This window comes from Pyrus communis, chromosome 12 (assembly GCF_041283825.1).
Source record: "Pyrus communis isolate YQ-2024b chromosome 12, ASM4128382v1, whole genome shotgun sequence".
Lineage (NCBI taxonomy): Eukaryota > Viridiplantae > Streptophyta > Magnoliopsida > Rosales > Rosaceae > Pyrus > Pyrus communis.
In genome coordinates this window covers 2,274,613-2,555,182 of record NC_142576.1, presented here as the reverse complement: position 1 = coordinate 2,555,182, position 280,570 = coordinate 2,274,613, and the positions used below count along the sequence as shown (strand labels likewise).

The 280,570-nt window shown below is 37.5% G+C and overlaps 28 protein-coding genes, 8 long non-coding RNA genes, 2 other non-coding genes and 6 pseudogenes across 64 annotated transcripts in view; 22 read left to right on the top strand and 22 right to left on the bottom strand.

The window, feature by feature from the left end:
* Positions 1–6,967, bottom strand: part of LOC137746215 (cation/calcium exchanger 5-like) — a 7,217-nt gene extending 250 nt beyond the window's left edge. Inside the window, exons 1-3 of the mRNA XM_088681001.1 lie at positions 6,277–6,967; positions 4,149–4,188; positions 1–683 (exon numbers count right to left, since the gene is read on the bottom strand). The exon at positions 1–683 is cut by the window's left edge and continues 250 nt beyond it. Coding sequence (XP_088537127.1) covers positions 1–683; positions 4,149–4,188; positions 6,277–6,835 — 1,282 coding nt within the window. The 5' untranslated portion in view covers positions 6,836–6,967. The remainder of the gene's footprint in view (positions 684–4,148; positions 4,189–6,276) is intronic.
* Positions 6,968–8,102: 1,135 nt separating this feature from the next.
* Positions 8,103–9,080, bottom strand: LOC148692156 (uncharacterized). Its single transcript, XM_088681615.1, has 2 exons — positions 8,495–9,080; positions 8,103–8,419 (listed from the first exon to the last, which is right to left on the bottom strand). Exons 1-2 carry the CDS (start codon positions 9,078–9,080, stop codon positions 8,103–8,105), a joined length of 903 nt encoding a protein of 300 aa, XP_088537741.1.
* Positions 9,081–14,199: 5,119 nt separating this feature from the next.
* Positions 14,200–16,349, top strand: LOC148692155 (uncharacterized). Its single transcript, XR_015954069.1, has 5 exons — positions 14,200–14,440; positions 14,542–14,610; positions 15,164–15,226; positions 15,916–15,983; positions 16,129–16,349. It is a non-coding gene; the product is annotated as an uncharacterized LOC148692155 (long non-coding RNA).
* Positions 16,350–17,401: 1,052 nt separating this feature from the next.
* On the bottom strand, positions 17,402–18,927 carry LOC148692154 (uncharacterized). The gene has a single exon (XM_088682057.1). It carries the CDS (start codon positions 18,585–18,587, stop codon positions 17,979–17,981), a length of 609 nt encoding a protein of 202 aa, XP_088538183.1. The 5' UTR covers positions 18,588–18,927; the 3' UTR covers positions 17,402–17,978.
* A 3,810-nt stretch (positions 18,928–22,737) lies between these two features.
* Positions 22,738–25,552, bottom strand: LOC137745246 (signal peptidase complex subunit 3B). The gene is made up of 6 exons (XM_068485163.2): positions 25,252–25,552; positions 25,089–25,136; positions 23,917–23,979; positions 23,512–23,565; positions 23,172–23,258; positions 22,738–23,052 (listed from the first exon to the last, which is right to left on the bottom strand). Exons 1-6 carry the CDS (start codon positions 25,540–25,542, stop codon positions 22,927–22,929), a joined length of 669 nt encoding a protein of 222 aa, XP_068341264.2. The 5' UTR covers positions 25,543–25,552; the 3' UTR covers positions 22,738–22,926.
* Positions 25,553–27,092: 1,540 nt separating this feature from the next.
* LOC137744688 (gamma conglutin 1-like) lies at positions 27,093–28,857 on the bottom strand. The gene has a single exon (XM_068484458.2). The coding sequence runs from the start codon at positions 28,597–28,599 to the stop codon at positions 27,250–27,252; it is 1,350 nt and encodes a 449-aa protein (XP_068340559.2). The 5' UTR covers positions 28,600–28,857; the 3' UTR covers positions 27,093–27,249.
* A 2,796-nt stretch (positions 28,858–31,653) lies between these two features.
* LOC137745480 (heavy metal-associated isoprenylated plant protein 34-like) lies at positions 31,654–34,788 on the bottom strand. The gene is made up of 3 exons (XM_068485436.2): positions 34,342–34,788; positions 34,076–34,151; positions 31,654–33,424 (listed from the first exon to the last, which is right to left on the bottom strand). Exons 1-3 carry the CDS (start codon positions 34,369–34,371, stop codon positions 31,854–31,856), a joined length of 1,677 nt encoding a protein of 558 aa, XP_068341537.2. The 5' UTR covers positions 34,372–34,788; the 3' UTR covers positions 31,654–31,853.
* Positions 34,789–51,861: 17,073 nt separating this feature from the next.
* Positions 51,862–60,994, top strand: LOC137746143 (putative serine/threonine-protein kinase PBL7). Its single transcript, XM_068486224.2, has 6 exons — positions 51,862–52,465; positions 52,853–53,118; positions 59,418–59,800; positions 60,230–60,362; positions 60,457–60,546; positions 60,655–60,994. The coding sequence occupies exons 1-6, from the start codon at positions 52,144–52,146 to the stop codon at positions 60,814–60,816; spliced, it is 1,356 nt and encodes a 451-aa protein (XP_068342325.2). The 5' UTR covers positions 51,862–52,143; the 3' UTR covers positions 60,817–60,994.
* An 11,151-nt stretch (positions 60,995–72,145) lies between these two features.
* LOC137745792 (E3 ubiquitin-protein ligase ATL6-like) lies at positions 72,146–73,764 on the bottom strand. Its single transcript, XM_068485805.2, has one exon. The coding sequence runs from the start codon at positions 73,486–73,488 to the stop codon at positions 72,349–72,351; it is 1,140 nt and encodes a 379-aa protein (XP_068341906.2). The 5' UTR covers positions 73,489–73,764; the 3' UTR covers positions 72,146–72,348.
* A 9,922-nt stretch (positions 73,765–83,686) lies between these two features.
* On the top strand, positions 83,687–88,258 carry LOC137745998 (uncharacterized). Its single transcript, XR_011069757.2, has 4 exons — positions 83,687–83,910; positions 83,990–84,111; positions 84,582–84,642; positions 87,648–88,258. It is a non-coding gene; the product is annotated as an uncharacterized LOC137745998 (long non-coding RNA).
* A 15,093-nt stretch (positions 88,259–103,351) lies between these two features.
* LOC137746262 (transcription factor bHLH94) lies at positions 103,352–105,134 on the top strand. Its single transcript, XM_068486337.2, has 3 exons — positions 103,352–104,027; positions 104,271–104,666; positions 104,773–105,134. The coding sequence occupies exons 1-3, from the start codon at positions 103,554–103,556 to the stop codon at positions 104,872–104,874; spliced, it is 972 nt and encodes a 323-aa protein (XP_068342438.1). The 5' UTR covers positions 103,352–103,553; the 3' UTR covers positions 104,875–105,134.
* A 2,747-nt stretch (positions 105,135–107,881) lies between these two features.
* Positions 107,882–111,433, bottom strand: TRM11 (tRNA modification 11 protein). Its single transcript, XM_068485847.2, has 6 exons — positions 111,072–111,433; positions 110,420–110,631; positions 109,919–110,236; positions 109,730–109,804; positions 109,404–109,478; positions 107,882–108,658 (listed from the first exon to the last, which is right to left on the bottom strand). The coding sequence occupies exons 1-6, from the start codon at positions 111,280–111,282 to the stop codon at positions 108,104–108,106; spliced, it is 1,446 nt and encodes a 481-aa protein (XP_068341948.2). The 5' UTR covers positions 111,283–111,433; the 3' UTR covers positions 107,882–108,103.
* Positions 111,434–112,165: 732 nt separating this feature from the next.
* LOC137744910 (glycine-rich RNA-binding protein RZ1A) lies at positions 112,166–114,200 on the top strand. Of its 2 annotated transcripts, none has more exons than XM_068484725.2 (4): positions 112,166–112,311; positions 112,884–113,002; positions 113,277–113,836; positions 113,927–114,200. In XM_068484725.2, exons 2-3 carry the CDS (start codon positions 112,892–112,894, stop codon positions 113,814–113,816), a joined length of 651 nt encoding a protein of 216 aa, XP_068340826.1. In that variant the 5' UTR covers positions 112,166–112,311; positions 112,884–112,891; the 3' UTR covers positions 113,817–113,836; positions 113,927–114,200. The 2 variants fall into 2 exon arrangements, with proteins under 2 accessions (XP_068340826.1, XP_088537848.1); XM_088681722.1 differs by having other exon boundaries at positions 113,922–114,200.
* A 5,922-nt stretch (positions 114,201–120,122) lies between these two features.
* LOC137746078 (vacuolar iron transporter homolog 4 pseudogene) lies at positions 120,123–121,067 on the bottom strand (annotated as a pseudogene).
* A 4,126-nt stretch (positions 121,068–125,193) lies between these two features.
* Positions 125,194–129,139, top strand: LOC137746076 (ATP binding microtubule motor family protein). 4 transcript variants are annotated; one of them, XM_088682150.1, is made up of 15 exons: positions 125,194–125,287; positions 125,684–125,828; positions 125,935–126,037; positions 126,302–126,345; positions 126,472–126,501; positions 126,597–126,719; positions 126,817–126,842; positions 126,986–127,067; positions 127,361–127,402; positions 127,481–127,514; positions 127,632–127,707; positions 127,782–128,001; positions 128,078–128,169; positions 128,262–128,376; positions 128,455–129,139. In XM_088682150.1, the coding sequence occupies exons 2-15, from the start codon at positions 125,715–125,717 to the stop codon at positions 128,896–128,898; spliced, it is 1,545 nt and encodes a 514-aa protein (XP_088538276.1). In that variant the 5' UTR covers positions 125,194–125,287; positions 125,684–125,714; the 3' UTR covers positions 128,899–129,139. The 4 variants fall into 4 exon arrangements, with proteins under 4 accessions (XP_088538276.1, XP_088538277.1, XP_068342238.2 ...); XM_088682151.1 differs by lacking the exon at positions 125,194–125,287 and adding an exon at positions 125,315–125,582; XM_068486137.2 differs by lacking the exon at positions 125,194–125,287 and having other exon boundaries at positions 125,315–125,828; positions 128,455–128,634; positions 128,728–129,139.
* A 1,235-nt stretch (positions 129,140–130,374) lies between these two features.
* LOC137744999 (GDSL esterase/lipase At1g54790) lies at positions 130,375–133,801 on the top strand. 2 transcript variants are annotated; one of them, XM_088682152.1, is made up of 4 exons: positions 130,375–130,682; positions 132,569–132,936; positions 133,026–133,296; positions 133,415–133,801. In XM_088682152.1, the coding sequence occupies exons 1-4, from the start codon at positions 130,439–130,441 to the stop codon at positions 133,681–133,683; spliced, it is 1,152 nt and encodes a 383-aa protein (XP_088538278.1). In that variant the 5' UTR covers positions 130,375–130,438; the 3' UTR covers positions 133,684–133,801. The 2 variants fall into 2 exon arrangements, with proteins under 2 accessions (XP_088538278.1, XP_088538279.1); XM_088682153.1 differs by having other exon boundaries at positions 130,383–132,389.
* An 85-nt stretch (positions 133,802–133,886) lies between these two features.
* LOC137744998 (UPF0603 protein At1g54780, chloroplastic) lies at positions 133,887–135,799 on the bottom strand. The gene is made up of 3 exons (XM_068484841.2): positions 135,208–135,799; positions 134,781–134,973; positions 133,887–134,351 (listed from the first exon to the last, which is right to left on the bottom strand). The coding sequence occupies exons 1-3, from the start codon at positions 135,640–135,642 to the stop codon at positions 134,104–134,106; spliced, it is 876 nt and encodes a 291-aa protein (XP_068340942.2). The 5' UTR covers positions 135,643–135,799; the 3' UTR covers positions 133,887–134,103.
* A 614-nt stretch (positions 135,800–136,413) lies between these two features.
* On the top strand, positions 136,414–139,716 carry LOC137745235 (uncharacterized). The gene is made up of 7 exons (XM_068485149.2): positions 136,414–136,810; positions 137,389–137,468; positions 137,665–137,725; positions 138,474–138,531; positions 138,774–138,831; positions 139,081–139,153; positions 139,287–139,716. The coding sequence occupies exons 1-7, from the start codon at positions 136,469–136,471 to the stop codon at positions 139,377–139,379; spliced, it is 765 nt and encodes a 254-aa protein (XP_068341250.2). The 5' UTR covers positions 136,414–136,468; the 3' UTR covers positions 139,380–139,716.
* Positions 139,717–142,820: 3,104 nt separating this feature from the next.
* On the top strand, positions 142,821–146,906 carry LOC137745234 (sodium/hydrogen exchanger 1). Its single transcript, XM_068485148.2, has 13 exons — positions 142,821–143,244; positions 143,381–143,499; positions 143,704–143,801; positions 143,969–144,028; positions 144,134–144,180; positions 144,258–144,452; positions 144,554–144,600; positions 144,730–144,796; positions 145,167–145,267; positions 145,370–145,471; positions 145,631–145,832; positions 145,916–146,002; positions 146,353–146,906. The coding sequence occupies exons 1-13, from the start codon at positions 143,068–143,070 to the stop codon at positions 146,707–146,709; spliced, it is 1,659 nt and encodes a 552-aa protein (XP_068341249.2). The 5' UTR covers positions 142,821–143,067; the 3' UTR covers positions 146,710–146,906.
* LOC137745465 (glucan endo-1,3-beta-glucosidase pseudogene) lies at positions 146,757–148,288 on the top strand (annotated as a pseudogene).
* Positions 148,289–149,749: 1,461 nt separating this feature from the next.
* On the top strand, positions 149,750–151,639 carry LOC148692153 (uncharacterized). Its single transcript, XR_015954509.1, has 5 exons — positions 149,750–149,879; positions 149,974–150,117; positions 150,218–150,379; positions 150,481–150,554; positions 151,520–151,639. It is a non-coding gene; the product is annotated as an uncharacterized LOC148692153 (long non-coding RNA).
* Positions 151,640–156,311: 4,672 nt separating this feature from the next.
* LOC137748931 (uncharacterized) lies at positions 156,312–157,185 on the top strand. Its single transcript, XR_015954008.1, has 3 exons — positions 156,312–156,460; positions 156,555–156,960; positions 157,062–157,185. It is a non-coding gene; the product is annotated as an uncharacterized LOC137748931 (long non-coding RNA).
* Positions 157,186–159,215: 2,030 nt separating this feature from the next.
* LOC137745785 (uncharacterized) lies at positions 159,216–163,002 on the top strand. Its single transcript, XM_068485797.2, has 12 exons — positions 159,216–159,394; positions 159,543–159,583; positions 159,689–159,792; positions 160,112–160,192; positions 160,452–160,534; positions 160,832–160,883; positions 161,145–161,234; positions 161,388–161,456; positions 161,576–161,677; positions 162,265–162,333; positions 162,467–162,523; positions 162,678–163,002. The coding sequence occupies exons 1-12, from the start codon at positions 159,324–159,326 to the stop codon at positions 162,762–162,764; spliced, it is 906 nt and encodes a 301-aa protein (XP_068341898.2). The 5' UTR covers positions 159,216–159,323; the 3' UTR covers positions 162,765–163,002.
* Positions 163,003–164,732: 1,730 nt separating this feature from the next.
* Positions 164,733–169,084, top strand: LOC137745448 (glutathione synthetase, chloroplastic). Its single transcript, XM_068485411.2, has 12 exons — positions 164,733–165,127; positions 165,622–165,791; positions 166,040–166,115; positions 166,463–166,593; positions 166,801–166,923; positions 167,019–167,100; positions 167,234–167,313; positions 167,392–167,461; positions 167,947–168,068; positions 168,192–168,331; positions 168,406–168,598; positions 168,759–169,084. Exons 1-12 carry the CDS (start codon positions 164,777–164,779, stop codon positions 168,880–168,882), a joined length of 1,662 nt encoding a protein of 553 aa, XP_068341512.2. The 5' UTR covers positions 164,733–164,776; the 3' UTR covers positions 168,883–169,084.
* Positions 169,085–170,512: 1,428 nt separating this feature from the next.
* On the bottom strand, positions 170,513–172,701 carry LOC137744053 (phosphoglycerate mutase-like protein AT74). Its single transcript, XM_068483914.2, has 2 exons — positions 172,123–172,701; positions 170,513–171,111 (listed from the first exon to the last, which is right to left on the bottom strand). Exons 1-2 carry the CDS (start codon positions 172,592–172,594, stop codon positions 170,672–170,674), a joined length of 912 nt encoding a protein of 303 aa, XP_068340015.1. The 5' UTR covers positions 172,595–172,701; the 3' UTR covers positions 170,513–170,671.
* Positions 172,702–173,198: 497 nt separating this feature from the next.
* On the bottom strand, positions 173,199–173,271 carry TRNAA-CGC (transfer RNA alanine (anticodon CGC)). Its single transcript has one exon. It is a non-coding gene; the product is annotated as a tRNA-Ala (tRNA).
* Positions 173,272–174,019: 748 nt separating this feature from the next.
* Positions 174,020–174,101, top strand: TRNAS-UGA (transfer RNA serine (anticodon UGA)). Its single transcript has one exon. It is a non-coding gene; the product is annotated as a tRNA-Ser (tRNA).
* A 2,027-nt stretch (positions 174,102–176,128) lies between these two features.
* LOC137746282 (uncharacterized) lies at positions 176,129–177,771 on the bottom strand. Its single transcript, XM_068486358.2, has one exon. It carries the CDS (start codon positions 177,557–177,559, stop codon positions 176,396–176,398), a length of 1,164 nt encoding a protein of 387 aa, XP_068342459.2. The 5' UTR covers positions 177,560–177,771; the 3' UTR covers positions 176,129–176,395.
* A 1,181-nt stretch (positions 177,772–178,952) lies between these two features.
* LOC137746223 (uncharacterized) lies at positions 178,953–183,639 on the bottom strand. Of its 3 annotated transcripts, XM_088681679.1 has the most exons (8): positions 183,355–183,639; positions 183,080–183,139; positions 182,649–182,720; positions 180,825–181,553; positions 180,654–180,723; positions 179,962–180,023; positions 179,193–179,260; positions 178,953–179,047 (listed from the first exon to the last, which is right to left on the bottom strand). In XM_088681679.1, the coding sequence occupies exons 4-8, from the start codon at positions 180,933–180,935 to the stop codon at positions 179,032–179,034; spliced, it is 327 nt and encodes a 108-aa protein (XP_088537805.1). In that variant the 5' UTR covers positions 180,936–181,553; positions 182,649–182,720; positions 183,080–183,139; positions 183,355–183,639; the 3' UTR covers positions 178,953–179,031. The 3 variants fall into 3 exon arrangements, 1 of the variants encoding a protein (XP_088537805.1); XR_015954263.1 differs by lacking the exon at positions 178,953–179,047 and having other exon boundaries at positions 179,057–179,260; positions 180,654–180,696; XR_015954262.1 differs by lacking the exon at positions 178,953–179,047 and having other exon boundaries at positions 179,057–179,260; positions 182,656–182,720.
* Positions 183,640–184,389: 750 nt separating this feature from the next.
* LOC137746283 (allene oxide cyclase, chloroplastic pseudogene) lies at positions 184,390–185,170 on the top strand (annotated as a pseudogene).
* Positions 185,171–186,257: 1,087 nt separating this feature from the next.
* Positions 186,258–188,985, bottom strand: LOC148692152 (protein DMP4-like; annotated as a pseudogene).
* A 619-nt stretch (positions 188,986–189,604) lies between these two features.
* Positions 189,605–193,507, bottom strand: LOC137745758 (sugar transporter ERD6-like 5). Of its 12 annotated transcripts, none has more exons than XR_015954277.1 (18): positions 193,169–193,507; positions 192,743–192,805; positions 192,562–192,651; positions 192,383–192,442; positions 192,214–192,297; positions 192,053–192,118; positions 191,906–191,981; positions 191,710–191,774; positions 191,498–191,590; positions 191,285–191,365; positions 191,123–191,207; positions 190,981–191,024; positions 190,841–190,903; positions 190,691–190,750; positions 190,549–190,619; positions 190,383–190,442; positions 190,148–190,262; positions 189,605–190,060 (listed from the first exon to the last, which is right to left on the bottom strand). XR_015954277.1 is itself a non-coding variant. In XM_088681783.1 (18 exons), exons 1-18 carry the CDS (start codon positions 193,421–193,423, stop codon positions 189,930–189,932), a joined length of 1,545 nt encoding a protein of 514 aa, XP_088537909.1. In that variant the 5' UTR covers positions 193,424–193,507; the 3' UTR covers positions 189,605–189,929. The 12 variants fall into 12 exon arrangements, 9 of the variants coding, with proteins under 9 accessions (XP_088537909.1, XP_088537911.1, XP_088537910.1 ...); XR_015954278.1 differs by having other exon boundaries at positions 190,549–190,616; XR_011069726.2 differs by having other exon boundaries at positions 192,214–192,279.
* A 3,851-nt stretch (positions 193,508–197,358) lies between these two features.
* On the bottom strand, positions 197,359–203,038 carry LOC137745759 (sugar transporter ERD6-like 17). Of its 2 annotated transcripts, none has more exons than XM_068485765.2 (18): positions 202,856–203,038; positions 202,646–202,708; positions 200,629–200,718; positions 200,468–200,527; positions 200,208–200,273; positions 200,024–200,089; positions 199,829–199,904; positions 199,667–199,731; positions 199,394–199,486; positions 199,185–199,262; positions 198,997–199,081; positions 198,873–198,916; positions 198,733–198,795; positions 198,589–198,648; positions 198,431–198,484; positions 198,179–198,238; positions 197,956–198,070; positions 197,359–197,865 (listed from the first exon to the last, which is right to left on the bottom strand). In XM_068485765.2, exons 1-18 carry the CDS (start codon positions 203,036–203,038, stop codon positions 197,744–197,746), a joined length of 1,443 nt encoding a protein of 480 aa, XP_068341866.2. In that variant the 3' UTR covers positions 197,359–197,743. The 2 variants fall into 2 exon arrangements, with proteins under 2 accessions (XP_068341866.2, XP_088537917.1); XM_088681791.1 differs by having other exon boundaries at positions 197,359–197,844.
* Positions 202,114–203,012, top strand: LOC148692151 (uncharacterized). Its single transcript, XR_015954280.1, has 2 exons — positions 202,114–202,170; positions 202,801–203,012. It is a non-coding gene; the product is annotated as an uncharacterized LOC148692151 (long non-coding RNA).
* Positions 203,039–205,240: 2,202 nt separating the features above from the next.
* LOC148692150 (uncharacterized) lies at positions 205,241–207,327 on the top strand. The gene is made up of 4 exons (XR_015954279.1): positions 205,241–205,508; positions 205,610–205,679; positions 206,380–206,442; positions 207,127–207,327. It is a non-coding gene; the product is annotated as an uncharacterized LOC148692150 (long non-coding RNA).
* A 1,371-nt stretch (positions 207,328–208,698) lies between these two features.
* Positions 208,699–213,094, bottom strand: LOC137745464 (sugar transporter ERD6-like 5; annotated as a pseudogene).
* Positions 213,093–216,779, top strand: LOC137745757 (protein transport protein SEC23 G). Of its 3 annotated transcripts, none has more exons than XM_068485761.2 (3): positions 213,093–213,785; positions 214,537–216,243; positions 216,450–216,779. In XM_068485761.2, the coding sequence occupies exons 1-2, from the start codon at positions 213,093–213,095 to the stop codon at positions 216,193–216,195; spliced, it is 2,352 nt and encodes a 783-aa protein (XP_068341862.2). In that variant the 3' UTR covers positions 216,196–216,243; positions 216,450–216,779. The 3 variants fall into 3 exon arrangements, with proteins under 3 accessions (XP_068341862.2, XP_068341861.2, XP_068341860.2); XM_068485760.2 differs by having other exon boundaries at positions 216,408–216,779; XM_068485759.2 differs by lacking the exon at positions 216,450–216,779 and having other exon boundaries at positions 214,537–216,331.
* Positions 214,636–225,742, bottom strand: LOC137745760 (sugar transporter ERD6-like 5). 3 transcript variants are annotated; one of them, XM_088681781.1, is made up of 17 exons: positions 225,483–225,742; positions 225,220–225,282; positions 224,489–224,578; positions 224,336–224,395; positions 224,058–224,123; positions 223,913–223,978; positions 223,746–223,821; positions 223,587–223,651; positions 223,426–223,518; positions 223,256–223,333; positions 217,467–217,551; positions 217,274–217,380; positions 217,138–217,197; positions 216,983–217,036; positions 216,810–216,896; positions 216,615–216,729; positions 214,636–216,532 (listed from the first exon to the last, which is right to left on the bottom strand). In XM_088681781.1, exons 1-17 carry the CDS (start codon positions 225,636–225,638, stop codon positions 216,411–216,413), a joined length of 1,443 nt encoding a protein of 480 aa, XP_088537907.1. In that variant the 5' UTR covers positions 225,639–225,742; the 3' UTR covers positions 214,636–216,410. The 3 variants fall into 3 exon arrangements, with proteins under 3 accessions (XP_088537907.1, XP_088537908.1, XP_088537906.1); XM_088681782.1 differs by having other exon boundaries at positions 216,837–216,896; XM_088681780.1 differs by having other exon boundaries at positions 214,636–216,729; positions 216,837–216,896.
* LOC148692149 (uncharacterized) lies at positions 220,660–223,243 on the bottom strand. The gene is made up of 2 exons (XM_088681792.1): positions 221,125–223,243; positions 220,660–220,798 (listed from the first exon to the last, which is right to left on the bottom strand). Exons 1-2 carry the CDS (start codon positions 222,233–222,235, stop codon positions 220,770–220,772), a joined length of 1,140 nt encoding a protein of 379 aa, XP_088537918.1. The 5' UTR covers positions 222,236–223,243; the 3' UTR covers positions 220,660–220,769.
* Positions 225,743–232,912: 7,170 nt separating the features above from the next.
* LOC148692148 (uncharacterized) lies at positions 232,913–245,833 on the top strand. The gene is made up of 2 exons (XR_015953860.1): positions 232,913–233,198; positions 245,446–245,833. It is a non-coding gene; the product is annotated as an uncharacterized LOC148692148 (long non-coding RNA).
* Positions 245,834–253,947: 8,114 nt separating this feature from the next.
* Positions 253,948–255,967, bottom strand: LOC137745463 (putative LRR receptor-like serine/threonine-protein kinase RKF3 pseudogene; annotated as a pseudogene).
* Positions 255,968–258,789: 2,822 nt separating this feature from the next.
* LOC148692147 (uncharacterized) lies at positions 258,790–260,691 on the bottom strand. 2 transcript variants are annotated; one of them, XR_015954433.1, is made up of 3 exons: positions 260,251–260,691; positions 259,671–259,732; positions 258,790–258,987 (listed from the first exon to the last, which is right to left on the bottom strand). It is a non-coding gene; the product is annotated as an uncharacterized LOC148692147 (long non-coding RNA). The 2 variants fall into 2 exon arrangements; XR_015954432.1 differs by having other exon boundaries at positions 258,790–259,732.
* A 4,205-nt stretch (positions 260,692–264,896) lies between these two features.
* LOC137746144 (receptor-like cytosolic serine/threonine-protein kinase RBK2) lies at positions 264,897–269,351 on the top strand. 2 transcript variants are annotated; one of them, XM_088682145.1, is made up of 10 exons: positions 264,897–265,421; positions 266,082–266,188; positions 266,273–266,656; positions 266,808–267,059; positions 267,150–267,307; positions 268,087–268,166; positions 268,248–268,383; positions 268,478–268,627; positions 268,799–268,951; positions 269,036–269,351. In XM_088682145.1, the coding sequence occupies exons 1-10, from the start codon at positions 265,384–265,386 to the stop codon at positions 269,072–269,074; spliced, it is 1,497 nt and encodes a 498-aa protein (XP_088538271.1). In that variant the 5' UTR covers positions 264,897–265,383; the 3' UTR covers positions 269,075–269,351. The 2 variants fall into 2 exon arrangements, with proteins under 2 accessions (XP_088538271.1, XP_068342326.2); XM_068486225.2 differs by having other exon boundaries at positions 265,118–265,421; positions 268,799–269,201.
* Positions 269,352–271,362: 2,011 nt separating this feature from the next.
* LOC137745571 (autophagy-related protein 18h) lies at positions 271,363–277,972 on the top strand. 2 transcript variants are annotated; one of them, XM_068485544.2, is made up of 9 exons: positions 271,363–271,862; positions 273,002–273,454; positions 273,765–274,205; positions 274,484–274,729; positions 274,823–275,608; positions 275,691–275,866; positions 276,173–276,303; positions 276,399–276,911; positions 277,571–277,972. In XM_068485544.2, exons 1-9 carry the CDS (start codon positions 271,668–271,670, stop codon positions 277,573–277,575), a joined length of 2,946 nt encoding a protein of 981 aa, XP_068341645.2. In that variant the 5' UTR covers positions 271,363–271,667; the 3' UTR covers positions 277,576–277,972. The 2 variants fall into 2 exon arrangements, with proteins under 2 accessions (XP_068341645.2, XP_088537433.1); XM_088681307.1 differs by having other exon boundaries at positions 277,502–277,972.
* Positions 277,973–280,570: the final 2,598 nt, after the last annotated feature.

The following is a 280,570-nucleotide window of genomic DNA, read 5'->3' as shown; positions in this document are numbered from 1 at the left end:
TCAGAAGCAAGAAAACAAATGCAATCACTATACCCACATGGAACTGAAGCTCGTACGCCTCGGGATAAACATCGTATGTCTGTATAACCAAAGCTGTCCCAAGTCCAACAAGCATGTTAAACATTGGCCCAGCAAAACACCCAGCCATGGCCATTGCAGGGTGGTCTGCCTTGGCAACGGCGACATCAGCAACAAGATCCCCCACCGAATTCCCCCATGCAAGAACTGTAAGCCCCAGAAGTGCAGGTGGCAACTCCAGAAGTGTTTCGAGAGCAGCAAGGCAATTCAGCAATTCTCCGGCAGTGGTGGATATCCAAAAGACACTCATAACAAATGCTATAAGCAATACAGGTAGTTGCTCAGTTTTGGGGGGCTCTTTTTCCACTGCATAATGAAGAAGTGCAAGAGAGGAGGTTGCCAAGAGGATTACAAACCATAGAGGTAAATGGGTGTTGGAAAGGAGAAAAACAACAGGATGATGGAATGGTATGAACGAATTGCAAGCATATAGAAGTGCTAGAGGGCAAAGAGCAATATTGGCTGATGAGTAGAATCTCCTCCATTCAGAAGGTGCAGCTTGAGGAATTGTGAGCTTCAGAAGAAATGAGACTGGAAGCTCCCATGCTTTTGAGATCTGCATACAAAATGAAGAGAGTTTAACTAGTGCAAATGTCTGAAATGAGCTAGAAGAAAGCTACTTAATAAAATTGTATAGGTGAAAAATGAGCTCAATCAGTATATGAAGTTCCACGCTTTCTCCCGGCTCATGCTTCTAAAATTTATATCACACAACAATCAGGTATCTCCAGTTAAAGTTATCCTTGCTCATGGATTTAAGTTTCCTAATTCTGTGCATTGTAATTGATATATAAGCGAATTCCAACTCTCGAAGATCTCCACTTCTCGCTAATGTCATCCATTTCATATGCCCAAAGTTTTCATCTCAAGGATTTTAGGCACGAAACTTTCACCTACATTCAGCTACCGAAATTATTTGGTCCAATGTGCGAAATACTTAGGAACAAAACCATCAGAACATATAAACCAAAGTGCTGAGCTACTTAGCAAGCTGTATAGATTGATACTACAACCAACATTCCTCTATTAGGTAGTTCTTCTCAGAGCAGTACAACCAACCAACAACGGAAATTCTGATCGAATTCTCGAAAACATGTAACAAACCATTGACACTAATTCTAAACTTTGAGACAGATACAATCATACAATTGCATACAATGCACAATCCACCTAAATTTTTGCAGAACAAGCACAAAAAAAGAACACAAGTTCATCTGAAACATACCATTACAAGAGCCCTCTGAAACCTGAAACTCCGGCTTCCCATCCTCTGTGTTGAAGATTGAGATAATCAGGAATGAGACTTCGGCTCTATAGGAAAGTATCTTTGTATTAAATTAGTTTCTTGTTTCATAAGTCAACTTGTAATTACCTAGTTTAGCATTTAGCTTGTATATATAGGTGGAGTTGTATACCTTTTCTTAATAAGAAAGTACGAAAACTATTATTCAAACCCTATTGGTTTTCTACATGGTACCAGAGAGATAATCTTGGGACCGAAGAAATTATTAAACCCTAGCCGCCCACCATGGCCGAGCACAACGATAAACTGAACCCATCTGGTTCAACGGAGGCAACCATTTATGATGACAACCATGCCTATTACCTGCATCATTCTGATCAGCCGGGAATGATGCTCGTTTCTCAGCCGCTCACTCCAGACAACTACAACACCTGGAGCAGGGCGATGATTGGAGCATTGAAAGCCAAAAACAAGTTGAGTTTCGTTGATGGAACTTTCAAGAAACCAGAAAAGAAGGTCGTTGCAGCAAACTTGCATCAATGGGATCGATGCAACAGTTTAGTTAAAACATGGTTAGTCAACTCCATATCACCGGAAATTCAATCAAGTATTATTTACTGTGATCTTGCGTATCAAGTTTGGGAGGACTTGAAAGACCGTTTCTCTCAAACGAACAATATGCAACTATATCACATTGAGAGCGCGATTCATGATTGCACCCAAGGAACAATAACTGTGAGTTCTTATTTCACCAAACTCAAAGCATTATGGGACGAAAGAGATGTTGCAATCAGTCTACCAGATTGCGACTATAACACCTTGCAACATGTGTTGGCCTTTCAACAAAATCAAAAGGCCATTAAGTTTCTTATGGGACTTAATGAAACCTTCAGTGCAGTAAAGGATCAAATCCTCTTAATGGATCCACTTCCACCAGTCAATAAGGTATACTCTCTTGTGCTACGACATGAGAAGCAGCATGACGCTACTGCAGAAAAATCATCAGTACATGAGGCTGCTGTGTTTGCGGCCCAAGGATCCGACTCCAACAAGAAATATGCTGATGTGAAGTGTACTCGCTGCAACAAAAACAATCACACCACTGAAGCTTGCCGTGCCCATTTGAAATGTGAATATTGTGGCTGGAAAGGCCATACGATAGATTATTGTCGAAAACTGAAAAGGGCGGATCCGGAGCAACAAAGAAGCCATCCTAAGCAGGAGAAATCCAGGGGTAACAATGTTTCAAGTAATCTTGACAGACAGGAATTGTCAACTTCCTTCCCATTCACACCAGATCAGTGCAAGCAAATAATGACCATGCTCAATAACAACAAAGCCATGGCGCACAATGTTGGTAAAAATCCCTCTCTAAATGATCTCTCAGGTAAAGTTTTTTCCTTCACTTCTCATGGTCAGAAATCATCATGGATCTTGGATAGCGGTGCCACAGATCACATAATTACATCACATACTTTGTTAACCTCTTCTGTGCCTGTTAGGAATAAGACCGTGAAACAGCCCGATGGTACCTATGCTGCAGTAACACACATAGGGACCATGCAATTTTCCACAGATTTTGTCTTACACGATGTTCTTTGTGTCCCCACTTTCCAGCTCAATCTAATCTCCATTAGTCAGCTTGCCTATCAGTCCTTGTGTATCACGATTTTTCTAAGCCATTTTTGTGTGATTCAGGACCTTCGTTCAGGGAAGATGATTGGGACAGGGAGTGAACGAGAAGGCTTGTATTTTTTGGACGGCACCAACAGAAGACCTACCATATCCACCACTCATGCTGTTCAAAAAATATCACCACACATTTGGCATCAACGCCTAGGCCACCTCTCTGATCAAGCCCTTCGACATACTTCACTTTCTCATCTTGCCCTTGGTTCTTGTATTTCCAATAATTGTCTTGTGTGTCCTCTCGCCAAACAAACGAGATCTCCATTTCCAATAAGTGAAATTTCAACTAGCATGCCTTTTGAACTATTACATATTGATATTTGGGGGGGGGTTTCGCATTGCTTCACTCACTGGAGCCCAATATTTTCTCACAATTGTTGATGATCACACTCGTTGTACTTGGATTTACTTAATGCAACACAAATCTGACACACGCCACCATTTACTTAATTTCATCCACCTTGTTGAAAATCAGTTTTCTCACCGAGTGAAGACAATTAGGAGTGACAATGAGCCAGAATTTAAACTTGTTGATTTCTACTCCACCAAAGGCATCTTCCATGAAACAACATGTGTGGCTACCCCCCAACAAAATGGGGTGGCCGAACGCAAACACCGTCACCTCCTCAACATTGCTAGGGCACTCCTCATTCAAGCTCACCTGCCTACCAATTTTTGGGGAGAAGCCATCCTCACCGCCGCCTACCTCATCAATCGTACACCCATTCAAGTCTTGCATGGTAAAACGCCTTACGATCTTTTGTTTCACAAACCACCTAAATATTCACATTTGAAGGTTTTTGGCTGCCTTTGCTTTGCATCCACACATGCACATCATCCATCCAAATTTGATGCTCGGTCCACCCCATGCATATTTATTGGTTACCCATATGGCAAGAAAGGGTACAAGGTTTATGACCTCCACACACGGAAAATATTCATCTCCCGTGATGTGCTCTTTCGTGAACATACCTTCCCTTTTAACACACCTTCCGCATCACACTCTGACATGACTCATCCACCACTATACCCATCTCTACCTAACATATCTGATTTCTCTTCCGATCCATCACCTGTTTCACTCACACCTACCAACCTTGACTCATCACCTACCCATCATACACCTTCCATTCTTCACGGCGCCAATGTCCCCGAAGCTGTGCCTCCATCTGCCTCACCTCCCATCGACACCTCCACCACCCTAACTCTTCCCACCCCTGACGACACATCGTCTCAGCCTGCTCCCACCTCTAGTCGCTCTTCCACTCGAGCCACTCGACCACCTCCCTACCTACAACAATTCCATGTTGGTGTCAAGTTACCTTCTCGCTCCAACCAATCATCGACCTCTCACGTTGAATCACACAAAGGTAGTACTTCTCACTCTCTCTCTCACTTTCTATCTTATGATCATTTGTCCCACACTCACCATGCCTTTACTACCTCACTTTCCCTTGTCAAAGAACCTCAAACTTATTTGCAGGCTATTAAAGATCCTAAATGGTGCCAGGCCATAAAAGATGAGATTTCTGTTCTTGAGGCCAACCACACTTGGACTCTCCAATCTCTTCCTCATGGGAAAAAACCCATTGGTTGCAAATGGGTTTACAAAATCAAGCTTAATCCAGATGGTTCTGTGGAACGCTACAAGGCCCGCCTGGTTGCCAAGGGATATACACAAATCGAAGGTCTTGACTACAAGGAGACTTTTGCTCCTGTCGCTAAGATGGTCACCGTTCGTTTACTCCTTGGTGTTGCCGCTGCTCAAGGTTGGCATTTGTACCAACTCGATGTCAATAATGCCTTCCTCCATGGAGACTTACTTGAAGATGTTTACATGCGACTTCCACCTGGCTACGGACGAAAGGGGGAGACACTTGTATGCAAGCTTCAGAAGTCCCTTTATGGACTTAAACAGGCTTTAAGGCAGTGGTTTCTGAAGCTTTCTTCTGCACTCAAGGCTGCAGGTTATCAACAATCCAACGCGGACTACTCTTTGTTCGTCCGATCCAAAGGCGCAAGTCTTACTGCTATTCTTGTGTATGTGGATGATGTGATATTGGCTGGTAATGATCTCTCATTCATTGAGAAGACAAAAGAGTTTTTGGCCAGCAAGTTCAAACTCAAAGATCTAGGAAAGTTAAAATACTTTCTGGGCATTGAAGTTGCGAGGTTATCTCAAGGTATATCTTTGTCACAACGAAAATATGACTTGGAAATATTGGAGGATACTGGTTTTCTTGGAGCTAAACCGGCTCGATTTCCTATGGATCAGAACCTGGGACTCATGCAGACAGATGATGAGCTGTTGAAAGATCCATCCACATATCGTAGACTCGTTGGTCGTCTAATTTATTTGACAATCACTCGGCCGGACCTGGTCTACTCTGTCCACATTTTAAGTCAATTTATAGACAAGCCTAGGCTGCCACATTTAGATGCAGCACATCAAGTTTTGAGGTACATAAAGGGGACGCCAGGACAAGGGATCATACTCTACTCCACCAGATCCCTTTAACTAAAAGCATATTGCGACGCTGATTGGGCAAAATGCAAAGATACAAGAAGGTCAGTTTCGGGCTATTGTATCATGCTTGGAGACTCACTTATATCTTGGGAAACAAAGAAGCAAACCACAATGGCAAGATCTACAGCGGAGGCAGAATATAGGGCCATGGCATCCACATGTTGTGAGATAACTTGGCTAAGATATGTGCTTAATGATCTACATGTTCATCATCCGAAACCTGTTACTTTTTTCTGTGATAATCAAGCTGCCCTCCACATTGCATCCAACCCTGTATTCCATGAGCGAACGAAACATATCGAACTTGATTGTCATTTGGTTCGAGAAAAGATACAAAAAGGTCTTATCAAAACTGCCCATGTCCGAACTCTACAACAACTGGCAGATTTGTTTACCAAAGCACTAAGTACCTCTCAGTTTGAAAATCTTCTTAACAAGTTGAGTATAATTAACATATACTCCAACTTGAGGGGGAGTGTTGAAGATTGAGATAATCAGGAATGAGACTTCGGCTCTATAGGAAAGTATCTTTGTATTAAATTAGTTTCTTGTTTCATAAGTCAACTTGTAATTACCTAGTTTAGCATTTAGCTTGTATATATAGGTGGAGCTGTATACCTTTTCTTAATAAGAAAGTACGAAAACTATTATTCAAACCCCATTGGTTTTCTACACTCTGAACTCTCGGAAACATGCCCGATTCCGGCATCCGGGACAACCAAACCCCTCTGCATTTCACAATCTCCGACCAATCCCACCTCAACCCTGCTCTTCTTTCCTCCTCCACCCAACCCCAAATCCATCCAAAACACCAACCCAACAAAAAACAAGTAAAACCCAACCGCCTGCCACAGATAAATCTCGGCGCTGAGATCCACATAGAACAAGAACAGCGCCGCCGTCAGATAAAACAGCACGTCCCTCACAAACGGCGCGGGATTGAGCGAAAAAGGGGCGGCGTAAATCGCCACAAACCCCACAACGAACGCCGACACGAACGTGCCGGCGGACAGAATTGCGCCGAACCCAGTTCGGTACTGGCCCGTCCGGACCGCCGCGACCGACGCGAAGACGTCGGGGGCGCCATTGCCGAGCGCGAGGAGGGTGACGGCGGCCATGCTGGGTGTCAAATCGAGGGAAAAGACGAGCTTTGTGGTGACGAGAGAGAAGTGATCCTGGGCTGTTTTAATGAGGATGTAGAAGAGGAGGGAGGAGGTTGAGAGACAGGGAGGAGAGAGACAGTAATGGGTTTTGGCGGAAGAGGCAGAAGTGGAGGTAGAGGTAGTTGAAGAGGCCATTGGAGTGGCCGGTGGATGAGCAAGGTGGAGTTTTTGCTGCGGTGGTGATGAGGGACCTGTGGGGGGTTATGGAAGCTGGGAAGGGGTAGTTTGGGGCATCGGGAGTTGGGGTAGTGAGGAGGAAGAAGAGGACGGAGGAGTGGAGTGAGAGAGAAAAGGAGGAGAGAGAGATGGCCATGCCATTTAGCAAGCTGAAAGCTCTAATCTTTCCGTCAAGTTTTTAGTGAGAGAGAGGGAGAGAGTCAGAATTTTGGAATTTTGGACCCGATTGAGTGGTTACCTGTCGCTACAATGTGTATTTGAACTCTGTTCAATCCAATTAAATATTAAAAAAAAAAAAAAAGGAAAGCTAACGTCAAAAAAAAAATTTAATGGAAAAAAAATAAATAAAGGTGTAGTGAATAGTGTTAAAAAAAATTAAAATATAATTTTTAGCTAAAAATGAATACTTTAAAAAAAAAAATAACTCTTTCGTTACAGGCAACACTTGAATTGTTTTTTCAGGATGGATTTGAATTTTTACTAAGAATTAGTTTCAAAAATAATTTTGCCCAAAATACTTTCAATCATTTTAAAAACACTTCCAAAGGAGCATAATGCTAAAAAATATATTCATTTTCAGGGGACATTATTCATAAAATAATCACAATTAATTGAACATATACAATAGAATTCATCAAATTTTCTCTATTATTAAAATTCAAAAAAAACCAGTTACAAGCATGATCATCTTGGTAGCATAACCAGCTACATATATAATGTACAAACTTATCCAAAAATCCATGGCTAAGAACACCAAATGCATCTCACCGAATCATAATAAAATTCATCAGAATTCATAAAATTTAATCAATTACAAGAGTTTATGATCGTCGTGGCAGATGAGAAATATTTTAATGTGCCTTTAACACGGCCCTGTACACTAAGTATCGTAGTACAAGTAGTTAAAAAAATATTTAAATAACCAACCACTTGTATTGTAACACTTAGTATACCAAATCTTATACCCGACACGTTGAAAAATCCCTCGTGACAGACCCAGCTATGAGAAATTTTTAGTTATGACGGAAATACGGGTGGTACACCACATGTTTTTATGTAAGTGGTGGAAAATTTTATTTTTTAAGTTATTAACTTTTTAACACATATATCTCACCATTTATATAGCGACACGTGGTGTACCATTTCGTGTGACGGGCACACCGAAAAATCTCTCCCCTATCCGTTAAAAGTGGAATAAAAATAAGAATCAAAGTAATTAATAAGATTATTTCACTACCTTCACCTCCGGCGGTATGTCCTCACAGTCTTCGGGAATTCCATCAAAGAACCTATACAAAAGCCCATGTTTCTCTTGCTCCAGTAAATCCAGGTCGGGAATCTCCCCAGGAATGTCCCACAAAACCTCAACCACCTCCTTCGTCGTCTTCTTCTTCGTCTCCGTCTCCTTTTTACCCGCTGTTGATGAAGTCAACGATGATTTTTTCACCTTTTCACCACAAGAAGAAGATGAGCCAATTTCTTTCTTGATAACAATCTTCTCACCAACAAGTTGTTCCTCAGTTTTCTGACCTTTTTTTATCTTCCTAGTTGTTTTTGTAATCGTTTCTTGCGTCTTACGCCTCTTTGAAATAGGGTTTTTCCTCAGTATCTTTATCTCGTGAACGATCTCAACTTCTTTTTGTTTACAACCATTAGTAACTGGTGGAGTATGATCATCATCACTCGAAGACTCCGTGGCATCCGGGTCCAAAAAGCGAACGCGAACCACCTCCAACCTCGGCTTCTCTTTTTCAGGTCCTTGTAGTGCCGCCGCCGCTGTTCCCTCTTCTTGTTTTTTCTTCTGTCCGCAGCCGGTGGGGTTTGAGGGTGGTGGACTGCGTCGAACGCTGTAGTCACTTTGCGTGCCATCGTTGGTGGCGACGGTGATGATGTTGAGCGGCGGTGGAGGGGCATTGGGAAGGGAGAGAGCAAGTGCTAGTTCTTCCTCCTTCTTTCTCTTGCCTGCCCTTTTGGTAGTGGTAGCGGTGGTGGTGGTCTGGAGCGGCGCTGGAGGGGCGTTGGGAGCAGAGTGAGCAGGCACTGCTTCTTTCGGCTTCTCTCTCCTACCTGACATTTTGGTTGTAGTGGTGCGGAGATGCGGCCGACGAAGGGCACTGGGAGCGGCGAGAGCAAGCACGACTTGTCTCAGCGGCATCTCTCCTGTTTTTCGCTTTCTAGAACCGGAGTTGCTTGAATCCTCCATGAGTCCTGAGTGTTTCGTTTCACAAACCATATGAAAAAAATATCAATGTTAGAGAGAGAGAGAGAGAGAGAGAGAGAGAGAGAGAGAGTACGTACGTAGCAAGAGTAGTGAAGAAAAGTGGAATAGGGCTAGAAAGAACGAGTGTATATGTACTTATAGGGGGGGTCGTTTTAAACGGTGCAAAGTCCCCAAATCCGTGCTTTAATTTAATTCAAAAGGATTAAGGAGAGAGTAAATTGGGGATTAGGGGTTTCCAAATCCGTGTAGGTAAGGGGTTTAATTCCTTGAGAGAAAGTAATTTGTCACATATACACACTTTAAAAATTTGTCCTGAAATTGTAATTCCAAACTTTTACGGATTCAATTGGGTGTATATGTCACAAGTTGCATATCTTTTGTATACAAAATTTGTGTCAAATTTTTACAGTTTGTAATTCCAGAATCTGGAATATATGTGAACGTGTGTACATGTGACAAATTTTTACAGTGTGTATACAGAATCTAGAATATAGCTGTCATAATTTGTCACAAATTTTTCATATAAAATAAATCATTTACTCCTTTTTCATACATTGAGAGAAAGTTACAACTTGAAAATTAAAAACGAAAAATTTGTCATAATTTGTCATAATTTTCTTTTTCACCCATCTAAGTTTTGTCCGATAGGGAACATGATTTGCGTTAATTTTACATATATAAAATAAATGAGTAAACAGTTACCCGTTTATAACCGTGGTTAATGCCCATAAGCACCCATTTAAATTTAGCGGATAAACGGTTATACCCATAACCGTTTATTTATCTAAACGGTTATCCATAACTGTAACCGTGAAATTTAAATGGACAAATAACTGCGGTTACCCATAACCTATGGGTATTTGCCTATCCCTATATCCGTCTATCCCTTCACCCCCTTCCCTCTCTCCCTATCCAATAAACATATCAAAAAAATCCATGGATTGGTTTAATTTTCACAAATTTGTTTAAGTGTCGTTTGATAACGATGGTGTTGATCTCAGTGGCGGTGGTGGCAACTAGTCCTCAAATATATTTTGGTGTACGTGTTTTAGGGTTAGTGCTGATTTGGGGCTTGTTGTAACTTTTGTTAGATTATTTGATTTGTATTGTATTGTTAATTAAAATGAATTTTTATTATCAATTATTATATATGTAAAACTAAAATATATAATATAATTATTAAAATAAAATAGTATAATAAAATAATAGTTTAATTTGACATATCGGATGAAGAATAAAACTTTAAAAGATGTCAAAGTGCCACATAAGTCGTCAAATTCAAATTTTATGTTTAAAATTTGACATCACCTTTGAAGATGGTTTAAGGAAGCTCTTTTAAAAGTGGAATACTTCACTCCACCGCCTCATATTCATGGTTTAATTTTTATGTCAATATTATAAAACATTATTTAAAAAAAATAAAATGCTTAAAATCTATAAAAAAATCATACTTTAAGAAAAACCTTCTTATCATTTCTCGATATAAGTTTACTTGTTGGTGGGTTGTTGGAACTTGGATCGGTATCGTAAGTTTCAATCAAAAAGTGGAATTGGTCTCCGCCTGAGCAGTCAATCAACTTGGATCGCTATCGTAAATTTCTATCAAAAAGTGGAATTGGTCTTCGCCTGAGCAGTCAATCAACTTGGATCGCTATCGTAAATTTCTATCAAAAAGTGGAATTGGTCTCCGCCTAGTTCGATCGTCAACCCACAACCTTTTCCAGATGCGTCATGTATTTGAAGAATATTCATTATTTAATGTACAGATATTGTACATACATTTTCCAAGCAATTAACCATAAATATTTAAAATAATAACGCAGCTAATTAAGCTAAATGTAGTATTACAACGGAAGAGGATCATCTTCGGATGCATTTGGTGGGAACCTTAAGAATCTTCACATCTTAACTGTTTATCGTATATCGTGCAATCAGTTTTTATCCGATACTATTTGTATTCAATTTTAAATTAAAAAAAGTCAAATAATTTCTAACCGCGTGATGCACGATGAATGACTAAGATACAAGGATCCCTAGGATTCCCACAATTTGGATTCGGATGGAATCCAAATCCTATCTATACATGAAGGGATATTTTGTGTGATCTATATTTCACATTGTATTTAAACGATCTAAATGTGCACACACATGCAGAGGCGGATGTATATTGGGACCACGTGATCTCAGTACCATTCGAAGTCTAAGAAATATACATGTGAACGTCTTCCAACGACCCTCCGTTTATTTGGTACATGTCTTTTTGTGCCCATCAAGTGTTTGATGTAATGTCTGCCACGCATATCTCGACAAGTTGCGCTGACATTACTTGACAAATTTTCTCGATATCACTCATCAGATTATTTCGACATATGTCGATATGTGTTGACATCTACCCAATATAGTTTAGCTGACGAAAACAAACCCATTAATGTTCCATGAAGTACCTCAGTAAATAAACTAAATTTTTTTGCATGTTTCTCGCTTTGTTTCTGTTTAAAAACTTGAATTTTTAATATTGAAACTCCCCAAAGTCCAAATCTTGAATCCGTGACTGCACGTATGGATGTGTGATTGAGATTTTAATAATGTTACAATGAGATGGTCAGCAGCAAGCATATAAATTGTTGATAAATTTATCTAAAGTTGATACCTGATCGTGATATACTATTTTATTTCATGCATAATTTCGTGATCATATTGACGTCATTCTGGTGACGCCAACTAAACCGCGGTAAGAAGTCTTATCTAAATAATTTGATATAGACTAAGCTTTGTCCAAAAACATATTGAAGTCAAAATCTATGGAGAAAAAAAAAAAAAAAAACCGTTTTGGAGTCGAGTCATTAAGTAAGTCAACATCTGTGAAAAAAAAAAAAAAACATATTGGTGTCGAGTCATTAAGTTTATCCACAAGTATTTTGTTTACCCACAAGTATTTTGTTTGCCCACAAGTATTTTGTTTCCCAATATTTTATATTTTATTGTTGACACAGGCCATACAATTTGAAAAATTTCAAGTAAACTTTGAAGAAGAAAATGGAAGATTGGCTACTCTTACCACCAGCGTTAGAGAATATCTACAATTTTAAGCCGAAAAGACTTATGCATAACATCTAACTTTTAGCTGCTACCTATATAGATTTACGTAGGAATTTACAAATATCGCGCCAACGAGAACTATTGGATGGAAGAATCGAACTTGGATTGGAGTTAACCACATGCATGCCCTTACCAACTAGACCAACCCTTGTAAGCAATTTCAACAATTCAGTTTGATTTGGTTCGATTACATTCAGTCCTCAAACTAGTAAACCAATCTATTTGATGATTGTTTTTATTTGGTTATTTCTCTTCATAAACAAATTGAGCAAATATTGTGTGTCATATCATTCTCACTAATTTGGTTTAGAAAATTAGTAATTTATGAAACATTTTCTTAAAATTTAGGAAATTATTTTAATTTTATTTCTTCATTATTGTGGTCTTCTTTATTTTATTTTTTTGGTGCGGAGGATTGTTGTTGAAGTTGGAGTTAGGTATATAGACCGTTCATCTGCTTTTGATTATCCTTTGTGCTTGTTCTCATCTACGACCATCTCCAAAGGAGATATTAAATTTTAAACCTAAAATTTAAATTTGAAGGCTTACATGGCACTTTGACATCTTTTAAATTTTTGCTCTCCAACTGATATGTCAAATTTTAAACATAAAATAATAATTCATGTACTTTATTTGCATTGGGAATGAAAAGAAACAAAAGGATAAAGCTTTAAACTAATAAAAATTTAATAAAAAGCATTTAATAATTAACTAAAAAAATCTAAAGGTGCTGCCAAATTTGGCAGCAAGGGGGAGAGATGTCAATCCATGTCATGCCACATCAGATTTGACTTCTCGGTTGGAAAACATTAATGATGTCTTTTGATCCCCACAATTTGGATTCAGATGGGATCCAAATCCTATCTATACATGAAGGGATATATTGTGTGATCTATATTTCACATTGTATTTAAACAATCTAAATGTGCACACACATGCATATGCGGATGTATATTGGGACCACGTGATCTCAATACCATTCGAAGTCTAAGAAATATACATGTGAACGTCTTCCGACGACCCTCCGTTTATTTGGTACATGTCTTTTTGTGTCTATCAAGTGTTTGATGTAATGTCTGCCATGCATATATCGACAAGTTGCGCTGACATTACTTGACAAATTCTCTCGATATCACTCATCAGATTGTTTCGACATAGGTCGATATGTGTTGACATCTACCCAATATAGTTTAGTTGACGAAAACAAACCCATTAGTGTTCCATGCAGTACCTCAGTAAATAAACTAATTTTTTTTACGTGTTTCTCGCTTTATTTCTGTTTAAAAACTTGAATTTTTAACAGTAAAATTCCCCAAATTCCAAATCTTGAATCCGTTACTGCACGTATGTATGTGTGATTGAGATTTTAATAATGTTGCAATGAGATGGTCAGCAGCAAGCATATAAATTGTTGATAAATTTATCTAAAGTTGATACTTGATCGTGATAGACTATTTGATTTCATGCATAATTTCGTGATAATATTGACGTCATTCTAGTGATGCCAACTAAACCGCAGTAAGAAGTCTTATCTAAATAATTTGCTATAGACTAAGCCTTGTCCAAAAACATATTGAAGTCAAAATCTATGGGGAAAAAAAAAAAAAAAAAACATATTGGAGTCGAGTCATTAAGGCCATCTCCAACCGAGGGCTGGCCAGATGGCTTGTTTTATCCTTCTGGTCCTCCAAGATTCTTCAAGATATTAATATTTTAATGAACAATACATGACCATATTTGCCTCCGTCTCCAACCGAGGGCTAGAGGGCTCGTTTTAGCCTTGTCACAAAAAATCATCTCCAACCGAGGTGTAATAACCCGTCCCGGGATTTACGTAGGAAAATAGGTATTTTTGTATTTTCACTAAGTTTGGGGGATACCTTCCTTTTTAAAATTGTTTTTGAACCTTAATTGGTGAGCCCAAGGGGCCCACCCCCTGTTTTTGTTCCCCGGTTCCCTTTCCCTTTCCCTTCTTTTCTTTTCTTTTTCTGAAAAGTCTTCTCTTCTCTCTTCTCTCTTTCTTCCCGTGCTCTCTCTCTTTTCTCCCCCTCTCGGTGCTTCTTCCTCCGACAAGAACACACACCCATGCCCACACCTATAACTCTTTTCTAACCCCCGTGGTTGTGTTTTGGACGTCAAACCACGAAGAAACCACCCCGGAGACATTTCCCAATTTTCCGGCGAGCACCGCCCCTTTCGAGGCAATTTCCGGCCAAACCACGGCGAGTTGGCCGGTGTGCGAGGTATCAATCTCTTCGTCTCGCTGAGTACTACAACTTTCCTTTTTGTTTCACCTAATTTCATTGAGTATTGAAGAAGTTATGCTCATTTGAATCTTACCCAGTTCCGGCGGACACCCGTGACTTCCAGGCTGTTTTCCGGCCAACTCCGACCACGATGACGGGAACCAAGGGTATATTTCGATTCCTTACCTTCGGGGCTTCAATTTGGTATATTGAATGACATGTTTTGGTTGAGTTTTGAGCTCCATCGGAGCTTGGGAATTCTCCGGCCGCAAAACCGGCCTTCTCCCTCCTTGGAATCCGGCGACCACCAAACCCAAGGCCTTTGGGCCTTTCCTGCCAAGCCCAAACCCATTTCCCTTTTAATTAGGCCTTTGGGCCGTGAGGTTCAAGCCCAAACCCAACCCACCTAAAACCTAAACCCATTTACCCTAACCCAAACCCTAAAGCCCAAACCCAACCCACTTAAAACCCAAAGCCCAAAACCCGTGACCCGTTGACCCTGACGCGTGACCGTTGACCCTGACCCGTTGACTGAGTCAACGGTCAGCGTTGACTTTGACCGGTCACGGTCAAAGTTGACTTTGATCGTTGACTTTTTGAGTTTTCGTGCGGGACCCCTCCTAGGCTAATTTCGACGTCCTGAACCCGTTTCCGATGTCCGTTTTCCCAAATTCAATCGTTTGAGTAGAGTTTGACTAAGTGTACCCTTTATGTGCTTAGGGGCGTTTAATTGTGGCGTTTCATTCTTCGCTAGATGGCGTGGCTTTTCGACGGCGAAGTACTGTGAGTGGACCCCTTCTGAAAATGCATGTTTTAATGGTAGAATTGCATACACAGAAAAGCATGACTTTATGATTATGTTTTATGAACGTTTTACGAGATAACATGCTTACTGAGGCTAGTTTGAATTATTACTATTTTTCTTATAACCCATGTTCTTATAGCATATCTGATGGATGACGATATGATATTTAGAACATGTTTAGAACACCTCTTTATAGTATAGATGATGGATGACTTTATACTATGAAGTTGATTTTCAATATATGTATGTTCATTGGTTTTGTACTTACCTAGTGGTCATTTCCGCTACGGGACGTAGGGATAGATCCGGTCCGTCCCGGGCGACGGTTTGGTGTTGGCATAGGGCCTGGAGTGTGTTTTCCTCTGACTGTCTGCTCAGAGACGGGGAGCCGGCAAGGGGCCTGAAGTGCATTTTCCTCTGACTGTGTGCTCAGAGATGGGGAGCCGGCATGGGGCCTGAAGTGTTATATTGGGCATTCACTAGTGATTATTATTTTTATGCGAATGATGATTTGAGATATTGCACGACATGCTAGGTTTCGGAAAACCTATGTTTATCATTATAATTGTGTTTTCATAAAACCTGGGGGTTAGTACGTTGATAACTGTTTTACTACTACTGTATATATCAACTTGGTCCACTCATGTTTGTTTTGCGCCCCCTTCAGGACTTAGAATCGAGGCATACAATCCCGACGTCCAGGCACTTCCGCATCGGCATCTTCGAGTCCTCTCGGTGTAGGATCCACTCCTTTGTTTCATTCAATTTTATTATTATTTTCTTTAGTGTTCTAGATTAGAGGTGTGCTCTGAACACGGTCCTTATTTGCATATTAATTATTCTTTTATATTTATAAGCCTTATTTATCCCTTGTTTTCAGCATTTGCACTCAATAAATGGCTTTCGTCACCTTCGGGTGTCGGCCAGCACGTGCCTATCCTGGTATTTGGGGAATATCGGGGTCGGGGCGTGTCACGAGGGCTAAACATAATTTATTATTTAAAAACTACAACTTAAATGTTGTTTAAGTTTCATGTTGTTAAATGTTTTTTTTTATGTTGTATAATTTTTATGTTGGTTAATGTTATTAATATTGTTTAATGTTGTTTCATGTTACTTAATTTAATTTAATGTTGTATAATGGCTTAGGAGGTTATAGAAAAAAAATAGAATTAAAAAAAATATGAAACAAATTTTGTGAAATAGAAGTTATAGGAAAAATAAAATAGAATTTAAAATAAAATGAAACAAATTTTGTGAAATCGAAGTTATAGGAAAAAATGAAATTTAAAAAAAAATATGAAACAAATTTGTAAAATAAAAGTTATAGGAAAAAAATAGAATTTAAAAAAAATATATGAAAAATAGAAGTTATAGGAAAATTTTTGTAAATAAAAAATAATAATAAAACGGTTAAAAAAAATATTTAAAGAATTCCTGTCGGTTATAACTGACAGGAATACATTTGTATCAATATTAATGTCGGTTATAACCGACAGTAATACATTTATATTAGTAATACAATGTATTCCTGTCGGTTGTAACCGACAGGAAATCCAACATAAGCAAAAAAAAAAATGGCCGGCCCTCTAGCCCTCTTCGATTCCGTGGGGTCCTCTCAGATTCTAGAACCCTCTGGCCTAGCCCTCGGTTGGAGACGGTTTTCGGGCTATTTTCGGCCCTTTGACCCTCTGAACTCTTCGGTTGGAGATGGCCTAAGTAAGTCAAAATCTATGAAAAAAATGAAAAAAAAAAAAAAACACAAAACATATTGGAGTCGAGTCATTAAGTAAGTCAAAATCTAGTCAAATAGGAAGACGTCATTCCATCATTCATCATACGAGCATATTCAAAATCCCTTCTAATACCTTGTAGTTTCACAGCTCGTACCTGAGAATCACCCCTACATTATTGCTTCAAGGTTTCCCAAGCCTCTTTAGTTGTTTCATGATTTGCACTTCTCTGGAAAAATCTCATCCGATACCGCATTTTGAATCAATCCAAAGGCTCTAGCATCTCGAGCAATTAGATCTTGAGCTGCGCGAGATTTGCTTCTTCTCAGCTTGCTCACCTTCAATTTCTGCAGGCTCATCATACCATTCTTCAACAATCTTCCATAGATTATGAGATTTAAAGGTCATCTTCATCTTGATACATCAGAAGTCATAGTTGACACCGGTGAATGCTGGAGCTCGAAGCTCAGCTCTAGATCCAGACATTTCAGTCCGATTCAACTGACTCTTCGTTGGAACTCAACTGAATTCAAGAATCATAGTGAACGTCCCTCGATTCAAATTGAACCAAGCTCTGAGGTCATATTGATTTATGAATTTCTGTGTATTTTGTATGGTTTTGTTACTGGAGAAATTGTCAAAGAAAGAACAACAATCGAGCTCTGCAGAAAATGGAGAGTACGTTGCTCTCTCTATTGGGTTGGATTCGACCACACAAGCATACACACGCACATTCACACAAAACATCAGTAAATAGGAAAAAATATTACAGTAGGACTTTCACGCGATGTGCTTGTGGAAGCAAGCTCACGTACAATACACGGGACAAACTTAAAACACCATCTTGACCGTTCATTTACATTCGAATTGAAACAGAAGGCAACTTGAAACTCTTGCTGCCGCAATCTTTCAATGCTGCAATCCTGTGGCATTCCTGGTACAATCTTGCAGGTTGATGATCAGCAACAATCCTTACTCCGCAACAGGCGCTATTTCCTCAGTCTTCGGGAATTCCAACAAAGAACCTATCGAAAGGCCCATCATTCTCTTCCTTCAGTAAACCCAGGTCGGGAATCTCCCCAGGAATCTCCCACAAAACATCAACCATCTCCGTCGTCTTCTTCTTCGTCTCCTTTTTACCTGCTGTTGAAGAAGTCGACGATGATTTTTTTACCTTTTCACCACAAGAAAACGACGAGCCAATTTCTTTCTTAATAACAACATTATCACCAACAGGTTTCTCCTGATTTTTCTGATCTTTTATATACAAGTGGGCGATCTCAACTTCTTTTTGTTTACGACCATTAGTAAATGGTGGAGTATAATCATCATCGCTCGAAAACTCCGTGGGATCCGGCGCTGCTGCTCCCTCTACTTGTTTTCTCTTCTGTCGAAGGCTGTAGTCACTTTTCGTGCCGTCGTTGGTGGCAGCGGTTGTGATGTTGAGCGGCGGTGGAGGGGCGTTGGGAAGGGAGAGAGTAAGTGCTACTTCTTCCTCCTTCTCTCCCGTGCCTGCCATTTTGGTGGTGGTCTGGAGCGGCAGTGGAGGGGCGTTGGGAAGGGAGAGAGTAAGTGCTACTTCTTCCTCCTCTCTTGTGCCTGCCATTTTGGTGGTGGTCTGGAGCGGCGGTGGAGGGGCGTTGGGAATGGGAGCGCACAGATTAAGCACTACTACTTTCGGCTTCTCTCTCGTGCCTGCCCTTTTGGTGGTGCGGTGGACCGGCGGTGGAGGGGCGTTGGGAGAAGAGTGAGCAAGCACTACGTCTTTCGGCTTGTCTCTTTGAAATTCGAAAACCCTAGAAAAAATTTGTGAGTATGAGCTAAATCAATCTGTTAATGGTATGATTCTTTGCGATGCGCATATATATAGACAGTGAGATCGTTTCTTGCATATACATATAAGAGGAATGCAAAGTTGGTGCTTTATACGTTTTCCTGCCTTATCCGGAAATTTTCTCGAACGCGGAAGGGTAGATGGTGATTTCCTCGAAGCCTCACTTTACCGAATATACCACAAGTATTTCCAAATGGGGTGTGTTATCCCCACACTCTATTTTATTCTCATGCACCCTTAATAATTTATATTCATTAATCTTCTTCAATTCAGCCGATCCGACAACATGTGTGAGAAGTAAAATAGGATGTGTGGATATCACACTCCTTTCCAAATAATGAAAAAAAAAAACAATAAAAATCTCAGACAAATATAATAAAATTAACTTAGCTTCTCAATGTGAGTAGAAATTTTGAATTTCCTATGTGATCGATTTACGAGACTTTGTATTTATAATCAGAATCGTTTATATTGTAAATAATTATGCAAAAATCATATATACAAAAAACTAATAAATTATGAGATCATTTAGTTATTGAATTGTATAAAAACTTCACTTTATTGAGCAAAACTCTTCTAGAAATATTATTTGTCATAAATTAGTTTTATAATAATAATAATGAATAAATTAATATTTTGTGCTTTTAAAAGAAGGTGAATTCAATCTTCATATTTTTTATATTGTTGCAGCTTTAAGTCAAATTGGCAATATGGTGTTTCCCTCTGCCTTAAATCCTCAAGTAATTTAATTTACAATAATTCTAGGAAGACTAAATTTGTAGATTAAATTTTGAAAACTAAAGAACATGAAAGTTGATGATTGGTTTATTACTTAGGTATTGATAAACGTGTTCATTCATATTGGTGACATATCATTTAATTTGCAATTTAGTCTCCAAATTTAGTCTCCCTAACATTACCCTTTAGTCTAATTTGTATAAATGATTTTATTTTTTGCCAAAAGAAAAGTTGTCTTTTTCATAAAAAAAAAAAGATATCTAAAACTACATTAATGCAACATTCTTTGTCAACTAAAAGAATGTGAAAAGACATCTTTGTCTTCTATCACAATAAAAAAGTTAACAACAGTAACGTAATTTTACAAGAAAAAATTTTGTTGTTTTTTTAGGGAATTATTATTAGCACTTCAAAAATCTCATTCTGTACTCCAAACTTTTTATATTAGGAAAGAAAAATACACTTGTGAGGAGTGTAAAATGAGATTTTTTGAGTGCCAATAACACTTTCCTTTTTTTAAACCTCACATATATGTAATTTTATCATCTTTAATTAAAAAAAAATTAAAAACAACCTCTCTCTCTCTCTCTCTCTCTCTCAATTTTAACAACAAAAGTAAAAAATTTCACACACTTTGTATTGGTTAACAAAAGGAGTTTCACTAGCTAACATTTTTGTATTCGTTAACAAAAATGATAATTTTACTATCTATTTGTACCATTGTTTATACTATTCCTCTAATAGATATGAGATTCATATGAATTAGTGAGCCTTACTTCCATTAGAGAAATGATACAAATAAATCATAAGTTTAGCACTATTCTTTTTCTTTTTGGTTTATTATAAGAAAGGAAGCAATAAAACATTTCAAATACCAATAGATCCTAATTTTGAAGACCTGTGAATACCTTTTTTTTTTATATAAACCTCTAGATTAATTGAATCATTGAGTCTTGGTTAAATTGGAGGATAAGCGTCGAAATTTTTTAAGGAGACACGAAGGAAACACATTTTTCGGGACAGAGGATCTGTGGCCCTATTGTACCTAATCGTGGATGATTAGTTTAGTCTACTTGTCAACCAAATCCACTCCTCTCCACTTCCCCTCCCTCTAGTTTCTCTCTCTAGCTCTTGTTTGCTCTTCGTGCTAAGACTGCTAGTATACTAATTTTTTAAGATATTGTCCTTTTTGCCGCAAGAAATTAACCCCCTTTGTTTTATAAAAGAAAGAAATTTTATTATATTTGAATGGAAATGTTTACATTCGAAGACAAAATATTAAACAATCATTCTAGCTCAAAACCATCTCAATTATGAAAGTCTCATTCTCATACAACAAACCAAGCCACTAGATAGCTATCTTGTTGATAAATTTTACTAACCTCAATTGTTATTTCAAATACTGAATATCAAAGAGGATGTCTTCAATTATAACATTAGGATGAGTATTTCCGTTAAGCATTTCCACTAGACATGTGGAGTCTGATTCAATCTGAACCACCTCAAAGCCCTTATCGCTACAAGCCAACATTGCCACTCGTATTGCTTCCACCTCCGCCATTAAACTAGATTCATATATGGCAAGCCTTGACCATTGCTTGCCCCTTGAATGATACCCACATAACCTCTTGCTACCTATCCATATCCACCACAACCCAACGCCCTGAATCAAGCTCCATCAATATTCACTTTGATCGTACGAAATGATGGGCTTACCCAACTTTTAGGAAGAGGATCACTAACCTGGCCAATCTCTTGCCGTTGCACCCCATCTACACATGGTACCCTCCCTTGTTTCAATTCCTCAAACTCACACCATTGTTTCGTCAGTAGCATTATGGACTCCATTGGCTCCACATTTTTCTTTTCAAATGCTAAGCAATTTCGAGACTTCCAAATTCTCCACAAGCCAAATACCACCCATTTTAGATCTCTCCGGATCTTCCTTTTTTTCATAATGGTCTATGAGCCTTCCCAACATTCGGAAAAATCACCTACCTATACTAAGGTAGAATCTAATTGAATAGGTGTCCCAACCCAAAAGACCCGTGCAAACGGGCATTGAAAGAACATTTGACATTGGGTTTCATCCACAACACCACAAGTCAGGCAAGTAGTAGCAAGACGAATACCTCGATGCTGAAGGTTCATTTTAAACACCAAAATATCTTTACAACCCATCCAAATGAAATGTCGTCGTTTATTTGGGACATCCAACTTCCATATATTTGACCATATCTTACTCCGGCCTTGTCCCACACTTGACTCCCCCTGACCTTTTCGTCCTTGCAAACCCTTTTCCCACTTGGATTTGTAAACCCTTAATCCCTAATTTACTCTCTCTTTAATCCTTTTGGATTAAATTAAAACACAGATCTGGGTGGGCCTGACAATTTCTAACACGACCTATTAATCTGACACGAAAAGACATGAAATTAATAGGTTTTCTGGTTGACACAATAAGGAATTGGGTCGTTATCGGGTAACCCGATAAGCACCTACTAAGATAACACGTCAATCCAAGTATACATGTGAGTAACCTGTCACACGATAAGACAATATTAATTTACTAACTCTATACATCTAAAAATAAAACTATAACTAACAGCAGTAGGATAACAAATGAAAGTTAAAATATAAATACATCTATATATATTAAATTTAGAAAATTGATGACCATTGGATCGATAGAGATTTAATCTCGAACGTCTAATGTTTTTCTCAACCCTAAATCAAACACTCTCTCTCTCGAACTGCACTCTCGAATCTCAATCTCGAACCTCAACTCCGACTAGCCACAAGTCTACGACCACCCTCTCCGATCTCCCTCCACCACACCACTGTCTTCACATACAACCTAGTAACCCACCACCAGTCGATCTGCTACTTTTATCTCTCATTCTCCCTCCTTGGATCGAGCGAATCTTGTTAAGATATTTTATGGCAATGTTAAGATATTTTGAAGCAATATTTATGTGAAAATGTGGCTGTGCAAATTTTTAAAACAAATTTTCAAACTAAATGATGTGTCACCAATAAAAAATTAACACGTTAATTAACATTTAAGTAATAATCCAATCATCAACTAGCACTTCCTTTGGTTTAAAAAAATTAGTTTAAAAATTTGATCTCCCTAGCATTATCCAAATCTAAAACAACTTTCGTTCACAAGCCTGCAAGTATCTTCCAGTTCAAGGCAATAAATTAGCAACCGAAGTTAAGAGAATCCAAAAATATGATCAAACCTCGTATATTTCTTTTTCTCATAACAAGTAAAAAACCTTCCCTGTTTCTATGTCTCTAATTTGTATCCCCTTCGGAATAGAGGCCAAAGCTACAGAGAAAAAGATACACAAGACAAAGCACCTCCCCATCATCTATACTCCTGTGGCAAGCGATATCCCGGCATGACGATCTTGTCAGCGAACATTTTGCCCGTCTTGGGCATGACGTGCCAGTGCAATGTCAAGTTGAATTCTTTACCCCGGAGATTGGTTCCCTACACAAAGATGAATTACAAAGAGAGTCAGTTATCGATGGAGCCAAGAAACTACAATAGATCTTAGTCTCCGATGAAGCCAAGAAACAGATGCAAAAAATGAAAGCGACTGCTCGTACCTGATCAATGAAGCGGTACTTGTTTGAAGTATGAATCCAAAACTTGGCATGTTCCTTGGTTGGTAAGATACCATCCCAAAGAGAGATCTGTAAAATAGTGTTAAAACTTTATGCAAAGACTTTTTTAAGCAATAACTAAAGCACTGTGCAGTCTACAAGCCCTAGAAGATACTATAGAGTGGATATGCAGATCCGAGGGACACATACAAGCAAAACAAATGGAAAAACAGTTATTCAGTGAAAGAGAAGAGTTGTTAATCTCAATTTTTACCTCAAGAAAAGCAAAATCGAAACATATAACTAACCAGAAATATAACTTGAAACATATATGTGCAGATACCTGATTCAGTGAGTTCTTTGGGGTTCCATACTCAGCGGCTAGAAAAACAAAAACCTGTCATGCATTGCAGATAAAGTAAAAGGGATCAGGGTACTGGCTGGAAAATAAAGAGACCGAATTTTCTAATTGTGGTATGCACAACTTAAATTTCACCAGACCGTATAAAATAATGCAGCCAACCATGCCAACAAAAACCGTTTCTCAACACAAATGGTAGGTTTTGAATTTTGGTTGGTGCTTCTAGTCCTATGCATGATAGTTGCCATCACTCTCCAAAAAGTCATTATCATAGAGTTCCGCGCAGTGTACCCAAAGACTACTTAAAGCATGCACAGAATATACTAAAAAAATTTAAGTGATCATGAATGCTAACACATACACACACAAATTTGTGAAATTGCAAACCTGCTTTGTATTCCATGTAAACAATGACTGCAAGTCTGCTGATATATTCATAGTCATGCTGACCTGCATAAAACGAAAATCATGTTAGTTCATACCAAACTGTGATTCATTCATAAACATAATCTTCCTTTTTCAATCACCCAACTATCATGGTCACTATAAATCAAAGAAGCAAATCCGAAGTTCATGATTCAAAGTGTAACCAACGGGAAATAGGACGACAGTTCAAGAACCTAGGGAGCAGTTGAATTGCTGCCAGTCAGGTTTACTATAACTTTCAGCTCTAGCAAATGCCCTCGTATTTTATTTTACCTGTTTTCCTATTGGTAGAGGAATCACTTAAATAAATATTGTGAGCTCAGCTCATGCCCTGTAGACATGCAACTATCTGTCAGTACTCTAAGGTTGCACCCAATCTCTAGACCCACCCCAGCCAGATAAATAAACCTTAATATTAACCACGCAAATAGAATGTTATACCTTATCTACTTAAAAGTTCAAGCCAAAATTTGGAAAGAGAAATGTTAGGCGTCAACACGGAAACTACCACCTATAATCCCGTCCCAAATGGAATGATCCCACTCTGTTCTCTTACATCCCGTCCCAAACCTCAACACGGAAACTACCACCTATAATTTGACTATAGGCCTCCATTTTGAGTGAGGAGCATAACAAAATACCACATGTTTTACAAGTTTTTAAGACAGTGATACAACTACTTAATTAGAAATTTAGTTATAAACCGATAAGCCAATGGGCTCGCACCAACATGTCAGAAAGGGGTGATTAAGCTCTCTACGATCCTAACACTACCGTTGTATAAACCCAACCTTCAATTCACAAAATGCATACCTAGATCAAATTCACATATTATGTACTGAAACTAAAACACAAAACCAGGAAATTTAGCACCGAAACCTGCATACCCATACACAACCTACACACACAGAGTGCATGCCCATGAAAATTTGATACATAAAATAAACACAAAAGCCCAAAGTACCAATCTTTAAACTGGATTAATCAAATACTATCCAGAGACTCAGTATAATCGAAATTCAGTCAACACCCATTTCAGCCAATACAAAATTGAATTCAAATTCAAAGAAATTTCACATATAACCCAAAAGCTACAAATTAAATTATTAAAAAAAAAATTGAAAGAAATGCACCTCGTCGTTCCCGTTCGGTTGCTTCTGAAACCAATTAATATTCAGCACCTAAAGAAAAACCCAACAAGCATATCAGAAACAAAATCCAACTGGGTATTTAAATTCGAACCCAAAAATCAAAATTTTTGAAATCGCAGATCTGCCCCACAGAGAGAAAGAGAACCTGGACTTGCGTAGTGGGAGTGGGGTGGTTGAGATTATCGGAAATGGAGGCCATGGCGCACATCAGGGCCAAAATTGTAACTGCGAAGGTCAGCAGAGCATTGGCTCTGTACCCGAACGAATGCATTTTCCAACTTTCTTTCTTTATTTCTGGGATTGTTTTTTCTTGGATTTCTGCTTCGTCTGGTTTTGGTCCGTGAAAGAAAAATGCGTGCGCTTTTTGTGGGTTTGAAGAGACGAAGACTTCAGAGGGTTTTTTTTTCCTCTTGTACTTAAGAATAATAAAACACATAGAGATTAGAGTGTGAACTTTGGATGGGATCGCTGGATCCTTTTTCTGCGATGCTAGGATTCATGATCGTAATTGTTTATTGTATATCGTATAGTCAATTTTTATTAGGTATTATTTATATTTAATTTTAAATTTTAAAAAAACTTCTAACCTCACGATGTAGGATTGATAGTTTCGATCACGAGATCCCTAAGATCTTTAGAAAAATAATCGACGAGGATCCTTTTCCCTTTGGATATACTGCTCAGTCATTGGACAAGACACGTCGGTGGGGCCCATTTGTCTTTTACTCTTCTCGTCTCTTAATTTTGTCCAATAATAAATTAACACATATTTTATTGTTTTGAAAAATAAGAAATATGTCATTAATTTTGTCCAATAATAAATTAAAACATGTTTTATTGTTTTGAAAAATAAGGAATATGTGATATTTTTTTATTAGATCAAATTGGAAAGTGAGTATATAAAATATTCACAAATCAGTACTTAAGTATTATCTAATATCTCGTTCTTATACCAGCTATATTGAGAAACGGTAAAATTGAACTCCAACCTCAAACTTAAAAGTAGTGTTTTTACTTAACTGAGCTAAAAAGACTACACAAATAATGCGAGAATGAAAAATAAATACTAAATTCTAAAATTTGAATTTTGTTCATAAAAACATTTGAATTACTTGAAAAAATATTATATTATACTCGCCCTCCTCATAAAATTACAAGGTAGAAATTGTATTTTCAAAGAATACATGTTGTTACTAATAACTCAGTTTTCTTTGAGTTATGAAGGAGCGCATGATGATGGTTTTATTTATATTGAAGTAAGTAAATCGAACCTTAAAGCTTATCTTGTAATTTGAAAAGAAAAAAAATTGTACATTTAAGTTTATTTTTATCTCTTAATATTTTTAAATTTATTTGATTTAAAGATAAAGAGGAAAATGATAGTGGGGAAAAGAAGAAGAAGGAAAAAAAAAAACAAACAAGGCCCTTTGGGCTCTTCTAGTGAAGGCTGACCTTCACTGGCTGAGAAAAATGATGTAGCCCAACAACAAAATTAGCCAGAGACTAGCCTAGGCCTGGCAAACACCATACAATTGGTTTTGTTCTAGGTGAACAACGTTATGGACCCAGAGACAGGAGTGTAGAGTTAAACACTACGTGGTACTATAACCGTCGTCACAACAAAAAGACGTATATAGTGTTAAACAATGTGACACTGTAATCATTGTCATACTAAAAAATTATCGTCGTCACATCAAAAAGGGCCTAAGGTATATTGTTAAACAATGTGACATTGTAATCGTAGTCACACCAGAAAAGTGTTGTCATCATACAAGAAAATTGTTGTTTGTTTTTATATTGGAATGAAATGTTTAATCTAATTTATACTAGAGAAAGATAGATTCAAACTTGGGTATATAAAAGGGAGCACACTACTATTTGCAACTTGACGCCAACAATCTTTCACTCCGGACAATTGTTAGAAAAATGAAATTGGAGTTTGAATCCATCTAAGAATACAAAACATGAATGACTTTGAGTTGGTCATGAACAAATAATTAACAAAGTTTTATTTATCCAGTCCCTTGATATAGAAGAGACTACGTACACCAAAGCACAAAGCTTCACATTTTACATAGACTTTATTTGATCAACATACACAAACACCCTCACGTAGATCACGTCTCACAAGGAAGATCACAATTTATGGCTCATCGGTGGATTCAGTAGATTCTTCAGCACCAGTGGAGGATTTGCCAAAGTTGAAGTTGGAACAACTAGTCCTGCGGGACAACAACGAAGAGCTAAATCCCAACCTTGAGTTCGTCAAATCAAACTGCAGCAGATTATCCTCCAACTGGAGTGCTCCGATCACGATCGAAGCCTGAGGCCTCAACCCACCGTCCACAAACCCTAGACACGCCACGTTGGGACTTGGCTGGACGATAACGTTATGACCATACAGCCTCCAGATGTTCCGGTTGTTGTCTAGAACAAGGTCTATGCTAGAAACCGTAAGCGCTGCCTTGTTGCTGGCGAATCTCTTCGCATCAAAACACACCCCGAATGGCGCCACGGGTTTCACTTGGGGCACCCCTTGGAGCTGATTGATGAGAAGCTGAGTGAGTGCCCTAAAGATTGAGGTTTGGAGGATTGTGTAGGGAGTTGTGGTGCTGATCATTGCCCCACCAACCCCTCGTTTTGGTGAGTAGGGCAAGAGAGATGTGTTGAGTGGAACCACCTTGTTGTTGATTTTGATGGATTGAACGTTTATGTAGTACTCTCCTTGCCTGCCTATGGTCAGTGGGGTGTAGGTTAACTTGCGCGACACGTCGATGCCCCGGTTCATGAGATAGGGTCCTTCCCCGAAGAAAATGACGCCATTCTGGCCAGGCGCAGAAGGGAGGCACACGGCAAATTTTGCTGGAAAGCCGAAGTGGGAGGCTAGTTGGTAGGGTAGGGAAATTGGGGAGTGGCCTAGGCCAGCAAAACCTTGAACATTTTTGGGTAGGCCTTTTTGCATAATATTTGAAGGTGCACATGCAAAGAGGAATTGAGGGACTTGGACCATTGGGCCAGGGCTTGAGCCTTGGGTTGATGGGATTGAGAGGACATCTTGAGCAAGCTCACCCATAGCGCTTTGGCGAGTCACAGGGTTTGTGGTCATGAGCCCACACGCGTTGGAGTGGCACCCTAGTGGGGTTCTAGATGAGCTGCATGTGCGGCATGTCATCTGGCTATTAGGATTGGCTCTAGCACACTGTGTTGAGTGGCAAACCGGAGCATTGTAGCCCGATGACAAGTACTGGTTCTCACAATTGACTGATAAGAACCTTCCATTTAAGTCAACCACAAAGGGGAATTGGACTGGAGGGTTTCTTTTGTAAATTTGGGCCACATGAAGATTGGTTGCCCCATCTTTCTGCACCTTGAGGACAAGCTTATTCGGCTTGATGGGGATTTGGGGTCGGGTTTTTACTGTCGCCACAGACGTGAAAATGAGAAGGGAAAAGCAAGAGAAGAGTAGGAGCAAATTGGGAAGGAAAGAAGCCATGGATGGAATTGGAAACAAATTCTGAGTTGGAACGAAGAAGTTTTTGTATACCTAGAGGCTAGAGAGGAAACGTGGGAATTGGCAAAGAACGAGAGAGAGGAGTTCACAATTTATAGTGCGAGGGTTACTAATTTAGGGCAGGCTCTAGAGTGTTATGGACATGCATGTGGACATTTTAGGGTTTCGGCATTGAGTTCTTCTTTGATAGATTTTGGAAAAGTTTTCCAGTTTATGTGACGTTACGAATGTTGGGGGTGGGGGGGTTCACATGTAAAGGGAAAGAGATGAGCATAAATCTTGACACGAAAACAAAGTGTTGGTGAGTGTGTAGGGGTACTTGGCACTTGGCAGTGAAGAGGCATGTACCCAGCCATGCAATAGCTTGTGCTTTAAGTAACAAACAAAAGAGTGTCACTGGGTTCTGGCTTCTACTTGACACCGCTCTTAGTTTGGCAGGTTGAAACAAAAGCAACCCTAATCATCTCACTTAATTTATGTAGCATTGTTAATTGTTTATAAAGCAAGATTACATATGCATGGCCAAACAGTAGTCGGTCCTAATTAACCGTAGTTGGTGCAGGGAGAAAGAGAGAAAGGGGAGAATTGTTAGTTGTTTAGGAGCATTGTTAAGTGTTTAGGAGCATAGGTTCGTTTCCGTACCTATTTTTATTGCTTTTTAGACTTAATTTTTGTGTCGTATTTTACGTTTTTCTTTGCTTTTCACTAATTTTGTTCAAATTTGTGTTCCCAAGCAATAACATTGAAATTAAAGCTAAAATAGAGTATTTTGGGATTGAAAGATGTTTTCCACCCTGGAAGTAGAGGTTTGATGTGTAGATCAGTCAAGTTGGAAGATTAAATTGCACTTCCTCGGGACAAATCAAATATTGAACCTCATATGTGGAAAGCTCTAAATGTCTAGTTTGGAGAATATTACAGTTTATGATTCCCGTTTTTCTAGTAGACTTTATTGGTATTTTACCACAAACAACTCATAATGATGATTTCATGCAGATTTGCGAATATTGTCAAGATTTTAGAGATTTAGTAGCGTTCAAGGCACAAGTGAGGACACTACTTTAAAAGAGTATTTAGGTCTTCTAATCTAATCATTAAAGGTAAAAGATACACAAAATTAAATCAACGGCTAAGATAAATGATGATTTTCTAGAAAACCAGCCGCGAGACAAGAATTGCTCTGGTGCTCTCTGGTTCTTCCGTCTCTTCTCAGTTGTCTCAAGCTTTTGATGAATTTTTAGTTTGCTATTTTATTATTGCACATGAGTAATTAAACTCTTTGTAGTTAGGGGTTAGTCTGAAGCCCTAGACATGACTCTTTCTTCACTATAATATGTTTCCTGTTTGTGGATGGATGCTTACTTCACTATTATAATGAATGCATGTGACTTGTTTCTTTGATTGAAAACCTTAGTAATCATGTCTTCACAATCACTTCCGCTGCAAACCCTAGTCTTCTTTTAGGCCATATGCTATCCACGTGAGCAATAACAGTAGTGAACTTTCTATAACTCACAGACTTTTTCTTCATCGTCTTTCTAGTTATATCGCAAATTTTTTAGGTAAACCTTTTAAAGAATTAGAGGCCTAGTATATTGCGATGTATGATTTGATCAAAAATTTGTTTTTACAAATTCCGAATGAGAAATTGTCATCCTAAACAAAGTCATTACTTTGAATCTTCATCAATCTTAATTTAATTCTATAAACCTTTGCAATTTAAAATATTGTATAATCATTATCATTATACATTATAAACATCTTGAATTCTTAGCAATATACGCTATGTTAGGTTCTTGTGACAATATTCATATTCTCTTTACACTTTATGGATTTCTATTCATTAAGGTTGCTTGACAGAATACAAGAAATGAGGCAAACGACATGCACTTTACACGTTCTATAGAGAATCGATATAACATAACCTGCATGTCATAGCTATGTTATGGATATCTTCGTTCCATTTGTTGACAATTGTACCACATATAAATGGCTTGGACACATAGTCCTGGCATCTTCACTGCTCATGGCCTTTGTTACATCATTCAATGGGCTGCTACTCATCAAATTTCCCAGGTAACGAGTCAACTATTTTTTATTCAGTTGACTGATGTAGGTTTTTATTCAATAAGAAAATTACAGGTGCAGGTTGTATAATTTCTCCCTTTTTTTTTTTTGTTAGATTGCATGCCGGTTCGATGGTTCGATTTGAACTAGGAATGAACTTATTAAATTGGATAACAATCCAACATAATGTGTTTTACAAATTCTTCCTAGAGAAGGATTTAGGTGGAAATAATTCACTGCTATCATTACGTTCAAAATCACTAATATAAGTTCATGTGAAAAGAGTCTTAAGTTCATGTGAAAAAGTCTTACACCTAACCTAATGACTCAAAATATCACTATGACAGTAAACTCGTTACGCGAAAGTCTATCTTCTTCTACAAAGGCAAGACTTTATACTAGTGGCTTAAACTCAATCCAGCCACCAAGCATAGTATAATCTATTAATGGTCTATTTAGATGATAAAACGCTCATAAAACCCATCTCCTTGGTTTTTTTATTTTTTTTATTTTTTATGGAACCCATGTCCTTAGGTAGAGATTAGAGAACGACCTATACATATCTAATACCCCACCAAGCAAGAAAAATATTGATATGGCACAATTTTCTTTTAATATTGGTGTGCACTGATAGCTCTGTATATAAAATGCCAATAAAGTTGCGTTTTCCAAGCAAAATACTTGATGAAGGTGGGTGGATGCCGGTGAGGTGAGGGAATGGAAGTCAAGAGATGGTCCTAATAATTTGAGCAGATAGAGATTGATCCTCTAAATATTTCCAAGTTGAATCCTACACGCGATGCATTTTGAATTCGAGAACCACTTCGCAAAACCGAATTCAATAATGCCTAAACAAATCATCAATGACTATTCTAATTTGAAACACATGCTTGAAATTACAATACAAATAAATTACAATTGTCGTGATCTATCGAGTTCATACGTGTTTGTACCCTAGAAAACTTCGAATCAGAAGTTAATAATTCACTCATTGAATAGGTTAAGCAATACCATTTACCAAGCTACAAAACTTACTCATTACCATTTACCAAGTAGCATAAGCAATGGTACTTCCTTCCATACTTTCAAACTACTTTCGGCTTAGCACCACAACACAATAATCCTACAAAAATAAGTAAAAACATAGCCTGAAACCCTAGAAATTACTTCTACATGATACTACAACCATTAGGGTTCTCATCACTGAAGTAGTTGGCATAAGGATCAGATGGAGGTCCTGATGGCATTGGCTGTTGGGGCATGTAGTTCATCGGTGGCGGCTGCGGGCGGGTGTACATCATCGGATGGTACATATCATTCCCACCGTTGGCTGCTGCTCTCTGTTGATTCATCATCATGCCCAAGTATTGTTGCTGCTGCTGATTATACGGGTTTCCGGGACCCATACCGCCTTGATAGTATCCTCCTCCGCCGTTCATCATTGCCTGTGCAGGCAGTCCTTGTACTGCAGGAAAATTACCCATCTGCCCCATTGGATGGCTACCCATTTGACCCATCTGAACCATTTGAGGTCTCTGCCCCATCTGACCCATATTTCCCATATGACCCATTTGACCCATTTGACCCATTTGGCCTATTTGTCCCTTTTGGCCCATGTAACCCATTTGCCGGATATCCTCACCATCATCACCACCTTTGGCGCCTTTCCCTCCCTTGCCCTCTTTGGCTCCTTTTCCATTTTTGCCCTCCTTGCTTTCCTTTCCACCTTTGCCTCCTTTCCCTCCTTTGGTATCTTTCCCTTTGAAATCAATCTCATGAAAATCATTTTTTCCATCTTTGCCCCCGCCCTTTTTGCTTCCATTGCCCTTGCCTTTGCCTTTCTCGTCTTTGGAACCGCCGCGTCCGATACTTGTACTCCGGCTGAGCCACCCTAGCAACCCACCTCCTTTTTTGCCATCTTTGCCCTCTTTCTTATTTTTACCCCCTTGTTTCTTATCCCCACCCTTGCTATTTCCACCGCCTTTCTTTCCGCCATTTCCATCCTTGCCATTCTTCTTTTCATTATTTCCACCCATACCTTTCATTTGCACAGGGAAATCAATTACCCCGCCTTTCTTGGCAGACCCTCCCCCACCGCCTAACTTTTTGTCGTTCATCACATGCATATTCATCATCCCAGCAGGCCCATGTGGGCCATGTCCATGATTAGCACCCACCATTGGCATCATTTTCCCATATGGCCCTCCTCCTTGTGGCCCATTTACAATATTACCCATCACCTTGTTCTTAGCCATCTGATGATGTCCATGATCAAGCTCTTCCTCATCATCATAATCTTCATCATCAAACTCATCATCATCGAACTCATCATCAAATTCATCATCAAACTCATCGAAATCGCTACCGTCAAAGTCCTCCGCCTCCGGCAGATTGAACTTCACAGACTTCTGGGCCTTCTGAGGCACCTTCATAACATTACCATTACCTCCTTTCATTTGTTGGTGCTGTTGCTGGTTGCCTCCTCTGCCCTTTTGCGGTTGTTGCTGGTGGCCTCCTCCGCCCTTTGGTGGTTGTTGCTGGTGTCCCCCGCCTTTCGCATTCTGTACCGGCATTGTCACGTTCTTCATCTGGGCTTGATTGAAATTTGAACCCTTTGAGCCCCCCCAGAGTTCCGCATGTTTCCCCTTCTTTTCAAGTTTCTTGATGATTGTGTGTGGATCAACATTCCCCGTAACAGTCACCTTGCTATGTTCTGCATCTATACTTGTTGTGTACACACCTAAAAAGTGACCAAAATCAAAAAATTCAAACCATTTCGAGCCTAAACGCAGTCAACAAAATTGTGTTTTACCCTAAGTAAATAAACCGATGAAAATTCACACCGGAGCTACAAATTTCTTTTAGTAGGGCATCTCAAAAATCAATTAAATTTTTTTTATTATAATATGGTTTATACTTAATATATTAATAGGGATGCTTTCAAATAATGATGTAGCACAATTTTATGTTACAAAAATTTCAATATAGTAATGGAAAAGTGGTGAAAAATATTAATATATGATAGGCGGCAGAGAAGTTTTCCAGTTTGAATGACAAAGTAAGAGTACTTTTGTTCATATAATATTTGATATGAATAGTATGAATGTATATTGAATATTAGATACATATATTTTTTCAAAGATAACTCTAGTCTACCACTTAACAAACGAATTACTTAAGTGGGGCATTTATCCTCATTAAGCCTTCATTGGCTCCGTCCATGCACACCACTACACTAAAACAATGACAATATTTATGGTAAATTGAAACATATTTCGTCTGGCGAAGTTCAATCTCTACTAAGATCAAATCGGAGTTGTTACTAAACAAAGAGAAGAACAATATTTGGGTTAGAAAATTGAGAATATGGTAACAGAAGAGAAGAAAGTACCATCAATTTTTTGCAGCAATTTCTTTATCTTGTGCTTGCAACCATCACAGTCAATGTTAACTTTGAAAACACAGGTCTGCAAGTATAATTAATCACGAACCAACCAAATTAGACTGAGTTAATAACTTACTGTATGGATTATAGTAATGAGAAACATAATTAAGAGAAAACAGAAGATAATGAGAAGGATTCTAAACTAAACTAAGCAGCTTTGATTCTCAGACCAGTTTTGAAAGAAAATAGTGAAAACTGAAAAGGGTGTGTACCTGAAGCTTCATCACTTCCTGTTTACTCATTGTTTTAGAGAGTGAGTGAGAAGAGCAAACAGGTTTTCTGCTTGTGAGCTGAGAAGATAAAGAGGGGAGAGAGAGAGGGTGAAGTGAGAAGAGAGAGAGAGAGAGAGAGAGTTCAAAGGCGGTTGGTGAGAATTGAACACTTTATCTTATAGCCTTCTCTTCATCTGTTCGAGGGTTTTGTGTCTCTTTTCAAGCATTTTTTAGTTCTATAGAGAGAGTGTGTGTGTGTGTGAAGTCTGTATTCTGTAGCTGAAAGACCGCAGCCCGATTTGTTAATCGAATATTTACTGAATACAGTTTCAGAAGTGGTTTAAATAGTTACACAGAGATTAATGGCAGTTGAAAAATGGAAATCCAATAAAATAAAAGAGGGAAGGGAGCAAGACTAGCTTTTTAAATTTGTGCCTGGAAAACAGTGAAGAAACATGAATCCCTTTGGTCAGTATAAACACTGGAAAACACAAAGGAAATACTATTATATTTGAGTCAAGGAAATCTCATTAAATCAAATGAAAACTAATAAAAATAATTTGAAAATTTTGAATTTTAACAATAAAGATAAAATAAAGGGTAAAATGAATAATACCATGATTGACTTTTTAGTGTAAAAATGTGATTTTTCGTAAAGTAAACAGTACCATAAACTTTTCGTTAAAATTCCCTTCAATCAACTCATACATGAGTTTAGTTCGCAAGAACTGTGTATTTCATGTCTTACCCTCAAGCTTGAAAACATAAAAGACGATGAGAAATATTAGCAACATTTTCATAATATACGGACAATGTCGTTCTACCTTTTCAACTCTATTGTTTATTTTGCAATGTTACACAAGTTCGAGCCGTTATTTCTTAGGTCACCCTTTAAACATTTTTTATACAAAAAATTGACTATATTTGAAATCTTTTACTTATTCAACGGTTGCCCAATAAATATACAAAATATGTTTTCCACTTAAGCACTGAAACTTTGATAATGTTACCTAAATAATTAAATGATTTGTGGTTTACTTAATTTTTTACAGAGTTGATCTTTAAAGTGACTAAAACTAAATAGCTGAACGATTTGTGATTTGACTAATATTTTATAGAGCTGATCTTAAAATGTGGCTAGAAGAGATGATGTAATTTGAGATGAGAATGAGAACCAAACAGGTAAGATTCGAGTGAGAATGTTGCTTTAGAGAAACCACTGCCCAAACCTCTAACTAACAAAGAAAACACAAAAGGATTGTTAAATATAAGTAGAATATTTAAAGGGAATTGTTATTAGTACTCCAAAAATTTAATTCTACACTTCTCACAAATGTATTTTTCTTTCTAATTATAGGAAATTTAGAGTGTCAAATGAGAATTTTGAAATGTTAATAACAATTCCCTATTTAAATATAGATCAAATAGTCATACAATAGTGCTCACAACACCTTTAAAGCAGGTGTAAAAAAAAAACCAAAGGCATTCGATGGGAAGTGATCTCTTTTCCCCCACTTTCGATCGTTACTACAACCTTAAACACGATTACGCCATGCATAAACATGATTCGAAGCACATTCTGTACACTATTAACAAAATAGCTGGAGATAGGTTGGATGGACACAACTCTGTATATATTAAGCTCTTGGACTACATGGCTCAATAATTGGGAAAGGGATTATCTTCGGATTGCTTTTACCAAATCTACCGAATTAAGAGATTTTGATCCTTAAAATTTGATCCAACAACTAAAGTTATTATAACTTTTAAAGGAAATCTCTGTTTGTAGTCGTTTGATCAAATTCTAAGGATCTGAATCCCTTAATTTGATGAATTTAATGAAAATGATATGGAGAAAATCCATTTGCCTATAATTGTAGGATTAGGATTCTCTCCCCTCCTCTTTTCATCCTATTCCCTTCCCTTCTCTCACATTCTCTATTTTGTCTTTTTCTTTCTATATAAAATTAATATAAAATCTTAACGTGGCTTAACAGTAACCGTTCAAATAAGATGAAAAAAATAAAAAATAAAAATAAAAAAAAGAGAATCCTAATCCATAATTACATGGCACTCGTAAAGCGAATTAACAACTAGAATTGGTAGGGGGAAGACATGATTAGACTAAAGATCTCTAGCCATGGGTCCTACCCATTTGTCTGGGATCATGAGCCCCAACTGTGGTAGGGTCGCAGCACTACACTCCAAGGTCTTGCCCCTTAGGATCGGTAAATTATCTTTTGGATTTCTATGTTTGAAATTTAAAGATCAAGAGATCTAAATCATTAAAAAGAGAGAAAAAGAGATCTTAATTCTTAATTTGTGCAAAATAAATTTATAAAATAGATTAATAATGACCATAAAATTTAAAATAAATGATCCGAATTTTTAACTCCAAACATAAATTCAGACAAAATCTTGATTCCATAAGACCAACTCCAGTGGTAGGCTAAAAGTTAAATTATCTCCCAAAATTTCCCCTCAAACGCACTCCAACCCAAGGGAAAATTTTGAGCTAAATGCTTATTGCTAAAGCAATGTCAAATTCCCCCCGAAATTTAGCCCAGAAATCGGGGTGGATTTTACCCAATATTTATCGGAATTTAATTTTTTTAGATTAAAATGTTGATAAAATTAATTTACGATAGTCTACATATTTATTTATTTTTTAAATTTAATTTAACAAAAAAAATAGCCTAAATTCATTCTTTAATAATTCCGGGCTAAAATTTTAGGGTAGAATGGTTGGAGTAAAAAATCTGTTTTTGGGCTAAAAATTTTGACTTTTAACCCAACCATTCGAGATGATCTAAGGGCTCATTAGTCAAAATATCCTTACAATTATTTGACAATTTGCAAGTGTCGAATAATGTAACAATTTGCATGTGCTTTGACCGCAAAATCATAATTGTGTAGGTTTTCTTCTGATTCGAGTTTAAAAGTACCAACGAAATATGTTTGGACCAAGAATATTCAAGTACTAGGGAATTTAAGTTAATAATGCATTATACAAGTTTGTAAGTGATTACTTTTTATTTATTTATTTTTAAATGGGACAATTATAGCGAATTACGGTTATTCACTCATTTTGTGTTTAGAAGAGGCTAATTGAGAACTGCATTCTATTCGTGACCATGATTAAGCATATTACTTGAAAGCAGTTAAACGATTAATCTTTTGTTTGTGTTTTCTAAAAATTATGTAGTGCATTTTCAAGTCTATTCCTTGAATGTTTTTAGGTCCATATCTAACTAATTTATCTATAATCTCCGTACTTCTAAATCAGCATTGAAACATAGGGTAAATGGTGCAAAACTTATTTATAGCTAACTATTTGGGTATGTTATTTCTTTGTTGCTGTCTTGGTTGACTAACAGTAAATATGTGATTGGTTTGTATGAGATTGGATTGTTCAAGTGGGAGAGAAATTAACATAGGACAAAAAACTATAGTCATTTTTTTATATCTTATATTTACACTAAAAGATAAGAGAATAAATTGGTTTCGAACTTATCATTTATAAAATTCAAACTTAAGAACTTTCTCTTTTAAGTGAAGAGAATATGTTATAATTGAGTTTTAGTCAATAATAATTTACAAATGATTAAACTAGTTTGCTGGATACAATTAAATGGTCTATGGGCTCATTTGTAAGTGATTTTAGAATAACTAAAATTGTTTTTAGAGAAAATGTGTTTTTAGGTTTCAAAAGTACTTGAAGTGCTAGTGTTTTTGTAGGATTCATTTACGTTTTTACTAAAAATTGGTTGTAAAAATATTTTTACAAGAAATGCTTTGAGTTATTTTAAAAACACATTCAAACGAGTATACTACTTTAAAATTGGAAAGGAAAAAAATCCAACCAAACATCATGAGTATAGGTATATATGTTGTGGTACCATATAATCATAAGAAATGACAGTCGGTACATTTACTTTACCAGTAGTCCTGTCACATATGGTAAAAAACATATGAATAAAGAAAAGAAAGAGGTTCTCTTTTGAGTAATATCAAGTACAGCAAGTTTCGAATCTTTGAGGCTTAAACATGATGGTGGCAATAGAGCTCATGCAATTGACAAGTGAGAAATGCTAAGAGATTTTCTTAAAAGTGACTTTTTATGAATTTTTTGTCATTTTATATTTTTTGTATGATATTTTAACGTTAATACGAGATTTGACGTTAAACTGTAAGGTGATAAATAATTATGAAGAGTTCTAATGTAGGAAAATCTACTCAGCATTTCTCTTGCCAGATAGTGCTGCCATCTTATTATATTTGTGTAACAGGTCGGACTCGGTTGCACTCACTCTTGCATGGTTGTCAGATCGACCAGAATGATTATACAAGGGTGAAATTGTTGAGGAATCGATAAGAGTGAAATTGTGGAATCACACAAGACCAAACAAACCAAAGCATTTTAAAGTTAAACCATTTGGCGACGAATTTACAGCTCAAGCGATTAAAAGGCATAAAAATGTAGATTCACACAAAGGCAAGCAAACAAAGCAATTTAAAACCAAACCATTTTGCAAAAAAACTTGCATCTCAAGCGGTTTCCCCGGTTGGCTTCTATCAACAAAGAGAAAGCTAAACCAACTCAGATGTGAAAGGGGAAAAAAAAAAAAAAAGAAAAAAAAAAAAGAAAGATGTTTCTGAGTATGAACCCTTCTTTTGCAACCACATGATCGCTTGTCCTCCTTAAAAGCCTAACCCGTGAAGAAAATCTTGTCCTCATTTCTTCTTTAGTTTCCCTTTTGTATAAATAAAATAAAACATGAAAAACAGAAAAGAAATACCAATGTTCTTGCTCTGTAAAAGATATTTTGAATGGTGACAACAAGCAGCCACCCAAGACACACACCACAAAGTTACAAACCTAAAAACAAACAAAAAATTAACCTTACTAAAATGCTTTATGCTGCATAGGGTAGCTCACAAAATGGCTTTATTTGACTACAAATCTTCTCCAATAATTGGAGATCAAAAGATCGAGAGAAACAGTATATTTTATGGTATGAGAATCGGTGGGTTTGTAATTGTTGAATTTTAGTATTTTTGGCATGTGTGGTCTTCAAATTGTTTTAAAGATCATATTTGACGTCTTTTTTAGGGTGATGCTATCTATAAATTTATTTTTATCTCTCACATACTTTTTAATTATTTTTATTCTTTGTTATTTTTCAATTCATTTGATTCGACGTTCGAAAATTGAAAATTGCATGTAAAAGATAAATATGAATGTATGAATAATATCACCTTATTTTTAATGAAATTTCACTTGATGAGCGATTTGGCTTGACAAATTTTGGTTAAAAATATATACTACAACTTGAGTCTATCGTAGCACAATATAATAAAAAAAGAAATATAACAAGAATCAACAAGTCCGGCCTCAACTTACTTTTGAAAGTGTCGAAATAACGTATACATTTCTTTCCTCTACTTGTATGGTTCAAATCAATGTAGGCTGCATGCTGACCAATACCTAGCTATGGTGTCGAACCCTGTGCAAGTGTTTAGCATTCGAATCCTTAAAAGCAATGGGGCACGATGATCTGCTTTCGCTTTTGGATCATAGTTTTTGGAACTTAAGCTACTATTTAATACTTTAACCCTAATCTTTCTCGAATGAACTTTAGCTTCTTCTCTATAGATGGACCTGGATTGTCTGCCCTCCTCTTCCCATACTCTTCCCATCTCATTCTATTTCTATAGTTATGGTTACGTCCTGTCAATATTTTATATTCCTATTGCTTTTTATCTTATTATTTATATAAAAAAATTAATATAAAATATTAACGTAACTTAACTGTGATCATAAAAATAGAAAAAAAAGAGATGGGGAGAGCATGGAATGGAAAGGCAGACAACCCATCTTCTCTGGAGATTGCGCATGCCTAAACTGTCCAGCTCCTACGACAAGAATCTTGCACTATATAACCATTTTTTTTTTCAAACCAGTAGATCTGAAAAGATTGCAAAATCTTGTGTGAAATAAAGTCAAGCCATAGTTTGTACTTGGGACTGGATTAGACTGAATTGGATTACTTGAACCATGCATTTTACTCGTTTGGGTATGAAATTTGAGGAGAGCGTAGTTCTCGTAAAAGAAAAATGGAATAGGACTTTTACTGAGAAGAGGCCAAATAGGTACCTGTTGAGTACCTTGAGTTCACAGCTGGTTGGGGACGGTGGAAAGGGATGCTCTCCGAATTTTTTTTATTTAATTTTTCTCATTAAACAATCTAAATTTTTAAAAATTGATTAAATGATTAAAGATACGATAATTTTTAAAGTGAATTCCTGTTTCTAATCAATGAATCAAATTTTAAAAACTCAAATTATTTGACTAAAAGAATTAGGTGGAAGAAATCGGAAGATGATCCATTTCCGAAAACGTTGAGGCGAGTAATTTATGTCGTCACTCAGCTGGGAGTTGGGAACCCAAGAAAGAGTGATGGGGCAGGCTCATTAGGAGACAATTAAGTCAGGGACCAGAGAGAGTCCATATTCATGGACTGGTCATTGGTTTGTTGGTGGGTTGGGATAAAATTATGTCAGGTACAACCCTTCTTGGTGAGCAGTCACATCTTTGATACAGTTACAGGGCTCTCTCTCTCTCAACGTTGGATTTGATAGGGGTAAATTGAATTATTTGTTTTCCAACTTTTCTTTTTTGGTCAAGGATTTGTTTACCAACTATTCACGCATTTTCTGATCGAATTTAGCCCATCTCTTTTGCATCATAACCATAGGTGTGTTTGTTTGCAAGTTGTAGCAACTAGGACGGATGAAAAAGTAAAGAGATGAAAGTATACACAAATTTTACTTAGGTTTGGTATTTAATAAACTTTGGTAAGAATGCTTTATTAGAGTAGAGGTGCTCTCTCAACGAGTAGTATCAGTGTCTAATCAAGTTTATTGCTTTTAAAGGTGTCATTTCTTCGAAGCGTCATTGGACATAACTTTATAATAATTGTGTTTATTTTTTGCATTATAATCACATGTTAATCTCATGATTGGTCATGTGATGAAATTAATTTTTTATAACTAGTAATACGTACATTTTCTTCCTCATTTCTTTCCATACAATCATTTAATTTGAAGAGAAATTTTCATCCATTTCTATCCTAATAACTAATATCTTTGAGTCCACGAACATAGCTAAAAAGTGGTTAAATACATGAAAGTAATCACACTGATGCTATGTTAAGATTTTACGTTAGACCAGCAATTCAAAACTAATTACATCGATATTGTCTCAATATAATCACATACGTAGCTTCGGGTTATATCACACCTCACACATGTGGAGTTGGCAAGCATGTAAACTGCACAAGTAGTAAATTTATATGTTTGGGAATGCACAAAACACAGGAAAAAGAAAGTACGGAAAAGGAAGAAGAAATCCAAGAAAAGATTCAAATCCCCAACAATTAGTATGGTCACAGTCATAGACACTCAGATTGCTTTTGCACTTTAGACTTCAAATCACGACTGAAGACCCTCACTTTTGTCCCCCTCATTTGTTCTCGTAACCCAAACCTTTGAACATCTCCAAGTACCCTTTTTCCTTCCTATGCTAACTTCAACTTGTGTCTCAAATATTCCCTCCCTTTGTCCATTTAACTTTGAAGTCACACACGCCTTCAAAAACTTTGAAGTATATATAACCAAATACGATAAACACTAGAAAGTTCACTAGGCGGAAATAAAATCTTGTCAACACGAAACGGATGTATTATATTCATAGTCATATGTTGCTTGTATTATATAAAAATGCGAGAGATTTGTTTTATGCACCATGGATACATAAGAAAGCTCCTATGATGCTCCCAACCGGCGATGCATTGCTTTTTTTTTTTTTTTTTTTTTTTTTGGGTAAAGATGCCTTGTAGTTTTAGTAATACAGTAACTTACTACTACGAAAGCGCTACAACTAATGGTCTAGTGATGAATAAGGTTTGGGGCAGCTGATGACCCAAAAGGCAATACAGAGACAAGAATGCCCACAACCCCAGAAAAAGAAGAAGAAATAAAGCCCATATTACACCCATATCAAAATTTTCATGTACCTATTTCATGAGTTAGATAAGTTGATAAGTTTGCTTATTGTCTTGCACAAGAGTTCGAATCCTCATTATGTGGATGGAAAGTAGCTTAAAAATTAAAATATTGCTTTGCCACAAAAAAAAATGTTCAACATTCATTTGTTGTACTCAATGGAATCAGGAAGTTGAATAATAGAGGATTTGATCTGGAATTTGTTACATCTCTCATTTAGGATGTCAATCTCTATTTTATAGAACGTTTTGCCTGCAAATTCATCACTTGTTTTCCCCACAAGGGGACCTGTTGAAATTGACAATGGGCACCCGTAAAATACCGTTCAGTTTTCCAAACACTTCTACGTAGCTCTTAACCCTAACCCACTTCTTGTTTGACCGATCAAATTGAACAACATACAACCAAGATACACATACTAACCAATAATGTTTCCCGTGGGATTCTTCAACCAAGTAAGAGCTACAAGATGAGTCCCAATCTTGTCTTTGCACTGACAGCGTCTATCTTTTAGGCTAGCCCAAAACCTAAAAAATTAGGCTGGCACCCAAAAAATCCACTCCATCCCTAAAAATAGGCCAGCCCAAAGTCCAAGCCAGTTTGTAGGTTGGTCCAAAATGGTTAAGGTAGGAACTGGCCTATTTGGTGTCATGCTAATGTCAACATGACGACAGAGAACAACAAATATTTCTTTTTTGCGAAAGATGCATGGGTGCCCGTGTAGGCACACTAAAGGGGCACGGGATATGGACCACGTGGCTTGGCTACGGCCGTTGGATTTCCAACGGCTAGTTTTCTGAACCGTTGGATTTCCAATAGTAAAAAAAATTTGAATTTTAAACCCAATTGCTAGTGATGTGGCAAAATCTGGGTTGTCCAATTCTTAGATCAACAATCCAGATTTTTCGGCAAAAAAACTTAAAAAAAAAGAAGAAGAAAAATGTCAGAATTATTACCATTTGCCACATGTCCAATTTTGGGCTATTGGATTTCAATCTTTTTGAAATTCAACGGTCTAGATTAACTCAATAAAAATTGTTTAAAAATACATAAAAGATAAAACAAAAATTATTAAAGATTGGTGAAAAATCATATCTGAAATTAAAAATAAAATTATTTTTATTAATTTATAAAAAAATTAATAATATTTTAATACGAATTTACTAGACTTTGGGCCAGCTTATTTTTTAGGGATGAAGATGCATTTGGCCAATTATTGTTTATTAGAGTTAATTACTATTTATTTGGGTGGATTAAATGAATTTTGGGCCATCTCATTTTTAAGAAGTGAACTTGCTCTTAGGAAGGAGAACAAGGCCGTCCTCTCCCAAGACTTGAAGTTTGGCACTGAGCGCACCCAAATAATTTGATCGAAAACTAGAAAATAAGATTCCATCAAAATATATCAGATCATACATTTGTCTGTGACGAAGATGATTGGGTGTGCAGATGGTACTCCATGTTCGATTCCTGAGGTTACATGATCTTATGCTGTCATCACGTCCGAATACGACATAAACATAACAACCATCAGCAGAAGTTGGAGCCTTCGTGAATGTGGTAGATGCTCATAAATCCTAGTGACAGTTCGATAATCTTATTACAAAAAGGACTACAGAAAAACAAGATACATGAAGTCCCTGTAGTTGTTAATAAAGCAACCAACTGTATTTCGACGCACTAACTTCCTCCTCAAGAATCAATTCTTTCATATCTTCTCTTATGATTTGTCTGGCGGAGTAAGTTTGTATTGTAATATGCTTATGATTTTTCCGTTACGCTTGAACCAACCGTAGTTTACATACTATGGAAAATCGTTTACAGGTCGACCTAGGACCGTATCAAGAACAGCTTGCCTCCAACTCTTACATGCCACACCGAAGAGAACCCCGTCGAAAAGGAGAGACTTTGAGCCACTAGGCATAAGAGTCAATGCAAAGATCAGACCATGAACGCTTTGTCTTGATATATCTATGTCTTTCCATAATGTGTTCATTCGAAGGTTAAGTTTGTAACTTGCATTCTTCAAAATTTGAGGGATAAGATTAATTCAAAGTTGAACTCTTACCTTCCAGCAAGTCTAGAATACGTGTTCCACTTGGATCATCACATTGGCAGCTCTTGCCTTATGATTTCACATTCTTACACCTCTAATATTGGTTTTTGTATCTATCATTTCCATTCTTTTGAGTAGAATGATAGTGTGTAGTGAGTTAAATAGTTAGTTGTTAGGAAAGAGGGGAATCGGTGGGGATCGAACCAGCACCAAAGTGCATAAGCATGATTGTTTTCTGCAACTGCAATAACTACCATCTGCATGATTACATCTATCGTTTCCCTTCAGATTTTTGTCAATCACGGTTGAGCAAATATATAAAAATAACTCATTGACAGCACAAATTTAAAAATTGATGCGCACACACCGCAAAGTTTGATTAACATGTTAAATAGAAATGACTACTTGCCACAAAAGAATCAAAGCATCTTCAGAATAGTAGTGCTAGGGAGTCACATTTTTGTACCACATCTTTTCTCTTCTTTTATCCCCGCATTTAATCATCCAAAACCAGAGATGAAAGTTCAGGGTATGTTTGGGTGAGGGACTTCCTAATTTCAAGGTATTTTCATAAAAAGTTAGATGTGAGAGACTAGAAACTGCACTATATGAGCATTACAAAGGCATGTAAGATAGATGCGTAAACAACTCCTGCCAAGTAATCGTGTTTCAAATCTCTCTCATTTGCCTTTTACAAAGCTCATGTGGTGCATTCCTAATCTCTTGCATGTAATGTTTTGCAATCTATTTCTCCATAACTACGCCCAACTTCCTTGAAATTTGAAGTTTCATAATCCATATCTTTGAACCCAAGCACACCGCTAAAACTTAAAAGGGGTTGACTTTAGACATGAAAACTAAAATGATATCATTAAGTGATTAACTTATAACATGCTGTTCTTTCCATCCCTCCCTCTCTGTTCTACCATACATACTATGCAAGAAACAAATGGTTCAAACTCATTGTATTGAACTTGAAAGTGATGATGGTAGGCTCGGAAGGATTACGGTTTACATGACAAACAACTTCACTAAGCTATGCTTGTGTCTAAACTGTGACAGATATCTGTACTCAATAATGCACAGCTCACACATGAGGATTTAGCACGCTTGTGAAGTGCACAACAAAACCAATAAGCATGTGAAGATGACGAACCCTAAACCTTAAAATCACAAAATAGAAAACTGTTCTGAAGTGGATGAAACTGCCAAATATAATGGTTGGCAACCGTCGAGCTGCAGAATGGTTTCTGTGGTTCCACGGGCATGACGAGGTTGGTTGCTTTGACCTAATGGACTCGTGGCTCATTTGAGTTTAATTTAACTAATTTTCTGACTTTTCTAAATTACGGTTTGGCAAATCTGTAAAAGTAACTCTAAAAGCTCAAAAATAAAAATTTATATCCACATACGTTGCCAACTACGATTTGAATGAAGATCTGATGGACAACCACCAAGGTGAGTTGGCCGAATAACTAGCAGACAGGAAACATTTGTACTATGCTCGCCCACAGACACTTCATCACGTTATACTGGATATGAGTTTGGATTCCCTCGTTCCATACATCCAGGTGATGCGACACTAGTTGACAAGCTTCTCAACAGATCTCTTGGTTTTGCAGATGATTGATGGAATTGTAAAATTTTGTTACTTTTACTGAATGTATCCATCATATAGTCTTTCGCATATTATCGATCGAGATGCATGTTTGAAACGGCATGATGTGCAATTTAGATAAAGATTTGTAACGTGATAGATATTGATTGATCAGCTATACACGGGTGAACAACGTGAAGACTAATATGATTAGATTGGCTAGAATTTCAAATACTTTCGGGTATCAGATTGGGAAGACAATTTCATTTGTGTAGTTGAGACTCTTTAACATGTTATGCACCAGCTAACTTGTACCAAATGCAAGGACCACATGTTACTCACACAGAAAAGAGCAGTTCTAGTTCTTTCTTGGTATGAAACTGATCATTCTTTATTATCTTCGAAGGGCTTACCTGTGATATAACTCTCATGTCTCTATGACACCCTCACAATGTATGTACGTTGACGAACAAACAAACAAATTAACTATAAACTAATATTATTTTATTAACAGAAAAGAAAGATTGCCCTGAAGGCTACATAACCCGTAAAGACTACATCTTGATTAACTTATTCTCTCAAACTAAATACAAGCTATATTTATATATAAACCTAAGAAACCGTAATGCATAAATTCCAAAAATACCCTAATACAAAATCAAATCAAATCTCTAATTAATTCCTAAATAACCCTAATAAATTCCAACACTTACCTGTGATATAACTCTCATGTCTCTATGACAACCTCACAATGTCTCTATCTCTCTTCTCATGTGACTTATTTGTAACTTATTTGTGACTTATCGCATGAGACAGAGAAGCGAGATATATCGAATGAGATAGACATGGGATATATTTGGATGACATGTAAGTCCTTCGAAGATGATAAATAAATAATGATCAGCTTCATACCCAATCATCTACATACCTAGCAAACTTACTTTTTATCCTTACAAAAGAAGCTGTAGTAGGTATTTGGGCATTCTATTGCTATTTATTCTCCTTGTCTTCTGGGTTTTCTTTTATAGAAAACCTCGATAATACAAGGGAAATTTTATTGACAAAAAAAGAAGTTATACCTAGTTAGGGGACCTCATAATTCAAAAAACAAGGGGAAAAAGAACATGAAAAAGAAAAGGGGAACGTAAACCTTACCCCTCTAAAAACAAAAACTAAAAGATACAAGTAAGAAAAGGGGGGACATGAAACCTAACCCCTATAAAGCCAAACCTAAAAGGTCTAAACCTACAAAACAACTCGAACAACACCACAAGGTTAGGAGAAAAAAAAAAACAAGAAAGTGAAACAAACTTGTGTGCCGAGATACACATTAATTTGAGAAACGAAAGCCAAGCAAGCCAGCATAGTCCAAAAAGTAGCACGAACCGCCAATATATGGAGAAGAATCATGCTATACCAAAGTTGAAGATATATGTGAGAAATGTAGAAAGTCATCTTCTGAATGCGGTTTAAACAAATAGACCATTGTGTACGAAGAGGGCAAGGAGGATCAAAATCAGTCGATTGGAGAGTATAAATAGCACTAGAAAATTCCTTTTCCAACTAGAGACAATGTCAACTTCACTAATATGCAAACTCTGCGACAATAGCAATTGCTAATAATACTGCAAAAAATGAGTTACGGTGACCAATCCATTGATAGAAAACACGAAGAAAATGACCATAGCAATCCCTGAAAACTCCTCCACATGCAGCAAGACCGAGATTTTCTTTAGACAAACCATCTGTGTTAAGCTTAATCCAAGGAAACCAAGGAAGAGACCAAAGTGCAGGAAGAATAATAGGCGCATTGCAAGTGATAGGTTGAATCCCAAGAGAAGAAATGATACTAGTGTCAAAACCCTGAGAGTAACCAGAAATAAACTTCTCACCATGAAAAATTCCAAAAATTATAGACATGCAAAGTTGATGAAAGTGGATTGGTCGACCCTAAAAAACAAACTTATTTCGAGCTTTTCAAATAGCCGGAATAATAGAAAGACCTGCAAAAATCCAGAGATTATGCAACTATTAGGGAAAGGGCTTACGCACATAGACATTAAAAAATACAGTTGAAGAATCTAAAAGAGGCAAAGAAGTACCAAATTGACATGTTAACCACTTCTAAAGCTGCCTAGATATCTGACAGTCGAAAGATGAGCAATAGATTCCTCAAGATTATGACATAAACAACACATAGATGCCAAAGATATACCACATCGTTTTAGAACACACTTGGTTGAAAGTTTATCATGTAAAAGGGGCCAAACCAAAATAGATACTCGAGGTAAAATAAAATGCCGCCAAATAAACCTTAGCCCAAGCACCATCACTATGTTTGCTTCAAATATGATGATAACTAGAGCAAAAGAAAAAGATTCCAGTAGGCGAAGGCTCCCGAATCAACTTGTCCTCGTCTACATTTAAAGGCAAAGGAAGACTTAAAAGATGTTGCACCACAAAAGGGAATAAATCTACAAAATAATCTGGCAAAGACCAACTTTGAACTTTAATAGCATCTGAAATTCAAGGAAGAACCATAGTTGAAATGTCCAGAGATATCCAAGGATCAATAATTGGGTCATCCAACCTTTTGTTGAACTAATAGGAAACTGACCGCCTACACCATAACCCAACAACTATTATTATTTAGAATAAAAAAGGAAAGCTTTAAACCATGCCACACAGGAGACCGTAAATAGATATCTTGTTTTTTGTGGTATAAGAGGAAAACGCTGTTGAGCGAAAGAGCCTCACAAAGAAGAGGATTGTAAAGGATCCCAACCAAAACTAAGCAAAGCCGTTAAATTCAAAGAAGCTAAATCTCGAAGACCAAACCCATCTTCCTGCTTAGGTTACACACCATACTCCAATCAAAAGTTACCAATTTCTGGGAAGTCAAGTCCTTTGACCTAATAAAATTCCTTTCACAAGTAGAAATATGCTTTTACAGGCAAGTTGGCAACTGATAAATTAAGAAACTATGGAGAAACAAGCTTTGATAAATAGACTACACTAATTGCAGTCGTCCAACCATGAAGATAAGTTTAACTTTCCAACCTAATAGGCACTTCAACCTTGTCTACCAAAACTTGAAACTGAATTCTCTTTGGCTAACCACGAAAAATGGGTACCCCAAGATAAGTGAAAGGAACAACACCCAAATAAAAGCCAAGATGTCTCGAAACATGTGCTCTATGGTGGGTAGAGGTGGACCCGAGATAAAAATTACTCTTAGTTGCATTAATATGTTGTCTCGATGCACAACTATGCTTATCCAAGAAATTTCGAAGAGCACAAAGAGATCAAACATTTCTACGACAAAAATAAAATGATCATCAACATAGACACATGAGTAGGAGGGCAACAACAACACAGAGCTGAAATAGCAGTAATTCGTCCAGTAAAAAAACAAGATAAACCCTTGCTTAAAGCTTCATTTGCTCGACAGAAAAGGAGTGGAGAAATAAGGTCTTATTGATGTAGGCCCTGGGAGCAAGAGAAACCCATGCCGTGTGCCATTTACAAAAGTACGAGAAAAATCAAAGCTAGAAAGCACATGGAGAAGAAAATTGTAGTTCAAAGTATTAAAGTTTTAGCAGTATCAACTTTTATGCCCACATTACCACCAAAAGCCTTTTTGTCCATAAATTGAACCCTTCTGAAACTAGCCCAATGCAATTAGAAATAGATCTGCATTTCAAAAATATCGTTTGTTGATGAGAAATGATGCGAGTGGGCAATAAGGCCGAGCTGATCAGCAAGAACCTTAGGAATAATTTTGAACAAAAAGTTAGCAAGAGCAGTGGGCCAATACTGAGCAATAGCGGCATCCCCTTCTACTTAAGGGATAAGTACCACAAAGTTGCAATTAGCATTCAGATAAAGTCATCCACGCTATTATGAAAGCAATAACATCCAAACTAACAGTATCCCAACATGATTGATAGAAAGAACCAGGATATCCATCAAGTCATGAAGCACTCAAAGAATCCATAGAGAAAAACAACATTTTTAATTTCATCAACTGAATGTAAATAAAAAAGAGCAAGATTTTTTTTTTTTGGTTTTTTTGTTTTTTTTTGGCTGAAGAAAAGAGCAAGATTTTTCCCTTCAGTATCCATAGGTAAAATTACACCACATATTCCAAGTCCATCTCAACGGGTGAAAAAAGTCATTATCCACATGTCTCCAAGTCATAAATACAGGGAGATACTACGGAAATATCGTTATTGTGGCAACTATATATGGTTGTGGCAAATTATAGATGCCAATCACCGTTTTTATCGTTACTGTGGCAATTGTACATGGTTGGCACATCTGCCTAGTCCATTTCAAACTGGTGAAAAAAGTCATTATCCAATTGTCTGCAAGTCATTTATGCATGCAGATAATACGGAAATTTCGGAAGTTGTGGATTGTTGTATAATTTGGAAATAATGATTGTGGTCCTTCCAGTATGTTTGGGGATATTTTATACATTAGGGTTTTTTCCGTCATTAGATTCTTATTTAAATATAATAGCAAAATCTTTTTGGTGTTTAATAAGTTTTTTTTATAATGTTGCTTCAGTGTTTTAAGTGTTTTAGTTGTTAGATTTTTTTTGCACAACTATTAAATTTTAGGAAAATTAATGAAAATGACTTGAAAACAAAGGGGGCGTTTGTTGCACCGGACTATCTCGGATTGGATTAGCTTCAAGGACTAAGCTGGACTGGCTTAGACTAGACTAAACTGGACAAACTTAGTGAAGCGTTTGGTGCAGTATTAGACTAAGAAGCTGGATAATAACAAATTCTAATATTATATTATTTAATATTAAATTATTAATATTTTATTATGATCTTATCTTTTTCTCCATCTTTTCCTACCATTTCCGTCCCACTCTTTTCCTCTTCTCTCATCGTCCCTCCCTCTCCCTCTTTTTTTCCTCTCAGACCTCTCAATTCATGTCTCTTTCTCATTCCTGGTCAAACTCCTTATTGATTCCAGTCTCTATTTCTCTGTCCTCCTTCCCTCTCTAGCTATGCGTTGTTCGAACGGAACCTCACGGCTCCAATTTTCCCGACGAGTTGCAGGTTTCCCGATGTGTTTTCCAGCTAACCCTCGTTAAATTGGATGAAGTTAGCACCGCCAAAAAATTCATCACCATCCCTGGACCGAGATCTTAGCTTTGCATGCTCGAATCTGTCATGGATTTGAAGAAGCCCAAACAGGCCGAGACTTTCAGGCCATTTTCCGGCCACATTCGACCACATTTTGGCCTCGATTTAGGTAAAATCGTAATCTTGTCACTCCCAGCTTCAATTTGGTATATTTTATATGAAAGTTGGTTGTGAAATGGATCTAAAAGAGAGTCGGAAAGTTAATGATTGATGTAGGTGACCGGAGATAACGAGGAGTCTGTCGGGAGTGGTCGTTGAGCATGACGAGGACGAGAAAGAGAGGATAGTCTTAGCTAGTCCCATGGTTATTGAGGGGTCTCGCTAAGACGTCTTAGTGAAGGGTTTTGTCCATGCTAGTCCCCTTTAGTCTCATTAATGTTAGTCCCAGCATGGAACAAACACGGTATTGGACTAATAGCTAGTCCAGTCCAGTCCAGTCCGACTTAGTGAGGGCAAACAAACGCCCCCTTTAAGTTTTAATGATAAAGACAAAATAAAGGGTAAAGTGAATAGTACCAAGATTGACTTTTTAGTGTAAAAATATGATTTTTCGTTAAAGTGAACAGTACCATGAGCTTTTCGTTAAAACTCCCTTAAATTTTTTATTTCAATTTCCGTTATTTATTTTTCATACCATCGAAGAGACGAAGGCTTTTCTGATACAAACACAGATACAATACGCATAGACAATAGAAAAGAAGAGACGAAGCAAGTACACAACCACTTGATATTCACGAGGTAGAGATAGAGAGAGATAAAGAGGAAACATGTGAAATGACCAAACTTAGAGAGAGGGAGGGAGAGATGGAGTCCTTAGAAAGGAAACAAACTCAACCCCCAATATAAAAACTTACACCTCACCCCACCACCCCCCCCCTCCCCCCCTCCCTTCTCTCTCTCTCCATTGCTTTGTGCTCATGGAAGTTAACACCACAACAGTTGCATCCTCAGGGCCATTTGACCTTGCCGGAAAAAACCATACTAACAAACACCACCTTTCAAATTCTCAGCCCTACCACCACCACCACCATGGATTCTTTCTTTCAAAATCTGCTCTCATTGTCATCATACCTACCATCTCAGTTATGGTCATTCTTTCTATAATCTTCGTCTTATTAATGCTTCGACGGCTCGCCAAGTCCACGAAAACAAGTGGTAACATTTACAAAGAGACGAGCTTGATTAATACAAGAAGCAGGTTCATTGCTCAAACCACAATGGACTTAAATTCTAGCCCAGGTAATTAAACATACCCATTTTTATTTCCTTTTCATATGTATCTATCAAAAAGAAACTTACCCACATACATCAAGATGCCACCATCACCATGTCTCAATTCAATCACGCAATGCCCTGTGCAAAAATTAATATGCACGATAATGCATGATTGGTTTTGGGTAACACCAAAGTGGCATTGCAGTTGTAAGTTCTTCTCACTCTATCGGTATCCCAAGCTAGTCACACTTGGTATGAGAAAATGCTAAAACGCATGACATCGCGTGTGAATGACTTGGAATGCCCCTTGTATATCCCATTGTAATTAAACAGATGATTTTGAGTGGTAACTAAACAGATGATTTTGAGCAAGTCCAAGTTCTAATGTTGGTGTGTGTGAAATTGGGGCAGATGTGAAGGGTGGGTGTCTCCAAGGAGGGAATTCTGGGAGGTCATTTAGGTCACCTGCACTGACAACACCAAGTAGATACAAAGGAGTCCAAGTGTTCTCATGCAAAGAACTCGAGGAAGCCACTGATAAATTCAGCGAGGCAAATGTGATAGGGCATGGTGGGTTTGGAGTGGTGTATAAGGGGGTCCTAAGAGATGGGACAGTGGCAACAATTAAGATGCTGCGGAGGGAAGGCAGGCAAGGGGAGCGTGCCTTTAGGGTTGAGGTGAGTGACTTAATTTATTTAGCGTTTTCCTCCTATTTGATCCTTCTATTTCTTTAGCTAAATTTTGTTTTTTTTTTACTACTCTTCTTTTCTGAATACATTTGACTTGATAATAAATGTCATTTTGGCATTAGTAGATGTGCTAATTTGTATGTCAACACAAACTCGTATGTATTAGAAGATACCTAGGTCATGAGATTTATCTACACCTTTCACCACCTATCCAACATTAAATCTGGAAATAACACAACGTATATAACGGTGTTGCATAATTGGTATTAAATACCGATATCTTGTCATCTCTTTTTCATTTAAGTTATTTTTTATTTGGAAGAAAACTTGCTTGAATTAGAGGATATATACATTTGTGTCTTATAGGTAATGAGACAGAGACACATAAAAACAAGAGGATTATATCCGCATGACAAGCAAGTCCTCCTCCACTAAAAAATCTTTGGCACAACTGTTGATTATTGGCTCAAACAAGTAGTCTAAAACCAACAAATAATGTTGGCTACTTTTGTGGTCAAAATTGAAGGTTGGCATGCTACATGTGGGAAATAAAATGGATGCTCTTATGCCTAATTTGTGGTCAAAGAATGGATGCTCTTATGCCTAATTCTTTTGACTTGATGAGAGGCCTTTGGCCTATATAAGGAGGTGTAGGCATAACTCAATAAAGCACCAAGGAAGAAAGGAAGAAGAAAAATAGCAAGAAGTCATTTGGCATAGAGAAGAATTTTCTCAAATTGTCTTGCTTTGTATTTTTGGTTTTCTCTTCCTATTGTAAGTGTGAGAGTTTGGGTTATTCGGGTCTTTGGGAAATTGAGTGATAAACACTATTGTATGTTCTCATTGATTATAGTGGAATACTCCGTCGTCTCCAAACTGGATGTAGGCATTGCCGAACCAGTATAAATCTTGGTGTTCTTGTTGGTATTGTTCCATTTATCTTTTGTCAGTTATTGTGGCTTATTTTTCACTCACACTTGGTTGACGCTTCCGCACAACAAGTGGTATCAGAGCCTAGTGTTTCGACTAGGCGTTCTCGTGGGAGTGAAAAATTTGCTGGCGCTACAGTCCCGTGAATAGTGCCGAGTAGATGGCTGGAGATAAAGATGAATCTGTGAAGGGGAAGGAGTCGGCATCGTCTTCGTCGGCATCTACATCCAATAGACATCAAATTGCTACTACAAGGTTAGAGGTTGATAAATTCAATGGCTCTAATAATTTTGGTATGTGGCAATGTGAAGTTATGGATGTGTTGTATCAACAAGAGTTGGATATGGTTCTGGAAGATAAACCAGAAGATATTGATGACAAGCAGTGGACACGAATTAATCTTCATGCTTGTGCTGTTATTCGATCGTTCCTTGATAAGGAGTTGAAATACCCGTATATGAAGGAAACTTCTGCCAAGGAGTTATGGACAAAATTGGAGGAGAAATATATGACCAAGAGCGCAGAAAATCGGCTCTTCTTGAAGAAGCGACTCTTCCGATTTCAGTATCGTCCAGGTATTTCTATGCATGAACACCTCAATGATTATAATAAAATACTTGCTGATTTAGCAAACCTTGATGTGAAAATTCCTGACGAGGACAAGGCACTATGTTTGTTAAATTCATTGCCTGATGATTATGATCATTTGACAACTACTTTGTTGTATGGAAAAACCGAGGTGAAACTTGATGAGGTGTCTGCGGCATTGGTGAATCATGAGTGTCGTAAGAAGGAACTGAAGACTCACAATTCACAAACCGAGGCATTTTTTGCAAGGGGTCGAACAGAGGAAAGAAAATCTGGGAAGCGGGGAAAATCTCGTTCAAAGTCACGAGGGAAGTTTCCTGCTAAAGATGAATGTGCCTTTTGTCGCCAAAAGGGTCATTGGAAGAAAGACTGCCCCAAATTGAAGAACAAAGAGAAGGAGAAAGCGGGTTCTGAAGCAAATATTGCAAAATCTGGAGATGATGATTTCGAGTTTGCTTTGGCTAGTTCATCTGCTGATGGTCACTCCAAGGAGTGGATTTTGGATTCAGGTTGCACCTATCATATATGTCCCATTCGAGAATGGTTTTCTAGCTTCGAGGAGCTGGATGGTGGAGTTGTTTTGATGGGTAATGATAATGCCTGCAAAACACAAGGGATAGGCAAAATCTGTTTGAAGATGCATGATGGAACAGTCAGAGAATTAAGTGATGTTCGGTATGTACCGGATATGAAGAAAAATCTTATCTCACTGGGTGCATTGGAATCCAAGGGTCTCAAGATCACCATGAAGGGTGGAGTTCTTAAAGCTGTTTACGGGGCACTGGTGGTGATGAAAGGTACAAGACGAAATAACTTGTATTTCTTGAAGGGGAGTACAGTTATTGGTGAAGCAGCTGTCACCGAAGCTGCTGACGCAGATAGCACAGACACCACGAGGTTATGGCATATGCGTCTTGGGCATGCTGGTGAAAAAGCGTTGCAAGGATTGGTGAAGCAAGGCTTATTGAAAGGTGCAAAGGCATGCAAATTGGAATTCTGTGAGCATTGTGTGTTTGGTAAGCAAACTAGAGTAAAATTTGGCACTGCTATTCACCACACCAAAAACATTCTTGATTATGTTCACACTGATGTTTGGGGACCTTCCAAGAATGCATCTTGGGGAGGTAGCCATTATTTTGTCTCCTTTGTTGATGACTTCTCTAGAAGAATATGGGTGTACACCATGAAGCGTAAAGATGAAGTCTTGAAGATATTCCTGAAGTGGAAAAAGATGATTGAAACGCAAAGCGGTCGAAAGATCAAGACTCTCATATCAGACAATGGAGGTGAATATAAGTCTGATCATTTCTTGAAAGTTTGTCAAGATGAGGGTATTGTGAGGCACTTCACGGTTAGGGAGACACCGCAACAGAATGGGGTGGCGGAGCGCATGAACCGTACTTTGCTTGAGAAAGTTCGGTGTATGTTGTCTAATGCTGGATTAGGCAAGGCGTTTTGGGCTGAGGCAATTACTTATGCAAGCCATCTCATTAATCGATTGCCAGCTGTTGCGAATGAGGGCAAAACGCCCATGGAGGTATGGTCTGGTAAACCTTGTACTGATTACAAGTTTTTACACATATTTGGTTGTCCTGCTTACTATCATGTCAGAGAAAGCAAGTTGGATCCAAGAGCAAAGAAAGCTCTATTTATGGGCTTTAGCACTGGCGTGAAGGGATACCGACTCTGGTGTCCAGATGAGAAGAAATTTGTTGTAAGCAGAGATGTGACCTTTGATGAGGCTGCTATGGTTAATCAGAACAAGCATGAAGGTGAAACTGAAACGACCGAGACCATGAGTAGCTCAAAGCAGGTGGAGTTACTGAAGACTCCAGTTGTTCCAGTAAGGTCTGATGTTACAGACACTAGTCCTACAGTTAATCATGATGATGAGGACGAGGATGATGAAGAGGAGGCACCTACCCAAGAGCCTCCACAGCAACAAGACTATATTGCAACCAGAAGATCGAGAAGGGAAATTCGAAAGCCTGCTCGATTTACTGATATTGTGGCATATGCACTTCCCGTTATTGAAGATGATATTCCATCCACCTACAAAGAAGCTGTCATGAGCTCAGAGTACGAGTTGTGGAAGAAATCTATGGATGAGGAGATGAAATCTCTTCATAAAAATAAGACTTGGAAGCTGGTTCAGTTACCAAAGGGGAAGAAAGAAATTGGTTGTAAATGGGTGTATGCCAAAAAGATGGAATCTTTGGGAAAAGACAATGTAAGATTCAAAGCCAGATTGGTAGCTAAAGGCTATGCTCAGAAAGAAGGCATTGACTACAATGAGGTATTTTCTCCTGTAGTAAAACATTCTTCTATTCGTATTCTGTTGGCTTTGGTTGTGCAGTTTGATCTTGAGTTGGCCCAACTTGATGTCAAGACTGCGTTCTTACATGGTGATTTGGAGGAAGAGATTTATATGTCTCAGCCAGAAGGTTTTAAGGTTGCTGGAAAGGAAAATTGGGTTTGCAAATTGGAAAAATCATTGTATGGCTTGAAGCAGTCTCCAAGACAATGGTACAAGCGATTTGATCGATTTATGATCGGGCAAAAGTACACAAGAAGTCACTATGATCATTGTGTATACTTTCGCAAACTACAAGATGGAACCTTCATTTATCTGCTTTTATATGTTGATGATATGCTTATAGCATGTAAGAGCAAAGTGGAGATTGAAAGGTTGAAGACTCAACTGAGTAATGAATTTGAGATGAAGGACTTGGGAGAAGCTCGGAAGATACTAGGTATGGAAATTGAAAGAGATAGACCGAAGGGCAAGATTAGTTTGTGTCAGAAGCAGTATTTGAAGAAGGTACTACAACGTTTCAGGGTGAATGAAAATTCAAAACCGGTTAGTACACCTCTTGCCCCTCATTTCAAACTTAGTGCTTCTATGTCTCCTAAAACTGTTGAAGAGAGTCAGTACATGGCTCAAATTCCTTATGCAAATGTTGTTGGTAGTTTGATGTATGCTATGGTGTGTACTAGGCCTGATATTTCACAAGCTGTTAGTATTGTTAGTAGATATATGCATAATCCAGGAAAAGGGCATTGGGAAGCTGTGAAATGGATTCTACGGTATATTCTGGGTACTGTGGATGTTGGTTTATTGTTCCAGCAGGATAAAATTACTGGTCAATGTGTTGTTGGATATGTGGATTCTGATTACGCAGGTGATTTGGACAAGCGTAGATCCACTACAGGTTTTGTATTCACTATTGCTGGAGGTCCAGTAAGTTGGAGGTCGACTCTGCAATCTACAATTGCTCTGTCAACTACTGAGGCAGAATACATGGCTGTAACAGAAGCTATAAAGGAAGCCATCTGGCTTTAAGGGTTGCTTGATGACTTAGGGGTTCAACAAGACCATGTGGATGTTCATTGCGACAGTCAGAGTGCTATTCATTTAGCAAAGAATCAAGTTCATCATGCACGTACGAAACACATTGACGTGAGGTTCCATTTTGTTCGTGAGATTATTGACGAGGGAGATATTCTTCTTCAGAAGATTGGGACCGCTGACAATCCTGCGGATATGTTAACAAAGCCAGTTTCGTTGCTCAAGTTTAAGCACTGCTTAGACTTGATTGGCATTTGTAAAATTTGTTGATTGCCCCATGGGGGAGTGGGAGACGACTATTGGGAGATCTACTGAGAGGGTTTGCGCCAAGGTGGAGATTGTTGATTATTGGCTCAAACAAGTAGTCTAAAACCAACAAATAATGTTGGCTACTTTTGTGGTCAAAATTGAAGGTTGGCATGCTACATGTGGGAAATAAAATGGATGCTCTTATGCCTAATTTGTGGTCAAAGAATGGATGCTCTTATGCCTAATTCTTTTGACTTGATGAGAGGCCTTTGGCCTATATAAGGAGGTGTAGGCATAACTCAATAAAGCACCAAGGAAGAAAGGAAGAAGAAAAATAGCAAGAAGTCATTTGGCATAGAGAAGAATTTTCTCAAATTGTCTTGCTTTGTATTTTTGGTTTTCTCTTCCTATTGTAAGTGTGAGAGTTTGGGTTATTCGGGTCTTTGGGAAATTGAGTGATAAACACTATTGTATGTTCTCATTGATTATAGTGGAATACTCCGTCGTCTCCAAACTGGATGTAGGCATTGCCGAACCAGTATAAATCTTGGTGTTCTTGTTGGTATTGTTCCATTTATCTTTTGTCAGTTATTGTGGCTTATTTTTCACTCACACTTGGTTGACGCTTCCGCACAACAACAACATGTTATGAGAGAAATATATCCTCGTGGCAAGCAAATCCTCCTCCACTAAAAGATTTTTGGCTCTCTCCCTCTCTCATATGCACACACCAAGACACATCTTTCAAAACATGCTATGACCTAGTTCTTGTGTTTTATCTAACCTCACTTAGGAAAGCAAAACTTAGGGGTTGACTTAAGTACCCTCCCTCACACACATTATGCTTCCTTCAAATGTTTTGATAAATGAGTTTTGTTTTTAATGTGTTTGTCTTATTAAACAAAGTTAGAGCCTGAATTTCAGGATTCAATACCATTCTTAAACTGTTTTATTCAGTTTCTGCACATGGGGTGTGGGAGCAAATTGAAAAATTCCAAATACCAAATGCCTAATATATTGTCTAATTCAAAGCATATAGGATCCTTTGCCTTTGTATATGAGGAGAAATGTTTCACGTCCTACATCATTCTATTCTATAGAGCTAACATCGCATAATCATCTAGTTTATTATTAAAAAATGCCTTATTTTTCTATTTTCTCCCTATCGTAGGTTGATCTGCTAAGCCGGTTGCACTCTCCATACTTGGTGAAGCTACTTGGCTATTGTGCTGACCAGCACCATAGGCTCCTCATATTTGAATGCATGCCCCATGGCACTCTGCAACGCCATCTGCATCCTACAAACAATCATCAGCCGTTGGATTGGGGGACCCGATTGAGGATAGCCCTTGATTGTGCCAAGGCCCTTGAGTTCCTCCATGAACATGCCACCCCATCTGTTATACACCGAGACTTCAAGTGCACCAATGTTCTACTAGATCAAAACTTTCGTGCCAAGGTGTCGGATTTCGGATTGGCCAAGATGGGTTCTGACAAGATCAACGGTCAGATTTCGACGCGGGTGCGGGGGACCACGGGATATCTGGCACCAGAGTGAGTGCTACATATCATCTGTAATGGAACCCCCTCTCACTATCATTCAGTACCAAGAAATATAGGCACAGCAATAGAAGCATGCATGCACATGGGTGTACATACTATGTCACTATTACACTAGCTGTCAATTTTTGTCATCTTTAGTGTTACTTGGGTAGAGAAAAATATACTATAATACAAGAGAAGTAATTTTCATGCGTTCTTTTTTTCTTTTCAATGCTTTTGTTTTTTTGCTAATTTTTGGATTGATTGAATGAAAAAAAAAAATTGAAGGGAAAACAAACAGAGGTCTGCTGATTTCATTTTTTTTAAAAGGAAATTACAAATATCCCGAGTACAAGAAGGCATTGTGTAAATACTAGTTTCTTAACTTAATAACTGTGATCGTTTATTCTTCAAGAAGTTTTTGGATCTTTGCTGATATAGGTATGCCTCAACTGGAAAGCTCACTACAAGATCAGATGTATTCAGCTACGGCGTGGTTCTTTTAGAACTCTTAACAGGGCGCGTGCCAATAGACACAAAACGGCCTCCTGGAGAGCATGTCCTTGTCTTGTGGGTATGTCAACTGCAAATTTCTGTTAATAGTGAGTCTGCATGTATGCAAAGTGGAAACTAAAGGTAGATAAATTTTTTGTAATGTGATTAATCAGGCTCTTCCAAGGTTAACTAGCAGAGAGAAAGTATTGGAAATGGTTGATCCAGTTCTTCAGGGGCAATTCTCACAGCGGGATCTAATTCAGGTCAGCTTAGCTAGGTTCCTATTAATTATATAATCATCACCAGAAACTTATTGATTCTAAAAGGTTTAACTAACTCAAATTTTCTTGTCATAATTGTTGTTTTTATAGATAGCAGCTATTGCAGCAATGTGTGTGCAGCCAGAAGCTGAATATCGGCCTCTAATGACGGATGTCGTACCATCTCTAATTCCACTGGTTAGAAACTCCTGTTATGGTGCTTCTTCTGGTTCGTCTAGGTTTCTGAATCAAACACCAAGTCCAAGGTATTAGGGTTTCCTCCAGATAAAAAGAAAAAAAAATGGATTAGGGTTCAAGTGAAAACTGCAAATTGAAGCAAAAATGTGGATCGATCTTTCATTGAGTTTAAGTACGGTTGACTCCTGAAGGTAAAAATGCTTCATTTGGATCACATTTCAAATAATATGGGAAAGCACCAACCTTACAAACATAGGAGCAACAAGTGCAAAATTTCAATGAGGGTGCACATGCATTCTTGATCGGCTAGTATAGTTTAATTAACTTAGAAAACAGGTTAATTAGTGTGATTACCTCCTGTTTACAAGCATTCTAACACATTTTTTTGGGTTCTAAATTAATTATTGATCGACATCAGGTTCAAGAATTGGTCTTTAAAAGAGAAAGAAGCAAAAGTAGCAACCAAAATACATTTTCTAAACCATTAAAATAAGCTAAGTAGATAGATAGATCTATAACAAAAAAGGATTGAGCAACTAAACTTGTTGATCACTTCCATCTTACTTGAACACCCTTCTTCAGCTTCTTGACAGCATTTGTGTCTCCTCTTTTTCGCCGATTGCGACCAATATCTTTTAAGCTCTTATGCTAGACTTAAATAAACATTACTAAAAAGCACATTCTCTGCCAATATGAATTCTGAATGCAAAACTGGGCTTCTATGAAAGCACTTGTTTCTCATCTTTTTTGCCACTCGTTAAGCATTTCAAACTTTTATGCTAGACTTCATCCTTCAATGTCAGATTCTCTCAACAAAATATGCTGAAAACCCCCCAACTTGTTTGTTCCCATCCCCCTTCAATTTTCTCCCTAAGTATTCCAACTTTACCGTGACAAGATAAACTAATAAATATAAAATAGAATACAAAAAATACAACCAGCAGCCGCAACAACCTCCAAACCGACTGACACCACCCATCTCCGCCAGCCGTCCCTCTTTGCATCGTGTTCCTCCGCGCTTTCATTCTTTGCTTTTTCGCTCTTTTATTATCCTTCTCTCTCCTCCTCTCCTCCACCACTGGAACCGCATTTGTTGGTGTTTGAGGAGAATGAGGCGGGGAAGAAGGAACAAGATCTTGTTCCTTCACCACTAGAAGAATATGATTATCAGTTAATTCACTCTCCACCTCACTCTCGCTCACTTTCTCACTCTCACTCTCACTCAACATCTTATCCCACGTCACCTCCCTCCCCATCTTCCTCTCTCTTCTCATCTCTCTCTTTTTTCTTCTCCTCTCTCTTTTGTTCTCCCTCTGAATATCCACCTGCACCTCCTGCTTCTCCCTCCTTTTTCTAGCCGTTCTTTTATTCTCTCTCTCCATCTCTCTCTCTCTCTCTAAATCCTTCTCTCTTTTCCTCTCTATTTTTTTTCTTCTCCTCTCTCTTTTGTGTTCCCTCTCCCTCCCCCTCTCCTTCCCCCTCTCTGTTTCCACCTGCCTCTCCCTCTCCCTCTCCCTCTCCCTCTCACTCTCCCGCTCCCGTTCAATCCTCTCCATATCCCTTTCCAACTCTATCTCTCTCTGCATCTCCATCCACCTTTTCCACTTCCTGTCCCTACGATCTTGCATGTCATAGTCATAACGAATGTCGACATTCCTATCTTTCTTCCGCTTCATTTTCAACTCCATCTTGCTCTCCATCTCCCTCTCTATCTCTTTTCTTGTCATGCGCCCCGGGGGGGGGGGGGGGGGGGGAGAATCTAAATATCATCATCATGGGCATGCTTATGAATAATGCTGACCTCCGGAACAAGTTGAATCAAACTTTGTGTAAGATAATCACCACGCCAAGCAAATTCTTTGAATATGTCACATGCTGGTTTACAATTTGTTTTGAAACCACAAATTAGCCAATTTATGGAATATTTACCAGCGACCACTCCTTTAATTTCATCCGAAAACTCCTCAATTGCAACTGATGATGACCTTTTGATAAATAGTGCTTGATTTTCGAATGTTTTTATGAAGCTCTCAACCTCAAACCATTTATTATCTGATCCATCATATTCGAAAGCATGCCATTCATGATAGTAATCTTGCTGAGCAACCAAATAGACCTTACTAAAAGGAACTTCAACCAAGTAGTAAACGTATAGGGACGTACCGTAACAGTTTTTGCATCCACCGCACCTGATTTTGTTTGCAAAAACGGAGCAATCAATCATGTCCCAAGCTTCAAGTGCAACATTAAAGGCACCCAATAAAGTGGTATGTGATGGCTTTGAATGAAAAGTACAAAATAAAATTCCGTCCATGTAGACCAACTCCTTTGCCTTCACATCAAGAACATATTCAGCTGGAAGAATACGATCTGTTATATATATAGTTCTCCATGCTCTATCCGCGAGTTTATATGTACTTAGGACATAAACATGATTATATATTTTAGAAACAACAAAAACAGCACAATCGCCATGAGAAGTAGTTGGAGAAGCCGTGAATGTGGCTTTATGTCGAGCGATTTTGTTGATCAAAATCAAGGGAGAAGATAGTTCAATAACCTTATTCTTGAAAGGATTATAGAAAAAGAACTTAGTTGAACTACCATCTTCTACTTTTACCTTTTTTGTGAGAAGCAGCCAACCATATCTTGATGCACAAGGTTTCGCGTCCACAAATAATTCTCTAACTTCTTGTGTTATGATATCTCCGATGCAGTAAGTTTGTTTGGTCGAAGGATCAGAGAGCTCCAGTATGCTGAAGATTTCTCCGTCATGATTGAAGCAGCCATGGTTCATTACCCATGTACTAGGGTTTTTGCATCGAGCTTGAACCCCATCATGAAAAGCTTGCTGCCAAGTCGTGCATACCGCAGCAGAACGAACAAAATCATAGTACGGAAGACGTTCAGTGATTAGGTTTAAGATCGGAATCGGAAGATCGGACCATAAATTATTTGCCATGGTTTATGGGTAGAGATTCACGATATTGAGAAGAAACATGATCTATATATAGTGAGGCACCTAACCCTAACCCTAATCCTGATCCTTTTTTACTTTTTATAATCCCTTTATGGGTAGAGATTCACGTGAGATTTGCACATCGTGCTTTAATTTGAATGGTAGTGTGGGTTTCTTAGGACTGCAATGAGGTCCACTCGAGGTCTCTATGTCTAGAGTTCGCGGATTGAGAGCATTCAGGCCGTTCAAGAGAGAGACAAAAATCTGGGCTGTTCAAGTTTTTGGGTTTTTTGTGAAGTGGGCCAGTGGAATAGGTTAATGAGGTCGTAGCATTGAAATTAAGTGGTCAGAATCTCTCAATCTTCAAGCTCCATACACAAATCCGAAGAGGATTTTAATCTCCTATGACACACCTCGACCTGAAACGTCCACCTGGACACCGAATTGAGTTGTGCTGGCCTAACACCAAGAGGGTGATGAAGCCATAACATGTAGTGATGTGGAAATGTGAGTAAATTTAAACCTAAAAGTGCCTAAATGTAAGAGTGCACTTGTGAGCGGGAATGAACCTAGTTCACACGTGATATCAGAGCACAAGTAAAGTACAGTAAAGTAGGATGAGAATTATACCATCAAAGGTAACCAACTATACCAAGATTTGCCAATAATCCTTGTCGATACGAAAGCTTAGCTACTATAACCTGGAGGGGCGAAAAACAAGGGTGAATGGGCCTAAAAATAAAGTTTTATAAAAACTTTTTCGAAAACATAATAACCCCTTACTGTAAGACAAGTATAGTTTCCAAAATATACATACTACATATAGTATGAAAATACTTACCAGAGCTAGCAGTATCTCAAAAATGCAACACGTCACAAACTTTCGTAAATAAACACATGACGTTCGTAAACACATATTTTCTCATAAATAAACATACAGTATCAAGTGCTCATCCACACATGCAGACACACAAGTTCATGTATTCTGACATGGACATGACTGGGTGTAATAATGATTTACGCTATAGTACTACAATCACATGAAGACTAGCGCTATGCGCAGCACATACGAGTCCTAATCACCTATAGCACTCTAGGACAGGACTAACACCTACAATGGATCCAAAGTGAGCGGACGGTGCGATGTGCACATACACCTGAAAGACTACCCCTAGCCTGGGCGAGTACCAACACCGGTGCAACAAACGATGAGCTAATAACATAAATATAGTCATGCCACAATGATTTGATAATTCTAGTCAACATAATATTATTCATAGTCATAAATATAATTATGGTAGCAATAATAATACGCATACTTGTGCATCCCGTAGGACGTAGCATAACTACCAGTAATTTCTATCAATGTGCTAAATCTTATAAACATCATGTTAATCTAGGCGTATTGTAGAAAACTCTTTATGAAATGTATAAATGGAAACTAACAATTATATATATACTATAAAAGAAAAGACACACTCACAGATACTTGTGAGGTCGCAGCCGTTTGAACTAGGAAAACCGAAGTCTCCCATAGTAATCACTAAGCATAATATTGGGACCCGTTAAAACTTGATTAAAATGTTTGAATTTGGGAAAACTGAGTGCAGATTTGAAATCAGGACGTCGAAATATGTTAAGAAGGGCCCTAGGCAAATTTTATAAAAAGTCAACGGTCAACCCTAAAAAGTCAACCAAACGCCCTAGTGGTTAACTATGTTAAAACTTCGAAATTTCACTAAATGAATGTCAAAAATGGACATCGAAATTAGTCTAAAAGGGTTATCGAGAAAATTTAGAAAAAGTCAACACAAAGAATATTTAAAGAACATTACAAGGAATATTCCAAAGAATATTCCAAGCCCAATTCAGAGATGGCCTGGGCCGGATCCCGGGTTCGGATCTGGATCTGGGTTGCGGATCTGGGCTTCCTCTTTTTTTTTTCTTCTTCTTCTCTGACTAGTTGACATTGCAATCGTCGCGATAGATCCCAGTTCCAACCACACCAAATCTTCACTAAACCTATATTTCCAATATATCAAATCGAAGCTCAGGGGACACAGAATCGGAATATACCTTTGGTTTCCTCGACCATGGCCTGAATTGACTGGAAAACGGCTCGAAAGTGGCCAGATCTCCGCCGAAAAACTGGGTTTGTTACTCTCAGGGTATTTCTATGTCCAAACAACACTAAAACATCTCAAAAACATCATAATCGTACTCCTAAACACAATCTACGAAGATCTTGGGGGGTTTTCGAGGCTTACCTTCGCCGGGGACGACGAGAACTTGCCGGAGTTCTCCATTTCCGATTATTCTCCAATGCGAGATTCGAGAGTTGTTCGAGTTTGGGTTATAGGCTCAGGAATAAAGAGATGGGATGAGCTGGGGTGATGGTGATGTGGCTCGCCGATGAGGTACGAGTGATGGTGGTTCAAGGCAGTCGCACCCTTCGGTGCTTTCCGAGGAATAAGGAAGAGAGAGGTGAGAGAGATGTGGGAGAGATAGAGTGAAGAGAGAGAGTGTCTTCCTAAGATAAGGGAAAGAGGCCAAGTAGCGAGAGTGGAAATGAGAGTTAAGTGAGGCGTGGGCCCCACGGGCCAAAATAAATTATTAAAATATTTAAAATATCCAATTAGAAATATTAAAATATTAAAATAATAATATATTAAATAAAATATAAAATAGTAATTTTTCACAAAAGTATTTCTCGAATTCGTAGTTCCGTAAAATCTTCATCGTAGCTCCAATTTCAATTCCGTTTAGGCCTACGCGTTCATACGGTCGAGTACTTCAGGAATACAGTAGAATAGTAGCTCGTACACGTCATGAAAAGACAGTCAACAAAAGTCAATAATCTCACCACAAGGGCATTTTGGTTAAATCACCCTTTTAAAATTTATAAAATTGTAAAATTATGGACGGGTTGTCACACCCTAGGACTCACCAAAAGCTCTAAAGAGCACATCATGTTCAAAGGACATAATAAAATTTGCCTCAACCAAAATCTAAGTAAAATTGGTGAATTATTTCGGTCAGCCATAATAATTTAGTATTAGATTCACCGTCCACTAATGTCAATACCAAATTATTATAGTTGGCCAATTATATTTGAAATTAAATATCTAATAGTTTCATGTGACAAATAGAGCTATTTGTCCCTTACTTCTACTTTAATTTGTTTTATTATAAAGACAATAAACCAATATACGTGAAGAAAAAAACGATGTGGTGAAATCATTTTCCAGCCATTAGACAGAGATGTATATGTTCAACCTCTCTTTTAGTGGATGAGATTTGGGGTGTTCAATCTCAGTATTGGATTGTTTTCGAATTGCGACTGACCGATGACTAAGATTGTTTTCTTGATACAAATATAAATAGTTAGGAGTTGTTTGGCTTTCCATTTAAAAATACTTTATAATTTAAAAAAATGATGAATGTTACTAAATTCTTACTTTAGATGGCAAAAACAAAAAAATTTGATCCAAGAAGGATACTAAACAAGCTATCAATCGTTTAAGAAGGTAACAAACAAACCCTTGACTTCAAAGACAAATGTACAAGAAGAACGTTTCTTGTGTTGATTTGTAATTGTTTCCTAAACATGGTCTTTGAATGGCTCTAAAACAGAACCATAACCCTAATACGTTTCCAGAACGTTAAATCCGCCTAAGATGGTTTTATAGCAGATAGATTTAGGGCAATGCAACTTTGTCGATGAACTACCAGCTGCGAAGCTGCTCATTTATTTTCAGTTTCAGCTTCCATGGCAGTACAGTACTTGTTTCTCCTTTTTTCTCTCCTTGTGACTTGCTGCTTTTTGTATTAACTTTATCAGCATATCTGGAAAAGGCGGCGGACAAGGCTGACTTAAACACTCAATTTTGGTTCGTTCTTCCCATGTTTGCTCTCATCTTATGTTTCCACTGCTGCTTCATCTTCATCCACTGAACGAGGTTCAGCATTGGAGAGGTTTCCGGAGCTGCAGGGTGGCTGGCAACCACACGCTTAAATGGTTCATGAAATGTATCGTACAAACGTTTCACCTGATAAGCAAGGCAAAAAATGAACAGTAAGATTGCTATGTTTCCTGTCGAATATTGGTTTTTTAAAAAAAGTTAAGACTGTTTTGAACACACGTGATAGCTTACGCTCTCCAATTCCAGGGCAACGAGCTTGATCTTCCATCTAAACATCCATGGTATGAGAAAGAGACTGCAAGACATGAGCATGATATTTCAACATTGCTAAAAAGCAAAAACCGCATTCTCTGCCAATGAATTCTCAGTGCAATACTGGAGGCATACCCCGAATGTAGTACCAAGAGTGACAACATCAGTCTTGTTAACATGTAGAACTGTCGTTAACGCATGATTCAGCTATACAGAAAAACAAGGTTCAGTGCAATGAACTCATAGCGTCATAAATCATAGAATCCATACCAGATATTTCGCAAATTAAGCAATAATTTAGCAAGACTCTAAACGGAAAGTTTGGCCTTAATTTTCAAAACTTCACCTCAAGACGAAGGTGAAAATAAAAAGATTGAACGGTGATTTACATATGATTTGAATCATTTTTATACATTTTTGTTAATTTTTCTTTTATTTCACTTACTGCTACAACAAACTATTGTCTTCATGTTCTTCAAAATATATTTTTTCATTTGTGGAGCCCGACTCATCTTCTTATCACCCGGAAGTTCACCTCACCTTGTGTGCCTGGGTTCGCCTCATTCTGCATATGAGGTGTCCGCATTGTTTTGCTTCCATAAGCCAGCCAATTTTTGCGTCCACGGAGCCTGCGTCGTTTTGATGTGCACGGAATTAGCTTCGATTTTCATGCGCACTTCGCTTTGTGCACTGAATCCCGCCTCATTTTTGTGCAACTTGTCTCGACTCATTTTATGTGTCAGAAGCCCGTCCCGTTTTCTGTGAGCCGAGCTTGCCTTGTTTTACGTGCCATGGTTCGTCTCGTTCTTCATGAGCTGAGTTCGTCTCGTTTTGCATGCGTCGAGCTCGTCTAGCACCCATGTTTTTGACAAAAAATGCAATTTTCGTAAAATATTTTTCCTGAGCGTGAAGTTAAACTTTTTAAGGAATTTGTAAGCAGTTTTATGGTTTATTGAGCAACAAATGTATATTTAGTGGAATATTTAAGCCGAAAACTAAAAAATAAGTGAAAAATATAGTAGTGAGGCTTAGAACACTGTCAAATGGGGATTTATTCTCAAGAATATCAACAGAAAGTCTTGCCTTAATTTTCAAAACTTCACAGTGAGGCGAAGGTGAAAATAAAAATTTTGAAAGGTGATTTATGTACGAATTTGTAAAACCAACTGAAAATCATTGTTAATCCACAATTTTTTTTTTTTGTAAAAATTGCAAATTTTTTATTTTCTTGAAATATTTTCCATGAGCATTAAGGAAATCTTTATAATGTATTTGGAAGCGGATTTACAATTTATTGAGAATTTAGTAGAATATTTTAGCCCAAAAGTAATAAAAAAATAAGTGAAAAATATAGAGATGTTAAAATGTGTGTGTGTGTGTGTGTGTGTGTATATATATATATTTTTAAATGAGAGAAGTTAAAATCACTTGTAGGTAGAGGCGGATGCATTTAGGGGTAGGGGGGTCAGCTAACCCCCTAAACTTCAGTGAATGTCCAAGGATAATTTGAGTGATGACCCTCCGAACTTCATTGAATGTTCATGGATAACTTGGGTGGCACCCCTTTAAAGACTGGAGTTGACTTCATACATGCCTCCAATTGTAAGAGTGGCTCTTCTTAATTTTTTTTTTATAATAAATATTACTTTGTCAAAACGACATAGTTTCGGATCCTTAGCATGGTGGTTTATATTGAGAGGAATGTTTTTTCTTCCATTGACAATGAAGCTATAATGTAACGTTTTCAAAGTATAAAAATGCGTCGAGGACTATTGTAACTTATATTGTTATCTGTTCTATGAGTTATGAATGATGGAATTATAGTTTAATTTTTAAGGTTATTTTATGTCTAAAAAATGTTTGTAAACTTTTACATGTGACCCCCCGAAATATTTTTCCTGGATCCTCCATTGCTTGTAGGTGAGGCTTAAACAAAAAAATAGCAAAATTTTGTTTTGTTAAATAGTCTTTCACCCTCTTTTGGTTGACAAAGAATGTTTTATTAATATGTTGTTCAAATTTAGATAAAAGAAAAATTAACAAAAGGAAAAAAGGTTCAAATATTTTTAAATTAGGTTTTAAATTGTTGATTACAAGTGTTTAAATACGAATTATAATAGATTTTGCACAGAAAAATATATTATGAAGAAAATGAATACAATAGTTTGTTGTAGTGGTGACTGTTCACTTTAAATGAGATGTCTTAGATTCGATTATTGCCAAAGGCGAATTTGAACTACATTATTGCTAGCTCATTGCAAGGCTAAGTCTACCCCCTCCCATTTAGTTTAGCTAATAACGTTTGCTAAAAAAAAAAAATCCCGAACTTTTTACTTTCTCCATTCCTGTCAAGTAAACATACATAAGTTTTACCTCGGTAGTCTATGAAATTACTAAAAAACCAAACCCCACAAAAGCAACTATGGAAACAAAGTCATGAAAAACAATAGCTAGGGAATTGTGAAAATTTCCTATAATATAACGGCAGGAATATGATCCCACCAATGAGAGCCAACATGATCAACCACATAATTAGCTAAGGAATCAAAAACTTGATTGGCCTCTCGAAAAATATGAGAAATTTTTTTTTGCACAAACTGAATTATTATCTCAACGAGCCCAACCAATAAGCCTCAATCCGAAACCATAAATTTTTCGTGCAAATTCGTATTGTATTAACGCATTGTGTAAAATATTGGCGCATATATTTTATATTATACAAGGATAAACCAGAGTTTTGTGTATGTGGGTGAGTCATACACTTTTTGAGCATGCACAACTTGTGAGAAGTGGTTGGCAAAACTTGGAGTTGAAGCATGCCCAAAGAGTGAAGAGTCATGATCCTCGGAACCTTGAGATTAATACCAAGATCGTGAATATTGTGAGGCACACACCAACTGCTTTATCAAGTTTGGCCGTTGTACCAGCTATTAATTTGCTAATTACATAACTAATCTTAATTAATTAGATGTGAACGCTTCTGAAGGGCCAATGATTCCAAATTCGAATGCTATTTTGATGGCAATTGAGAGTCAAAGAAAAAAAAGGCAAAGAATTTGAATATGTGCTCCAAAAGAAGGGGGTTGGTAATTTCCAAACCATATAATTAATTAAGCAGTTGGGTTTCAATTTTCACATGCTTTCACACCCAAAAAAAAAATTAATTAATTTAGAAAACTGTTTTATATTCGAAGAAGGGAAAGTGGTAGGTGTTGGTGCCTTAAGTCACAAGATAAGGGAATTAGATTCCGCAAGTTGTCAAACATTTCGCACCAAATGGATGATGAATGCCAAGCAAAATGGTCAAGAATTCCACACTATTATTATAAAGGGAACACTCCAAACACCAAATAATGAAATGTTACTTTTTGAAAGGCATCATGCAATAATTAGCATGCTGTTCGAAAGCACAAACAACGAAATTTTATCATGCGTATCAGATTCGTCGTTTTTGTAAATTAAAATTAAAATTTATCATTTATAAATAAAAATAAATATTATTAAATTGTAACGTTAAAGATAATCGAGCGAAAAACATGTAGCTCTTTCAATTTTTTTGTCAAACCCATGACCAAGTCATTAGATGAACAAATAATTTCTTTCTTTTTTGGTCCAATGAACAATTCTTTTTGTATTTTTCCCTCCCATTCATTTTTGGTCATCATATTCAATTCAAATATATGAATAGAAGATTTAACTAACTTTGGTCCTTTATTTATTTATTTTTTCCTCCCAAAATCCTCTTCAATTTAATATTTTCTTCAAATTCTTTTATATTTTTTAACAAAAAAAAAAAAAGTAAAAGGGTTTTTTTTAGCTAAAATTGTTTTTGAAATTGACATAATTCTTTACTTTAGTCTCTGAGATTTAACATCGATAGAACTGGTACCTGAATTTGTTCACCATCAATTATTTTAGTCGTTCCGTGAAAATCTTCGCTAAATTGAAGAAAAAATGGCAAAAATACCCCAATTTTTATCAAATCATTTTGGTCAATTGTTTAATAAAGATTTTTCAAGGAATGACCAATTCTATCAATTTCAAATCTCAGGAACGAATTATATCGATTTCAAATATCAAGAACAAATTCTATCGATTTCAAATCTCGAAGACCAAAGTGAAAAATTATGACAATCACAATGACCATTTGGCTAAAAATACCCAAACACAAGATCTAAGTACAGAATGTGGTAAAATTTTACCAAGTAAGTTATAAACCCGTTAGTTTAATGGAGTATACATAAAGTCACTAGATAAAACACAAGACATGTTAATCAGAAAAACCACATCTCATTCCATTGATTATATAAAATGAGTGTCAACATTGTCATCTACGTACATGACACCCAGTCTTTTTAAATTTAAAATTTCAGAAAATTGAAAGATAATGTACAAAAAAATTTATACACGTTGAACAAATTGACCTAAGTCGTGGAGGTAAAAATGTAAAAAAAGTTATATAACCAAAACTAATTAAACCGGAGGCCGAGCGGAGCTACTCCTCGACATCCCTGGCTCGGTCGGTTTCTCGCCGTCACTTACCGCCACCTTTGGCGACAAGAGACTCGACATCCTCGTGAGAAACGACGGCGTTTTGGAGAACACCCACCGGTCCGATTTGAATTGCCGGTCCAATGGCTCGAGCCTTCTGTAGCTCCTCACTCTATTAGTACTGCCACTCTCGCCGGTTCGAGGACCACGCCTCGAACTCCCTTCTCGGGGCAAGACCAACAAGCTAGTGGACCGGTTCAGCTTCCGATTCATGATCTGTTTTCTCACTTCAACCGGTAGTCTCAAGGTGAACCGCTCAGTGTCTTCTCCCGGTTGGACAAGAGAGTGTCCGGTCGAGTGCGACCGCGGGAACAATCTACGCAACCTGCTCGATCTCGATCCGCGTGTACGGTTCCGATTTAGCGTCTGGTTTAAGTTCAACAGCTCAGGTTCTTGTTGTGGTTGTTCTAGCATTACCTGGTCATCTCTCTCCGCCGCCGTGTCAACGGCAGCGTGTTGAGCTTCGACGTCGTCAGCCTGCTGCTGATCCGATCCCAACTCAGTGAATTGTGGTGCCGAGTCGCCGGGCTGAGGAACGAGGTTGGCCCGGCAAACGGGACAAGTGGTGTGCGACGCCAGCCACTCGTCGATGCACTCTGGGTGAAACACGTGGTCGCATTTAGGGATCAAACGCAGCGTTTCGTCGTCCTCGAATTCGTTTAAGCAGACGGCGCACTCGAGCGCCTCTTTCCCGATTTTAAGCCCTTTGATTTCGGCGTAGTCGAGGGTGGGGAAGGTGTCAAGGACGGCGGCGTCGAGGCCGCGGGAGGCTGCGCCGCGTCGGGATCGGCCGGTGTGGGTCCCTCCGGGGCGGACGCTGCCGGGTTGGTTGGCTTCGGAGCAGTGGCGGATGTAGATTGAGAAGAAGGCCATGAGGAAGAGGGCGGCGATTAGTACAACGATGATGATGGCCATCGACGGGCTGAACCTCTGGTAGCGGTAAGGGTCGGCTCGGTCCGGGCTGGGCTGAGCTCTGACGAGCGAGATTTGCGGAGAAAGGAGGAGGAAGAAGAAGAGAGCGAGGGCCATGTGCCTGGCGGCGCAGGAGAAGAGCGGAGGCATGGTGGTGTGCTAACGTGCGCCGGGGAAAGAGCTTGGAGAAGGAGGAGGGAGAGGGAGCGTGACAGAGGAGGGGAGGAGACAGGAGACAGGAGAGTTTATAAACGAATCTTAGAGAGAGAAAGCTACAGAGAGAGAGTGGACAGGTAGAGTCCGGGAAGGTGTCGTGTGGAACAAAGAAGTGTTGAAGACAGAGAACCGAAGATGGGAAACGAGGACTTTCAAGCCATGGGGGGATGAGAGTGGGACCCACGGCCCTGGACATTAACAAGATACGGAAGCACCACTTGGCACTGATGGCAGCTGATATTTATTACTAGTACTACCAACAGAAATATGAGACGTGGCAGAGCAAAAGATAACGTTTTGTTAAACAGAAGTTAACCGATTAAAAATTCGTCAAGTTTGACGCTGTTAATTTATCCTTTTTTTTTTTTCTTTTTTTTTATTTTTAAATAGCATGGTTGTCGATTGCTCTGAAATTAGTATAAAATTGTCAATTTGTTTTATGAGATTTAATTGATTACACTTGGCAAAAAAAAAAAAAAAAAATTAATCGATTACTCTCATGAACTTTTATAAATAGCATATTTTCTCCCTGACGTTAGGTTTTATAATTTTTCATCCATCTTAATCACGTAGACATCGCATAGGAAATGCATGAGGGAAAAAAAAGGTAATTTTGTTTTGGTAAACTGTATGCAAAGCCAATACTTTGTAGCTGCTAATTGGCTATCATGGCTAATTCAAAAGTAAGTGTACGAAATCAAATAGTTGAAGAGAATAAGAAGAATAAAAAAGCAATTTGTTTTGTTTACATTAAGGATAAAATTATTTTATTTATTGCCCTTAAACATTTCTCATAAGGCCCAAATGGTTAGAAAATTCAATGGAAAATTTCAAAATCTAAGTTGGGGGAAAATTTGGCTAATTATAAATATTTAAAAGATAATCAGTTAAAATTAAATTCAGATAAAAATTAGCAACTCTTTACAAGTTTAGAAGAAAATTGACAAATTCATTTGGTTTGTAACAAGTCTTTGTTCTTACTAATTCATTTTGTTTGATAAAATGGAATTTTGGCTAATATGATACAAATATTCCCCACAAAATACAGCAAATTCAGAACCAACACACATTTAAACATATCTTCCACCTGCACACAGAATTTTTTTTTTTTTTTTTTTTTGACAAACGATAGCGTTAGTGGGTTAATCGACCCGCACCAAGGTGCATTGGGCATCTCATGCTTCAAACATGACCATTTTTACCCTATTTACAATATTTTAGCAATCACGTTGTATAAAACCTACATTTTGAGAACCACCCCCCCCTCGGGGGCGGCTCTTATGCTAAATAAGAATATGTATTTGTAGTCCTTATCCTTGCATCTGTCATGATTTTAATCACAGCCAAATGAGCTTCAAAAACTTTTCTATTTGATCTAAAAATTTGCCTCCCCCCCCCCCGGGGTTATGCTAAATAATAATATGTATTTGTAGTCCTTATCTGTAACAGCCCGTCCCGAAACGTACATTTGAAATTACAATTTTACCCCTAGTTCGTTATTTTACGTATAGTTTTGTGTAGTGTGGTGTTGTAGGACCACACACACTCACACATCACCCTCACTCTCCCAGGATTCCCTCCCTCTTTCCCTCACTTTCTGTCACTCTGTCTCTCTCTCTCTCTCTCTCTCTCTCTCTCCCCGAGTTCATCTTCTTCCTTCTGCAAACACACAGACACACATACAAACATACTCAAACATTCACCAATCAAGAAACCAAGACCACCCTCGTGTTCGTGGAGCTGAGAGGAGTCCAGTGGTGCCATTTTCAGGTAAGGAAATCGTTGTTTTCACGTCGTTTCGACGAGGTCCGATTTGAGCACTGTTCATGCAAACCTATTCTAGCTTGTTTTAGGAGATTCTAAGCTTGTAGTTGTGTTTGTGAGGTTCCCAGGAGCTTGGGAGTGTTTCGTTGGACGAGTTTGGACGTCGGGATCGTCCTGTTCAAAGTTGGCCGAGTTTTGAAGTTGTGGACAGGTGAGATTCCTTGATTTTTAGGCCTTGAAACTAGCCTATCGTGATTCTACTAGTCCTAAGCTTCGTTTTGGTATAAAGATCGTGAAAAATGGTTGAAAAACGAAGGAGAAAACTAAGTTTGAAATTTTCCCAGTTTTCCGGCGACGGCGACGGAGACTGGCCGGAGAAGAAAGGGGAATATTCCGTTAAGTTTAACGGAATATTCCTAACGGCAGTGACGGCGTCAGTTAACGGTGACAGTTAAGTTTAACGGAATATTCCGTCAGGTTAACGGAATATTCCTGACGGCGTCAGTTGACACCGTCAATGTGCAGTGCACGTGGCTGCGCGTGGGGGCGCGTGGGTCCGTGCCTGTTCAGGCGCGTGGGGGCGCGTGCGTGGTCCAAAAATTATTTTAAAAATATGGGTGTGATCCTGAGGTTGTGTAGATCACGTTGGTATATTCATTTGTCCAATTTGAGCAATGTATGAGAAGTTATTACGAGAAGTTGCTTAGGTGCTTTTAAATTAATGTTTTCGTAACTTTGTCGCGTATAGGTGATTTGTTTTCCGAAGACGAGCGTACACACTCGAGGCATGGGGGCTACGACCCTTCTAATTACCAGTGAGTGGGCTTTTGTTTTCCGTATATACCTATATACATATTAATTCCCAGAAATTAAATAGAAAAGGTTAATTGTTTTATGCCATGCATCATATGAATATTGTTTACTCATCATCGCATGTATTAGTAACGGCATACATTTATATATGTGTATTTGATGCTGTGGACGCACAGGTAAGTGCCAGGTAAGTGGTATTTATGTTTGTATGCAATGGTAGTTTGAGAGGTTTAGAGAGCTCATAATCTGCACCCCCGGTGTTAGTGCTCCCGCCCGAGGCCAGGGCCCAGCCTTCACGTGTATGTTCACTAGCACCGCATGCTCGCCTTGGATCCAAGATAGGTGCAAGCCTGTCGTACAGACCACATTAGGTGGTTCCGACTTGTAGGTGACCCGCGATTTATCGCCCAGCTTCACGTGATCGTAGCACTAGAGCATACATATATACATTACACCCAGCCTGTCGTACAGACCACAATAGGTGGTTCCGACTCGTGTGCAGATTCAGTTATTGAGTTGAGAGTGGAGCTCTAGATGCAGCCGTACAGGTCACGTTAGGTGACTCCCGGCTGCTAGATTATATGTTATTGATGTGAATTACGTTTGAGCATTTATATTTGATTATGAGATTTTGAATGGCATATTATGGAGCATGAATGGCATATCATGGAGCATGATTGACATATCTATACATACGTATATATGTTCATTTTCTGGGAAGTATACAGGTTTTACGGCGAGGGGTTAGAATGTATTTTGCTAAAGAGTTTTCAAAGAACTTTGTTTTGCCCACTCACGCTTTTGTTTTTGCGCCCCTCCAGGTTCTAGTGGTCTAGCAAGTTCGGTGGTTTATCCCAGAGGGCGTCCCGGCATTTCTGACAGACATTCACCATTGTAGGGTCACCTTCGGGTGTAAATACGTCGTATCTTTCCTTTTTGACTGCTGTAGACTTGCTCTGAAATTGTGTCTCACATACACTAGTACTTTGTATGCTTTTAGGTTTTTAATTATTCGTACTTTTATATTACTATACCTTTAGCTTCCGCACGCGCACATGGCTACGTCACCTTCGCGGGACGGCCAGCATGCCCTGATCTCGGTCGGGATGTGTCATTATCCTTGCATCTGTCATGATTTTAATCACAGCCAAATGAGCTTCAAAAACTTTTCTATTTGATCTAAAAAGTTGCGTCTCTCCTGGTTTAGCAAGCTCATGATTAGCCTATGGAAAAAATGAAGAAACCTTCAACGTACCATCCGTATGTACTACAAAACAACTTCCAGCTTTGCAACCTGTTCTTGTCTCTAGTTTATCAGAAACTTCAAGGTAGCTACTTTTACAAAAGATGGACGCCAAATCACAAGTAAGTGGCAGCCAAATGACAAATTAAAAAGGAAAAGAGAAGATGGAAAAAACACAAACCAAATAGGCTGATAAATTTACTATTTTTTGTTAAAAATAAATAGTACCAGGAATATTTTGTTAAACCTCCCTTATCTATATTCTTCCACTTAGAGAAACTTTGCTATTTTGCGAATGGTGCATGGCCTACTTTTATCAACTGAAGAGGGAGACAAAGGGAATTTTGTTATTTTAGTCGAAAGGAGAGGGAGGGAAGGGAATACAAGCTAGTGGGTCAAAAAATAAGGATAAGAATCTCTAACGGCGTAGAAAGGGATGTTAGATTTTAGTAGCTAGACTATCTGTTAACTTTTTTCTCTAGGAAAACTAACGGAAGAAGTTTGAAAATTTTAAGTTTTAATGATAAAGATAAAATAAATAGTAAAATGAATAATACCAGAATTGATTTTTTAGTGTAAAAATATGATTTTTCGTTAAAATGAACATTACTGTAGGCTTTTCGTTAAAACTTCATTCTTCTTTAGCTTATGTTTCAGTTGATGGGTATTACTAGCTGCCAGTGCCACATAGTAAAAAGATTTTTCAGTATATTTGAAACACGAAATGAAACATCCCATATCATTATAAATTAGATGAAATTATTATTTTTTAAATATTTCTCCAATTGTATTGTGGTTGTTCCGCTCGTCTTCAAAGCGCAATGAAAAATCTCCGCGTGGTGATACCATAATCTATACCATCTACTAATTTCTCGGGACTTCTTTGGCTTTTTCCGCGAGGGATTGGTGGGGTGGGTGACGTCAGCAGCTGGTCATGGGTGGCATTCCACATCGACGCACGCGCTACTTTTAATAATTCTCCCGGTAATATGCTTGCCTCCAATCCAGTGTATGTAGTAATTAGAAACTGTTTTTTAAAGTGAATTTTAACGAAAGATTTTCGGTATTATTTATTTTAACGAAAAATCATATTTTTACTTTAAAAAATCAATCATGATACTATTCATTTTATCATATTTTTAAATGGTTTAACTAATTCAGGAATTAAATCAGAATCCAAAAGGCAGATTGTTTCCTATTTCAGATTATTTAATGGATTTGATGACTCCTCCAACACGGATAGAGTTTTTTAATGGAAAATGATTTTTGCTTCTTTTTTCTTGCATTATTTCATTCATTATGTTTTTGGACACAATCAAATTTAAAAGAAAAAAGAAAAAAGAAAAAAAATTAGAATAAGAGAGGAGTGCACATGGATAAAAAGCAAAGATTCACTACTTTTTCTTATCTTTTTCCTTATCCTTTTATCATTTAATAAAATGGAGTTTTAACAAAAGACTCACGATACTATTCACTTTAACGAAAAATCACATTTTTACACTAAAAAATGAATCCTGGTACTATTCACTTTACCCTTTATTTTTTCTTTATCATTAAAACTCAAAAAATTTCAAGTCATTTTTATTAGTTTTCTTTTAATAAAATGAAGGTTTTGAATTTGATCATCTTTGAAACCCGAAAGAGAAGTATCTAGATTTAGAGCTAGTTGATATATCTTATCTAGAACAAGAATACACGAGATTGCACCTCCAAATTTGTTCTATATACTTATCCCTAATTTGACCAGAATTAAAAATAAAAATAAAAATCTGTATCGTTATAAACTAGGATTTTCATTTTTCTATAATATCTACAAAATTCTTTTATTGCCAAAGTTTTTAATTCAACTAATTTGACCTAGCCAATATGAAATGAAAAGTTATTCTCAATTAATAATGTGTTTTAGAAAAAGCTCAAAATGTATTTAGTTTTTTTTAATTATTAAAAATAATATTCTAACGCCAGATAAAAGAGTTTGAATGCAAGACGTAGTCAATAAAGAAAGACTTTATCAAACAGAACAACTCATCACTTATACAAGGCTTTATTACATAACCAAGCAGCCCATCTTCTCCCAAAGTTACAATAAACAAATGGAAAAAGAAGGCTCACCGTGTAATGTTTAGAGTATCTTCAAGAGAAAATCTAAATTTTGTTAAACTAGCTCTTGAATGGTATAAAAAATTATTTAGCTACTCAGTTTAACTTTTAATCTTAACAACACCCTCCATTTTAACAAACTTTGAATATTTTATTACTAAGAATTCAAAATCAACCCGCTCATTTCTAAATCAGTCTTCTCCTGTTTCGTTTTCTCCTTGCTCAAGGGTTCACCTTTGAGTTTTATTTTATTTTTTAATATATAGCTGATTAGTTGCTCTGTAAATTTAAAGAGTTCATTTTGCTAAAATGGAGACTAAGACTAACTAAATTGGGTAAAGGTATGTATTCAAAAATAATAATAATTGGGTCAAGGTTTGACCAAAGTGGGTCAAACAAATCACAAGAAGTTGAGCAACTTTGTACTCAGCTGCCGAAAGCATGCTCGCGAGAAATATGGGTCAACATCATACTACGGTCAAGGAAATCGAATCGAACGGCCGTCAGAAAGTACTGCAAAGAAGAGTTGGAATGTAAGAACTAGGAAGTACCATACAAGCTTCCAGAAGAATCTAAATTCTACATCTTTAATTAGCATGCAAGATGTCACTCAGTATTACGGTACAATGATATTTCTCTTCATTTAAAAGTGAGAGGTCTTAAGTTCGAATCTCTTGGATGACGAATTCGATGCTAAATTAGACTGCTCATTATGTAATCTAGTCGAACTTTGTCTCTCCTTAGTATACAAATATCGATGTACTAGGAAGAAAAAAAAAATTTAGCATGCAAGATGGTCAACCCAAATCAAATTGGTTGGGCAACCACTGAAAAGTAGCGTGGTCCGAAGGGAACTAGGAAAGGGAAGGGAAGGTGTGGACTTTGAACTTAACGTTCATGTAAGGTACCATTTTTGTTTTTGTTATAATTCAAAGGGGTATTGGCTTTGCATCATTTTTATTTTGGTCGAAGTAACATTACATTTGGAAAGGGATTATTTTCGGATCTCTTCCTCCTAATCCACCAAATCAGTGAATTCGTACCATTAAAATTTGATCTAATGACTACAAATAGGGGGTCACTTTAAAAATTATAATAAATTCAGCCGTTAGAGAATAACTTAGAACCTCCAATTTATGTGTAAATATTCTTAACCATTTGCAAACTATCATTGCGCTCTAGTATTATTCCTTTCCACTTATGATAATGATGTCTCAAGTTTGATTCTCATCAGTGACGTAATTAATACATGATAATGCTCAATATTTGCAGGTTAATAAACTAGAGTATTAAACCCTTTGTGGCCTTTGGACGTGAATTGTAATAAAATGGATACAAAATTTAAGTGGTTCACTCATCAAAACTAAGCTACATCCACTGTATTGCATGAATTCTATTAATTGCAAGACTAAAGATAGTACTTGGTTAATACATGAATTTTTCTCTCGTTGTTTGTCCGACCCCCTTATTGGAGGTTTCACCCCTTTATATAGGCCCACAGTGAACGCTTCAACCTTAGGCCTTTCCCACATAGCATTCAATGTGCTACATACATTGACTAGCCTACTGACACCCTTTCACTTACAAACCAAACATTTGGTGGTGAAGTGATGGGTATCCTGTCGAGATAGCATGCACGCCCAGTGTAAAGCGGACTGAGTGGCTTGATTGGGTCCCTGCTGTCGACTTGGAGTTACTAAGTGGCTTGATTGACGTTTGAGTAAACCTTTCCTTGAACACTTGTGTCACAAAGCTGTCAATCTGCCCACGTACTTTTGGCGATCGGCAAACCCCTCGTATACCCTGGTCGGTCGATACTTACCAAACGGACGTGTCCTTTTCTAGGCCCCTTGGGCCTCTTTTGTCGTGACCTTGTCTTGGGCTCATCATACCTCCTTTTCGGGCCGACACCTTCATCCGAGCCTAAAAGTGCCTAGTATTAACAATGTCTAATATAGTTGACCAATTGAACGATTTAGCCTAATCTCATGCATGCATGCATATCTTTGACAATACTTCCGCGTTCTCAATGTTAGAAACGGACACAAGTTCACATTCTTCCTTAAGAAATTAGAAGACAATAATGGGCAAATTTATAATTTCTAACATGAAAAAAAATATTTAGAAAAATACATATTCAAATCCAAATAAAAACTAAGAACACGTACCATGTTTGAATACATTTCTATAAGATATCAGATAAAGAGAATAGAAATTAAACAAATAATTTAAAGTAAAGATTGAAGTTTAAAGGGTCACTTCGATCTAGGTCCAAAAAATCCAGCTGTTTTTGAATTGGGTCCAATTTTATTTGATTTTCTATCACACTTGTTTTGCCCCTTGAAAATATATATATTTTTTAATTCTTTAAATTTGAATTTTTAAAATTTGAATATTCAAATACCTTTATCTACCTGTTTTCTAATTAAAAATACATTATTACAAATCTTATAAGTTTATCAAAAATTAAAGAAACATTGCCCAATGTAGATAAAATAAAAAATAAAAAATTTGTGATGTATGTAGAATCTATGATAGTAATAGACTATGAACAAAAACCTATTGTATAGATAGATAATACAAAATAATCTGTGATACAGATAGATTATGAACAAAACATATTGTATAGGTAGACAACACAACTAATTTGTGATATATAGGTAGATAAATACAATTAATCTTAGATAGATTATTAACAAAATATGTAATATATATATATATAAGTAGATAAATACAATTATTCATGATACAGGTTGAGTATAATATAAAAAGATAAAAAATAAAATAAAATAAAGGACAAGTGATATGGATAGATTTTGACAATCCGTCCCTAACTTTATGATTTTATAAATTTTAAATGAGTGAAATGACGAAAATACCACTAGAAACGAGGTTTTTGACGTTCGTTGACCGTCATATCGTAACACTTATGAACCATCCTCTTAGCATATCGTCGTACTTTTCGTCGCTACAAATGTATAAGCACAAACGGAATTAAAATCTGAGCTACGAAAAAGATTTCATGAAACTACGCAGTACAAGGGTATTTTAATAAATACATTATTTCAGATTCACCGTTATTATTTTATTATTATTTTTTCTGATGGGATATCTGTCCGTGGGACCCACTCACGTGGGTCTCCTCACCTCTGTGTCCCCGTGTCCCCGTGTCCCCTCCTTCCCAGTCTCACGGATGTCTCTCTCTCTCTCTCTCACATTATTATTATTTGGGTATATTATCAATTTCTCCCCTGAACTTGTGACCATTGGCCAATTTCCCCCCTGAACTTTAATTTTGGCCAATTTCCCCCCTCAACTCTCATAATTAGTCAATTCCCCCCCTGAACTTTAATTTGGCCAATTTCCCCCCTCAACTCTCAAAATTAGTCAATTTGCACCCTACTGTTAATTTTTTTTTTTTTTTTAATTTTCCATCTATTCTTTTCTTAATTTTCAATCTTTCTAATAGCTTCCAACAAAGTACTAAAATTAACATAAACTCACCTGCATAATATAGGGTAAAATGTACAAAAACATAATACAGTTAGTATGTGACATGGGTTGATTATAAGAAAAAGTTATGAATCGGGTTTAAAGCATGTAGAAGAAGAAATAATAACAAAAAGAAATAATAATCCTAAACTCATGGATCAAACCTATTTCAATAAAATGGGTTATTCTTAATAAGGAGTCGAAAATTATGAATAGACTAGCCATTTTTTTACTAAAGCTCGATTCTCCACAATTTACTTGAACTTAGCTTTCACTTTTATAAAGAAAATTGTCTTCACATACAAAAATTTACACAGCAATCCTTTTTGTTATCAATTTTGTATAGTCAAAAATCAAATAAAATTACTCCATACTGATTTATTATGACTAATAATACTATCTATGATAAATTGTAAAATTCTAAATTTTAATCTATTTGTAATAGGATAAAGATATAGGAACATGATTAACATACATCTTATTTAGTTTCTTACACACACTTGTTTAATTATGATCAAATTAAAAATTTAACAGTAGGGTGCAAATTGACTAATTATAAGAGTTGAGGGGGGAAATTGGCTAAATTAAAGTTGAGGGGGGAAATTGACTAATCATGAGAGTTCAGGGGGGAAATTGGCCAAAATTAAAGTTGAGGGGGGAAATTGGCTAATGGTCACAAGTTCAGGGGGGAATTTGATAATATACCCTTATTATTTTTCTGTCTTATATTCAAACTCGAGCTCTCTCCTCTCTCTCGTAACTCTCCATCTCAAACTCTCTTCTCTCTGTGAACCACAGAGAAGATAGGACGAAACCCAAACCATCGCACCACACGAGTGGACCACCATCTCCTCCCTCCTGCTGTTTTGCTTAGGGCACCCTAACTTGTGGTCTACTTCCCATTCAGTGAGAACCATCATTGTTCACCCATTTAACCTACCATGGTGAGCCTCGAACTCTCAAATCCTTGTTATTTTTAAGTTTTATATTGTTGTTCAACTTTGAAATGAGATTTGGGGGAAGGTTGGTGCAGATGAACCTTGGGGGAGATTCCCCAGAAATTTTGGAAGCTTGGACCCGTGACCATTTAGCCCATTTCAGAGGATTTTTCCAGCCATCTCGGTGACGTTTGGCCCTCGAAACTGGTATAGCCCTGTTCACTGCATTTCTAGCTTCATTTAGCCTTCAAAGTTGGGATAAAATATCTTAGATTCTGAAAAACTTAGACCGTGGTCATTTAGTCACTTTCAGGCCATTTTTCCTGCCAGCACCGACCTTAACTCGGCCCTACTTTAGTATGATTTTGTTCCCGACATTTTTAACTTCAAAATGGCTTTTGAATCATTGAGTTTGGTTGGAGATCGAGCTCCAAATGAGCTTTGGAAGTCAGCCCTGAAATCTGGAAATTCTGCAGATTTCTTGAGGAAGGTGCGTGGGCGCGCGTGGAGGAACCTGAAGTTCCTCCTTAGGCTTCTCAACGAGCCGAATCCGAATCCGTTCTTCATTTTCTGAAATTTGACCATTTTAAAATAGTTCATTTATTAGCCATAATTTGTACGAAACCGCATGAGTACGTTAGTACGTTACATATTTATGTTAATGGTTTTATTTCTAGGTGAAACGCATTGCAAAGATTCTCGATTGTACGAGACGGGTTCGACTTGACAACATGATCTGTGAGTGGGTATTTTTGTTTTCATATATATATATATATATTGTATGGTTTCCACAAATGTTTTTAATTTGGTTTACGGATATTATGCCACGATTTACTTAATTTTAAAAATGCTGTTATGTGGCTGAGATTTATATTGTCATGGCACATTCATGTGCATTTTACCAGCTGAGTAAGTTCAGGTGAGTTTATTGTGTTGTTTGGAATGACTGAGTTATGGCATGCTCATATTCATATAGTGGCTCATCATTGCCACACCCAGGTGTTAGTGCTCAGCCTAGGCCAGGCTAGTCTTTCACGTGTCATTCACATCAGCACTGCACACTTGCCTTGGATCCAAGTAGGTGTTAGCCCTGTCGTACAAATTGCAATAGACAATTTTGACTCGTATGTGACAGTAATTAGCGCTAGCCATCATGTGATTGTAGCACTAGAGCATATATTATTACACCTAACCCTGTCGTACAGGTCGCATTAGGTGACTTTGACTCATGTGCTAGCATAGACTGATGAGCAATAGGTGCAGTCGTACAGATCACATTAGGTGACTTCGACTTATGTGCTAGTAATGACTGTTGAGCACATGATTATATTTACATTGATGTTGAATTACTATGATGTGGCATACTTCTGATTCAATTGTTGGCATGCATTTGATTTCATACTTATACATAGTATGATTTTTTGGAAACTCTACGTGTTTTACGGTGAGGGGTTAGTATGTTCATAAAGCAAATGGTTTTTATAAACTTTTATTTTTGTGCCCACTCACCCTTCTGTTTTTCGCCCCTCCATGTTTTAGTAGCTGACCTTTCGTATCGACAAGAACTCATGACAAATCTTAGTATAAGTGTTTTATCTCCGAGGGTATAATTCTAAATTCACTCTACTGTACTTTACTTATGCTCTGATGTCACGTGTAAAATGAGTTCATTCTCGCTCACCGACGCATTCTTGTATTTAGGCATTTTTAGGTTTTAAATTTATTCACATTTTCACATCAATACACTTTATGGTTTCTTCACCCTCCAGGTGTCAGCTAGCATAGCTCGATTCGGAGTCCAGATAGACGTTCCAGGTCGGGGTGTGTCATAAAAACAAAAAAAATCGTGAAGAAAAATGATATTGAGGGAGGAAACACTAGAGAAAATGCTAATTCGATGGAGCTTCAAAGTTAAAAAATATAAAAAGGAGAATGAAGCATAAAAAATAAAAAAATAAAAAAAAAGAACATGAGACGAAGAACCCAAAATACAAAATTGACTAATACAAATTTTTTATTTTTTTATTTTTTTATTTTTAAATAACCAATCAAATGTATATTGATCATCCTTATGGAAGGAGGAGGAGAAGAAGAATATTATGGAAGAATATTACTGGGCAAAATAATGCAGGAAGAGAAAAATATTGTGAGAGAGAAACAAGAAAAGAGAAATGAATGGTTTGGGGAAGGAGAAGAAAAAAATGAGATTTAAATCCCTAATCCTATAATTAAAGATAAGATTAACATTAATCACAAACTTAAAAAATAGTAATTACTTAATTGGTCAATTTATGGGTAAATTTGGTGAATACAAATGAGCTTATTTGGACAATGAATCACTGGACCTAACCAAAAAATTTAACAAATTTGGACTATAACTAATAATGGCTCATAAAATTGGACTCATATTAAGTTTTCCCAACTAATTTGGATATCAATGAGAAGCAAACATTTAGTAAAATTGAGAGTGTCAGTATCATGTGTGATTTAAGGTTCGTTTGGAAGTGTTTTTAAAATGACCGAAAACGCTTTTGATGAAATGTTTTTGAAACCAATCCTTAGTAAAAACACAAATGAATCTTAAAAAAGCATTTGAAATGCTGCTTGAAATAAGCACATAACCGGTGCTTCTTCCATAAAGCACTTCAAGTGCCTTTGGAACCCAATTTCTTTAAAAGCACTTTCAGTCATTTTAAAAACACTTCCAAACAGTCCTTATACATTGCGTTTGTAAAATTCATTTGATAATTTGTTACCCTTCTAGAAAAAACTTGATTACCAAACCATACTGATTAAATTTGACTCTATGCTCATGATGTCGGAGTTGAAGCTTTAGTTTTTAGCTACGACGTGGACTAGTAGGACTGTAACTGATTATCAAACCCTAATTATGTGATTAATTTATGTAATTAATTTGACTCCACCATTCATTATATGTGCTATGTGGCTGCAGATAAACCCAAACTTGCAAGATTTAATCATCACATAATCTAGAAATTCGTTGACGTAAAATCGTTTATTTTCCTACAAGAGAGATATAGGAATATTAAAAAGTTATAAATTTGTGAACATGAAATTGACTTTTAATTAAATTAATCCCCAAAGGCCATATGGTAGAGCCACACTTTGATTAATTCAAGGTTATCGATCACCAAGATTTGTATATGAAGTCCAATATCTCCCCAAAAAGTAAAACCCTATCTTCCATTATTTCAATTAAATTCTTCATTTCCTTGTCACATGAATGGGACATTCCGCATTCTACAAGTAAATTCGTATCTAAGATCTGTTATTCACAAGTGAAAAAAAAATACCAGTATATCGTAGTATCAAACGGTTTTAATTGGTTCTGCATGCATACTTGCGATTCAATTTCGCATTTGATTGCATATATATGTAAGCAGAAAACATGTGTATTTGATTTGAAGAAAACTTGATAAGCCAATTTGAGATGTAAACATTCTATTCGAGTTTAATATACATATACATATACATATATACATATATACATATACATATACATATATACATATATACATATACATATATACATATATACATATACATATACATATATACATATATATATATATATATATATATATCATCCGTTTCTAATCATCTAAGTTATGTTTAAACTGTTTCTGGGGCTCAAAAGCTTTGATAAAGAGTTGTTGGGTGTTTATCCTGTCTCTTTGGGCCTGATTACTTCGCTGCCCCTTTCCTTTGGGCTTTCATTGCAGAGTTTTAAGACAAGAAAAATAAAATGATAAGACAAAAATCTCTGATGCCCGCATCATGCTTCGGCAGGCCAGACGAGTTTATGTGGATTCCAAGGAAGGTCATCTTTGACACTCTAAGCCTGTAATCTGGTTGTACGTACGCACAATAAAACTAAAGAGATATTTGGAGGATTTTGCTGGCATCAGTTGGGGGACCTTGCTAGCTAGTGCTTAGACGACTGATCGTAACACACCTCCTACTCGGTTCTTCGTACGTGAGAGTGAAAATCGAAGTATCAGAACCCCTTGAGTTCGTGTTCGATGTATACGATCGGAAAGGCGTATTTTTAACAATGCAATCTTTGGTTTAGGCCTTATGCGTACAAAATGGTTGCATTACCTTCTTAAAAATGTTAGCTATGTTGAGCCAGTGGTGCCAATGATCCATGAAGAGAAGGACATTGATATTTTTGTAAAAAGTGCAGTCATGTCATCAAAGCTATGGGAGTACTTGGCCAATCATAAACAAACAGATGGTCTTTCCAGCTAGTATGGATGGGTCACAGTGTGTCTTTCAAACCCTAAAATCTTATGAGGTCCCCAGAGCAACAATATTATTGGCATATTGCAAATAGGATGGTGTTATCCATATGTTCATTTTTTATTTCTCACACACTTCTCAATTTTCGATCGTCAAATCAAATAAAGTGAAAAAGATCAATGAAAAAATTTAACAAGAATATGTGGGAAATAAAAAAAAATGGTGTGAATAGCACCACCCTTGATAATACCCATTATACTGAGACAAGAAGGGATTAATTTGTTCATACATACTCTAATGGAGATTAAAAAGGTAGATTGTTTCTTTGAAATGAAAAAGTATCTAACTGGTCAAAAAAGTTGCCATCATGATCATTTGGCAGGCTCAAAAAAAAAGGAAAAGAAAAAAGGAACCCCATATGGGAAACAGGGTCTATTCAATTTTTGCAATCAAATTTCGATTTTGCTTTGAAAATTTTACGAGTGGTCATTCAAATTTTCAAAGAAACCAAAAAGAAATAATGGCAATGTCAACTTCGGGTTGCGGCCAACAAGTTAGCAGTGCAGGATGAGGATGAGGAATAATGGGCATGGATGTCACCAAATGTTCTCTCTAGGCTCTCTGTGTCTAGGCCTAATATTATGTTGTCTGGATTTTGTTTCGGTTATTCAAAGTAGCTATTATAACAAATCGACCCTAACCATGATGAATGGTTGGAAATTATACTAAACCCTATCAGCAATCCTCATTAACTTTTCGACCGGTGCTACTGCAGAGAGTAATATTAAGTTTGGTAATTCACCGGATTATGTGTTAGTGTTGTTTTTGGATTTCATTTAGGTTTAATTACTAAGGTTCTAACATGTACGCAAACACATTATTTTTGAATAAATCTAGTAAAGAAAGCATTTGTGAGCCATAATATCATATACTGTTACTTTTAAGCCAAAAAATCATATCCCATAAGACATTGTTTTGTGTTTAAGACTGAACTAGATCACTCACAAGATCGAATATAGTTGAAGGACAAAATGGATATCGACTTTAACAAATCGTCCACATCGGGTAATTAAAGCTTTGTCTAGTAGTTTAAATAATCATTAGCGTGCCAATAAACATAGCAATTTTGGTCATTGTTGTAATTATAAGTTCGTCACATTCATTTTAGTGATCCATGCACATAGTAGGTAACTATATGAGAACATTTAGTAACCCCTGAAAATGTGCGAAAAATGCAAACGCAAGCAAGATATATATTATAAACCATTTGCCCAAGGAACTCTGAGAAACCTTATGACATCCATATGTAGAGCAAGCTGATTGAAAATGACCTCAATCACAACTAGAATCTCAGCAACAATTCCAGTTCCAATACAAGTGGCTTCGCTTGTGTTACTTTCAAATTAACACAAAGTAATTCTTAGAAAAGAACAGAAGCAGTCAACACTGGAGAAATTTAATTTAAGGGAACAAAATTTAGATAATCTGGTTGTTGCCTTGGTGGTATCCGGAATTTCTTGTTTGATATTTCAAACTCTTTTTCGATGGGGTCACAAACTTGAAAGGGAAAAGCTTAAATAAGTCAACATCTGTATATACTTTGCTTTTCTGTAAATTCTGCTCCAGTACCGGAAGTGTTATTCATATGTCAACGTCCATCATCTTCACATGTATGGAGACCTAGCTGAACCAGTTTTATTCCCTTCAATCATGTTAATATATACTCAGTGTGTACTATTAATTTAGACAAAGATTTGAAAAGAGTAATGGAAACTAACAGCTTGCAGTCTATGGTATAATATGAATTATTAGTTTTGTTCGTATGCATTTTCTGCATCTAAATATGGCCATGTTTGGTTTTGTGTAGAAATTGAATCCGAGCTGAAACCGCTGTTTCTACAGAAAGTGGTATTTGTTGCAGCCGCTGTTTCCTGACTCCTTAGCGGCGGCCCTTGTGTAGGGAACTTATGAATGCGAAAGTTCTTGAGGTATCATAATCATCTGCCACGTGTAGGGTTAAACTGGGCCATGGAGATGGAGCCTTGCATGGAGGTGCTCTTCCAAATGCATGAGGACAAATTTCTTTATGTCATTTCGGACAGTATGGCAAACGTTAATCAGGTAAAAGTTACGGTCCACAAATAATGACAGTTCAATAGCAATTTTGCATGCATGTAATGCATGCATGCATGTTACATGTAACTAGGGTTTTAGGAGAAAATTTTCAGTGTGACCGGTACACGATGTTGATAGTTATCCCACATCGGTGAGAGACGAGGTTTATTATGTGCTTATATGGTCTTGGGCTACTTCTCATATTGCCAATTGGTTTTATGGTGGAACCCTAACTTTCATCATGGTATCAGAGCAAGGTTGTCCACGTATGAAGCCCAACAGCCACACGTGCTCCACGTCACCAGTTGTTGTTCACGTGTAGGCTTGAAAATCAACTACATGTGCGGGGGAGTGTTGAGAGTTGTCCTCACCAGTTGTTGTTCACGTGTAGGCTTGAAAATCAGCTACATGTGCGGGGGAGTGTTGAGAGTTGTCCCACATCAGTGAGGGACAAATTTTGCTATGTGCTTATATAGTCTTGGGCTACTCCTCATATTGCCAATTGATTTTATGGTGGAACCTCAATTTCATCAAAAGTGATACATCATGTGTCACTATACAAATGGTGAGATATGTGTGTTAAAAAGTTAATAACTTAAAAAATAACATTTCGCACTACTTATATAAAAAGTTAATAACTTAAAAGATAATATTTCCTACTACTTATATAAAAAGACGTGGTGTACCCCGTGTTCCGATCAGAATGAAAAATGTCTCAAATTTTAGAATGTAAAGTCATCCCTACGAAAATTCTTATTTTCCCACCAAGGATTGTTCTAAATGGCCCTATGTGGTATAACAGAATACTTGCCCATTTTCTAGCAATCATGAATCTATATAATTGTTTGATGGAGTCCTTCTGCATATAACACTGCAGATGTACCAGAGTGGACGACTAGACTGGAATTAATGTTTAATTAAAGTATGCAAATTCGACCGTTAACTGCACCAATGCATCTACTACAACTGTAGGTGCATTGTAAAATTTTCGTTGTTGATGTTCACAGCTGCCTTTACTTGAGCTTACTACTGACTTTATTTCTTATTGTGGTTTTGATTTCATGTCTAACTGAGTAATGTAACTTATCGATCATGAGTTCCACACCACGTAATTGCGATTATCACTCATCTAAACGTCCATATGGAGTCGATATGGATTGATGCCCCTATTTCTCCCATTTCTTTTTATGAATGAAACATGGAAATAGTATTGTTAATTGCAAGATTGAAGAGCAGCACTTGGCCACAATTAGACATAAATATATAGTACTCATGTAAATTAAACCAAGAGAACAAAGAGAAGTTCAAAATTTGGTACACCAAACCAAGCAAATTAAACAGCATTAATTTAGACATATATATATATATATATATATATAGTAACCATGTAAAATAAACAATACATATTAACAAAATCCAAAATCCCCATACAGATAATCTATTATATATACACTTTAGAAAAGTGAAAGGGCTTTTTAGCCACTTAGATGAGATGAAATCAAAGCCTTGAGAAGAAAGGATTTGATTGGAGGCAGGCGAATACACTTTTTTCTTGTTAGAATTGGAAATAATAACAATGATGAAGCAAAGGTATTCAGTGTAGGACAGGTTGGTGAAAGACGTACGGGGGCGGTCGACAGATTGATTAAAGCTTTTAGACGACAACAATTTTTGCTGTTTGTTACGATGGATCTGGATAAAGCGTCTGCCTTTAATTATGTATTTTGTTGCTGAATTTGGTACTAAAATAGCTAACAGGATTTTCTCCGAATCCTTCTTGTAAGGATTTTGAAGATCCGTGAATTGTGTCCGTTTATCGTATATCGTGCAGTCAGCTTTTATCAAGTACTGCTTGTGTTTAATTTTAAATAAAAATATTTAAAATAATTTATGACTCATGATGTACGATGAATAAATATGATTGACAGATCTCCAGAATTCTCACAAAGAAGATCTGGCGAGGATCTGGATTCCTAAAATAGACCAACGACAGTGGTAATTCAATGGCCTTTACACACACACACACACACATATAATAATATTTTTTGCATGCACAACAAAACACAAACTATATGCACAAATGTAGTTATCATTAATCTAGATAAATCTTGAAGAAAGTTAAGGTTTTATCATAAAATTAATTGGTAAAATAGAAAGTAGTCCAACACTTATAAGCCTATGCAAGGTTTATTCTTTCACCGATATGAGAGTCTCTGTTACTTTCACATGCTCACATATCATAGCTTAAGAAGAAAAAGAAAACAAAACCTATCCTGTATTTGTTGGGAGCAATATCATAAATTGCTTGGAAATTGAAAAAGAAGTAAACATATCTTGTGCTTATAGATGGTTTAGTGGGAAAATGTTTAAAGGACTAAACTGATTGTGTTAAGGAAAATATAGATGCATAAGGATTTTTAATGGACTTGTGCTGATCAGTGTAAACCCATTAGGGTTATTTAGCTTATACAATATCCTAAAATTCATACTAAACACGTCACAAAATAATTCTCCTCGTTTAATATTATAACCTATTGAGTAAAACCCAATTGAAAAGCCTTACTAGCCCGTCGGGAGAGATTCAAAAGGATGTCTATTACCTCATAAATCCAGATTAGTGCGTTTGTTTGATTTAATTCGTATGACCACTTTTTTAGAACATATATTACAGTATTTTGAAACTAAAAAGTACAAAACACGAATTTATACATGACGATTTGTGTAACAATATTATACCCATATATCATCCAATCACAAAAGCTTTCTCAATTCTCCCGAGTTTGGAGTCAGATCGAGGGAATATATAAATTAAGCACTTATCATAATCATGCACGAGAGAGAGTGCTCACAAGAAGGAGGGTGTGGTGGGGTATTGAGAATTCACATCGTAGAATATAAGGAATACAAAGCAAATAGTGTTTTCATTTTTTCCTCTGTAGATTGTCCGGACGTCTTATAGGTATCTTTCAAAGTCCTTTGGTGTTTCCGCATGAAGTAAAGATAAAGCAAAGCAACCATTGTTTGATTAGTTGGACCATAAAAAAAGAAAAGAAAAGAAACCATTGTTTCTTTCTGGGAACAGCAAGAGCAAATGGAATGCATGGTCTAATTAATCATGGCCGTGGATCTGAGAATTATGTATAGTCTGCAGCTGTACCACATGTACTGTTGACTGTTCTGTCTAGGAACAAAACTAAACAATTATATACCCCGGTGAAATGAAGAAAGGTGTTATCATTAGTTAAGGTCGTAATTATATGGAAATTAGCTTGAATCGCATCGCATGCAGATCTTATGCAAATTGCTGCGCCCGACCAAGGGCCATTTGGACAGTCTTTTGTATTCAGCAACAAAACTTATCGTTTTAGTTTTGTTCCTAGTATTAGGGTTTTCCAGAAGGAATAGGAATTACAATAAATTTCTTATTTGCTATTAGGGTTTAAGAATTAAGATTGCTCTCTGTTTGTTATATCTTTATAAATATACCTCTTCTAACTCTATACAAATTTACATTTTGGAAAGGTGTAGTATTCTTGGAAATCTTGTAAAAAAAAATTCACTTATATCTACGAAAAAGTTAAAGTTTTGCAATCAGTTTCCCTTAATGCATTTGTAGGTATACATAGAACCGTCAGAACAGTAGGACTGTCCCTTAAACTAGCTAGCTAAGGTAGATAAATTTGGTTGGTTGTTTATGTCAGAAATTCAGAGAGACGGGTCATTGGCGCATTCCTAGCTACACTGATATTGTCTCAACTTGACTACCTATTTTTAGGTGTTGGATTTTCTTTTTCACAAAAGATCTCAGTGTTATTAGTGGAACCATACGCTTATATATTTTATTTTATTTTTCAATCATCCAATGTGAGACTTATATGCAACACATCCCCTCACGTGAGATCAACGCATAGTTGGCCACACGTGCAACCAATCCTAGATCGGAGGTTAAGCGCAAAACTATGGTGGTACATTAAACCCGGTAACTCGAGCACGACACGAACCCACATGACCCACGATCAAACCCGTTATGATACCATGTCAGATATTCAAATAGGCGGGCCATTAGCCCATCCCTAAACACACCGATATTGTCCCACATTAACCATCTATTGCTAAATGTTAGATTTTATCACAAAATATTTCGATATTATTAAGAGTGAAAATATACATATTTATATATTTTATTATTTTATCAATTCTCCAATGTGCGACTTATATACAACAGTTTATACCTAAGTATAATAAACCCAAGTCTACATATGAAGGGAGACAGATTTACAGTTGCACGAGGCAGCCCATCTACAGAAACATGCTAGCTCAATCAATCCATCTCTAAATGACATAAAGTTCAATATTACCTCCATCACTGCTAGTAGTGCCATAGAACCATATAGTAAATAGTTTGTTAATATTAATGTTAACTATAGACCCTACGATCCACTACTCTACTTATTCTGAATTATATGGCTTTTACTCAAATACTTGAGTCCACGTGAAAGTGATAAATAGGGAATTTACTATAGACCCTATGATCAGTCATGCTTAATAATGTTGGTTATGATAATTTTTAGTTAGGTAAAGAATCGTATAAACATAAGGGTCGGTGGTACTATCTACACACTTATTTTTAGAGAATTTTAATGAAAAGCTCCCGGTACTATTCACTTAACGAAAAATCACATTTTTACACTAAAAAGTCAATCATGGTACTATTCACTTTACCCTGTATTTTGTCCTTATCTTTAAAACTCAAAGTTTTTAAGCCATTTTCATTAGTTTTCCTTTATTTTTATCTCTCAATTCTCACACAACTTTATTAATTTTTAGCCGTCGGATCAAATAAATTGAAGAATATTAATAGACAAAAATTAATAAGGAAAACTAATGAAAATAGTTTGAAATTTTTGAGTTTTAACGATAATGACAAAATAAAGGGTAAAGTGAATAGTACCATGATTGACTTTTTAGTGTAAAAATGTGGTTTTTTGTTAAAGTGAACATACCGGAAACTTTTCGTTAAAGTTCCCAAATTAATAAAGTTATGTGAAAGATAAAAGGGAGTATGTGCATAGCACTACCCTAAGCATAATTAGGGTACTGAGCTGTGAAACACAATTAGGGTTTTCATTGCACCAAATAGATTAATAAATATAGGACAAAGACTAAATAGTCCGGAGGGGTGTGTGTTTCCACATCCTACGGCAAAAACAAAATCCAAATACTTGACAATGTACTATACTATCACAACTCTACATGATACAGTCAAAGTTTTGGGCATATATTACTATCACAATGTACTATACTAAATGTTAAATAACTTGCATTCATTAAAAATATGGGCACGTGAATTATTCAACTTCTTAAAACTTTCATGTGTTTACTAACACTGATTTAATTTCTTCCCTTCATTTAAATATATTCCTAATTTAACATCTAAATCTAACAAATTTATCATTTAACAAAAAAAAAAAATATATATATATATATATATATATATATATATAATTTTCTTCCCTTACTTCTCCTATCCCTAAGTTGTCAGATTTCAATTCATCTCTCATTCTTGTTAATAAAACATGTCTGCTTCAATTCTTCAAAACTACGCTAAAATATGGCTAGGCCAATCCTTTAATTATCCACCGACTCCCTGAGCAACGCAGCATTGCGAATTCATGCATGCATTTGAACTATCAACTTCACCAAAACTTGAAATCAAAGAGAAAATCTGCGCTCAAGCTCGATATTGGAAGACTTTGAATGCTATGAAAAAGACAACCGATTAATTTGTTCGAGGAAAATGAGAAGTTTAGTTGATTAATTAATTTATTTAAACATTGATCTTTGACTTGATCAAAGTGTTAATTGATGTGAGAGACTGGATCAAACTTAACACATAATGTAAAAATTAATTAGCTGGTGCCATCTTATAGAGACCTAATTCATGGGACCAATTAACCGGCCGGTCTGCAGGCGTAATGCCTAATAGTCGACTGGACTATCTAGCTCTAACTGCAGAACAGCTTTGACTGTATTCGCAGGATCGATGATCTACCTTCTAAAAAATCATGCATCCTTTGAATTTCTTATCAATTTTGTCCACGTTACCTCTAGACCTAAGGTCCAAAATTACATTAAAGTGTGAACGTGTGTTTGTAGATAACAAATTTCTTATCATTTTTCTAAGAAAATGGGAACACCCTCTTGACCGTTAGATTTGACTTTAATGAAATTGTGTGGCCTATGATTTAATCTCAACTACACAATTTCATTAAAGTCAATCCAACGGTCAAGAAGTTGTCCCCATTTAAAAAAAAAAAAAAATAGAGATCCATCTTGTTAAAGGGCCTATATATATCGATCAGTACAATTTATAATACTTTTTGCATCAAATGAGACAATACAGTGGGAAATAGCATAAATTTGGTTTGTCTTCAAATGGGTAAGCGATACTATAGTATATATCTATACAAGTGTTCCACATATTTTTATTTTATTAAAAGGATAATAACAGACTAGGTGAGTCGAGTTACACATAAATCTTGGTCATTGATTTACCATATAGCAGTCTTACTCTCTACACCTATACAAAATGGTTAGAAAGAATCAAGACCCTGACTTTTAGCCATGAAGTACAAAGTAAGACTACTTCCTTCCGGTTCAGAGCAATTAGAAAGGGTTTACTTGCTGATGCAACAAGCCCCCTCCTCGTCCTCTATTCTAAAAAATGATTGAATATAAAAGCATACAAGCGGGAGAAGCCAAAACCCACAAAGAAAAACAATACATCATTCACTTGGAACCAAAGTCTCAAACCGAGCCAAGCGAATTGCTAATAAACCACATGGATGATCAACTCCAAAATTAGCTAATCAATCTGCCACCGAAAAGGTGTAGAACGCATTAATTTGAGAAGCGGAAGGCTGGCAAGCCAACAAAGTCTAAAAACAAAGCAGAACAAACCACCAAAGAATGCATTAATAATTGCATAAAGTTCTGCAAAGAAAGAATTGCGATGGCCAATACCCTTACAGAAACCACCAAGAAACCGACCATGACAATCCCTGAAAACTCCACCGTATGTAGCAGGACCGGGATTTTCCTTAGACAAACTATCTGTATTAAGTTTAATCCAAGAGTCATGAAGAAGACCATAACACGAGAAGAATAGTAGGGGCTTTGTGAGGAATATGATGAATCCTTAGAGAAAAAATAATACGAGTATCTAAACTTTGAGAGTATCCAGGATTAAACTTCCCACCATAAACCAGCCCAAAAATAATAGACATGTAAAGACAATGGAAAGAGATTGATCTGCCCTTATAAATAAACTTGTTCCGAATTTTCCAAACAGCCAAAATCATAAAAATAAAAAAAATAAAAAACCCCGCAAAATTTAGAAATTGTGCAACTGATGAGAAAAGCATATTAAAAAAAAACAGCCAAAGAATCTAAAAAAAAAAAAAGCGAAGACAAGGAGATTGTGCAACTCAAGAAGCAATTGCCATGTATGTGTCACATGCTTTTAGCATGGTTTTGATACGATCGAACACTCTACTTAACTAAAATTCTACTATGATAGGACCACATAGCACTTTTTTGTATTCTTTTCCCATAATAGATTAACTCAACCACGGACAATGTAATGGTTAATAATATTTTCAAGAAGATGCTTGCAGTCTAGATCATAAATAAAAAGGTCAAGGACAAATCGTTTAGCTATTAAACGAGTGGTTAATCCAAAATTGTTTTGTATTAGATGCATCCAAGCGAGGGCCAGTTGGGTCTACAAGTATTCTCTTCTATTCTATCAAATCCCAAGAAATCAAGCTAAGCAAATGGTGAGTTAATTCTGCACATTTCTTGGAGCTCTAGGAGAAACTTTTGTATATATAATGAACACTCTTATATAGTGATATTATTTTACGTGTTTTAAAATGAGTGGACGATATAATTGATATGTGTCACTTCTATAATATATTAATAAAAAAATAATGTGTTATAATTTGAATAAAATAATAAAAAAAATTACGCGATTGTTCCGAATACACTTAAAATTACTCGTTTTTAGAGCATAAGTTTCTTACCCTTAATTTTTATTAAGACTAATGTTATGTGGTTTTTGAGAATCTAAAGCATTGTGTACCTCATATAGTAGACTCAATTCATAAAAAGATTTGTGTTTATAAGTGCCAGCAAAAACTCATTTCGTTAACCGAAAAAACATCCATATAAAATTAACCAAGTTCAGGAACTACTTATAGTCTAATACTATATTGTTTTTAAGGGCCTGATTTGGTGTTTTATGGGTGGCAGTTAGCATGAACTCATGCATAAGATAAGAGAATTCCAATCCTATATTTTGATAAAACAAATACTTTTAGGATACCATCTTACTAAACTCAAAATGTTTACTTTGTTCTAAAAATTTTATGCATTCCACCAACTTTCATTGGTCTTGGTACGTACCACAAATACTCGATTATGATATGTGTTGAGAATGAATCCGATATTGATGAGAGAATGAGCCTTATATAAACTTACAAGTAAGTTGAGATTCCCTATATTGTCAACATGTTTTATAGTGGAAAGTGGAAAGTGGAAACCCAACTTTCTTCGTGGGATCAGAGCAAGTTGTCACACGTGTGAAGCCCAACAGCCACACATGCTCCACGTCTTCTCATTTGTGTTGTCCATGTGTTAGGTTTGAAAATTTTTTATACGTGAGGGGACATATTGATAATGAATCCCACATTGATAGGATGAAGGGTCTTACATGGACTTATAAATAAGTTAAGTTATTCTTCATATTAGCAATTGAATTTATGGTAGAATCTTAACTTTCTTCTAACATGTTACTGTAACATGTCTTTGCCGTTGCTGATTACATTTTTAGTTAAAAAGAAAACAATTTTAAAGGAGATCGAAATGGTGATATAAAATATGCCGTTGCTGATTACATTTTTAGTTAAAAAGAAAACAATTTTAAAGGAGATCGAAATGGTGATATAAAATATTTCCTTATTCAAGTTTCAATAAAGATGAACCTAACTAGTACAAATGAAATATGAAACACAGTAGCCTAACATTTAGTGGACTCCTGTGTATGATCTACTTACAGACATCTTAATGAAGGCTATGAAGTGAAACTCCTCTCTTTGAAAGACCTACAAGTAGTACTACACTAGTCTTACAAGTAGTACTACACTAGTCTTTGGGGAGATGATGGAGGTTATAAGAGCAAGCCCAGCGTTGGGTTTGCCTCCGGGGACAGTGGAGAAAACAAGGGCCCGAGGGTCGGTGGGAGGGCTCCAGCGTGGGCTAGCCCGACCGAAGATGGAGGCCCGAGCTTCGGGCCCGTGGCGAATTGCCAACCCGAGAGCCTGAGGGCTATGTGACGTCAGGGAATATTAAATTTTTTTTGTGTCAGGTGCGTGCACCCCACTCGTGCGTGGGGGCGCGTCGCCGACACAAAAATCAGAAAAAAAAAAGTTTGTCAGTTACCGTTGGGAAGCCACGTTGCTTCCCACGGTCCGTTAGATCTCAACGGTTACTTAATGTGGACCGTTCGATCTCAACGGTAAAAAAAAAAAAAAAAAAAAAGTCATATTTAATATCCACCGTTCGATCTGAGATCAACGGTGGATATTAATATTCTTTATAAATAAAAAAATAAATGAAAAAATAGTTTTAAAATTAAGAAAAGTTACCGTTGTGACACATGGCACAATCTGGAGTGTTGGAATTCAAATTTTTTTTATATCCAACGGCAGAGATTAATTAATTGAATAAAAATTCAAAAAAAAATGTAAAAAATTAAAAAAAAAATCTGAAAAATCTGAAAAAAATTGTAAAAAAAATTGTTTTTACTTTTCTATAAATACCTTCTCATTATCATCTACCTTACACAACAATTTCATATTTTCTCAACTACTTTCAATCACATTCCTTTCTTTGTCTCAAAGTTTGAATCCATTTTTTTCAACAAAATGACCACTGGTGCAGGTACGAATTGGTCGCTTATTGAAGATGTTGCGTTGTGTACTAGCTGGGTTGAAGTTACTCATAGTTTGCTTACGGGTAATGAGATGCAGTTGCGAGAGATGTGGAGTCTTATTCATACCAATTTTCTTGAGAAAATTGGTGGGAAAAGAACCAAAGAATCGATGTCCAGTCGTTGGAAATTACTTAGCCAATCGTTTAGTACGTGGAGAGACGCATTGACACAAGCTAGTAGTAATATTCGAAGTGGGGAAAATTACTCGGATCAGGTAACAATATATTATTTATTTGATACCCAAATTTACATTATAATTATTTGTTTGTATTATTTATTTGTTACGTACAAAATTTATTATTTATTGTTTGTATTATTTATTTGTTACCGTCATAATTTATTATTTATTGTTTGTATTATTTATTTGTTATTTATTATTTATTATTTGTATTATTTATTTGTTACCTACATAATTTATTATTTATTGTTTGTATTATTTATTTGTTACCTACATAATTTATTATTTATGGTTTGTATTATTTATTTGTTACCGACTTACATTATAATTATGTTGTTTGTATTATTTATTTGTTACCTACATAATTTATTATTTATGGTTTGTATTATTTATTTGTTACCGACTTACATTATAATTATGTTGTTTGTATTATTTATTTGTTACTTATTTTCATTGTAATTATTTATTTGTATTATTTATTTTATGACAAGTGGCGTAACGACAACGATTAAAAATCTTATCCGAAATTACAAATAAAATTATTTTGTATTATTTAATAATACTTCGGATAATGACACGTGGCGCAACGAGAACGATTAAAAATCTTATCCGATATTACAATTAAAATTATTTTGTATTATTTTATAAATAAAAAAAATACTAATATTTTATTGCCTATTGCCAGGGCTATTGAAGTGTAACGGTGGAGATGCAAATTCTATTGCCAGGGTTATTTACTGTTCATTAAGGGCAGTTACTATTCATTAACGTGAATTGAATAGTGCATTGCCAGGGGGAGGGCTCCAACGCTGGAGTTGCTCTAATAGACCTATGGCAAAACACGTACACACATACACGCATATACATATACATTATACATGTACCAATCAATATTAGTTCATACAAGGAAAATGTTAGGAAACTTCTCATTTGAAATTTCTTGTTCTACTTTTTCGGCTCTCCTTCTCATTTATATTTCATGATGCATGATCTTAATCGTCTATTTTTTTAGGCCACTCTTTAAAGATCATGTGTAAAAAAATTCGAAAGCATTTAGTTACCAAATAATTATCCAATAAATAGATGAATTATGTTTTTCAACTAGAGAAGTGATTTTCACATACCATTTTCCTTCACACTCACGTTTAGTTTTGTTAATTAATTTGGATTGAAGAATTCAAAAGCGAATGAATAGACATAATTAACATGATGTGCAGAAAGTCAAAAATCGTGTATAAATCATTTTCTTTCAATTACACGTTTTTTTTTTTTTTTTTTTCCAGAGTTTATTTTTAACTGGTGAACTAAAAACTAGACAATTTGAATCATTTTGTAACATTACAAATTGAGAAGAATTAAGAAAGTAGAACGAAAATGTGTGAGTGAGAAGATTCCTAGCACCCATACTTCATATAATTCACACAAAAATGAGAGATGTACAGTGATTGTGTCACATTGTAGAGTGGTGATGTAGCAATTGGTTGTTTGTATTGGATATATAGCATTGATTCCTTCGTACGAGCCTATGCATGCATGACAGCTGCTGCCATACCGTACGTGCAGGGTTCTCTCAAAGTTCTCAGGTTTTTGTGGAGAAATTTTCCATTGTGACGGGAACATGGATGATATATCTCGTGTTTTTATATAAGTAGTGAGAAATTGTATTTTTCAAGTTATTAACTTTTAGCACACATATTCCATCATTAATATAATGACACATGGTTTACTATTCCGTGCTCCAATCACACTAAAAAATTTCTCGCTTTTGTGGTCTCAACTTTGTAAGAATCTCCGCATCGATCATCACCCTTTGGTTCGGTCTTCTCTCCCATCAGATTGTACTATATCGATCCGACCATATTATCACCAAATGACAATGCCTTTCGGCCTCTCAGAGTCACAGGCTCACAGGTTCCTCAAGCTTCCATACAATGACAGCTAGCTGGCAGAGTAGTCGTGCATACCACACTTTATTACCTAATGCAAAACATCATAATTAGTTCACTAATTTGTTTCTTCCACGGGTAATGAAGGAGAATGTTTATTTACCCTATCACTGGCTTTATACAATTCTATGTTCATTGCTGTCATCGTAAAATTAGTCAAAAAATAAAAAGTTACTTATTCAAATCTTCATAAAAATAATAAAGCTTACTTACATGGATACAATTTTCATGAATTACAAATACTTATCCTATCTTCAACATGTCAAAACTCAACTAAATCTTTGAAAAGCAACAGAAGAACTAGTAATAGACGATTATGAAATTAAGAAGTGATGGTTTGTTCTGGATTAATTTAAATTATAAGAAGAAATATTTGAACTTACGTGCATAAAGATAAGCACACTACTCTAACCAACTTTACTAACTATAACCAAATTAATGATGTGTAATATCATTTTTCTAATTTCATAATTAATAATCCATAATGTTTATCATCATTTTCACTAGTGTATATCATTATTGTTGATTTTAATGGTAATATTATTATTTTCAAATCAGAAAGATTTGACATTAAATGTCATTTTCAATCCATTCATGACGTGACATGTGTATATATGTCTGAATTGTATGTATCTTTGTTAAATGCATATACATATGGATAAAATAATCTTCCAACCGAGATCACTTGATGTAAAGCTAGCATGCAAAGTTAAATTCCCTCTCTTGCAATAATTAGTTCAACTTTATATCACGTGTGGGCTGCTGTGGATTTGGAGAGATTTTTGGTGTACTGACAAACATAGTTTGATGATGTTATTATTTTACTTAAATTATAATGCGTGCGTATGTATTTTTTATCAATATATTTTAGAAGTAAGATAGATCAATTCTATTATCCATCACTATTATATAACACGTGAAATAATAACACAATACAACTACATTTCCCCCACACACACAGAAATTTCTTGTGGATTTGGTTCATCATGAAACCCTTTAAAAGCTCAGTTTCCGCAACCTTAAATAACTCATGAATTGCATTTAAAAGCCGAAGTACCAACTACCAAGAAACACGAGAGAGCTGGCACAGAAAATGGCTCTGGAAGCCGTCGTTTTCCCTCAAGACCCATTTAGTTACACTACTAACAAAGACCTCTACAACTTGTTAGGAGGAAATTTGAGCTATGTTGATGATCAACAGCAAGCCTCTCTTGATTTTCTCGACTACCAAACAGACCAGAATTACCCTAACTATGGTTCTACGTATTCCTCACCGCCTTCAATGGTACCTCACTTCAACGAATTGCACCTCTCCAATCCAAACCCAGTTGCCAGCACTACAAACCCTACTGGTGATCAACCCGAATTTCAACTACCACTGGAGGACACAATCAACATGTCTAGAAGTTCTCGTGTGAAACGACGTCGTGCCAAGAGTAAAAAGAACGAGGAGGAGATTGAGAACCAGAGAATGACTCACATCGCAGTTGAGCGCAACAGGAGAAAACAGATGAATGAGTATCTCTCTGTGCTTCGATCGATAATGCCCGACTCGTACGTCCAAAGGGTACATAATTACATATACCTTCGCACTACTACTTTGTTAATGTCATTCTTATTTGTATGGTAAAGTTAGAAGTAGTTTGATAACAATTTCGTTTTTATTTTTCAATTTTTTATCATTGTATCTGAAAATTGAAAATTTATTTGATGATTATTTTCAATTAAAAACTGAAACTCAAAATGTTATTACACATGCACTTAATTATTGGACCAACCAAAAAATGTTACATTTGGGTTGTATTATTAGGGAGACCAAGCATCAATCATTGGGGGTGCGATTAATTATGTGAAGGAGCTAGAGCAAGAAGTGCAATTCCTGGGCGTCCAAAAGACAAATGATCGTGCGCCTTTTTCCGAATTCTTCACCTTCCCCCAGTACTCATCGAGGTCATCTACTAGTGATCATGAGTCTGCGGTGGCAGCCATGGCGGAGCTGCCGTTGCTCGAGTGCAGGTCGAGCAAAATTGCAGCTGACATAGAAGTGACAATGGTGGAGAGCCATGCAAGCCTCAAAGTAAGATCCAAAAAGGTCCCAAAGCAACTCTTGAAAATTGTTTCAGGGTTGCATGATATGCACCTTACCATTCTCCATCTCAATGTTGTCACTGTTGATGATATTGTCCTCTATTCTCTCAGTCTCAAGGTAATTGGAAAATCAATTCAAAAATTAATTTTGTGAAGAAAATTTAGAAGATTAAGATTAAGGAATTTGTATATATTTTTGTGATGAATTTTCAAAAATTAAGCAGGTAGAAGATGAGTGCATGCTGACTTCAGTGGATGAGATTGCAACAGCTGTCCATGAGATGCTAGCTAGGATTCAGGAAGAGGCAATGCTGAATTTGAACTGATCGTCAAATCTTTTTTTTTTTTTTTTTTTTTTTTTTTTTTTTTTACCTTCTTCTGAATTTCAGTTTAAGAAACTCTTTTCTTTAGATAAAATAGACTGAGAGTGAGTCTTCTCTCTCATTTCATATTTTTCTCTTTTGTTTCTTTTAAATAATGGATAATTTGCACCACCTGACCTATTTAGGGTGCATGCAAATACCATCCAAATTAAAAATCTTGGTGATTTACCATCTAGACTTGAATTTTATAGTGTGTTTTACCACTACTGTCAATCATCATTAGAAAATTCGCAAAAATTCATCATCTGTTGTGCACATGAGCACTTCTTCATGTGCATTTTCACCACTTGAATAACTATAGATGACTTTGGGTAAAAACTTCGTTGAGGATATAATTTGTTATCGGGGAAGTGGAAGATATGTCCCACGAGTTTTAGTCAACTAAATTTTTTAATCTTAGCCATTTAGGGGATTTTAAGTTGTGAAATAACCTTGCAATGATGATGTTACATACCATCAAGCATCGAAATGTGATGGCTTTGGAAGAATACAAAAAGAGCTCTTATAAAAATATTAAAAGCACATGCAACACACTCTCTAATATTTCATAGAGAGGACCTAGACGTTGGTACCACCTATAGAATAAGTAGTGAAAGAGCAAGGGAAGGCAGCCTCACCAAAGAAAAGGAAAAAATATGGCTTTCTCGACGAAACTTTTTTGTCGATAAAGCTCAAACTTCGCCGGAAGCGCTGCCATCAGTGCCATGCATGAACAAGTTTAGAAGAGCTCAGCATTTTTGTTCCTATACAACTCTGCATATATATCAAACTACAACTACTGCAATGAATATAGAGTTTTCCGCAATACATTATTTCATTGTAATTAAACAATCTACACGTTACATCCAATAGTTAAAAGAAATGATGCTTGACATACATTTTCATAGAATTTTGTATCTTTAAGTGATATCTTACATAATTTTATACATCTTCGAAAGTCAAAATTCTATTGTGTTTCAAAATACAACTTACTTTAAGCGTCTTATGTTTTTAACTCAAGATTTAACAATTAAAAAACCTTAAAAAAAATTCCCCGAATGCTTTGAGAGGATAATAATCATTGGCGCTTTGAAGCTAATTTGGTGCCAGAAGCCGTACCTTGTTCATTGTCGAATCCCTAGGTGATTTTTAAAGTTTGATATGCTGGTGGGGTTTATATTACCTTTAAGCAAACATCATGTTGGAAAGAGAAATAAAGAAAAAGAAAATAGTTAACAGAAAGGATAATCATAAAACTAAAAGGTTACAAATTGCTATGCTCAAAGTAATTTTTACACATCTTTTCATCATTGTTAACCATTAAAGCAAATATATCAAACGATATCAATGATCAGAATTAGACAAAAGTAAGCTAAAAAAATGCATTTTTATTACTCTCAACGAATAAATCAAACAAAACCAATAATCAAAATTAGATTAAAGTCTGTAAAAAGCTAAAAAAACATGTGTGTTAAAGACTGTTGACTTAAAATAGTGTGTAGAGAACTTGGAAAAATGGTCATTCCTTGTCGAGCATGCGTACCCAACCCATTGCTCTGCAAATCAGTGAAATTGTTTGATCTGAGCTATTTTATTTGTGGAACCGTCCTTTAAGTGGGTTGTTGTTGTATTTGCATGTACTACATCTCCCTTTGTAATTCAATAACATTTCATAGTTTTCCCTAAGAAAATTAACGTACCCATTGTCTTTGGTTTTGGTCAATTTGCTTACATATTGTTTGTTTGGGTAGAGAGAAATGAAGTAAACCTCTAAAAGGATACATGGTCTCTTGTTGCTAATTACAAATGAATCATTTTTATAAGTGTCTAATGAACTGATGACACCACTAAAACTATGTCTTAATTGCAAGAGATAATCTTTCGCTAAAAGTTGATGCCCCTAAAAAAAGAGTGCTACAAAAGTTTTTGTTAACCAAGCTCAGGAAGCAAAAATGAAGAAAAGGAGCCATTTTTTAGTTTTTACAATTAAGCACGAGGTGGAAGTTTTAGCGTTGTTTAGTGTTATTAGTTTTCATGCGAAAGAAAAGAGTGGGCAAGAGGGTGATGGAGAAAGAAAAATAATAAGTGTTCGATGTTTGCTGTTTGAGCTTGGTAAATGACTCGTCTTGCAAATTTACAATATTGTTGGGTTTCTGTTACTAAGGTGCGCGGTTCATGTAATGTCTTTCAAAAGTTATTATTTTGTGGTTTGGGTTGATAATTTTACTGACATTCTACACCATGTCTCTCGCATGAGTGGGAATAAGATTGATTCCAAAGCATTTTCCTCCATGAAACATCCATGCTCATTTCCATTTTTGTTCAATTGCAAAACCACCTTTGCTCAGTCTTGTTAACTACTACAGAAGTGCGGTGGTATCCCATGTCAATCACTCGCTGCCATATGTTTGATATTAGGAAAACTAATGAAAATTGCTTGAAAACTTTTGAGTTTTAACGATAAGGACAAAATAAAGGGTAAAGTGAATAGTACCAGGATTGATTTTTTAGTGTAAAAATATGATTTTTCGTTAAAATAAATAGTACTAAAAGTTTTTCGTTAAAGTTCCCTCGCATGACATCCTATGGATATAAGCTATAATCTTCGGTTGGGCTCGCATATTTTGGATAGGCAGCCTTCGCTATGTTCTTCTCTTTGTTTTTGTTGGGCTTTTGCCCCACAACTCTTACACAAAATGAACAAAGAACTGTTTGCAAATTATGTGAAGTATAGCATCCCTAATCCGAAGGTTTATCCCATTACTCACATTAGTCCGATGAAAAAGCTCATACCTACCCTTCCCCATCTACTCAGGTCTTGATACCGAGAGTAACGCTGGGAGACCATATTTTCGTACCACCTTTACAAACCACTTAATGTCGCAGTGATTCATACAAATAACATAAAATTTAGAAGATAAAATGACGGATTGAACTGATCAAGAACTTCGTCAACTTAATAAGGTTGAAGAGTTGATAATATCATGATTTATAACATAGAAAGATAGGAAAAGGTACATCACATTAGTCTTTCATTAGAATTACAACAACGAAATTCGCTTTTAACCTCTCTATAACTCACTCAACTCATATGAGGAATACAGGGATGGATAACCAACCAAAAAATCATTCTACTTCTACCGTTACGAATCTATCATAGTCAATGCCAAGCTAAAGAGCCTATATGTAAAACCTACACATACTTGCCTCTGTATTTTGGCTTTGGTTCTTTACTGGTTTTTGCATCAGCAGCACCATTCAATGGAAGATCAGAAGGACTGAAAACTGCAGAATGAAGGTTTCCATCTTCCAACCACTTCAGATGGTTCTCCTTGAAGTCCTTGTGTTTTAATCTGGCTTCTTCTGCAATTTCTTCGGTGTATTGACTTGTCTTAACCATGGTCAGTAGCACTCTACTGTAACGCGAGCTAAGTATCTGCTCCGAAGTAGCAATCAGTTGGAAACACGGGTGCTCTGGGAAAGAGTTATTGACATTATCATCTTCTCTCACTACAGGGTAGAAGAACACAAGCCTCCCACCCATCACAAGCATCCTGCCAGCTAGATCAAGCAAGTCGTGCACACACTCGACCAAGCTGTAAGACGCAGTTGATGGTATGTGGTCTGTCCTCTTGTCATCAGGAACGGTGTAAGGGCCGACAACCCCTTTCATCAACTTCCTGCCACCAGATTTGCGTCCCCCAGCACGAACACCATATGGAGGGTCACAAATTATGGCATCAAAGATCTACACAAGCGAAAATGACCAGACACAAAATTATCAATGCAAAATAGGCAATTTACATTTTTCAACAGAGAAAACAAAATGACCTAAAATGCAAAAACAAATTACGATACACTGTTTATGTAACAAGTGGTTGAAAGATAGGCAATCTTTCGTTGAATATCAACGATATCAAGATAACTAGGCCTTCTAGCTGGTGGATCTTATGCCCATTCATAAAGGGAGAGGTATGGGACTTGATTCTTATTAGAGTAAGCAGTGAAACTCCAAGACTACGAAAAGTGATGAGATTAAGAAGCAGATAAGATATAAACAACAAGGACAGCCACAACATTGTCATGCTTTATGACTCTGAGTGTTCAACTACTACATGTTCTTTTCAATCCTTTAATTTCAAAAACTACAATCGGAAAACTAATAGGCTACTCAAGTGCTCCGGAAGCAAAACGTGGAATAGTTTGCTTTCATCGGGTGGTTTAAGGCATGATGGTCTATATCACCCAACACTATGCCACAGTAAAAAAATACAAAGAGAATCAGGTAGATTAGTAACTACCACTTGGGAAGAAAAAGAAAGTATATGCTACTTACAGAAGACTTTTAAGGTTGTAAGTAGAAAATAAAATTAAAAAAACTAGTATTTACGTTGCAACGAGAACCAAAATATTATAAATACATACATGTGTGTGTATAGAAAGAGACCAAGATACATATAAATATAATATGTAAAGAGAGAGAGGGAGAGTACCTCTTTCAATCCAGTACGCCAAGGAGGTAGGTTGTTATCTGCCCTTAACAAAGCAATTGGCATGGGTAAACCGTACTGCAAAAAGGTATGAACTTAATGATTACAATCACTAGCACTCTTTTTCAAGAAAAAGAAATTTCAAAGTTTGTGGCACAGAACACGAATGATCTAATATAGTAAGTAGAAATCACTAATAGGTTTCCATATCACAAACTTTGCACAAAGAGAAGTCTTGGCATATTCATCATCATAAGCAAATCATGTGCTTGGTGATACCATAAACAACAGCTTTCGAACCAAAACTCAATCTCAAAGAGCATATTTACCTGCTTGAAATTACTCCAGACATTACAATCAGGGCCACGGCCATCTCGTACCACCCTGATATCAATATCTGCACCCTGAAAAAATTAATCTAGTCCATTTAGAGAGATAGTTAACTGCATGCCAGACATAAATTTAAGTACCAATTGTGACAAAACTAAAACACAGACAAAAGAGAAAGAAGTGTAAACCATTGTCATGGCTCCAAAATGAGCAGCAGCTATAAGAATGCTCCCGGTGCCAACAAAAGGGTCGTATACAAGCTTCCCTGGCATGACCAATGCTTGGTTGGCCATCAAGAAAGCAATTTCTGCATCCATGGCTGTTGGGCCAAGATAAGTACGGCTTTTCAACTGGTATGTTGGTAGAAGCTTTCTATCAGCACCACCAATTTCGCGACCGAAAAAGATTCTTCTTTGGACAATTGGCGGAAGACCATTGTTAACTCCATAATCATCAGTTTCCATAAGCCAGAACTTGTGCTCTGGACTTTTCAAATTAACTCGACCCTGCAACATATTGATCAGTAGCAAACATCACCATTACTTACAACGAAGGATAATTCGAAATCACGGGAGCTAAAATGCGGATACTTTAAGTGCATATCTTGCAAAACTTCCATCTTAATCGAGTAATGCAAAATCAATCCTAAATCGAAAACCCAAATGCATAAGTTACAGTAACAAATTCACCTTGAAAGGGATGTAGCTAAGTCCATGAATCCGTTGCGTTTGCTCCTGGAGGCTGATGACCTTACCAAATGTGTCAACATTAATCTTGAAAGTACTATCAGGCTCTAGGTACGGCAACTTCCGCTCATCCGGATAACTTCTAATAGCCTCTTCCAGCTCCTCATAGCTACCCCCTTCTCCCCAAAGCTCATACATTCCCTTCACAAGTATACCTACCACATAACAAATGAAAAAACACAACTTAACCACAATGATCTTTCTTGAAAACCAACAACTCCAATACTAATAGTAATTTCTAGTCAACAAGATCAATAAAGCTTTAAAGTTTCTTCAGCATTGCTTTCTATTTGAGGAGATTACATCAAATCGAAAAACATAAGTTTAATACCACGGTTTTCTCAAAACTGAGTAATCCAAGGCTAATTTTTACCACAAGATCAATAAAGTTTCAAAATTTCTTCAGCATTGCTTTCGATTCGAGCAGATTAACAAGACAAGTTTACAGCAACGATCATTCTCGAAAACTGACAAATCTAATCCTAATTTCCACTTAATCAAATTAATAAAGTTTCAACATTTCTTCAAAATCGCTTTCGATTCGAGCAAATTATGCAGAAAAGAGAACTGGGAAGTGAAGGAAAGCAATGCTTACTTCGATTGGCCACGTTCCTGGCGACGTCTTCGGAAGGGAGGTCGACGAAATGGAAAGGGGAATCCGGATGGTGGTGGAGCGGCAGCCGCCATTTCAAACGCTGCGTTTTGTACTGATCTTCTTCGTCGTTGGCGAAGAGTTGGGCTAAAGATTCCACCTCGGCTTTCCGGTAGTCTAACAGTCGGTGGTAGAACATGCACAGATACCACATCTTCTTCTTCTTCTCTGCGTTTCGATTTTTGATGGCGACTCGCAGAAGCAAAAGAGGGGAAAAACCCTAAACCCTTTTGCGGGATCTAGACCTTGTACTTTAGCGTACAAGTCACTCGCATGTGGCCGGCGTATCATGGGATTTTTTACTCAAAAGTGAACATTATAATTTTCTTATTTATAAATTAAGAAGTTTAAGTTTGAATTTCGTGAATAATGATTTTGAATTAATATAAAATAAAAATAATATTGATCAAATAAATTATTTTATTGCTCGAATGATCAGTTTTTATTATGTTTTCAATAATTTAATTATTAATGTTGTCCATATACGGTTTCTATGTCCTTGATTTTTAATTCTAATCATTTTAACAATTAAGATTTTATTTTCTTGAAGGATCACTAATTACATTTCAAAATTTAATTAAAGAGCAAGAAGTTTGTAATTCAATTGGATAAAAATTTTCATCCATGTACATGAGATGCCGCGTTGGAATCCTATAGTTTATATGAGTTTAGTATAGATTACTTTATTATTTTTTTTTAACAAACGATATTGTCTACACTAAGAAGAATGAGTGGGCTTAGTCTCACAATGTGCTAGTAATAATGTGGTTCAAACTCATATTTGGCGAGAATCGAACTTAAGATCTCTCACTTTCAAGTAAAGAAAAATATCAGTAAATCCTAATAACTAAGTAGCTATTTTACCATTCGTTAAAACAGAAAAAAAAAATTAAAGAAAAAGCAAGTTTTATCATGTTTATGAATAAGAGAAAATAATGTGCTTTGTAAGGGAATAAATATCTCATGGTAGTGGCCACGTGGCCCAACCAGAGTCCGGAACCCAAAAGAAAACCCTACAAGCAACAACCCGTTGACTCGACCCGGTTCCCATCCATACACACACAAGCTCTCTCTCAGTTTCTTTAGGTTTTGTGTTCAAAGCCGAAAGCCGAAACCCTCTCTCTCTCTCTCTCTCTCTGCGCGTTTGAGATCTAAAGACTAAAACCCTAGCCTCTCTTCGCTGGTATGTAAATTCAACTTCTTCCACGCTTATTGTTAGTTCCTATTTTGGTATTCTTGCGTTCAATTACAGATTTGGGGCAGATTCGTTGAATTTCTATGAGTTTAATTTTCCCAATTTTTTGCTGTTTTGTGTGGTTAATTTGTTTATTAGGTCTCGATTATTTAATAAATTATGGGATTTGGATAATTTGAAGTTACATGCTTGTGTTTGTGTGCTCGCAAGGAGTTGTAGGATACATATGACCAAAACCCTAATTGGGTTTTTTTAATTAATTCAGACTCTGTCTATCTATATGAATAAGAACATCTTGAATCTGATAGGTTTATGGGATATGAAAGGTTTTTCTCACTGAGCAGATTTTATATCGGTTGTGGCAAATTCAGGCTTGAAAGCTTGTACTTTGTTGTATCGTGTGTTGGAGTCGGGGATTTTATTCTGCTTCGATGGGGATTTTGTTAATATTCTCTGGATTATGCAATATTGGGGGAAAATCATGTTAGTTTGTTGAATGGGTTATCTTGATTCCATTTGTTTTGCTCCCATGATTGATGCCTTTTGTTGCAAAATTTCAGTTTAGAAGATGTCAGAAGAGCTGGAGTATCGATGTTTCATCGGTGGCCTTGCATGGTCAACATCTGATAGAAGTCTAAGAGAAGCATTTGAAAAGTTTGGAAAGCTCGTTGAAGCTAAGGTAATCCTTTGTTATTGTTTCCCTTTAATGTTTGGGGATACAGTTTAGATAGGATATATTTGATTTCAATCAAGCATTTTTTTGTAACTATCTTCTTTCTGTTGATTAATGCATCTGGTTTTGATGTCCTATAAATAGGGAAAATATGATTTTGATTTGGTTTGATTGAAAAATTAGGTGCTAATTGTTCATGCTTTATCCAATATGATATTGCTTGACATTCACAATACTCTTCTATGGAACTTTTGCGGTGGTAATTATTTTCCTAAAATAGGTGGTGGTTGATAAGTTTTCTGGACGCTCGCGTGGATTTGGGTTTGTCACTTTTGATGATAAAAAAGCAATGGAAGAGGCCATTGAGGAAATGAATGGATTGGATTTGGATGGACGAACTATCACTGTTGATAAAGCTCAGCCTCACCAAGGTGGTGGAGGTAGAGATTTTGACAGTGACCGTGGTCGTGACCGCGGTCGTGATCGTGATCGTGGTCGCGACTTTGGTGGTGGAGGTGGACGTGGAGGTGGAGGAGACTGCTTTAAGTGTGGCAAGCCAGGACATTTTGCCAGGGAGTGTCCAAGTGAAGGTTCAAGAGGAGGGGGTGGCAGGTATGGTGGTAGGGATGATAGGTATGGTAGCAGTGGCGGTGGTGGTGGTGGTAGTGGTCGTTATGGACCTGAGCGAAATGGAGACCGACCATCTAGTGGGCGCAGCAGGGATTCTGGTAGTCGTGGAGGTTCTGGAAGTGATCGATACAGTCGTGACCGCTCTGGGCCGTATGAACGTCGGAGTACGGGAGGCTTCCGTTCTGGATAAAATAATTGCTTCTGAGAGTGGTACGTAAAACTCACTTTTGTTTAATGATTTTTATGCTTTTGACAGTTAGTATTGTACTGAAGGTAATTTTGTTGATGTGCTAAGTGCAGCTTAGGAACCTGAGGAGCTGCTCGGCTGACTGTCACTGTCTGCAATGCTTTGAAGTTTCCCTTGCTGGATGTGTTCTCCGATGATTTTCTGGGTGGATTATTTTAGTTGGACCAGTATTTTGAAGTGCAGATCTTTGAAGTTTTTCACCTGTTTTTTGTTGCTAAATGCTCGACCGAATGTTTGATCCGGTGGAATTTTATGCTTGCTTGCAAATGATATTTCAATTTGGCCTTATACTCTATGAATTCCATTACGACTGGTGGTTGTCTGTGACTTTCATGCATCGGTGACTGCAAATGCTATGATTGCTCTGTTCCTGTTGACTGTTTTGCTTGGGCACTTGAATTATTGGAAGGTCGTTTGGTTCCTGTTGACTGTTTTGCATTGGCAATTGCGATATTGGAAGGTCATTTGATGTTTGGTATGTCCGGGGATAGTTTGTGAGGGGTCCTCTATTGGGAGTTTGCTTCTTGTTACTTGGAAGTAGAAGTGGTCCTATAAGTAGAATGTCCTTTTGGCTGCCCTGTTTTCGGTATCTTTACTAGTAAATGGGAGTGAACCGGGTAAATTTTCTCTTGTAAGTTACTTTGACGCATGATATCTCTTACTTTGCCATTCCTGCTATATTAATGTTTTTAACCTTTTGGCAGGATCTGGTCTTTTCGATCCATGATATGGGTTTCTGTGTTACTAATTGGACATGATAGTTTTTACCTAAATTTTTTGAAAGTCTTTTCGGCCAGAACAAGCCATCTGCAATTTAACTCAACGTAAAAGTCCCACATCTTATACAGAGCACACTGGTGTGAGAGTTCCTTGTGGCAGGATCTGCTCTTTTTCGATACATGATTGGGAGAGTTCCATTCTTGATGAGTTGAATATCTGCTCGGTTGTTTTGTTCTCCGGGTCTCCGTATCACATTGCACTTGGTTGGAATTGCCTTGTTTTTCTGTTCCTGCCCATGGTTTGTTTGCCGCGACGAGGTTCATATGCTTCTTTCTTTAGTTCAGTTGTAGCTTTGAAGTAGGTTTTATTTTTGGGGAATCTAGTTTTTGGTTATATGATTTCCTGTTCAAAGCTGCTCTGTTTCTTTTCTGGTTAACTTTGAACCCATTATTGTTCTATTTCTGCCATGGAATTCTGTCTGCATAATTATGATTATAACTTTTAATGAAGCTTATGGCTGTTATACGTCCATGAAGTACAAGTAGCACAAACCTCGTCTTTAACAGGCTTCCATCCCCATACAAAGAACAAAAAGGTAAGATTCTGAAAGTAGAGCTTTAGAAACCCTAAATTTTTCGGCGGACTTTATATCAATTTTCTTTACTTTCGTGTTCGAGTCTTGTATGTATGCAGTCCATAATTGATTGAGAATGAGATGGTGCTTCAGGATTTTGTTAGTGTCGTGTTTAGAAATAGGGGAATATGACTACTCGTGCTCTAGCAGGAGAAAGACTTGCATGTTTCGAGGTCTTGTTGGCGAGGTGTATGCCCCATTGTTCCTTTAGCACGCATCACGGACGTAAGAACAAGTTTATGCAAGTTTTTCTCTTGTAGTAGAATGACTCTATTCACAAACCATAGATGGTCATGTAGGTGAATGATAAGAGCATATCTAACGGCCGCCGAAGGCCGGCAAATTAATAATCTTGCTTCAAAATTTAAAAAAATTATGGTCCGACAAAATCTGCCTAGTCAAATTGATGCATAGGCACCTTGCGAGGTCAAATTAGCCCTATTTCAAGGCTTGGACAGCCCTTCACCACCAAAACCTAAAAAGTATTTTCCCCTGATTCCATTTCTTCGGAACCTCCCAACAGAATCTGATTCCGTGCGTCAATAGGCCCTGGCAAGCACCAATACAGAGTTATTCTGCACTCTCTCCGGAACCCCATCAGCAAATGGAAACTTATTTATGTAAGGCACCTCATCAAGGACAATCAGGTCACATCCAATTTAGTCACATCCATTGCCTCCACCCTAAACCCCACAAACTTCTCATCAGTAACTCTAGCTGCCTCGTCTCAGCATCCATTCCCTATTGTCTCATTTGGTAGGCTGAATGAGATTGAGTTTTAGGGATATATTGAATTGATAGGGACATGTAAGACATGACTTGTAACTTATGCATAAGAATAGATTAGATAACCCGTTTCATTGTGAATTCATAACACATCATGTCAGTCATGTCCAACTTACATTTTTACATAACAAACAAAAAACTGGACTCAAATTAATTTTAATTGATCACAATTTATCTCAACCAGCCCACCAAACAAAGGTGGTTCTTCCTCTCACTCCTTGTAGGGTTTGGTCTTAGAACATGCCCCAATCTTGTCCCACACCCAACCACGTTATAGAATCCAGTCTCAGTGGGTTAGGAAACTTTCACTCTCTTTTGCATCTTATCTGCCACATGCAACATTGATTTGAACCATTGGATTAGTATATAATTGGTAAGCAACATGTAACGCCAACTGGTTTCGGTTGAATGCTTATATGTAGATAGGTTTCAACTTTCTTTCCATGAAAGCATGCGGAGTCCTATTAGCTACTATAATATACATATTTGCAGGATTTTGCCGCTGAGCTGCTGGCCGCGTTTTCGTAATACTTATGCATCAACTGATCAATAGGAGTACTATCGTGATTTTGTCAAAACTAAATTTAGTGGGCTGGAGGCATAAATAGAAAGTTGTTTGCACCAAGCAGCATGCGTAATGCTTATCCATCAATCGGTCAATAGGAGTATTATCATGAGTTTGTCAAAATAGGATTCGGTGGACTGGAGACATAGAAAGTTTTTTGCACATTGCAGTATGCATAATGCTTATCCACTAACCGATCAATATGAGCATTATCATGATTTTGTCAAAACAAAAGTCAGTGGATTAAAGACATGAACATAAGTCAATGGATTGGACACACCTCGTCTTTAACAGGCTTCCATCCCCATACAAAGAACAAAAAGATGATTCTGAAAGTAAAACCTTAAAAACCCTAAATTTTTTCGGCGAAATTTATATCGATTTTCTTTACTCTCGTGTTCGAGTCTTGTATGTAGGCAGTCCATAATTGATTGAGAATGAGATGGTGCTTTAGGATTTTGTTAAGAGTCCTGTTTCGAAAATAGTATATGACTACTCGTTCTCTAGCATGAGAAAGATTTGCATGTCTCGAGGTCTCGTTGGTGAGGTGTATGCCTCATTGTTCCTTTAGCACACATCGCGGTGTTGGCGTGCTGTACGAACAAGTGTATTACAATCTGGTGTATGCAAGTTTCTTCTAGTAGAATGACCCTAATCACAACCCGTAGTTTGTGATGTAGGTGAATGATAAGAGCATATCTAACGGGGCCCTAAGGCTTAGGCAAATTAATAATCTTGCTCCAAAATTGAAACAAAATTCTAGTCCGACAAAATTTGCCTAGACAAATTGTTGCATAGGCACCTTGCGAAGCCAAAGTAGCCCCAGTACAAGGCTTGGGCAGCGTGGAATAACATTTAAAATCCTAGTCTCTAGCCCTTCACCACTAAAACCGTAAAAAGTATTTCCCCCTGATTCCATTTCTTCATAACCTCCAACAGAATCTGATTCCAACCGTCCCCTCATCAAGGACAATCAAGTCACATCCAATTTAGTCACATCCATGGCCTCCACCCTAAACCCCACAAACTTCTCACCAGTAACTCTAGCTGCCTCATCTAAGCATCCGTTCCCTAATGGCCCGTTTGGTAGGTTGAATGAGATTGTGGCTTAGGAATATGATTGGATTGATAGGTACATGTAAGATATGATTTGTAATTCATGTATAAGAATAGATTAGATAACCCGTTCTATTGTGGATTCATAACCTATCATGTCAGTCATGTCCATTTCACATTTTTACACAGCAAATAAAAAACTGGACTTAATTCAAATTTAATTGGTCATAATCTACATATTTGCAGGATTTTGCCGCTCAGCTGCTGGCCAGGCATGCGTAATACTTATATATCAACCAATTAATAGCAGTACTATCATGGTTTTGTCAAAACAAAATTCTGTGGGCTGGAGGCATAAATAGAAGTTGTTTGTGCCAAGCAGCATGTGTAATGCTTATCCATCAATCGGTCAATAGGAGTACTATCTTGAGTTTGTCAAAACAGGATTCGGTGGACGGGAGACATAGTTAGAAATTTTTTTGCGCATTGCTGTATGCTTAATGCTTATCCACCAACCGATCAATATGAGTACTATCATGATTTTGTCACAACAAAATTCAGTGGACTTGAGACATAAATAAAAAGTTGTTTACACCAAGCAGCATATGTAGTGCTTATCCATCAACCGATCAATATGAGTATTATCATGAGTTTGTCAACACAGGATTCAGTGGACTAGAGACATAAATAGAAAGTTGTTTGCGCCAAGCAGCATAAGTAGTGCTTATCCATTTCAAATGGGAATAGTAACTGAATTCAATTCCTTAATTATTCTTGAACGTATTGGTTGTGTTATTTCCATTACAAATGTTTGGTTAAATCAAGGAACTATGATAAGGAAATCCTCCAATCATTCTGCACCCTCTCTGGAACCCAACAGCAAATGGAAACTTATTCACAACCAATGCCTCCACCCTAAACCCTACAAACTTCTCACCGATAACCCAGCAGCCTCCACTTCTTCTACCTCAGCTGCCCCATCTCAGCATCCATTCCTCAAGTTGCTTCTCCCTCTCCCTCCTTGTGGGGTTTGGTCTTAGAACATGTCCCAATCTTGTCCCACAACTCCCCCTCGGAATGGGCAGGCGAAAACGATGTCAGGACCACATCATAGAATCAATCTCAGTGGGTTAACAAACTTGACATCTTCTTTTGCATCTTATCATCTTATATGCCACATGCAACATAAATTTGAGCCATTGGATTATTATATAATTGACATGCCACATGTAACATCAATTGATTTAGGTTGAATGCTTATACGAGGATACGTTTCAACTTTAATTCCATGAAAGCATGACGAGTTATATTAGCGACTGGAAAATACATATTTCCGGGATTTTGCCGCTTAGCTGTTGGCCGCGCATGCATAATGCTTATTATCTATCAATCTTTTTTCTTTTTTTCTTTTTTTTTTTTTAAACAAAAAAGTAAAAATCTATCAATCAATTATACTATCACGAGTTTGCCAAAACATGATTCAGTGGACTGAAAACATAAATAGAAAGTTGTTTAAGGCCAACAACATTTGTAATATTTATCCGTCAACCGATCAATATGAGCACATCATGAGTTTGTCAAAACAGAATCTAGTGGACTAGAGACATAAAGAAAGTTGTTTGCGCCTAGCAGGATGCATAATGCTTGTCTATAAACTAATCAATAAGAGTACTGTCATGAATTTATCAAAACAAAATTCAGTGGACTGGATAAAAAGTTATTTGTTACTACCAGCATGCGTAATGCTTATCCACCAACCGATCAATATACACATTATATTGAGAAGTGTTAGGTTTCACTGCTTTTGCATTCCAACACTCTTCTGTAATACTAATAGCATCTGAAAAGTGCATGAGGGGTTTCGAAAGTGCAAATATTGCACGTACGTACGCCACGTCTGTATGTCCAGCAAACGGAACTTTTGAAAAACTTTTAAAATCTTCGGTGTTCATTGCGTCCAGGATCATGAGATGGATAGGGTTTCTGCAACTGAACATTCATGAGTCAACAACTAACTGTTTGCTAGCAAGGAAAAAACTTACATAGCCCCAAATGTATACTCTCTTGTTACTGTACAAAATCACGTGATCTGGTCATGTGATGTATGTGTGATGTGGAGAAGAGGGGTTGGTGATCACTTGATGAGAATCATAAACAACAAGTATATGCAAGTTTCTCTCTTACAAAAGTGGCGCTAAAGTAGTAAGAGCATGCAAGTCTCTCTCTCATATAGGGCTTGATGGGTACTATATGACTGGAGGGTTAGTGCAAGTTTGTTGCTCATAAGCGCTTTTCCTAGATTCCTTTTTTTTTTTTCTTTTTTTAAATCATGTTGAAGATTTTATAACCTTCGAAGTGGTATGTAGTTTTCCAAAAAACTTTTCGTCTATTACCTCGAAGAACTTTTAACATTTCTCGTCAAAGTAATCAGAAGCACTTATCGTTGCCGAAAACTGTTTACTATTCTAGAAACAATCACAAATATGTCTTTAACCACAACCAATAAATAGTTGCATAGCAACGTTATTTGATAAACACAACTTAATTACACTATGATTTTACATGTCCGCGCCTCTTTGCAAATGGTGTTGGAAACACCTGCAAAACCACCACTAGCAATAGCAGCAACGTACAAGAACAGAAATTAAACACAATGACAACAACAAACATGTAATTTATCACATCTGCATACCACTAGACCCAATTAACTTAGTGAGTGCAAAAGTTATAGTCATAGCCATCCATCCTCCAACAAGTACTCTTGCACAAGACTTCACTACCGATGACCCCCCAAGCCTCGCTCCTACCCCTCCAAACACAACCAGCGCAACGCTCACCAAAGCCGCCACTACGGCCAGCCTCACCTTATGCTCACTTATAAATGCAGCTCCCAACAGAGGCACCACCGCGCCTATCGAAAACGCAATGGCTGACGCCAAGGCGGCTTGCGCAGGATTCGGCAGCATCTTCTTCTTTGCCTCCTCTACATTCTCTGTCCTACCATTTGCTTTCATCTCTCTCTTCATTTGAGATATCTCTATGTCGTACTGAGTGTACACAGAGACAAACTCTCCTATTGCCATACTACACGCCCCGGCCACGAGCCCCGCAAAACCGGCTATTAGCATGGTCTTCACATCTTGTTTCACAGCACCCACGCCCATCATGAGCGATGCAACGGAAACCAGCCCGTCATTGGCTCCCAACACGGCGGCGCGAAGCCACTGTGTCCTCTGGGAGTAATCAAAGGTGCCATCTTCGTCGCCTTCTGGGATTGGAGATTGTCTTGGTTGATCAGTCACATTTCCATAAACTGGAATTTCTATGTGGTTAGTTGAAGTTTGGTCACGTTGGGAAGCCATGTATGAAGTTTCGAAGTGTAGGATTTGGTATGAAAAGTAAAGAAGAGAGATTAGGATATTGATTGCTTGTGGAGGACACACGCCCTCATTAGGGTATTTATAGAGAGGTAGGGTTTTATGATTTTTATCTATTGTGGTTAGTGCACATGTTGATGGACCATTGGAGCTTAGTGGTGATAAGGAGGGAGACACTACATGTGGAAGGCACTCTCCGTAAGAGTTACTTAATCAAGATGAATAGTTCATCAAAATAGGCTTTGTATATTGGAGTCATTACCCACTGCAAATGACAGTCTTCAGAGACATAAAATGTCATTACCCACCGCAAATGACAGTCTTCAGAGACATAAAATGTCATTACCCACCGCAAATGACAGTCTTCAGGGACATAAAATGAATAGTTTTTGTAAAAGTATACTAATGCACCACTAATCAATATCGATACATTACTCAACTTAATTAATTAAATTACGATATGATTAATGTGGAGTTTTACCATAAAAAAATCTCAACACAATTAGTAATAGAACCATTTAGTATAAAAGAGTGATTAAACTTCATGAGGTTTTCGATGTGAGACCTGCTTCAACACATATGTCAAGTTTTGATTTGTCTAAGAGAATGAATAATCTTTATGTGTAAATAGCCTAAGTATTTTTTTTTGATTAAATATGTCGTTTTTATAGGTTTTGGGCTCATTACTTCTATCTTGAGTGCATGCATGCATTTCTATTTAGGCAGTCTAAGACCTTCTTAACTAGAGATTTTCAGTATGTCGGAAACATAGTCTGGTATACTCAGTGTAATAATACAATTGGTTAGAAATTTAAAAAAAAAACAATTTAACCGATTATATTATTACATTTGTTGTACTGAGCTGTTTCCAGCACACTAAATTTTTTTTCCTTGTTAACCGTGGTGGCGTTTGTGTGTGTGCAACTTCTTATTCAAATCGACATGGTGTATATAGTGGGGAAGTGCTACAATTGTTCAAATACCTAATAAGTGTTAATTATTCGAAGTGCGCATTCCACACAAATGCCACCAGCAAATTACCAATTAAACAATACAGATTGACCGAAAGCAAAATCCATCTTTTGGAGATTTTGGTAGGAAATATCATTAAACAGTTGAGTGGAGGGTGCATTCCACACGAAAGCTTGTGGGTGTTGATTATTCTGGATTTCACTGTTCGGAGTTCAATGATCAGGTAATTCGGAACATTCAATTCAAATTTGATAGTTCTCATTAACTTATTCTGCTGAATTTTCTCTTTCATACAAACCAAAGTCCAATTCTCTGATGTTTAGGCTTAAGACACTAAGATCTGTAGAGAATCCAAATTCCAAAAAAAGAGGGTACATTCTTGTAAAATTTGTTCAACTTGCAAAACTAGCTTTACTGCTTTAAACCTTTCCACTAAAAAGCAATTACACCAGTAATGTTTAATGTTGTTTAGTTATCAATTAACCCACTAATTAAGGATATGACTCGGCCGGCTGCTGCAGCAATTAAGCAATGATAATTTTATAAGCGATATCAGCGAGAAGAATTTAGGGTCTGTTTGGTATTCTACTTGAATCCAATTTTTTAAACTCAAAAGCAATTTTCAAGTTTTAGGCCTTAAAAACTTGTTTGGTAGGATTATTTTCAAAAACTAAACTCAAGACTAACTCAAAAATATAGTATGTTCTCTAAAAACATAAAAAATGAGTTTTTAAAGTTTTTAAACTTAAATTTACTCATTTCTTTTCTCTCCCTCCTCCTCCTCCCCTCTCACTCCATCTATCTCCCTCTCTTTTATTCTCTCTCTCTTTTTTTTTTTTTTTTTTTTTTTTACCTTTTTCGTTTCTCATCCAATTTGCTTTCTTCATTATCTCGATTCTTTCTTTCACTAATTTTCTCTCTATCTTGTCTAATCGTGTCTCTTCTTTCGCTTTCCTTCAATCATCTCTTACTTTCTTTCCTCCTTTCTTTGCTTTCTCCCTCTCATGCGACTCCCTTTTTTTAGGTCTCCTTGTCTAGCTTACGTCGTAAGATTTAAAAATTTTAAATCGCTTTTTAACAATTAAAAACGCTTTTGATTTTGTTAAACTGAAAAGGTGAAAAATAATTTTGACCATAAAAGTATTTTTCGGAAGTTTTGATGATATATCAATAACAAATTAAAGTTTTGACATGTCAAATATTACGTGGCGCGCATCGTAAGTGTCACAAATTGTACACATGGCATATGACTCATAAAACGAGTCATAACACACGTCAATATTTGGTGGAAAATAATTTAAAAAAAATTCTTTAATTTATAACCTTGATTTAAGCCAAACAAATCACGGGAGATAATCAACAAATAAAGTGGATGTCAAATAGAGAGATTGACCAAATAAGAATGGCTAGATTAAGGATAAGTTGATTGATTGATTTGATTAAATCAAGATTATTTGATGAAATCAAATTGGACACGAATTAAGTTCAAATCACGTCTTGATTTTTTCGTTAATTAAATTTATTTGGTCAAATTGCTAAATAAATTGGTATGGATTAAATTAATTGATTTGGTTCAAACCTCAATCAAGAAATGGAAAAGCCTATAAGTACGAGGCTCAAAAACAATGAAGAGCTCTTAAAAAAAATCCTCACATTCTTCAAATGCTTAAACTCTCAAACACTATACACACTCAGAAAACCCTCTGCATTCTTTGCCGCTCTCGTGAAGAACCACCAAGCACCACCTACACATGTTGTTCCATCACCCCTCAAGCCAACATTCCACTTTAGTACTACGATCGTATCTTCACTTGTAAGTGAGAGGTCTTAGGTTCGAATCTTATGGATGGCAAATTCGATACCAAATTAGGCTGCCCATTGTGTGGCTCAGCCGAACTCCCCCTCTCCTTAGTGTAAAAATATCGATGTACTAAAAAAAAAAAAAAAAAAAAAAAATAATGTCCGTTGGTAGGGGTGCAACTCAAGCGGGTTGGAAGATTAGCCCAATCCTACCCTAACTTTTACAAATCGGCTCGGGCTTAGGTTTGGGTTGGATTTCGTTTGGGTTCATTTGGGCTCGGGTTTAAATGGGTTATAGTTCACCTGAGTTGGGTTCGGATTGCCCAACTTTTTTAAGTTTAATCTTGTAACAATTTAGTTTCCAAGAATTCCTAACAAAATTAAGCCAAGTAGCATCAAAGCTAGCTAACTTTAATTTCATAAATCAATATACTATAAAGCTTTAGGATTTAGTGAGTACGAATATGGGCTGATTGATCAAAGTCTCTTATTCCCTAAACGCTTAAGTAATTATAAAGGGTAATTTATTAAAAAAAAATTAGAAAGGGCGTTGGTTTTTGAATTTGGCTCACTTGGGTGTAGTATGAGCATTAATTGATATGGCTTACAATCTGGTTAGATTGAGTTTGGTTAGTCAGGTTGGGATGGGTTGGGGATGGACATGCAAATGATCAACCCAGCTTAACTCAATCAATGAACGAGTTGAAATTGGGTTGGGTTCGAACAAGTTATAGCTAAAAAAAACTCAATTGTTTGGGTTTAAGTCAGGTTGAATATGAACAGATTCAGATTGATCCAACCTAAGTTGTACCCCTATCCGTTGGGCCGCAGAAACTACTACCAGCCATATGAGCAGAGGTTTTACTTTACAAGCAAAAAAGAGAGCGACGACATCGTTTTGATGATAATATAATGCGTTTGGTCCCACTAAAGGTAGTAGCCTAGGTCTGGTTCAATCTTGTTTGGTTCGGTCTAATCGGTTGTACTCGGTTTGGTCCCACTAAAATTGGTACGTCGACAAGTGTTTAGCCAAATGCATGAGGATTTGTGAAACAGGGTGAAGCCAAGAACCGAACCGGTCAAACCAAAATTGTTTTTTTAAATTTTTTTCTGGTTCTGATCAGCACAGTTCAATGCTTTATCCGTTCAATGCCTGCCCCTAATCCCACAAAATTACAGAACGACACGTCGTAGTGTCACTTATACGGCGGACCCGGATTCCCTCTTGATCCAAAAAATTTGAGTCTAAAGATCAAATGATACGAGTTGTTAAAATTTGATCTCACGGTTACAAATATGAGTCATTCTAAAAATTATAGTAATTGTAACCGTTTAATCAAATTTTAATGATTCGGATCATGTTATTTTAGGCTCAAATTTTTTTAGATCCGGAGAGGATCCGGGTTCATGGTAGATGTGCGCGCTTATAAAAAGCTGGTACAGCTCCATTGCGTAGTCCGTAGTGTCGCTCTCGAACTTTACATTTTCGCGCCTAAAATCCAAAGTACTTTCTCCGTCTCTCGATCTCTGTTGTTTGTTTGGTTGCCTGGAAAATGTAGGAAAGTTCCTTCGATTCACAATTTCTCTATCGTTTCTCAGTAGCCAAACTGATTTTAAAGCTCGCGATTCTGGAACGATTGAGATTTGTTCACTCTTTTAGCTGTTTGGCTGCTGAGAAAATGAACCTACATCATTTGAATTTAGATCAAATTTTTACTTTTCTAATCTGACTCGACCGCGATCGTTCACTTCAAATTCTAAGATTTCTCTCGATTTTGAGCAACAATAGCAATAATCTCGTATAAGAAATCCGATTTTCTTTTATTTTCCCGGCAACCAAACAGATCGTACGAGTTTTCCTTCCTAACTGACGCTCTTTCTGTGTTTTTATTTTTTGTAGCTTCGAATTAGCTTCTGATCGCGGCCAGATAATGGCGAGTATGACAATATGTGCACGATTCCGGCCTTTGAGCTCCAAAGAGAGAAGAGATCACGGCGATGCAGTCTGCATTCAACACGTAGACTCCGAAACTTTCAGTTTCAAGGTTTTTTCTCATGAATCCATGGATTCCTGTAACTCTGCTACTATCTTTTCGTGCAAAACTGTTTGAGAAACAAAGTTTGAAAAGATTTGAATTATTGTACGGCTAGGATGAGAAGGATGAAGAATTCACATTTAGCTTTGATAAGGTGTTCTACGAGAAATCTGAGCAGGCTCAAGTGTATGAATTTCTAGCTTCGCCTATTGTGCGAGGTATATCTTCGAAACGATATTAATCGATGAATTACGCTTCTCTTGCTTAATTACTTGAAAGAAAAGGGTTAAACTCTAAAAATCTTTTATCCATGTACCTTGCATAGAAGTTAATTGATTTGGTATTATAGTGTTCCCTTACATTTTTGTAGCACCCGAGCTTATGGAAGGTCTTACTAATTGGGAATAGTCTTAGTCTGAATTACTGATTTTGTGTATTTCTAACTCAATTTCTGCTATTTATCTGCGCTGACCGTGATACAGATGCTGTTGATGCAATCAATGGGACGATCGTTACTTATGGACAGGTGACGTAGTTGTCTAACTTTTCTCCTTATGGCGATCGCCTGTATGTGTTAAATTTCTATCTAGTAATTGCATGTCTTAGTTGTTTTGTTGGTTCTAATTTACAAAACCTTTTGCAATGAATGCAGACTGGAGCGGGGAAGACATATAGCATGGAGGTGAGGCTGCGGTTTCACAATATTGTAGTGATGACTGCTAATCGATATTCAATTAATTAAGCTCACACACGGTGATGTTTACGTATTTGGTGCAGGGGCCTAGCATACTGGTACGTGACGAGCAGAAGAGAGGATTACTTCCAAGAGTAGTTGAGGGTCTGTTTGATTGCATTAAATCTTCTGGAAGAACAATGAAGCACTCAATCAAATTGTCAATGGTATTGAGATTTGCGTATCTTTCGGTGACATAATTGGTTTCAAGTTGTAACATCTCTACCAATGTAATTCTCTGTATCTGTTTGTTTCTCTTTTCAGGTAGAGATCTACATGGAAAGAGTAAGGTAGGTATAACCGTAATGACTCAGTTTGGCTCGAATGCACTATCTGTTTGGAACATGAAATAAGCCGAATAGGACGGAACTCCAGGAAGGTTATAATAACTATACTATACTTGCGATTAGTGCTAACAGTACTTTTTATTCAGGGACCTTTTTGATTTAGCAAAAGACAACATACAGATTAAGGAAAGTAAATCGCAGGGGATATTGTTAAATGGAGTAACAGAGGTATGCTTATCCTTTGAAGCAATAAGTTGTATACCCATGATATCAATGGGAGTACTTATTGAATTTTTGAATCATCCCAGTCATGTTTTGATTTTTGAATCTGTTGCTTGCTTGAATCCTTTATCGTCACACAAATTATTATTTTGAGCCCAAGAAAACTGACGATTACAAACTGACTCCAAGTTACATATGATTTAGACATTGAGTATTCTGCAATATATGCTGTATGATGCCTTCGGGTTGAGTAACAGCTTGTGATTTCCAACGCCCGCGCCCCCCTCCTTTTTTTGTAGATCTCTGTGTCGAGTCCTGCAGAAGCATTGCAAAGCCTATCTGTAAGATATGTTTTCTTCAGAAATCTCTTATAGTTTGTATATATGGTTTACATTCTAACGGAGATGTTGATAATGCAGAATGGCATAGCTAACAGAGCTGTGGGAGAGACTCGTATCCTTTGCTTTCTTTGTCCGTTCTAGTTATTTCTTAATTTCCTAGTATAAATAGCATCATTCTTTTTTGGCTGAGAATGTTATCCATTTTCTGTAAAACTTAATATCGATATAGAAATGAATGTGTCCAGCAGCAGAAGCCACTGCATATACATATTCACAGTTCAGCAAGACGTAAAGAAAGATGAGAGGTAAAATTTCTCTAATTTATATTGGTGTCAAGTTTTCAATTGTATGATCTTGAACATTCTGAATCCATGTACAGGTCGAAAGCTGGAAAGTTAATTCTTGTAGACTTGGCTGGATCTGAGAAAGTAGAGAAAACCGGAGCTGAGGGAAAAGTTCTTGAAGAAGCTAAGACAATCAACAAGTCTCTCTCAGCCCTTGGAAATGTCATAAATGCTCTGACATGTGGGTCATCGGGCAAAGCAAACCACATTCCCTTCCGCGATTCCAAGCTCACTCGGATTTTACAAGATTCACTGGTCAGTTTCCCTCCCTTTAGTCCTCGCCATAGCATTGTCGATTTGTATTGAACATCTACTGGTTCTCATCTTGCAGGGAGGTAACTCGCGTACTGCATTGTTGTGTTGTTGCTCACCAAGCCCTTCAAATGCGTTGGAGAGTCTGTCCACTCTTCGCTTTGGGATGAGGTATGCTTTTCAACATCCCATATCGCTTAATTACGAATTAGGACTCAAAATTGAATCTCAGGATTCTTAAGGTTAGATTCTTACCCTGCCAGGGCAAAGCATATAAAGATGTCACCGCGTCTCAAAGGTAACGAAGATAAATCTGCTAAAAAGAACGGACCTCCCTCCCCAACTAAAGATGAGTCATGCGAGATAATTCTTGAGATGGTTAGAATACTCTTGTGAAAATGTTTTCTGTGACGTTTTTTTTTTTTTTTTATAGCTTCTAATACCTCCATACTATAGTTGAGGGAGAGATTTGATGCCGAAGATGTGAAGTTACTTGAGGAGTTGTTCACATTGAGTGGAATTCTCTTTGATCCTTCTTCACCTGAAGAGGTAGACTCAGCATTGGCAGATGTTACTTCACAGACCATTACCTTATTGCAGCAAGCAGTGGAAGATCTTGCATCCACCGTTGAGGAGGTACGTGTTACTTGGTACCGAGAATGGCGTGTAAACAGCCTTGTCTACATTCTTCAATATGAATTTTGTTGTGCCGGTTTTATGCCGTTGCAGCTTAAGAGAGAGAATAAGGCACTGAAGAACGAATTAGCAGCTGCTAAAAGATCGGATGCACAAAGCGAAGCGGCTGGAGATACTTCAATTGTTCTGCATAAACCTTCAGGAATTATCAGTTCCGTTGTGTCACGGGTCAGGTCACTCTCTTCTATCAAGTTGTTGAAATGATAAGAGTATAATCCTGCCTGACATGTGAGAGTAATCGAACATCGCTCATATTCTAAAGAACTGCAACAGTAGGGTAGAGGCACCGACCGTGTCATACATAGAGTATTTCTCACAAAAGCATGAGACCTCTGTATTTTGGTCTCACTTAATCCTATGTAGTGCTAACTGGTCTAGCTGCCCTAGTAAGGCAGCCTTACTGAATTCTTTCAAAGCTAAGTAGAAATATAGAATATTTCGCTCACCGCTACTACGGAAATCACTTTTGCTTTCATTTCCTCTGGCTACTAAGATGTTTCAGTTCCCTTGCTAGAGGAGTGTGCGCCTATTAAACTGGTTTGGGAAGAGATCTTGGGTTTCAGTCCAAATAAAAAGAGATATCTTGCGTTGGGCTTTTGAGGAGTAAAAGTGTTTTGTTTAAAAGCCCAATTATCTTTATAACAAGGCATTATTGTCATTGTAGTGTTGAGTTTTCGGAAAAGCACGTCTTTGGATGTTGGGTCCAACGGGACTTATAACTCAAACATGATATTGCCTGATTGATCGAACAAAATTGCATCTCACAAAATCTTAGATGAATCACAGAACAAAAAGAAAAGTTTTGTTAGACGTTTTCAAAATACAAGTTTTGAGCCCTTGCTTGCTTTACTGTCCTTCATGTAGTTCTTGCTTAAAGTAGTAAAAAATCCCACCTGGTTTTCTAAAATTCCAAATGCACCCCTTAGAAGCTGTTTTATTATTTGACCTAGCAAACGGTCGTGTTTGTCGTGTTTATGTTATTTTCGCATCATACATATTATCTTAAAAGGTTATATTGTGTCAAACCAGTTATTTTAATGGGTTCTTAACAGGTGATTCAATAACGACTCAACTTGTTAATGGAGTATGTCGTTTTGTGTCGGGTTAATGGGTCATGCAAAATATTATCACATCTAATGTTTGGATTTGGCAAACGATATCTTATCAGGTTTTTAACAGGATACCCGATAACGACCCGACTTGTTAAAAGGTGACCTGATAACGACCCATTTGTTAAGGGATTGACCTAAAACCTATTATTTTCGTGTCAGGGTTAAATGATATTATTATGGGTGACTAATTAACCAAAGAATAATGTCAGAGAGATCAAATTTTTAAACCAAATTTGCAAATTAAATAATGTGTCACCGACTTTTAATTAATAATCTTATCATTAACAACTACATCATTTAGTTTACACACTTCAGTTTAAAATTTTGGTTTCCCTTACATTATTCTTAGCGAAATATAGCTGTGTTCGTTGGGTGTTTTGGTACATTCAGTTGTAGATAATACGTGAAGGGCAAGACCGTAGTTTTATACTTTGCTTTTTTAGCAACATTGAAGGTCTTTCCGAAACTCGAAGGAAACCTTGGCTTTCCAACGAAAAATAGGAAAAGAAAACTTTGGCTCCGTTACCCAAAACAACCCTATAAATATTACTTCTTGTCTCACATGCTTAACGCTTCAATCACATTGCAGCTGCTCTCTCTTTGAACATTAAGCTTTTCAAATTCCAACATCCATGGCTGCCAAGAACTCCATTATTCTCCAAGTTTTTGCCTTCCTGATGATTGTCTTACCGGTTGCGAATTCGATAAAGTTCAGCTATCCGGCGGTTTTTAACTTTGGGGATTCGAATTCCGACACCGGCGAGCTCGGTGCTGGGCTCGGTTTCAATCTTCCACTGCCTTATGGACAGACCTACTTCAAACCTCCGTCGTCATCGGGGAGGCCTTGCGATGGCCGTCTGATCGTAGATTTTCTAAGTAAGTTTCTGACCTTATTACTCACATAGTCACATGCGCTACTTCCGCATGTTGATAAACGACTGTGTATCTCGTGCATGCAATAGTGAGTATATCCTATATATATCACATCCATTTTACCTCTCACATACTCTTGTTAATTTGTTGTTATTGATATTCTTTAATTCATTTAATCTAACGACAAAAATTGAGAAAGGTGTGTGAGAAGTAAAAATAAGTGTGTGAATAGTATTACCCTATATATCAGCTATGTAGAACAATGTCTTTAATTTGGACATTCATATGTAAGAAAATAAAAAATTGTGAAAATCACTTTCATATTAAGTGTATATATGTTTTTTTTTTTTTTTAATGTCTTAAATCAACTATATATATTGAGTACAGAAAAATGGAAAATATTCAATTTAAAATTTAAGTAATTAAATGAGGAGCGTGAAAGTCACTATTTTTAATATTTAGAAGAAGAGAACTATTAAAACTTTATTAAAAGTATGACTCTCTGTATATGCTCTAACACTTCATGTTTTAGGTACAATATTTTATAATGTTAGCACATGAATTAACGTTAAAACCGTGAAGTGATAGAAAGTCTATTGCATTTCTCTTAGGAGAATGATGCTACATTGCTTACATAAAATGTAACTTTGTTCATTGGGGTTTGTAGTTTGTAGTGTTGTACACTTGGCCTTTTGCCTTCATTCATCCTCTCCATAAGTCAAAGCAAGCTTTTCAAGCTTTCACCATGCTCATAAACTTGGCTCCATACGTCACATTGACATGATGCATGATTTTATATTTTGGTGGTTGGTACATAACACATCCGTGAACATTAAGCCTCTTCATCCATGGCTACCAAAATTTTCACCCTCCAAATTTTCACCTTACTTTCCATTTTTCCACCTTCAAACTCAACCGAGTTTCACTACCCGGCCGCTTTCAACTTCGGCGATTCAAACTCTGGCACCGGCGTGCTTGCTGCCGGCTTTGATTTCAAGCTTCCACCACCTTATGGACTGTCTTTCTTCAAAACTCCCTCCGGGAGGTTTTGTGATGGCCGTCTCCTCATAGATTTTCTCAGTAAATTTCTCACAACGCACCTTTGGCAATGTTTTTACTTTACCCTGCAATTTTTCGGTTTAATCCACTTTCACATTTTTATGCATTACACATGTAAATGTATATGGATATTGTTCGAGACATAAGATTAGACTGATTAGTCAAGACAATATGTCCGCTCTGTACCTCTCAATTTGAACCCTCCCTTCCCATGGATTAAATATCGCTTTTGTCTTGGGCCTTTGGCTTTCCACATGTGAAAGCAAACCAACAACTAACACTTGAGCCCCACTGCTCACCAAACAAAAACTTATTATCAAAGGCTTCATAAAGTATATATATTTTTCTGTTGGTTTGTTTGCATTTAGGTGAAAGCAACAGCCTAATAAGTGAGAGAACTTCCTGTTGCATTTTCCATGGCTACCAAAATCTGCATTATCCAAATTCTCACATTGATTTCCATCTTCTTGCCTCTTTCCAAATCCATCCACTTCAACCACCCTACCGTTTTCAACTTTGGCGATTCGAATTCCGACACTGGCAACCTTGTTTCCGCAGGCATTGAGACCATTATTTCTCCTTATGGACAATCTTATTTCAAAACCCCATATGGGAGATACTCCGATGGCCGCCTGATCGTCGATTTTCTTAGTAATTTTCCATTTTTTTTTTTTCCCTCTAAGCTTTGTTCTGCTGTTTTTAATTCATGTTATGAGTTCGACATTGATCTAAAGTTTATGTTAGTTCTAATTTCTTTCAAAAATTGTTTACTGACTGCTCTTTGTTCGCGCCTTCTCGTGACTGCTCTTTGTTGTGTAATGTTTTTGTAGTGGATGCAATGGAGCTTCCGTTTCTCAATGCCTACTTGGATTCAGTTGGCCTGCCGAGTTTCAAAAATGGTTGCAACTTTGCCGCGGCAGGGTCAACTATACTTCCTGCAACTGCAACATCGATTAGCCCTTTTTCTTTCGGGGTCCAGGTCTCCCAGTTTTTTAGATTCAAAGCCAAGGTTCTTGAATTGCTAGCTGAAGGTAAGAGCTTTCCCAAGTATCTGCCTACGGAAGATTTTTTCGTGAAGGGGCTCTACATGTTCGATATAGGCCAGAATGATCTCGCTGGTGCATTTTATTCGAAATCATTGGATGAGATTCTCGCGTCTATTCCAACGATTTTGACAGAATTCGAAACTGGAGTAAAGGTCAGTACAGTAAACACAACAAGGATGGTCAATAGTTTTGAATTTAAGTAAGAAGAACATCCACCTGACATTCTTTGTTTTCGTTTCAGAGATTATATGACCAAGGAGGTAGGAACTTTTGGATACACAACACAGGTCCTCTCGGATGCTTGACGCAGAATGTTGCCAAGTTTGGAACTGATCCCTCGAAGCTTGACGAACAAGGATGCGTGAGCGACCACAACCAAGCTGCTAAACTCTTTAACCTGCAGCTTCATGCTCTCACCAAAAAGTTGCAAGGCCAGTACTCAAATGCAAGTGTCATATATGTTGATATCTTTTCGATCAAATCTGAGCTCATTTCAAATTATTCGAAAAATGGTTAGTACATCTGAGTGCCTTGTGATTCTTCATTGCGAATTATATCGTGTATTACACATGCACGTAGTCCTTTCTGTTTTAATCATCTCATATCTGATTTTATGGATTGTATCTGCAGGATTTGAGCAACCTATTATGGCTTGCTGCGGGTACGGAGGTCCCCCGTTGAACTACGACAGTCACATTACCTGTGGACAAACAAAGACGTTGAACGGAACAAATGTCACGGCCAAAGGATGCACAGATAGTTCTGATTACATTAGTTGGGATGGAATTCATTACACCGAAGCTGCGAATCAGTATGTCTCGTCCAAGATACTCACCGGGAAGTACTCTGATCCGCCCTTCTCGGATAAAATGCCTTTCCTTCTGAAGCTCAAGTTCTGAAGCCTCAACATGTTTTATTTACATATTTTAACAGTTGTCCGGTATTTGTAAGGCCAACTCTTAAATGTAACAGTAAACCTTAAGTTCTCACAAATTTATACAGAAATACCATTTCAAAGTGTGGCACTGGATGCATATTTCTCACATAAAAATTCATCTGTATAAGCGGGTATACACCGTTGCATCATACGCAAGCAGACAGGTTGTGGCCGAAAATGAAAGCATTCGGGTATAATCAACTCAATTCGATTTTATATTTTTACAAATGTCAACAAGAACCATGTTCCTCTCTGATTTCAAGTCTCTCATCAACCATTTGAATTCGATCGATTTGTACAACTGCATGTTATGCATGTTTTCGAAATTTATGAGAAATAATGAAAGACGAATCTAACTGATGAACAAGTTCCACTCTTACTTCTACTTCCTTGAGACATAAGCATAGTACTGTGCCATAGGAACAACAAAGGCAATCACCAGCAATCCTCCAACTACAAGAGAGAACTGCCCGCGTTTCTCGTCTGTCTCCTCCTTGGTTTTGAAGTTGGATTCGCGTTTGTTTTCATTAACTTTGGGTCCGCCAGGATCTGGAAGTCCGTTAATTGCAGCAACTAGCCGTTTGGCACTGCTGAAAATGGCTTCATTGTACTTTTCTTCTGTTGCCAAGACTGCAATCAACACATCCAATAATCTCATCAACTTAGCTGCAAAATCCTTACAAACTAAAACTATGGCGTATCATGTATGGAACTATCGAACATGTAGTCCTTCACCAAACATTTTGCAAGGGCTCGCCGTGCACTTGGTGCCCTTTAATTTGCAGGAATTATTCACTTCAACAGTCCTCTATGATTATACGGGTTTCCAACCTACAAAGATTTCTAACTAGATCCCACTTCCCCTGTGTTGTACTCAGTACTCATATTACATTTCTCTACTTTCCGCCACCCGACATTTCAATCGAACAAAACTAGTTCAACTCCCAGTTACATATTATATATGATCTGAATCATGCTCAGGAACTACGACTTGACACGAAATATTAGCATTGTAAAAAATCGTTGCTTGAAGTAAGAAAAGTGAAGGTATACAGTTACCGGGAAGGTTTTCGGATACAGTTGCATCAAGGATACTTTCTCCAACAGCTTGAACAAATGCAGGACCACCTGTGACCGCACCTTCTTTTTGGCTGGTGACAAGCACAACAATGCCCTTATTGTTGCCCTCTTCAACAGAAGGGTACCATTTTTCCAAAACTTGGTCAGCATACTCAAAAGCATCAGCTTTGCTCTGCAACCAAACCATAAAAAATTCTAGAGTCCGTTAATGTATGACATATATTTTTTAATTTAACGGTTGGATATGCGCTAAAAAACAATAGGGATTTGACAAGTGAATCTGAGCCACTTGAAAGACAACGTATACGGAGTTAAAAACTCAAAAGGATCCCAGAAAAGGTCAATATCTACAAAACTTAAAACAAACATACATTAGCGAACACTTCGAAAACAGAAAGAAACTTACAGTGAGCTTTCTAACAGTGATGAAATTGATCCGGAAGTTCTTCTTGTACTCCAATTCCTGCATCAAATTCTTTATATCCGCTTTCGTCACGCGGCTAAGTACGCCGGCATCATCAACAACGTAGGACTCTTTGGGGGGTCCTTCATTGAGCACATCAAACTCAGATGCTAGTGCATTACCATCAGGCAATATTGGGCAGAAGTTTAGTGCCAATGAAAGTGCAAGAGCAGCTAGTCCTTGCTGAGCAAAAGAAACCCAATTTGTGGGTGTTGGTGGAGATGTTTTTGGTGATTGGATTGAGTGATTTTTGAGGCTTGAAGTGATGAGGAGAGGTTTGGAATTGGGTTGGAGGGATGGGGGCAAAAGGGTCTTCAAAGAAGAAGGTTTTGGGTTGAAGAGAGGAGAGAGTGAGGGAGAAGAAAGAATGGTTTCCATTGGGGGGAGAGAGAGAGAGAGAGAGAGAGAGAGAGAGAGAGAGAACAAGAGTTTTAGGAATGGGGAACCATAAGAGGAGGGAGAGGAGGGTTTGATTTTCTAAATGTTTTTGTGTGTTGGGATTGGTTGGCTGAACTTGAATATGGATAACATATAGGCTTTCTGTTGGTTTTCAAAAGTGGCTTCTTGAGGTGAACACATCACTTGTTTGGTTACGTGCTTGAGTCTTGACAACAATGGCAAAAATGGAATTTACACAAAATGAACCCAAATTGTAGCTTTATGGGACTCAAATCTCCTCTACTCGGATTTTCTTTGTTAGAAATAGAATCTACTTGACTTAGAATTCTAAATGGTGGATTCCAGATCGAATATACAGATTAATTTATTGGGTAAATCAATTATATCGCATCATTATATTAAATGTTGTATAAAGATATGTCAATACACTGGATAAAATGCATAACTTAAGAACGTGCAATATCACTGAATATCTAAATGTGAAATTCTAAATCGTGAATTCCAAACTGAGTGGGCAAATAATTGTTACTTTACTTTTTAACTTTTTAGATTAAACTTTAGTTATGACAATTTTTTTGTTAAGAGTCAAAATATCCAATTATTTCAAGTGACCAATTTAGTTGCAAAAATCTCCATCTTTTTGCACAATTTAGTCCAAATGACCAAACTACCCTTTCCATTTAACCAAAATTTCAAATCCCTAAAACCAACTTTCCCAATCCTGACATACAAAACCCCCAAATCCTGTCCCACATTATCTCCCTCCAAATTTTTCAACAGCCATGAATGCCATCCTCATTCTCTCATGGCCATTCTTCTTCTCTCCCTCTCTCCCCACCCACCAAATCCTCCCAAAAACCCTAATCCCACCACCCCAAAACCCACAATCTCTCTCCCCACCACTACTACCACCACCACGACTCCTACCTCCTCCAAAAGAAACTTGATCCTCAAGACAACCTCCCTCTTCCTCATTTCTCTGACCCCTCAGCAACACCCAGTTGCCCATTCTTCACCGGAATCTCCTCCGCCGCTTCCAAGGCCGGCTCTTTCCGGCATCGCCAACACGAAAAATTGGTTCCAGTTCTTCGGAGATGGGTTCGCCATTAGGGTCCCTCCTCAGTTTCAGGACGTTCAGGAGCCGGAGGTGAGATTGCATTCAACAACTTTGAAGTATTTTCTAAATTCTTATGTCCCCCATAAATTTTAGATAAATTCAATATGTTTTTCGGTACTCTGTGAGTGGTTCCAATTTGCAGCATATGTTTTTGCATCCATTTTTTAGGCTTAATTTTGGAGGAGAGATAATGGTAGTCTTTAGGGGAAGTTCGTTCTCTGGATATACATAGAGTTTATAACTGGTAAAGCTACTGCCTTTTTTGGGTAATTCGCTTTCGAGTTGATTGGATTACTTGGTATTTTTGCTTCTGATATCGGAAACTTCAGAATTCATTTTTTGTTTCTTCAAGTTGTGAATTTTGTACCAGAACATACTACAATTTGGTAAAGTTACTGCCTTTTCGGGCAATGCAAATCCACTGCCTTTTGGGTTGATTGTGTTACTCGGTATTTTTGCTTCTTCAGAAACTTCAGATATGAGATACTTTGGAGTTATTTTTTTTTGTTTCTTCAAGTTAAATTTTATACCGGTAATATTAGGATTCAGAATACGAAATCTCGAAATTTTCATTGCTAACTGACTGCGTTATTATGTTTAAAATCTAGGATTACAATTCTGGGTTGTCCCTTTATGGAGACAAGGTAAAGCCCAAGACCTTTGCGGCGCGTTTTGCATCTGCTGATGGGTATGCCATTTTTACAAGTTCGCTGCACCTCAAAGTTTTTGTTATGTTAACTTATTGGTCTCGGTGTGGTCTAAATTACATCTTTAAAGATAATTTTCTTTCTACATGAAGCAAAGCTAACAATGTAGAACGTTATGTTTTTCAGTGATTCGTATTCATTTTCATTTGTTTTTCTCCTTGTTATTTGTTGATGCAGATATGAGGTTGTGAGTGTTGTTATTCGCCCATCGAATTCACTCAAGATCACCTTTTTAGAGGTTTGCAATGACAGTCATTGATTTTTCTGTATAGAATTTGTCCTGGACTGATTTACTTCGTTTCATTGCTAACGCATATTTACAACAGTACTGCTTTAGGTTGTGGATATTGTGGCCTTTTCTTATTCTCTCTCGCTCTCTCTAGTTAATTTTTTGGTTTCTGGCCACTACGTTGGTTGAGGTGGTGGCTGGCCGAATGGAAAGTTTGGTAGACATAGGGGTCATTTTTTCTTTTTGCATAGGCTTATTGTTATATTTTCTGGTGTTCTTTGTGCGCGGGGAGAATGATGGAAAGTTTGGCAGGCTGGAACTTCTGCAGTTATATTAGATGTGCTATAGCAAGTTTTTTCCTCTTAGATTTATGTTTGACTGGATTTCTGCCATCTAAATGGATTTGTTGATAGTTTTTAGCCTTCTCGCTGACTTCCTTTTCATCCCATGTATCATGGGTGGCATGAATTCAACGTTTTGCAAACTACGCCTACTTATGAGAAATGTTCTTTCGTAATGCTCACCTTTTGTTACTAGTCTGACCCTTCAGACATATTGGCTTCTTAAGATATAAACCTTGCAATATATTTACATATCTTAGAGTAATTTCACCGTCTTATTCATGGCCGATCAGGTTTTAGGAGCATAACATCTTCCATTACATCGTCATGAATCCACATTAGGTGATTTATTTACGTACTCTTTCTCAATTGCTTGATAAAATGCTATTTACAATAATATATGCTAACTTGGACAGGCCAAAGACATAACGGATTTAGGTTCCTTGAAGGAGGCTGCAAAAATCTTCATTCCAGGTATATGTACTGTAGCACGATCTGTGCCTTCTCGGCCTCTTATTTGGTAAACCAAAAAATTAGATTTAAAACTTTAGTTTTACATAAGAGTTTGATCGAGATTTTACATAAGGGCTGATCGAGATTTACATTCTCCTTGTTCTAAATTCTAATATTGGAATGTGTGCAGACCTCTTGTCAGCTTCCCCTCCTTCAGCTTTGTCTTGTATTGATCCTTAATCCTAATCATTCTGCAATTGCAGTTGGATCTACTGTATACTCTGCCCGAGCTATAAAGATAAAGGAAGAAGAAGGTTTTAGGTAAGTTTGATTTCTCTCAAGAAAGAAGTCGCGCCTATTATGCTATTGCCATTCTTTCATTCCGTACATTTAACTCAATATCATGAATTCTTGTCTGTAAATACACTACTCGGAAGGCTTCAAAACTCATCTCTATTTGTAAAATATAGCTGGTGGAAGAACATATGAGAACATAGGTTATTTTTCGGATGTTTTTGCAAATATTATTTGCAATATGTATCTTGATATATGTTATTCCACACGTTTCAGGACTTATTATTTCTACGAGTTTGGTATACAACAACAGCATGCAGCACTTGTAGCTGCTGTTAACGGTGGAAAGGTTTGTCAACACATAGTTTCGAAACATTCAAAACCCTACCTTTGAACTTGAACACTATAATCTCAACAAACCGTTCCTGCAAAGGTTTCTATATCTTCATCAAGTTAACACTTCTCCCCATTTTCCGTTATAGACATATATCGCTGGAGCTACTGCCCCAGAGTCTAAGTGGAATGATGATGGTGTGAAGCTTCGCTCTGCTGCTATATCGATGACTGTTTTGTAGTATGTTTTGGATGTCGGATTTGAAGGCGCGTTGCAGATTTGCAGCTCAACATTTTTGAAATGTAGACGAATTCTAGAGTCATCTGAAGACGGTGTGAAAGCAGAATAGCTTGTATTAAGGTTCCAGTCGAGGCTCCTCGCATCATTGTTGAGATATTACAAGGCTTTGAGTGGTGTACAATTCTTTCGGCTTCAACTCGTTAGTTGATCATTACTGGTGCTTAACTACGTATTAATCCGAGTTTTGTTAAACGAACGTCATTAAAACCATCAGTACCCCCAGTTTTTTTATGAGATTTCACAATCAAATGACTGAAAACATATCGGATTCGGCTGTATTTTTGGATGCTTTGGAAAGAAAACGAGTCGGAGATATAGAGAGTAAGCAATTTTTTGTGAAAATTTTGAATTTGGAGGATATCAAAGGACCTTTACACGTATATTTCTCAAACTTTGAATGGTCCTGGAGCCATCTAGGTCTCAATATGCATCCGACATTAAATACGTTGACATCAGCAGCTTGCAAATCCGGCAGCGCCCATTGAATATAATCTCGTCTCAACATCTCCACAAATTATTGATATAAGAAAACAAAACAAATATATAATTGGATTTTGACTTAGTTAATATGATTTGGCTAGAGATAATAAGATTATTGAACTGGCATATTTGATATTCCTTGGTTGATATATAGTCATTAGTCTCGTGATGGTCAATCAGCGGCAGGAGATCAGTTCAAGTAATTACGCATGCAAGTTGAAAGTTTAAGTCTTAATCAACTATCATTAAATTGGAAATGAGGGGAGTAGGTGAAGAATGATGGGAAAATTATAAGAAAAACTAATGAAAAAGATTTAAAATTTTTTATTTTTAACGAGAATTGGATTTTGACTTAATTAATATGATTTGGCTTTTGAGATAATAAGATGAATACTATCAGGATTAAATTTTTAGTGTAAAAATGTTGTTTTTTGTTAAAATGAACAGTATCAGGAGTTTTTCGTTAAAATTCTCAGAATTATATGCATAAGAAAATAAAATCGATAAACGAAAACTAAAAATTGTTTTTAAATTGTTTTTTAAAGATATTGTGTTTACTTATTCTTCTATATTGTCTTTTCGTCTCTCCTACCATTCTCCATCAAATTTAAAGTACAAAAAATAAAAACTAAAAAAAAACTAAAATCGAATGACTATCGTTTCCTCAATTATTCACACTATATTTCTGTCTAACACCACCCAGACCTTGTCTAAGTGCTAGATGGCTAGCTTTAGCTCCAATTAATTCCTAAGTGTTGGGGAATTAAGAAATGACGCATAGACTTGCTTAGGCACCCGTCTAGGTCGCGACTTTCACTTTGACAAAAAATAGATAACTTTTATTTTGCATTTCACTTTTTTAATAAATTGTAGGAGACTTGTTGATTTTTTTTTTTTTTTTTTTTTTTTTTGGGTCAAAAAGACTTGTTGAATACTTAGATAAACACACATTATACATTTGTTTCTCATGTTTTCATTATATTCTAATATTTTATAATCTATATGTTATTCTATTTTCCAGTTTATGTATCTCAACGAAGTTATGTAATTTTTAAGTATAAGCAGATGCTTATTTTTATAAGAAATAATAAAATTACTTAAGTCCGCATAGCCGCTTAGGCACTAAACTTCAGGACTTATTCCAATTAGCGTCTAATATCTTTTAGAACCTTAATTATTTATTTGGGAAATTTTTTATTGTTTTAATGTGTATAATAAGGAGATACAATCATACATGCAGGCAACCGAGACTAACAATCTATAAACCAAAACCGATTAGTTAGGTGAAGAAGCTCAAGAACTTCTAGCTAAGTTCAATCAACTGATGTGATGGCAAGTGATATGAGACTTTGTCGATTTAACTATACATTTTCTAATAGTGATCGTCTAGCTCGATCGATATTATAACTAAATTGATATTTGAGAATTTGACCCCATATGCTTGCTTGTAAGTTTGCAACTAATAACAATTGGCCTACAAAATACTACTATTCTAAGATACTGATTATTTTTGGATATTTTACAACTTTCATATAGTATTAAGTGGAGAAAGATTATACGACATGAGCTCTTCAACAGTAGTTGCGTACGAGAATTCTCGACAATAGTTGCTTACGAGAAATCTACATTCTTATGTAGAGGTGAAGACAACTATACTAAAATAAAAAACCTTTGCCTCTTCCTCCTTCATTATTTTTCAATAATAAAAAAAGTATAAGAAAAAGATTTGAGGAGATGAAGTCAAAACCCGTAAAAACAATATTTAAAAACAATACAAAATATCATGTGCATGTGCAAAAGTTACAAAAGTTGGAACTGTAAATTACCCATGATGTTCTTAAATAAGAGAACTTTATAGTTTGTTGAAAATACGGTCAGATACATTAAATATAATAATATAATTAGTTAAAATATTTCTTTTTAAATTTTTAACCAATTATTTATTACACGTATGTACTCGCCCGTATGCTAACACACAAAAAATTCCCCCCCCCCCCCAAATAGAGCCAAAGAAAGACCTTGACAAAAAAAAATTTCCCCCAAATAGAGCCAAAAAAAGACCTTGACTATCTTGGATAATTAAAACTTGATTTTAAAAGGTGTTATTTGATTGATTAATTACTTGGAGTTTGAGAGATTTTTTAGTGTGACCGTCATACGAGGTGGTATATCACATGTTCTTATATAAATGGTGGGTTATGCGTGTTAAAAAGTTATTAACCTAAAAATTAAATTTTTTTACCACTTACATATTTAACACATAATGTATTATTTGTGTTCCTGTTACAATTAAAAGTTTGTCGTGATCAGTCACCTGATCATGCAGGATGCATCATCGTCGTTGGTCACTCTCCCTCGAGAGGAGTATCCGAGGAGGGAAGTGAGATTAAGATCTGATCAAAGTGGGACCCCTCAGATCGTCACCTGCAAATCGACACATGTTTTGATTGGAAACTTTTGCCACGTCTGCCTGTGGAAAAGCTGGAAGGACACTAGATCATCACACATATGATACGGCACGTTCGTCTCGTACGTGTGAAAATGTGAGAACAAAGTCCCACACACATACCATACGGCAGTGAAAAGTGTGTGGCCGGACAATGCTATCACTGTCATTGTTATGTTTGAAGCCCTACTGTAAGATTCACTACATCTTGCGTTAGCGTTACTTGTATATGTGCAATCAGCAGTAATTTCCGCATGTAGTTTTTTATTCAGCACATGATTTTTGATTCAATCGAATCTAAAAGTTGGAAAAAGAAAAAAAAACATGTGTTTAAAACTTATTAGAATAAAATTAAACGTGCGTAAATTACTTCTTAACCTACTAAAATTAAACGTGCAAAGTAAATAAAATTAAATATGTGAAAATTACGGAATTGGATCCCATATGAATTCATTTTAATGAGGATGGCCATCAACTACCATTCTTCCCTCCATTTTTATGGTCCAAACCAAACCCGTCCTATTCAAAGACAACCATACACAAAACCAACACAGAAGCCTCATCACTTCAAGAAACTTCAGTTCTTTTTCGTGGTCCAGAAACTCCAGTTTGTCTCCGCTCTGTCCTCTCGTCTCCGATTCGGATCGAACTCGAATCCGACCAGGTGAATGCCAAATTCATATACACAAAAACCCAAAAAAAAATGGCAGTTCTTGAAACCATACAGTCTCAGTTGCCACTTCAAGAATCTTCATTTCTCAACACCAGCACTGTCGTTGCACTCACTGTGTTCTTCACGCTCCTTTGCGTTTGTATAATTATCGGTCATTTGCTCGAAGAGAACCGCTGGGCCAATGAATCGATCACTGCCCTTCTCTTGGTGTGTAAAATGTTGTACACTTTTGTTTGTGTCATATAGTTTTTGTGTCGAAATTTTCTGGCCAAGAACACGAAAATTATGCAAAATTTCAGTGTTTTGTGTTGTTTAACTTTGTTTTTGTGTTGTTGGGTTTCAGGGTTTGGTTGCTGGAGTGGTGGTGTTGCTGGTGACAGGGTTCGAAAGCTCGAGGATTTTGATCTTTAGCGAGGACTTGTTCTTTCTGTATCTACTTCCTCCAATCATTTTCAATGCCGGGTATGAATCAACTTTCAATTCTATGAAATTTCAGCTTCGATTTTAATGCTTGGTTTGAAATTTCTTTCATGATGTTCGAATTTGGATCTCGAAATATCACCTATGTGCTTGAATTTAGGATGCAAATCTTAAATTTTGTCACATGGGATCTTCAAGTTATGATGAAGAATTGTTTCTGATCTCTGAAGTTTTGATATTGTTCAGTTTCCAGGTCAAGAAAAAGCAGTTTTTCAAGAATTTCACCACAATTTTGTTGTTTGGAATCGTCGGTACAGTAATTTCTTTCTGCCTCATATCACTAGGTAAGACCTGAAATCTTTTGAAATTTAATGGAAGGGTAATGATTTCCGCACACAACTTTTCTCCTTCTCAGAGGCCAGACATAAACAGGAGTGCGGAAATTGCTTCTGTGATGGAATTATAATTAATTTATCTTCTAACTGCTGCTCTTTTTGGAAACATTTTGTAGGTGCCGATTTACTTTTCAATAGATTTGGTTTCTCAACTCTGACCATTAAGGACTTCCTAGGTAAGTACAAATCCATTTACGAATCATGGTTTCGATACAAATGATATGTTTTCATGGTTATATTATATAGTTATCATTTGTGCTTACCGGATCCTCTATGTGCAGCGATTGGTGCCATATTCTCAGCAACTGATTCAGTTTGTACATTGCAGGTAATCTATAATCTCAATCTGAATACAACGTTCTTCAACTCATGCCTAATCTTGTAATCTTATTCTCATGTGCAAAGGTTCTAAATCAAGATGAGACACCGTTTCTTTACAGTGTCGTGTTTGGGGAAGGAGTAGTGAATGATGCCACCTCCATTGTGCTTTTCAATGCAGTACAATCGCTAGATGTCAGCAACGTCAGCGCGCTTACAGCGTTGACCTTGTTGGGGAATTTTCTTTACCTCTTCTTCACCAGTACTCTTCTTGGTGTAGCAGTAAGTTGTAGATTCTTGCTTAAATAGTGAGGAATCACTTTGTTTGGACTGTATCAGAGAGCTTGATCTATGTTCTAACATGATTTATCAAAATGTTTCAGGCCGGTCTGATTAGCGCTTATATCATAAAAACGCTTTACTTTGGAAGGTATGAGCAGACACTTCAAATTTTAGCCTTTGGTGCTGCATTTCCTCATCTGTGTAACCCTATGCTTGTTCTAGTATGTTCCATACTAATGAGTTGCGTTCCCTGACATTATGATTTTCTTTCGAACAGGCATTCTACAGATCGTGAAGTTGCGCTGATGATTCTTATGGCTTATTTGTCATACATGTTGGCTGAGGTACCTTAAACAAAAATCCCATAATTAGTACTGGTTTTTACACTACCTAGGTGTGAACCTCAGAGAACTAAGAACTGATTTTGACTTTTAATACCAAAGTACTTCTCTAGTTCTTCTCGATATCTTGTAATCAGTCTATCTTGTTAATGCATTTATGGTAATCGATCATCTATATATTTAGCGGCAATCCCACCAAAAACATCTAGCAAATGCAAAACTTGCTAATCAGAATCTGGTTTTGACTAATTTTATGAACTTTGCTTAGTATCTGCCACAAAATCATTTATCACAATGGATCAAATGAACTGATTTCAGAGTGGAATTTAACGAGATAAGAGTAAACTATATCTAAATTTACTTTCTTTTGCAGCTTCTGAATCTAAGTGGAATTTTGACAGTGTTTTTCTGCGGCATAGTTATGTCACATTATACTTGGCACAATGTTACAGAAAGCTCGAGGGTAACAACCAAGTAAGAACAGATTATCCGCTGGTTGAGTTACTATTCGTACGAGCCTGAAAGGAAATGCGAGATATGAATCTTTAATCCGTATTGTTTGATGGTTTCTTTCAGGCATGCATTTGCAACATTGTCATTCATTGCAGAAACCTTTATATTCCTTTATGTTGGCATGGATGCCTTGGACATTGACAAATGGAAAGCCAGCAAGGCAAGGTAATCATCTCACTAATCTAAGTCATCTTAATATTATCTTCATTAAATACTTCATAATAACACGAAAAACAAGTTCGAAGAAATTGTATATTTTCCCGACTCTGATGTTATAATGTTGAAACATGTTCTGCCTGACTTGTAACGTACTCTTTCGTTCAGTCCGGGGACTTCAGTTGGTGTCAGTTCAATCCTGTTTGGTCTAGTATTAGTCGGAAGGGCAGCATTTGTCTTCCCGATTGCGAACATCAAAAACTGCTTTAAGAAAAGAGATGGTACGAAAATCGAGTTCAAAGACCAGTTTACAATGTGGTGGGCAGGCCTAATGAGGGGTGCAGTCACTATTGCGTTGTCATACAACCAAGTAAGTTGTGCTGTTTCGAAACCTAACAGATCAAAATTTTTCGGTTCTGCAGAAGTACTAAGTAGCACAATCTGATAATGCAGTTTGCAGACAATACCGAAACGACATCAACGCAAGATAGTTCTTTGATGATCACCAGTACCATAATTGTTGTTCTCTTCAGCACTGTGGTATGCTTGCGTCTCTATAACTTATATTGCACAATATGAAAATTCTAGAATACTTCAATGAATATCGTGCATTGCTGAATTTCACGAGTGAATCTGGGCCACTGAAAAGGCAATGCATATTATCCATTGATGTATAGTTGTAGGACTCATTGCAGTAAGGAGCACTAAGTGCGAACTCACTTTTCATATCATCTCGTGTTGGTAGCTTGAGTCCCCGGACTAGTACATTACTACTGTTTTCATTTGGTGCTATGAAGCACGAAAGAAAATCGCCATTTTTGTTCTTGGTCATTGAATTTGTCACATATGAAAATCGGTCTTTAGAATCCTTTTTCCTCTTATCCAAACAGGTATTTGGCTCCATCACAAAGCCATTAATCTCAGCTCTGATGCATCCACATGCAAAAGCAAACATTTCAGATGCAACTGATATGCCTAGCCTAGAAGACTTGAGGCTACATTTCCTGGAAACCGGCGAGGCAAGTGAGGGAGGCAACAGTGAGCCAGCCAGAAAACCAAGCAGCTTTAGGTTGTTAATAACATATCCAACTTCAACTGTTCACTACTTTTGGAGAAAGTTTGATGACAAGTTCATGAGACCGGTTTTCGGGGGACGGGGTTTTGTTCCATTTGTTCCTGGTTCACCTAGTGGTGCAGCAGAAGATCAAGCTGCAGAACATACTGAACATATTGAACATACTTCTTGAGATCAAGGGTTAAATATAAATGTAAAATTAAAAAATAATTATTTTTGATGGATAGTCAAATGTATTAGGAAGCTAGTTCTAGTTTTGTAAAGTGAGAGTGTGAAGTTTTTGTTGTAGTTAGAACATCCTCTCTTTTTTTTCCACGGTCTAAGAGGGACTCTTAATATGAATTTCTGGCTGTGCTGCTGTAGATTCTATCTGTATTTGCGCAACAATTTAAGCATACGAAATCGAAACTTATATGGAGATAAGATTATTGCACTAGAAATGAATGTTACGAGCTGAGTATTATACATGAGAATACATTGCCGCTAGTAGTCCGGTGTGGTAGTAGTACCTCCACTTGTAAGTATAAAGTTTAAGGTTCGACACTTATATATATGGCTTGCTCCCATCAATGACATTGTCGTTTGTTTTTCGATTAGGATCAACATGTATAGGACCGACCTGGCAAAGGCTTTGCCCCAATGCTTGTAGGAATGAGGATCTCCAATCGGACTTTCGCTAGCACTTGGACCGAATTCTGCAGGTGGTTCTCCAATCGGAGTATGCTATGGAATGGTGGCCAACGACTTGCCACCACCAAGAGAAGTAATCGACATGTACAAATTGAATAATAATGATCGAATGAGACTCTACAATCCAAACCAAGAAGCCCTTGAGGCCCTTCGCAATTCTGGCATCAATCTCCTAGTCAATGTGAAGAATGAGGATCTTCAACAACTTGCAAGCTCCAACTCCACCGCTGAGAACTGGGTCACAATAAACATGAAGCCTTATTCGCGCCAAGTTCAATTTTGATATATTGCCGTTGGCAGGTCATCCCAGGAGAGCTTGCCCAATATGTCCTCCCAGCAATGCAAACCTTGCAAAAGGCATTGAGGTCTAGGGGTCTTGATCACATCAAGGTCTCAGCTTCAATTGCAACATCAGTTTTGTGTGAATCTTACCCTCCTTCGGCCGCGAACTTTTCTGAAGCCGCTATGGCTTACATGGTGCCTATCGCGCGTTACCTAAACGACATCACTGTGCCATTACTAGCCAATGTGTGTACTTATTTTCCCTACAGTGGAAACTCAAAAGACATCCCCCTATCTTATGCATTGTTCACTTCTAACAGTGCTGTCGTGACCGATGGTGGTCTAAGTTAACTACAACCTGTTTGATGCCATGGTGGATGGACTATACGCATCACTGAAGAAAGCAGCGGCGCCTCGTGTCCAGATGGTGGTGTCTGACACAGGTTGGGCCTCCGACGGGAATGGAAACGTGACAACACCAAGCAATGCGCAAAGATACAACTCAATTTAATAAAGCATGTCTTATCGTCCAGTGGAACTCCAAGGCGGCCGGGAAGCTCCATCGAGACGTACATTTTTTTTCCATGTTTAATGAGAACATGAAGCCCGGCGATGCTGTGGAGCAGCACTGGGGTCTGTTTTATCCGAACAAGAGTTCCGTTTATCCAATCAACTTCGGGAGCAAAAGATCGAGAGACATAAAAGTAGCATACTATTTTGTTGCTGCTTCTGTTATTATACTACTTGTAATAGGTAATGGGAAGATGCAATTTGATTAGATACTTTGCTTTTTTCTTCTTATCTATTATATATGAGGCCGGAGTTGTGATGAACAGTGCAGCACAGTGGATTTTTGATAGCCAAATTACCAATTTACCCTTGCATAATTTGAAATATGATTTTGGGCAGGTTTTGAATTTTTTTGGCTGAGGGACATTTTGGTCCAATTATTTTTGTCAAAGTGGGTGACACCAATGTTTTTGTCTCATGTGTAAAGAATAAAAAAATGAAAGGGAAGAGAGAAAATAATAAACAAATGACAAAGTTGATGGTGCCTACGTGATATAAAAAATGTCTTTCACAAGTGGATAATAATGTGATTGAATAAGTTGTCAAATGATTGTTTTTTACTATATTATCTACATTAAGGGGAGGGGATGTGCTTAGCCCCATAATAGGCTAGCAATAATGTGATTCGATTAGTTATTTATTAAATTATTTTCTCTATTTTTAAACACGTTCAAAACACTGTAAGAAGCGTGTAATGCTGGTTATAAAAAAGGTCTTTCGCATGCGGATAATAATGTAATTAAATTAATTATAAAATAATAATTTTTTTTTAACAAACAATATTATCTACACTAAGGGGAAAAGTGTGAGCTTGGCCTCACAATGGCTAGCAATAATATAATTCAATCAATTGTTTATTAAATATTATTTTCTCTATTCTTAATGTAAATTCTATAGAGACCGATTTTATTATGTGAATTCAGCTGCTTTAATTGGTTTATGAGAGGTTACTTCTTACATTTAAAATGTGTAAGTCACGTTGGTGTCACCAAGCTTCAACAAAAAAATTTGAACAAAAATGCCCTCAAGACAAAAAAATAAGGCATCCCAAAATAATGCATCAAATAAGCCAGATGCATTTTCATCATTTTAAGAGTATTTTTTTAATAATTAATTTTTTGGTGCTGTTTTTTTATTTTTATAATTAGTACCTCACAATAGGCTATCAATAATGTGATTCAATTTCTCTATTTTTAAACACGTTCAAAACATCTTAAGAGACGTGTAATGTCAGTCATAAAAAAAGTTTTTCACACGCGGATAATAATGTGATTAAATAAGTTGTCAAATGATTGATTTTTTTTTTTTTTTTTTTGTAACAAACGATATTATCTACACTAAGGGGAGGGGGTGGGTTTAATCTCACAATGAGTTAGCAATAATGTGATATGATCAGTTGTTTATTAAATATTATTTTCTTTATTTTTAAACACATTCAAAACATCCTAAGAAGCGTGTAATGGCGGTTATAAAAAAGGTTTTTCTGTGACATCCCGTCCCGGAAATATCGAAACGTACATTTGAAATTACAATTTTACCCCTAGTTCGTTACTTTACGTGTAGTTTTGTGTTGTATGGTGTTGTAGGACCACACACACTCATACACTCTCTTTCTTTCCCGGGATTCCCTCCCTCTGTCTCTTTTCTGTCTCTCTCTCTCTCCCGAGCTCCGTTCTTTCTTCTTCTTTCTTCAAAAACGTACGGACGACACACAAATCACCCAAACCTTGATGGATCGAAGGAACCAAGGGCATTTTTGGACTCGTGAAGCTCGTACGAGTACAACCATACCATTTTCAGGTGAGAAATCCTTCGTTTTCGCGTCGATTCGAGGTAATCCGTTTTGAACACTGTTCATGCGAATTTAATCTAGCTTGTTTTTGGGATTTTGAAGCTCATAGATGTCTTAGTGAGGTCCTAAGGAGCCTCGGAGTACTTCGTTGGAGAAGTTTGGACGTCGGGATCATTGTGGTCAAAGTTGGCCGGAGCTTTCAAGGGGTTTTCCGGCGAAACCACGGCGAGTTAAGGGTCAAGGCAGGTATGGATGTGTTCGTCTCGTCAATACCTTCATTTTGATATATAGTACGTCGAAAATGGTTAAGAAATGAAGAAGTTATGACACTTTGAAATTTACCCAGAAATTCCGGCAAAACACCATCTCCGGCGAAACCAGTCCGGCGACGCGAGGAAGAAGACGCGCGCGTGGGCAGCGCGTGAACAGGGCGCGTGGGGGCGCGTGAGAGCTCCAAATTGAGTTCTGAAAATTGTCACGCGTTCGTGACGTCGTGTAGATCACCGTGGTATATTCATACACCCAAATTGAGCAACGTATGAGAAAGTTATGGACGAATGTTTGGTGTATGTGCATTAAATAATGTCAATTTGGTTACTGTTTGTATAGGTGAAAATTATACAGAGGAAGAATGTAACCAAGCTAGGGGAGGTTCAGGGACCTACGAGACGTCGATGTGATATGTGAATGGGCAGTTACTTTTCAGTATATATATACGTATGTTTGACGTATTTCCCAGAAAACGTATTTTAAAAGAAATACGAATTTAATATTCTGTCATATATGCATCATATTTTAATATGTGCATTATCATAATTATGCATACTGTTGCATGGTGCTGAGGAGGCCCAGGTAAGCTACCTTTGAAATACATTTGATATACGTACGAAATACGTTTGGAATACGATTGAAATACTGTCATCACATGCATTAGTAGTGGCATGCATTTATATATGTGTATTTGGTGCTGTGGACGCACAGGTAAGTGACAGGTAAGTGGTATTCATGTTTGTATGCAGTAGTAGTTTGAGAGGATTAGAGAGCTCATTATCTGCACCCCCGGTGTTAGTGCTCCCGCCCGAGGCCAGGGCACAGCCTTCACGTGTATGTTCACCAGCACCGCATGCTCGCCTTGGATCCAAGTTAGGTGCAAGCCTGTCGTACAGACCACATTAGGTGGTTCCGACTTGTAGGTGACCCGCGATTTATCGCACAGCTTCACGTGATCGTAGCACTAGAGCATATATATATTACACCCAGCCTGTCGTACAGACCACGTTAGGTGGTTCCGACTCGTGTGCAGATTCAGTTATTGAGTTGAGAGTGGAGCTCTAAATGCAGCCGTACAGGTCACGTTAGGTGACTCCCGGCTGCCAGATTATATGTTATTGATGTGAATTACGCTTGAGCACTTACATTTGATTATGAGTTTCCGTTGTGGCATATTCTCGAGCATGAATGGCATATTTATGAGCATGAATGATATATCTTTGAGCATGATTGGCATATCTATACATACGTATATATGTTATTTTCTGGGAAACTATACTTGTTTTACAGCGAGGGGTTAGTATATGCAAAAGAGAAAAGAAGGTTTTGAATACGTTCGTTTTGCTGACCCACTCAATTTTGTTTTGCGCCCCTCCAGGTTCAAGAATTGCAAAGGTGTGGTGACTACGAGGAAATTCAACGGTGTTCTGACAGAATGGACCAAATAAGGACTCACCTTCGGGTGTTTCATTTTAGAAGTTGTATATTTTAAAGCTTCTGAACTGTGCAAATGGTTACGTCACTCTCACGTGACGGCCAGCATGCCCTCCTTCGGGACGGGGTGTGTCAAGTTGGTATCAGAGCCTAGTTTCAATCTTGGACATCTTGAGAAGTTCTAGTGAATTCTGTCAGAACTACACCGCCTCGTAGCAAACCACGTAGTTAGAGGAATTTAGTCTCCCTGATTTAGCTGTTAGGGGAAACTATTATTTTGGTGATTCAGTATATTATCAAAAAGGGACATTTTAAGATGGGTTATGAGTTGAATTTGAATCACCTTATGAAATGATGGACCTAAGGGAGCAAAGCGATGGCTTAATCATTTGGAAAAGATGTTTTGGATTATGCAAGTCAAAGGAATCTTCCTTTTGACAGAAGGGTTGAGACGACTACCTGGTTTGAGTTATGAACTTGTATCCTGGAGGAAACAGGAGTATAATTCGTTGTCACCGAAGGAAACAGCCGATTGAGAATTGTTTAAGGATTTGTTTAAAGAAAAGAATTATTTCCTTTGGCATCTTATGATGGTAGAAAGCAAGAGTTTGCAAATGTGAGACAAGGAAAGCTGACGATCAATGAGTATTATAGAAAGTTCTCAGACTTGCCTCGTCCCATTCGAATATTGCTGCTATTTTGATTGAAGTGTTATATTGTTTTCGGCTGGGTAATAAGAAGAAGTGGCGTTCTTTGGCGACCACTACCTATTGTACTTATTACAAGGAGTTTTACGAGATTCTATTAAGAATTGAGGACTTTGAGATTATGTCCAGCGATAATGATGAAGAAGAATAAAGGAATGGGAATCAGAGGAATGATGACAAGGATAAAGGCCAGTCATCTCGAGAACCTCGAAAGATTCGAAACTTCAAAAGAAGTAAAGCTAATTCTAGTTCTTTTGGCAAAGGTTTTAATGCCATTGACCAGAGGCGAAGTGATAGATGTATTGGTAATCCCAGATCTCAGAGACAAGGTGATTTTGGTAAAGGAAATGTACCTTTGGGCTGTAGGTACAATAATGGACACCTTTGAGAATGTGGGCGAGAAAGCAGTGGACGCTTTACAAGTGGATAGATGGGACATAGAACTGCAAATTATGTCCAAAGCCAACAGAAGCCTTAACAGTCTTCTTTGCCACAACTGGCGTCGATCCAGCAAGTTCCTGGATCTATTAATTATGGTCAGTTAGGCCGTGGTGTACACGAGCGAAGTATTTACATTAATAGAGGTTGTGGGAGACGACAACAAGCCCAGGGATGTGTTAACTACACATCACTGCAAGATACTCAGAATTATTTGGATTTGATTAGGGGTACGATAATTATTCTTAATGACTTAGTTAGAGTCTATTTGTTATTATTGTTATTGCCTAGAAAGTAGTAATTAAACGCAGTTGAGACGTGTGTATGTATCTCCCAATGAGTGGCAAAATAGTAATATTACACCCTCGAGAGTTGTTGCTTACTTATCGAGACAACGATGATTTATCAGTATTGCGGGCTGCAGACCGTAATATTAATAACTTATTCGTGGATTCGTTAAGCAAGTAAACCGATAGGTTATCCTATGTTAGTATCGTACTTATTTAGAGTGCTCAGTATTAGTAGAGTATGTATTGTTGCTAGCTACTTTTGTTCCATTAGATTGTAGATTTCGATGTTATTCTAGAGCATATTATGTTATATACAGTGATGAGTTGCAGACCACGCGAAGTGGTACTGAATGTGTGCAAGATATATTACGTATATGAGTATATACTTTATTTCCGGGAAACCAATTATTTTCCATCGGTCTGGATGACTAGAGATTACTTTTGTTAGTATGCAAAGTGAAGTGAGGCAGACCGTTAATTATGCTGTGAGAGCAAAGAGATTATTATTAAAAGGCTGCCAAGGATACTTATCTCATGTGGTGCTAAATGATGTCACTTCTAGTACTGTGGAAGAAGTGGGAGTAGTTAAACATTTACCTGACGCTTTCCCTGAGAATTTACCTGGATTGCCGCCAGTCAAAGATGTAGAGTTCACTATGGATTTGTCTCCAGGTACAAACCATATATTATAGAATGTTGCCTGTTGAACTAAGAGAATTGGAAATTGGTTGATAAAGGTTTTTATTCAACCTAGTATATTACGTTGGGGGAACCCCGGTTTATTGGTGAGAAAGAAAATGGACGTTAAGGCTGTGCTTTGATTATAAACAGTTGAATCGAGTAACAATTGAAAATCGTTATCCGTTACCTCACATTAGTGGTTGTTTGATCAGCTTCTAGGTGGTTGTATATTTTCTAAGTTTGACTTGAGGTCTGGATATTATTAGTTGAAGATTATCGGTGAGGATGCCCTTATGATAACTTTCAGGACTCGTTAAGGTCATTTCAAGTTTTGGTGATGCCATTCGGAGTGACGAATGCATCTAGTACTTTATGAATTTGATGAATGAAGTATTCCAATGATATCTAGACCGATTTGTTGTTGTTGCTATTGAAAAGATTGATAAGACTAGAGCAAAGTATGCTAAACATCTTAAATCGGTATTGCAAAGATCGAGGGAACGTCGATTGTATGCTAAGTTTAGCAAATGCCAATGTTGGATGAATCAAGTAGCATTTTTGAGATATATTATATCTGCTTTAGGTATTTAAGTGAATTCATAAAAGGTAGCAGAAATTGAGAATTTAGAACAATCACGAATCGTGATTGGGATTCGGAGTTATCCTAGCTTAACAAGCTATCATGGACGGTTCGTGAAAGATTTTTCAGTCATTGCCTTGCCATTGACGAGAAAAGAGGTTAAGTTTTGAGTGGGATGATAATTATGAGTAAAGGTTTCAACAGTTGAAGTATTCCTCACTCATGCACGTATTTGAGTATTCCCAGAGATTAGTGGTAATCATGAATTTTTAGTGATGTTTCTTGAATGGTATTGGATGCATGTTGATGCAAATGTTAGGGTGATTACATACGTTTCACGACGAAAGGAACCTCATGAAATGAATTACCCTACTGGTGATTGGGAAGTCATGATTACCATTCTTGCTGTGAAGTTATGAAGACATTATATGTGGTAAGACTGCAAGATTTTTACGAATCCAAAAAGTCTCCAATATCCATTACTTGGAAGGATTTTGATATAAGGCAGCGAAGGTGGATTGAATTGTTTAATGAACATGATTGTACGACCAGAGTGATCGTAAAATTGTTCTAGCTGATGCACTTGGTGAGAAGACTACGGTAAGAACTAATGTCTGGCATGCTTGCCAAGATTGTCTTCTTGTGGATTGGAAATCAACTGAAGTAAAGTTGAGAATGGAAGTTTGAGAAGAAGTTGTAATTGCTAATTTTCAAGTTAAGTCTTTTTAGCAAGGTCGTACTCAAGACTCAAATGGTTAACGAAGAAAATTAAGAATTAACCAAGGTAAAGAAAGAAGGGAAAAAGAAAGATTGCTGAGTTTGAGAATATGATGGTTATGATTGAACTTGAAGTGATAGTTGATCAATGTACCAAGTTAGTACATTTACTCCAGTGTTGAGTAACAACCACAGTGCAACAGTACTTATATGTTTTATGGAGAAGAGATTTGGGTTACGGAACTGCTGAGTTTTTTTTTTTAGTATGTTAGTTGCGCAGTTTCCGATGTAACGCCATAAGGACCATGAAATGTGTCGATTTTTGCTGATTTGTGGAAGAAATGCTTCTGGATAGAGAAGATTCGATCACGAAAGAGTTTTGGTAGGCCCTGAAACTATGGGTGAGTCTTCTCAAAGTATTCAGGTGATTAAGTTTAACCTGAGAGTAGCCAGGAATGGCAAAAGAGATTAATAGTTGAACATGTCACTAATCGAGTGTTTAACGTAGATGATCTTATAATTTTGAAGTTTTCACTTTAGAAAAGTATGATACGGCTTGGAAAGGAAAGCAAATTAAGTCCTAAGTACCTCGGACTTTATGTGATCATCGAATAGTAGGTGAAGTTGCTTGATTTACTTCCAGAGTTTGTAAGAGCATGATGTGTTTCATGATTCAACATTTTTAGAAATTTCATCACGAAAAGAAATAGTGAGATTTGGAAAGGAGACAAAATAAGTCTTAAACACATCAGACCGTTTTTTAACACTAAAGGAATCGATGAAGTTGCATACAAGTAGTGATGTCTTCAGAATTTGCTAAGGTGCATAATGTATTATATTTCGATGCGTTGTCACTAGGTGGCAGATTCGTCACATGGATTTCCGGTGCAACTATTGAGAATTAATCCGGATTAGACTGGTTGAGGAACCAAGGACGACTTTGGATTAGAAAAAGAATGTATTGAGAATTAAGACAGTGTAATTGGTAAAGAATTTGTGAAGAAAGCATTCAGTCGAGGAAGCTACATGGGAGACAGAAGATCGAATGAGGAATGTGTATCCTAGATTGTTCTTCGATCACTAGGGGTTATATGTGGTTGTTTTGAATTTCGGGACGAAATTCTATTAAGGAGGGTAGGTTGTGACATCCCGTCCCGGAAATATCGAAACGTACATTTGAAATTACAATTTTACCCCTAGTTCGTTACTTTACGTGTAGTTTTGTGTTGTATGGTGTTGTAGGACCACACACACTCATACACTCTCTTTCTTTCCCGGGATTCCCTCCCTCTTTTCCTCTCCCTCTGTCTCTTTTCTGTCTCTCTCTCTCTCTCCCGAGCTCCGTTCTTTCTTCTTCTTTCTTCAAAAACGTACGGACGACACACAAATCACCCAAACCTTGATGGATCGAAGGAACCAAGGGCATTTTTGGACTCGTGAAGCTCGTACGAGTACAACCATACCATTTTCAGGTGAGAAATCCTTCGTTTTCGCGTCGATTCGAGGTAATCCGTTTTGAACACTGTTCATGCGAATTTAATCTAGCTTGTTTTTGGGATTTTGAAGCTCATAGATGTCTTAGTGAGGTCCTAAGGAGCCTCGGAGTACTTCGTTGGAGAAGTTTGGACGTCGGGATCATCGTGGTCAAAGTTGGCCGAAGCTTTCAAGGGGTTTTCCGGCAAAACCACGGCGAGTTAGGGGTCAAGGCAGGTATGGATGTGTTCGTCTCGTCAATACCTTCATTTTGATATATAGTACGTCGAAAATGGTTAAGAAATGAAGAAGTTATGACACTTTGAAATTTACCCAGAAATTCCGGCAAAACACCATCTCCGGCGAAACCAGTCCGGCGACGCGAGGAAGAAGACGCGCGCGTGGGCAGCGCGTGAACAGGGCGCGTGGGGGCGCGTGAGATCTCCAAATTGAGTTCTGAAAATTGTCACGCGTTCGTGACGTCGTGTAGATCACCGTGGTATATTCATACACCCAAATTGAGCAACGTATGAGAAAGTTATGGACGAATGTTTGGTGTATGTGCATTAAATAATGTCAATTTGGTTACTGTTTGTATAGGTGAAAATTATACAGAGGAAGAATGTAACCAAGCTAGGGGAGGTTCAGGGACCTACGAGAAGTCGATGTGATATGTGAGTGGGCAGTTACTTTTCAGTATATATATACGTATGCTTGACGTATTTCCCAGAAAACGTATTTTAAAAGAAATACGAATTTAATATTTTGTCATATATGCATCATATTTTAATATGTGCATTATCATAATTATGCATACTGTTGCATGGTGCTGAGGAGGCCCAGGTAAGCTACTTTTGAAATACATTTGATATACGTACGAAATACGTTTGGAATACGATTGAAATACTGTCATCACATGCATTAGTAGTGGCATGCATTTATATATGTGTATTTGGTGCTGTGGACGCACAGGTAAGTGACAGGTAAGTGGTATTCATGTTTGTATGCAGTAGTAGTTTGAGAGGATTAGAGAGCTTATAATTTGCACCTCCGGTGTTAGTGCTCCCGCCCGAGGCCAGGGCACAGCCTTCACGTGTATGTTCACCAGCACCGCATGCTCGCCTTGGATTCAAGTTAGGTGCAAGCCTGTCGTACAGACCACATTAGGTGGTTCCGATTTGTAGGTGACCCGCGATTTATCGCACAGCTTCACGTGATCGTAGCATTAGAGCATATATATATTACACCCAGCCTGTCGTACAGACCACGTTAGGTGGTTCCGACTCGTGTGCAGATTCAATTATTGAGTTGAGAGTGGAGCTCTAGATGCAGCCGTACAGGTCACGTTAGGTGACTCCCGGCTGCCAGATTATATGTTATTGATGTGAATTACGCTTGAACACTTACATTTGATTATGAGTTTCCGTTGTGGCATATTCTCGAGCATGAATGACATATTTATGAGCATGAATGATATATCTTTGAGCATGACTGGCATATCTATACATACGTATATATGTTATTTTCTGGGAAACTATACTTGTTTTACGGCGAGGGGTTAGTATATGCAAAAGAGAAAAGAAGGTTTTGAATACGTTCGTTTTGCTGACCCACTCAATTTTGTTTTGCGCCCCTCCAGGTTCAAGAATTGCAAAGGTGTGGTGACTACGAGGAAATTCAACGGTGTTCTGACAGAATGGACCAAATAAGGACTCACCTTCGGGTGTTTCATTTTAGAAGTTGTATATTTTAAAGCTTCCGAACTGTGCAAATGGTTACGTCACTCTCACGTGACGGCCAGCATGCCCTCCTTCGGGACGGGGTGTGTCATTTTCGCACGCGAATAATAATGTGATTAAATAAATTGTCAAATGATTGTTTTTATTTTTATTTTTTTAAAACAAACGATATTATCTACATTAAAGATGAGGAGGTGAGCTTGACCTCACAATGATTAGCAATAATGTGATTCAATCAATTGTTTATTAAATATTATTTTCTCTATTCTTAATGTAAATTCTACATAGATCGATTTTATTACGTGAATTTAACTGTTTTAATTGGTTTATGAGATGTTACTTCTAGCATGATCTAAAATGATTCATTTACTTTAAATATTTGACTTTCCTTTTGTCAATTTATACATATAAATACATTTAAAACATGTAAGTCGTGCATAGCACACCGTGATTTAAAAAATACCTTCTACACGCGCGTGAGCGCGTGCATGAAGGCTAGTGAAGTAGAATGTGATTTGTGCAAAAAATTAGAACATTTGAGCAAAATATAATTACCACCCTTTTGTTTCTTAACTTTGGAAATAAGTAATGTCAATAGTTTTTAATTGTATTATGATCTCATTGTCTGGAGTCCAAACAATCCGGACCACTCAAATTATATCCGATAGTTTTCAATGATTTATGCTGTTGGCTCACCTTATACAAACAAAAAGTTTCAATCTTTCTATATACAAACCAAAAGCTCTGATTCACCCGATCCTTAAATTCCAAATACTAAGGTTCGGAGAGGATTCAAATTTGTTAAAATGCTCTCAACTCGTTGAGCTCTTCAATTGATTAATCATGTAGTTGCAATAGAATCATCCTAGTCGATAAGAAGCGAAATCATCTTTACTTTAAATAAAATAAAATTTTAATTTTAATTTCTGTGAAAAAAAAATTATTGTATGCGTGGGTGGGGGACCACGTGGTATAACTGCGAAGCACCGTATAATTCCTCCTTAAACCCTATTACTCTGGAAGTCTGCCAACTAAAGAATCCCCCCTCTCTCCCTCTGTTATCGATCTCTCCATGTTACGTAAAGAAACTCAAATTGGGGTTCTCAAAGATTTGTGATTAACGATGGCTTTCAGAAGCTTACACCGGATTCGAGCTCTCTATCGTACGGCCCAGATTGCAGAATCCTCCCATCTGTGAGTAGAAACGATTGGTTAATGTCCTGCTTGGTCACTGACAATTTGAAAATTTCAATTTTTCCAAGCTTTGGATTGGAAAGGAAAATGCTTCTGATGATTAATTGAAATGGGTATTTCAAAGATTGAATCTTTTTTTAATTTTCAGGCTTGGAAGCTCAAGAGGCTATGCCACTGGTATTTCAAATGGTAATTTTGATTTTTCTGCAAGTGGGGGAGTAATTTCTTATGGATTTATTGGGTTGGGATGCAATTTGTTTTTGGAAATTGACATACTTTTTTGTCTGTGATCAGTCCCTGGATTCTATTGCCGGAACGTATCGTCTTGCTTGTACAAGGGCAGCCATGGGGGCCTTCCTTGGACTCATGGAAGTTCTATAACATTGCGTTCTGCACTGGTGAGTTTCAAAAACTTGTAACTTGATCGGTTCGATGCCACTGCTAAACTTTGGATTATGAGCATCCCTTTTTCATTGTTTCTTTATTGTGCGTTTAGGCTGTTGATTGCTAAAACTTAAAACTTGAATCGTTTGGATGCCAATCCTAATTTTGGATTTTGAGCATCCCCTTTAATTGTTTCTTTATAACTTGAATTGGTTTGGTGCCAATGCTAGATTTGGATTATGAGCATCCCTTTTGATTGTACTTCGTTGTGCATTTAGGCTGTGTTGAGTTACTAAAACTCCTTTTTTTATTGCTTTGTTGTCGTTCATTTAGGCTGTTGAGTTTCCGATTTTCTTGAGTGACACGAGGTCACTATCAACACAAGTAAAAGCCCCTGCACAAGCAAGACAAATGGTATGTTATCTTTGTGCTCAACTGTTCTTATTTAATCCCCTTTGGTTCAGTTTATGTGGACGATGATCAGTGCTTTTGCTTCTTCTTAATATATTATGTTAGTTCTTTACTGAAACAAGTATCCATTTTTAAAGGTTAGAGTTGTATCTGTCATCTTGTGCTCTTGATCAAGAGAACCAATGAACTTCTAGTTTCCTTAGTCTGCTCGTTGGCATGACAGATCATAATACCGTGTGTGGTTTCCTTATGATATATGCAGGGTGCTCTTAGAGTAGCCATGTTGAGTCCAGGTTTTATCTATGAGCCTTATACACCTCGTGAAAAAGTCTCATTTTTCAAGAGGTTAGTTATTTCAAAACTGAATTTTATTGATCTTGTAGAAAATGGTAAGTAGAGTAGGCTTGCAAACTGGTGGAACTCTACCGTGTATCACTACAAATTTTAGGCAGTTCTCACTTTTCACCGGATTAATAGTATAATCTTTGTTTTCTTTAACAATTATAGAAATTAGTTATGCTAAGTTTCTCGTTAAACTCTCTTAGTTTTAGTTTCACTAGATAATTTTAGACTTGGTTACTTATATTTTTTCTTTCAATCTCCTGTTCTTATATATGAAAATTCTGATGTTTTATGTATCAGATGGTTCACAAGAAGCGGATGGAAAAGAACAAAAGAAGATATAATTATAGAGGTGAAGTTCTAAGGTTGTCTTGTTTTAGTGATTCAATCTTTTGGTTAATTTTGTTGAAGCTTCTTTCTTCTATTCTTTCATGACTGTCCTTCATTCCCACAAATTTTTCTAAATTCCGACCCACTCCTTTTTATGTTTTGGTTTGGGATTGTAACCCATAATATATATAGATTGCTGATTGAACTTAATTATCGATATTTCAGTCAATTGAGGTCTGATTTTGACATCTAAGGTTGATATTTCTGGTTTTTAACTTTTCAGCTCAAAAGTGCATATGCCATTGCCAAATTAAGAAAAAAGGGGTACTCAAAGAATCTATTCTACAAAGAAGCAATAAACTTATACAAGGAGGTATTTATATCTACTTCTCGGTTTCTTTCTTAGGTTTATGCATTGTATATTTCTTATATTCCAGCTTTTCTGGTCCTTTCAATTTTGTGTTGCTTCTTTCAACTGCGTTGTATGGGTTTCTCCTGTAGCTAATCTGTTCACCTTCTTCTCCAGATAAATACTTTAATGGCAAACGGGGACAAAAATACTTTAAGGAAAGCAGTTACAGAGAAAATGTTTTCCGTATGCTTCGTACTTTTTTGTTTCTGTTTAAGTTTCGGCTGTATTTATGGTGATTATTCTGATGTAAAGGAGTTTCTATTGAAGTTCTGAGACATCATTTATGATCTTTTTGTATGCAGGAACTAAAGAATGAAATAAAACAAAGAGATTCCATCTGGAGTAAGGTTTACTGGGAATTGGTGGAACCAGTTGTCAAAATACGAACTTTGCGAGCACGACTGGTAAGTGTCTGTCTAATTAGTATAATTTTTTATTCACACTATGGACGCACTTCTATAAAACAGAAAAGAGGATTTACTAATCTTGAGAATATTTAGCTGCTTAGGTTGAGGAAACTTTCAAACCATCAAATCGAGTGAATTAAAGGAAAATTTCCTGTTTTTAAACTTTTGTTTGCCATCTCTTCGCTCCCGGCTGCATTCCTGCCCTTCTTGTGTATAATAGGTTCTCAAGATATCTCTTGACTATGTTAGTTAACAACTCTTAGTTGCCATGATCCCTGAAGCTAATACTCCTGTTAGAACCCATCACATAAATTGCTTTGAAATCAAAATCTTAGCTATTTTTGCTTCTTTTCGCTATAAAACTTGAAGAAATTGAAGCTTTAGTACGGGCTTACAACTGATAAGCTTTTTATTTCTTATGCTTTACAAGATAAGCAAATTTAACAATTGATAAGCCGTGTTACATTTTTTCTGTAGCTCATAAGCTTGGGAACAATTGAATGTTTCCTTGATTTTAGTGCACTGGTGTCTTATTGTTCTTCACAATTACTTTATGCCATGCCTTATTCACTTTTTAATCACAGATTGGCGTTGATCGAAATGATCTTGAGAAGGTGTTCATACAGCTTACGCTCGAGTTTCTGACAAAGCAGGTACATGGACGGCTAGACTCATGGCTCATTTATCACTCTCATGTTGCTTTCTTTCATTGTCTGCTTTTAATTCAAAACTTCAACTACTGAGCGTGCTGCTACTTTTCTTTTTTCCTCTTTGTTTTTCTGGCAGAAATTCGAAGCATATGACGCGAAGGGTGCTGTTGTTGCTGGAGATAAATCGAAGGAGGTAAAAGTGTGATAGAAAAATAAAAATTTAAAAACACCAGTACATGTCCGGTTAAAAAAAAAAAAAAAAAAAAAAAAAACCAGTGCACAAGAATATATTTACCAATAACACCAAACATACCAAGTGACGATGACATGCTTTTCGTGCTCTGTAGGTCCTTGTTCGCGATATCTGGGTATTTGAAAAATCTCTCTTCCAGCCTAAAGCTTTCTGGCGTCTATGCGGGAGGATTTCTGTCTAAGCAAGCTATCCTTCCCCATAAATCTACCGTGTTGATGACGAACTAAATGCTGTTACCCAATTTTGTAAACTGAGCATATCACGATTTACCATACTAGTTGTATGCATGTAGCTACAGCTTTTATAGTTGAATTCAACTCTTAACCCGAGTTACGCACTTGGGGATCGATCCTTGGAGCATTCTAACATTATTTGTACCTTATTCTTTTGCAATTCTAAAGAAACTCTCCTTTTTGCAAGGTGTATCTTCACCGAGAAGGTACCGGAAATGTATTCCAGTACGTCGGTCTCAGGCAAATCATTCTTCCAAACAATGTCTTCCTAGATATTCTGTCTTGCTCCATAGGAAAGGGCAATGCCATTTTTGGTACTCTTTCATTCCATCAAGTTTCACAGGAAACTTTGTTTTGTTTTCTATTTTTTGTTTAAGAAAGAGAGAATACCTTGCTTCAAAGTTTCAAATTACAACTCCGAAGAATGGTATCCACACCAGCAAACCTTTCATCCAAAACTCCACATTATCTTCTCCTCAGTTCTGCGGTCGTATTCGACGTTTCACAATTATTTTTTAGGGGAAAAAGATCAACGGATGGATAGAAGAGAGGAGCATTTCCAGTTTCTGGGCATTTGCCAAAGGCTCTACAACTTCATCACGAGAAGCCTCGCCTCGCAACACTTCAAGACCGTGAAACTAGGCCCTCCGATGAACCAAGGCTACCCCGAAACAGCCATTTCTGAAGCCGGGACCAGAAAAGGCCAAAAGGTGCACCCGATGGCTCGAGAATACCAAACGCAAGATCAAGTAACGGCGGTTGCACACCAAGCAGAAGCTCCAAAGAAAATGGTTAGCATACATCACAGGGTGGAGGACATAGACGAAGTGATGAAGCTAAGACGAAAATCGTTGAAAAAGTTGAAATGTTTAGAGCTGGGAAGGGATGAGCCAAGACCGTTAAGATCCATTCTGAAGGTGGGTTCTGATCTTGAGCGGGAAGATGGGCACATTTGAGAATTCAACCACTCCCACATATTCATAAGTTATTATCATGGTTTGCAGCTGGAATTATATCAGATTATCATCTGTTGATAACAACAATAGCAATAAAGCCTTATTCCATTAAGTGGCGTCAGCTGTAATAATTCTAGAATGCCACTACGCTTGATGCAAAATCGAGCGCAGTCACATTCTAGGACTCATACAGCCGACCATACGTAGTTAGATAAGGCTTTTCCTGTTGTTGTTGTGGTTGTTATCATCTGTTGTGTGTCCTAGATCACGGAATCCAACTAATTTGGCATCACCAGTCGATTAAATATGTTATGAAGATGGTTAATTATGAATGTTTATAGCCTTTTGTTTCCCTTGAAGTTTGGTAATTAACAAAAATGTTACTTGTCTTCTAATATTCTTGTAAAATATACACAAACAGATTCGGTTACAAAACTTAATCAAACGAAGAATTGGATGAGTACTAAATAGACAGTAAAAGGACACTGAAACTGTTTTTATATACAGCTTATTGTTTGTTTAGCATCTATCAAATTCATTTTTTATTAAAAATTTATAACTGATACTATTTACGCATATTTAACAAAAATTATTATTTCATCGAACATTCATTTATTGTTTTCGTGATCACATGGTAACGAAAATACAAGTCCACGCAGCCCACAAAATCATAACTTAAACCATAAACAGAGAAAAATTAAGAAAAATTTAGGGAAAATTAATGAAAAAGATTTGAAAACTTTAAGTTTTAATCAAAATGATAAAAATATGTTGTAAGTGAATAGTATTATAAGTGACTTTTTAAAGTAAAAATATTATTTTTATTAAAAATAAAAAGTAACGAGAGTGTTTCGTTAAAACTCCTAAAAAATTTAACACTGAATTTGGACGTAATCGTAAGAAAAAGAGTGCCAATTGCAAAGCAAAAGGCATGGCGGGTATGCAACGCAGCCCAGTTATGAGTTTAAGGCCACTTTTAAGGCCACAACCCAGGAGGGTCAAACATGGGCACTTCATATTCTTGGTGCTCTCATTCCACCACCACACTCTCCACTCACTCCCTCCTCCTCACGCACCCCAAATCATCTGCCTTTAAGCAATCAAGATTCCCAAATCCCGATTTCAAATTCCATTCCACCCACCAAATCCCGCAGACCCATCTGAGGATCATGTCCCAGAAACCCTCTCAGGTTTTGGGTGGGAAAGTTGAAGTTGGGGAGATCCAGGAGGGAGTTTCCAAAAGACCCATGATTGATTTTCATGGGATTGATGAGGGGCTGGTGGAGAAGATGGTCTATGATGCTCTTGTTTGGAGCTCTCTTCATGGGCTTGTTGTTGGTGACAAGTCCGTTCAGGTCTGTGTTTTTGTTGCCCTGCTGAATTTTTGTTTGGTTTTGAACTGATTGGAACAGAATTTACGAAAATTGAAGCTTTTTCTGGCTTAATTGTGTGTTTTGGTCTTGGAAGTCTTTAGCTTGCTGAAAAAGTGGAACATTTGACTCATCATGTATGGTAGAAGATTATTATTTTTTTTTCTTCAGATTTTGTTAGATTAGATGTTAGTTTATGGCTTGTTTGGAAGCGCTTTTGGGAAAAATGTTTTATGGTTCCAAAAGCACTTGAAGTTTTTTCTGCAAGAAGTACATAACTTGTTCTTTATAGTTGTATGTGAAGAAGAACACTACTTTTAGATCAAATTTAAAGGCTTTTAGTTGCCATAAGTTATAGGAAATTTTTAATCTACAATAAATATGTAAATGTATAACTTTTTTTTTTTTTTTTCGGAGAATGTAAACGTATAACTTAAACTCTTTAATTTGATGTTGATGCTGAACTCTGTAAATTACAGAAATCAGGAAAAGTACCTGGTGTAGGCATGGTACATGCACCATTTGCTTTGTTTCCGATGCCGTTTCCAGAAAGTCATTGGAAGCAAGCATATGAGTTATCCCCCATATTTAATGAACTTGTCGATCGAGTGAGTTTGGATGCAAAGTTTCTGCAGGATTCACTGTCAAGGTACTTTTTCTCATCGAGTGAGATTGGTGTAATCACGTAAGAACAATTGTGGGTTAGGACAGCCATACCCTTTTGTGTGTCTCACCATCTCTGTAGAAACTTGCCCCTAACAAACTTACTTTGAACTTTAACAATTGTGCATGGGGATAAGAGAGAATTAACATACATGACATCTGCAGTTTTTATCTAATGGCTCTAGAGGTTAGAGCAATTCTTGAAGGAATTTAATTGTAATCTTCAAATCGCAGAACGAAGAAAGTGGATGCTTTTACATCTAGACTTCTAGATATTCACTCCAAGATGCTAGAGATCAACAAGAAAGAGGTAAACTTTCAATACAGCATTTTCACACTAATTATTGTAAGAGGAGAACTTCATAGAATGTGATTCATTTAGTTGAATGAATCTAGCGTATGTTGTTTGTTTAGCAACTGATTCGTTTCTTATAAACTTGTTGGATGGAGTTCTTTTAGATACATATATTTTAAGTTATGTGATAGATATACATACCCATGATGTGATACAACGGAAAAAAGGACCATTACAGTATGTAGTTCCGGATGCCACTCATGTGTTCATTTGATTTGATTTAACTTAGCTTCTGTTTGTGTGTAAGAATCTTCTTGCTTGTTGCTGGGGAAGATGCTAAACTTTTCTAATTACTGAAATAGGATATACGCTTGGGTTTACATCGCTCAGATTATATGCTTGATGAAGAAACTAAACAACTCCTTCAAATAGAGATGAACACAATTTCATCTTCATTTCCGGGACTCGGTTGTCTTGTCAGCGACCTTCACAGGTTAAGTAATAGGAGATTTTGTGATTAACATGTATTCTGTAGTTTGTTTATGAATTTCTGAATTCTCAATTTAATGCTAGATTCAACTAATGAAATTATTCCTGTATATTAGTGATATGTGTATATCTGTTAAAATCTCATTTCCAGTGCCAAAAATTTCAGCGCAAATAATACCAATTATTTTACCCTTAGCCTCTCATTTTACAGGTGCTTACTTAATCACTATGGAGAATATCTTGGATTAGATTCCAGAAGAGTTCCTAATAATCCTGCAGCCACTCAGTTTGTAGAGGCTTTGGCTAAAGCTTGGACTGAATACAATAACCCCAGGTTAGAACTGAAACACTATTTCATCTGTTTTCTTCTGCTCCTGCTATATTCGGTGAAGCAATTAAATGAGTAGTTAAATTGGCATATATGTACAGGTCCGTAATCCTGTTCGTGGTTCAGCCTGAAGAGCGGAACATGTATGACCAACACTGGCTTTCTGCTCTGTTGAAAGAAAGATATCCTTTTTAGCTCTAAACAAACTTTCATGTTGGTGAAAGTGGTATTTCTCGGAAATGTATATAATTATCAATTATATGCTTATATCTTTGGTAATGAACCAGTTAGTAATGTTCCTTAACTGTATAACACACATAATGTATCAACTCTTCGGAAAACATTGGCTGAAATTGATTCAGAGGGGAAGCTTCGACCAGATGGAACACTTATTGTGTATGTACCCTTCTAGATTTGTGGATCTAGCATGTTATATCTTTGACTTTAATATCTGAGAAAGCTTCGAACTTGCAGGGGTGGCCAAGAAGTTGCAATTGTTTATTTCAGAGCTGGTTATACACCAATTGATTATCCATCTGAATCAGTAAGCAAGTCTTACTCTGAAATACTGATTCTGTTTCAAGAATAATGGGAGATTCTTCCTTTAAGTGGTGAACATTTGTTGTTCACTAGCAGAAAATGTAGTTACTTATCCGCAAAAAGGGTAAAAAGTAATTTCAAGTCTGTAAATTCATGTATTTATCTATGTCTGTTCGGGGGTAAATTTGGTTGGCTAATCCCGCATGTTTTGTTTTTGTAAGTATGGGTGCAGCGACCTCTGTCTGCTTGCATGCGTGTTTATTTATCTAACCTGACTTGAAATAATTTGCATGCATGTAGCGATGTAACTTGGCCGTGTAAAACTTGTAATTGCTCATTGCAGTTCTTTGTTGCGTTTTGAAATATGCTTCAGATGGTACTTAACGTGTTACTCATAAAAGAAAAATGATACTTCAGTTGCATAATATGACCTCAGGGTGTGACGATGTCTGCTATATGGCTTTTAATACCATGTTTCTCAATTTATAGGAGTGGAGAGCAAGGTTCCTTATGGAGCAGTCATCTGCCATCAAGTGCCCCTCAATTTCTTATCATCTAGTCGGGACCAAAAAGATTCAACAAGAACTTGCAAAGCCTAACGTTCTTGAGAGGTATTGCTGGCTCACAACTCCGTTCAATATTTTCCTTGTGTTATGTATCATAATTTTAGGGAAGAATGGTTACCATGTTACAACCAGTAACATCATAACTTTTTGTCATCTTCATGTAAGCAGGTTCCTTAATGATAAAGAGGACATTGCAAAACTGCGAAAATGCTTTGCAGGATTGTGGAGTTTGGATGACTCGGATATTGTCAGAAAGGCAATAGAGAGCCCCGGGTTATTTGTTATGAAGCCCCAAAGAGAAGGCGGAGGTGAATGAATTTAGACTTTGTTGTGCGATTGTTGTAATGACAAGTATTATTAATGAGTCATTGTTACACTTCAGGGAACAATATCTACGGTGATGATGTAAGGGAAGCCCTCGTACAATTGCAGAAGGAAGGGTCGGAAGCAGATGCTGCTTATATCCTAATGCAGAGGATATTCCCAACTGTTTCTTACACATTCTTGATGCGTGAGGGCGTATGTTATAGAGATGATACCATATCTGAGCTCGGGGTATACGGTGCTTACTTAAGGTATATGACTTTTCTGACTAAATCTTCGGGTTTCCGTTCTCTTTTTCCCTTCTCTTTATTTGCACGGGTGCAATCTACTTCTGTCGGCATTGTTTATAATGTGCGAACAAAGCTGTACCAAAGGCGTGGAATCTTAATGCCGCGTTTTTCATTGATGCAGGAACAAAGATAAAGTGATCTTGAACGACCAATGCGGCTACCTGATGCGGACAAAGGTTTCCTCATCAGATGAAGGTGGAGTTGCAGCTGGATTTGCAGTCTTAGATAGTTTATATCTAACCTGAAGAAGTCGGCTCCTAATTATACTTAAACGGCTTAGTTTATAGAGCTAAACAGTTCGTCAGCGATTTATTTACTCAAACAAAACATATGCGCGACAAGATCCGAGGTGTCTAGGGTAATTTCAGTGGAGTAAGAGGCTAAACCAAGAATGCTGCTTTAGCCTTTAAGGATGCTGTTTCGTTGAAAACAGGAAGCCCTTGTTTTTCTTTTTTGGTCGGTAGAGCTTTCGTTACATGAAAAACTAATACAAGGTCCAAAAGAAACCCGATAAACAACAGACAAAATAAAAGGTCAAAGCAAAATGAGAGCTGCAACTCAAGATAACGGAAGGCCCTTACAAATTTAGGCCCGAAGGTTGCAACAATAAACAACAAAAATAATTCTAATCTCAAGCAGCATAAACCAGACCGTCGTCGCCACATCCTCAAAGGAAGCCAAATTCCAAATCGAGAGAATAGACGCTAGAACCAAGTCTCTTTCATGGACCTCTGCAAATATATACAAAGTATCATATGGGTAGAGAGTGAGGCTAAGAGGATATGTAAAATACCCAACACTTTGCCTTGACGGGATTAGGCATGTCTGTTGGGGCAAGGGAAGTGATGGGGGTAATGGATCTAGTATCCAATTTCTGATAGGAGCTTGCTGATCCAAGTACATGGTGGGATGAGGATAAAGTATCATAGCTAAGAAGGAGGGAGGAAGGAAAATTAAAAGATAGAAAGCAGTAAAAGTAGGCGAAAAATGCCAGATAAGGGGCATGAAGCCCAAATTTGAGATAAGCTCAAGGGATAGTTGAGATCCGGCTTAGAGAAAACTGAGCTAAACTCAAGGGAGAACCGGGAATAAAAATGTAGGAAAGAAACTGGAAAAGGGGAGGAAGAAGAGTTGGATGCAAGGAAAGGGATGGGGCAGAGGAGATGAGAGGGGAGGAAAAAGATGGAAAAGGCAAAGGAGAGAGGAGGGAAGAAGAAGTAGCAAGCTACCCGCCTACCCCAAGCAAGAGGCAAAGGGCGGCAGCTGAAGCTTGAAACTGGGGATAAAGCCACTGGATCTGGACTTCTAGAGAGAGAGAGAGAGAGAAACAAAGAAAGAGACCCTTCCACTAATTAATTATTGTTGGAAGGCCTTGTTTTCTGAAAGATCGAATTTGGTTTGGCCAATGCTTGTTACATCTCGTGTCTCTCTCTTACGTGGGGATTCTTGTGTAAGCAATGGTATATTTACACATTAGTATTTCTCTTATTTTCTAATGACTACTTACATTAATATCTCTATCATCATGTGATATATTAATATCTGTCTCATCACGTGAAACATCTCACGTAATGAGAGCGGTACTAATTTCGAGATATATCCCTAGTTTCATTTTAAAGTTTCTCCTCACACCCAATCCCCTGTCAAATGCTTCATCTCATTTCTTTTTTTCCCTTCAACTAGAATATTCCAAATGCATTGGAGCAAGAACGTCAAGCTGCACTTTGTAGTTTAGCACTTCATGAATAAATGAGAGAGAGAGAGAGAGAGAGAGAGAGAGAGAGAGAGAGAGAGAGAGCATTCAATCAAGAAAACATCCACCAAATCAAACATCTGTTTTCTAATGGAATCAGAATATTTCCTATGCTGAAATCATTTGAACACAAATTTGTCGTTGCTAATTTCTATTTCGAATTTTCGAGAGTACGAACATACAACAATTAAGTACAAGGTCAAATCAAAAGGATTCCCAACCCAATTGCTGGGGCAGTCTATGTTCATATGCTAAAAGAATCAGTTTGGTTCAAGAATTGGTCAATTCGTTTGCGGAATTTTTTCATCAGTTTCATGCCAAATTTCATCACCGTCTCCGTTGTCTTCTTCCGACTCAGCTAGTTGGTCGAAAAAAGCATCAAGGTACCAGGGGCAATGTTCAGTCCAATCAACCCTGTTGGCGCGGGCTCGCCACTTTTGGTCTGCTATCATTTCGGGTGAGAGACCCCATTCTTGTAGTTCTTCCTCAGTGTGATGAATTGCTAAGCTGTACTCTCCACCCTTTCCCAATTGCATCACTCGAAATTCGCAATTTCCAAGGTTGATTAGGAGCTCAAATTGCTCGACCGTCCACTTGAACCACTTCATGAGGAAGACGCGTGATGCTAACCCGTGCGATATTATTATAAGATTCAGGTCGTGGCAAGGGTCATGGCGAAGCCTGTTCATGTCTATGTCCCTCCACAAGGATTCGAGAAAACCTGCAATCATCTGTCTCATTAGGCATCATATTCATTTCAGTAGTGAAATCTGTGAAACCAAAACTTTTATGCAGCAATCAATTGCACAAATGATTAAATACACACACTTTTCAGCGTAAAAGAATTTCGAAACCTTCATATATTCATCTCATCAGGAAGAGTGATGTCAAACTGATCGTACAACTCTAACGATGAATAATACTGGAAGCCAGTGCTAAAAATTTAACATATTCTGGAAGCCAGTGCTAAAAATTTAACATACACAGAATTCCCAAAGATTAGTGTTCTAGTTCATATAGCTGCACGGAGTAAGCGTTGTTCGTATGGCAGTTCTATTAAAATGAACTTCCATTTACGGCTCTTGCCATCTTCCATTTTCGGACCATGAAGCAGTATCTCGTCAATAACCTCTTAATTGTGTGCAAGACAATACTTTAATCATCATTACTTTTAACAAAGTGATATTCTACTCTACTCAAACCTACGAGGAGGGGGGATTCGAACTAAAGTGCAAAGGGGCGGGGCACTGCTAGCCAATTGGCCTAACCCACACGTGCATACTTCAATCATCATTTGGCATTTGCCTAATATCACTCTCTATGTACAGACATTTGGAGCATGTTTTGGTTCCCCCAAACAAAAGCATTCAATCATAATATGCCGCTCCAAATGGAAACCCAAAATTCAGATAGCACCTAACTCTCTCTCTCTCTCTCTCTCTCTAAATGCAGACATTGGTTACGCAAAGTTGACCACGGCAGTGCGCCCGCCTCTTAGCACCTAAGTTCGAATCCTCCAACCCGTAGTTTAGACTATCGCCTTGTCAAAGTTCGAGGCATTCATGCACATACTTTACCTAAATGTTTCCCCAAATGCCAAACCACCAAAAGACAAAAACGACGTAAAAGTTTTGAGCTTTACTACAAAAAACCAAAAATTCCCAATTGGGGTACTTCCAAAATGCTAAATAAACAAAACCCAAATCCAAAAATTGAGTTAAAAAAGACGTACTCGAAACGCGATCGTAGACGTCGGCGGCGGACTCCCCCTCCGGAAACCGGTAGAAGAACCGGCCGAACCGCTCCCTGGTCTCCTTAGTGGCCTTCATCCGCTCCTGCACTTGGAAGTTCCCGAAATCCTGCTCCCGTATCCGGCACTCCTCGCGGACCCCGATGATCCGCGTCCTGGAGAATGACCGTCCGATCTGGCAGAGCGTGGACCGCGTCCGCTCGTATGGGGAGACGTAGAAGTAGACGCGCCAGTTGGGGCTGTCGGCGCCGGTGGTGTCGGAGACGACGCGGTGGAGCTCTGCCCCGGCGAGCCGGGCCTGTGCCAGGCCCTCTTGGGTGAGTGGGATTTTGTTGTCGGGGGTGGTGGTGTAGGCGGCGTGGTCGAGATTCCCTTCGGACTCGCCGTGCCGCATTAGGATTATCCGCTTCGGTAGAACTGGCTGTAATCTCCCCTTGGAATTTTGTTGCTGCATTTTAAGACCTCTTCTCTCTCCCCTCTCCCCTCTCCCCTCTCCCCTCTCTCTCTCTCTCTAAGATTTTCAGTCTGGAAAATCAGAGTTTCAAATGATGGAGTGTGACAATGTTGGCTTTTGGTTTTTCACTCCCTTAATTTATGGACTCTCTCTACTTCTTTTAATATAACTTTTTTGTAATTAAAAAAAAAAGTAACGGCTCGAGTTTCGTCATGACAGTTTATTTTTTTAAGGTACGAAAATATTCACATAAGTATTTTAATCTCATTGACCATTATTCTATAGTTTATCAACATCAAGAATAATACTCATAATATATCGTGTGAAATACGAATATGAAATTCGTTTTCAATTACTGCATCAACAATGATAGTTTAGTTCTTTTAACATTTACCCGGGTCTGACTTTTTTTTAATATTTTTTTCAAAGTATAACAAACAAAAAAGGAACGTGTATTTTGTGAAAATGGTGACCCACTACCTTGGGTCGACTGCCAACTCAACACTTAAAGTATTAAACGTGTCGGTTCAGACCACCACCAGTCCACCATACCCAGTGTCGCATCCGACGGCGAAGAATAAAAGAAGAAAATGGAAAAACACAATGGAGACGCGGGGAATCGAACCCCGTGCCTCTCGCATGCGAAGCGAGCGCTCTACCATATGAGCTACGTCCCCGCTAATTGAACAAGTATATGTATTTAAAGAGAAGAAGAGATAATGTTAGCTTGACCCTTTCTATTCATTCTATAAAAGCGCAATTGTTAAATATAATTTATATTAATTAGAGGCCCTTTGCTAATCATTTTATTTTCAGTTTTCAATTTTTGGAAAAATAAAAAATAAAAACAATAACGTGAAGACTGAATGTCAAATTTTGAAAACTCAAGGAAATAGTTTTCAGCTTTTTTTTTTTTTTTTTTTTTTGAAAACTAAAAATAGTTACCGAACAAGATTTCAGTTTTCAAGAAAGTTAAAACAAAAAATGAAAACTGAAAAGACAAAATGATTAACAAACGACCCCTTAATTTATTATTATTTTTTTTTTTTTTTACCCAACCACATCCACACAACACAACAATAGTGAATTGACAGGCTCTTAGGGGATGTTATGTTCCTACGCATATATTATAGAGATGATGTACAACTCTTAGTGTTTTCTTAAGAAATTAACGAGGGACAAATATTTGAGGAATCGTGAATCCAACTGTCAATACTCCAGTAATTATCATCCACAAACCCAATAAATTTAATCTTACTCATTGATATCTTCAGTGCTCAAAATTTATCCCTTAGGTGAGCACTACCTGATATTAACTTTCTTCTTAGTCAGTGGATTCATGATAGTTTCTTTCAAAAATAAAAGTCGATCTGAATTAGAGTTTGAAACTCGTAAAATAAAACAGAGGTGAGGATGGTCTTAAGTGTCGATATGTCCGAGTGGTTAAGGAGACAGACTTGAAATCTGTTGGGCTTCGCCCGCGCAGGTTCGAACCCTGCTGTCGACGTTTGTTTTATTTCATTTTTTCGCCTTTAATTAACTTTTAGTTCCACTGATTTTTTTTTTGTTTAATTATTTATCAATTCCTTTGGCAAATAACATAAACTGAAATCTACTTGCTAACCAGTTAAATATGCTGTAACAAATTAAGAACTGCAATAATCAAAGAACTTATAAATAAAATTGTTATTAAGGCTCGTTTCATAATCATCCTTTTTGTTTTGTTTTAAGTTTTATGTTAGAAATGACGGAGAATACATTGGAAGAAATAAAAATACAAAAGAGTGAAGGAAAGATATAGTTGAAGATATGCAGAAGCAATGCACAAACAAAGACACGCAAAATGAAAATTAAAAATCAAAAGACGTTGTAGGTTGTTTTTACTATCAAATTATATTTTTATTCTCTCATCACCTTTCTTAATCCTTTTTTCTCCAATATATATACCATCTATTTCAAACAAATAAAAATTAAAATAAACCAAAAAAATAAAATTATTATCAAACGACCACGACTATGAGTATGTATAGATTTTAGTAATATATAATTGATGTATATGTCTCTTACGATGAAGTCTTCCCACCTTTTAATGGTAGCAGACTAGCAGTCAACAACATACCCAGAAAACCCTAACCCTTTTAATTTCGTTCCTTTATATTTTTTGTCTTTAATCTGTACGTTACCTCGCAACAAGTCCCTCTCAATCCCTTTCTCTCCAGTTGACTGGTGGTGATAACAATATTATTAGCTCAAGCTTATCTACATAGTAGTAACTATGAACCACTTGTCACCCAAATTATAGGGCCAACATTCTAATCAATTATAATTGACTTATGCATGCACATATCTTAACTTCAACACGAATCCCATGAAGCTCATGAGTGGTTAGGTAGCTTTTTTAGTTAACTAACTAGCTAGCCAGCCAAACTTCAACACGTGAATCACCAAATTTTAAGAGATCCAATATTTTCCATCCATTTGTGCTTGGCTTCTTTATGACCTGAATTACTGATTGATACGTGTTAAAATTATAACTACAAAGTTAAAGAAGATTAATTTTATTAAAACGTGTCAATCAATAAAAAGACCATAGAAAAGCCAACACAAAATGAATGCTGAAGATCTGAACTCAAATTCCAAACGACCAACTTGGTATTAGACTAGTGCATGTCAGAACTGGTGATCAATTTGTGTGTCTCAATTAATCAGTGAACATCAAAATTTTAAGCCATCTTATCAAATTCCATATAATATATATTTTTTGAAAGAAATATCTGCATGAAAAGATTATCGAGTGTGGATATTTGAAATTATCGCCATGTACAAAATAGGACGGATAATATAATAGAGGATGATGTATAGGAAGATTTTTTTTTTTTTTTCAAATGTATAGGGAGATGGTTTGATATACCAAGTATCACGATAATTGATTAAATACTTTAAAAAATAATTCAACTAATTGCTTGTGACACTTAATGTGTAGTACCATGTTACATGTGCAATGAAAAATTTCTCCCAGAAACAGTAGAACTAACATCAACTGACCTCATTAATAATACATAAAAAAATAAAAAAAATCAGAAACAAGTGGCAAATTGCATTGGAAATATAAGTGGAAGTAGCGTGCTATATATAAATATATCTTAAGTCTGAAAAACGGAAACTTCCTGAATTTGGGAAACGCAAAGTGATATGATCATCTGTGCATGTGTGTTTCTTTGCTAGGGCCTTCTGGGTCTGCGTTTCCAGAGTCCTTCATCTGCAGAGCCTGCCTGCTGTCAACGGCAGAGATTTCACACCGTCTTCACATTAAATTGGCAGAAAAGTGTTGAGACACGTCAACCATGCAATTTATATTTCACTCACACTCACAATAGTACTAATGCTAATTAATCAACTTAATCAGCACGTACATAAGATAATTTACACTCGACCGGGAGGCATCCATGACACCTAGCGTCCTAATTGCCATACAATTAGGTTTTTTTTTTTTTTTTTTTTTTTTTTTTTTTTTTTTTTTTTTAAAAACAAACAATAAGAAATTTATGATAAATTCATCTAAACTTTACGATGAGTACATTCAAACTTAATACAGAGAAAGAGCAATTTGCTTTAATCAGTTTGGCTAAGCCAAAATGTACCCTCTCTACCATTAATTAATTAAGCTGGCCATTTTAACCCTAATTTCGAGGAAATGCCCTAATTAACTACACGTACACTTGTCTCCTTCTCAACGCTGCCACTTGAACATCATGCCATGTTCTCCTGATCCGCTAGCCAAGTGATGAGATCATGCTATCATCACCAGGTTGTCACGCAATGCTGCTGCTGGCTCCACACAGGCAAGTTGCCGTCGTGGTGGTGGTGGTGGTGATGGACACGGTGGTGGTTCACCAGATTTTGACACCGCCGAAACCCTTCTGCTCCTCCCTTCAGCCACTCTCCACCAACACTGTCTTCCTCTTTCTCCTCCTCCTCCTCCTCAATAATTTCCTCCTCATCATCAAGAAATGCTTCTTCTTCTCCTTGTACTTCTTCTATGCCTTCTAATATTGGTTCTTCTTCTTCTTGAATGTGAGGTTCGTGGCTAACAAGATGCAGTCTCAACCGTCCATCTTCACGATAAGCTCTAAAAATCTCAGGCCTATAAATCCTTACCTCCGTAAGCTCCAACCTCCCATCTTTCCTCTCAGGCCTCAGATAATATCTAGGGTGTCCATTTTGATTCAACGATGAAAGCGGTGGAGGAAACTTCTTGGGCTCCATTCTCCTCTTCCCCATCTTCGTCCATTTCGGCGCTCTCTTCATCGAGTGCCTCATCATCCTCAAACATGCATCCTCCTCGACACCATCTTGATCATTCTCATCAGCCTTCTCATGAACATGGCTAATTCTTTCAATGATCTGATGATCGTCCACCAGCCTCTCGTTCGAACTTTCAAACCCTAGACTCTCCGTGCACGACGTCAAGCTGTCCAAGCCGCCTCCTATGTCGTCTATGAACCCAAACCCACCTGGATCTTTCTTTTTTCCAAATTCAAACACCACCGGCGACAAAGCTGGTGTTGATGAATTTGATGGTGATGACGAGGAGGATTTGATGGATGAAGATTCCAAAACAAAAGGTTGGCTTTTTTTGCTATCGTTTTCGGTTGCAGCAACCAACCCCAGTAACCCTCCTCCTCCTGATCTTGTAGAACTTAAAGGAGAAATGTAACGGTGACATTTTAATGAGAGCTTTTCATGACCATCAATGGAGGTTGTTGTTGTGGCTGTGGTAGTAGTTGTTGTGGTGAGGCCAAGGATAGAGTGAGGAGTGACCTTTCTACAAAAGCTAATCATCATAATTGGATTTAAAACAATTATAATATTACTAAGCTTATTATTTTTATATAGATTCAATAGAGAAATGAATAGAAGGATGAGGAGGAGGAGGAGGAGGAGAGGACAGCAGTAGTAGTACATAGAAAAGAAGCAAGAAGAAAAAATAGGTTCGGTTTTGTAATTTGCAAAGGAAAAATGGGGAGGAAAGAGAGGAGTGGGAATGCTATTAAAATATAGACCTCTCACCAAAGATAGGGCAACCAAAATGCATGATGGTAGAAAGAGAAGGTTAGAGAGTATAGTGGGTGGTGCTAGTGGGAAGAATGGTGAAGAGAGCGCCAGCGTGGCAAAAGAAAAAAAATGGAGATCCTTTCCGAATTTCTTAGTTCAGAGTTGACGGATATAAAATCAGAGTCGTTTACAGGAAAGAAAGAAATATGAACTTTTAATTATGTAAAGTGAATCAGTTGAATGGACTAATAAAGATCATCAATTTTTTAAATAAATGGTTCGGATCTCTATATTCGCTAACTCCAAATATAGAAATTCGAAAACAATCCTAATTATAAAAGGGAAATGTTATTGATACTTCAAAAATTTCATTTTACACTTCTCACCAATATATTTTTCTTTACAAATATAAAAAATTTAAAGTGTTAAATTAGATTTTTGAAGTATCAATAACAATTCCTTTATAAAAAAGAGAGTATAAAAGGTGGTGATAGAAAGAAAAAGAAATTATTTGAGCTGTAGTGATGGAGAGTAGGGAGCAAAGTATGCCGGGTCCCACGTAAGATGGCCTCGGACATCTGCCTTTATATTCCACTAGCCTTCATAACGCAATCCTCATCACCATCTTCTGATCACAATTACTTGTTTTTTAGAATTCACAAATTAAATGATTTATCATTAATAATAAATGAGTACGAATTTAATTATCAACTTCTACGTCATTAGTTTACAAAATTTTACCTACGAATTTAGTTTCTTTAACAGTACCAGTGTTTCTTTATTCTTTCCTTTATTTTCTACTAGCATATGGGCACACACAAAGTGTGAGAAAAATTTTTATTTTTGTTTTTGAAATATAGATAGAGAGGAAGAGAGTGATAGAGAATGTGAGAATGAGAAGTTTTTTTTTTTTTAATTAAGTAATTAATTTTTTTATTAAAGATATATTATAATTACATGTAGCTGAGGTTTAAAAAAAAAAACAACAAAATTTGATTGTGTGAAATTGTATTTTTACCCCATTTTTTTTTTCCCCCGTTTTATACAGATTCTACATTTGACACTGGAATCAATTTCATTATAAAGTTAGAGATAATCGGAATCATTCACGCTGTTTATCATCCTTTAAAGTATTTAGAAAAATTTAATAGTTTTTGGAAATCATTTAAGTTTAATTACTAGCAAATGATATCTGCGTGAAGCCGCGGGATTAAAAACCGTATAATTTTTTTTTGTACAAAGTACTATTTTCATACAAAAAAATAATAATTGATGTGTATTTACATACCATTTACATGCAAAATGACACGCCCCGACCCTGATATTCCCCGAATACCAGGATAGGCACGTGCTGGCCGACACCCGAAGGTGACGAAAGCCATTTATTGAGTGCAAATGCTGAAAACAAGGGATAAATAAGGTTTATAAATATAAAAGAATAATTAATATGCAAATACGGACCGTGTTCATAGCACACCTCTAATCTAGAATACTAAAAGAAAATAATATAAAATTGAATGAAATAAAAGAGTGGGTCCTACACCGAGAGGACTCGAAGATGCCGATGCGGAAGTGCCTGGACGTCGGGATTGTATGCCTCGATTCTAAGTCCTGAAGGGGGCGCAAAACAAACATGAGTGGACCAAGTTGATATATATATATATATATATATATATATAATAAAACAGTTATCAACGTACTAACCCCCAGGTTTTATGAAAACACAAATATAATGATAAACATAGGTTTTCCGAAACCTAGCATGTCGTGCAATGTCTCAAATCATCATTCGCATAAAATAATAATCACTAGTGAATGTCCGATATAACACTTCAGGCCCCATGCCGGCTCCCCGTCTCTGAGCACACAGTCAGAGGAAAATGCACTTCAGGCCCCTTGCCGGCTCCCCGTCTCTGAGCAGACAGTCAGAGGAAAACACACTCCAGGCCCTATGCCAACACCAAACCGTCGCCCGGGACGGACCGGATCTATCCCTACATCCCGTAGCGGAAAGGACCACTAGGTAAGTACAAAACCAGTGAACATACATATATTGAAAAACAACTTCATAGTATAAAGTCATCCATCATCTATACTATAAAGAGGTGTTCTAAACATGTTCTAAATATCATATCGTCATCCATCAGATATGCTATAAGAACAGGGGTTATAGGAAAAATAGTAATAATTCAAACTAGCCTCAGTAAGCATGTTATCTCAAAACGTTTCATAAAACATAATCATCAAGTCATGCTTTTTTGTGTATGCAATTCTACCATTAAAACATGCATTTTCAGAAAGGGTCCACTCACAGTACTTCGCCGTCGAAAAGCCACGCCACTAGCGAAGACGGAAACGCCACAATTAAACGCCCCTAAGCACATAAAGGGTACATTTAGTCAAACTCTACTCAAACGATTGAATTTGGGAAAACGGACGTCAGAAACGGGTTCAGGACGTCGAAATTAGCCTAGGAGGGGTCCCGCACGAAAACCCAAAAAGTCAACGTTCAAAGTCAACGTTGACCAGTTAAAGTCAACGTTGACCAGTTAAAGTCAACGCTGACCGTTGACCGGGTCAGGTCAACGGGTACGGGTCTACGGGTCACGGGTCATGGGTCACGGGTCAGGTTTTAGGGTTTTGGGTTTTGGGTTTTGGGTTTTGGGTTTAGGTTTTTGGGTTTTGGGTTTTGGGCTAACAGAAAATGGGTTTGGGTTAAAAGGGGAAATGGGTTTGGGCTGCAACCAAGGCCCTAAGGCCTTTTGGGTTTTCAAATGAAATAAACTAAAAATAAAAAAAGGAAAGGGTGAGGGTATTGGGCCAGAAACCAATTCAGGCCTAAGGCCCGTGGGTGTGGGAGATGGCCCGAAGGCCTGGGTGCCCGGAGAAGGACGCCGGAATTCGGCCGGAGAATTCCCAAGCTCCGTTGGAGCTCAAAACTCAACCAAAACATGTCATTCAATATACCAAATTGAAGCCCCGAAGGTAAGGAATCGAAATATACCCTTGGTTCCCGTCATTGTGGTCGGAGTTGGCCGGAAAACAGCCTGGAAGCCACGGATGTCCGCCGGAAACTGGGTAAGATTCAAATGAGTATAACTTCTTCAATACTCAATGAAATTAGGTGAAACAAAAAGGAAAGTTGTAGTACTCAGCGAGACGAAGAGATTGATACCTCGCACGCCGGCCAACTCGCCGTGGTTTGGCCGGAAATTGCCTCGAAAGGGGCGGTGCTCGCCGGAAAACTAGGAAATGTCTCCGAGGTGATTTCTTCGTGGTTTGACATCCAAAGCACAACCACGGGGTTAGAAAAGAGTTATAGGTGTGGGCATGGGTGTGTGTGTGTGTGTGTGTTCTTGTCGGAGGAAGGAGCACCGAGAGGGAGAGAAAGACAGAGAGAAAGAAAGAGAGAAGAGAGAAGAGAGACTTTTCAGAAAAAAAAGAAAAGGGAAAGAACCGGGAACAAAAACAGGGGGTGGCCCCCTTGGGCTCACCAATTAAGGCTCAAAAATAATTTTAAAAAGAAAGGTGTCCCCAAACTTAGTGAAAATACAAAAATACCTATTTTCCTACGTAAATTCCGAGACGGGTTATTACACAAAAGATTTAGTAGAGAGTTCAAATAGTCAGCTTAATACAAATTATAAGGAAGCCGCCTTGCAATATATGATTTGGGTAAATCTAAACAATTGAACTCATACAAAAAAAATAGTAAAAACCTTTTCAATGAAAAATATAAGCAAAACAAGAAAAGGGTTTCACTAAGGAGAACCACTTGATTCGCTGCAAACCAAATTCAATCCCAATTTCCTTCATCAATTGTCTCCCCTAATCCCACCTAACTATTATCAACATAAGTTCGTATCCTATATGCCTTGAAATGCTAAACTTACGATTCACATACCTGCAAATTGCAATTCAAAAATCGAAATACAAACATGAATCAGAAAACTACTAAACATAAATCCAAATCTTAGGAAGTTTAAATATTATAAATAAATAATTAAAGAAAAATTCATGATCCATAGACAGCCACCAACAAACATTTGTTCCTTTAAAAATAAAGAAAACTAATAAAAATGGCTTGAAAACTTTGAGTTTTAACGATAAAGACAAAATAAAAGGTAAAGTGAATAGTACCAAAATTTACTTTTTAGTGTAAAAATGTGGTAGTACCGGGAGCTTTTCGTTAAAGTTCCTTTAAAAATACCCAAATTAATTTCAAACAAAATTTAGTGGGGGTCACTTCAAACGAAATATCTACAACCAACATTAATTCCATATCTTCTTTTACCTCCGTAGAAACCCTAACAACTGCCACAAATTGTGATGAAAAAGTTAAAGCATATGGTCAATAGTTTATTGCAGCAAGGCCATATGATTCAGCCTTAGAGAGGACGAGAACCAACCTGAATAGGCATAAGCAGTTGCATGGAAAATATACAATATGCATAGAATATTTACAGCTCTTTCTTTTGACTGCTAAATGCTTAGTACCATATGCAGGACCCGAAAGCTACAAATCAATTATACATATGCCAATGTGCGACACATGAAAATGAAAGAGATCCCTCATTTTCTAGTTTTCGGGTCTTCCTTTTATCTAACCTATGTAGAAATTCATGTACAACATATATTACTGAATTTAACGGCTGAATATGCGGTCAAGAATCCATAAATATCTAGCAAGTGGAATATCTAAGCAACTTAAAATGCATTGATGCATAGTAGGACTCAAAGTGCAGACCACATATCTAAATATTTGGAAGAAATCCTTAAAAGACAGACATGAGCATTTCCTCTGCAAAGGCCTGCCTATTCGAATGAAAAATTCACAGATCAGAGAGAAATCTGATCTATGAACTTAACCCCAGTCAATATACACCCTACTTTTTACGTCCAACATTAATGCACTTAAAAACCACTGATAACATCTCTTGAATCTTTCATTGTGCTCACTGACTTATCAAACACAAAACCAACGAGAATAAAAAATTACATTGCACCTGAAGAGCAAGAGGGTCTGTACAACTTCCCAATGTCCATATCGGCACGCTTGCATCAATGCTGTCTTTAAACACAGAAATCAAACAACTTAATCAACGTTCGCATCAAACACGAAACAACAATTCCGTTGAACATACCTAAAGGAAAATATCGCAGCAGCATTTCCCCATCTATTTTCGCTAAAATGAAATCTGTGGCCTTGACAATCTTAAGCATGAAATTAGTTCAATCCCCTCATGAGCTTCAATTTTTTCGATAAAGAGGGTTTGATTTATGCGACAAAGCAAACCAATCACTAAACTTTCTAACCAGATCAATACCCACATGCCAAAATTTACTCTAATGGGGATTCAGAAGCACAAATTAAATTACTGTCTGTCAAACAATCATAATCTAGATGAGAAAAAGCACCAACTTTCGTACCTGCCCGCAGTAATTCCTAGAATTGGCATCAGTTCCATTCTCCAGCAGCAAAGAAACAATCTGAATCAAACCCAGAAAAGAAAACCCACAGAAAAAATCGAAAATCCGATCAAAACGAACAATCCCAAGCTAAAAAAATTGAAAACAAAAACCTGGGGAAGAGAGGACGGACAAAGCAACTTATGCCAATCCCTCCAGTTTAAGGGCATTCATATGCAGATTATACAGTTTCCTTCAATCCTTCTTAAAATGAACTAATATTGAACATGCAATACCTTAATGTATCTCCTGGGAGTGAGAGAAGTTGTTTCCAGGCAACGGAGAGGCCCGATCCACCGCCGATCGGCAGGAATTGGGCCGCTCTATGTCTGAAACCCTTACTATTGGTTACACGAAAACAACGAAAAAATTGGCGAGAGCTTGACCAAGAAGAGTGAGAGGGATAGGTTGGTGGTGGTTTGGAGGAGTGTAGTGGTCGTGGTTGGGAGGCGTGGTGAGTTGCGCGCAGAAGGGAAGAGAGAAGGCAGGACTGGAGGAAGAAACGGAGAAACAAATATTTGGCATATATAAACAGTGGCAGACTGGAAATAACAGAAACTAAGAGAGGGTAAAACCAGAACAACACTGTGCTTATGAACAGTCTGTTATAGTAAAAAGTAATAATATTATGATCGGCTTCTCTACCCTTTCAGTTCCCATACATTCTCATTTTCTTCTATTCGTCAACATTTTATATTGGTTTTTTTATAAAGATAATAAGACAAAAAACAATAGTGATATAAAATGTTGATGTACCTTAACCGTGACCGCACAAATAGAAGGGGAGAAGTATACGGGAATGGGAGTGCAGATAAGCCAGGTCCATAATATTATCCTCGTAGATATAGTCAACTAAATTATGAAAAGATCTTCAAATTGGATGTAAAACAATGTACACTTTTAAGCGATTTAAGTGTATGCAGCCTTTACAAATTTAAGTTTATGCAGCCTTTACATTTTTTGATTTCTATTCCCTAGCATTAACCTTTTAGTAAAGTTGAAAAATCAATGAAATCAATTAATTTTCATGCACTGAAATCAATAACGCACTGAAAGCAGTTCATTCATTTATTTTGGAAATGCGATGAGTCAGTTATTCACGATCTCCTACCCTTCCACCTTCATCCAATGAATTTATAGGAAAACTATCCGTTGTCCTCTTAATTCTACATAAACACAATCTTTTCTATGCATTTTCCACGACATTCTCGTTTCTCAATCACTACTTTAGAGAAAAAAAAAAAAAAAAAAAAAAAACTTGGCTAGAATCAATGGCTTCCTTAACCTCTTCTCTCACTTGCGTCCCCTCTGCGAAACTTGGAAACCCTAGGCTGCTGCCCTCCTTTGATCATTACTCACCTGCCAATTATTCCAAGTCATTGAATCTCCAAAACGCAGTTGATCTCAAACTCCATACTTCCTACTCAAATTCTAACAAGTTGTCCGTGCTGAAAACATCCTCGTTCACTTGCAAAAGCCAGGCCAACCCCTCAACCGAAACTGATGAAAGACCTGGCTCTGAAGTTCCACAAGTACTTCATGTGTACGAGATCAATGAGCGTGACCGTGGCAGCCCGGTCTACCTAAGATTGAGCGGGAAAGAAGTCCACTCCCTTGGCGATCTTGTCCCTTTGACGAACAAGCTGTACACCGGGGACTTGCAAAAACGCATTGGAATCACGGCGGGGATAACCATTTTGATCCAACACTATCCGGAGAAGATCAATAGTGGAGGTCGATATGAGGCTATCTACAGCTTCTACTTTGGAGACTATGGTCACATTTCTGTGCAGGGGTCTTATCTGACTTATGAGGACACATATTTGTCTGTGAAAGGAGGGTCTAGAATTTTCGAAGGTGTGTATGGTCAAGTGAAGTTGCAGCAGCTTGTGTACCCTTTTAAACTTTTCTACACATTTTATCTCAAGGGTATTTGCAAGAACTTGCCTGGAGCTACTTGGGAAGCCTGTGGAGCCTACTCCTGATGTGGAGCCTACTCCAGCTGCTATGGTTATTGAGCCTCATGCCACCATTGCTGGTTTCAATGATTGAAAGATGATGTTGATTTCTTGTTTTTACAAGATTTTGTGGTGGCAGTGGATGGCAGTGGAGACTAATAAATTTATGTTTTTGGATTTATTTTGGAAGAAACGAAAGCTATTTTCCTTCACCATGAAAAGGGCTTTTAGATTTAGGTAAAAAAATATTGGTTATTTTTTAGAGTGAGTCTAATTATCTAATTACATGTTTTTATACCAATTTTATTCTTAAAAAAAAAAAACATGTAATACAAATAATTTGTGTTATAGGTAGACTATAAACAAAAATCTAGCTATTATATAGGTAGATAACAATTCAACTTGTGATACAGGGACTAATAAAAAATTCCAACAAAAAAAAGAAGATAGGTTTCAAATCCTTGTAGGTTATAACTACTCGGTTTGAGCCTTGCATTGGTAACATGCTCTAATACTATAAAAAAGTTGAGGTTCCACCGTAAAACCAATTGACAATAAGAAGAGTAGCCCAACATCTTATAAGTCCTTGTATTGGCATGTCCCTCAATGTTGTGGGACAAATTGTTCTCACATCATCGGCTCTCAACAAAATGTACATGTAATTACTGTTGTTTGTACCATACTTGACCAATCTCGAAACTACTAAGCATCGGTCAACAGTATACCGTTAAGGATCCATAAGACTTTTCCTCCAACTAGGAGACCAATCATAACACGACACATGTCGGTATTAGAGGCCAATCATAGCGCGACACGTGTCGATATCAGAGGCCAATCACAACACGACACATGTCGATGTCAAAACAAAGCTGGAAACTCTCTTCTATAAAAGGGGATCATTCTCCCACAATAATCCCTAATGTCATTTGTACTAAACTATTCACTAGAACTTACTAAAAGAGAGCTTGAACCTATGTATTTGTGTAAACCTTTCACAACTAATGAGAACTCCTCTGCTCCGTGGACGTAGCCAATTTGGGTGAACCACGTACATCTTGTGTTGTTTGCTTTCCTGTCTCTATTCATTTACATACTCATCCACACTAATGATCAGAGCAACCTAGCGAAGGTCACAAACTTGACACTTTCTGTTGTACCAAAGTCCTCGCCGATTTTGTGCATCAACAACTGTTACTAACACTACAATGCCTGGGAACCACATCTCCGCATTCGATCCCTCTACAAGTAGTCGGAAAGATTGTGAACAAGAAACTCGACAAATTTTCTAGCTCTAAGTGGCAAATTCATGGTTAGTTCACTAATTCCCAGTTTAGAAAAGGAGCTTTGCACACTGGAGTTGCTGAAATCAAAGACCAAGAACACAAATAGTGACATAAAGGCGTGAACAAAATCTATGAACTTTATTCCAAGGTTCTAAAAAACGATAGGCACTAGTCAGACGGTCCGCTGGCGCCTAGCGCCTAGGCGGCTAGGAGGGATCTAGGAGAGCGCCTATGAGGATTTAGGTAAATTTCTTGTATATCTTGTAAATAAGTGCATATTGATACTTACAAAAAATTATTCTTGTAATCTTGGAATAAATATATTATATACCATATGAATTAGTTAAATTGATTTTATAGTAGATGATTAAATATTGAGGAAGACGTTATTTAAAAAAAAAAATACATATTTAACATAAGAGTATAATATAAGCTGATTTTATTCTGATCATAAAAAGAAAAATAATAAAATAATATAATGCAAGAGTGTAATATAGACTTTAAAGAGATAAATGTGTCAAATATGTGGGTGTAGAATGCAAAGTGAGACATTGGACGCGTAGAGATGGGGAGCTACAACAATACTTAATAGCAAAAGTACACCGAGGGACTCACATCCCATGTTTTTTTATGAGAACAATCAATAGCTAGATACTGACAGCTTATTTTCTTTTCCTTGAAAAATTATCTTGATGCTAGCTGTCCAAATGTGATTGGACAAAATTAAATAGAACAGTTTGAGAGTGGTCACATGAATGAAAGGAAGAGATAGAAACTTATTTTCTCATCTTCTTCCTTTTTCGTCTTCGCAAGAACATAGAACCAGCAACCCAGAAAGTTTAGAACGCACTGCATTCATCCTTTCTCAAGTTCGAAAATAGAAAAAAATTGAGATTCCAGACCGCTTAGGCCAACTAGTCGGCCACCTAGGTCGCCTAAGGGGCGCCTAGGCCGCCTTGACGCCCACCTAATCCCTTTGCTGATTTTCCTTTCGATTAAGAGTTAATCCTTGTGGCTAGCCATCGCCTAGCGCTTAGGCTGATTTTTAGAACACTGCTTTATTCTATGCTTCTTCAAGTCCCTATCCATGTCCTCGGCGTTACTGCAGTTGAAAATGTACATGCCTTTGAATGTAGCGATTCCATAGTAGAATTTTCGGTAGTTATCCATGAAGTTATCGGTAAACGAAAATAAGAAACAAAAGAGAGCACAAAATATAGTGACACATGATGTGAGGTACTGTTGACCCTAAAAACTACCAAGCCTACGTGGCACGCAGGCCGAGTAATCAATAAGCTAATTATGTCATTCGGTTGTGTGCGGGGTGTGCCAACTCGTCGGCCAAGCTCGGCCGGGGAGTAAAATGTGTTGATTCGTGTTGGGTGCACTGCTGACTTCTTGATCTTGTGAATGCGGCCGAGGAAGGAACACGTCTTGGCCTTCGTGTTATAGAGTCTGAAGACAAGGCTGCAAGTTTTGCAAAGTTCAATATCAAATTCGGCTTTCAATATGCCGAATGTAGTAACCTGTAACACCTCACTTCGCCGAGAAGGCTAATGAGATGACCTCTGCCAATAAGGATTCGAAAATCCTTCTCGACTGAGACTTGGATAAATAACCAGTCGGCCTCGACACAATGCTGTTTATCCAAATTGAAGGTGCTATGCGGTCGGCTGATTCTATGACAACAGTGCTGTTTATCCAAACTGAAGATGTGTCGGCGAGAAGAGAAAATAAAAATCTCAAGGTTGTTAAGAGGTTTCGCGTAAAACGAGAGTTTGTGCAGGACATTTTTGTGTGTTAAATTGGAGGGGACTTTATTTGTTGCCATGCACCTTGTATTTATAGCATTCATATCTCCTGCTTAGCACGGCCAAATAATTTAATATAGTCCAACTGCAACTCTAACTTGTGAAACTGAAATTGATCCATGTCAAATTGCCAAGACATATCCTTCAGATTGCTATATGACTTTGCAAACAAAATAAAAGCCTATCTAGGCTTATCACATCACATCAGAAGCCTAGCCTACCTAGGCTATTCCATCACCTTTAAACTCATCCATGCATGCATCCTGATCTCCATCTAAATGAATTCCAAATTCATTTGTTTACTAATTATCACCGTACTTTAAATGGATAATAATCAGTTTGCAGCATACCACTTGAATCCGTTAGTCAACTAAACTGATCTCATCCACACATTCACACGCCAAACATCCAAATCAACTTGAATTGTGCCGTCGTGTTTCCAGCATGGAGATATATATCTCATCTTTCAGAATAAATCAGTAAAAGATAATTATCATAATATTATCCTTTAACAAAATTATCTTCACTTTTCTATCTAACGGTGTGGAGCTATGCTCACTCAATGGCCTTGATTGCACGGGCCGATGATGTAAAATCGGGTCCAAACAGGTACATATTGGAAATTGGCAAGAACCATTGTTGGAGAAAGTAGGAATAAGGGTGTGAAATGGAAGGACTGTGCCGGTTGGTCAAAGGTTAGCGAGATTGGCCGCACTGGCTAGGGTTTGGTGGACGGGCTGGTTCGAGCTGTGCTTAAGAATCGTGGGAGGGGAAGGCGGTGAGTGTGGTTGCTCGGAAGATGGTACCTCAGCCATGGAGAGAAAGAAGAAGGGAGTTCAGGTTATATTAGTTGGAGATGGTAAAAGGCAATGCTTTATAGGAAATGAGGACATTGGAGTTTTGGGTGTAAATCACGTGGACTCTGTTTTGAGAGAGGGATAGCGTCAGGGACTCCAAAAATGGCCTATTTTCTATGCCATAAGAAACATAATGACATGTGATTTATGCAGCCATTTGGTAGCTAGGTACCTAATATGACCAGAAAATTAACTCATATGCTAGATGTTTGAAAGAATGCATTTTCTACATCGGAAGCTTGGTAGAATAAATTACAACATATATTAAATTGTTTCACTTCTAATAATTGAATACTTGACGGGTTGTTATCAGTGTGATTAGTAGTGGCCGCTAGCTCGACTCTAAAATCTTGAAACTAGCTAGTTACTCATCTTTCAAGAGTTGCGCACCTTCAACCTTCATCAGTGATGATTTTATAGGTCATTTCTGTCTAACTTGAAGTAACCAAAAAACTTTTCCATTCTGGTTCCATACAGATTAATAAACAACTTCAAACAGATATCCGATTTGGCCTCCTCCTCAATCCAACTCTTTCTCAAGTCAATTACTCCAATCTTGATTACGGATTAGTAAACATGCTATTAACGTATTATATATTGCTAATCTTTAGGAATTAGAACTACGTACAACATTGAATATTTGGGAGATGCTTCTCCTTCGTGTGTTACAGGCAGCATTTGGTCTATAACCGTGGATCAATGAAAAAAATACACAATTTTTCGAAGGTGCTAATCACCAACTGGTTTAATACAAAGAAAATGAAATTAGTCTCATGGATCGGAGCTACAGTAGAACCTTGAATTGCAAAGCTTTGCTGACATTCAGAACATGCTTCCTTCTGCAATGCTGCAATGCGCAATCAATCATGGATAAAACCACATCTGGAAATGGATTGACAATGTCATAATTTTTCTGAAAATCGGTTCAATGATGTTTGTATTTCTTCCAGCGTTCGCCCCTTTGTCTCCGGTACCAGCTTCGCAACAAACAGAACGGTTACAGCAGATACGCTTGAAAACAAGAAAAAAGTTCCTGAAACAGAAAAATAATATCAAATGTGTACGAGGGAGTCAGCTCAAATCCAGACAGAAAAAGGAAGCAAAAATTTTGTGGCATTACCTGCGGAGCTCCAATCCATTAGGAAATTAAAAGCGTATGAGACTATCCAAGAACCTAACCAGTTAACCAATGTTATTAGGCTGCCGGCTGACCCCTTCATGTTTATGGGAAATATCTGAAACCGAAATTAGGCTAAATTAGTTAGAAATGCGGTATATCAAAATGTATGTGACTGAACTGAATTTCGAACTTTCTATCAATATTGTTGAGGTCATGCTTGTTGAGTATAGCCTACCTCTGACATTATAACCCAAGGAATGCCTCCCATGCCCAACGAGAACGATCCAGTAAATGCCTGATCGTAGGTTTCAAATAGGTTCACCCATACTGTGAGTCTGTTGCCTATTGGCATATATCAGAAAGAAAAACAAGTTCTGAGATTCAAGTTAAGTTGGATTTACCAAAACGCCGATAAGTGCCAAAATGGGAGTAATCTGCTTCCACTGTTGAAGGTTCTACACAGGGTACACTTCTTTCTTTCAAGGTAATTTACGAAGGACAATATGAAACTGAAAGAGGATTAGATTTTGTTCAATGGTAAACCTGCAATGAGAATGACAGCCCGACAAGGAGGCAAGCTAAGCATGTTCCTGCTGAAGATACCTGTAAGAAATACGAATTATGAGACTTCAGCATTGGATTTTCATTTGATCCCAAAATTACACCAGAATTCTCGATCTTTTCGGTTCATACCAGAAGAAGAGGACGCCGTCCAGCTTTGTCCATCAAAATTACACCCAATGCTGTCATTGGAACCTGCGGAAGACAAATCAGAATTACGAGTCTGAAGAAACAATCAGGAAACCAAGAATTGAGCTAAGATAATGAAGCACCTGCACTGCAACCATGGCTATAGTCCCAACACTATCTGAAAATCCTGTCATAAGCCATAGATTTACTTCATTTATCATCTGTATTCTTTTGGAGATTATTAGATACACAAAAGAAGCTCGCAGAGAAGGCTTTTTGACATACCAGCTGAAATGAATATAGTACTTGCATAGAAGGCAATGCCATTGACCCCTCCAAATTGTTGTAGTACCATAAGCCCAACTCCTACCTAAGGAATTTACAAATTATGAAAGATAACAAAAAGAAGGGATGCATGTCATAGCAGGGATTAGCTTAGAAGCTCACAACGAGGGAATAAGTGTATCTCCTTTGAAATAAGTCAAGAATTCTCGCTTCTGAAAGCCGTTTCAGAGTTTCTGTATAATCCTATCAGAGAAACAAACATGTATCAGTCATTTTCCCATGCTACTATCTTGACAGTGAATATATACAGCAATACTCGAAATATATGTTGTTTCTAGTTAAATCGAAACAAAAGAGATGTAATTCAAAACTTACTCTAATCTCAGCTACTTCTTGAGAAGTACCGGAATTCTCCCCCCTAAGGCGCTGAAGAGCGGCTTCACACTCTTTCCATTTACCGATCTTTGCCTAAAAATGGTCTCACAAGCAGAACATGTCAAGGGATCCTCAACTTTTCCATATCGTCTCCAAAGAAAATGATGCATGTGTATAACATTTCTGATGACACAATTAAATAATTGACTCACCAGCCATCTAGGAGACTCTGGAATGAAGAAGAGACCTAAAATCTGTATAACACACGGAATAGTCCCTGACATTTAGACGAGAGAAACCTCCGTCATATAATTCAGATTATGTTTCTCCCAAATGTCATTTTCAATTCTACTGCAAGGTGCAGTTTGTGGTAATCCTATATTACAACAAAGAGGAAGAGAAAGCTACCGAGGAGAGCCAAAGCTCGCCAGTTCAAAAGAGCCCCGATAAGATATGACAGCGACAAGCCACAGCATATCATCAACTGTAAAATCAGTGGTGACTGGTGAGCAGGTAAACAAACAATCAGCTGGTTTCCAAATTTTTTAACTTTACCTGGTGAACAGTTGTAAATCCTCCCCGCAGATTCTTCGGTGTTATTTCTGCTATGTATATAGGCACCTGTTTGTTATAAAAAAAATAAACAATTTTACGCAGAACTTCAACAAAAATCTTACATGAGTTCTGTATGCAATTGCAATCCTCACAAAAATTACCACATAAGAAAGAAGCCCCATTCCACATCCAACCAACAGTCTTCCAAGTTCCGCCCACCAAGCAACCTTTCGAGAAGAACATAACTTAAAAACCATGAGCTGAACAAAAAGTTCCAATCTTTCGAATATAATGAACAAGTAAAGAGAGATGGCCGAAAGGATGCAAAACCTTAGAGAAAGCTATTGCTAGCCATCCCAAAATGCAGAATATCTCGGCAAATGCCATTGCCTGCGTCATCAAAACAAACCCGAATCAAGCAAAATTGAAGAGATTAGAACTTGGTCCGGAGTTAAAATGTTACAATATTACTTGAAATGAGAAAAGTTGAATGGAAGGAAGAAACTTACACCTCTTCTGCCTATATAATCTGCTATTCTTCCACTCACTACTGCTCCTATCATTGCTCCGATTGTCAATATTGAACCAAAAACCGAGTACTGCAAAATGGACAGCGACCGTAAGACACATACAATCACACACACACACACACACATGCTCCATCCATATTAATGGAAAAATTATGCAAACCTGAGCTACAGTGAGGCCCAGATCATTCATGACCCCAGACCGAGCTGGTGAGGAATATCCCACCTGCAAATCGATTAGGAAACCAATCAAACGGCTAGTACTATTCCATAGAGACACCAAGATATTTATCTTGCAACACAACAATTGATTACCAAAATATTTAGAAAAACAAAACGCGTACACAACAGAAAATATTTTTTCCTCAAACCCAAAAGTTTCTAATCAAGTTTAAACATTTAAGAACTTGAAATTTATCTACGCCAAACACGTCACTGTGACAGTATTCCAAAATAATCACTATTATGCATTCTAACTTTTTCACGTGCCTAATTACTTGAGATATTGTCGTGCTAACATCTCTGCCTAATTGATGGTATTCCAATAATCATGTGCTATCATGTGTCAAAATACTCATACTATACTTACCGCAGACCCAAAAACATAGGAGCCAGAGACAGCAACCAGAGTGCTGACCATAACCATAATCGTGGCTGATGAGCTACTTTCACCTCCTTCTTCATAACTAGCACCACCGTTGCTATTGCTGCCACTGCCACTGCAACTACCACCGCTGCCGCTACCGCCACTGCCACCGATGCCGCCACTATGGAGCTTCGATGTACTATTTTTGACGAGCAAAGGATTTGAGAGTTCTGCTTCTTCTATGTTTTCTCTGCTCATTTTTTAGTACTCCTTCAAAGACAAAGGAATCATATGAAAACTCAGAACAATTGGGTTAAAGTCTATCTAAAACAAACAAGGGAAAGAGTGAGAGACATGTGGAAGTGTTTGTCGTATTGTTAAAGCTGCTTTCCATGTAACGGTGTCAAAGTTGTCGTTTTCTAGTTTATCAAAACTTATTGATCAAACATCGTCAGCGAGACACTGACCAAGTTGGAGACCATCCATCCTCTCTGTGTAATAATTCGTGGGAATTGTTTGGGTGTCATGGCTTATTTATTTTGAGTCCGGTTCTCCTAGATCTCAGGGTCTGAGGAAATTTTGGTCATTTACTGTTTGATACAATTCAATGACAGAGAAAAAATACAAGAAAAATTAAAGAACCACTTACTATCAGTTATCCCTTTTTTTTTTTTAAAAAAAAAGACCACTTACCGTTAAATTATTGATGATGATGACCACTATTCCTTTGTATAAATGTCTAGGAAAACAAGTGAAAAGGTCATTCTCTTTTAACTTTTCTAAAGAATTAAAAAAAAAAAAATATAATAGTAATATTATCACATATTATCACATGATGTTATTAAAGCATTTCTTGTAAACGATAGAGTTGATACCTCATAGATGTAAAATATAATATTATTAAATAGATTCACATACTATAACATGAATAAATTGGTAATACTACGTGACGGTGTAAAATTTACACTAGACCTTCTCCTTAAGATGGTTTTATAAGAATATTCTCTTCTGACTGAAAAAGGACAATTGGCTTCAAATGATCATAAACAAATCTCATTTACTGAACTAATCAAAAGATTAATGAAATGTGCAATAGGGTTCAAAAGACAGCCTCTATTCTCTGCTAGCATGGCTTCTTAGTTCATCTGATTTCACAATGTACAATAGATGCTTGTAGTTCTTCAAGCGTTCTCCCCTTAGTCTCCCTCACAAGTTTTGCAATGGACACAACAGTTAAACTGCAAATGGCCGAGAAGATGAAAAACGTTCCTGGAAATTGTGGGATCGATCGTGAGCATGCATGAGAAGAAATGAACAAAAGAGATGTAAAGAAAAGTCGGGGAGTTGGTTGCTGAGATACCTGCTGAGCTCCGATCCATTCCATCATAAAGTTGACCCGTTGTGTATGATAATTGATACAAAAAACCCTGACTGCAGTTAATATTGATTTTTTTCAATTCATTTGATTCGACGGTCGAAAATTTGAGAGGGATGTGTTAGAAGTAAAAATAGACATGTAGAAAGCACTAGCCTAAACAATAGATGAAGTGCGAAAGTTGTACTTATATTTATACAAACAGAGAATAGAATGTCAGTTGGAAAGCTAGCAGCTGGGCTTTCAATCAAACAAACAAAAGTTAGCGATTATGTGATAAATTGGTAGAGAAACGTAGTTGACAAAATTTGGAGAAGAGTTATCAAAGAGGTGAAATACTGTGCAGTTGTACAATCGAATTGTTGGCACAATGGACATGGTCACAAATTTAGTGAGGATTGCTTTTCGTTCAACGTAGCTGTACAGTTGGTTAAGTTGGCACAAGCACATCGTATTCACGTGCTGGCACTAAATTTAAATGACACATGCGAGATAGTATGAAGGTGGTTAAGCTTACACAATCACCCGCAAAGGGCACCAAGGGACATAGTAGGATTCTATTTCCTCTTATTCCTTTCTCATTTCCTTTCATTTTTTTCTCTTACACTTTCTATTTTGTCATTTTCTTTTTATAAAAAAATAATATAAAATGTTAACGTGAGTTAATAGTGACGGTTCAAATAGGATGGAAGGGAAGGAGAGAAAAAAAAAAAAGAGAAGAGAATCATACTCCACAAGAAACTATAGTGATCCTGAGCCTATCCTGACCTTAAAAAAGTATAACTATATATGTATGTGTATCTTGCTCTAAGTCCCTCCTATTGTTCAACACTTCAAATAAATTCAATATCCTTTGTTATGATCTTTTGACTATCACAAATCAAACCTTTAAAATTAAACCCATTATTCACTTTTATTTTTAAAACTAAAAAAATCTTGCAACACACTCTAATCGATCTCTTTCACTGTACAATTTAGAGATTCCACAGCTATTCCCTATCTCATTCTCGCACCTTCATATTTTTTTGTCATTCCAAATTCCAAACCCAATTCAACTTATCAAACAAACAAATACAATTTCATTTAGTGAGTAACAATAAAATTTGTAAATTTCTATTGTTGTCTATCATTTTTATTCATTTCTATTATATTCTACCTCTTATTTGAGCGCTAGGGTTTATAAATTTTTTATTAATTCTCCCTATCGAGTCTAATAATTCTTTCAATAGTATAGATGACTAGGTTATCATGGTATGGTTTCAAAGGAAGCTTTTTAGGAAAGGGGTCTCCATTTTTATATATTAAAAAAAAAGGAATTAGTTGTTAGGCCCACACCATATCGAACTTTAACAATCCGAACGTCTATTTTTTAAGTTACACCTCATAACCTTATAAAATATTAGTCAAATCAGAAATATTTGTGGTATTTAATTGAGATCAAAGAAATTTACGAACACTTTGTTATCTAAGAATCATTGAAATTTCATTTTGATAATTAAATAGGCAAATGGTTTTGGATTGAATTGTATTTCTGCAAGGATGATTTTTGTATCGAGACTTACAAAATAGACCGTTCGGATCGTTGAAATTCGATGTAGAGTGGCTCCCACAACTAATCCCTATTTTTTGTTTTTTAACAAAAAATAGGAATCCTTTCCCTTAAGGGGAATGTTGTTTCAAAATATGAAAACTTGTCGAGGATAAATATGATTATTTTGGATGCATATTATGTTTTGGTTAGTAATTTTATGAATACTACCCTTTTTGTCTTTTACTTTGTGAGAGGTTCTCCTCACAAGAAATCTTGGCTCCAATACAAAATTGGTGTAACTAGCGTTGGTTCGATGACCCGTTTATTATTAGTCTCTCATATTACATCAAAAGCATAATCTAAAACTGTTACTGGAGAATTAAAGAGAAAAACTCAGAAAATTATGAAAGGAAAAATGCATCTTCTTTGATGTATTTTTGTAGTGTTGTACGCGAGGATCAAGAATGCCCTCAGACTGAGGAGTGATGAGGGGCACTAACGGAAAATCAATAACCGAAGAACTGCGATCCAAGATTTCTTTCTGTTAGCGGGGTCGGAAAGGTTCGACCTTTGAGTCGGTGAAGCTTCTGGCCATCGCGCGAGGAAGAAGACGACGGCACTGAGCCGTTAATAGGGTAGCCGAAGAAGCAGAAGACATGAACAAATAAGATAGTCAGAAATGAGAGGATGCTCGCTGGATTCTCAAATTACATTCGTTCATCGTAGTCTTCATTATATACTGTTTATATTCAATTTAAATAAAAAAAAATTACAATAATTTTTAATTACACGATGTACAATAAATAAATGTGAATTAAAAATTCTCATAATTCGAAAGACAATTTAAGGATCCTCACTCGTAAAAAACAAGGCACGTCTGCGGTGTGCCACGACCCCACCAACCAAAAGTTTAATTAACCAAATACTAAAAAGTTTGACAAAATAATTCTAATTTTATTATTATGAAGTATTGTAGTTTTTAAATTTTTATAAGGTTCTTTTCATTTCAGTCATATATATATATATTGAATAAACGACATTATTTATATTAAGAAGAAGGAGTGAGTTGAGCCTCACAATGGAGTAACAATAATGTGATTCAAATTCGCATTTTGCAAGAATCAAACTTAATACCTCTCTCTTACAATTAAAGAGGAATACTATTAGACCGTAGTACTAAGTGATTAATTTCAATCTCATACTTAAAGTTACATTTTCTCACAAATTCATACTTTTGTTAAGTTGACCATTAATAAATTCTGTTAAAGCATGACGTGGACAACTATGTGTCTGTTAATTATGACATTTTAAAAGATAAATTTTAAAATAAAATAAAAAAATTGTGTCCCACCCCTTCGAGAATCATGAGTGAGGCTTCCACGACTTATAATTTGTTACAGTAGAGATTTATTTCTATAATTACAAAATCATTTAAAATATATATACCCAAGACTTAATCAACTTATGGCATTCCGCGGCTGGGAGAGTTGTGGATAGAGTAGGACTTTGCTTCTGCTCTATCCGCTGCAGAGTTTGATGGGAATTCGAACTGGGCAGTAGTGGATAAGAGTGGGAATCACATATTACAAACCTATATATGACACGAGAAGGCCAGGCTTTGGGCTCTGAATACAGCCTCTGCTGTTCTAGCATGGCTTCATAGTTCATCTTATTAGACAAAATGTGCAATTGATGCTTGTAGTTCTTCGAGAGTTCGCCCCTTGGTCTCCGTCACTAGCTTCCCAACGAACACAACAGTTGAACCGCAAATGGCTGCGTAGATGAAAAATGTTCCTGAAATCATATGACCGATTACGAGAACGCAGGGAAAGAAATGAAAAAAAGAGATACAAAGAAAAGTAGGGGAGTTGGTTGCTGAGATACCTGCTGAGCTCCATTCCATCATAAAGTTGAAGGTGTATATAACAATCGAACCAGCGCCCGTATTCACCAGAGTCAACAGGCTTCCGGCAGTGCCCTTGACGTTTATTGGGAATATCTGAAATTGAAATCATCCGTTCGTTGTAACAGAAGTTTATTGCTCCGCTGAACTTGCAATAACAAATTAGTGAAAGCACATGAAGGTCAAGCACACGACGCTAGCTACCTCTGCCATAATAACTAACGGAAGTCCTGCCATGCCTGCTGTGTATGATGCATAATAACCCTGAATGCAGTACGTACCAATATTAAATATCTCAAATGATATACAGAATTAATTCACAAACTATTGTTATTGAAAGCATTTTAGATCCAAGCATGATTTTTGTTCGTTAAAGAACAATGAAAAGAAGCGAAAACGTGACCAGCAGCCCAGGAAAAGAAAAGGAATACTTGCCTATGGATTATTTGTACTTACCAACATGCCAATATACATAAAAATGGGAGTGAGCTCCTTCCACCGGCCAAGGTTCTGCCATATCGAAAAGATTTACTTCAAAGTATATGACAATTTGCATGCGTATGAAGCAACAACACAAGCTAGTGATAAGTATCGAAATTTGTTTTGGTAGGAACCTGAAATAAAAAAGTCAAGCCCACAAGAAAGGCACCCAAGCACATCCCTGCAGAAGAAACCTACAAACGTTTGGTGGCTTCACGGTGAGTTACTGGTATTCACCATAAAAAAATATCGTTCTTTTTCCATTCTCAATGTCTTACCAACAGAAGTGGTCGTCTTCCACATTTATCTGCTAAGAGAACACTCAATATTGTTCCAGGTATCTGTGAAACAAGAAAGAAACATCAAATGGAACTCTATTAATTCAAATGTAGAGTAGTAGTTTTCAAATTCATTTTACCCCAATAATAGCCAACGATATAGTCCCAATGGTACTTGAGAAATCTGCCAGAAAAGTGATGCAGTCCCATTATATGGCATTTATTCAAATATAGAACTTCCATAATAAAAATCTTTCGATTTACCAGCATCTACAAAGATAGAACTTCCATAAGAAGAGACCGCATTAGCCCCCCCAAGTTGATGCAGAAGCATCAGCCCCACTCCAACCTAAACAAATTCAAATAAATGTAGAAAGGTCCGACACATCATGAAAAAAAAAGGTTAAACAGTAAATGATTTTTTCAGTCGTATTTCTTGCAAGACAGCTTACAATGATTACGTGAGCGTATCTCCACTGGAACAAGTCTAGCATTCTTTCTGAGTGCCGCTGAAAGATTTCAGTATAATCCTGGCAAGATGTGAGAATGTCTTATTGTTTTCATGTGCTAAGAGAATATTCTTTAACTCCAAATCCTCCAGTTGAGGATACCACACAGATAATATTTCACGATGGCTTGAAGCCGGAACTTGGAAGGTTACCATGATTTCAGCTGCTTCTTGAGATATATTAGCATTTTTTCCTCTAAGACGCTGCAGCACATCTTCAAACTCTTTTTGTTTACCAATTTTTGCCTGCAAACAAGTGTACCATCAATGATTTGAGCATTCTAGGGGAAATTTCTCGCTGCTGAATTTTATTTAGAAGAAAAAGATTTATATACTTGTGTGTACTGTTGGAAGAATAAGGTCAAGCAATTTAAAGATTCTTCATCTTCATTTAACATTGTATGAAAATTACTGAATTGCACTCACCAGCCACCTTGGAGACTCTGGAATGAAAAATAAACCTATAATATGCAGTAGAGATGGAATAGCACCTAGAGTAATAAAATCAATTAGTATTAAGTGATTGATTCAATTTAAAGATGATGCAATAATCAAATTAATACAGGGCAGGAATAAAAGATAATTTACCGATTAGAGCAATGGTACGCCAGTTTAGGGCATTTCCAACGATATACATAAGTGCAAAGCCACAGCTATTCATCAACTGTGCACTTAATAGATTTAGACTAACAGTTAGAGAAGGGGGAAGTAATAACTAGGAAGCATAATAAATTATAAGTTGGCAATGGATCTCATATGCACGATGAACTAAATATGTCATACCTGATTAGCTGAAGTAAACCTCCCCCTAAAATCCTTTGGTGTTATTTCTGCTATGTATATAGGTCCCTGTTTATGAGAAAGAATTTAATCATTATACAAGTGTTCTATGGATAAGTTACAAACTAAAATGAATTTTGAAGAAGAAAAAAGCTGAGTTTGTTTGCAATTTTCAATTTGCAATTACCACGTAGATAATTAACGCACTGCCAATTCCCAGTAACAGTCGTCCAAAATCCAGCAACCAAGCATTCTACAATCAAGCATTGAACTGAGCTCAAAATTGCATGTTGAAATTTCCAGAAAAAAATTGCTATAAAATGTTACCACACTTATTTCCAATGCACTATACTTTAGACTTCTTAATTGCATTGATAATATATATATATATATATATATGTGTGTGTGTGTGTGTGTGTGTGTGTACGGAAATTTCAGAGAAGAGACCTTTGCAAATGCTATACTGAGCCACCCTGCAATACTGATAATTTCAGATAACCACATTGTCTGTTTCAAGATATCAACATAAAAAGAAGGAAAAGATGTTAAATAATATAATTTAAACATCCGCCCTAGGCCGATACACAATGGGTAATGCGAAAACTTACACATCTACGACCAATGAGATCCGTTATCCTCCCATTTACCAATCCGCCAACCACCCCTCCGATTGTCAGCATTGCACCAAAAACTGAGTACTGCAGAATAAGAAGAAAATTTAAATACATAGAACTGAAAAAGAGACTATAACCTACTTGATATATACACAAAGGGGAGGCAAACATCCAATTGCATTCACATTGGCTTAAAAGAAGAAACAAATATGTAATTGATTTGTGTATATTTAGCTTCCTATTTTGTACTTGGTTGTAGGATAGATTCCTTGCTAGATAGGAAAACCTGTTGTACAAAAGCTCTAATTGATTAATCAGAGAATTCACTTTTTCTGTTTAATATTTTCTCTGCCCTATTTTACATGGTAGCTCTGCAGCTTCCTTTTACCGCCACTGCAAATTTAGGCAGTGTGTTTCCTTTTCCTTTCCGTAGACCTTCCCCATGGTTAACGAACAAGGATCTTCAGATGAAGGATGACTGAAACGAAAACAGATGCTTCCAATCCATATTTCACCCAACATTCGGTGCACAATATATCAGCAATTTCTGCGAACCCTCGCACAACGTACGCTGTCCTACCATCTATCGAGTTGTGGCATCTGCGCTTGGGTTACGTTCCTTTTGAAGTCCAATAATATGTCTCCCCATTTTCAAAGCAGAGTAGTTTTACGCATTTAGTTCAATTTCAACTAACAACTAGCCAATTAGTACTACGGTTCAGTGATATTTTATTAAAATAAGTCTAATTCCTTAAATTTAGATATTTTATTATTAATAATTATCTCTTCAATGATAAGATTTATTATAAAAATCAGATTTATTCCTAATTATCTCTTTGATTATATCTTTTTATTTATTGTTTTTTTATTTTTTGTTCTTCCTACTGCTTTAAATCCCATTTATTAATTTTTAATAATCAGCCTATATCACATGTTAATTATATTTACCTACTCATATGACATATTATTTTTTATGATCAACTTGCCACAAATTAGTGTGTCTTGCTTGTAGGTATATTATGTTTTTTCTATCTTTTAGTTATGTTTCATACCTTATTTATAGGTATAGTATACATTCATATTTTTGTACTTGAGTTAGAATAGAATGTTTGGAGAGAAGACTTTAATTGATTTTTAATATCTTTCAAAAAATAAAAATAAAAAAGCATAAAAGAAAAAAAAAACATGTAATTACATAACTGGACCCACTCCTAAAACTATCTATGTTTTTGGACCTAGATCTAAAAAAGAAAAATACTATAATGAGAGTGAGAGAGAGAGAGTGAGAAAGAACGTGGGGGTTTCAAAAAAAACAAAAAAAAAAAAGATGCTATGGACGAGATTTGAAAAACAAAAATAGGTTTGTGTGAAATTACCATATTACTCATGATTTTACTTTGTGAATTGTTCTAGAACAATCTACTAAAAGATGCTATTTTTTCTTAGGGTCTTTGATTTCTTGGAGATAAAAAAGACAAAAGACAATTTCTTTATCTCCAGCGCAAGACGAATAAAGAACCATGACCGGAGCTTCTGGTGAGTTGTCATGAATTCGATATATATTGATAGATTTGCGATTATTGCATTCAAGGCTGGCACTATACGTTATGATCTCTTCATATTGCTGCAAATTAATCCAGTATACCATGAACGAACAAAGCATGTAGGAAGACATATTGTCATTTCATTCGAGAAAATTCAAGATGGTTTGGTTGTCACAAAACATGTTTCTTCTTTTTACCAACTAGAAGATGTGTTCACAAAGGCTTTAAGGAAGGAAACTTTCTCAATTGGCCTTTATACGCAATGGAGTTCTAGACATCCACTCTCCAACCTAAGGAGAGTGTTGAAAAGTCAATGATATCCCGCATATCGTGGCTTAGATTAAGAAACAAATATGCAACTGATTTGTATATGTTTAGCTTCCTATTTTGTACCCTGATTGTAGGATTGATTCCTTGCTAGATAGGAATTTAATATGGAACCTTGAGAGAAGTCTTAGAGAACTTACTTCTGCGAGAGTAATGTCCAACTCTTCTATAATTCCAGATTCAGCAGCTGATGAATATCCTAACTGCAACAAAAAATCTGTCACACTATTCTAATTCCTAATTGTATTTAAGGAACATTTAATGATTATTTAAGACCATAAACAATTTGATGCAGCATAGTGAAAGGAACATGACAAATAATTTGTCGAATAAGGTGGTAAGTCACTTACAGCACACCCAAAAGAAAGGGAACCACAGAGGGCCACCAGAGTGCTGAGAAAAACAACAGCGGTGACCGGTAAGGACCCAACATCCGGCGTTGCATCACTGTAATCATTGCCGGCTCCTTCTTCATGTACCAAGTTCTCTGAAACTGTTAGCAGTCCTTCTTCCATGGTTTCTCTATGATCCATAAATAAATCTTAACTTCTTGGAAGACGAAGATTATATCTCCCAACTAAGACTTCAAGCGATCTAGCTTTGGTAGTTGCGCATTCATACTTATAAACACTGGTTTAAACGGTTCACTCTTAATTGAGCTACGTCCACTTCGTATGTATGTAGTTAGTTAAGCCACTAGGAATAGCCTAGTGGTGAGGGTGTGGGTAAGGGGGTGGGGTAGATTAGATCCCAGGTTCGAGACCTAGTGTGGGTGGGGTGCGGTGGGGAGAGAAAAAAAGAAAAAATATGCATGTACTTAGTTTGTATTTATGTACAGGGTGCGGTGGGGAGAGAAAAAAAATAAAAAATATGCATGTACTTAGTTTGTATTTATGTACAGTAATAAACATGAGTGAGCCTTTAGAAGGATTTATAGTAACATGACATTATTAATTAGAGAGAGTTCCAGAATTGGAGTGGTTGGTTGTTTGCTCCCTCTCAATTTTTTGTAGGCCCTTTGAACTTCTTAAGCTTCGTGGCCACCATAAGGCCTCATGATATCCATTTAATGGTTGTTTGAATGGAGGTTGAGTAACCAGGTTTGGCTGTTTGAAGGGAGGTAGGTGAGTTTGTCATGGGAAGGTATTTCGATCGAATAGGAGACGAGGTAAGTTTGTTAGCAGTGTAAAATATGCAGTAGGGTAGCGATTGCTGCTCTAGTCGTCAGAAGTATTTATTAGGGCCTGTTGGGAAGTGATAAAATATGGAGAAACTGTAAAAAATGAACTATTTTTATTAATCTTATGACTGAAATAGAACAAACCAGTTATGCACAAGTTATGCACATCATGTACAACAACGAATTGACGAAAATACCCACATATAAAATGTAAAAACTCACAGGTGATGATGTCAATTTTCTGATTTCGAAGAGAGAGCTGCAAGCTCTGGGTTTTTGGGTTGACTTAGATTTGTGAGCATATCATATGCATGTCACTGGAAAGAGATGATTTCTAGCGGGATTTCCAAAATTTAGGTTCAAGTCAAAGATTTGTAAACTATATATCTTTAAGGGATTTCCATAATCTAGGCCTCCACATATCCCCCAACGCCGTTAATTGCACGATACAAGTCCACCACAAAACCGATACACGTTCCAAATATTGCATCAAGAACCCTAATTTCTCATAGTAAAAGCAAAAATCCCAAATTTAAAAAATGAAAGCTCCGATCTTTGCCACGACACTCAAATTCCAGAAAATGGCCCATTGCATCAATAGGACAAGGCCTGTTTGGAGATGCCAAAATATTTCAGACACCAGAACAACACTTGATTTCAACTTTGTTGGTGTTTACCCCACCCCATCGTACCTCCATCCCCAAAGAAAGAGATAGGGGGGACACCATTGAAGGCGGCAGAGGAGAGGAGGTTGGGCAACAATTGAAAATCTTTTGATTTTCCATTTATTCAATTACTATATGTAGGTGGCATTGCTAATGATGTGGAGCAAAAAATAATCATAAGGTGACACGTGGATTTTTGGGTAAATTACCCTTAAGGCATGCCAGGATTCCTATGCGCGAGTAGTAGGCAATCATCCCTCAACCAAGTCAAAAGTGCCCAAAATAGGTAATAATTCAAAACCTATTTCATTCATCCTCATCCAATCCTCTCCACAAGGTAACTCCTAAATCATTCATCTTTTATTATATGGATTAGCTAATCAATTAGGAAATCATTCTATTAATTAGCTAATTAATTGATTTATTATTCAATTATCCATAATTAGCTACAAATCATGAACCTCACCCAAAATACTAACCAAGTGGCCGGTCCTCCTCCTCCTAAAGGGGCCAGCCACACCCCTATAAATACTACCTCATTCTCTCCAAAACTCAATTCCAACTCTCTTGCAAAATTCTCTAAATTCTCCAAACACTTTTCTCTCAAAATTCTAACTTTGGCATCGGAGGTTCATCGGCCAAAGCCCCCCCATTTATCATGGGCGTGTGAGGCTCTTGTCCTTGACCTAAAGTGTTAATTGTTTTGTAGGTGAAATTGTAATAACCCGTCCCGAGAGTTACGTAGGAAAATAGGTATTTTTGTATTTTCACTAAATTTGGAGGATACCTTCCTTTTTAAAATTGTTTTTGAGCCTTAATTGGTGAGCCCAAGGGGGCCCACCCCCTGTTTTGTCCCCCGGTTCTTTCCCTTTCCCTTCTTTTCTTTTCTTTTTCTGAAAAATCTTCTCTTCTCTCTTCTCTCTTTCTTCCCGTGCTCTCTCTCCTTTCCCCTCCTCTCGGTGTTTCTTCCTCCGACAAGAACACACACACACACACACCCATGCCCACACCTATAACTCTTTTCTAACCCCCATGGTTGTGTTTTGGACGTCAAACCATGAAGAAACCACCTCGGAGACATTTCCCAGTTTTCCGGCGAGCACCGCCCCTTTCGAGGCAATTTCCGGCCAAACCACGGCGAGTTGGCCGGCGTGCGAGGTATCAGTCTCTTCGTCTCGCTGAGTACTACAACTTTCCTTTTTGTTTCACCTAATTTCATTGAGTATTGAAGAAGTTATACTCATTTGAATCTTACCCAGTTTCCGGCGGACACCTGTGGCTTCCAGGCTGTTTTCCGGCCAACTCCGACCACAATGACGGGAACCAAGGGTATATTTCGACTCCTTACCTTCGGGGCTTCAATTTGGTATATTGAATGACATGTTTTGGTTGAGTTGTGAGCTCCAACGGAGCTTGGGAACTTTCCGGCCGAACTCCGGTGGTCTTCTCCGGGCACCCAGGCCTTCGGGCCATTTCTGTTTCCCCGCGGGCCTTAGGCCATTTCGGGTTTTAGCCCAAAAGCCCAACCGTTTCCTTTTTTATTTTTATTTTTGTTTCATTTGAAAACCCAAAAGGCCTTAGGGCCTTGGTTGCAGCCCAAACCCATTTCCCCTTTTAACCCAAACCCATTTTCTGTTAGCCCAAAACCCATCACCCTTTCTGTTGTGGGCCTTTGGGCCGTATGGGTTCAGGCCCAACCCAACCCACCAAAAAAACCTAAACCCAATTACCCAAAGCCCAAAACCCTAACCCTAAAACCTGACCCGTGACCCATGACCCGTACCTGTTGACCCGTTGACCTGACCCGTTGACTTTGACCCGGTCTGACCGTTGACCCGGTCAACGGTCAGCGTTGACTTTGACTTTGACTAGTCAACGGTCAACGTTGACTTGACCGTTGACTTTTTGGGTTTTCGTGCGGGGACCCTCCTAGGCTAATTTCGACGTCCTGAACCCATTTCCGATGTCCGTTTTCCCAAATTCAATCGTTTGAGTAGAGTTTGACTAAATGTACCTTTTATGTGCTTAGGGGCGTTTATTTGTGGCGTTTCCTTCTTCGCTAGGTGGCGTGGCTTTTCGACGGCGAAGTACTGTGAGTGGACCCCTTCTAAAAATGCATGTTTTAATGGTAGAATTGCATACACAGAAAAGCATGACTTTACGATTATGTTTTATGAAACGTTTTGAGATAACATGCTTACTAAGGCTAGTTTGAATTATTACTATTTTTCCTATAACCCATGTTCTTATAGCATATCTGATGGATGACGATATGATATTTAGAACATGTTTAGAACACCTCTTTATAGTATAGATGATGGATGACTTTATACTATGAAGTTGATTTTCAATATATGTATGTTCACTGGTTTTGTACTTACCTAGTGGTCCTTTCCGCTACGGGACGTAGGGATAGATCCGGTCCGTCCCGGGCGACGGTTTGGTGTTGGCATAGGGCCTGGAGTGTGTTTTCCTCTGACTGTCTGCTCAGAGACGGGGAGCCGGCAAAGGGCCTGAAGTGCATTTTCCTCTGACTGTGTGCTCAGAGACGGGGAGCCGGCATGGGGCCTGAAGTGTTATATTGGACATTCACTAGTGATTACTATTTTTATGTGAATGATGATTTGAGATCTTGCACGACATGCTAGGGTTCGGAAAACCTATGTTTATCATTATATTTGTGTTTTCATAAAACCTGGGGGTTAGTACGTTGATAACTGTTTTATTATATATATATCAACTTGGTCCACTCATGTTTGTTTTGCGCCCCCTTCAGGACTTAGAATCGAGGCATACAATCCCGACGTCCAGGCACTTCTGCATCGGCATCTTCGAGTCCTCTCGGTGTAGGACCCACTCCTTTGTTCATTCAATTTTATGTTTTTTTTCTTTTAGTATTCTAGATTAGTGGTGTGCTCTGAACACGATCCTTATTTACATATTTATTATTCTTTTATATTTGTAAACCTTATTTATCCTTTGTTTTCAACATTTGCACTCAATAAATGGCTTTCGTCACCTTCGGGTGTCGGCCAGCACGTGCCTATCTTGGTATTCGGGGAATATCGGGGTCGGGGCGTGTCAGAAATTTTGTCCAAGAAGGAGACGGCAAAAATTTGCATCCACAAATTGGTGCTTTCATTGAGAGTTGAGTCACACACTCGTAGAAGATTCTCCCATCTAAGGTTTTTCGTTTTCTTGTTCATTTGTAGATTTTTCGTACGTTCTTATTCTTAGAATTTTTATTTCTAAAAATTCTTTGGTAAAACATAAAAGAAAAGTACAATGGCAAGGGATTCGGAAACCTCGACGAACGAAGCTTCCTATGTTCAAAGATTCAGATCGAATGATGAAGGACGAGACGTAGCCCCACCACAACAATCCACGGCTCAACACGATGGTAAAATGAGCAACTTTACCACCAAGGAGCACCACCACCATGGCATCCACGGGGACTACTGTGGCAGTGAGGAGTGGGCCAGCTCCATGGCAGGAGCCCACAATAAGCAGGGGGCAACGAGGCAGCCACTAGCTCAGGCCCATGCCACTTTGTAGCAGCAAACCCAAGTCGCTGCCTTAGTAACGCAAGCCCTAGCCTCGCACCCACGTGCGCCACACGCTAAGCAGCCTACTATTGTTGCCCAACATGCTCCCGTAGTCCAGTCTGCTCCCGTGGCCTAGCCAACTCTCATGGCCCAGCCTGCTTCCGTGGCTTTCCAAGCAGCCCAGATTGGTTCAACCAAATTTCTGGGCCACGAGTGAACCGGGAGCATTTTCAACCCATTTCTCTGTGAATTTAACATGTCCCAACTCAAATCCCGCACCCGGAGTCCACTGCACATCCACTACTCAAGGAGACGCATTTCGTCCAAGCTCTTCCAACTCAAATGGAGAATAACACTTGTCTCAACAAGTTATAGAGTTTATGAGTGCCCTCGCACAGGAGACGACGTTAGTGAGTCAGCTCTTGCAGAGCATCGAGATGTAATGTGCCCCTGACGAGGTGTCCCGAAGTAGGACAAGGGCAAACGAAGAACCTTTCCAGCAGAGTCCCATCAATCAGCCACTTGATCAGTCACGAACTGAGTGTTTTAACGGAGTACACTCCCGACTGGGCCCTCGAGATATCGTATACTCCCGTCTTAGCGCGTGGAGGAGCGTGCACTCTTAGTTAGGCCCACGGACAAACATACACTCAAGGTTGGGGTCACACTCTGATAATCAACATGAGCAACCTTCCAGGCGAAGTGTTCATTTGCGGCAAGGCCCTCAATGAGCATCCTCCATCTCGCATCGAAGTACGTAGCACAGCGGACGGAGATAAGCAGTCACTCAATCTTGCTCAAGTTCAACCAGCAGCTTGCGAGTTACCTACTCGCCTGCTAGGAACATACCACATGCACCGCAATCGTGGCATAGATGAGCCGAAAACATAGAAGAGCAGCTTAGACCAGCAAGTCACGACCGGAGGCAGCCGAGAGCTCTGCCACCCCTAACAAAGGCAAATTTAGGAAAAAGTAGAAAAGCTCCTGACCGAGCGATTGCACGATTTCCCATGCAACGAAGCTATTGATAAGGTGCTCCAATGAGACATGACCAACATAAGTGAGTCATCTTTCAATGACAAGATCAAGCAGATTGGACTACCTCGCATAGATTGTCGGATACAAAGACTACTTATGTTCCAACAAACGCAACAGCTTGGCCTAATGGCACATCGGGGGTAGACGAGTACCAGAAGGACACACCAACCCAATTACCAAGAACCCGGGGCAGGCCTTATTCTTAACACTCCAAACGATTCAATACTGAAGCAGCACATCATCAGTAGCCGAGCATCACAGATAAGGGCTGGTATACCACATGTCATTATATAAGTTGGAGGAAGTTTAATTTTCAAGTGTCCTCCCACTTGTATAATAACATTTAATGTACCATCCTGTGTTTCAGACATACTGAAAAATCTCTCATCTGCAGGTTAAAAAAGTAAAGTGAGTTTTAAAGAAGTATTTTCAAACCAGCACTTATTATACACATTGAAATTTTAATTAAACAGTGCTTCTTGACATGCACTTCAAATGACCCGGAATCATTCTTAAGTTTTTCTGCCACACCCGAATTAGATGACAAAAGTAGCATTATCGGTTCTTCAGACGTCACTATTTGTACTTTTAGTTGCATAATTTTCAGATCTTGTAAGTCTTTAGTGGACAATTTTGTAGTGCAAAAATAGGAGCCAGACACAGCAACCAGAGTGCTGACCACAACCATGGTGCTGGCTGATGAGCAACTTTCACTTCGTTGTTCATTTCTGGCACCGTCGTTGCTATTACTGCCACCACCGCGATAGGGCTTAGACTTAATGTTTTTGACGTGCAAAGGAATTGAGTTCTATTTTATGTTTTCTCCAACCATTTCTTAATTCTCCATTTAATTCAATAGTACACCACTATGTACCGTTACTCGTTACAACATGAATGTATTGATATTACTATATAATAGTGTGAGTTACCCTAAAAACTTCTCTGTGTCAAAAGAACTGTGAAAAAAGAAAATTTGGGAGTCAATTTTCTTCAAACATTGAGCAGAATTGCCGCGATACCACAAAAAGTGAATATATGTTACACGAAAGTGGCAATAAGCGTCCTATTACTATTGTAAAACCAGGCTTTGGGCTCAGAAAAGGGCCTCTTGTGTGCTAGCATGCCTTCATAGTTCATCTAACTACACAAGATGAGTAATTGACGCCTGTAGTTCTTCTAGCGCTCGCCCCTTGGTATCCATCACTAGTTTTGCAATGAATACAACAGTTCAACCACAAATGGTCAAGAAGACGACTTTTTCGTGTTGAATGATACATTATAAGCCTGAATGCAGGACCAGTATTAACTAAAATTAACTTATCTATTCGTATGGAGAGCATTTTAGATGTACGTGACTTGTTCATTGCTAAAGATGTGACCAATATTTCCAAGAGAAGAAAAAATACTTGTATGTGGATTGTTTGGATTTACCAGCATGCCAATAAACACCAAAACGGGAGCAAGCTCCTTCCACGGTCAAGGTCCTGCCGTATAAAAAAGATGTACGTCAAAATATGAATTTGCAAATGAAGCAAGAAACAACACAAGCTGAGAAGTGCGGGAACAAATTTTGGTAGAGACCTGAAAGAAAAAATGCCAAACCCACTAGAAAGGCACCTGAGCACATCCCAGCAGCAGAAACCTGCAAAATTTTGATGGCTTTACTGTGAACTTACTGATATCATAAAATAAACGTTCTTTCGCCATTCTCAATTTCTTACCACCAGAAGTGGCTGTCTTCCGGATTTATCTGCTAATAGCATACTCAATAAAACACCAGGTATATGTAAAACACGAAAGAAATATCTACTCATTGGAGATACGCATCAAACGAAACTATCTAATCACTTGTGGAGTGATAGTTTTCAGACTCATGTACCCCAATAATTGCCAATGATATAGTCCCAATGCTACTTGAGAAATCTGCCAGTAGATGGATACGAAATCATATTTTTTGCTATACAGCATTTGAACATATGAAACAAAATAAAAGCTTTTGATCCAGTATCAAATGCTGTATAGCAGAAAATATGATTTCCATAAAATGTTACTGCACTGGACCCCCCCAAATTGCTGCAGTACCATCAATCCAGCTCCAACCTAAACCAGTTAAAATATCCGTAGAAAGGTAAGACACCTCATGAAAAGAAAAGGTAATGCAGTAAATGACTTGTTCAATCGTATTTCCCTTGAGAAAGCTTACAATGAGTGAGTGAGCGTATCTTCGCTGAAACAAGTCCAGCATTCTTTCTGACTGCTGCTGAAAGATCATGGTATAATCCCGCCACGATATACTATTATGTCTTATTCTTTTTAAAAGCTAAAGAATATAATTTATCTCCAAAATAATTCCTCAAGTTGAGGATACCAAACAAATAACCTTTAAACGATAACATGAAGTTCGGATTTGGAAAGTTACCATGATATCAGCTGCTTCTTGAGATATATAAGAAATTTTCCTCTAAGACGTTGCAGAGCAGCGTAAAGGTCCTTTTATTTATCAATTTTAGCCTGCAAACTAGTGGACCATAATTGATTCTAGCTGTGTGCACTGTTGGCAGAATAAGGTCACAGAGACGAGCAACTCATTCTTAACTCACCAGCCACCTTGGAGTCTCTGGAATGAAAAATAAACCTATGATATGTAGTGGGGATGGAATAGTTCCAGAATCAACTATATCTTGTACCAACTAGAGCAATGGTACACCAGTTTAAGGCATTTCCAATGAAATACATACGTGCGATGCCGCAGCTAACCATCAACTGTGCACTTGATGAAATTTAGACTACTGATTAGAGAAGTGGAAAGTAACTAGTAAGAGGGGAAGCATCATGAATTATAGCTGAAGTAAACGTTGCCCCAAGATCCTTGGGTGTTATTTCCGCTATGTCAGGTACCTGTTAATGGGAGAGAACTTGATCATTTTATATATGTTTTATATGGATATGTTAGAAACTGATTTAAATTTGAAGAAGAACGAGACGGAGTTTGCATTAACCACGTACATACTTAACCCAACGTCAAACCCCGAAAACAGCCGTCCAAAATCCAGCCACCAAGCATTCTACCATCAAGCATTGAACTCAACTACTGATTGAAACACAATAAGGGGAGAAAACAAAAGGCAGGCAGGAAAAAAGAGAGAAATAGAAAACAATAGGTTGCATTCATCATATGTATATGGAGACAGGAAAGAGAAGAAACCTTTGCAAATGCTATACTCAGCCACCCTGCAGTACTGAATGTTTCGGACAGCCACATTGTCCGTTTCAAGATATCAACATGAAAAGAACGAAAAAAAATATAGATAATATAAGTTTGAGCATCTGCACTAGGCCTAGGGACAACGGGAAATGCGAAAACTTACACCTCTAAGACCAATGAGATCCGCTGTTCTTCCATTTACCAATCCACCAATCACTCTGCCGATTGTTAATGTTGAACCAAAAACTGAGTACTGCAGAAGGAGAAGAAAGTTTACCAAATGCAGAGGAATGAAAACCGAAGAGACTATAATCTACTTGATATATATACAAAGGTGGCGAACATCTAATTGCAATTTGCAATCAAGGTCGGTTCACTCTTATCATCTACAAATGGAGTTGTAGTATATCTCGAGGTCTTAAAATTGTATCTATTTACGTTTTTCATGTGACTATTTGATCTTCTGTTAAATTGATGATATTGAATTTGTTTACAGGTTCTGCGAATAAAGCATTTTTGCAACAAATTGACTAACTCTGCTTGTTGTTCAAGAATATGAAACAACAATTAAAAAAAAAACGAAACTTCATGATATCACTTTTAGTATGTGTGATGCGAGTGTCGCTTCCGATTACATAATTAGGTCCTATAATGCCCCAACATAACTTTAACACATCAAAAGATTATACAAACGTGGAAGAAAATTGCTATGATTTAACAAATATTATGGTGTATTGAGAGAAAATTGATACATGGTGACAAACACGTGACACTTTGTACTCCATGACCATGTACCCTTTCAGTATCACGTGACAAGTACGTGACATTTTGAAAACAAGAAGCGAAAAACGACCATCTCTCTAGATCTGCGCCCGTCTGTTCACACGCACGGCGAATCCAAGCCGATGAAACAGAAAGATTCAAACTTCACCGAACCCTGATCGAATCTCCGCCATGGATTTCGTGGAACTGGAGGCGATCGAGGGCCTCCGATGGTCCTGGAATTCATGGCCGCCGTCAAAATCCGAGTGCGCCGCCCTTGTCATCCCTCTCAGCGTCATGTGCACGCCGTTGATGCAGCAAGCCGAGCTCCCGATACTCCCCTACGACCCCGTCACTTGCCTCCGATGCCGCGCCGTTTTGAACCCCTACGCCCGCGTCGATTACCCTTCTCGCATCTGGTTCTGCTCCTTCTGCCACCACAAGAACTCCTTCCCTCACTCTTACTCCAACATCGGCGAGACCAACCTCCCCGCTGAGCTTTTTCCGACTTACAGCGCCGTCGAGTACGCCAAAACCGCCCATGGAATTCCCAATTCTGGCTCGAATTCCCAGAATTGGGCAAGTGGGTTGTCGTCATCGTCGTCCCTGTCGTCTATGGGGTCGTCGGCGGCGGCGTCGTCGGTGTCGAATGGGGATTCGAGAGGGGTGAGGCCGGCGTTTGTGTTCGTTGTGGATGCTTGCACGCCTGGGGACGAGCTTGGGGCACTTAAAAATGAGCTCTTGCTTGTTGTGGAGAAGCTTCCGGAGACCGCTTTGGTGGGTCTGATCACGTTTGATTCGATGGTTCGCGTTCATGATCTCGGGTTTTCGGAGTGCTCGAGGGCCGTGATGCTTCACGGCGAACGGGAGCTGTCATCGCTTCAGGTAGCTGGTTTTCTTCTTTGCTTGCCATAATTTTTTGGTGTGTTGAAGTGAAAGATGTTGCATTTTGCGTGTTTTTTACTTGTTAGCACTTATTTTGGATATCAATGAGTTTCTTTTGGTAGTTTAGGAGAAGTTTAACCATTTGCAGTTTAAATTTTTGTGTGTTGAAGTATATGTTACGTTTTTTCGTGTTTATAATAATTGCTGTTCTTGGTTATGAAGTAGATGCGTGTTATGTAAATTTACAATCTTTGAGTTTAAATTTGCCATATTTTGGTGTGTTGAAGTAGGAATGTGTCACATTTTTCGTGTTTTTACTTATTGTCAAACTCTTGGTTATTAACGAGTTGCTTTAGGAAGTTTAGAAGACATTCAATTTGGAGTTTAAATTTTGAAGCAGTCCATTTGAATTTGATAGTCTGAACTCTGAAGTAGTAGTTTTATCACTTAATCCATTTTGATATTTGTGGAAATCTCAGTGTTTTTCGGGTCTTCTAGAAACTAGAAATGCTCTCGTCCTTTAAGAATTAGTCTCCTAGTTTGCTCAGAGGTTGAAAGCAATCAAGTATACTAACTCAGATCCAGATTTTCTCGCCGGTTGATCTGTTTACTTATGCGCTTCATATTCCCTAGAGAATGTTCTGTGCCTAATTTGAATTACTGAGTTTTCTCATTGAATGCATTTTAAGTTTTAACTCATCCTGTATGTAACTGGAATTTAATGCATTACATTTATATTTTGAACTCTTAGACCCAACAATTTATAGGCATTAAGCGACCAAAGCATCAGCAACTCGGAAAGATATCAGTTAATCAAAAGCAGGGCTTTTTGCTACCTGTTTCTGAATGTGAGTTCAACATCACAACTGCAATTGAAGAGATTCATTGTTCAGTTCAAGTCAAGCCCGGTCATCGTCCTCAAAGGTGTACCGGAGCAGCAATATCAGCTGCACTTGGACTTCTGGAAGGATGTTCAGGGAGCACGGGTTCCAGGATCATGGTCTTCACATCTGGACCAGCAACTTTAGGCCCAGGAATAATCGTTGATTCCGATCTTAGCAAGTCCGTCAGAAATCACCGAGACCTCATCAATGGTCATGCCCCTTACTATAGTAGATCTTGCAGCTTTTATAGGCAAGTGTCGCAGAGGTTAACTGATGCATCTATTGTTCTCGATTTGTTTGCTTGTTCTCTTGATCAAGCTGGAGTTGCAGAGCTGAAGGTCCCTGTTGAGAAGTCAGGTGGTTTCATGATGCTAGGTGAGTCATTTGCGTCAAATCAATTCAGAAAATGTTTAAGCCACATTTTTACTCGTGATAAAGGGGGATATTTGAAGATGTATTTTGATGCAACTATTGAGATAGTAACCACTAGAGATATTAAAATCTGTGGAGCCCTAGGTCCTTGTGTATCTCTTCGAGAAGTCAACGATTTAGTGAGTAGCAGTGAGATTGGGGAGGGTGGTACCTATATGTGGAAGTTGGGTACAATCACCAATAAAACATGCATTGCTTTTTTCTTCCAAGTGAGTGATGAGCAGAAAGTTCAACCTGGGTCGGCATTCCTGATACAGTTCATAATAAGATACCGTCATGGGAACATGGGGATCCGGAAAAGGGTAACAACTGCAGCGAGAAGATGGGTTGGGGGCAGTTCACCAGAAATTGCTGCTGGGTTTGATCAAGAAGCTGCAGCTTCAGTGATAGCCAGGCTTGCTATTCGCCGAGCTGAGACTTGTTTCGCTCGAGATGTTATCAGATGGCTGGATGACACATTGATCCGCTTTGCTTCCAAGTTTGGAGACTATGCGGAGGAAGATCCAACTTCTTTCCGCCTGTCATCCAACTTCTCCCTCTTCCCTCAGTTCATGTATTACTTAAGGAGGTCTCAGTTTATTGATGTCTTCAACAGTAGTCCTGATGAGACTGCTTTCTTCCGGCTAATGCTGAATCGTGAGGGGGTGGTGGGTTCCCTTATCATGATCCAGCCCACGCTTTTCCAATACTCCTTTGATGGTCCACCTGTTCCAGTCCTCCTAGATGTTCGCTCCATCTCTCCAGATGTTATCTTGCTCTTTGACTCATTCTTTCACGTGGTTATTCATTACGGGTCCAAAGTTGCTCAGTGGAGGAAGCTTGGGTATGACAAGGACCCAAACCATGAGAATTTGAGGAAGCTGTTGGAAGCCCCGGAAATTGATGCAGAGCAGTTGATGGCTGACCGAGTTCCTGCACCAAAGTTTATTAAATGTGACCAGCACGGCAGCCAAGCGAGGTTTCTTCTTGCAAAGTTGAATCCATCTGTTACCCAGAATTCAACACACACTGACGGTTCAGATATTATTTTCACCGATGATCTGAGCTTGCAGGTATTTTTAGATCACTTGCAGGTCCTTGCAGTGCAAGGCTGATGAAGAGGAGCACTTTATATGGATTTTCGATTTTCTCGTCATACAAAGGTATTTTTGTGTATAGTTTTGAAGAGAAAAAGGTGCCTAGTTGTATTAACCCACTGTGCTTTTGATAACGAGTCATTTTATTTTCCAAGTATCTGTTATCATTACATGATCGACATTATCGACAAAATGGAAAATTGATGCTCAAATGACGTGAAATTCTACAGATATTAAACAAAATGGGCGATTGATGCTTGTATTTCTTCTAGGGTTCTCCCCTTGGTCTCCGGCACTAGCTTTGCTGCGAACAAAACAGTTAAACCGGCAATGGCTGCGTAGAAGAAAAACGTTCCTGAAATCATTCGAACAGTTATTAGTATGCAGAAAGACCGAAAGGGAAGGGAAGAGAGGAGGGGAGTGGATTTTATACCCACCTGCCGAGCTCCACTCCATCATAAAATTGAAGGTGTAAGTTGTTATCCAAGAACAAGACCAGTACACCAAACTCAACAGGCTTCCGGCCGAACCTTTAATGTTTACCGGGAAAATCTGAAAAGAAACGCATCGAATCTTCGTCATAAAATTCGATTTCCTGTCAAGTTTCGGATAATCAGTTGGTAGAGCTGTACCCGGATAATCAGTTGGTAGAGCTGTACCTCTGACATAATAACCCACGGTAATCCTGACATTCCGATCAAGTATGTCGTACCATAACCCTGAATGCAACATCAATTAGTTCAAATATTCTCATTTCTCGAATTAACTTACAAGGAGACGGAAGATGTGATCGGTTATATTGTACCAGCATGCCAATGAGCACGAGAACTGGAGTTCCTTTCTTCCACAGGTCGAGGTCCTGCCATGACGAAAAAATATACTTCAAAGCACGATCGAACATTTACAAAGCACACAGCAAATCAAACAAGAGAAGTATCAAAGCTTAGTTTGGGGAGAAACCTGAAAATAGAATGCCAAGCCCACAAGAAACGAACTCAAGCACATTCCGGCAGCAGAAACCTGCAAACATTACACAACTTCGTTACGGACTTACTGGTATTCAACATCGAAAAGTTAGATTCTTTGCTTTTCTCACCATTAGAAGTCGTCGTCGTCCAGATTTGTCAGTCAAGAAAACACACAACGCAACAGAAGGTATCCCGCTAATAGCCAATGCAATAGTCCCGACACTACTTGAAAAATCTGCCCGAAAATGGACATGAGAGCATATTTTTCGTTATATTGCCTTTCAACTGTATGAAGCAAAATAAAAATGTATTTTGATTTACCGGCATCTACAAATATAGAGCTTCCATAAAAAGCCGTTGCATTAGCCCCGGAAAATTGTTGTAGAAACATCAGCCCGACACCAATCTGAGACGAATCAAATGTGTGTACAAATGTCGGACACATCAGAAAACGGGGAAGTGAAACAATTGATGAATTCTGTAAATATATGTTCTTTGAGAAATATTGATTTTTCTGGTTTGAATTGTAATATTTTTCATATCACGAAAGCCTTATGGGAAGGCATATTTATACATAATACAAAGAAAGCTTCGGATGCAACATCACACATGCGCATGCAATTCCTTTCCCTGCTGTCCATGAGTCAGCAACAAAGAAAGCAGAAAGCTTTACACCCTTGCTGTCCTTTACTGTCTGTAAACCCATGTGCTTTGAGTTGTATGCTTGTTGTGCTGTGCTGTCTGTCTGTACACCCATGTGCAGATTCCAATACTCCCCCTCAAGCTGGATCCAGTAGGTTGATGGATCCAAGCTTGGAGAGGAGTCTTTGAAACTGATGAGAAGCCAGAGGTTTGGTGAATATATCAGCCAGTTGATCGAGGCTTTTTACATAATGTGTCTGAATTACCTGCGACTGTACTTGTTCACGGACATAATGACAGTCGACTTCAATATGCTTCGTCCTCTCGTGAAAGACGGGGTTTGATGCTATGTGCATGGCAGCCTGGTTGTCACAGAATAAGGTCATTGGTTGAGCTGTGAACACACCTAAGTCACATAAAAGTCCTTTTAGCCATATCAGCTCACACGCGGTTGAGGCCATTGCACGATATTCAGCTTCGGCACTTGATCTTGCGATGACAGTTTGTTTCTTGCTCTTCCACGTGACCAGGTTTCCACCAACAAAAGTACAATAACCAGTGGTGGACTTGCGATCGATTGCGTTTCCTGCCCAATCAGCATCACAGTACCCCATGATTTGAGTGTTGTCATTCTTTGCCATGAGGATGCCACGACCAACAGACCCTTTTAAGTAACGTAAGATTCTTTTGACAAGGTTCAGATGCTCGATGGTGGGAGAGTGCATGAACTGACTGGCAATACTTACTGAATGTGAGATGTCTGGTCTGGTGATCGTTAGGTAGATCAGCTTGCCGACAAGCCTCTGATATAAGCTGATATCCGAGAGTGGCGTGCCTCCCAAGTCAAGCTTGAGCTTGCTATCAAGAGGGGTAAGTGCAGGCTTGGCATCACTCATATTTGCATCTTTAAGTAGGTCCATGACGTACTTTCGTTGATTAAGAAATAGTCCCTTGTAAGAAGATGCCATTTCGATTCCAAGAAAATACTTCAATACCCCAAGATCTTTAACCGCAAATTGTTGTTGAAGTGATTGTTTGAGTGTGGTGATTTCAGCAGCATTATCACCTGTAATTATTAAGTCATCCACATATATCAACACAACTAATTTGCTTGCAGCTCTTGTGCAAACAAATAATGATGAATCTGCATTACTCCTTTTGAAACCAATGCTATGAAGAACGGTACTTAGTTTTGCATACCAAGCACGTGGTGATTGCTTCAGTCCATAAATTGACTTATGTAACTTACACACCAAATTAGGCTCTTGGCTTTGAGGGTGTCCTGGTGGCAATCTCATATAGACTTCTTCTTCAAGATCACCATGTAGAAAGGCGTTCTTCACGTCCATTTGATACATAGACCAACCTTTGTTGACGGCAACAGACAATAGAACCCTTACTGAGTTCATTTTTGCGACAGGAGCAAATGTTTCCTTGTAATCCACATCAAATGTTTGAGTGAATCCTCGAGCCACCAGCCTGGCTTTATGCCTCTCAATCGAACCATCAGAATTAAACTTGATCTTATAGATCCACTTACAACCTACTGCCTTTTTTCCTTGTGGAAGTTTGGTGATGCTCCAGGTTTTGTGTTGGTCTAGTGCTTTGAGTTCTTCTCTCATTGCTTCTTTCCACACAACTTGATTATTAGCCTCATAAAAGTTTTGAGGCTCACTGTGACTTGAAATGTTGTTAAGAAAGGCAGCATGAGATGGAGTTACCTTTTGATACGACACGCAATTTGAAATTGGATGCCTCGGTTTATATGTGACAAAATCTTGAAACCTTGTGGGAGGTTGTCTATCACGCCGAGGATTGCGTCGAGGTACTAGGAGGTTTGTCTCATCCTCATTCAAATTGTCATCCACTCCTTGAGGATTTTCTATGTTGCCGTTGTCATCATCATGCACCGAGTCATCATCATGCACAGAATTATCAGGATGAGTACCTTCATTATTGACTTCAATGGGAGGTGTAGAAGTACAGATTCTTGGTAGAGGAATTAGGTCTAAGATGCACTCCCCCTGACTTGTGGCTTCATGTGATTTGCTGAAAAAAGGGTTAGCTTCATGGAATCGTACATCTTTAGATACAATTATTTTTCTTAGTTGAGGATCATAGCACTTATATCCTTTTTGTGTTGATGAATAACCAAGAAAAATACATTTGAGAGCTCTAGGGTCCAACTTATCTCGATGGTGTGACTGTATATGAACAAAACAGACACAGCCAAAGACTCTAAGATGTGAAAGGTCGATTTTTCTTCCTTTCATGACTTCAAGTGGAGATTTAAAACCCAAGACTCGGCTAGGAAGTCTATTGATGATGTACACAGCCGCCATGACTCCTTGTGACCAAAATCTCTTTGGTACGTTCATTTGTAACATTAATGCTCTCGTTTTTTCCAGAATGTCACGATTTTTCCTTTCAGCTACACCATTTTGTTGAGGTGTGCCGACACAACTTGTTTGATGCATGATACCATGCTTGCTCAAATATAATGACATGATATGGGACATATATTCGGTGCCATTGTCAGATCTTAAGGTTTGAATTTGAGAGGAAAAATGGTTCTTAACAAGATTGTGAAAATCCTTAAAAACTTCAATCACTTCACTCTTAGACTTTAAAAGGTACAACCATGTGGCTCTAGAGAAATCATCAACAAAAGTTACATAATACTTATAACCATCAAAAGATTCAAACGTTGGTCCCCATACATCTGAGTGAACTAGTTCGAAAACTTTACTAGTCCTAGATAAGGATGATGTAAAAGGCAATCTGGTGGCTTTAGACAAATGACATGTTTCACACGAAATTAAATCATTACCTAAGTTTGGAAACAAGGAAGACAAAACAGGTTGGGAAGGATGAGCTAAACGTTGATGCCATAATTGACTATCTTGGGATGGACTGGACTTGGCTTGAAATCCTCTGGGACTGTTTTTTGATATGTAATAGAGGCCATCAAGGTAAAACCCTTCACCAATCGTCTTCTTGGTGAGGCAATCCTGAAAAATGACATTGTGAGGAGAGAAAATGGCCAAACAATTTAAGGTATTGGTGATTTTTCCCACAGATAGAAGTTGAAATGGAAAAGAAGGAACAAATAAGGCTACTGACTCAATTTTGTCCGATATTAAGTTGACATTTCCCTTCCCTAAAACCTTAGAACTCTCACCATTGGCAGTTGAGACTTGAGACGGTTTTGAAAATTTTTCAAACTTGTGAAACTTAGAAACATGGTTGGTCATATGATCTGTGGCACCCGAATCAACAATCCACAAATCATGCATCATATTTACATTAAGAGCAGTTTTAAAAGCAGTCATGATACCTTGCATGTCATCTTGGGCCATGTGTTGTGTTTCTGTCAGAAATCCAGCAAACTTGCCTAGCAAAGCTGTTGAACTTCCATCTTCAAAGCCGACTGTTTGGTCACTCTTAATCCTTTCTTTCTTGCTTTGAAGATACACTGCAAACTCATTTATGAGTGCAGCTGGATTTGCAGTGAAGCTCTTGAGTGCATCAGACCTATGAGAGGTTGAGGTAGTTGCATTGTTGGCTCTATGTGGTGCACGGTTCAGTCTTTGTGAGCCCTTGTTATCCTTCATGAACTCTGGCTTTAATTCTGGATGTAAAATCCAGCATGTCTCCTTAACGTGACCAGTATAGTTGCAGTGCTGGCACTTTAAGTGTGGATTCTTCACTTTGTATTTTCTTTCGTTGGCTAGATAAGCCCTTGCTTCAGTTACACTGGTCTTTGTGCCAGTGTTCATGACTTTCCTTCGTACTTCTTCACGTTGGATTGTTGCACATATGCTGGTGAAGGAAGGTAGTTCGGGGTTCATGAGTATGTGGCTTCGTAGGTCTTCGTATCCTGGATCGAGACTTGACAAGAGTTGGAATATCTTGTCTTCTTCTGCCCTTTTCAGTAGTAAAGACGCCTCAGTTGTGTGAGGCCGATACATTTCCAGCTCATTCCACATGCTCTTCATGCTGCCTAAAAGTTGAACAAAGGGCTTTCCTTCTTGTTGTATGTTGGAAATGTTCTTCTTCAATTGAAACACACGTGCAGCATTGTTCTGGCTGCCATACATTTCCTTGACTGTCTGCCAAAGTTTGAATGATGATTCAGAATAACTGAATATTTCAGCTAGTTTACGTTCCATGGAATTTAGGAGCCATGACATAACTAGCTGATCCTTGCAAAGCCAGATTTCATAAGTTGGTGAAGAAACATCAGGAACTTCGATGCTTCCATTTATGAACCCTAGCTTGGACCTTCCACCTAGGGCAAGACTCACTGCTCTCGACCAAGGTAAGTAATTAAACTCATTTAACAAGACTGAGCTTAATCTTTGATTTGGATTGACATCCACCTCAGACATGGTTGAGGAGGAAGATATCTGGGAATCTCCAAACAAATAAGAATTCTCTTCCGCCATATAAAGAAAGATTTTTTTTTTTTTTTTTTTTTTTTTTTTGATTTTTTTTTTTTTTTTTTTTAATCAGAAATCTTTGGATGAAATCTGTAGCTTCCTCTCACGGAAAAACACTTTTCTTCTCCACCAGAAGCACTTTCTTCCTCCCTGCTATAAAACCCATACCGCCAAATCCATTTCTTTCACTCACAGAGTGTCAGGAAAAAAAAAAAAACACAGAGGGAAAAAAAAAAATCACCGACGAATTCACCGGGAAAGGCTCGATCGGGCAGGTGTGCCAGATGATCGGAGCCGTCGTCGATGTGAGGTTGAGGAGGGACTTCCCCCGATCTTGACGGTGCTTGAGGTGCTGGACAACTCGATCCGGTTGGTGCTCGAGGTGGCTCAGGAAATGGTTCTAGGCGGTGGAGCAGCTCCCCCAAGAGGAAGTGCAGCAGCTACTGCAAGCATGAGGAGAAGAAGGACGACGAGCGGTGGTGCTTCCGGAGGTGCAGCAGGGACTATGCTCCAGTTTTTATTGTCTTCTCTTCGGCCTCGGCCTTTGACATCGTCAAGCTTCTTGAGAAGCAGTCGGAACTGAGCAGCTTCACACCAACTACCTCAAGGAGACCAAGCTCGGCGACGAGATCAACAAGCGCAGCACCATTACAGTGTTGGCAGTGGACAACGGGGGCATGTACCATCCGGATCCGTCATGGATAAGATGATGCAGAAGCAGGTTATTTTTCCTGCTCTGATACCATATTGATTTTTCTGGTTTGAATTGTAATATTTTTCATATCACGAAAGCCTTATGGGAAGGCATATTTATACATAATACAAAGAAAGCTTCGGATGCAACATCACACATGCGCATGCAATTCCTTTCCCTGCTGTCCATGAGTCAGCAACAAAGAAAGCAGAAAGCTTTACACCCTTGCTGTCCTTTACTGTCTGTAAACCCATGTGCTTTGAGTTGTATGCTTGTTGTGCTGTGCTGTCTGTCTGTACACCCATGTGCAGATTCCAATAAGAAATTCATACGATGAGCGAGTCAGCATATCTCTTATGGAACAAGTCTAGCATACTTTCTGAGTGCTGCTGAAACATTTCTGTATAATCCTGCCACGATACAAGAGAACACGATCTCATTTCTTGATTGTATGCTGAAAGAAATATCTTTAACCTTAAAGTGTTGAAACTTGGAATATTACCATGATATCAGCTGCTTCTTGTGATACAGAAGCCTTCGTTCCTCTAAGACGCTGCAGAGTGGCTTCAAGGTCTTCTTGTTTACCAATTTTGGCCTGCGGAGCTAAGTGTTTTAGTTACTTGAGCGCTTGATTTATTTAAACTTTACTGGACACGCACTCACCAGCCACCTTGGAGACTCTGGGATGAAAAATAAACCTATAATTTGTAGTAGAGTTGGAATTGCACCTGATCATGTAAAATCTCATAGTATTAAGTGTTCCAGTAAATTTTTATGCCTAGATAAACTTAACATAAGGTTTGAGACTAGCGGATAAGTTACCGATTACTGCAATGGTGCGCCAGGGTAGGGCGTTTCCAATGAAATAGAACAGCGAAAAACCGCAGCTAATGAAAAACTGTGTACTTCATGAAATTTAGGCTAGTAATTAATGAAAGGTAATTAGAGATTATCTCATATTCACAGTGATTTTGTTATCGACATCATACCTGATTAGCTGAAGTAAATGTTCCTCGGAGATCCTTAGGTGTTATTTCTGATATGTAGACAGGTACCTGTTCATGTATAAGTAAGAAATCATTTCAAAAGATTTCAGGAAAAAATACCTATACTTCGTAGGAAATTCGCACATACCACGTACATAATTATCCCGATGCCAAATCCCACTGACAGTCGTCCAGTATCCAGCCACCAAGCATTCTAACATCAAGTATTTAATTCAAGTACTGATAGATTCAGATAAAAAGGAGAAAACAAAACTTAAGCGACATTCTACTGTAAAGTAATTTAAACTACGGGGAGGGGGTCTGAAATTCGGGTGCAGCACATTCGCTTTGGCCAATGTGGCTACAATCACATCTGCTAAAATTTAGTATCTAATCATATATATGGAGATGGGAAAGAGAAGAAACCTTTGCAAATGCAATAGTGAGCCACCCTGCAGAACTGAATATTGCAGAGACTCCCATTGTCTGTTTCATAAAATGAGCAGGGAAATTAAGAACAAGAAGAGTTTAGTTCATGAGATAATTTAAATATAAAGGGTAGTTAGTAGAAAAACTTACACCCCTACGACCGATCATATCCGCCATTTTTCCATTTAGTAATCCACCAATCATTCCTCCTACTGTCAGTATTGAACCGAAAACTGAGTACTGCGTAAGGAGAAGAAAGTTTGTCAAAATGCAGATAGAGAACTTCGCAAAATTTACGAAACCAAATCCATGTGTTGTAAATTCCACAATGGGAAAACTTAACTGATGAACTTCATATTTAACACTGTTTTAAAAATTCCCGTCTAGTGCCACTTAGGTCCCACCTAGGCGCTAGGCGGCTAGCCACCGCCCTGATTAATGCCTAGGTGTTTGAAAATTAAGAAATGACGCATAGACCTGCTGAGGCAACCGTCTAGGCACCCGTCTAGCCCGCCCATAAATTGTAAGAGACTTGTTGAATACTTAAATAATCACACATTATATGCTTGGTCCCCGTGTTTTCATTATGTTCCAATACTTTATAATATATATGTCATTCTATTTTGTAATTTATGATGATGTTATATATATTTTAAGTATAAACATACTTATTTACATGAAATATAATGGATTTAGTTAAATCCGCCTAGACCCCATCTAGCCACCTAAGCGCTAGGCTCCAGCTCGTTGCTCGACTAGCGACTAGAGCTTAGTGTCTTTTAAAACCTTTATTTAATACCCGAATCCCACGTGGGGAGACTAAAGAATTGCATAATAGTTTAAATGATTTGGGGTCTCTCAACCCACACTATTGTACTTACGGCAGCAAGAGTAAGGTCCAAGTCTTCAACGATCCCAGATTCAGCAGCTGATGAATATCCTGTCTGCAGCAGATCATTGTAATTAATGTATATCAAGATTGAAACCGGAAGATGATTTTTGCACGTCCCTCTCATCCTCCTTGTACTCCTCCCTTTTTTCAAGCACTTTGACTAAATTAATATATCAAAGGAGAATCAAGGCACGGAAACAAGAGGAGGAGTGTAGAAGGAAAAATGGGATTGTAAATCACAAAATTACTTACGGCACAGCCAGCAGAGAGAGATCCACAGAGGGCCACCAAAGTGCTTAGAACAACAACAATGGTGACTGATGGGGACCCACTGGGCGTTGTTTGACTCCCATCAACTGCATCCCAATATACGTTACTGAACACGTCTCTTAGTAGTCCTTCTTCCATGGTTTCTCTATGATCCAAAAAAATCTTATTTTCTTGTGAAGAAGGTGAAAAAGTACACGTGGAAAAAGAAAACGGTTTGCAGAAGAATGAGAAATGCAGGTACTCATAAAAATGAGAAATGCAGGTATTCATAAAAACAACCATAATTTATTATTAATGCTTCATTATTATTGGTTATAATTAACGAGTATTTTATTCTGTAAAGATGTCTCTCAAATATTTTATTCCCAACCTTTCCTTTGGTTCAAACTTCACCTACAAGTTTATTATAAATATAGTTCAGTTGGTGGAGTTTGATTGGTAGGACGATTGAAGTTAAGTAGCATTTCATCTGCCTGATTTGTGTTAAAGTTCTAATGGGCAACTGATATTTTGTTGTGTAATTAATAGATGGTAAAAGTGGAGAATGTTTTAGGGAAGTGCGGAGCAAAACGTTGCTGCTACTGCAGTGATGATTTCATTCGTTGACTTCCGTAGGATTCCTCCATTTCTGTAGTACAAGCTTAACTATGTCAAAGCTACCTGCTCACTAACAGCTGTTTTCTTCAATCTAAGGTTAACAACACATACTAATTTTACCCTTACATGTATCTATTGTTAGAAACTTAATTGGACTAAACTATCATTTAGTGAAGGACGAAATGTATTTGGTAACAATACAGTTTGACGTAAGTTGCAAACGTGGAAAAAACTACTTCCTATTATTAAGGAAATATGGATATCAATTGTGGAGATAACTACCATCCCACTTATTTGATGAAACTGCTGTTAACTGACAAAAACCAACTCTCCATGATAGAGGGAAGTTGGTGAATGTTAATCTATAAAAGGACTCCCTGCTCGTAAAGAAAAGTTCTGCGTTATTGGGTTCTATCACCTTAAGAACATTGAGTCTTTCAACGAGTAGAAGATATCCTTTTCTTGTTCGGCAATGGCTGCCTCAGGTATCATGTTAACATCTGTTAGTAATCTAGGAAACTTGTTAATATTATATACTCCTAGTTTTCCAACATTTGGTATCAGAGCCAAATTAACATATCCTAGATTCAAATGTACGTGTCGAACTGCATATGTTTTCAAGCATGTGAATTTTTATTTTTAATTATGATGTGTTGATCCAAAGCACATGACAGCACCGAATCGATACTTTCAATGCATCCATGCTTTCCATTATTTCATCCGACAACATATGACAGCACCGATACTTTCAATAAAATGCATGAGGGTGTTTTGCCTCAAAAGTTCTTTTCATGTCATGCAGCACTTACCATAATATTTTGAATTCACCAAAGTGAATGATTTGGATGTATATTCTGGCAAAGAAGGGTATAAAGATTCATTGCATGTTCATACTCTTTTCCAAAGGAAAGAATATATAAAATGCATAAGGTTTGTATGAATCATTCCTTGTATAATCTTGTAATTATCTTGTCCAAAGACTTGATATATCTGTGATAAAAGATGATTGAAGTGGTCAGAATATACATGATGTCTTTTAAGGGGTGTTTATATTTCTGACCAAAAGGGGATATACAAACATGTGTAAGTGATGCATGAAATTAAAAAATTGCATTTAATGTTTTATTTGGCTGCCTCAGCAACATTGTCTGCACTTAGCCTTTCATCGATCAAGCCTCTCAACGGAGGAAACTTCAAAAGGTGGAAACAAGACATTGAAATTTTGCTGGGCCTGATGGATCTCGATTTAGCATTGAGAGAGGATGAACGCACTGCTGGCTGACACTTCGATTGCTGAGCAAAGATTGAAGCATGAAAAGTGGCAGAAAGCTAACTTAACAGGCCCTAGATCCATTGTATTGTTAAATTGCATGACAGTGATAACATGGTACTCAACTATTTTGGTTATTGCTGGTTTCTCATTTGTTAATAACTACATCACTTTGGATTCTATGAGAGATACCATTATCCCAGCCTCGAGGGTATAACGGGAGGTCCACAGTGCCAATGCTTTAGTATGCGAAGAGGAATGAAGTAGCCTGCAACGAGAGCTTCCATATAATCCAATTGTTCAACTCCGGACTCAATGAGTTGGTTCGTAATCCGGGTTTGGATCTTTCGCCAACACCATTGAAGCATAAGATTGAGAAGTGGAATAGCATAATCTACCCCAATTTCTCAACAAGAAAACTATACAGCGATGAACAAGTCGTTCGACACACTAGATACGATCGAAGATCATTTAAGCAGTGGGAGATACCTGTGTGGAGATGAACTCACACTTGCAGATGTTTGCTTGTTCACTACGTTAATCTGGTTCGATCTCATTCACAATTCGGTTCTATTTTTTCTGCTCCTATACTAACAGCTTGGTTTGCAGTAAAATGTTAAGAACAATTAAGAACATTGTTCTGTTACAGTAAAGGTAGAATATTTGCCGTTTAAAACTCATGAAATGTTCACATTCTTTTCCAAAGAAGGGGATGTATAAATTGTTGGTAGTTTTAATCAGTGTATGGTATCATGTAGATCATGCCATATTCTTGTCCAAAGACTTGTAATAAATGCATGATAAGATTCTTGAATGATGGCTATACAATGAAGGTTAATGGCAGTTTTTATCCCTTGCCCAAAGGTGTGATATAAACATGCATTTAACAATCACTAATGGTTGTTTCAAGTTTTTTATGTTTTCCTCAGTCAAATTTTTATTCACTGCAAGAAAAGGAAAGACAAAGGCTCTTCTTGATGGCGGTAGAGGTTGCGTACACCCAAGCACACCAGATTGTGAGTATCACTAAATTTTGATGTATTTATTAATGATTTAATTTGATTGGCATCTGAATTTTGATGGAATCAACCTATCACTATTTTGATTTAATCTGATCCAAAACCCCTTAGTTTTCTTGTTATCAAGTTATCAATTGCTCAAAAAATTGTATGTGTGTGAGTAACTGAAAGGAATAATAGAAATACTTGATATCGGTTGGCAGTGCATGTTATTGATTCATCTATGGGAATAAGAATCATACATGTTATTTCTATATGTGATTGATGCCTGACATAACCCTTACATGGTTAAGTCTGTTGCCTTTGATTTCCACTTGAATGGGTAAAGTAAATTCATGTAAATCAATTTCTCAGCCTGTTATGCTCTATGATAATGTATAGCAAATATATATTAACTGAATTGAATAGCCATATTATTGGTTGCTGTGGGAAATAATCAAAATGGATTAAAAATCTCGAGTTCTGCAAACATGAAGCAAAATTGACATATTGTGTGTTTAAATAAGGAATGGGTTGTCCTACATTGCTTAAGCTTGAGATGAGCCAATGCAAAGACACAAATATATGTATAAAGTATAACCTTGTAGTATCAACTTGTGTACATATGTTTTTCACCAAAGTGAAAAGATTTCCGGAACTGGATTGTGTAAATTATGAATTTAAAACTCAACACATGTCAATATTCTTTTCCAAAGAGATGAATGTATAAATGGTTTGCGATCTTTTAGGATATAACAATTTTTACGGCTATTGAAATTTGGGAGTGCATGATAAGGATGCCCACATTGCAAACATGGGTGTGCATGATGGTTTTGAATCAACTGAAATGTGGGAGTAAAGAAAGCGCTGCTGCGTAATTTTGATAGCATCTGGACCTGATGCTTGACTTATCTTATTTTCCCTGTGGTTATTGTAAATAATGCCACGTTGATTCAGTTTATAATATATATTAGTACAATTGACTTATGTTCCAAAGAGCATGTTGGTTTCGTATGAGTATGCAGGAAGCTTGAAAAGCTAGTATCCAGTGATTAAGGTTGAAGGCAACATAAAGCTAGCTTTATAAAGGTACACTGGGTAATTGCATGTATGAATGTGTATTTATATGTATTTGCATGATTGTCAGTATGCCATTACAATTATGAAGTGATGGTTTAAGACTGAGTTGCAGTAATAAATATGCATGTGCTGAATCTTTATGATTATTCTGAGTTATATAGCTTATATAACACAAAGTGGTATATGATTTTCAATTCAGTAAAGGTACTGTGATTATCCAAAGATGATCCATAAAGTTGATTGAATTGATTCATAGAAAAATGAATGTGAAGTTCATTGAAAGTTTGACATCATACAGATTAGACTCAAATGACAGTGATTTTAGAGTGCATGTGCCAATGAGAGCTGCACATGGTTTTCTAGAGTTCGACATTTGAACTAATACTGGTAGATGTGGGGAAGCAAGTTACGTGTAACTGGATGTGATCACTAAGGAGTCAATATTGTAATTGTGATAACATTTCGATGAAATGATTAGTTTACGTCCAAGTGGGAGAATGTTAGAAACTTAATTGGACTAAACTATCATTTAGTGAAGGACGAAATGTATTTGGTAACAATACAGTTTGACGTAAGTTGCAAACGTGGAAAAAACTACTTCCTATTATTAAGGAAATATGGATATCAATTGTGGAGATAACTACCATCCCACTTATTTGATGAAACTGCTGTTAACTGACAAAAACCAACTCTCCATGATAGAGGGAAGTTGGTGAATGTTAATCTATAAAAGGACTCCCTGCTCGTAAAGAAAAGTTCTGCGTTATTGGGTTCTATCACCTTAAGAACATTGAGTCTTTCAACGAGTAGAAGATATCCTTTTCTTGTTCGGCAATGGCTGCCTCAGGTATCATGTTAACATCTGTTAGTAATCTAGGAAACTTGTTAATATTATATACTCCTAGTTTTCCAACATCTATAAGATAAAACTTCACCTAACTCTATTAACATTTAAATTGAAAAACTAGCCGTTGCTTTCTTTTGGCCTTCCTGCTGACTAAGGCAAGATCAACGGCAGATATTCATTTAGTTCCAACACCTGGTTTTCTACCACTGAAGGCTTCAAATGGTGTCTTCTTGTGAAGAGCCTTTGTAGGGCTTCTGTTGATCAAATAGACAACAGTATTGACTGCTTCACCCCAGAAAATATATGGAATTTTCTTCTCATAGAGCATGGACTTGGCCATCTCGACTATGGTTCTATTTTTCCTTTCTGCCACTATATTCTGTTGTGGAGTGTAAGCAACTGTAAGTTTTCTTTCTAGGAAATATTCTCACATAAATTCTCGAGTTCAAGTGAGGTATATTTATCTCCCCGATCACTCCTTGGTTTCTTGACTTGAATCCACTCTGCAACACTACCATGGACTTGGAACTTCTTGAAGATACTAAAGACGTCAGACTTGTATCTCATAAGTCAACCCAGCACATCCTTGTGCAGTCATCAATAAAACAAGAGGAAATACCTGTTTTCACTCATAGTTGCAGTCTGCATTGGACCACACACATCTGTGTTTATGAGTTCAAGAGGTTCTGATGCTCTCCAAGACGTTCCACTCTTAAATGCTTCTCTGTGATGCTTGCCAATTTTACACCCTTAACATACCTTCTCTGAGTTCTTCAATTTTGGCAAGCCACTGACCATGCTTAATTTTTGCGGATCATTTAAACTTTAGTAGTTCAGGTGCCCATATCTTTAATGCCAAAGTTTGGTGTAGTCTGTAACTTCAGTTTTCACCCTATAGAATTGTGATACTACATCAGTAGTGGAAAGCTTCGATTTTCGGTCATCCCGACCCTTGTGAACGAGTTCTGGTGACTTGTATCATCAAACACTTCAACCATTTTGTCCCCCAAACAACAGAAAATAATGATGATCATTTGACCAACACTTCGCTGGTTTTCATCAAGGCCAAGTACCAACATATCACCTCCTTAATGAACTTTTTGCCTCTTCTTGTTTTAATCACAATTGTTACCTTGCCAATTGCTTTCACTAGCTGCCTGTTTCCCATTTTTATTCTGTCATTGAAGTTTCTATCAGTGTTGATAAGCATAGATTCGTGAACTGTCATATGGTTACTGAAACCACTATTTATGTACCATATATCAATTTTCTTTTCAACAGTAGCGACATTGCAAGCATATTAGACAAATAAGTTAGCCAACTGATTTCTTCTTGGATTGCAAGCATTTGCCAGGTGACCAAATCCATTACATTTGAAACACTTGGGTTTCCCCTTAAACCAACATATACATAGTGCACTTTATTATAAATTTTGCACTTGGTTTTGGTAGCATTTCCATTGTTTTGCTTTACTTGCTAAGTAGGCTTATTATTCCACTTTTTATCCTTTCCCTTCCAAGCTTTCTTGTATTTGGACTCACTACCTTGTCCACTAGAGTTTCCTTCCTTTGTATTAATACTCAAACCAGCAAAAGCCCCTTTCTGTCACACCATTCTCTGTATTAATACGTGGAGAAAAAAAAAATGTTTTGCAGAAGAATGAGAAATGCAGGTATTCATAAAAACAGCTATATTTTTATTTTTAATTCTTCATTATTCCTTGGTTATGATTGACGAATTTTTTATTCCTTAAAGATTTCTCTCAAAGATTTTATTACTAACCATGCCTTTGGTTCAAACTTCACCTATCCGTTTCATGTGAATCATGTGTACGTACAGTGACGTTGACAGTTAGGTAGCTGAATTTGGTAGTCCTACTCTATACAAGTTTAATATATATCTAGCTCAGTACGTGGAGTTTGATTGGTATGACGATTGTAGATAAATAAATGCAGTGGCGGAGCCAGAAAACCAAATTAGGAGAGGCCTTTAAATCATGGAAAGAAATTAGCCTTTGAAATATAACTAATGAAGAAAAATCAAGTGTTTTGTTTTTTCTATTTGCATGGAAAAAATTCTAATCAAACAAGAATGGTGGAGCTTTACATTTTGTATGAAAAAAACTTAGTACTGAAATGATTCTACCATAAGAATAAAACTTGTTTATAAGCTTGGATGAAAAAAAAAAAAAAAAATTAGATTCGAACAAAAAATTAAGATCATAACTTAAAATTAGATTTTGCCCTAGACTATATAGGCCTTTGATTCATATTGACTGGCCAAAAGAAAGGGTAGATTTGTATATATTAAAACATAAGGCTAATTATTACTACAAGAAAACATGGATTAAGTCACCGAATTTTTTGTGGCTTATGAAAATTCATCACATATAAGTAAAACAAGTGGCGCTTTTTTAAAAATCGCCACTTTAAGATTATTACAGGACACCAAAATATTTTGTGTCACTTATACTTTTGGATTCGCCACAAAAAAGTGGGCGGGAAAGTTTAACGCCAAACGAAATTTTAATAAGTGACACAATGTTAAATTCATCACATAAGAAGAGAGAAGGCCACCTGGTCATTCCTCACATATAATATTGAATTAAAAATAAAAAATATAGATGCAATTATCAAAACCCCCAAATAACAAAACCTATCCATTTATTCTCATTTCTTCCCAGTCTTCAGCACCCTTTCGTCTACTCCTTCACCCTAACTTCGATGACCAGCTACTTGGTGGTTGCCAGCGACGGCGACTACCACCTCTCCTTCGTCTCCCTCCCTCAGCCATTCTCCCACCCTTTGATTCTCGTTCACTAACTCTCTTTATCTCTCTGACATAACAAGATCAAATTGGGGAAAGAGAAGTTCGATTTTTTCTCAGTTCTTTCAGTTGACAACAAGGTACTTGTTTCTCTATATTTCTTTAATTGTTTTTGGTTTTTTTTTTTCTTTAATTGTTCCCCAGATTCTGATTTTCTTTCGCTAAAGATCCTATTGCTGGTGAATTGTTCTCTGCTTCAGGGCGAGTTATACTAGCAGTGAGTTTTCTGTTCCAGTCTTGATTCATCTTTACTCTTTGGAGTCAAAATTTTGGTCTTGGTGGTTAATATATGTTTTTATAATTTTTCTTAGTCCCCTGACTAAGTGTTATCTTTTTGTTTTTTGTTTTTGTTCAAATGTTGGAAGTCTGTAACCATTACGTTGCGTGTTCTCCTACTTGAGAGAGGTGTTCTCTTACTTGCACTGGGAATTCTTTAGATGTGTACTTTCTTGTGTTTTGGCTGGCTGAAAAAGGGTGATGGTAGGAGATCTGGTAGCACATAAATATAAGAAATGATTAAAACTACTTACATCCCTCCAGTAGAGCTCCGCAAATCACTCGTAGCATTCTCTAGAGTGAGTCCTAGACTTTTATAGACTAGGAAAATATAGTTTGACTCAGACAATACCTGAAAATCCTAGAATTTAAAAGACTAAAGTTTGTTTCAAAACATGAATTATCAGTATTGTGTCCTTTGGAGTGATCCTAAAATACTTGATTATGTTTGTAAACCTGTTTATAGAAATATATGTTGAAGTATTGATCTCAACGAAAGTTCTTAATTTTTGAATATATTTGAATTGCTTTTATGTCTTTGCTATGGTATATGCAATGTTCTAAAAAGCGCTAGGCGCTAGTCGGGCGGCAGGCAGGATTTAGGTAAATTTATTGTATATCGTGTAAATAAGTAGAGATTACATAAAGTACATGTATCGAACAAGCTTACAATTTGAAAACACATTAACCATGTAATCAATCTGAGTGTTTTTGGATGATACATGTATCCAACAAGGCAACAAGTATCCATCAAGCTTACTTACAAAGTTACAAGTTACAATCAAAATGAATGTTCTTGGATAATACCTGTATGCAATAAGCATCCAACAAGCTTCCGTTTTAAAAGCACATTGTCATTGACCATATAATCAAAATGAGAGTTCTTAGATAATACATGTATCCAACAAAAGACTATAAATAATCTCGGGAAAATGCTCAACTCCATCCAACAAGTAAGACTATAAATGATCTCAGGAAAATGCTCAACTCCCCCTCTTAGTCTTTCCTGTGAGATGAATAAAGAGAAACAAAACGGAAAACTGTATAATTGAGAACAACTAACAAATCATAATCCCAAACAATGCAAAATTCAGCAGAGCATGCATCATTAGATGCCTAAGGAGACGTTACATCACAAGGCCCCATTGAATTAGAGAGACACCACAAAAGTAAAAAAGCAGATGTTCTAAGTTGATAATGGCAAAAAGCTGAGAACGCTGTCATGCACTTGACCAGCCTATGCTGACTAAATGAATTTTTGGGAAGCTAAAATTAAAGCTTCAGTGAACTTATTAGACGATATAGGGTGACTGATGCAGCATCTGTCACCCCACTGGAGGGCAGGAAAGCCAAACTTTTTATAACATTAAGAGAGTGAGATAACATGAAAGTTGTTTTGCTGAGTATCCAACGATTAGCGACGTTGAACAAACTCCGTTGCCCGGTTGAGTGATTCCCATATTATCTATCCCTGTCTCCTCGAGACTCCGTGGCTCTCTTGCATCACTAAGTTCATGTATTACTTGACGAGGTCTCAGTTTATTGATGTCTTCAACAGTAGTCTTGATGAGACAGCTTTCTCCTCCTAGTGTTCGCTTCATCTCTCCAGATTATCTTGCTCTTTGACTCGTATTTTCACGTGGTTATTCATTACGGATCCAAAGTTTCTCAGTGGAGGAAGCTTGGTATGACAAGGACCCAAACCATGAGAATTTAAGGAAGCTGCTGGAAGCCCTGGAAATCGATGCAGAGCAGTTGATGGCTGACCGGGTTCCTCCACCGAAGTTTATTAGATGTGACCAGCATGGTGTTGTGCGGAAGCGTCAACCAAGTGTGAGTGAAAAATAAACCACAATAACTGACAAAAGATAAATGGAACAATACCAACAAGAACACCAAGATTTATACTGGTTCGGCAATGCCTACATCCAGTTTGGAGACGACGGAGTATTCCACTATAATCAATGAGAACATACAATAGTGTTTATCACTCAATTTCCCAAAGACCCGAATAACCCAAACTCTCACACTTACAATAGGAAGAGAAAACCAAAAATACAAAGCAAGACAATTTGAGAAAATTCTTCTCTATGCCAAATGGCTTCTTGCTATTTTTCTTTCTTCCTTTCTTCCTTGGTTTCCTTGATGTTTGAGTTATGCCTACACCTCCTTTTATAGGCCAAAGGCCTCTCATCAAGTCAAAAGAATTAGGCATAAGTGCATCCATTCTTTGACCACAAATTAGGCATAAGAGCATCCATTTTATTTCCCACATGTAGCATGCCAACCATCAATTTTGACCACAAAAGTAGCCAACATTATTTGTTGGTTTTAGACTACTTGTTTGAGCCAATAATCAACAATCTCCACCTTGGCGCAAACCCTCTAAGTAGTACTCCCAATAGTCGTCTCCCACTCCCCCATGGGGCAATCAACAAATTTTACAAATACCAATCAAGTCTAAGCAGAGCTTAAACTTGAGCAACGAAACTGGCTTTGTTAACATATCCGCAGGATTGTCAGCGGTCCCAATCTTCTGAAGAAGAATATCTCCCTCGTCAATAATCTCACGAGCAAAATGGAACTTCACGTCAATGTGTTTCGTACGTGCATGATAAACTTGATTCTTTGCTAAATGAATAGCACTCTGACTGTCGCAATGAACATCCACATGGTCTTGTTGAACCCCTAAGTCATCAAGCAACCCTTGAAGCCAGATGGCTTCCTTTATAGCTTCTGTTACAGCCATGTATTCTGCCTCAGTAGTTGACAGAGCAATTGTAGATTGCAGAGTCGACCTCCAACTTACTGGACCTCCAGCAATAGTGAATACAAAACCTGTAGTGGATCTACGCTTGTCCAAATCACCTGCGTAATCAGAATCCACATATCCAACAACACATTGACCAGTAATTTTATCCTGCTGGAACAATAAACCAACATCCACAGTACCCAGAATATACCGTAGAATCCATTTCACAGCTTCCCAATGCCCTTTTCCTGGATTATGCATATATCTACTAACAATACTAACAGCTTGTGAAATATCAGGCCTAGTACACACCATAGCATACATCAAACTACCAACAACATTTGCATAAGGAATTTGAGTCATGTACTGACTATCTTCAACAGTTTTAGGAGACATAGAAGCACTAAGTTTGAAATGAGGGGCAAGAGGTGTACTAACCGGTTTTGAATTTTCATTCATCCTGAAACGTTGTAGTACCTTCTTCAAATACTGCTTTTGACACAAACTAATCTTGCCCTTCGGTCTATCTCTTTCAATTTCCATACCTAGTATCTTCCGAGCTTCTCCCAAGTCCTTCATCTCAAATTCATTACTCAGTTGAGTCTTCAACCTTTCAATCTCCACTTTGCTCTTACATGCTATAAGCATATCATCAACATATAAAAGTAGATAAATGAAGGTTCCATCTTGTAGTTTGCGAAAGTATACACAATGGTCATAGTGACTTCTTGTGTACTTTTGCCCGATCATAAATCTATCAAATCGCTTGTACCATTGTCTTGGAGACTGCTTCAAGCCATACAATGATTTTTCCAATTTGCAAACCCAATTTTCCTTTCCAGCAACCTTAAAACCTTCTGGCTGAGACATATAAATCTCTTCCTCCAAATCACCATGTAAGAACGCAGTCTTGACATCAAGTTGGGCCAACTCAAGATCAAACTGCACAACCAAAGCCAACAGAATACGAATAGAAGAATGTTTTATTACAGGAGAAAATACCTCATTGTAGTCAATGCCTTCTTTCTGAGTATAGCCTTTAGCTACCAATCTGGCTTTGAATCTTACATTGTCTTTTCCCAAAGATTCCATCTTTTTGGCATACACCCATTTACAACCAATTTCTTTCTTCCCCTTTGGTAACTGAACCAGCTTCCATGTCTTATTTTTATGAAGAGATTTCATTTCCTCATCCATAGATTTCTTCCACAACTCGTATTATGAGCTCATGACAGCTTCTTTGTAGGTGGATGGAATATCATCTTCAATAACGGGAAGTGCATATGCCACAATATCAGTAAATCGAGCAGGCTTTCGAATTTCCCTTCTCGATCTTCTGGTTGCAATATAGTCTTGTTGCTGTGGAGGCTCTTGGGTAGGTGCCTCCTCTTCATCATCCTCGTCCTCATCATCATGATTAACTGTAGGACTATCAGACCTTACTGGAACAATTGGAGTTTTCAATAACTCCACCTGCTTTGAGCTACTCATGGTCTTGGTCGTTTCAGTTTCACCTTCATGCTTGTTCTGATTAACCATAACAGCCTCATCAAAGGTCACATCTCTGCTTACAACAAATTTCTTCTCATCTGGACACCAGAGTCGGTATCCCTTCACGCCAGTGCTAAAGCCCATAAATAGAGTTGTCTTTGCTCTTGGATCCAATTTGCTTTCTCTGACATGATAGTAAGCAGGACAACCAAATATATGTAAAAACTTGTAATCAGTACAAGGTTTACCAGACCATACCTCCATGGGCGTTTTGCCCTCATTCGCAGCAGCTGGCAATCGATTAATGAGATGGCTTGCATAAGTAATTGCCTCAGCCCAAAATGCCTTGCCTAATCCAGCATTAGACAACATACACCGAACTTTCTCAAGCAAAGTACGGTTCATGCGCTCCTCCACCCCATTCTGCTGCAGTGTCTCCCTAACCGTGAAGTGCCTCACAATACCCTCATCTTGACAAACTTTCAAGAAAGGATCAAACTTATATTCACCTCCATTGTCTGATCTGAGAGTCTTGATCTTTCGACCGCTTTGCGTTTCAATCATCTTTTTCCACTTCAGGAATATTTTCAAGACTTCATCTTTACGCTTCATGGTGTACACCCATATTCTTCTAGAGAAGTCATCAACAAAGGAGACAAAATAATGGCTACCTCCCCAAGATGCATTCTTGGAAGGTCCCCAAACATCAGTGTGAACATAATCAAGAATGCCTTTAGTGTGGTGAATAGCAGTGCCAAATTTTACTCTAGTTTGCTTACCCAACACACAATGCTCACAGAATTCCAATTTGCATGCCTTTGCACCTTTCAATAAGCCTTGCTTTACCAATCCTTGCAACGCTTTTTCACCAGCATGCCCTAGACGCATATGCCATAACCTCGTGGTGTCTGTGCTATCTGCGTCAACAGCTTCGGTGACAGCTGCTTCACCAATAATTGTACTCCCCTTCAAGAAATACAAGTTATTTCGTCTTGTACCTTTCATCACCACCAGTGCCCCGTACACAGCTTTAAGAACTCCACTCTTCATGGTGATCTTAAGACCCTTGGATTCCAAAGCTCCCAGAGAGATAAGGTTTTTCTTTATATCCGGTACATACCGAACATCACTTAATTCTCTGACTGTTCCATCATGCATCTTCAGACAGATTTTGCTTATCCCTTGTGTTTTGCAGGCATTATCATTACCCATCAAAACAACTCCACCATCCAGCTCCTCGAAGCTAGAAAACCATTCTCGAATGGGACACATATGATAGGTGCAACCTGAATCCAAAATCCACTCCTTGGAGTGACCATCAGCAGATGAACTAGCCAAAGCAAACTCGAAATCATCATCTCCAGATTTTGCAATATTTGCTTCAGAACCCGCTTTCTCCTTCTCTTTGTTCTTCAATTTGGGGCAGTCTTTCTTCCAATGACCCTTTTGGCGACAAAAGGCACATTCATCTTTAGCAGGAAACTTCCCTCGTGACTTTGAACGAGATTTTCCCCGCTTCACATATTTTCTTTCCACTATTCGACCCCTTGCAACAAGTGCCTCGGTTTGTGAATTGTGAGTCTTTAGTTCCTTCTTTCGACACTCATGAATCACCAATGCCGCAGACACCTCATCAAGTTTCACCTCGGTTTTTCCATACAATAAAGTAGTTGTCAAATGATCATAATCAAGGCAATGAATTTAACAAACATAGTGCCTTATCCTTGTCAGGAATTTTCACATCAAGGTTTGCTAAATCAGCAAGTATTTTATTATAATCATTGAGGTGTTCATGCATAGAAATACCTGGACTATACTGAAATCGGAAGAGTCGCTTCTTCAAGAAGAGCCGATTTTCTGCGCTCTTGGTCATATACTTCTCCTCCAATTTTGTCCATAACTCCTTAGCAGAAGTTTCCTTCATATACGGGTATTTCAACTCTTTATCAAGGAACGATCGAATAGCAGCACAAGCATGAAGATTAATTCGTGTCCACTGCTTGTCATCAATATCTTCCGGTTTATCTTCCAGAACCATATCCAACTCTTGTTGATACAACACATCCATAACTTCACATTGCCACATACCAAAATTATTAGAGCCATTGAATTTATCAACCTCTAACCTTGTAGTAGCAATTTGATGTCTATTGGATGTAGATGCCGACGAAGACGATGCCGACTCCTTCCCCTTCACAGATTCATCTTTATCTCCAGCCATCTACTCGACACTATTCACGAGACTGTAGCACCAGCAAATTTTTCACTCCCACAAGAACGCCTAGTCGAAACACTAGGCTCTGATACCACTTGTTGTGCGGAAGTGTCAACCAAGTGTGAGTGAAAAATAAACCACAATAACTGACAAAAGATAAATGGAACAATACCAACAAGAACACCAAGATTTATACTGGTTCGGCAATGCCTACATCCAGTTTGGAGACGACGGAGTATTCCACTATAATCAATGAGAACATACAATAGTGTTTATCACTCAATTTCCCAAAGACCCGAATAACCCAAACTCTCACACTTACAATAGGAAGAGAAAACCAAAAATACAAAGCAAGACAATTTGAGAAAATTCTTCTCTATGCCAAATGGCTTCTTGCTATTTTTCTTTCTTCCTTTCTTCCTTGGTTTCCTTGATGTTTGAGTTATGCCTACACCTCATTTTATAGGCCAAATGTCTCTCATCAAGTCAAAAGAATTAGGCATAAGTGCATCCATTCTTTGACCACAAATTAGGCATAAGAGCATCCATTTTATTTCCCACATGTAGCATGCCAACCATCAATTTTGACCACAAAAGTAGCCAACATTATTTGTTGGTTTTAGACTACTTGTTTGAGCCAATAATCAACACATGGCAGCCAATCGAGGTTTCTTCTTGCAAAGTTGAATCCATCTGTTACCCAGAATTCAACACACACTGACGGTTCAGATATTATTTTCACCGATGATCTGAGCTTGCAAGTATTTTTAGATCACTTGCAGTGCAAGGCTGATGAAGAGGAGCACTTTATATATAGATTTTCGATTTTCTGTTGTCATACCAAAGGAATTTTTTGGATAGTTTTGAAGAGAAAAAGGTGTCTAGTTGTATTAACCAACGGTGCTTTTCGTAACGAGCCATATTTTTATTCGAGTATCTGATATCATTACATGATCGACATTATCGGCAAAATGGCAGATTGAGCTCAAATGACTAGAAATTCTACACACATTAAACAAAATGGGCAATTGATGCTTGTATTTCTTCTAGGGTTCTCCCCTTGGCCTCTGGCACTAGCTTTGCTACGAACAGAACAGTTAAACCGGCAATGGCTGCGTAGAAGAAAAACGTTCCTGAAATCATTCGAACAGTTATTAGTATGCAGAAAGAACGGAAGGGCAGGGAAGAGAGTAGGGAGTGGATGTTTTACCCACCTGCCGTGCTTCTCTCCATCATAAAATTGAAGGTGTATCTTGTTATCAAAGAACAAGACTAGAACACCAAACTCAACAGACTTCCGGCCGAACCTTTAATGTTTACCCGACATTCCGATCAAGTGTGTCCAATAACCCTGAATGCAGCATCAGTTAGAAATCATTTGTTGAAAAAAACATATGCATTTTTTCTGTTACTTACCAAAAGAGAAAATATCCATTTTTCTATATATGTATTCAATTTACTATTTCATTTTTTCTACTGAAAATATGACTTTAGCCCCTGAAACTCAAGTTTCTTTACATAAAACCCAACATAGTCTTTTTATCTGAATAAAACCCAATGACTAGGCTCCACATAAGTAAATTCATTAATTTTGTTTGCCTTTACACATTTTTCATTTTTCAGATACCTAAAATACCCCTAATTACCGTTTTGATGTAGACATTTAATTCTATGCATATTTGAAGGGAGAAATTAATGAAAAGAAATGTATTAATGAAGTCGCTATCATTTCAACTCTTGCATTATTGTATGTCGTCTTCTTGACATTAATAAAGTCACTATCATTTCAACTCAAAAAAAAAAAATTAAATTAATTATAGAATAAAAAATGTTATTTGATTCAAAATAAATTTATCTATATTTTATATGATAATATAGGTAAATTTTTCTACACATATATTAGTAGTAAAATGACACACCCCGACCGAGATCAGGGCATGCTGGCCGTCACACGAAGGTGACGTAGCCATGTGCGCGTGCGGAAGCGATTAAGATAGTAATATAAAAGTACTAATAATTAAAAACTAACTAGCATACAAAGTACTAGTGAATGTGAGACACAATTCAGAGCAAGTATACAACAGTCCAAAAGGAAAAGATACGACGTATTTACACCCGAAGGTGACCCTACAATGGTGAGTGTCTGTCAGAAATGCCGGGACGCCCTCTGGGATAAACCACCGAACTTGCTAGACCACTAGAACCTGGAGGGGCGCAAAAACAAAAGCGTGAGTGGGCAAAAACAAAGTTCTTTGAAAACTCTTTAGCAAAATACATTCTAACCCCTCGCCGTAAAACCTGTATACTTCCCAGAAAATGAACATATATACGTATGTATAGATATGTCAATCATGCTCCATGATATGCCATTCATGCTCCATAATATGCCATTCAGAATCTCATAATCAAATATAAATACTCAAGCGTAAATCACATCAATAACATATAATCTAGCAGCCGGGAGTCACCTAACGTGACCTGTACGGCTGCATCTAGAGCTCCACTCTCAACTCAATAACTGAATCTGCACACGAGTCGGAACCACCTAACGTGGTCTGTACGACAGGCTGGGTGTAATGTATATATGTATGCTCTAGTGTTACGATCACGTGAAGCTGGGCGATAAATCGCGGGTCACCTACAAGTCGGAACCACCTAATGTGGTCTGTACGACAGGCTTGCACCTATCTTGGATCCAAGGCGAGCATGCGGTGCTGGTGAACATACACGTGAAGGCTGTGCCCTGGCCTCGGGCGGGAGCACTAACACCGGGGGTGCAGATTATGAGCTCTCTAAGCATCTCAAACTACTATTGCATAATAAACAGGAATGCATAACAACGTGAACACCGTTTACCTGGCACTTACCTGTGCGTCCACAGCACCAATACACATATATAAATGTATGCCGCTACTAATGCATGTGATGATGCATAAGTAATAATAATAAAATGTATGACATAAAACAATTACTCTTTTTAATCTATTTCTGGGAATTAATATGTATATAGGTATATACGGAAAACAAAAGCCCACTCACTGATAATTAGAAGGGTCGTAGCCCCCCTGCCTCGAGTATGAACGCTCGTCTTCGGAAAACGAATCACCTATACGCGAAAAAGCTACGAAAACGTTAATTTAAAAGCACCTAAGCAACTTCTCGTAATAACTTCTCATACATTACTCAAAATGGACAAATGAATATACCAATGTGATCTACACAACCTTAGGATCACACCCATATTTTTAAAATAATTTTTGGACCACGCACGCGCCCCCACGCGCCGTCCTAGGCACGGACCCACGCGCCCCCACGCGCGGCCACGTGCACTGCACACTGACGGTGTCAACTGACGCCGTCAGGAATATTCCGTTAACCTGACGGAATATTCCGTTAAACTTAACTGTCACCGTTAACTAACGCCGTCACTGCCGTTAGGAATATTCCGTTAAACTTAACGGAATATTCCCCTTCCTTCTCCGGCGAGACTCCGGCGCCGGAAAACTGGGAAAAATTCAAACTTAGTTTTCTCCTTCGTTTTTCAACCATTTTTCACGATTCAAAAGCCAAAATGAAGCTTAGGACTAGTAGAATCACGATAGACTAGTTTCAAGGGCTAAAAATTGCTAGATCATACCTGTCCACAACTTCAAAAGTCGGCCAACTTTGAACTTAGCCTTCCCGACGTCAAAACTCGTCCAACGAACTACTCCCAAGCTCCTGGGAACCTCACAAACACAACTACAAGCTTAGAATCTCCTAAAACAAGCTAGATTAGGTTTGCATGAACAGTGTTCAAATTCGGCCGTGGTGATATCGACGTGAAAACAACTATATCCTTACCTGAAAATGGCACCACTGGACTCCTCTCAGCTCCACGAACACGAGGGTGGTCTTGGTTTCTTGATTGGTGAAGGTTTGAGTATGTTTGTATGTGTGTCTGTGTGTTTGCAGAAGGAAGAAGAAGAAGAACTCGGGGAGAGTGAGAGAGAGAGAGAGAAAAGAGACAGGGAATGAGGGAATCCCGGGGGAGTGAGACGAGGTGTATGAGTGTGTGTGTGGTCTTACAACACCACACAACACCAAACTACACGTAAAGTAACGAACTAGGGGGTAAAATTGTAAATTCTCACGTACGTTTCGTTAGTTTCGGGATGGGATGTTACATAAAATATGCCCAATATATATAATAATGCATGAAAATAATTCACCAACAAATAAAGGAAATTTGATTAAAAATTAATATATCTATTGCTTTTTGTTTATGAATTTCAATTCTTTTTTTATATTACAAACATAATGTACCTACAATATAATTTACCTATTGTTTAATCTTATAAGAAAATAATGTATCTACTATTTTATTTTATTTATTTATTTATTTATTTTTGTTTTTGTCGAATATGTACTGTTTTATTTTAATGGAGATAATTTGTCTTGGTTTAATTTTTACGAAATTATTTATGCACTGTTTAACTTTCCCAAAATAATGGAACTACTATTTTAATTTACCTACAAAATAAATACTATTTGATTCAAAATTAATTTACTTATATTTTAAATATAAATATAGATAAATTATTTTTAACAAGCATATATGATAACAAAGAAAAAATGCCTAATGTATGTAATAATCTAGGTAAAATAATTTACCTACAACATAAAAGAATATTAATTGGTTTTTTGTTGTTTTATAAAACAATATTATTATTTGATGCAAAATAACTGATTGTACAAAGGATTTTTCTTTCCAAACGAAAAATGTGCCCATAAATTGTTTATGAACATAGCTAAATTTATATATATATATATATATATATATATATATATATATATTCCTAATATTTATCATACAAGAAAGGTAAAATTTTCATATGGGGTTAATTGCTAATCATAATTAGGGTGGGTAATAATATTTATTGACATAACTAGAGTTTTGTGGCATAAGTTGTAAATATGTGATGATAATTGGTTACATATTTGTCTACATGGTACTCTATTTGAAATTTGGGTTTTATTTGGAAGTTTAATATTATGTGAGTTTTTGCTTGGAAAATAAGAGTTTCAATGGCCTTTTTCTAAAGAACCCTTTTTTCTATTACGATTTGGAAGGAATTTAATCCTTAGACATAATCAAATCACAACGCATCTAGATTTCGTACTATTTTTAGCTAATTCCTTTCGCAAAAGAGGAAAAAAATTACATGTTTCTGATCTGTAGGTATCCGATTCTTACCTTCTCTTTCTTGTTAAAATTTTAGGGAATCTAGCGCTTGACCACCTACCAATTAATGGACTTAAATTTCTGAACATTTTTAGCTATTCTTAACCTATATAATGTAATATTATTTCAAGGATTCTTCCAAGTAATTCAGTGCAGCAGTAAACATAACCACATCTTATACATTCCTGCTAATTTTCTAACTCAAAAGATATGGACAAGTCTTCGTCAAAACTGGCATTATTGGTTGTGTTCATGGTTATGGCGTCCGGTAAGATATTATATCTCATGATCCTCTCATTATTTATATGGGAAGGCGTACATTATATTGGTTAAATTGAATCAAATTATAATTAATTGTTTGGCATGCAGGTCTGGAGCTATGTGCTGAAGCAAGGAACATAGGGGATCCTTATTGCAAATCAAATCAAGACTGCTTCGATTGGTGCGGCATTTGCAAAACTTGCCAATGCTTGAATAGGCAGTGTTTTTGCACCAGATCCGAGGCTGGGCCGCTGATCCCGATTTCTTCAATTCTGGCCATGAACTGAAATTTCAGACATGTATTGTCTTCAAGTGTTTATGCGTCTTGAATAAACCATCTTATCCCGCTGAAAAATAAAATAAGAGCTGATTTTGTTGCCCTAGTTCAATAAAACTGTAAGCCCTAGAGATGAATAATATTTGATAAATTATGTCTCTCCTCTTCTATAATTGTAAACATGATAGGTTAAACTATCAATTTAAATAATCTATGTTACACCGATTCTGTACAGTGATAAATTAAAATAAATTCTCGTGTGAAACCTTCCGCCTTTTTTCCTACCGTCTCTCTCCTCCATATCCCCTTCCTCGCCATCTCTCTATCAATCGTTTGCTACCCTTCTCTCCTTTTGAGTTTTTTGTTTTTGAACTTTTCGTGTATGAAAAGGGGAGAGGGACCTATTTCAAAATTTTCACCGTCATCAGAAAATTTCATATTTGAAAAAAGGGTTCACACCTTCATAAAGAAGGGGATCTCAATTTTCGAAACCACACAATCTCAAATTTTTTGGTGCTTTGTAACTAACTGGGTTTGAATATTATTGATAAAACCCAGTTAGTTACGATCCAACCTCAAAACTAAGGACCTTAGGCCATCTCCAACCGAAGGAGAGCCAAATGGCTCGTTTTAACCCTCTGGCCCTCCAAGAAATTAATATTTTAATGAACAGTGCAGAGTCATATTTATTACCATCTCCAACCGAGAAGCCAGAGGGCCATATGGCAAACATAGCCTTGTGCAAAAAAAAAATCATCTCCAACCAAGGGCCAAAAGGTTATAGGGCCAAACATAATTTATTATTTAAATTTAAAAACTACAAATTAAATTTAAAAACTACAACAACTTAAAGTTATAGGGGAAAAAAAATAGAATTTTTAAATTTTTTTAAAAAAAAATTTGTAAAAAAAAAAATTGTAATAAAAAAAAATCAAATATAGCATTCAAATTTGTGGCCCAACTCGGGGCTAGCTAGCTGGGTTGGGCCAGCCTGTTGACCCTTTGGCCCCTTTTTGTCCCGTGGGGCCAATGAGCCATTTGACCTAGCCTTCGATTGGAAACGGTTTTCGAGTTATTTTCGACCCTTTGGCCCTCTGGACCATTCGATTGAAGATGAGATACTCTTGATCTTCTGTATTATCAGCATGTGCTAAAAGAGAACATGAACTGTGTGATATGGGAATTTGATCATTTTCAAGAATTTTGACAATCTAAACCCTTTTTTGCCAAAGAAGCCCCTCTCCGACTGCTTAACGAGTAATCTACTTACAAGGACCATCCATGTAGTGCGCAAGCTAATTTTGGTTGGTTAATCCGATCAATTCATCAATGGTTGGCAGGTATATTGGTCCTAAGGATGATCCTGCAAGTATTTCACATGTATCTCACCGGTGGCTTTAAAAAACCTCATGAATTGACTTGGGTTAGCATATGCAACTAGATATATCCACCAAACTAAAGTTTTCCTCCTCAAACTCAATTTTTTATTTTCTTGGCTAAACTCTGATAACTAGAATCCAACAAACATAATCAAAGCGTGTGAAAAACTTCAAATGCAAAGTGTGAAATCTTGTCCCCGGATATCACTATTTAAATTTACGTATTTTCGTATTATTAATTTCGACGCGTTTATATTTGCGGCGCATAATTTTTAGTAAAAGGATGAAAATGCCCTTAATGAACTAAACAAAAATTTTCAAGAACATATTTGATGTGTATATATTTTTCCACTTTTCTTCGTGTATTTGGATAATACTCGTTGATAAAACATGTGAGCACAAATGGAATGTGATTTGGAGCTATAACGAATGAAATATAAATGAGCAAAGGCTAGGGGTAAAATGACAGAAATTGTCCCGTTTTGCTGGAAGGCTCCAAAAAATTTGGGAGCCTTCTCGTTATTTTTTAGCCAGGTGGATGGCTGTGACTGGGGAGGGAAAAAAAAACTGCCCAATCAGAAGAAGGGAAATGAGAGAAATGAGGGGAAATGGTGGCCAATGAGGAGGAGAGATGGAAGTGAGGGAAACAATCAGAAGAGAGGAAATTAGGGAAGGAGAAAATGAGGGGGAAAACCAGGTCCACCTTAACCCGCTCGACCCGACCAAGTACCACGGCCAAATTCGATCCTTTCTCCGGGCAATTTCGGGTGAATTGCGTTGATCCAGTACCTGAAAATTTATCCACGACCTTTCCTCTCCCCGTTATATGAAAAACCAGAGTTATTTGGATCTTGATTTGGCAAAAATAGCACCATGGGTACGTCAAGTGCTCTGCTTTGATTCACCAAAACCTGAAGCTAACTTCGTCCATCACCCACCCTAATCTACTCCCCACAAGCTCAAAAATAATGCCCAAGCAGTGGTGGAGGCGTCGAAGCACGTATGGAGGTCAAATCGAAGCACACCCAATTTTAAGGTTTCGACGGTTTGTGGGTAATTTCAGGTGTTTCTCAATCGAATTGGACTTCGGCTGAGGTATGAAAATTGCTCCCCTCGACTTGTTCTACATTTTTATAAAATTTGGTAATTTTTGGAGTTAGTTGAATCTTCCGGCGAGTCGAGGCGGCCGGTCGTCACATGCGGTGACGCGTGGGCCGATACACCACTTGGTCTCCCTAAGCTAATTTGGATGCCCTGATTCTATATTTGACATCTGATTGACAGAATTCCATTGTTTGATTATATTTTCGTTAAGGTCCGCCACTTGGTCATTATATGATTCGACGGTCGGACCGTTGGATTATCACCAAACTTTAATACGTAATAGAACGTAATATTTGAGGACATTATGAACTGACAGATTGGGAATCCGATGTGTGGATCTTCCTGAAGTAGATTTTTAAGTTTTTATAATCAAACATTGATCACCACTTGAATTTGCGATTGGCAGAGATCCAACCGTTAGATTGTAATGAAATTTTATTATGTTGTTTTGGAAGTATAATGTGGACCTTGGGAAGTTATGGATCAAAAATCTGATAGGCAGATCTTCCGATTTAGATTTCTAGATTTGTGGACCCTACTCACGACCTTGATTAACGGTTGACTTTTTAGTCAACTCGCCTGAATTCTTCTAACGTGTCTCTGAGCTTAGAGTGTTGCTAAGATTTTATGGAGCTTATTGGGCTCAGCATGATGATGTGTCTTCCTCGATTGACGTGCACCTCAATTTATGTATCGATGACATCACATCATGTTATGCTTGTTTATTTTATGTGATTTGACTTGTGTATTGAACTTGTTGTGGAGTGTGGTTGATTTGTACATTTGGTTTAATGTGATGAAATGTGAGGTCTAGTAGTGGACCGTTAACCCATTGTTATGGGGTTTGTTGCTTCGACACTTGTTTCACATCTTGCTTCTTTATGTACTTCTTGATTTGTTAAGCCTTTCTAAATTGAGTACTTGGTTCATGTATTGTTTCTTCGAGTGTTGCTATATTTCTTGGACTTCCACTCGGTCCGTTAAGTGATCCGGAACTGGGTTCCACTAGGGTTTCGTTGAGTGGCCTGGTTCCCTGCTTCGTTTAGATTCTGTTGAGAGGTCTGAAATCCATCGTGATCCGCGATTTCATTGAGTGGTTCGGAATTGCATCCTCCAGTGGATTCATTGAATGGTATGATATCCATTCTACTCAGTGATTTCGTTAAATGGTCCGGAATGGTATCCACTCGGCTTCCGTTGAGAAGTCTGGAATCCCTTCTACTCCGCGATTTCGTTAAGTGATCTACAATTGTATCCTGGTTTGGATTCCGTTGAGTGGTCTGGAATCCCCTTTGGTGTCTTGGTTTTATTGAGTGGTCTGAAACCCGATGTTGGTGGATTTCGTTAAGTTGTCTGAAATCGCATCATTTGACTTGTTGGTGCCTTGGATTCAATTTCAGCTTTAGAGATGTAGGCTTCGGTCAAACTGTGTCGCTCTAACCCTGCATTTCAGTGTATTGAACGTGTTATTGTTTGGTGTGATTATTGGATGCTATCGGATATAGTTGTTATGATTATTATTAGACTCATTGACCAATATGGCTAGAGATTTAAGTTGCACTTCGTCGAATGTTTGTTGAGATGCTCCATGCCTGAATTATGGGATTATGTTGAGGCATAGTGATTTATGTGATGATTGTTCGAGGGTAGTGAAGGACGAACTACGAATGGCTTGATCCTTGTTTAGGGTATGTAGGCAGTCTAACGAGGAGGTTAGATGCAGCCATAAAGTATACAAAAATTACTACACAATTCGAATCTCGAATTATGCCTTGTACATATCCCGAAGGCGGGGTATGTTAGATATACCGATACTTGGTGATGTCATGTGTCGATCCTGGTCGTATGTCGGGATCGGGGCGTGACACAAAGATTAGTACAAAGGTTGTTAATTTCCCCCAAACTTGTAAGGAGTTGTCAATTTCTCCCTAAACTTTAGTTTTGGTCAACAACCCCTTAAACTTTTATAATTGGTCAATTTCTCCCTAGAACTTTAATTTTAGCCGATTATCCCCTTAAACTTTTATAATTGGCCAATTTCCCCTATGGCGTTGGATTTTCGAATTTTTCATCCATATTGGTCACGTGCACAACACATGGCAATTGTTTGAGGGCAAAAAGGTAATTATGGACAACATATTGTTTTTATTCTTTCTTCTTCTTTTTCGCTAGTTCACTATGTACACTTTATTTGAATTTCATCTCTAATGTGGACAAGGCCCCTCATTTCCTGAGTTGCTTCAAAAAAATGTGTGTTTTTGGTATCGTACCTAGTTACTTGTTGTACAGACTATGTATGAGGGAATATAACTATATACACAATATATACATTAAAGTAGTGAGAAATTACAGGCGTCCTTCTATCTTGACATCAAAATTACGACAGAAAACATATGAAAATCAATCGAAGGCATAAATAAAAAGAAGGATTGTGACCAAGTAATGAGCATGACAAGGTTTTACTACCGTTGACTATTTTCCTAGCTACATTGCATCCTATTAATCAGCTTTTCCCTAAAAAAAACGTAATTAATAAGCATGATAAGTGTTTAAAGGTTGAGACGGACAAGTATTCATGCATCTTCTATGTGTTCATGGATGCTCTGGTACCACGTAGAAATTGATTTTTTTTTTTAAATTAATTTGTGTAATAGTACAAACATATGTAGTATACAATAGTTGATTTGAATAGCTAGTCTAATTGATTACGATCAATTACAATCAATGAGAGATCAATCTAAATGAATCCGACAAGATTTGCGATGGCAAGAGAATCTCGGTGACACAACCAAATATATGCTACTGGTTTTAGGGTTTCAAGTGCTTGAGTGCAGCAGCAAAAGCCACAACTATCTTTAGACATTCCTGCCACCTAATTGCAAGGTCAAAAAGATGCGGACAAGTCTTCATCAAAAATGGCTTTTTTGGTGATTGTGCTCATGGTTATGGCATCTGATAAAGTATTACTTTTCGAGAAAATTTTATTATGCTTCGGAGTCTCTTATTCTATAAAATTATTGACGGTTAGATCTTGATCATTGCGTCTTTGACTAAATGTATTACGGTAAAGAACCCCATGGTATGTTAAGATACCATGCACAAAGCCTACTAAGTAATCCCTAGTATATAATTTGATACAGTCCTGTAAATTTTCTAGTTGTTAACAGTAAATAAATTGTTGGCAGGTCTGCAGCAATATGCTGAAGCAAAGAAATAATTTCCCTATTGCAATACTGATCAGGACTGAAAGTTCAGACATATGTCGATTCTTTTTGGGGTTTAGACTAGAACTGAAAGTTCAGACATATGTTTTTTGTTCTGGTTCAATTAAATTGTTAGCCCTAGATCAACCATGGATTTGACCTTCTTTCTAATTAATTCCTTCAGAATCTTTCATTCTAAAGCAAAAATTAACATCGAAGGCTTTTGAAACATTTCTATATGTTATTTTGTATATAATAATACATTTATAGTAAGGGGTGGGGTTTGAACTAAATTATATAATGAGATAGCTATAATAATTTAGTTCGAATTAACTTCTTTCGACAAGAATCGAATTTAAGACATGTTACTTACAAGAAAGAAAAATATCACTAGACTGTAATATTAAGTAGCGTAACATTTCTCTAAGTTAATTAAGTAAAGCCATCTCATTCATGAATGAATTAAACAATTTTTCACTCACCGTCCCAATGTTATGACATTATCTCAACCAATCACATACTGCTACAATGACCTTCTCGCTCAGAGAAGTTCCTATATATCACAAATGGATGAACGTATAATAGTAAATGTACATTTTTGATGGGGGACTATTAACAGGCAGAGAATCAACTATACGAACACTCACACAACTAGAGAAGGAGACTAAGATAAAGAGCCAAACTCTGTTCATAAACTCATTCAAATACATCCCCCCCCCAACCTCCAGAATTCTAGCATTTTAAAAGGCCTAGCGAACTGCTTAATTAACTGCTAACACAACTTCCTAGTCCACTAAAACTTCATAAATGATAATCAAGTCCCAACCCAAACACATAATTAAAACACAAATTACCAAAATACAAATCACTAAAATATAAATTAGCCATTTAAATATGAGAGTTCAATGAATTTCTCTTTCATGCACTGCGTCAGACTCTCCAGGTGAGAAAGAACTCACCCACGAGTTCCCTGATTCAAAATTGATCCATAACCCAAAGTGTTGTAACCAACTTTTCTTCGCATGCTTAGTTTTCTGTTTCAAGCTAACAAACAACTTCTTTGCATAATAGAAAAAAATGGCGGTTATTTCCAGAAGCCGCAATAGTTTATAAAGATTTCTTGAGGATGTATCAACTTCCAAATATTGCAATAACTCTTTTCGCTCTCCCATTTTTTTTTGGTTAAGTCAGTGTGCATGAAGTCATACCAAACCGGATTATGAAACTCAAATGTAGGGGTAATTTCCACAACTTTAGGTTGCTCATGTGTGGCAATGTGTTGTGGCATGCATCCATTTTTGAATTCTAACACCACATCTCTATTACCAAAAACCATCAATATGTTGCTGCTTGTTTGATCAACACGAGACTCCACATCTAAAGCACAAGTAGAGGCCAAAATATCCCTTGTAGAATCTGATTTGCAAACCCCTTCTTGACATAGACTTGTTGAGTTCTTCAGTGATACAAATTCAATAGTTTTGTCCTGAAAAGTGTCGAGGTTGACATTCTTTAAGTTCACTTCTTCATTGTCAACATATTCATCAAAAATAGTTGGTACAGTCCAATCAAAAGCACTAACCATTTGATCAAACTTGGTTTCTTTATTCGTATTGAGTTTCTTCTTCAAGAGAAATTCCAATTTTATCTTCCTTACACCTAATTTCAAAATAAGAAGGCAAAGAAAATTGACTTACATCCAGGTTTGAAACTTTGTTGATTTCAATTAGTGCTTCAACCTTAAATGCTAATCCTTCAGTGTCATTTGGTTTGTAATCTTCCGCATAATCCCTCGCAGCCTTAAGCCAGTTATGAAATCTTGGCATCCCAAGCTACCATAATTGATTTTTATTCCCTTAAGACGAACGGTGTTGTGGATCGTAAAACCACCTCAATTCTGCCTCATGATCAGAATTAGTAAGCCTTGACCCACCAAGCTTCATACGAGCTTCTTGGCGTTCAATTCACCTACTAAGTTGCTCAACTTGTCTTCGAAGTGCTTGAAGTTCTTTGTCTCTTTCATCCCTATATTCCACGATGCTCATATGGTGCTCATGCTTTCCGCTACCTCTTTGTCCCACCATTTTACATAAACGGTGTGGAAACAACCCAAAGTGTAACATCTCACATCGCTTAGGGGAGTGTATCATGTAAGCCTTATATGTATATTCTCATCTCTATCTAGCACGAGGCGTTTTGGGAGCTTACTAGCTTCGGATTCCATCAGAACTCCGAAGTTAAGCGAATTCGCGCGAAAGCAATCCCAGGATGGGTGACCTACTGGGAAATTCTCGTGTGAGTTCCCAGAAACAAAACTGTAAGGGCGTGGTCGGTGCCCAAAGCGGACAATATCGTGATACGGTGAAGTCGAGCCCGGGATGTGATGGGGGCCCGAGCCGGGATGTGACACAACGAACATAGCAAAGCTCTGGTACCAAATGATGGAGGACTGTTAAAGGGCAGAGAATCAACTAGACGAACACTCGCACAACTAAAGAAGGAGACTAAGATAAAGAGCCAAACTTTGTTCATAAATTTATTCAAATACATCCCCCCCCCTCCCCCAACCTCCAGAATTCTAGCATTTTAAAAGGCCTAGCCAATTGCTTAATTAAACGCTAACACAACTTCCTAGTCCACTAAAACTCCATAAATGATAATCAAGTCCCAACCCAAATACATAATTAAAACACAACTTACCAAAATACAAATTACTAAAATATAAATTAGCCATTTAAATATGAGAGCTCAATGAATTTCTCTTTCATGCACTGCATCAATTTTTGTTCAGCCGTGTTTGATTTCTAGACACAAACTATTGAAGCTCACTGATCTCTCTGCATCATCAGAATGTTGCTAAAAGAGCAAATGGACGGTCAGGGATGGTTAGAATTGTGGCATCATTTTCCAGGATTTTTACTATCTGGTCCATTGATGGCCTATCATTTGGAACTGGATGAGAAGCAAGCACAGCAACCAACGAATACTTCTCCCTCACTTCCGGCGGGCCTAATTCGGGCATGGATTCATCAATGACATCCAAAACTCTGCCTTCCCTGACTTGTGACCAAGCCCAATCTGACAACAACAAAGGTCTATTCTCGTCGTTGAATTCTATAACTGCTTTCTTCCCACTCAAAAGCTCAAGCAGCACAACCCCGAAACTGTACACATCAATTTTTTGAGATATTTGGCCATACAAAGCATACTCTGGAGCAAGATAACCTAGTGTGCCGGCAACCCTAGTGCTCATATGTGTCTGCCCCTCTGGTGTGAACTTTGCAAGGCCAAAATCTGCCAGTTTCGCTTCAAATGCTTCATCTAAAAGCACGTTGCTCGCTTTGATGTCACGATGGATGATAGCAGGCTGCACACCATGGTGTAAATAAGCCAACCCGCGAGCAATTCCAAGAGCAATCTTTTGGCGAATTGACCAGCTAAGCTTCTTGAATTTCGGTTGGAAGAGATGGTCATATAGGCTTCCGTTCCGCATCAATTCACAAGCTAGAATTTTCTGGTGGCCTCCTCTATTCACCGTAGCGATACAATAGCCTCTCAAGGACACAAGATTCACATGCCTTACGCTTGCGATCACCTCTACTTCGTGTGCGAAAACTTGGTCTCCGGCAGCAGAGCAGTTCTTAAACCTTTTCAATGCAACTTCAGAGCCATCTTGCAACATTCCCTTGTAAACATTCCCATATCCTCCGAAACCAATTATGTTCTCGCTTGAGAAATTCCTCGTAGCCTTTTGTATTTCCTCGAAGCTGAACTTTATCGAAGTACTAATTTGACCGCTAATTTCCATCTCCCCACTCGAAACTTCTTTGATTTGAGCCAAAGTCTCCCTCTTCTTCCTCTTCCATTTCTTGTGCCATATCCAAAGAAACCAAACCACAACCAATGCCCCGATAAATCCATGAAAACAACCAACCGCGATCCCCCACATCACCGCCTTGGGGTCTCCAGACTTTTTATTAGACGGTGAGAAATCAAGCCGAAACAAACACTTGGCAGTCCCTGTATCTGTTGGTCCAAACCTGTTAGAAAATGCTGCAGCATATATAAACGGGTAGCCATTGCAATCTGAAACATTGCCGTCGTTCGAGACTCTGAGATAAGATACGCGAACTCTTGACAAGCAATCTACGCAGGAATTACAAGCGGAATTGTTCTTCAAAGACTGATCACAAGAGCCCTTCATTTGTTGCAACTCATCTCGTGAAACCAAGGTTTCGAAATCAGACTTTGTTGTGATGTTCATACAACTTGGTGACATGAAATTGGTCTTCAAGCTACATGTGGACTTAATATCAAACCCGGGAATGAATTCATTGACTAGATTCACATACGAATCCCAGCAGGCATCCAGGACATCTGGAGACAACGAAAACAATCCAGTGGTTCGAAGATATTCTGATCGAAGGAGACGGATTCCTTGTATCATGTACTGGCACTCGGTCGCAATATCTTGCAAGGGGAATGGATGCGCGTTTTGGGTGATCAGTTTGTGGAGAAGGTCGACATTCAATGGGCATGGAGCTTTAGTTGCATTGCCCAATTTTCTATGGAAATTTTCATGGGAAATTGCTCTGGAATTGGTGAACAGTAAGACGAATCCAAGGAGTTGAAGAAATTGACAGATCATTAGGGTTTTCATTGAGATTTGCAGGATGCAGCAATGATTATGGGATTTTGGTTTTTTTCTTTGGCATGCAATGGGAAGTTTGAGTTCATTCTTTGGGAGATCACAAATGGTTTGAAGCCTCAAAAGTGGGACCAAATCCACCCAATCAATGAATCCGGATTTTTGAAATTTGATCCAACGGCTAAAAACAGGGAGCTCCTTTAAAATTATAATAACTTTAGCTATTGGATCTATCAAGGGTCCGGATTCATTAATTGGATAGATTTGGTGAAAAAGATCCGGAGATGATCCATTTCCTTGAAAGTGGAATGGAAGTTTGGCAGTCACTGTTGAAGCCTTGGAGGGAAGCAATTTAAATTGATTTGTGGATGTGGTCCTAATTTCTAACTGAATTTTAAATTTGGGGTCTTGGTTGTGTATACTCACACTTGTACTCTTTCTTTACATAGAGTTCCCTTGAGATACTCTTATTCTAATCGTGAGTACATTAGGCGTCTAATAGGCACAACAAACAAAGAAATGATTAGTTTCCAGGAAGAGACCTGGTTGGCCTTAGGTTTGTCCTAATGTTTCTTGGTTGGATTAGTGATGTCATATTCTAATTAACATATTCAGTTGTCCTAATCTGTTGGAATCAATACTTATGCTATCAAACCTAACAAAATATGATATTTATCTTTGAAATCTCTTCCATCTGTTGAAAAATATGATTATGGATATAATTAAGGAGCTTAAATCCAATGCTAACGACGAACTTAATCCAAAAGAAATAAGAACTTATGAAAGACTAAGTTAGCGGTTAAGATATTAGTTCAGAATAATTACATTCTTTGTTCAGTTAAGTTTCCATTTGATATGATCAAGTCAATACATTTGACATAATCATGCCAATACAAATGGAAACTCAACCGATCAAAGAATGTAACTATACTAAAACAATTACAATAAACACTTTTTTTGTAATAATATTTATAAACAATAAAAAAAAAAAGAAAAAAAAAAAGTCATTCCTAACATTGAAACACTTCTAGAGCTCGAGCTAGGCTTGACTTGGTTCCTATACAAGCCGAGCTTAATCAAGCTTCAAAATATTCAAATAGGCTTGGCTTGGTATAGAAATTGGCACCATAAATTAGTATTTTTGCAAGAGTTTATGCTTTTGTTACCAAGTACATTGACAATAGGGTGACATACATATCAATCAAATAAAGCATTTTAAGGAACAAATGAGAGACTAAAGTACAACCGAGTTACTCAAAAAGGTCACTACTTCACATCACTGCCATAAGATTGGAGTCGATCCATGGAATTTTATCTTGTTAGTAAGCCGATCTATATTAGTTCGTTTTGCGAAAGACGCAAGTACTAAACCCATCTATCAAAAAAGAAAAAACCCCACCATTTTTTTTTTGTTCCTGAAAAGCCCACATTTTCATATCAGATGACTTTGCTGTTTCAAGGATCTGAATTTAATTTGGGAGAGTTTGATGATCCAGTTACATATAAAGAAATCATAATTAGTTCTCAAAGTGAAGAGTGGTTGAAATCCATGAAATATGAGCTTGAATCAATGGGTAAGAATGAAGTTTGGGAGTTAGTTCAATTACTAAAAGGATGCAAGGCTATATTCAAAATCAAAAGAGATTCTAAGGAAGACTTAAAGGGATATAGGGTTAGATTAGTGGTTAAGGGTTTCACTCAAAAGGAAGGAATTGAATTGACTGTAATAAAACATTTTTTTCCGGAATCTACCAAAGATTCATTTAGGGGGCACTTGTAGCTCAATTCAACTTTTTTTACATGAAACCGCATTCTTAAATGGCAATTTAGATGATGAAATTTTCATGAAGCAATTTGAAGGGTTCATTTAATAAGGGAAAGAGAATTTGGTGTAAAAGCTCAAGAAATCAATTTATGGTTTGAAACACGCCTCAAGACAATGTACTTGAAATTTGATCAAGTTATACAAATTTTTGGTGTCGTAGAAAATCCGTCTAATGAGTACACATATCTTAAATTAAGTGGGAGGAATTTCGTATTGGTCCTCTATGAAGAATACATTTTTCTAGCTAGCATTAATCTTACTCCATGAGACAAACTTTTCTTGTCTAATAAATTTGAGTTGAAAAACGTGGGAGAGGTGTCGTCTTGTGTTCTGGAATAGAAGTCACGAAGAAGGAAGAAAAAGACTATGCATACTAATTTTTCCTTCACGGTGTCTCCAGGTTAGTTAGATCATCTTCAACCGAAGGAGGGTCAGAGGGCTCGTTTTACCCCTATAGCCTTCCAAGAAATTAATATTGTAATGAATAGTGTCAGGCCATATTTTTTACCATTTCTAACCGAGAAGGCCAAAGGGTCATAGACCGAACATAATTTATTATTTTAATTGAATTAATATGGTTACTTAAATTAAAATACAGTCTAGTGGTATTCCTCTTCACTTGTAAGTAAGAGGTCTTAGGTTTGATTCTCGCCAAAGACGAATTTGAACCACATTATTGCTAGCCCATTGTGAGGCTAAACCCACCCCCCTCCCATTTAGTATAGATAATATCGCTTGTTCAAAAAAAAAAAAAAAATTAAACTACCTCAATAATTTTTCGAGATGTGATATCAATAATTTTTTGGATAAAATTTCAAGTGACACATGTCGATAAGTGAGTAACTTTGCAGATTTTTTATCAATATGGAATCTCAATAATTTTACTTCTCAGATTTCAAGTGACACGTGACACGCCCCGACCTTGATATTCCCTGAATACCAGGATAGACACGTGTTGGCCGACACCCGAGGGTGACGAAAGCCATTTATTGAGTGCAAATGCTGAAAACAAGGGATAAATAAGGTTTATAAATATAAAAGAATAATTAATATGCAAATAAGGACCGTGTTCAGAGCACACCTCTAATCTAGAACACTAAAGAAAATAATATAAAATTGAATGAAACCAAGGAGTGGGTCCTACACCGAGAGGACTCGAAGATGCCGATGCAGAAGTGCCTGGACGTTGGGATTGTATGCCTCGATTCTAAGTCCTGAAGGGGGCGCAAAACAAACATGAGTGGACCAAGTTGATATATATATAATAAAACAGTTATCAACGTACTAACCCCCAGGTTTTATGAAAACACAAATATAATGATAACATAGGTTTTCCGAAACCTAGCATGTCGTGCAATGTCTCAAATCATCATTCGCACAAAATAATAATCACTAGTGAATGTCCAATATAACACTTCAGGCCCCATGCCGGCTCCCCGTCTCTGAGCACACAGTCAGAGGAAAAATGCACTTCAGGCCCCTTGCCGGCTCCCCGTCTCTGAGCACACAGTCAGAGGAAAACACACTTCAGGCCCTATGCCAACACCAAACCGTCGCCCGGGACGGACCGGATCTATCCTTACGTCCCGTAGCGGAAAGGACCACTAGGTAAGTACAAAACCAGTAAACATACATATATTGAAAATCAACTTCATAGTATAAAGTCATCCATCATCTATACTATAAAGAGGTGTTCTAAACATGTTCTAAATATCATATCGTCATCCATCAGATATGATATAAGAACATGGGTTATAAGAAAAATAGTAATAATTCAAACTAACCTCAATAAGCATGTTATCTCGTAAAACGTTCATAAAACATAATCATCAAATCATGTTTTTCATGTATGCATTTCTACTATCAAAACATGCATTTTTAGAAGGGGTCCACTCACAGTACTTCGCCGTCAAAAAGCCACGCCACTAGTGAAGACGGAAACGCCACAATTAAACGCCCCTAAGCACATAAAGGGTACATTTAGTCAAACTCTACTCAAACGATTGAATTTGGGAAAACGGACATCGGAAACGGGTTCAGAACGTCGAAATTAGCCTAGGAGGGGTCCCGCACGAAAACCCAAAAAGTCAACGGTCAGACCGGGTCCGGGTCCGGGTCAACAGGTCAAAAGGGTCAGGGTCACGGGTCACGGGTCACAGGTAAATGGGTTTTGGGCTTTAGGGTTTAGGTTAGGATAAATGGGTTTAGGCTTTTAGGTGGGTTGGGTTTGGGTTAGAAAGAAAGTGGGTTTGGGTTTGAAACCTCATGGCCCAATGGCCCAATTAAAAGGGTAATGGGTTTGGGCTTGCAACCAGGGCCCTAAGGTCTTCGGGTTTGGTGGTCGCCGGATTCCAAGGAGGGGGAAGGCCGGATTTCGGCCGGAGAATTCCCAAGCTCCGATGGAGCTCAAAACTCAACCAAAACATGTCGTTCAATATACCAAATTGAAGCCCCGAAGGTAAGGAATCGAAATATACCCTTGGTTCCCGTCATCGTGGTCGGAGTTGGCCGGAAAACAGCCTGGAAGCCACGGTGTCCGCCGGAAACTGGGTAAGATTCAAATGAGTGTAACTTCTTCAATACTCAATGAAATTGGGTGAAACAAAAAGGAAAGTTGTAGTACTCAGCGAGACGAAGAGATTGATACCTTGCACGCCGGCCAAATCGCCGTGGTTTGGCCGGAAATTTCCTCGAAAGGGGCGGTGCTCGCCGGAAAACTGGGAAATGTCTCCGAGGTGGTTTCTTCATGGTTTGACATCCAAAACACAACCACGGGGATAGAAAAGAGTTATAGGTGTGGGCATGGGTGTGTGTGTGTGTGTGTGTGTGTGTTCTTGTCGGAGGAAGAAGCACCGAGAGGAGGGGGGAAAGAAATCACAGAGGAGAAAGAGAAGAGAGAATAGAGACTTTTCAGAAAAAAAAAGAAAAGGGAAAGGGAAAGGGAACCGGGGAACAAAAACAGGGGGTGGGCCTCTTGGGCTCACCAATTAAGGCTCAAAAACAATTTTAAAAAGAAAGGTATCCCCTAAACTTAGTGAAAATACAAAAATACTCATTTTCTTACGTAAATCCCAGGACGGGTTGTTACAACACGTGTCGATAAGTGAGTAACTTTGCAGATTTCTTGTCAATATGAAATCTCAATAATTTTACGTTTCGGATTTCAAGTGTCACATGTTGATAAGTGAGTAACTTTGCAGATTTTTTGTCCATATGGAATCTCAATAATTTTACTTCTCGGATTTCGAGTGACACGTGTCGATAAGTGGGTAACTTTGCAAATTTCTTGTCAATAAGGAATCTTAATAATTTTACGTCTCGGATTTCAAGTGCCACGTGTCGAGATGTAATTGGTTGAAGGAATTTTATATATGATTTTTATCTACGTGACATTTCTTATCTTCAGCTTCCAATATCCATAAATAGGGTGGATATTAGGCTATAATTCACACACCTTCAACTTTGCCCTCTCCAATATCTCTTTCGCTTTCAATTCATTCTCTTTCAATTCAAGTTTGCAATAAATTCCAACTTTGGATCCTCTTTGGATTGTAATTGGCGGTCCTCTTAAGATTAATGTTATTTAATGTTATTTAATATTGTTTAAAATGTTACTTAATGTTATTTAATGTTGTTTAATAACTTAGGTAGTTATAGGAAGGAAAAAAAAATAGAGTTTTTAGAGACAGTTTTCGTGTCATTTCGAGCTATTTTCGACCCTATAACCCTCTGACCGAATCAGTTGAAGATGACCTTATTTACTTGTGTCAATCAATATAGGCTAATAAGATTTACATTCTAATAACATTTCAATTTTGTGTTTCAAACTTGAAGACAGATGTGACACATTGCATTAGCTACCTAACTTGGCTAGCCTTGAAACTGCTTCTATCCCTAAGAAAAAAATAATTGGCTTCTTATATAGTGAGTTATTCCTCTTTGCCTACAAGTTATAAATTGATATATGTGTATAAATTTTTATTTTTAGAGTTTTAACAAGATACTTTGTATACATGTGTGGTTAAGAAATAATAACTCATTACAGGTAAAGAGCAAAGTAAGGTATGACATAATATACTCTAGTTCAATTGTGTGTGACATTCTCACGTGCAACTGATGTTAGCATACCCGGTGGTATAACATTTACACTAGTAGTCCACTTGATGAGCTTATAGGATCGACCATCACATTTTTTTTTTTTTTTGGGATCAGATCAAGCAACAACAAAATTAATGTGTTTAGCTTGAAAGTCTACATCTCCATGGCCAGAAGCATAAATCCATCATTTATATAGAACCGTGACTCAGACCAAACACATCTGCCAACCGGTATATCAGGGTCCATTTCTTAATCTGATTTCACTATTCGGACCATACCATACCTAACATATATGCACCAACACAATCTCATAATATGGAGAGACTTTTTAGTGTGTCGAAAACACAATCTAGTATAATAAGTGTCATAATATAAGTGGTTGGAAGCTTGGGAAAAAATTTCTAACCACTTGCACTATGACACTTTGTGTAACGAATCATGTTTCCAGCGTACTGAAAAATTTCTCCACACTATACTCTCTCTCCAATGCCATGCAATATTTTAATTATTCTTTATTTCACTTTCACTAATACAAGTAAGGGTAATACTAGGGAGATCAAATTTCTAAATCAAATTTTGTAAACCAAATGATGTGGACATTGATCATTTGATTATTACTTAAATGTTGATTAAAATGTTTATTTCTTATTCGTCACATATAATTTGATTTACAAATGTGATTAAAAGTTTGATCTTTCTACCATTATCCTATAAGTAATATTCATTGGTTCATAAGTGTACACTTTACATCAAGAATGAGAACAACTTACATTTACGAGATAGAAATAATTTACTTTCGATCTATGATACAATATTTATATAAATAAAAAACTTACGTGTATACATATCATATAAGTCATTCTGCTTGCAATGCCTCTTCGTAAAGAATGAATATTCATATTATATTTCGTGTAGGTCACGAAGTATTATTTTATATGATCCTATCGGGGTTGTCTTTCGATGGGACAACACAACATTCTTCCATAATCTCATATTATGTCGTTTTGGGGTCTCTCCCTCCCTTACATTGGGGATCATATTTCTTTTGCTCAATAGCCCTTGTTTTTTTCTCTATATATTCCCCTAGTATAATCAAAACTTTCATAATATAGCGTACCTTTAATTCCAAAAGAAAATTTATTTATCTAATTAATCTAGTTTTCTAGGTGATTGCAAATTAAAGAGGTAATTTCCATTGAACTCGTAACTACTTGGTCTTTTAATTTCTAATACTAAAGAGGTAATTTCAATTATGTTTATGCTTAAAAGTTGAAAGCATATATACCATTTACATGTTAGTTCATCTCAAGAAAACAAATTGCCGTCTTAAAATTGTATTTTGCATATTCATGCATCAATTTAAAGAGTTAAAAAAATAAAATTACAATCAAATCAACCCTTCCTATTTGGTTTTTATACAAACAATGATGGGAAGAAGGAAGCAATAATATAAGGGCATTGGACAATACTTCTAATTAATTCAGCTACAAACTTTTTAAATTTGAATAATTTATTATTTCTTATTCATTATTTGTATCCATGCTTCTTTCTCTTCTCTAATTTCAAATCAGTGTTGGGTAACATTGGGTAGACTAAATTACTAAATTATGTGTTACCAATCAGAAAATAAGCACGTTAATAACAGTTAAGTAATAATTCAATCATCAACTTCCATGTCATTTAATTTACAAAATTTAGTTTACATATTTAGTCTCCCTAGCATTACTCATATCATAATAGTAGTTTGAACTTTCAATTAGTATTAACCTTTTAAAACATTCAAATACAAACCTAATGTTTTGAAAGTTAGACATATGTCAAGTCACCGGCGTTAAACGAGGACTTTACCAACATTAAGTGAGACTTTACTAGCATTAAATGATGAGGTGCAAATACCAAAGTTAGTTTTCACCAATCGCCTTTTTGGAGCTCTAATTCTGCAAAACGATCCCTTTTGGCTAAGTTAAACCGTAAATCTACTTTAGCTAAAATGTGTTGAATTGGAGATTCAAAAGTCCATAGATGACTCAAGAGTTCAGACATGCATTAATATTATCCATGTTATCATTTATCACTAGTGAATCATAAATGTCCCTTTTTTTAAATTTTAGTTAGTTATTTAGGATGTTTTGAAAGGCTATAATCAATTTGAAATCACCCCCAAAAGTTGGGTAATAATCCAGACTCAACCCAATTTTTTTTGTATATAACATTAAGTTGAAAAGCAATGAAGTCATCACCACATTTGTAAAGTAAGAAATTGGTCACAAATTCCATAAATGTAGTTGTATTGGCTGACGAGACTCACAAAAAGACACTCGAAAGATTTTGAAACTATTTGTACAAATCATTCGGACTTTATTCAGGATGTCTTTCTTTCAATTTGTATTGTTTTTTATTCGTCAACAAAATTTTCATTTTCTTCTGATAAGAAGCCACTGCATTCAAATGAAAAAAAATTGCCTAAAGCCGATACTAAGGCCGTTCAACACATGTCAAGAAGTCCATGAATAAATTTCTCAAGAACAATTATAGAAGTTCAAATCAGTTGGTATAATTTTTACCCCAACTATAATAGATCAATCTATGTAACTTATAGGAATATTTAGAATTCTTCCCCTTCATCTAGGTAATGTTACCAAAACATAAAAGTTTGTATTTGTATGGAATGAACAACAATAAATGCATAAAGATAAATGTTAAGGGGATTATCTGAAAGTGTGATTTTCTATGAACTCTTTGTTACCTAACAATTTAACGTCAATTTTCCTGCCAACACTATAAACATTATGCCAAAAACATGAACCATTAGAGAGTCCATCCCCCGTTTTATAGAATAGAATACCCTTACCATTTCTCAGCATGAATTTCAAGTATTTTTGGTCAAAACTGAAAAAACAAATTAAGAAGCCCCCTAAATTGAAAAATTTGGCATCTTAATTGTGCAATAGTGGAGATATTTCAGAAACCAAGGCCTTTATAATAAATTCTGCGCAAAATCCCAAAAAAATGTTTTATTAACACCACGACGAACGTCCTCTCTCTCTCTCTCTCTCTCTCTGCGTGTCTGAAAGTTTCTCTCACTTGGATTTAAGGTTGTGAGCAGAATTCGCTGTCGAAATCTCAAACACTTGTCAGCAACCCAGTTCGACACAGCAGCGGCTGTTTCGGACCGATGCAAAAAACACATTGAAACCGAAAACCATACAGTGTCAAACAGGAGAGAGAGAGAGAGAGAGAGAGAATGAGATGAGACTCTGTTCAAACATTTAGCTTCTAGATTTATTTCTTTATCAATATGGATAGCAATAACCAGATTTTTGTAGCTTAAAAGGTCAGAGATATTGGTTTATAAATTTGCTGGGTCTCCTTTGTTGAAGAAAGCAGAGATATTGGTTTATAAATTTGCTGGGTCTCCTTTGTTGAAGAAAGCAGAGATATTGGTTTATAAATTTGCAGGGCCTACTTTGTTGAAGAAAGCAGCACTCTCTGTGTATCTGGTGGGAGTGTTGATGGCGAATGGTGAAGTGCAAGGACCTTATTGTTCATGGTATGCCTGCTCCTTCATGTTCTCTCATTTGGGGTTTTTTTTTTTTTTTTTTTTCTGTGTTTGTACTTTTATTTATTTCAAAATTACCTTTTTGATGTTTTATGTTGAGCCGAACTTCTGGGGTTTCTGGATTTTGTATGCCAATGTGAAAAAGTTTGGTTTTTGCTGCATCCGAGATAGAATTTTTATTTTTTTTAGAATTTTCTTCTGATCTTTTCTATTGATTGTTCTGGTGGGTTTTCTTTTGGTTTTCAATGTTATATTTGCATATATGTATATGGCTGTTTTAGCTAAGGGAAGACTTGGCGCAAAATTGAGCAGAGCGATGTTTTAGGATTCAACTGACCCCACTTAATGGGATAAGGCTTGATTGTTGTATATGTATCTGTGTGTGTATATACGTACTTTTTCTGTGTTTGTGTGGGTTTAAGCAAATGGGTTCTATGGACTTTCAGTCTGTGTGCAAGCAATGGCAATGAATGGTCTAAAGGTTTTACCTTTTCGGCATTTGAGGAAGTTGGTAAACTTTTATTTCCTTAACAAAAAAGTTTATGATATATATGGAAATATAATCTTTGAGGGGATTTCTTAGCCTTTAAGTCCGTCGTTTATTGTGATTTTAGATTTTTTTTGCCAATATTTTTGTTAATTTCTATCCAGGGGAGCTGGAAAGGAAACCGAAAACTTGTCACTGAAGGTCCCAAATGAGATTTCTAAGGTGAAACGGAGAAAGCAGAAAGTTCTACTTACTTCTGCTTCAGCCCAAGGTAGACCTTGTAGATTGGAGATGTTTAATTATCTGTTTTCGTGTTCTAATTCTTATGTCGTAATGCTCGGTTTCTTATTTGTAGATTTGAGGTATAACGACATAGAAAAAGAGAAAGAGGATGTCCAAACTCCTAGAGGAGTTTTAGAAGCTTGCGTGAGAGGCTTTGAATCCGAGACTAGTACTTCTGAAAACAGCACGACTGAAAACGGCACGACTGAGTCATCAGTACGTTGTTCAAGTTCGAATTCAGTTTCTCACTGGCGTAAGTTCTTTAAACAATGGGGTAAAAGATCGCTTAAGCGCTTAGCCTCCTTCCCTCCGCTTGGTGTGCCGAAGATATCATCACGAAGAAGAATCAGGAGTGCAAGAGAGAATCCAGCATTAACTAATATATACAACTTCAAGTCTTCGTTGGTGAACTTTACCAGCTCTGAGCTCCAAAAGGCAACCGATAATTTTAACGGTGGTCAGTAACTACCTCCAGATATTAAGACCTACTATCCAATTCCGATATGTGGACTCATATGTTTACCATTAATCGCAGAATTCGCAAAACTGGGGAAATTTTAATTTCATTTTGATTATGACATTTTCTCCGTGGTTCCTATTTCTTGCAGAAAACCAAATTGGAAAGGGTGGTTATTCAGAAGTTTACAAGGGTTGTTTGAAAAGTGGGCAGCTAGTAGCAGTCAAGCGGCTGACGAAAGGAACAGCAGATGAGAAAACAGCAGGCTTTCTATCTGAACTTGGCATTATAGCTCATGTTGATCATCTTAATGCCGCTAAGTTAATTGGATGTTGCGTTGAAGGAGGAATGTACCTCGTTTTTGAATTATCTTCACTTGGGAGTTTAGGATCGCTCCTGCACAGTATGTTCATGTATCTGTGGATTCCTGTTCTTAGTTTTAAACTGCTTATCGGTTTATGTGTTTTGTTTTTAAGTCATCTGCATATTCCAGGTTCAAAGGCTAACAAACTTGATTGGAGTAAAAGATACAAAATTGCTTTGGGGACAGCAGATGGTCTGCTATACCTTCATGAGAGTTGCCAGAGGCGAATCATTCATAGAGATATCAAAGCCGATAATATTCTGCTCACAGAGGATTTTGTGCCTCAGGTATTTTCCAAGTTTCATAACTAAAATTACTCAAACATTGAAACTTGAAAATCTTCCTGTTTCCTGGTTTATTTTTGTAGAGTTTACAATATGCTAACAAGTTTGGCTACATGTTACAGTTAGATAATCTTTGCAGCATCTTGAAACATAAATCCGCCAACGGTCTTTAGTTATTGACTTCATTGTCTGGCTTTGTTGATTCCATGCAACCTTTCTTATGCACATAAACGTCTATTTGCAGTCAGTTTTTATCCTGGGGACGTAGCTTTCGTGGAACAATTTCATCATTTTGTGTTCAATACCCATTCAACATAAATGACAGGCATGTGCCGATAGCTGCCTTAGCACATAAGATCTCCCCGCAGATAAGCCTAGCCAATGGTGAACTTTAAAGTCATGAGATAAATAAGGGCATAAGATTAAGGATATGCTTTCAAATGTATAATCATAAAGAATTTTAAGGAATCTCGATACTTATTTGCTCTGTTGTAAGCACACAAAAGCACATAATACTTTGTCGAGCTTTCATTAGCTTGCTTACTCAGGCTCAATCTGGTGTTTCTTATTATGCTAACACAGACTGTGTTTTACATCTTTTCCTCTTGGAGTTCGCTCTCTTTGCCTCTTTCATATTGACAAAGAGAAATTGACACCACTATATATGAATCGTATTGGCCTTCTCGTATGCTAATTGCTGACCACACATGGACCCAAACTAGGTGTCCTTTTCGTTTCTCTATATAATCAACTTACTGATTAGTATAGCCAATTTATGCTAGATATGTGATTTCGGGCTTGCAAAGTGGCTCCCCAAACAATGGACTCATCACAATGTCTCTAAATCTGAAGGCACATTCGGGTATGTGCTGTAAACTGTTTCATTTCCAATAAGTTACACGCTTTATATTTCAAATCTTCATTTTGTACCCTTAAATGGCAGGTATTTTGCTCCCGAGTATTTCATGCATGGAATAGTAGATGAAAAAACCGATGTTTATTCTTTTGGAGTCCTACTCTTGGAGCTTATAACCGGGCGTCCAGCTTTGGATGATCTTCAGAACAGCCTTGTACTTTGGGTAAGTTTGCTTCCGCATAATTAGAAAAATACCATCTATTTTTGTCGATATATACAAGCACTTAGCTGGATGTAATTTTTTTACGTCGTTGTAGGCAAAGCCTTTGCTTGATAACAATGAGATCAAGGGGCTTGTTGATCCTAATATCGGCGACAACTATGACCAGAAAGAGATGGATCACATGATTTTGACAGCAGCTTTATGCATCGAGCAGTCTTCTATTCTACGTCCTCGCATGAGTCAGGCAAGTACAAATTTCAGACTGATATCCCATTATTTTTCTGAGTTAACAATTCATGATGACTTGATCGAGCGAGGTCATCATACCTTGTTTCATGAACTTCAGCCTCCTAGTATCACTGCAATGTTTGAGATGTTGGATAGCGGGATGATGACATGTTTTGGTTTGGTGCAGGTTGTGGTGCTGCTGAGAGGCGATGAATACGTATCCAAATGTGCAAAAGAATCGAAAAGGAGGTCCATACAAAGAACATACTCGGAAGAACTACTGGATGCACAGGAGTATAACTCAACAAAGTATCTAGGCGATCTCAACCGACACAAGCAGGTCGCCTTTGGTTCTTGAGATAGGTGGATAGAACATTTAAACAATGTTAATTCTAGCTGCTCTCATAGACTTATCAGTTTCCAGGGTGCTTGCAATCCGCATGGAAATCAAGAAAGTGATTGAGTTAGGGGGGAAAAAATGCTGCTAGCCATTTATGTCGAAAAACAGTATCATTGGCGTGTTTCTGATGGCCCCGAAAATGATCAAATATGCACAACTGCATTGCAAATTCAAGTCGGATGCGCGAAAATATGAAAACCCCAGGATGTATTTGTTTAACCTGCATGTATAAAGAATTTCCTTTCCATCTAGACACCGAAATGCGCCTTTTGTTCTTCGGTTCTACCTGGTATATGGTCCTGTTCGAGAATTACTTTTGTTTGGATTTTTGGAAGAAAAATTTCAACTTCATGAGTTCTTCAACTCTCCTGAATGAGGAGGTCAACATTGAACTACTCTGATTTACGTGAACGCGGTTCGAAATACGGACATACGAGATCGAAATACGGACATACGAGACGGGTATATTGTTCTAATCAATCGGCCAAACCCACAACTTTTGTTTGTGGGTCGTTAAATATGCCCCATACCCAAAATCTAAATGGGCTACCATAAACGGGCCTGACCAAATACAATCTAGAAACAATTTTTTATTTATTGTATTTTCGTATTTTTTTTTTTATTATTTTCAACCAATTTCTCTGTATTCAATTATTAGTACGATCTAGTCTTTACTGATAAGTGAGAAGTCCTTAAGTTTGATTTTTACCAAAGTCAAATTTGAACTATATTATTATTAAGTTTTTGATATCATTAAAAATCATGTCTCGGTTTCATAGAAGTCCTCGTTCGAGACTCATTTTGTTCAAAAATAAAGAAAAAATGAAAAATAGAAAAAGAAACGTGTAATGGTTGGGCATCATGGCTTAAGATATTCTCGTCCCTTGTCGTAGAGTAACCAATGTCCCTCTATTTTTCAAATTATTTTATCCCTCACGTTAAGCCTACAATTCAGAGGGCCCCTCCCCCACTTTTCCGCCCCCAGTATTTCCCATTATTCTCGCTTGGCGCCCTCAACTTCCATAAAATACTGTTTGGACCCAATGGGCCTTCAATGCTACAAATAGGATGCAAAAAGACAATTTTGACCCCATAATGTGCATGGCTACCCATTCAAGACCCAACCATATGATAAGTTGACAAGTAAATTTACTCAAATTTTATGTTCAAGAATAAAAGTAATATGCATACTCTATTTAATCCACCGATCAAAGTAATATTCGAATTTAGCTTGGCTATGTCGAGTCTCTCTTCTTTGCAGCTGGTTTGAGCATTCCCATTTTGTTGTCCGCTTAATTTTGTTAGATAATCTTTATCGAATTTTGAGATGAAGAGTCATTTGTATAGACCAAAATCGAACTAATTTCTTTTTGTTCTTTTGTTTTGGGCTGTTTAGGCCCGTTGTTTAACAAAAAAAGTAATATTTGTATTTTTTTAAGGTTATTATGAACAAATAAACAAAAAAATATTGGAAAAAAAAATATATCATCATATTCTTTAAAAGACCGCTTCATTTATGCAAAGTTTCTCTCAATTACAAAAGTATAATCTAACTAATATACAAAAGTAACTTGTTCGAATCACAAAAGATAGGAAATAGATTCTCTCCTGATTTCTTCCACCAAGATCATCGAATCAAGTGATCCGGCCTTTTGAAATTTGATCTAATGGTTAAAAACAGGAGCTCATTTTAAAAGTTATAATAACTTTAGCTTTTGGATCAAATTTCAAGGGTTCGGATCACTTGATCCGGTAGCCGTAGTAGAAGAGATCCTGAAGAGATCTGGAAATGATCTCTTTTCTAGCTAACCTTTACCTAGTTCACCAATCAAGGCGCGCTTTGTACTTAACCCAATAAACATGCAAGAGATAATGTACCAAATCAAACAAAAATTAAGGGATACTCATAATTCAGACTCGTTTGGGAGTGATTTTTAAAAACTTGAAATACGTTTTTGGTCAAAATTGATCTTGTGTTTCAAAAACACTTGAAGGATTTTTTACTAATAATCATTTTTAATTATTTTAAAAATACTTTTAAACAAACTCTTGTATTTATTTGAATGAATAATCTTATCACGAGTCGATGACATAAATAAATTGTAAATAATTATAACAACACGTTGTACTGTAACAATAATGGTACGATACTTGAGAATCTCTTCATTTATACCTTATCTCCATTTGCGCTTTGGATAAGAAAGCGCGTGAGGGCAAAATCGTAAAGTCAGGTAAATAATTTTCATTTCGCATTAAATTTGCAGGGGTCCCGGCGAAATTATCCAAATCCCAGCGGGACAAATTTGACATTTCACGAATTAGCTTACTGTGCAATCAACACCGAGCAACACACACAGACGCCACGGACTCCAAAAGCAAATAAAAAATTAAAAAAAATAAAAAGCCAGAGAGGGACAGAAAATCAAAGCGAACGAAACGAACCGTCTCCGTTTCCAGGTCAAAATCCAACCACCACCGGCGCCGCCACCGGAACCACCATAAACGAAGTCGTTCCCCGCCCCTGTTGCTGCACCGGACTATCTTTTATGCTATTGGTTATCGGAGTAAGTCGGCGACTTCCCTCGGAGGTGGGGGCCTCTCCTTCTGGTGAATCTCCGGTGGCCGGTTGCATTCTCTGGGGAATTGTTGCTTGACTATGAAGAAGAACCGAAACGGCGGCACTAAGGTTGTTCAGAGTAATCAACATCAACACGCCAATAACAATGGCTTCCTTCCGAATTCTTTCAAATTCATTTCTTCTTGCATTAAAACTGCATCTTCCGGCGTAAGGTCGGGCGCCGCCTCCGTCGCCGCCTCCATCTCCGTCGATTCTCACGATTGCCGAGACCAGGTATAATTTTATTTTTTTTTAATCTAGAATTTCATTTATATTCGTATGTTTCTTGATTATGATGCTTTTGGAATTCGATTATAGGATTATCGATTGATTTGTGTGGAATTTTGGTTGATTTTGGTTTGGTTGCATGGAAAATTGGAGAGAGGGATTGAAAGTGAAACTTACTAAATTTGGGGGAGAAAACAGAGAAATTAGAAAGTTTAGGGAGTTTTGAATTTTTGTTTTGTTTTGGTTGTGACCTTGTGAGTTAATGTGGGTGAAATTTTAGTCCGTTTTGGTTAGTGAGGAAAACGAGTGACAGAGAGTGAAATGAAGAGTTCGGGCTTTGTGCTTGGCGGCTGAGAAAATTTCAGGACAAAGATGTGAAATGTGAGGGGAAGTTTGAATTTTTCGACTGGCCTGGATGTTTGGCTCTAAAAATTTGAATTTTCTGAAGTTTGTATATGTTTTGTTGAGCAGGGTTGTTTTTGTAAGAAGTAATGTTTTCAACTAGTTTAGTAGTTTGTGGAGGGGTGGAATTAATGAAGTCCTGGTTAATTAATTAATGTAGAAGTTGAAATATGACCAATTTTACGATGCATATTAATATGAAATTTAAGAATGTGGACTGATAGTATCAACTTTGGATGATTGCAATCATCAAAACTTACTGAAGTGATCCAATTGATAATCGTATACTTAGTGAAGTATATGGTGTAACATAATTAAGTACTTTGTCTTGAGGTTTTGATGTTCTTCAAAGAAGAATCCAATTAATGTCCATTGGATCATTACCATTTTATAAGTAGCATATACGCGTAAGAAATCGGTGTGGTATTTTATGCTCAAATTCAGCAATCAACTGAGAATTTAATCGTATGTGTTTCGTGCTCTGAGATGGTTGAATAGATTTGAGCTGTGAGTGGTTGAAAAATTGTGAGTCACAGAATTATTTTGAAGATGCTTTAGTGTCTCGTTGCTTAAAAGTAATTATTTTTTTGTTAAGGGGCATTATGTACACTTTCAACATTTTCTACAGCCAAAGCTGCTGTTTTCCTTTTGATTGTGAAGTGCAATTGATTCAACGGGTTCCATTAACTTCTTTACACTGTTATTACATGTATCAGTGTGATTTAACTTATTGTGGCAAACAGGTGTTGTGGGCTTGCTTCGACAAAGTAGAGCTTGGTCCATCTTCCTTCAAACATGTTCTGCTACTTGGTTATTCCAATGGATTTCAAGTCCTTGAAGTTGAAGATGCCTCTAATTTCAGTGAACTTGTCTCAAGGCGTGATGATCCAGTTACATTTTTACAGATGCAGCCCCTGCCTGCAAAGTGTGAGGGTCATGAAGGATTCAGATCCTCACATCCTATACTCATGGTTGTTGCATGTGATGAAAAGAGCTCAGGTATGATGCAAACAGGGAGAGATGGGTTGGCCAATGGTCATTCTGAGCCTCAAACAGGAAACTCTGCTTTGTCTCCTACAGCTGTTCGGTTTTATTCGCTAAGGTCGTGCAGTTATGTTCATGTTCTAAGATTCCGTTCAACTGTGTATATGGTTAGATGCAGTCCTCAAGTAGTAGCTGTGGGTCTTGCATCCCAAGTAAGCATTGCGTATCCCATGTATTCACTGTTTTTATATGCATTTAGGAATGAATTGTTTTTCCAGCAAACTGTAAGAGGCTGAATAACTTAGATGTTTTTCTGGGTGTGTGCATGTTTTTGGAAGTCACCATGTTCCTGTAACAAATCAGAAGAATTAGACTGGATGGTTGTAGGCTACTGGTTTCACTCATTCACTTGGGAAGCTACATCATTTAAATATGAATTTTATATAATTTGTATTACTAAATAGGTAATGAAATATTCAAACATGTCTTCAAGTCCCTTATGTTTTCTAATTTTTCTGGCAGATATACTGCTTCGATGCTGTCACCCTTGAGAACAAATTCAGTGTCCTCACTTATCCTGTCCCCCAGTTGGGAGTTCAAGGACTGGTTGGGGTCAATATCGGGTATGGTCCTATGGCTGTTGGTCCCAGGTGGTTGGCTTATGCCTCCAACAACCCTCTGATGTCAAACACAGGCCGCCTCAGTCCTCAAAGTCTTACTCCACCTGGTGTAAGTCCATCAACTTCGCCAAGTAGTGGAAGTCTGATGGCTCGATATGCAATGGAATCTAGTAAACAGTTAGCTTCTGGGTTACTTAATCTGGGAGACATGGGTTACAAAACTTTGTCCAAGTACTATCAAGATCTAACACCAGATGGTTCTAGCTCTCCTGTGTCATCAAATTCTAGCTGGAAAGTTGGGAGGGTTGCATCACATTCAACCGAGACAGATATTGCTGGAATGGTAAGTATTATTTTTAGCTGAAAGTTATATTTTAATCTCACTCTGGAATCATCATTGTTTCAATATACTTACAAGAAGAGAAAAGATTTTGGCTATGTTTCATTTTCTTGATACAATCTGTTTGAGCGATCGCATGAGAGTAAACATCTTCTGACGTGGTCAATGTTTTCAATAGTTTAGAAAACCTGATACTGAATAGCATAGGGGATGTGGTTTATTTTTATTACCTTGAGCAATTTTGCTTGAACCGTATTTACTTAGTGAAATGGCCTTTGCAGGTTGTTATAAAAGACTTTGTTTCCAGAGCAGTTGTGTCACAATTTAGGGCACATACCAGTCCCATTTCTGCCCTGTGTTTTGACCCAAGTGGGACTCTTCTAGTTACTGCCTCAATACATGGAAACAATATAAACATTTTTCGAATAATGCCATCCTGCTCGCGTAATGGATCATGCACTCAAAGCTTTGACTGGACTTCTTCTCATGTGCACCTTTACAAACTACATCGTGGCATAACGTCTGCTGTAAGTTTTGGTCGTTTGTTGTTTCATCTTAGGCTATTACTATTATGTTCCTTATGTTAATGTGGCTTCTTTTTCCTTGTGCTTATTATACAGGTGATCCAAGACATTTGTTTTAGTCAATACAGTCAATGGATTACAATTGTTACATCCAGGGGAACTAGCCATATTTTTGCTTTATCTCCCTTCGGTGGTGACACTGTTTTGCAAATACATTCCCATATTGACGGACCTACACTTTCAATGGTTCCATCTGCGCCATGGTGGTTTACTCCATATTTCACAAGAAGTCAGCAAACCTTTTCTCCACCTCCAGCAGCTACCCTTTCTGTGGTTAGCAGAATAAAAAATAACTCCGGGTGGCTCAACACTGTTAGTAATGCAGCATCTTCTCCAGCAGGAAAGGGTTCCTTTCGATCTGGGGCTGTTGCCGCTGTATTCCATAGTTCTGTACCTGATGGTCTGCAATCTTTCCATGCGAAGGTCACTGCATTGGAGCACTTATTGGCTTATACTGCTTCTGGTCATGTAATTCAGTATAAACTACTGCCTTCATTGGGAGGAGAGGCAGGTGACACTGTTTCAGGAGCTGGGCCAGGTTTTTCAGTTCAAATACAGGATGAAGATTTGCGAGTGAAAGTTGAATCTCTTCATTTCTTGGATGTTTGCCGAAGAAATGATTGGCCTGAAAGAGAGGAAGGCATTTCTGGGATCATACTTGAGAAACAAGACGATATTGACAGAATTGATAGTTCTGACTGTGATGACAATGATGTTGGGGATAAGGAGTTGGCAAAACCCTTTGAACGATCTCACGTTTACCTCTCTAATGCTGAGGTTCAGATCAATTCCGGAAGGATTCCAATCTGGCAAAAATCTAAGGTACCTTTTAAATTTTGACTGTGTGATCTCTTTGCTATCACCATTGTCAAACATGTTTGTGATCCTTTCATTTATGTCTTAGATATATTTCTATACAATGAGTCCGTCTGCTGCTGGTGAGCTAAATTTTGGTAAAGATCTTACCGGCGGAGAGATGGAAATAGAGAAGTTTCCTGTTCACGAGGTTGAAATGAGGCAGAAAGATTTGCTACCTGTTGTTCATCCTTTTCATAGGTTTCAGTCTGACTGGAATGGCAGGTAATGTTGCTGCTGTAGTAATGTTAAAATGAACATGAATTTGCGCCTTGTAGCATTTTGTACAAATCCATCTTGCATCTTTTTTCTTGCTCCTGGAGGTTGTTAAGCTTCCTTGAAAATTTGCATCTTTGCATTTCGTATGTGATTTGCGTTTGTGGTTCTATATGGTTTGATGACCTTTTCTGAGAGGCCAGAGGTTTCTTGAGCATGTTTTCTTTTAAATAACAATTAAAAAGTATCACAAATATTACTTTTGAATGTTTTAATTTTTAAACACTAATTGAATTTGTTGGGGGCTTTATGCAGGCATCTAATTGGAGGAGGATGCTCAAGTTCATCTTCTGATTCTCATGAAGATAAAGAAAAGTTTCAGGAAAATTCTGGTAGTTCTGGTGAGAATTTGACACCTATAGGCTCAGCTGAAAACCCAAATGCTGGTAAGAATTCTGGTATTTCTGATGTAATATTATTATTGTTTTATGCGTACAAGAGGATTTTCTAATGCAACCTTTTTTCTTTAACGAATGGGTAGGTGATTATCCATTTATTCTCCAACCTGGAAATGGTCAGAATGGCGAAAAAAGAGGGAGATCATTTTCGGTATCACCTCACATGAACTATATCTCCACAAAGAAAAATATTACTTCAGTATCCCTGAAACAACCTACCTCAGGTGTTTCTCTTGGTGACGATAGTAATTTTTCAAATAGTCTATCCACTTTAACAAGCGGCTCCCTTTCAGCTGATAGAACTATTGCAACAAAGGTTCAGTCGGTGAATAGTGGTGGGGCCAGTGAAGGTTCCAATGTAGGTTCTAACCGTTCTGATCTGAGTATGAACATGCTCGATGAAGGACCAGTACACGAATCACCGGATTTTGAGCCATTTTTCCAAGAGGGGTATTGTAAAGCATCACGTCTGAGCAACTTTCGTGAGTCGACTGAAGTTGGAACTGATGTTGACAGCCCCTGTGATAGGGAGAAAAGCGAGGAAGATGGTGACAATGATGACATGCTTGGTGATGTTTTTGCCTTCTCTGAGGAAGGTGAGATTACAACACATTTATCACTTGATCACTTCTTTTAATTAGAAGTTGTCTCATTTATGGAATGTTTTCAACTGAAGATGGATGCTTCTGAGTGCTGACCGTTGATTTGAACTTGTTATATTGTGTTTTCTATGGAGCAATCACGTATTCTACTGGATTTCACTAATACTTTGTTGACTTCTCATTCATGTTCTAACACCTTATGCACTCATCTTGATTTCCCTTTCTTGTGGGATGTTATGTACACTATGTTTGGGTATAGTACATTTTAGACTGTACGGTTGCTTAGACTAAATAAGTTATCCTAGTCAGACTGGGCGGGAATGTTGTATAGATGTTGAGCAATCACGTAGTATTACATTACTACTCTAATGGGATCATATATCGGTCAAGTAAAGTTCTCCAAACATGTTGCCTTGAGGTATTTGTAATGACAGTTCTGTATGCGTTCACATTAGGATCTAAGGATGATTGTGTATATTAACATTGGAATAAGGATTTATCGCCTTTCATGTTCATGTGTTATATATCTTTATATGTTATTTTATTGTGAGTAGCTTTACAATCAACGGAACCTGATGGAACAGGCATGTAGCTTTCCCCTGCTGGGAAATTGGATCTGTAAGCCATTGACGCTTCCACGCTTTCTGTTTCAGGATGATGTACCTTCCGGTTCTCAAATTGCACTGAAGTAATCGGACTCCTTTCGTTATTATCCACGAGTATTGTAAAAAGGTTTGGTCAAAGCTTGGTTAAATGCTCGTATTGAAATTTAATTGATGAAGTTTCAGGTTGTTTCTTTTCGACACTGGAAACGCTACTGACTAATTGATACAAGTGATATAATCTTTGGCTCGTCGCCGTCGTAGTGCCGCCGGGGCAAATGCCTGGTACTTCCCTTCTAATTCTCATTGTACATGTTGTAAATTGAGATTCGTAAGTAGAAATGATTTGTGTGGACAGGTTCTTTTATGTGTTGTATAATTTACATTGTTCATTCTTCAATGAAAAGAAAAGAAAAAAAAAAGAATAAAGGAAAATTTAAAGAGAACATATAATATACAGATTGCTTTAATTTTGTGATTAGTTTCTGTACAAATTGCATGGAAAGCTTGCTCCATTTGACCGAAAAAGTCGCGGGTTTGAGTCGTGAAAAGTCTCTTTGCAAAATAAGGGTAAGATTGTGTACGATAGATATTCTTCTTTTCTTTCGACCCTCGCAAAGCGGAAAACCTTGTTGGCTTGGAGTTGTCCTCTTTTTCCGCACAAATGGCATTTTCTTTGGTCCAGAAGAAGTTAAAAGTTTAGTTATTTGGATGGTAATCGTAAAAATCCATTAGACTAAATAAAAGTACCTAATTAGCAATGGCCTTTTTGCAGTCTTTTGGGCCTATAATTTTGTCAGGAGATAAACTTACCTACACGGGGAACAATGCCATTGTGGTTGGTTTTCAAGCCGGTTACATATTGTAATGTGTTTTAGCTTTTTATCATAACTTTGCATAATATACCATCACACTGGCATCCCGTTGTAAAGAAGTTACTAGAGTTTAGAGGTTAAGAGCTCTTTTAGCGCCTATGATTGTATTGGATGTCATTCGTAAAATTTAAGGTATATAAAAGGTGGAGGTGAATGATTTTTCATTTTGAGAAGATTAAAAGGAGATTAGACACGGATGAAATTTATTCTTTCTAATCCTATCATTTTTTGGGGAATTCAAAGAGATAACGAGTAATCTATCTCTTACTTTCAATTTTGACACAATTCATTTTATTTCTTCCCTCAACATACCCTAAAACCAATGAATGACCTAATTAGATTCAGTCCAGCACATCAAACGAGCAGAAAAGTAAATAAATTATTGATCGAGAAAAAGTTCCAACTCGAAGTAGATAAGGATGGAATCATAGGCACGAGATCGCTCCTGTAGAGCTACAGTAAGGATTTGTGTGTTTACGGTGTGCATATGCTTTTGTTTCAAGGCGGACAAACAAAAGAAAAATATTGTTGAAAGACTTGTGGCCATTTTTCAATCTTTCCCAATCAGTGAGATGCACCACCATAATTTCAATCAAATCTTCTGTTGTTGTACAATTCTTTGGTATTATTTAAAATTTTGTCTTTTATGACCTTAATATTGAGGAAATATTTTTCAATGTGCTGGACCATGTTTCCGGTGCCCTGAAAAATCTCTCCATATGAAGAGGAAGATTGGGGGGTATGGAGAATGGGGTGGTCCCCCATTTTATAATTACAAATCTCCCTACCAAATGTTGTGATCCAAATTTAATTGGGGGATTTACCATTATTGTAATATTTCAGTCTAATCATGTAAATTAATTTACATAATTATGTTTAGACTGGTTGAACGCTACATGACGATATACTCATATTATTCAAATTACTCTGGTTTGATTGAATTGAATAGGGTGGTTGTATACAGAAGCCATAAGGGGAGTTAGGGTTTGGGGCCCTGTGACATTGGAACCCCATGACATGCTTGGTCGGGTTGAAAACGGTCTTGGGTTTTGTCCTTTGAGGTATTAGAGAAAGGGGTGAAAGTACTTCACTTGCCAGGAGAGGAGTATGAACCGGTGACATGGAAGTCTCTTTTAAAAGGGGTGCAGAAGGCAATATCCTCGGTAGGAGAGGGGCTAGGGCTAATAACCGTGACAGTGAAATTTCTCTCAATTATTCTAGGAACTTTGGCCGTTATATGACAATTACAAATCTATTTTGCTGAAACAGAAAAATCAACACAACTGATATAATCAAAATGGAGCGTAACACGTAAAATCTTTAACGGATAACTTTCAGTTACATATTATCATATCAATCGTATTGCTTCACATGATATATTTATTACACGAACATTTTAGACATTTCACGTGTTCTCTATTTTTGTCATGTTAGTCGTGTTGGTTTTCCAATCTCATCAAGAGGGATTTGTAATTGTCGGACAATTACCCATATTCTAAGTATGTGGCTAGTTTTGAGTTCGCTACTTACCATTTAAAGCAAACCTAATCCTAATAATGTTGTATGCTTTAAGGGGAGGCTTTTGGGTCACCAATTCATTGAAGCTTTTAAGTATGGGAATTGGAAAACTTACCATTGCCATGGCCAATGGCCAATGGCCAACTCACTAAAGAACTTTCATGAACAACAATGGTTGTACAAAGTGCTTTTTTTCTTTCTTTGGGAAATAAGGTTGTAGAAAGTGTTTGTTGGTAAGCAAAAGTTGAACGAAATTGGATCAAGGCAAAAGACTTATAATTCACGCGAGGCCCCATGTTAATTCTCCATTCAATCCATTTGGGAATTGTATATGTGAAAATATGTCTCAGAGTCGCCAGTGGGTTTGAACTTTGATTGAATTTGATGGGTATAGAATATTGAAGATTGAATGAAAATTTCGTAAAGAAAGAATGAGATCAGATCGAAGCTTATCCAGATTCCAAAGTCATAGGTTTCCAACCAAGTTGATCATCACCAAAGGGATTTGTGAGTGACAAGTCACACATTGACGTTAATCCTAATGGAAAGGGATCAACTTTGGATTTCACTGTTTGAAACTTAAGGATTAGGCAATTTGGATCACTCAAATTGAATATGACGATCCCCATTAACTGATTTCGTTGACCCACCTCACACA

Excerpts from the sequence above, each read along its gene's own strand:
- LOC148692156 (XM_088681615.1), bottom strand. The coding sequence starts at position 9,080 with ATGGAGGATTCAAGCAACTCCGGTTCTAGAAAGCGAAAAACAGGAGAG. Across the intron at positions 8,420-8,494 it reads AGAAGTTGAGATCGTTCACG|AGATAAAAAAAGGTCAGAAA; the intron begins AGATAAAGATAC and ends AAACAACTAGGA.
- LOC148692154 (XM_088682057.1), bottom strand. The coding sequence starts at position 18,587 with ATGGCAGGCACAAGAGAGGAGGAAGAAGTAGCACTTACTCTCTCCCTT.
- LOC137745246 (XM_068485163.2), bottom strand. The coding sequence starts at position 25,542 with ATGTGTTTTATTATTCTTAAGTACAAGAGGAAAAAAAAACCCTCTGAA. Across the intron at positions 23,980-25,088 it reads AACCGAACGGGAACGACGAG|GTCAGCATGACTATGAATAT; the intron begins GTGCATTTCTTT and ends CGTTTTATGCAG. Across the intron at positions 23,566-23,916 it reads TTACATGGAATACAAAGCAG|GTTTTTGTTTTTCTAGCCGC; the intron begins GTTTGCAATTTC and ends AATGCATGACAG.
- LOC137744688 (XM_068484458.2), bottom strand. The coding sequence starts at position 28,599 with ATGGCTTCTTTCCTTCCCAATTTGCTCCTACTCTTCTCTTGCTTTTCC.
- LOC137745480 (XM_068485436.2), bottom strand. The coding sequence starts at position 34,371 with ATGAGTAAACAGGAAGTGATGAAGCTTCAG. Across the intron at positions 34,152-34,341 it reads AGGAAGTGATGAAGCTTCAG|ACCTGTGTTTTCAAAGTTAA; the intron begins GTACACACCCTT and ends TTATACTTGCAG. Across the intron at positions 33,425-34,075 it reads ATTGCTGCAAAAAATTGATG|GTGTGTACACAACAAGTATA; the intron begins GTACTTTCTTCT and ends GTCACTTTTTAG.
- LOC137746143 (XM_068486224.2), top strand. The coding sequence starts at position 52,144 with ATGGAAGTTAACACCACAACAGTTGCATCCTCAGGGCCATTTGACCTT. Across the intron at positions 52,466-52,852 it reads GGACTTAAATTCTAGCCCAG|ATGTGAAGGGTGGGTGTCTC; the intron begins GTAATTAAACAT and ends AAATTGGGGCAG. Across the intron at positions 59,801-60,229 it reads ACGGGATATCTGGCACCAGA|GTATGCCTCAACTGGAAAGC; the intron begins GTGAGTGCTACA and ends TTGCTGATATAG.
- LOC137745792 (XM_068485805.2), bottom strand. The coding sequence starts at position 73,488 with ATGCCTCCGCTCTTCTCCTGCGCCGCCAGGCACATGGCCCTCGCTCTC.
- LOC137746262 (XM_068486337.2), top strand. The coding sequence starts at position 103,554 with ATGGCTCTGGAAGCCGTCGTTTTCCCTCAAGACCCATTTAGTTACACT. Across the intron at positions 104,028-104,270 it reads CCGACTCGTACGTCCAAAGG|GGAGACCAAGCATCAATCAT; the intron begins GTACATAATTAC and ends TTGTATTATTAG. Across the intron at positions 104,667-104,772 it reads TCTATTCTCTCAGTCTCAAG|GTAGAAGATGAGTGCATGCT; the intron begins GTAATTGGAAAA and ends AAAATTAAGCAG.
- TRM11 (XM_068485847.2), bottom strand. The coding sequence starts at position 111,282 with ATGTGGTATCTGTGCATGTTCTACCACCGACTGTTAGACTACCGGAAA. Across the intron at positions 109,805-109,918 it reads ATTTTGGAGCCATGACAATG|GGTGCAGATATTGATATCAG; the intron begins GTTTACACTTCT and ends TAATTTTTTCAG. Across the intron at positions 109,479-109,729 it reads TCTGGAGTAATTTCAAGCAG|TACGGTTTACCCATGCCAAT; the intron begins GTAAATATGCTC and ends ACCTTTTTGCAG.
- LOC137744910 (XM_068484725.2), top strand. The coding sequence starts at position 112,892 with ATGTCAGAAGAGCTGGAGTATCGATGTTTCATCGGTGGCCTTGCATGG. Across the intron at positions 113,003-113,276 it reads GAAAGCTCGTTGAAGCTAAG|GTGGTGGTTGATAAGTTTTC; the intron begins GTAATCCTTTGT and ends TTCCTAAAATAG.
- LOC137746076 (XM_088682150.1), top strand. The coding sequence starts at position 125,715 with ATGGCGAGTATGACAATATGTGCACGATTCCGGCCTTTGAGCTCCAAA. Across the intron at positions 126,038-126,301 it reads AGCTTCGCCTATTGTGCGAG|ATGCTGTTGATGCAATCAAT; the intron begins GTATATCTTCGA and ends ACCGTGATACAG. Across the intron at positions 126,720-126,816 it reads ACTCAATCAAATTGTCAATG|GTAGAGATCTACATGGAAAG; the intron begins GTATTGAGATTT and ends TTCTCTTTTCAG.
- LOC137744999 (XM_088682152.1), top strand. The coding sequence starts at position 130,439 with ATGGCTGCCAAGAACTCCATTATTCTCCAAGTTTTTGCCTTCCTGATG. Across the intron at positions 130,683-132,568 it reads TCTGATCGTAGATTTTCTAA|TGGATGCAATGGAGCTTCCG; the intron begins GTAAGTTTCTGA and ends ATGTTTTTGTAG. Across the intron at positions 132,937-133,025 it reads AATTCGAAACTGGAGTAAAG|AGATTATATGACCAAGGAGG; the intron begins GTCAGTACAGTA and ends TTTTCGTTTCAG.
- LOC137744998 (XM_068484841.2), bottom strand. The coding sequence starts at position 135,642 with ATGGAAACCATTCTTTCTTCTCCCTCACTCTCTCCTCTCTTCAACCCA. Across the intron at positions 134,974-135,207 it reads TCACTGTTAGAAAGCTCACT|AGCAAAGCTGATGCTTTTGA; the intron begins GTAAGTTTCTTT and ends GTTTGGTTGCAG. Across the intron at positions 134,352-134,780 it reads TGTATCCGAAAACCTTCCCG|TCTTGGCAACAGAAGAAAAG; the intron begins GTAACTGTATAC and ends TGTTGATTGCAG.
- LOC137745235 (XM_068485149.2), top strand. The coding sequence starts at position 136,469 with ATGGCCATTCTTCTTCTCTCCCTCTCTCCCCACCCACCAAATCCTCCC. Across the intron at positions 137,469-137,664 it reads CGTTTTGCATCTGCTGATGG|ATATGAGGTTGTGAGTGTTG; the intron begins GTATGCCATTTT and ends TTGTTGATGCAG. Across the intron at positions 138,532-138,773 it reads TGCAAAAATCTTCATTCCAG|TTGGATCTACTGTATACTCT; the intron begins GTATATGTACTG and ends CTGCAATTGCAG.
- LOC137745234 (XM_068485148.2), top strand. The coding sequence starts at position 143,068 with ATGGCAGTTCTTGAAACCATACAGTCTCAGTTGCCACTTCAAGAATCT. Across the intron at positions 145,833-145,915 it reads TTGCGTTGTCATACAACCAA|TTTGCAGACAATACCGAAAC; the intron begins GTAAGTTGTGCT and ends CTGATAATGCAG. Across the intron at positions 146,003-146,352 it reads TTGTTCTCTTCAGCACTGTG|GTATTTGGCTCCATCACAAA; the intron begins GTATGCTTGCGT and ends TTATCCAAACAG.
- LOC137745785 (XM_068485797.2), top strand. The coding sequence starts at position 159,324 with ATGGCTTTCAGAAGCTTACACCGGATTCGAGCTCTCTATCGTACGGCC. Across the intron at positions 159,793-160,111 it reads TAACATTGCGTTCTGCACTG|GCTGTTGAGTTTCCGATTTT; the intron begins GTGAGTTTCAAA and ends TCGTTCATTTAG. Across the intron at positions 161,678-162,264 it reads GAACTTTGCGAGCACGACTG|ATTGGCGTTGATCGAAATGA; the intron begins GTAAGTGTCTGT and ends TTTTAATCACAG.
- LOC137745448 (XM_068485411.2), top strand. The coding sequence starts at position 164,777 with ATGGGCACTTCATATTCTTGGTGCTCTCATTCCACCACCACACTCTCC. Across the intron at positions 165,128-165,621 it reads TTGGTGACAAGTCCGTTCAG|AAATCAGGAAAAGTACCTGG; the intron begins GTCTGTGTTTTT and ends TGTAAATTACAG. Across the intron at positions 168,069-168,191 it reads AAGCCTAACGTTCTTGAGAG|GTTCCTTAATGATAAAGAGG; the intron begins GTATTGCTGGCT and ends TCATGTAAGCAG.
- LOC137744053 (XM_068483914.2), bottom strand. The coding sequence starts at position 172,594 with ATGCAGCAACAAAATTCCAAGGGGAGATTACAGCCAGTTCTACCGAAG. Across the intron at positions 171,112-172,122 it reads CGTCTACGATCGCGTTTCGA|GTTTTCTCGAATCCTTGTGG; the intron begins GTACGTCTTTTT and ends AGATGATTGCAG.
- LOC137746282 (XM_068486358.2), bottom strand. The coding sequence starts at position 177,559 with ATGTACTACTACTGCTGTCCTCTCCTCCTCCTCCTCCTCCTCATCCTT.
- LOC137746223 (XM_088681679.1), bottom strand. The coding sequence starts at position 180,935 with ATGTCAAACCACGAAGAAATCACCTCGGAGACATTTCCTAGTTTTCCG. Across the intron at positions 180,724-180,824 it reads CGAGTTGGCCGGCGTGCGAG|TTTCCGGCGGACATCCGTGG; the intron begins GTATCAATCTCT and ends AATCTTACCCAG. Across the intron at positions 180,024-180,653 it reads CACAATGACGGGAACCAAGG|GGGCGTTTAATTGTGGCGTT; the intron begins GTATATTTCGAT and ends TTATGTGCTTAG.
- LOC137745758 (XM_088681783.1), bottom strand. The coding sequence starts at position 193,423 with ATGAGCAGAGAAAACATAGAAGAAGCAGAACTCTCAAATCCTTTGCTC. Across the intron at positions 191,025-191,122 it reads TACTATATTCATTTCAGCTG|GATTTTCAGATAGTGTTGGG; the intron begins GTATGTCAAAAA and ends GGCTTATGACAG. Across the intron at positions 190,443-190,548 it reads TGGCACTTATCGGCGTTTTG|GCATTTACTGGATCGTTCTC; the intron begins GTAAATCCAACT and ends ACCTACGATCAG.
- LOC137745759 (XM_068485765.2), bottom strand. The coding sequence starts at position 203,038 with ATGGATCATAGAGAAACCATGGAAGAAGGACTGCTAACAGTTTCAGAG. Across the intron at positions 200,090-200,207 it reads GTGCGTTAATTATCTACGTG|GGACCTATATACATAGCAGA; the intron begins GTAATTGCAAAT and ends TCTCATAAACAG. Across the intron at positions 198,649-198,732 it reads GAAGACGACCACTTCTGTTG|GTTTCTTCTGCAGGGATGTG; the intron begins GTAAGACATTGA and ends AAACGTTTGTAG.
- LOC137745757 (XM_068485761.2), top strand. The coding sequence starts at position 213,093 with ATGGATTTCGTGGAACTGGAGGCGATCGAGGGCCTCCGATGGTCCTGG. Across the intron at positions 213,786-214,536 it reads GGGAGCTGTCATCGCTTCAG|ACCCAACAATTTATAGGCAT; the intron begins GTAGCTGGTTTT and ends TTGAACTCTTAG.
- LOC148692149 (XM_088681792.1), bottom strand. The coding sequence starts at position 222,235 with ATGGCGGAAGAGAATTCTTATTTGTTTGGAGATTCCCAGATATCTTCC. Across the intron at positions 220,799-221,124 it reads GGCCCAAGATGACATGCAAG|GATTGCCTCACCAAGAAGAC; the intron begins GTATCATGACTG and ends GTCATTTTTCAG.
- LOC137745760 (XM_088681780.1), bottom strand. The coding sequence starts at position 225,638 with ATGGAAGAAGGACTACTAAGAGACGTGTTCAGTAACGTATATTGGGAT. Across the intron at positions 223,334-223,425 it reads AAGAAGCAGCTGATATCATG|GATTATACAGAAATGTTTCA; the intron begins GTAATATTCCAA and ends GTATCGTGGCAG. Across the intron at positions 216,897-216,982 it reads TCGTGCTCATTGGCATGCTG|GGTTATGGTACGACATACTT; the intron begins GTACAATATAAC and ends TGTTGCATTCAG.
- LOC137746144 (XM_088682145.1), top strand. The coding sequence starts at position 265,384 with ATGGCGAATGGTGAAGTGCAAGGACCTTATTGTTCATG. Across the intron at positions 266,657-266,807 it reads AACCGATAATTTTAACGGTG|AAAACCAAATTGGAAAGGGT; the intron begins GTCAGTAACTAC and ends TATTTCTTGCAG. Across the intron at positions 268,384-268,477 it reads AGAACAGCCTTGTACTTTGG|GCAAAGCCTTTGCTTGATAA; the intron begins GTAAGTTTGCTT and ends ACGTCGTTGTAG.
- LOC137745571 (XM_088681307.1), top strand. The coding sequence starts at position 271,668 with ATGAAGAAGAACCGAAACGGCGGCACTAAGGTTGTTCAGAGTAATCAA. Across the intron at positions 273,455-273,764 it reads CTGTGGGTCTTGCATCCCAA|ATATACTGCTTCGATGCTGT; the intron begins GTAAGCATTGCG and ends TTTTTCTGGCAG. Across the intron at positions 274,730-274,822 it reads ATCGTGGCATAACGTCTGCT|GTGATCCAAGACATTTGTTT; the intron begins GTAAGTTTTGGT and ends CTTATTATACAG.